Genomic DNA, 288,358 nt, shown 5'->3' with positions numbered 1-288,358 from the left:
AGTTGCTGTTGGCCTACCAGGGACACAGACAGTAGTGAAGGCCTGTGGGGGTGGCGGATCTGGGATGGAGAGGATTAATGGGGAAAAAGGGTACATCTGTAATACTTTCAACAATGAAAATAAATTAAAAGGAAAACAGAACTAAAACAGCTACTGGCACCCTGGAAACAAGAGCGTGCCAGATACTATTTGTAATATTTGTAAGACAGGAATGAAATGTTTGAATAGTTGTATGAAATTGAATTTGAACTGAACAGTTCATTCAGTTAATTTTTCTTTAAAATTAAAACATTACTTTAATGCTAGACAGTAAACTGTATACAAAAGACTTACAGAATTTCTGAATTGTATTAAATCCACTACATCTAAACTTTTGGGTGTCTAATTTCAATAAGCAGCTTCCTTCCTTTATAATTTTGTATATATATCAATTTGAAATAAAATTAATTAATATACAGTACTAAACATTTGACAAATATTACATGTAAATGATTAAGTCATTAGAAAAAGTTAGGCATACTATTTCCCAAGCAATTATATATAGAAATGGTTTTAATTGATTGTTAGTATTATTTCTTTCAAGACTATTGGTTATAGTAGTTATTCTTGCCAAAGGAATAAAAGCAATAGCAGAATTCTGACTATGTTTTTATATTTTTACTTTTTATCTTTAAATCAGCCCATTTATTTATTCAGGAAACATTTATTGAGCATATACTATGTACAAAGCCTGTGAGTTAATGACAGGGTACACAGCAAAGTTGTGGTGAAGAAGAGATGATCACTACAAAAATTATCACAAATTCATAAACATTTTAATACTATAAGCTGTAAAGTACAGTTATTATGAGATCACACCTCGAGGGACATTGTTTGATTTTGATGATTTGAAAGATGCCAGTTAGAGGAAGTGACATCTGGTTTGAGACTTGAAGGATGTAGTTGGCCATGGGAAGATAGTAGGAGATGAGATTCATAGGTAGGGAGTATAGAATGTGTGAAGAATCTGAGGAAGTAAAAGAAAGCCATGTGGCTAGAGTGAAAGGCCGGGGGGCATGGAGAACACTAAATGGGCCAGAAGGAGTAGAAGGGACTAAATCATGTAGGGTCTGTCGACCATCTTAAGGATTTTACATTTTCCTTGAGTGCAATGGAAAGCCACTGAATGTTTTTCAAAAGGTTGATGACATAATCCAATTTATACTTGTAGGGACTGCTTTGGTCACTAAATGAAATTGGACTCGAAGGGTAGCAAGAGTGAAAGGAAAGAGATTAATTAGGAGGTTCTTGTAGTGTTCCAGAGAGAAGCATTGATGGCTCAAACTATGCAGTAGCAGTAGAGATAGAAAATCAATGGATTTGAGACATATTTTGGGAAAACAATTCACAGGTCTGATGATTGATTCCATTTTGGGAAGATTAGGGAGAAAGATAAGTCATGAATGACTCCCAAGTTTTTGCACTGAGGAAATGAAGGTGCCATGTATTGAAATGGAAAGCCTAGAGGTAGAGTAGATTTGAGAAAAAAGATGGCATTTCCCATTTTACAGTGAGAACCCGGAGGCTCAAAGAGCTTGGATTCTTATTCATAGATATATCTACTAGGCCAGAATTATATTACTATACCATCTTTGCAAACCGCATTTCCTTGAATAATTTCTGTGTCTGGTTTGATGTTATGATACCTTTTGCCTCCACCCATGGTCATCCAGAGTAATGGCACTATTCCATTTGTCTGCAATAAAATTTATATTGTATTGTTCCATTGGATATGTAAGTCCTCTTAAAACTTACAAAGACACTGTAGCCAATATAGAACCCTTCAACTCAGATCCTGCATGAGAAGAGGAAGCTAACCTCTCCATTGACAGTGCAGGACCTGAGCTGTGGCCAGTGGATGGATAGCAGTACTGTAATCAATACTATGCTACTGAGTGCTGTTGGGATCTTTATAGACCCGTAGGGCTGATCCTACCCAGCCCTTAATCTTTCCTGAGCTCCAGATTAGAGGAAAAATTGGTCCACGTAGGACTTGAGGCATTTTGCTATGGTGGCAAGGAGCACAGGTTTGAAGACAAACACCCTTGGGACCTTTGGGAAAGTCACTTAAATTTTCCCTTCATGTGCAATAATAGCATCTATTTCATTAGGCTGATATGAAGATAAAGAGATACCCCAAGTCAAGAGCCTTACCTGGGATGTGGTAAACCTGCCGTAAGCAAGAGCTCTGTTTTCCAGCCACTTAGTTCCCAGTGGAGATAACTTTCCTGAAGCACATATACACTCTCTGATGCTTAGTAAACCTCCACAGTTGTTATTTCCCATCCCTCTCAGTAAAGCTAGAAACCTTTGATATAAAGAACTACAATATTAAAAGAAAAATGTAAAAAATAGTAAATGGCTTTCTCTTCCTCACTTATTTCACTTAGCATAATTTTCTCCAGGTCCATCCATACTGTCCCAAAGGGTACAAGAACCTTCTTCTTTACTGCATAGTATTCCATGATGTGTATGTCCCACAGCTTTTTTATCCACTCATCTACTGATGGGCACTTGAGCTGTTTCCAGATCTTAACTATTGTAAACTGTGCTGTTATAAACATAAGGGTGCATATATTCTTTCTGATTAGTGTTTCAGGATTCTTAGGACATATTCCTAGAAGTAGGATCACTGGGTCAAAAGGCAGCTTCATTTTTATTTTTTGAGGAACCTCCATACTTTTTTCCATAGTGGTTGCACCACGCTACATTCCCACCAGCAGTGTACTAGAGTTCCCCTTTCTCCACATGATCTCACTTATATGTGGAATCTAAAGAACTTCATAAACTGATGAACAGAATAGATTCGATGACATGGAAGCATAGATGAGACTGATGAATGTCAGAGGGATGGAGGAGGACGGGTGGGTGGAGGGGAAGAGAGTAACCAAAGAATCTATGTGCATATATGCACAACCCAAGGACATGGACAATGGTGGGAAGAGGGACTGGGGAAGGGGGTGGGATGGGGTAGAATAGGTCATTGGGGAGATAAAGGGACATTTGTAATATTTTAAATAAAAATAAATAAATAAATAAATAAATAAATAAATAAATAAATAAATAAATAATAGTAAATGGCAAAATTCCACTGGCAAGTCTTTGAACTTTAGATACCAAATAAGCCCAATTTTTTAAAATAATGAATTGACTCAAGTTCTCAGAGCCACATCCTCTTCAATTCTCCTCACTTTATCAGAATTCTCTGATAATTCCCTTTGCTCTGTTTAGCTTATTTAGACATTGCTTTCATTTACTTGGAAGCTTGGAGGAGAATGCACAGATATACTTACCATACATCTTGTCATCTGATGAGTCATCTAGTCAACTCACATCCACTTCTGTAAAGCAATATACATATCCCTCAGGAAGTTAAGTAATAGCAGACAAGGCTTCTTGTTGGGGCTCTAGAGGATTCCTGAGATATCTGGCAACACCTTTATTCTTTAGGCCATAGATTTTGCCCTGGGTATTGAGATCTCTGGTGTATTTCCCCTTGTCTGTGGCCGCCATCATGAAGATACTCGTGTTCTGCCTGAGAGGCACAGATACCATTAATCTGTAGGCATCTTGCCTTGTGCAGTTCCTTACAGATCCGATTGACACTGAGGATTCTCTGTCTAAAGCAATTTGTGAAAACTAAGCCTTTAAGAAATTCAGTTCTTACTTCTTTCTGGATGTTACTAACCAAAGGCAAAACCAAAAGGACAAAGAAAAAAATTATTCTGAACGTTAATATCAAAAATATTTTTCAGTTCGCTCACAGGCACAAAGAGAGAACTGAATATTATTGTTGTATCATCATTTCCCAATGAGATAGCAAATTTCTTTTAAAACACCTTTTAATCGTATAGGTCTACCTAAGTTGACAGTAACGTGGCAAGTAGAGTATCACAGGGTGATAGCTGAGCAGTACTCCTTGCAGGGAGTTAGGTTGTCATTGTGTTACTTCAGCAAGATCAATCTCAACCTGCCTCCGCCTTCCCTCTGTAGCATGCATTCAGTTAAACAAATATTTGATTTCTGCTCTTTCACTGATTCCTAAGTGAATTCTCCTGTGCCTGTCTGGTTTTGGAAGTAGAGGTGTGCCTTGGTTTACAGACCAGATAAACATGTGTTTAAATAAGTGTCTGTAATTTAATTTTAAAATCCCTTAGGAAACTAGGTTTGTAATAGAAATTCAAGGAAAATACATTAATAAAAACTAAAAATTTGTTCAAACCTTTGCAACTCATAATCTTATAATTTTTAACTATTAATTTAATATTATACTTGCTTGTAATAAGAAATATTACTAGGAATAAAAAATTTAATTTCCCACTATTTACAGTGATCTTAATTTCTTTATCCTAAGGACATTGGGATAAGAAACATGTTCATAAGCGGCTTCAACTGTAGATATATTTTATTTCTTAAAAAAGATACAAAGCAAATATAAAATTTTTTAAATTTAAGAAAATTAGATGGTAAGTACATGGGTGGGTGTTATATTATTTTACAATACTTTTTCTGCTTGAACTATTTCACAATAAAATTTGGGGAAAAAAATATATTTATGTTATTCATACTTTCCTCTTTTTTTCCTTATTGCTGTAGAAAGTATTTATCTTCTCTGGAACATTTAGAAAAAACTTGGATCCCTACGAACAGTGGAATGATCAAGAAATATGGAAAGTTGTAGATGAGGTAAGGGTGCTAACTAACATATTATAAAGAGGTAGTTCATACACACACAAGAGTGGTTGTCATAGCTGAGATAACTTTACACCCTGTGTATGTGTGTGTGTATACAACTTGTTATCGAAGAACTCTAACATTCCTGGAGCACCCAGTATGGATTAGACCTCCTTCTTTCCTCAGTGTTTAGTCTCCATCTATCAGGCCCCAGAGGGAGCATTTCTTTGGCCTTCCCCACCAATGTGCATCAATGAGACATGAACTGGGAGAGACCCAGGCACCTACGGCACACCAGGATTATTCCTGATACAAAGAATCTCTCTACACCTTCTCATCTACTCCCTGACTGGGTTTTGAAGTGTACCCAGCAGAAGGAGGAAGCTTTGCTTTGACATGATGTATTTCTCCAGGAAGCATGGTTTTAACACATAAAGATGATGATCATTCTAGAGCGCTTGCAGATGACTACAGTCTTCTCTGGAAGCCACCAGGAGTCAACTGCCTTTAGGGAATGTGTTGGCTATGAGTGCTTCTAGGCACAATGCCACATGACCTACATAAGGTATACATCCCTTGAGGTCATTAAGGCACCATATAGGACATGTATGGGTTAAAACAGAATCAAAATTCTTAAATAACACACTGTATTTATCCAATAGGTAGTTTATTATATTTGAAAGTATTATACACAGGAATTTGGGGTGAGGAAGAGAGCTGGAGTGAAATGCTTGGTTCCTTTAACAAAATGCCCTAACTAAACTTACAATTTTTTTAAAATATATCTTTATTGATTTCAGAGAGAGGAAAGGAGAGGGAGAGAGAGGTAGAAACATCAATGATGAGAGAGTCATTGATCAAGCCCGCAACTGGGGCATGTGCCCTGACAGGGAATCGAACCCCGATCACCTGGATCCCAGGTCGACGCTCAACTGCTGAGCCACTCCTGGCCGGGCTAAACTTACAATTTTTGAAATATAGGCATTATATTAAGATAAGGGGGAACATAAATTGCTCTATTTCATTAAACTTGAGTTTAAGTTCAAGGCTCTGGATGATGACAGTCTACAAATATGGGACCTAAGAACTTTGAGATTCAAAGGTCTTTTTAGGGAACAATATTATTCCACTATTTCCTGTATTGTTGGTCCTTGTAGCACAATTCTGTTTATCCCAAGTGTTCTTTCCTTGTCTACCTTCATTCAGAGTGGATCTTTCCAAGAGCTTTGAAATATCTGTGAGTGTGAAACACTTCTCCATTGAGTGCCCAACCTTAACATGCCCCTAATAAAATGCACTTAGATTAACCGTTTTCAGTATCAAAGTTCCTTATTACCCAACAAAGGGGAGGGGGGTTAAGAAAACATTAACTAAATTGCAGGTGACACATTTTGAGATCTTTGATGTGGCTTCCAAAATGAACTTTAGGTACACAATGTCGTGGGAGAGAAACTTGCAAAGGAAGGCATTAGACTATAAAATCTGCAAATATTACCAAGTCAAAATAAAATTTACAGGAAATCGGGATCATAAAAATATCTCAAATGTTAGAAGACATGGTTAAGATTTTAAATACCAATGGAATACAAAAATTTTACCTGTTTTGATTTTTATTTGAGCAAATTGTATTGAGGTATACCTTTTTACTGATCATCTTTTTAATAATTTGATAATGGAGATGTTAATCCTGTCCCTACAGTAATGTCATGTGCTTTGAGCAGTGGTGATAAGTTTTTGCTGCAGAGGCCTGAAAATTGCATACAAACAAATAAGCAATAGCCCAGAGAAGCAGAAAAGGCATTGGTTTAAAAGTTATAGGCCCTGGGCTTTAGTCCTAAATGTTTGATCATATAACATTTCCAAACAGAAATATTTGGGGAGGGAGGGCAGGTGTCATTTTGTAAACTGGGCAGGATACTGGGGAAAATGGTGTAAGGCAGGATGACCTGGGACAAACCAGGATGTATGCCATATTATCAAGTACTCTCTGTGACCTTGGCATGACTCATGTCTTTAGAAGGAAATAAACTGAATAAAGGCAACAGCCAAACTCATGAATCTTATCCCAACAGCGCCTCCTTCATAATTCCCCTTTTCCCAAATGAAAATCACATGCACATGCAATGACAACACTGGACCAGGAAACACTTTATTCCTATCTTGGATCTGGATCATAACTCCAGTGTGAAACCTTATCCTTGCTGACATAGACTAGATTGTGTGAAAACATGAGGATCATGCCTAGTTAGTAACTCTAAGGTTTGGGAGCAAGCTGGCTGAAACAGCTCCCTGTCCCTTTGTGCTGTAGGCCCATACCTTCATCTTGGCACTTTGTGAACTGAGATGGTCTAATTTCCACATCCCAAAACAAATCAGAGAACGATAGCTTCTCCCCAGAATGACTGATTTTACCAGCTATATGGACAAAGAGAATCTCAAAACAAACCCCTAGGTTTGTGGCCCAATAACTTGATAGCATTGTTATAACATTTTAAAATATATTTTTTTATTTTTCAATTACAGTTGACATACAATATTATATTAGTTTCAGATGTATAACAGTGATTAGACATGTAGTTATAAAGTAATCATCCCAATAAATCTAGTACCCAGCCATCTGATGCCATATATAGTTATTAAAATATTATTGACTATATTCCCTGTGTTGTATTTTACATCCCCATTCTGTAACTACCAATCTGTACTTCTCAACCCCTTTCCCTTTTTCTTCCATCCCTCCAACCCCCTTCCCATCTTGCAACCATCAAAATGTTCTTTGTACCTCAGAGTTTGTTTCTGTTTTGTTTGTTTATTTTGTCTTTTAGATTCTACACATAAGTGAAATCATATGGCATTTGTCTTTCTCTGTCTAACTTACTTCACTCAGCATGATACCTTCTAGGTCCATCCACATTGTTTCAGATGGCAAGATTTCATTTTCTTTTATGGCTGGTCATATTTCATTGTATATATGTACCATTTCTTTATCCATGCAAGCTTTGTTTGGTTTCCATTCCATGAAATACTTTTCCATCTCTTTACTTTGAGTCTGTGTGTCTTTCAATCTGCAATGAGTCCCTTGTAGACAGTATATGTAAAGGTCTTATTTTTTATCTATTCAGCCACCCTTTGTCTTTTGATTGGAGCAGGAGCATTTAATCCGTTTACATTTAAAGTAATTGTTGATAGATATGTAATTATAGCCATTTTTAATCATTATTATTATTATTATTCAAAAAGTCCATTTAGCATTTCTTATAATATTGGTTTGGTGGTGATTAACTCCTTTAGCTTTTTCTTATCTGAGAAGTTTTTGATCTCTCCTTTAAATTTAAATGATAGCCTTGTTAAATACAATGATCTTGGTTGTAGGTCCATGTTTTTCATCACTACGGATAATTCATGCCAATCCTTTCTGGTTTGCAAAGTTTCTGTTGAGAAATAAGCTGATGGTCTTATGGGAACTCCCTTGTAGATAACTAACTGTTTTTCTCTTGCTGCTTTTAAGATTCTCTCTTTGTCTTTAACCTTTGGCATTTTGATTATGTCGTGTCTTTGGGTTCATTTTGTTTGGGATTCTCTGCACTTTCTGGGCTTGTATGTCTATCTCCTTCACCATGTTAGGAAAGTTTTCCATCATTATTTCTTCAAAAGGTTTTCAATTCCTTGCTCTCCCTCTTCTCCTTCTGTTACCCTTATGATATAAATGTTGGTATGCTTGAAGTTGTCCCATAGGCCCTTTCAACTATTCTCACTTTTTTGGATTCTTTTTGCTGTTCTGATTGGGTGTTTTCTTCTACCTTTTCTACAAATCTCTGATTCAGTCCTCTGCTCCATCTCATCTACTGTTGATTTCATTTAATGTATTCTTTATTTCAGTAATTTTATTCTTCATTCTGACTGGTTCTTTTTTATGTTTCCTATCTCTTTGTTGAAATTCACACTAAATTTATCTACTCTTCCCCTAAGTTCACTGAGGATCCTTATAACCAGTGTTTTGATTCCCACATCTGGTAGATTACTTGTCTCCATTTTGTTTAGTTCTTTTTCTGGAGTTTTGTTTTGTTGTTTCATCTGGGACATGTTTCTTTGTTTCCTCATTCTGGCTGCCTCCCTGTGTTTGTTTCTTTTTTAAAATATGTTTTTATTAATTTTTAGAGAAAGAGAAAGGGAGATGGAGAGAGAAAGAGAGAGAAACATCAATGTGTGAGAAACATTGCTGCCTCTTTCACACACCCTGACTGGGGATTGAGCCTGCAACTTGGGCATGTGCCCTGACGAGGAATTGAACCAGTGACCTTTCAGTGCACGGGACGACACTCAGCCAACTGAGACCAGCCAGGACATGTTTCTATGTATTAGGTAGAGCTGCTATGTCTCCTGGTCTTGGTAGAGAGGCCTTATGTAGTAGGTGTCCTATGCAACACAGTGGCACAGCCTCTATGGTCACCTGAGCTGGGCACTCTATGTGTGTCTCTTGTGTGTGTTGTGTATACTTTCCTGTTGTAGTTGAGCCTTGATTATTGTTGGCATGTCAATGAGGAGGATTGACTCTTAAGCTGATTTGTTATGGGTCTGCTTGTGATTACAATGGAGGAGCTTTTGTCCAAGGACTCAACCTATGGAACAGGATTCACTTTAGTGGGGCTCTGATACCTGCTGAGTCTCCCTTTTGGGAATATCATTTGTGGAGGTGGCTGGGTGGTGCTCTGGTGTGGTCTGATGCTGGCCACTGAGTGTGTTGGTCTTAGGGCCCCTTGGGAGGTTCAAGTCATGGCCAGCTACTACTGTGCCCTTCCCTGGGCCACCTGGTATGAGGTACAAAGTGATCCACAGATAGGTGCCACTTGAGCTGTGCTTGGAAGTGCCTCGGAGAGGTTAAGCTGTGAACTGAGGTCTGCTGCTTCTGTTCCTAGGTTTGGGGATGCTTAGCAAGTGGTACAGGGCTTGCTGAGGCTGTGTCTTGTTTGTTTGGGGTCTGTGAACTTTTGAGAGATTTTAGAAAAGTCTAAAGCATGAGCCAAGATAGGCCATTTGAATGGAAAAGCCACTGGAAGCTGCTAAGCTAAGCCTACAATTTGGGTGGGGTGGGGTCTCAGGGAATCACCAGGGCAGGGAAAACAGTGTTAACCAGGTCAATGGAGACTCCAGTATGGTGCCTACTTTGACATGCAGGGGGAAGACTCAGCAATGGAACAGTGCCTCTGGGAGAAAGCTTCCCCTCCAGTCCTCACCCTGAATCCAGACAATTCAGTTCCTTCCTGTATGTTTCTGGTGCCTTTCAAGCTGCCACCCCAGTGCTGGATCTTAGAGTGAGCGAGTCCATGTTTGGGCCCTTTAAGAGGAACAACTGAGACTCCAGCAGCCCACTGTCTCACTCAGCCACAGCCTCCACTGATTTTCACAGCCAGAAGTTATGGGGACTTCTCTTCCTAGCACAAGAACCCTGGGCTGAGGAGCCTAGTGTGGGGTTGAGATCATGTGCTCCTCAGCCAGGACTTCCACAGCCGAGATATCCTTCCCAATTTTTAACTGCCATACATGGATGTGGGACCAACCTGCTTCATGTCTCCACCCCTTCTACTAGTCTCAATGTGGCTCCTTCGTATATCCTTAGCTATAGGACTTCTGTTCAGCTAGACTTCCAGCAGTTCTCAATGATGGTTGTTCTGTAGTTTAGTTGTAATTTTGATGTGGTCATGGAAGGAGGTGAATACAGTGTCTCACATCTAAGCATAGACAATTACCTTATGTCCATAGAAATGAGTTTCTTATGTTCACCACCCACATAATTGTCCTGTGTTTCTAATCTTAGGGAATGGCTTCACCATCCTTCATTTGCCCAGAGGCTTGACCTGGGGCTCAGTCTTGACTTCTTGACTCTTGATTTCTCCACATCAAATCTTGTCAAGGCTGTCTCCTGCAAATATCTGGAATCTATTCACCTTTATTCATCCCCACCTGACACCACTGTAACACTCATTGGGTTTTTTTAAAGAGACTCCTGCCTGGTTTACCTTTCTTGCCATTCATTTCACTCTTTGTAGCTTTGGTGATCTTTCTAAACCCTGCATCTGATCTCTTGTTTCTCATCTTTCTATGTCTCTTTATTGCCCTTTGGACAAAGTTTGTACTACTTAAGGTGGCTTAAAAGGTCCTTTGTGACTTGGTCTCTGCCTGCCTCTCTAAATCACTCTCCAACTTCCCCACTTACTGTGATCTAGCTATACTGAATTTCTTTCATTTCTCTAAAGTACCATGTGCTTTCTGTTCTCCTGAAGCTTCTTCATATGCTGTTTTGTGTACCTGGAAAACCCTTCACTGCCTGCTCCTACCCATCATTCAGGCATCTCCTTACACTCTGCTTCTTTCCAGAAACCTGCCCTGATGCTCCAGGTCTGAGGGAGGAGCCCCTTCTAGGTGTATGCTATTTCTCTACCCCTAATCACATTCTTCATGTGGGCTAGAGATTTACCTTTTAACTTGTCCATGTGGGTTCCTTAAGAGCAGGGATGCTGTCTATTCACTGCAGTATTCCCAGTGCATGGAGTAATGCTGACCACATGGATGGTATTAAGTAACTACTTATTGAATGAATGAATGAGTGAATGAATGATTTAATTAATTTATTTAAATGAATAAATAAATGATTCATGAGTAATATATTATGAAAATGGCCTTATGATGAATACACCCAAGTGTTACCTTTGGCAATGAAGACACTAATTCTTCAGAAGTCTGAGGCACTGAGTTGAGATTACTGGTGGATGCAGGAACAGTAGTATCCTTTGCTTGTTCACAGGCTTTCACCACAGCAAGCTGTCCCAGTGTTATTCATAGTCTAAACAGTAGGTCTGTTGGTTTTAGAATGAAGGCTTTTTTGGTTATTGTTTGCTTGTTAGATTATTTATAAAATAGTTTCCTTTTTTACACATTGATAGTGAGGTAAATTACTTTAGAGAGCAAGCTAAGTAGCAGAAGTAGTGGCCTTTTAAGTTAAAAATTTGCCCTGGAAAACCTACAGAGTAGCAAAAGGAGTGTCTCAAGGAGTTGAGAGTGTCTATTTTTATAACTGCCTCCTAGGGGACTATTTAGTTCAAGTACAATTCACTTTTTCTGATTTTTGTTTTATGCTTCCTTCTCACAAGATAAACTCTTGCTCCACAATAACATTCCAGAGTTCAACAATAGCAAAAGTCAACATTTTAAAGAATATACCTAGTTTTTTACAGACTGCTAAATATTTTTTAATTTGGTATGTCACAAAACAAAATGTCTCCTTTCTAAATAGGTGTTTGGAGAGTGTATGTGGTTTATTACTCAACAGTGTAAAGCTGGCAGATTCTTTTGTCCTAAAGTTCTTTTATCCACAATTTGTTGGTGCTTTTATTTACTTTTAATGCTAAGTTAGAATGAAAATGATTATATTGTTCAGATTGCAGTAATTTTTAATTCACCTTAGTTTGGACAGTTTGTATTTGTTTATTTATTTTTATTTTTATTGTTTTTTAGAAACTATTTTCCATCAGCCTTATTTCCATTTTGTTTAAGAGTTTATGAAAGAACAGCCTAAGAGCACTCAGTGGTTGTCCCTACCCATTCAGTAGCCTGAGCAATGGGGGTTGCATACCAGTCTTCAATGCCAGGCTATATTTCTTTTTAATCTATTGAAAAAATGGATTATGACAATATTATAAATGATTTTATATTGGGAATATGTATATATTTTTATTTAAAGGATTGTGCTGCTACAGATAATTAAATAATCTCAAGCAATTCCAATTTCAGTCTTTTCCTCCCCCCATAGCACTTATTTCTTTAAACAATAATTTCTCACTATTTTTCTTTCTGTCTGGACTATGAGTTCCTTCAAGGCAGGGCCTAATGTGATTCATCTTTGAATCCCTAGGTCTGCTGTAGTACCTAGAACTTAATAAATTCTCACTGAGACTAGTAAGCAATACATGATTAAGCAATCATTACATCCAAACAATCAGCAGTCTATTAAGCCATACTTATCACCACATACAGTTGGTAACAACTTTGTATCTTTTTTTAAAAATTTTATTTTTGTTTAAAATATTACAGATGTCCCTTTTTCTTCCCAATGACCAGTTCCTCCCCAACCCTTTCCCCTCCCCAGTTCCTCTACCCCCCATTGCCCATGTCCTTGGGTTGTGCATATATGCATATAAGTTCTTTGGTTACCCTCTCCCCCTCAACCCACCCGCCCTCCTCCATCCCTCTGATATTCATCAGTCTCATCTATGCTTCCATATCATTGAATCTATTCTGTTCATCAGTTTATTAAGTTCTTTAGATTCCACATATAAGCGAGATCATGTGATATTTGTCTTTCGCTGCCTGGCTTATTTCACTTAGCATAATATTCTCCAGGTCCATCCCTACTGTCCCAAAGGGTACTAGATTCTTCTTCTTTACAGCTGCATAGTATTCCATGGTGTAAATGTCCCAGAGCTTTCTTATCCACTCATCTACTGATGGGCACTTGGGCTGTTTCCAGATCTTAGCTATTGTAAACTGTGCTGCTATGAACATCAGGGTACATATATCCTTTCTGATGAATGTTTCAGGATTCTTAGGATATATTCCTAGGAGTAGAAGCACTGGATCAAACGGCAGCTCCATTTCTACTTTTTTGAGGAACCTCCATACTGTTTTCCATAGTGGTTGCACCAGTCTGCATTCCCCCCAGCAGTGTACTATGGTTCCCCTTGCTCCACACCCTCTCCAGCACATGTCGTTTGTTGATTTGTTGATGGCAGCCATTCTGACAGGCGTGAAGTGGTACCTCATTGTGGTTTTAATTTGCATCTCTCTGATGATCAGCGACATTGAGCATTTTCTCATGTGTCTCTTGGCCATCGGTATGTCCTCTTTGGAGAAGTGTCTGTTTAAGTCCTTTTCCCGTTTCTTAATTGGGTTGTTTGTCTTCCTCTTGCTGAGTACTATGAGTTCTTTGTACATTTTGGAAATTAGCCCCTTATCAGATACATCCTTGGCAAATATGTTTTCCCAGACCATGGGGTTCCTTTGTATTTTGAGGCTGTATTCTTTTGCTGTGCAGAAGCTTTTTAGTTTGATGTAGTCCCATATGTTTATTTTTTCTTTTGTTTCTCTTGCCCTAAGAGATGTATCAGTGAAAATTCCACTACGTGGAATGCCTGTGACTTTACTGCCTATGTTTTCTTCCAGGATTTTTATGGTTTTGTGACTTACATTTAAGTCTTTTATCCATTTTGAGTTTATTTTTGTGTATGGCGCAAGTTGGTTGTCTAGTTTCATTCCTTTGCATGTATCTGTCCAATTTTCCCAGCACCACTTATTGAAGAGACTGTCTTTACTCCATTGGATACTCTTGCCTCCTTTGTCAAGTATTAACTGACCATAATGGTGTGGGTCTATTTCTGGGGTCTCTGTTCTGTTCCATTGAACTATATGCCTGTTGTTATATAAATACCAGGCCGTTTTGATTACAGTGGATTTGTAATACAGTTTGAAGTCTGGTAAAGTGACCCCTCCCACTCTGTTCTTTTTTCTAAAGATGGCTGCAGCTATTCGGGGTCTTTTTTCATTCCATATAAATTTTAGAAATGTTTGTTCTAGGTCTGTGAAATATGCTATTGGTATTTTAATAGGAAATGCATTAAATTTATAAATTGCTTTGGGTAGTATGGACATTTTAATGATATTAATTCTTCCAATTCATGAGCATGGTATATTCTTCCACTTGTTTAAATCTTCCTCTATTTCTTTTTTCAGTGTCACATAGTTTTCCTAGTACAGGTCTTTTATACCCTTGGTTAAGTTTATTCCTAGGTATCTTATTTTTTAAGTTGCAGTGGTAAATGGTATTGCTTTTTTAGTTTCTCTCTCTGAAAATTCATTGTTGGTGTATAAGAATGCCATTGATTTCCAGATGTTGATTTTTGTACCCAGCTACCTTGCCAAATTCGTTTATCAAATCTAGTAGTACTTTGATGGAGTCTTTAGGCTTTTCTATGTACAATATCATGTCATCTGCAAATAATGACAGTTTTACTTCCTCCTTTCCAATTTGGATACCTTTTATGTTTTCTTCCTGTCTGATGGCTATGGCGAGGACTTCCAGTACTATGTTGAATAAGAGTGGTGAAAGTGGACATCCCTTTCTTGTTCCGGTTTTTAATGGAAATGGTTTTAGTTTTTGCCCATTGAGTATGATGGTGTCTGTAGGTCTGTCATATATGCCCTTTATTATGTTGAGGTATGATCCCTCTATTCTTACCTTGCTAAGAGTTTTTATCAGAAATGGGTGCTGGATTTTCTCAAATGCCTTTTCTGCATCTATTGATATGATCATATTATTTTTGTCCTTCATTTTGTTTATGTGATGTATCACATTTATTGATTTGCGGATGTTGTAACAGCCTTGCACCCCCAGAATAAATCCAGCTTGGTCATGATGTATGATCTTTTCAGTGTATTGCTGGATCCGGTTTGCTAGTATTTTAGTGAGGATTTTAGCATCTATGTTCATCAGGGATATTGGCCTGTAATTTTCTTTCTTGGTAGTGTCTTTATCTGGTTTTGGGATTAGGGTGATCCTGGCCTCACAAAAAGAGTTTGGGAGTTTTTCCTCCTCGTGAAATTTCTGAAATAGTTTGAATAGAATAGGTGTTAATTCTTCTTTGAATGTTTGGTAAAACTCACCTGTAAATCCGTCTGGTCCAGGACTTTTGTTTCCTGGGAGTTTTTTGATTACTGCTTCAATTTCTTTAGTTGTTATCGGCATATTCAGATTTTCTGCCCCTTCTTGATTCAGCTTTGGAAGGTTGTATGCTTCTAGGAATTTGTCCATTTCCCCCATGTTGTCCAATTTGTTCGCATATAGTTGCTCATAATATTTTCTTACAATCCTTTGTATTTCTGTTGGGTCAGTTGTTATATTGCCTCTTTCAATTCTGATTTTATTTATTTGGGTCCTCTCTCTTTGTTTCTTAGTGAGTCTGGCTAAAGGTGCATCAATCTTATTTACCTTTTCAAAGAACCAGCTCTTGGTTTCATTGATTTTTTGTATTGTTTTTTAAGTCTCTATGTCATTAATCTCTGCTCTGATTTTTATTATTTCCTTTCTTCTACTTCCTTGGGGCTTTTCTTTCTGTCCTCATTCTAGTTCTTTTAGTTGTTGTGTTAGATGGTTCATTAGATCTTTTTCTTGTTTCTTGAGATAGCCCTGTAATGATAAGAATTTTCCTCTCAGGACTGCTTTTGCCATGTCCCATAGGTTTTGGGTTGTTGTCTGTTCATTTTCGTTACTTTCCATGCAATTTTTGATTTCTTCCTTGATCTCCTTGGTAACCCATTCATTGTTTAATAACATGCTATTTAGCCTCCATGTATTTTAATATTTTTGAGTTTTTTATAGTGGTTGATTTCTAGTTTCAAGGCATTGTGATCTGAGAAAATGCTTGATATGATTTCAATCTTCTTATATTTGTAGAGACTTGCCTTGTGCCCTAACATGTGGTCTATTTTTGAGAATGTTCCATGTGCACTTGAGAAGAATGTGTATTCTGCTGCTTTGGGGTGAAATGTTCTATAAATTTGAATTAAATTCATTATGTCTAGTGATTCATTTAAGGTCTGCGTTTCCCTGTTGATTTTTTGTCTTGATGATCTGTCCAATGCTGTAAGTGGGGTGTTAAAATCCCCCACTACGATTGTGTTGCTGTTAATCTCCCCTTTAAAGTCCCCCAAGAAATTTTTTATATATTTAAGTGCTCCTGTATTGGATGCATAAATGTTTATAAGGGGTTTTTTCCTCCTGTTGGATTGGTCCCTTTAGTAATATGTAGTGACCATCTTTGTCTCTCATTATGGTCTTTATTTTGAAGTCTGTTTTGTCAGAAATAGGAATTGCTACTCCAGCTTTCTTTTCCTTTCCATTTTCATGGAATATTTTATTCCATCCCTTCACTTTTAGCCTGTGTGAGTCTTTTGCTCTCAGGTGGGGCTCTTGTAGACAGAATATATTTGGGTCCTGTTTTCTTATCCATTCAGCTACCCTTTTTCTTTTGATTGGACCATTTATTCTGTTTACATTTAAGGTTACTATTGATATCAACATATTTAGTGCCATTTTTCCCCTTTATGCTGATGTACCTTTCTCTCACTATTCCTTCTTTTTCTTAAAGCAGTCCTTTTAGCATTTCTTGCAATGCTGGTTTAGTGGTACTGAACTCCTTTAGCCTTTTTTTGTCTGGGAAGCTTTTTATTTCACCTTCAAATTTAAATGATAGCCTTGCTGGATAAAGCAATCTTGGTGAATGTTCTTACTTTTCATTACTTGCAGAACTTCATGCCACTCCCTTCTGGCCTGAAGAGTCTCTGTTGAGAAATCAGCTGTCAGCCTTATGGGGGTTCTCTTGTAGGTCACTGCTTGCCTCTCTCTTGCAGCCCTTAATATTTTCTCTTTGTCCTTGCCATTTGCCATTTTAATTGTGATGTGTCTTGGAGTGGGTCTCTTTGGCTCCCTCTTGTTTGGAACCCTCTGTGCTTCCTGAACTTGTGTGGCTTTCTCCGTTGCCAGCCTAGGGAAGTTTTCTATCGTTTTTTCCTCCACCAAGTTCTCTATCCCTTGCTCTCTTTCCTCCCCCTCTGGCACTCCTATAATGTGAATATTGTTTCACTTCATGTTGTCCCAAAGCTCCCTTAGACTGTCCTTGTGCTTTTTAAGTGTTTTTTCTTTTTGCTGCTCTGATTGTGTGATATTTTCTACCTTGTCTTCTAAGTCACTTATTCTATCCTCTGCTTCATTGAACCTGCTTTTAATTCCTTCCAGTGCATTCTTGATATCAGATACAGCATTCTTTATCTCTGTCTGAGTTTTGTTTATGGTATGTATCTCTTTTTTTCATGTTTTCACTAAGGTTCTTGATCTTATCATCTAGAGTCTTCTTAAGTTCCTTGAACATCTTCATCATCCATACTCTGAACTCCATTTCTGATAACTTGCTTAACTCCATCTCATCAAAGTCTTTTTCTGGCGATGTTTCCTTTAATTTGGGTGTTGTTTCTTTGTCTCCCCATTTTGGTAGGTTAGTGTTTGTATCTATATATTAGATATATTTGCTGTCTCCCAGTCTTGTGGGGTGAGATTTTATCTTGTGGTTCCAGTGGAGCCCAAAGGTGTGTTTTCCTTACACCTCTTAGCTCTTTGTTCTAGGTGTGTCCCTCTTGTGGGTGTCCCTTTTGTGGTTTCTTTATGTTCTCCTCTTGTGGTTGGGTCTAGATTGATGTTGATCAGTCCTTGGGACTACCCTCCTCTCAGACTGGCTAACTGTGTCTCAGCCCCATCCTCGACATGTAAGCTGTTGTACTGGTGCTGGCAAGGCAGGACAATACACAACTAAAATTCCAGGAAACAAGAGGTATCTTACAAAATATCTTGACAGTCACAATGAAAACAACCCACGTGAAAATAGAACTAGGAGAGTGAAGGGAGAACACACACACGCACACACACACAAAAGAATGCTTAAAACAAAAGAAAGAGAGAAAGAAAAGTAACACTTAGAGAGAGAGAGAGAGATTGTTGTTAATACTGGTGAAAATTTAGAAAATAATAATAAACTAAAATGTAAAAAATAAAGAAGCTACTGGGAGATAACAGAAGCAGAGAAAAGATTCTGAAAGAAGGGCCAGCAAAAAATTAAGGGAGAGAATAGGAATAGGACAGTAGTGGAAAATGAGAAAAATAAAATAAAAGAAAGAGAAACTAACAATCAGACAGGAAGACAGAAGGGAGCATAGTGAAACAATGAAAGAAAAGTAGAAAAAGAAAAAAGAAAAAGAAGAAAAAAGTTATGCCAATGGGTCGAGAAGAGAGAGAGAGATAAAGCCCAGGCAGGTAGGGAGTCCTGTAAGAGATTTGGGGGAAACTATAGAGGAAAGCAGTAAACTTGGTTATAATGATAAAGTCCCAGTGGTTAAGCAGGGATATCAAGAAAGTCTTGATATAAGAAGCAAGGATAAAACAAAACAAAGCAAATAACCAAAACAAAACTAAAAACAAGCTAAGCAAGACAAAATTATTTTATAAAAAAGAGGGGGGAAAAAAGTAGTTAAGAACATGTTTTTTTTTTTTTAAATTAAAAAAAAATTATTATAAAATTTAAAAAAGAAGAAAAAACAAATTTTCTCCCCTTTCTCTCCTTCCTAAGGAAAAAAGAGAAAAAAAATAAACAAATCCACAAACAAAAAAACAAACAAAAAACCCAAAAACAAAAAAAAAACAAAACAAAACAAAGCAAAAAAACAGCAGAAAAAAAGGTAGTCAATCAGGTGAGTTTCTTCTGCACAATTTATGTTGTCTGAGGGTCACTGTTTTGTGTGCTGGTTTCAGTTCTCCTGGGAAGTACTTGTGTATCACCCACTGTGAGGAGCTGTCTAGGTTTGGCTCTGGTGTCCTCAGGCAGATGGTTGATCTGAGGCTCTCCATGGGCCACCACCTCTTGTCAACTATTTTGCAACCTTGTAGTTGCCTGGTCTTACTCCAGAGTCTTCTGTAGAGTCTTTAGGGTACAGGGTGGGTAGTGTAGCTCAGGGTATCACTCCCCTTAGAGGTGTTGCTGTCAGGCACTCCCTCTGTGGGAGTTAGTCTCTGTTCTACCGCCAGCTCCTTAGTCCCTACCCTGTCCTCTGATTCTAGTTCCCCAGGCTCTGTCCTGCTGCAGCTTCAGATTGATTTCAGCCTGTTGCCTTTTCTGTATGGACTGTTTCAGCAGCCTGGGCTCAGTGGGTTCGATTAAAAACATGTTCTTGTGAGTCCTTTGCCTGCCCAGCCCACAGCAGGGGTTTTCAGCATTTCCTCCAGTTCCCAAACAATAGTCCATGAGAGTCTTATTCTTGCAAAGTCCTCCTGTGAGCTGCTCTCCCTTTCCCCTCAGGACTATGCCCTGCGAGTGTGTCTGGGGGTTCAGTGCACGGACCCGCCCCTTTCCTGTTGGGGGCGGTGCTCCTGGCTGCAGGAGAGGCCAGCAGGCACCGCCCCTCCCTGCCCAGCTCTGGTTGGCTGATTGCTCCAGGCCCGCCCCTCAGACCATCTACTGCTCAGACCCCAATGCCAGCCTCCCCTGGTCTTTTGGCCCAGTGCATGCCAGGAAGGTGGGAACCAGTTCTGCAATCAAACTTGCAAAAGCACAAAGTAACACACAGGTATAGAGTCCGCCCTGCAAGGCTCCCCTGCCCTCACTCCAAGGCACCCAGTAGGAGGGGACCCAAAGTCAGCTCCATGCAGCTCTCCTCACCGCTGGTCTCAGCAAAGCTGGGAAGCCACCATGTGGCCCCTCAGGGCTGGTCACAGATCCCAGCCTCCCAGCACTGGGAGCTCAAGGCGGGGAGGGCTCCTCCCCTCCCCCACGCCAGTGGTTTCTGGGGCTCAACACAATGCCCTACAGGGAGGCAGAGGTTCCCCGTGTGTGGCTGCTCAGTGCAGTCCTCTGCTCCCTTACCACTTGGGTGCCACAGACCTTGGGACAGCCTTCCCTATGGTCGGCACCCCAGCACTAGATGCCAGTCACAGCCACCACCAGAAGCTTTGTTTTGCCAGGAAGGCTCTGTCCACCATTAGAGGTTTTGTTTCCTAGGAAGGAACCATCTCCTCCAGGACTCACCGCTCCCCTGGGTCCCTCTGCCCTGTGTGCGGGGCACTCCTTCCCCTCTCGTCACTCCGGGTGTGGGATCCCCGCTTTTGGATGCCGTCCACACTCCCGAGGGGAGGGAGCTTTGTGGCCTCCAAGCCTCCAGGCTCGGAGCCCAGCACAGGCTTCAGGGGATCTCTCCCTTCCTACATCCCCCTCTCTTATCGGACTCCGTGATGTTTCTTCAGTGCTCCCCACTTGTACTCTGTCCACTGAGGTATGTTTCTCTGTTTTTTTCAAGCTGGTTACATAGGATTTTAGGAGTAAATCAAGTCTGTGGCTGGGAGTGGGGGCACTCTGCTGCTTCTCACAGGGCCACCATCTTCCCTCTCCCTGAGCTGCTAACTTTGTATCTTTTTAAAAACAATTACTATTCTATCTTGTTTCTTATTTCCTCTCCAAAGCCTATCACAATATCTGGCATAAAATAAGTAATTAATAAATTTGTTAAATGTTCATTGACTTCAAAAGTTAAAGTTTTACTGACTTATGTTGACCTTTCTCTAGTGAATGTGATTTTAAAACATTTTTACCATACTTCATAGTGAATAAAACAGTGAGATAGAAATATTGCAGAATACACCCTCTATTGGTCTGTCTCACTGTCATTCATTTTTAAAAATTTTGTTCTTTAAACATTGACAGTGATATATATTTAGGTACATAATTATTTATTTATAGTAAAGAAATAGTTTCATTTGGTAAAAACATATCATTTGCTCAGCTCTTTATCACAGAGAAGTGCAAAAGTATCACACAGTGAAGTGGCTTTCCTACTATGGCCCTGGGAGTCATTGTGAATCTAAAGGGAAAATACATGCTACTGCATTCATACAAAAATCTCAATTTTGTTACTAGGGGTATGATGTAAATTAATGGTATTGTAGTATTTTCTGCTAATTTACTTCTCTAGGCAATTTGTGAAGGGTACTGTTTCAGTGACCAAGCCCATGTCCTTGCGATTTCCTAGGCTCCAACAACACTAATAGTCACCATGGATTAACTGTTTACCATGTGCCATACTCTGTGGCAACTTCTTTCCACAAATTATCTCATTTAATCCTCATTACAAACTTTTGATGTCTATACAAGCTTTTCCTCATTTTATTCAAGTGAAGTAAGTGAGACTTAAGGTAACACACTTGACATCATCAGCAAATCAGTGGTAGAGTGCAGGTTCAAAACCACTTCTGTATGACTTCAGAGGTCAAGTCTTTTTTTAAAAAATATATCTTTATTGATTTCAGAGAGAGGAACAGAGAGGAAGAGAGAGAGATAGAAACATCTATAAGTTGATGCTCAACTGCTGAGCCATGAAGGCAGGGCAGACTTCTTTTTTAATTAAATTTATTGGGGTGACATTGGTTAATATGATCATATAGGTTTCAGGTGTGGATTTCTACATTACAAGATCTGTATATTGTACTGTGTGCCCACTAGCTAAAGTCAAATCACCCTCTGTCACCCTATATTAGGCCTCCTTCACCCCTGACCTCCTTCCCTCTGGCAACCACCACACTGCTGTTTGTGTTCATGCGGTAATGCATGCCCTAAGAATGAATGAGACCTCAGGAAAGTTTGGAGAGTTGAGCGTTAGGAAGATTAATATTCAAGGGACAGGAAGAGGCAGAGTTGCCTACACATGATAATAGATAGAAATGGTCATAGATTGTGTGGTTTCTCATAAGCCAAGTAATAGTTGTTTGAAGAAGGTAAGCATGTCCTGTGGTGTGAGGCAGTGGAGACAATAGATGCATACTAATTTTTTGAGATTTCTAGGTGACTAAGGCAGTAGATATTGAATAACAGCTAAAGGAAAACATAGAGGCAAGTGAGGGCTTTTGTTTCTGTTTTAAGATGGGAGAGACTGTATCAGGTTCATAAACTGAAGACAGAAAGAACACAGGTCCTCTAATTCCCCACCCAATGTCCTTTATTCAAACTCTCAGCTGCTTGGATCCAAATGTAGTTTTCTGTTTGAGTCTTCCGGGATACATCAGGGTAGTCCCCCTTTCTAATGTTTACATTCCCTGTCATCTCAGAAACTCTTTTCAGAATTAATAAATTCTTATAGTGAGATTGCTTTAATGAGAACTAAGTCAAAGATAGGAGTATCGTCTACAATACATATTACAGGCACACGGTTAATACTTGCTGAACAAACATGGTGATGCAGGCCATCTCTGAATTCATCACTGAACTCATGAGTCTTTCTTAAAGTCACTGTCTCATTCTGCCCATATTATAGTTAGTATTACATGTTACCTCCCCATACATTCAGCAATATTTGGCAAAAAGCATTAATGCCCATTTATCTGAATAAGTGGGAAGGGTCAAGACTTAAGTCATTTTTGTCTTATTTTGAAAGAATGGGTTTCTATATCTTGTTGACATTTTCAACCTATTTTTTTATCTACCATATGAAAACAAGCCATCAAACCTAACACAACTCTTATATTCCACCTCAATATCTAAGCACCTTAAAATCTCCTAGTAATATGCCACCATTTTGACTGGGTTTTTTTCCCACTTCATAGTTTCATCAGTTTATTTTATTATTTTATTTTATTTTATTTTATTTTTTATTTTATTTTATATTTTATTTTATTTGGTTTAATCTTTGTTGTTGAAAGTATTACAGATATGTCCCCTTTTCCCCCACCACACCCCCCTGCTCTCAATCCACATTATTGTTTGTCCATGGGCTATACATATATGCATATAATTTCTTTGATTAATCTCTTCCCGCCCTCCCCCTCTTCCCTCTGAGATACATCTATCTGTTGCATATTTCAATGCCTCTGGATCTGTTTTGTTCACCAGTTTATTTGCCCATTAGATTCCACATATAAGTGAGATCATGTGATACTTGTCTTTCCCTGACTGGCTTATTTCTCTTAGCATAATACTCACCAGGTCCATCCATGCTGTCCCAAAGTGCAAGACATCCCTCTCTCTAACAGCTGCATAGTATTATTCTATAGTATAAATGTACCACAGCCCAGCAGGCATGGCTCAGCTATTGATCATCAACCTATGATCTAGTAGATCAAGGTTCAATTCCCAGTCAGGGCACATACCCAGGTTGCGGCCTCGATCCCCAGTGGTTGGTATGCAGGAGGAAGCAGATCAATGACTCTTTCATCATGGATGATTCTCTCTCTCTATTGCCCTCTCCCTTCCTCTCTCGGATCAATAAAGATATATTTTAAATAAATAAATAAATAAATAAATAAATAAATAAATAAATAAATAAATAAATAAATGAATGAATGAATGAATGAATGAATGAATGAATAAATAATAAATAAATAAAGTACCACAGTTTTTTATCTGCTCATCTACTGATGGGCACTTGGGCTGTTTCCAGATCTTAGCTATTGTAAATTGTGCTGCTGTGAACATGAGGGTGCATATGTTCTTTCTGACTGGCATTTCTGGTTTCTTAGGGATGTATTCCAAGGAATGGGATCACTGGGTCAAATGGCAGTTCTATATTTAATTTTTTAAAGAAACTCCATACTGTTTTCCATAGTGGCTGCACCAGTCTGCATTCTCACTAGCAGTGTACTAGTGTTCCCCTTTCTCCACATCCTTGCCAGCACTTGTCATTTGTTGGTTTATTGATGGTAGCCACTCTGACAGGTGTGAGGTGATACTTCTTTGTGGTTTTAATTTGCATCTCTCTGATGATTAGTGACTTTGAGCATTTTTTCATATTTCTTTTGGCCATCCGTATGTCCTCTTTAGAGAAGTGTCTATGTAGACCCTTTACCCATTTTTTAATTGGATTGTTTGTCTTCCTGTTATTAAGTGAGTATGATGTTGGCTGTAGCTTTGTCATATATGGCCTTAATTATGTTGAGGTCTGATATCCCCCTAGTCCCACTTTGCTGGGAGTTTTTATCAAAAATTGTTGGATTTTGTCGAATGTTTTTCATCTATTGATATGATCATGTGGTTTTGTTTTTCAAATTATTTACATGATGTATCATGTTTATTGTCCCATCCTTGCATTCCTGGAATAAGTCCCACTTGGTCATGGTGTATGATCTTTTTAATATATTGCTAGATCCAATTTGCTAATATTTGGCAAAAATGTTAGCATCTATGTTCATCAAGGACATTGGCCTGTAATTCCCTTTCTTTGTAGTGTCTTTATCTGGTTTTGGAATTAGGATTATACTGGCCTCATAAAAAGAGCTTGGAAGTGTTCCTTCCTTGGATTTTTTGGAACAATTTGAGGAAGATAAGTGTTAGTGCTTCTTTGAATGTTTGGTAAAACTCCCCTGTGAAGCCATCCGGGCCAGGGCTTTTGTTTTCTGGGAGTTTTTTGATTACTGCTTCAATTCATCAGTTTTTATCAGCCTATCAGGTATTTTACTTCTTACTGATTCAGTCCTTTAGATTGTATTTTTTCTAGGAATTTGTCCATTTCATCCAGGTTGTCCAGCTTGTTGGCATGTAGTTGTTCATAGTATTTGCTTATTATTCTTTGTATTTCTGTGATGTCAATTGTTACTTCACCTCTTTTGTTTCTGATTCTATTTATTTGGATCCTCTCTCTATGTTTCTTGATGAGCCTGGCTAAATATTCGTCAATTCTGTTTATCTTTTCAAAGAACCAGCTCATGATTTCATTGATCTTTTATATTGTTTTTTTAGTCTCTATTTCATTTATTTCCATTCTGATCTTTATTATTTCCTTCCTTCTACTTACTCTGGGATTTTCTTGTTGTTCTCCTTCTAATTCTTTTAGTTGTAGTGTTAGGTAGTTTATTAGAACTTTTTCTTGTTTCTTCCCATAGGCTGGTAATGCTATGAACTTTCCTCTCATGACTGCTTTTGCTGTCTCATAGATTTTGAGCTGTTGAAGAGATGAGTATCAAGTTGCCATATGTAGCTTTAAAAAGCTCTCATTTGAATATTTTATGCTACTTTTCATGCTCTATTATGACAAAGTAAAGAATGTAAGGTAGTATAAAAGAATCTATCCTGATAGAGTAAATAATTCCATTCTCTACATGTTATTTTTTTCTAGCATGTATTCCATTGTATTGTACTTATTTGTATATGTCTTTTTAAACCCTGGATCCTTACAGGAGCCATGTGCCCTTTATCATTTTCAATTCCTATTGGAATACCTGGCATATAATAGGCACTCATTGAAAATTTCCTCAATGATGAGTATAGAAATGAAACAAGTCATAGGCTGATCCTTTAGAGCTATCAGGATAATACAGATTAGACTTTTGTTTAATCCAACCCGAATAGCAATAGTGGCAGAGGCTGAAGTGAAATTTAAACTTTTAGAATGCCTATGAGTGATTGTAAACTTGTGGTATCTGAACTGCCCTTTCTAAGAATAGTGTTTTCCCCCTTTTTTTCTGCAGGTTGGACTCAAATCTGTGATAGAGCAATTTCCTGGGAAGCTTGATTTTATCCTTTTGGATGGGGGTTTTGTCCTAAGCCATGGCCACAAGCAGTTGATGTGCTTGGCCAGATCTGTTCTCAGTAAGGCAAAGATCTTGCTGCTTGATGAACCCAGTGCTCATTTGGATCCAGTGTGAGTTTCAGACTACTTGCTATTTAGTAACTCAGTAGGAGCAAAATCATGGAGGCCTACTTCATATTGACACAGATTCCCATTAGGTTGTCATGTCTGCAAGTAGAGGAACTGCCTTTAGATGTGAAATAATTGCCCGGTGGAAAAGTCACCATTTGATATGAACACAAGTGCTTATTTCCTAGTATAAGAGCCTTGTGTTCTCTTCTCAGTGTAATTTTGGAATTTTATACGAACTCTCCCCTTTGTCAATACATGATGAAATATTTAGTTACACAGGCAGATTCTGATTGTTATGATTTTTCTTTCTAATCCATTTATACAATAGGAAATATCACACAAAAGAACTGCTAGTGATTCTACATAATGGAAAAAAATGTACCTTTGTTAAATTTTCCTCAAAATATTTGTCCTATTTATTGATGGGAACTTAGAATCTACCCTATGATTAGAAAGCTGATTGTGGCTGACTCTATATCACAATTATATTAAAAGTATTTAAAGAAAGATAAGTAATTTAAAGGACTCAATTAATAGGACAATAGGTATGTTATCAAGGATAAAGGCAGATTATTGATGCTCTGTAATCTCATGTGTGGTATTTTCTTTTTCTTCTAGAACATATCAAATCATTCGAAGAACCCTAAAACAAGCATTTGCTGATTGCACAGTGATCCTTTCTGAACACAGGATAGAGGCAATGTTGGAATGTCAACGATTTTTGGTGAGTGTTTTTAATTTACTTAAGGTCTCATTTATCCATTAATTCTTGATAGCAACCTGTTATGTGATAGTTTCTGCAAATCATAGTAATGTACAAGTTCATCATTAAAATGTGTTATACAGCCAGTTAGCTTGACTCAAAATAGCTGCACAAGTGTCTCAATTTGATCTGAGCTACAAGATAAGGTTGGAATTCAGTAATTCTAAAGGAGCAGCATATTACTAAGTTACATTAATACACTGGAACATCTATACTTTTGAGTCCTTTAGGGAACAAGTCAGAAGAAAGACTTAAGTCTTGGTGCATTTTAATAACTAAATCTCCCTTGGATGGGGCTCCGGGCAGGCAAAGATTGTCTTGCATCTCATGTATAGTTTTAACACGATAGTTGAAAGGCTCATTTCATTTTTTAAGTCATTATTTAGAATTCAGGTGAGTGCTTCTCCCATCCACCTTCTCATTGTGCTTTCAAAACTGTCACAGGTTCTTTCAAGTGATGTTTACAAATTCTCCTGGGCTTAGTCACAAGGAAGTTCTGGGGATGATGTATCACATCATTTCTGTTAAGACTTTTGAGGCTCCTGGAGGTAAATGCTTTACTTACTGAAGTATTGTTGTTACCATTATTATTACTAAGTTTCCGGTAACAAATTAGGGGGCTGACTCACAGCCTCTTTCCCTGCCCTGGTCAGGTACAGGAGTTTGGGGAAAGCCTTTTTATTCTCTGACCTTGGGTTTGCTCAACTTGAACATGTGAAGGAGGCATATTAAACTCAGGCACATCCTGACCAATTTGGAATTAACCTTCAAATCCCCTGTTGAAGAGGTTCAACTGTCATGCTGTGGACTTTCACTCATTGTTAGGGTAATATAAAAGGGATCTAACAAAAATCATTCTCATTTTAAAAGCACCCTTAGTTCCTCTAAAGTTTCCTGAAGAAGTACATTGCTCAGTACAATCCTAATTTAAAAAAAAAAAAAAAATCTTTCAGCTGCTAAGTAGAAAGTTACAGGTAATTTCACAGACTGTAGAAGCTCCATAAAGCAAGAGGATGAAGGACTAGGCAATGAAATGAGATCTCCCTGACTGTTCAGACTGTGAGCCTCTGGACACTGTGCTTTCCATTTGGCTTTTATCTTCCTCTGAACCTATGGCAGTTTCTGTCCTTGCTCTGGTCCACCCTTCCTTCTGTCCAAGATCTCACTAACAGCCACTTCTCTAGGTCATAGAGGAGAACAAAGTGCGGCAGTATGATTCCATCCAGAAACTGCTGAGCGAGAAGAGCCTCTTCCAGCAGGCCATGAGCCCCTCGGACCGACTGAAGCTCTCACCCCACCGGAACTCAAGCAAGCACAAGTCTCGATCCAAAATCACTGCTCTGAAAGAGGAGACAGAAGAAGAGGTGCAAGAAACCAGGCTTTAGAAAGCAGTAAGAATATTTGCATGGAATGCTCACATGTGGAGTTGTAGGAGAAAACAGTATGTGCCTCAGAAAACAAGGATGAATAATGTTATTTTTAAGAAGGAAACATTTTGGTAAGAGGAATTAAGGACCTTCACTTAGGTCTAGATAAATGGCTTCCCGGCAATGGTCAAATTGTGTGAAAGGTACTTCAAATCCTTGAAGATTTACCACTTGTGTTTGTGAGCCAGGTTTTCCTGAAAACCTCTTCTTTTTGGTAGTCATTGGAAAGGTGGCTGTAAAAGTGAGCCAGCTTAATTGTAAAACTTACTGTTTAGTGAAATTTGTTGATTTGTATTACTGGAGAACTGTAATCATACTATTTAGAGATATGATTAACTTAAAACTTTAGTGGCTTATATTCCTTTTACTCTGATTTCTCCAAGATATTTAAAAACACAGCTATATTGTCTGATAAGTATTCAGACTGTCCCATTTCTGTGCAAGTATTAGGATACTGTGAGAGTCACAAGACAGCCCATGCAACATCTAGGTATCAGTCAGGAGAGAGAATGTCCTGAATCCTGGAAGTCAGGGTTAGTACCATTCTGTTCTACCAAAAATTCAAATAATTCAGATAATAAGAATGCATCCCTTACCTGGAAAAAAGGTTGTTACAGTCTCATGTAGGGAACAGGATAGCTTTGTTCATGTGGAAGCTGACATGCCTTTCCCCAGCTTCCAGAAACTAACAATAAGCTCCTAAGACCTCTGAACTGAAAGATGGCTGGAAAAATGTTTTAATGCAAATTGGTGCAGAAAAACCCTTCTTATCACAGAAGCTCCAGGTAGTGAACACCCAGGCAGCTAAGCCATGGGGGCTGCAGGTATAAGTACCTGAAATCAGAATATCTAGGTATATGTGGAGTGATGTTGCATGTTTTCAGACTCATTATATGCACATCATACCCTGTGTACTGAGTGGGAGAGGTAATGGGAGACACACTAAGGAAGAATCAATCATGGGTTAATTCTATATGCTTCTGTTTTATAATTTTGTGATGCAAATGAAATTTTCTCTAGGAAATAATATTTATTTTAATAATGTTTCAAACTCCTATATAAATGGCTATATTTTAAGAATGATTATATTATGAATTATATTTGTATAAAAAAATTTTATATTTGAAATTTTGACTTTTAATGGTACTAGCTGTTTTTATGATATATTATGTTAAAACTGGGGGGGAAACTTAGGATGATGTCGACCAGGGACTATGAATTACCTTGAAGGTGTGGAGAGAAGCATTAGGGCTCACACAGATGTTGCACACACCTGGATAATTCCCAGGCAGCACACAGGTTCCCTCTTAGGTGCAGCTCTAAAGAAAATAGTACCACAAAATCTGACTACTTCTATCAAGGACACACTACCTTCCAACTCCAAACTAACCCTAAAGATTGCATTCTATTTTTTACTGCAAGAAAATATCATTTGTCAATAAAATCCACATATTTGTGTGAAACTTAGCTGTTTTCAGATGTGTTCATTGCTCATGTCTCATTGATCTCTTACTTCAGCCTCTAAGGATCATGGAACACAAACCATGAAACTTCCTTTAGATATAGCTTCTTGAGAAACCCACATGAATTAAGACGCCCTTAAAAATTATTTCTTTTAAAAACTGTGATAAAATATGCATAACCTAAAATTTACCATGTTAATCATTTTTAGGTGTACAGATCAGTGGCTTTAATTAAGTACATTCACATTGTTGTATAATCATCATCACCATCCATTCACAGATCTTTTTTTTTTATCTTGCAAAACTGAAACTCTTTAGCTATTACACAAAAACTCCCTATTTCTCCCTTACCCCAGGGTTTATCAATAACCATTCTAACCATCTCAATGATTTTGACTATTCTAAGTACCTCATATGAGTGGAATAATATAGTGTGTATCCTTTTGTAAATAGTTTATTTCACTTAGCATAATATCTTTAAGATTCATCCATGTTGTAGCATATGTCAGAATTTTCTTCCTTTTTAAGACTGGAATAATATTCCATTGTATGTATATGCCACATTTTGTTTATCCATTCACTCATCAATGCATACTTAGGTTGTTTCCACCTTTCAACTATGTTGAATAATGAATTTATAAATATGGGTATGTAAATATCATTTTGTGTCCGTGCTTTCATGGGTTAGGACACTTTTCAAATTATTATTATTATTCTTTTAATAGATCTTTATTGATTTCAGAGAGAGGAAAGGTGAGGGAGAGAGAGATAGAAACATCAATGATGAGAGAGTCATTGATTGAGCCCGCAACCTGGGCATGTGCCCTGACCGGGAATCGAACCCCGATCGCCTGGATCCCAGGTCGACGCTCAACTGCTGACCCACGCCTGGCCAGGCAAATTATTTTTGTTTTAAACAATAAAAATATTCCACAAGGGTCCATTTATTTATTTGAAAGCTTACTCAAATAGTGGTAGCTATCTGTTAGTTCTTGATAAGGGAACATAGTTCATCAAGGGAAATAGTATTTCTATACTAAACCTGGGTGGCTTTTCTTTGTCCAAATCCCTGTTTTTAATTGGTGATGTTTCTTTGGTCCTCTGTATTCCTTGCAGAGTTTATTTTTCTTTTTCAGAGGAAAGTCCACTGATCCCTTTATTGCTTTGGAGGAGGGGATGCTCAGGAACTCTTGGTGGGGCAAGTGCACTTCCTCTTCACATGACTAGATTCTGGCTGTGCAGGATGGCTCTGGCTCTGTGGATGGAGGTCCTGGCGGTACTTGTTCTTGCAGGTCTTGTGCCAGATGCTGCTCAGGGTGGCCTACAAGTAGGAGGTGACTGCCTTTCGCTGGCTGAATCTCTGCTTCATGATGACCACCACACCTTTGCCAGTGGGCTATAGGCTCCCTGCCCACAGACTTGCGGTAGAAGGTGCTGTGGGCCTTCAGAAGATTGGGTTCAGTGCTCTATGTCTACCTGTTCCTCTTGATCAGGAAGCTGGAGCAGTTCCACTACCATCCATTGCAGGTGGGCAGACATCAGAGCAACTCCTCCCACTGTGGTGGCCGAAGATGGAAAGAACCTTGTAGAGATTCTTCATGAAAGATGCAGGTGCCAGAGTATGATAGATGGACAGTAGACCCCTATGTATTCCAAGCCCTCCAACCCTGTCTTTACTCATTTGGAAACATTTGTTTTCAAACGACCCTGAGAAGGCAGCCTTAGAGCATGCTCAAGTCTAATTATTCTACTTCATTTTTAAAAAATTAATAAACTTTCCTTTTTAGGGCATTTTTAAGTTCACAGCAAAATTGAGCAGAAAGTAGAGTCCCCTGTACCTCCTACCCCCATACAAGCACAGCCTCTGCCACTGTCAAATTCTCATTGCAAAGAGGTACATTCGTTATATTCAATGAATCATTATCATCCAAAGTCCATGGTTTACATTAAATTCTGTCCATTTTTGCCTCACGTATTTTGTGAGTACATGCACCTCTGTTGTTAGGCACATACACATTAAGGATTGATGTGTTTTCTTGGAGTATACGCACCACTTAATGATTATGTAACGTCCCTCTATGGCTAATAACTTTTCGTACTCTGAAATCATCTCTGTCTGAAATTAATATAGGTATTCCCTTTTTCTTTAGGTTAATGTTAACATGGGTAACTTTCTCCATACTTTAACTTTTAATCTTTATGTATCTTTATATCTAAAGTGGGTTTCTTATAGACAACATATAGTCAGGTCTTGGTTTTTTATCCTCTCTGACAATCTGCCTTTTAATTGTCTTTAGATCATTGAAATTTAAAATGATTATTGATATAGTTTGATTAATATAATATTTATCATATTTGTTACTGTTTTCTATTTGTTGCCCTTTGTTTCTGTTTTGACTGCAACATTTTTGTGTGGCTTTAATTGAACATTTCTTTATGATTCTATTTTCTCTTCTTTTTAGCATATCAATTATATACTATATATTTTTTTTACTTTTTAATGTTTTTTAGTGGTTGCTCTAGAGTTTGCAATATACATTTATAACTAATCCAACTCCCTTTAAATAATACTATAATACTGCATGGTTGTACCTTATAACAACAACCTAGTAAGCACCTTATAATAAAAAAATATTCCTAATTCCTCCCTCCTGTCCCTTGTATCATTGATGTCATTCATTTCATTTATATGTAAGCATATATAAGGATATTTGTATATATAATATACCTAATCAAATACATTGTTGCTATTATTTATTGAATAAGCAGTAATCTATTCAATTAATTAAGAATAAGAAAAATAAAAGTTTTCATTTTACTTTCATGTATTCATTCTCTCATGCTCTTCCTTTATTTATATAGGTCTGTGTTTCCAGTCTATATCCTTTTTCTTCTCTCAGAAGACCTTTTAACATTTCTTGCTAGGTAGGTCTTCTGGAAATAAATTCCCTCAATTTCTATTTGCCTGAAACTGTCTAGATTGGTGGGGTTTTGCCCTCCTAGAACTTTAAATATTTCATTCCACTCTTCTTGCCTACATGGTTTCTGAAGATTAGATTGGTATAATTCTTACTTTTCCCTTTTGGCTCATTTCTTTGTTATTTTTTTGTGTGGTTTTTCTTTTTTCATTTTATTTGATTTTCTGCGGTTCAAATGTGATATGCCTAAGCATAGTTTGTTGTTGTTGTTGTTGTTTTTGCTTGGTATTCTCTGTGCTTCCTGGTTTGGTGTTGGACATTAATTTGGGAAAATTCTCAGTCACTATTACTTCAAATATTTCTTTTTCTTTCTCTCTCTCTTTCTTCTCCTGGTATTTCCATTATAGGTCAATTACACCTTTTCTGGCTATCCCATAGTGTTTGGATATTCAGGGGTATTTTTTGTCTTTGTCTTTTTTCCCTTTGCTTTTTAGTTTTAGAGGTTTAGTTCAGGTTTTCCTACCCTAGCATTGGTTCCTAAGGAAGTTCTGCTTGGTGGTTTCTACTCAGGTAAATTGTGATTCTCTATATCTGCCTCTCTGTCTCTCTAGTTTGTGGGGTACCAGTTTTGCCCTGTGACCTTCTCTGAAAGATGAAAGAAAAGCTGTTGATTTTTCCAGTTTGTTCATTTATCAGTTGGAATGTAGACTTCTAAGCTCCTTATATGCCACATCAGAAACGGGCAGTCTTTCAAGTTCATTTTGAGTTAAAAAAGAAGGTGGAAGGAGTCAAATGCAAACTAAATGTGACAAAAGAAGCCCTACTTCTGAAAGCCCACTTTAAGAAGAAAAACACTGAAATAAAAAAGAAAAGTCAGTGTTGGTTAACCGAGCTCTACTGCTCATGCTAATGCTTGGTTTTTATTCATATCAATTTTTCCCCTCTTCTTTTCAAATTTAAAAAATCAACTATTTTCTGCACAGATTTCCTATTATTGTCTACTTGTTTTTTATATGCAAGTCTTGAGTTTTGGGGGTTACTTGCCTCAGTCTCTGCCCACTCCCACCCAACACAGTTTCTTCATGGATTTCTCAGACCTTGTTCTTCCTCATTATGAGAAAAAAAGCTAAAGCTTGAAACAAGTACATTTTCTTCCAGTTCAGGGACCTTCCAGGATTGAGAAATTGCGTTAGAGTGAAAAGCTAATAAAATCCCCAGTGTAAATATTTTAGTAGTTTGCTAAAGAAAGAACCTCAAATACTAGCTGGAAGACAATTTAAAATGAGGTTTAAAGTGCTCAATATAAAAACCAGTTTGACCTGTTAAAACAGGTGTGGAGAATCACAATTCCCTATTAAAAGATACAATGAGAAAAGCCTATAAATTCAAGACAAATACATTGGAGCATGAGAACTGCAAATCAGTAGGCTGAGAATTATAAACTGCTCCCAGTGTGGAGGAGAATTCTTGGCAGAAGTTTAGGCTTATTGCTTAATTTGTTAAAGTAGGAACACTCACTTGCTTTTTGATAACTTATTTTCTCTAGTTGTAAAATGATATCATGCATTTGTTTAAGTGAATATGCTATTGCTGGCTTTTAATATGTAGCAAAATGAATTAATGGAAAATAATGGTAAATTGTTATTTGGATAAAAATGTAAGACAATTTACAACGTATCTTCCATTCATTGAAGTACAAAATATATACAGAAAATACAAATTGACCTTCCAGAAATCCCTTGTGGAGGTTTTGTTTTATTGTTAAGATAACCAGTTTCCCAAAAAAACACATATGCGAACCACAGAAATGAAGACAGAGACTCATACGCCAACTTAAATGAATTTTCGATACATGTTCTCCTTTGGCCATTGTGAATATTGGAAAGTAAGTGTGAATAGTTTTAGGGTATAAACAACTCGATTAACTATGTTCTTTCCCATTCACCTTTGAAACGGACAGAATAGTAGAAGGAATGATCTTTAATTCTCATCAATGACAGGTATACTGACAAATAGAACTAAAATTGAATTGCATTTTTTTTTCCAGTTTTTGTACTGTTTTGTTCATGCATAAATGTTTTAAGATTACCAAAATAAATGCACATAAAGATACAATTATATTTTAAAGATATCCACAAAATAATGCTATCTAGATATCAAAATTGAATTGCATTTGATTTGAACCTATAGTTACTATCGTATCTATCCTATTTCTGATCCTTTCAATACTTAAAGTAGTGCAAGTCAATTCATAATGAAGTTAATGTCTATAAAATTAGAGAGAGATTGGCAAACTCACAGGGCATACCAAAAGTAAAGCACTAATATTTAACTTCCAAAAAAATCAAAACTTTTACAAAATGTTCATAAAGCTCTAAAATAGATGATTTTAACCCAAGAGCATGAAGCTTGTGCTCTCTCTAACTTCCAAGCAGCCAAGAAATCCATACTGAGGCACTATTCATTTTATTAAGAATTTGGCTCAAAGAACTGTTATCTACTTCTTGAGGGATTTCTGTCATACTCTCAATTCCTAGACATACTATCATACCAAACAATGTGCAAATAATTATTTCAGGAAACTACAATGCCCTCTCTTAGATAGCTATTTACTTTAGGAATAACCCCAAAATATCTTAAATTTTTCTACAGGCTATAAAGAAGAGAGGAAAGGGTGATGATTTTTATAGGCCATGGAGCTGAAAGAAGGAGTTGATTCAGGGGACCACAGTACTACAAGTTTGAACGTATTATGCCTTTTGTAAGGCTTTTCGTAAATCACCATAGAAGTTGATTAAAGTGCTTACCATGGCTGTATCCACTGAAGACTGAGGAATCATCCCACGCAGAATATAGTGTGTCTGAATATAGCCTGTCAAAAGATTCTGATTGGCATTGTCTTTAAGTGGAACACAAAACCAATTGCAGGGATAGTTATATCCATGAACAAAGTCTGCTTTCTTTTCACTCCATTCAAGACTTACCCCAGAGGATAAAAGCCCTTCTTTATAGTCCACAGTGTAGGAGAAATTGACAAACTCTCTTGGAGAAATGATATTCCAAAGCTCACCAGCAGCAGTGTAATGCATCACATAGCAATTCTCTTCAAATTGCTCCAAAATGTCCAATGAAGTCATTAAGCCATCCCAATCCAAGTGACAGAGACCTGGGCATATATGGTCCATTATACCACTGACACCATCATCTATATAACTTTGGGCTTTGAAAAGATAACCATTAAATTCTTCTGAAGGTTTTCTCCAAATTGTGACATCTCTCATTTTCTTTGCAACATGCCAGTTATCATCTTCAATGCTTTGGTACTGGATGAGAGTGTTTTTAAGTTTAGTTGCAAAAGCAGCAGCATCAGGCAGGCCTTCCATTTTTTTTTATTTTTTCCCTGAGAAGGAGTGAGGAGTGGTCTGGAGCTCAGAAGCATTAGGCCAGTACAAGACTCTTGAATTGTATTTTGATTGACCAACATTGGCACAAAGGCTTAAAAAATACTGAAATCTACATTACAATGAACACCTATGAAATTAATATTGTAATTTATCAAAAATTGTAATTAAAGAAATAAGCTTTCTCTGTTTTATTAAACAGTAAAGGATCACCTGGCTGGCATGGCCCAAGGGTTGAGTGTTGACCTAGGATCCAGGGGATTGTGGTTTGATTCCTGGTCAGGGCACATGCCCTGGTTGTGGGCTCGATCCCCAGTAAGGGGCGTGCAGGAGGCAGCCGATCAATGACTCTCATCATTGATGTTTCTTTCTCTCTCTCCCTCTCCCTTCCTCTCTCTGAAATCAATAAAGACATTAAAAAAAGAGAAAAGGATCAATACAGAGAGTGGAATGGTGGCTACCAGGGACTTGGGATTGGGGGAAATGAGAGAGGTCAGTCAAAGGGCACAAACTTCCAGTTATAAGGTGAATAAGTTTTGGGTGATCATAGTTAGTGCTGTGTTATTATATACTTGAAAGTCACTAAGAGAGTGCATATTATGTTCTCACCACACAAAAAAGCAATTGTAATTATGTGATGCAATGGAGGTGAGGTTTTAGTTAATGCTACAACATGAATCATTTTGCAATAAATAAGTGTATTTAATCAACATGTTATACAGCTTAAACTTACACAGTGTTGTATGTCAATCATATCTCAATAAAGCTGAAAAGTAAATTAAACAGAGGGCAAAAAAATCAATATATTTGACCACAGTTGATTGCTTGGCCATTATTGGTCAGAGTTCTTTAATAAAAATCAGACTATTTGCCAGTCAACCATCTTACTTACCCTCTGTCCCTTCTCTGGTAGTGGTACCAGGGGCTTATTAATATTCTAAAGAAAAAGTTGTGAAACAAATTTGTGATCATAGGCAATTTTATAGTTAGGAAGAAATTTTTAGTTTTATTTCCTCTTATATCCCATTTAAGTTGGATACTCTAGTGTCCTCAAGGAACAAAGCAGGAACCAGAGAGTCCTTGCACAGACATAGCTTCCTTCCTATTTGGGAACCCACACCAGGCATTTGCCCTTGAACCTAGCAATGTTCCCTTGCCATTCTGGGGTCAGGGAGCCACAGATGCAAAATTAAACATTGCAATAAAACATTGGATGACTTACATTGTTTTGCATTTTCTGGTCAATTAAGTATTAACTTTTTTTATTTTTTATTTTTGGTAAATTTCAAATTTATACAAAAGTAAACATAGTATAATAAACTTCACATCCCTGTAACTGAGCTTCAAAAGAGCTTAGCAACTCTATGGCCAATCTTATTCCAACCATACTTCTTCCTTGCATTTCCCTAGTACATTATTTTGAGCAAATCCCAGACATACAAGTTTAGCCGTATCTACCTCTAAAAGACAAAGACTTTCTCATCTTTTTTTAAAAAAATATATCTACATTGCCATAAGTAAAAAATTAAAAAGGTCCTCATTATCCTCAGATATCTATTCAATGTAAAAATGTCATTGTGTATCTCTTTTTTTGTTGCTGTTTTTTGAAATTTAAGTAGTCCTTACTTTGCACAGTAGTTTAGAACTGTAAAAATGACCATGCAAAAATAATTTAAATAATTAATGGGGAAAATTATGATTATTCCATGGCCTTTAAAAATATTAAACATTAAAAACACTGACTTGGTTATAAATATATAAGAAAATGGCAAAGCTAGTAAAACTATTTAGTACATTAACTTAAAACATTAGAAACATGAGAAATCAAGTGTCTTATTTCATTGTAAAATACTTATCTAGAATAGTTTGAACAATGCTTGTCATTTGGTTGTGTAACAATCTGAAGAAAACATCTCTTCTGTCTTGGTAAATTGCCCTACTCGTAAATTTGGATCAGCTTCCAACATTTTATCCTTTGTCTCCCCAATGTTGTGAATCTTGGAGAAGAGTTTTAATGTAAAGGTTTTTGCTGATGACACTTCCTCTGTGACATCTTTGTCTTTTTGTCACAACCATTTTCCTCATTTATGTCACTAAATTTGCCTTCACTTAGGTTCCTCTGGCCAAATATCTAGTCTCTTGAATGGCTGCAGTGTCAACTTTCCCACTGTCAGCTCTTTCTTCTATAACTCCTTTTACATTCAACTTGAATTTCACTTCCAGCATTACCACTTGTTTCTTTTTGGGCATTTCCTTCTTTGTCGGTCAGTTCCCTCTTTTGATTCTCTATTTTTGTAAATGTCATTTGTGTTTATCACTGAGAGACAAGGAGGCAACACAACTACATACTCCACATACTTTGCTGCTTGTGAGTGTACTGGGCAACAGTTGCACGGTGACAGGACACCAACAGACTTTGAAAGAAGTGACATGATTGGTCACTGAGCATGATGCAAATCCATTATCTCTAGAGTGATTTGTGAACAGAAGCAATGTGTGTACTTCATGCCATTATTCACAGCTAATATACTGTGGTAACTGAAATTTGAACTATGTTTCTGAGGGACTAGTTGTTTGAGTCAAAATTCAGTTAAGGTTCACATATTGCAATTGGTTTATATATATCTCTTAAGCCCCTTTATAGATTCTCCCTCCATTTTCTTTTTTTTTTTTTTTTTGTTCCATGCAATTTAATGATTGAAGAAACTGGGTTGCTTAAGCTTTGCAGTTTCCCACAGTCTGCATTTTGTATTTTCATCTCCATGGTGTTTTTTAATAGTTTCTGCCCTCCATATTACGTATAACCTGGCAGTTAAATCCAAAGGCTTCCTCTAGTTGGCTTCTGAGCCCCTTTAAAACACCCTAATAGGTTTAGATGATTTCCTTGCATTTGAGTCTGACAAGATATTCTGAGCTTACTTATGTGGAAGAAAAGGGACCACATGCTAACCCTGACAAACTCAGGGAAGGCCTGCATGGTGGCCTTGCAAACTCAGAGACCTAAAGTAACCACAAGGACGGTCTGAAATTAAAACTTTTTTAACTAAAACCAGCCTATGGTAAGTAGTCACATCCTAAGGCAGCATTTTTCCCTAACAAAGGTTAATTTTCACCTTAATTAATCCAGTTGATTGTCTTTTTGCATCTATGATAACATATCGTTGGAATGTCAAAGTACTTTTCCTTTTTCTGGACCCCTCAAAGCACAGGCACCACTCTGCAGAGACCACAAATCCCTTCATTGTTACTGAATTAATTGTTGACTGTTAATTATACTGTACCCACCTAAGTAAAAGAAGTGTGTCCATCATTTTACTTTTTAATCCAATCCGAGAGGTTTCCCCACTTTGCTTTCTCCCGCCTCCTTAACCTACCACCAGTGGATTTCATGTAACCTACTTGTGTCTCCTCTTTTGATTGTAATCTATAAAACAAAGTGCAAAACTACTGTTCTCAGGAGCATTATCTCAATCCATTGAGGTTTTGGCTTCTCAGTGATTGTTGACAGTTTGGCTCAAATAAACTCACAAAAATTCTTCACAGGTTTGGTTGAATTCCATGTCTTAAGTTTACTTAAAGACATGGAATTAACCACCTTTTCAAGGAACACTGGTTACTTTCAGTGGGAAATGGTAGTACACTGCTGGTGGGAATGCAGACTGGTGCAACCACTATGGAAAAAAGTATGGAGGTTCCTGAAAAAATTAGAAATGGAGCTGCCTTTTGACCCAGTGATTCTACTCCTAGGAATGTATCCTAAGAATCCTTAAACATTAATCAGAAATAATATATTTACTCCGATGTTCATAGCAGCACAGTTTACAATAGCTAAGATCTGGAAACAGCCCAAGTGCCAACTTTACAAGTTTTAGTAAAGTTGGTAAAGTTGCTCATTGCTGTTGAATTGGTCATTGGATTGGTCTATCCAGTGGGCTGAGCTAAGATATAGATAAAGTACATAATGGATTTGGACTGAGCAGAGAAATACATCTCTATATAAGTCTATTTCTATGGCTTTGTTTGTATCTCTACCTATTCTTATATATACTATAATGGAAATATGTCAGAAGTTCATACTATTATTTACAATTCAAATTCAGGACTACAAGACTTTTATTTACCCTCTTCTATATTATATTTGTACTTCCTTTCTCCCATGCCAGAAATCCCAGTTCTCAACAACACTAACAATGATAAAAATTAGAACGCCTCATAATTATTCATTTGTTCTATCCCATTCCAGTTTCAAAATAACAGCACAACACTATACCAACACAATGGTTACTAAAAATATTTCCTTTTCTTTATTTTTTCTCACAGTTCTTTTCATATTTAGGGTCTATTCCATCAGAGAGATTCAGGCAAACTACTGTGCTTCAAAGTCATTTGGAATAATTACTCTCTGAGTGATTACATTACCAATTGGACACATATTAGATTTATTTGTTTGTTTTATTTTTAGCTGTCTTTTCCCCTGGTTCTCTCTGGTAAACTAGTTATTCTAATGATTTAGCTTGTGTTTCTTAAGGAGGTACCTATTAGCCTACTCTCAATTGCTTACCACCTAAATCTCATTGTTTTTGAGAGCGCCTTCAGGCTTGACCTTCTCCACACTTTGTTCCAAAAAAGTCAGTTCCTTTGGGGAGAGCTCTGTCCCTATGGTATGCCTCTCTACCTGGGCAAAATATCTGAGCCACTGCCCTGGAGCTGGAGGCAAGTACAGTTTCCCAGTTTTCTTAGAACGACACCCCAGCTTTATAGCAAGGTGTTGGGGTAGGGGTGGTAGACTCTGGTCTTCCAAGCTCACCTTTCCTGGCAAAGAACTTTTACTCTATAAATGAGCTGGAGTAAGACAATTGGGGCCTCAATATTCTTGTTCTGCAGTGGGGACTGTGTGGAGGAAGGGAGCCCCTTACCTCTCCATTGCATTCAACTGGAATTTAGCCTCTGCAACACAGGGTGGGGAAATGAGAAGTGCTGTTGGCATGCTCCCCCAGGGAAATACTGTAGTTTTAGACTGTGAACTGGGAGAAGAGGGAACCCCACCTTCTTGCCCCCCACCACCACTTTAGAACTGCTGTCACACTGAGCAAGGGGAGGGAAAAAGGAGTAGATTGTGGCTAAAGTGCTTTATAGCCCCTTTAAAAGCTAAAGTACTTTTGCTATTTTTACTGAGATTTACTATATTTTCTTGAATGAATATTTCTTCAGTGCTGTATGACATTAAGACAATTTCCAGAGAGTGTAAATGACTTTTTTATCATTTTTACCAGTAATGGTTGTTTCACTGGAAGGCAGGTAGACAGAGTGCCTCACTTTGCTGTTCTGGAAGTTGTCCTCCAGTTTAACACTAATTCCTATGGTTTTCTGTTTTTCTGTTCTTTCACCTCCAGGGTGACTCACCTCCTGGGTGACTCTTTGAATCAGTTTTTTTTCCCTCAGTATTAACCAGGTGCTTTTCATTTTGTTCCTCATACCATTCCTGTGAAGGAAGTTCTAAGAACCACGAGGCTCAGAGAGGTTACAGGTCTTTCCAGAAATCACGTCTTATTCCTGGAGTTTGAGCCATTGGAAAGTTTAGACTCATTTCTTATCAGAGGGAGGTCATCTGACAGTTTGCCTCAGAGAATGAGAAAACCACTTCCTAGTTATGCTTTCCTATTTAGAGAGCCAACCAGCCCTGCTCTACCCTCCCACAGTGTCTCAAACTGCAGAAAATCTCCTGAGAAAAACAGAATGCTCACCATGGGATAAAGCTGATGCACTACCCAGATTCAGGCTTGTGGCTCTGTCATTGATTTCTAATAGCCTTTGCTAATGTCCAAGTGATTCTGTCTAACACAGCCCAAAGTTTGTAAAGGTGTAACAACAGAAGGCTCGGATTGACCTGTATCAGAAGTTTCTCAGTTTGTTTAGTAGGATGTCATAGACTACTACAGGATTTCTGAGAGTCTTTACTATGCAAAGGTGCATTTTTGACCCTCAAAGAGTAGAATATTACACACAATGTTTCTCAGTTTATTTGGCCATGCAGCCCTACATTTCCTTGGTCTACTTACATTCTATGTCTTGGGGAAGGTTGGCCTAAAACATTTATTCCACAAGAAAAGGGCATGCGAAATCCTTACCATTGGCTGGAAAACACTTGGATATCTACATTATTTCCACTTGCCATTCTTCAGGATGTGCTTATGGAAAACAGTACCTACGCTTTGTCTCTTACAAGGAGAGCTCATGGACAAACTGTTCAGTAGCTGCAAGGGCCTATGAGGGCATATTCAGCTTCCCCCTGAAGCCTAATCTACATTCATATCTAGAGAACTCTGGGATAATCCCACAAGCTGGTTGTTAATCCTTGGAAAAAATTCAGAAAACCTGGCCTCCGTGGCTCAGTGGTTGAGTGTCAACCTATGAACCAGGGAGATCACGTGGCTGGGTTGCAGGCTCAATCCCCAGTAGGGGATGTGCAGGAGGCAGCCGATCAATGACTCCCTCTTATCATTGATCTTTCTCTCTTTCTCTCCCTCTCCCTTCCTCTCTCCGAAATCAATAAACACATATTTTTTAAAAATTTAGGAAAACGCTTTGGGATAGGTGGTTAACTTTGCTTTGACAAGAACACACTGTTGGATTCTCCAGTGCCAGCATGGTACTTTGTGCATAATAGGAATCTAATAAATACTTGCATAAATACTTTAAATAAACACTAAATCAGTGCATAATTCAGAGTCAAGCCCCCCAAAAAAGGAAAATTAGCTCTGTCCTCACTATTGGGGAGGGATCTTATTCTGAAAAGAGAGAACGAAACAACCTCTGGTGCTATAGGTGCCTGGAGGGTATAGCCAGGTACTCAAGAGGTGTTATCCCAGTTGGAAAAATATTGAAAGATTCCTCCACAGGGAGGAGAAATCAACCTGAAAGAAATGGAGTTCTGGGACCTGCAGCATTATACATTGCCTATGAGCTTGTTAGAAGTAGAAACTCATGTCCCCCTACCCCAAACCTACTGAATTAGAATCACTGGGGATTTGCCCCAGAAACCATTTTAACAAAGCCTCTAGGTGATTCTTATTCACATTAAAGTTTTAAAAAACTCACTGGCCTACACTATCCTTCTGAGGTAAAAGTGATTGCTATAGACTGAACATTTGTGTCTCCCCAAAATTTATATGTTAAAATCCTGATCCTAACGTGATGGTGTTAGGAGGTGGAACCTTTGGGAGGTGATTGGCTCCCACAAATGGAATTAGTTCCCTTACAAAAGAGATCCCAGAATGCTCTCTGGCCCATTTTGTGAGGTTGCACTGAAAAGACTGCTCTGTATAAACCAGGAAGCAAGCTCTTTCCAGACACCAGATCTGCCTGCACCTTGATCTTAGGCTTCCAAGACTCCAGAAATGTGAGAAATAAATTTCTGTTGTTTAAGTCACCTTGTTGGTGGCATTTTGTTGTAGCAGCAGAGCCATGATAATCATCAGAGCAGTGGTTGTGAAACCTGGGTGAACATTAGGAAAATCTAGAGAACTTGAGAAAATAAGGACAAAAGGCCCCCTCCCAAAACAATTTTGGGAGAACAAGGTTAGATTATTGATAACTTAAAAGGCTCCTTAGGTGATTCTAATGTGCAGCCAGCTGAGAACCATTGTCCTTATAGATTGGGCTTTCAAGGTGAGCTGAAGGAGCTGTGGTGCTCATGAAACCAGTGAAACATGGCAATAGTTTGACCACAGAAACTGAAGCTTATTAACTGAGGGCAAGAACAGTAGAGTGGTGTCTAGCTTTAGAGGCACTTATTTGAAAAATTGTGGTTCTGCTCCCAGCACAAATGAGACCCCAAGACAATATCCCCCAGCAGAATTCAGAGCCAGCAATGGCTAAACTCCTGTATTAATGTCCAAGCTGTCTGTGAACACACCTGAATTTTACACTTCAGGTTACTCTAATTATACAGAATCCTGTGAGGATAGTTACAGAGCAACCTGGCAATTCTGAAACTGAAATCAAACAGTTTGCAGAGAGCCTGAATGGCTGTGTTACAACAGATGATTCTATGCAAGAACTTGTGGAACTAATCTATCAATAGGCTAAGTCTATTCCAAATTTCTCCTGTATAAGAGCTCACCTGTGCCATCACCTGACAATTAACTCACAGAATGTCATCTTCTACCAAGTGCTTCTTCAATGGTGTAGAACTGAATTTGAAGTTAGAGATCAAGCTGCAAAGGGAGATGAAGCAACTGGTAAGCAATTCCATGCATTTGCTGTCTTTTTGGGAGAACTGTATCTTAACCTGGAGATCAAAGGAGCAAGTGGACAGGGAACAAGAGCAGATATTCTTCAGGTTCATCTTCAGGATTTGCTGAATGCCCTCTTTTCTAATCCAATGGATGATAACTTAATTTGTGTGGTAAAATTACTAAAGTTGGCAGGGAGATGCCTGGAAGCAAAAATGATAGACTGATATGGAAAAAATTATTCAGAGGATTGAAAATTCTGTCCTGGATGCACATCGCAGCAGAGACATAAAACAGATGCTCTTGAAGCTTGTAGAACTCTGGTTAAGTAACTATGGTAGAGTCCATTTAACCTCAACATACAGAGAAGCAATATCTGAAAATGATCCTAACTTTTATTAATGAATTGACATTTTATACATCTGATAGTGTTCCTTTCACTGCAGCTGTTCCAGATACCAAGAGTTACTTGAAAGAAAAGACTTTTTTCCAGATTATGAAGAAAATGGAATAGATTTATCAGGGGCTAGTGATCCATACTTGGATGATATTGATGATGAAATGGACCCAGAGATAGAAGAAACTTATGAAAAGTTTTGTTTGAATTCAAAGTGTAAGTGAAAACAGTAAAGTTAAATTTCAACATATCAGTTTCGTAAACAGTCTAGGTTATGGTGAATTAGCAGAACACAGGAAAGTGTCACACTTATACCCAATTAAGGATGTTGAGTTATGTTACTAATGTACACAACTTTAATTTTGTTTAACACTATCTACCAAAATAAGATTTATTCCCTATAAGTTAAAATGTGTATATAGCTCAGCCAGACATGGCTCAGCGATTGAGCATCAACCTAGGATCCAGGAGATCGCGGTTTGATTCCAGGTAAGGGCACATGCCTGGATTGAGGGCTCGATCCCCAGTCGGGGGCCTGCAGGAGGCAGTCGATCAATGACGACTCTCTTGTTATTGATGTTTCTATCTCTCTCTCCCTCCCCCTTCCTCTCTGAAATCAATAAAGATATATATATTTTAAAATGTGTATATAGCCTGGCTGCTGTGGCTCAATGGTTGAGTGTGGACCCATGAACCAAGAGGTCACTAGTTGGATTCTCAGTCAGGGCACATGCTTGGGTTGCAGGCTCTATCCCTGGTAGGGGGCATACAGGAGGCAGCTGACTGATGATGTTTCTCTCTCATCAATGTTTCTATCTCTATCCCTCTCCCTTCCTCTTTTCTAAAAATCAATAAAAACATTTTTTAATGTGTATATATAGATGTTTATTATGTACAGTTAACTCCACTGTTTTGGCAATAAAATTGATTTTGAAATAAGTGAAATGTTGAAAGGGAAAAAATGGTGGTAACATCAAGTGAGAATCCTTAACCAAATGTTCAATGCATTGTTGAGTGCTTCTATGCATTCTAGGTGCCAGGGATACAGTAGCAAATAAAAAAGGAAAAGTCCTCAATCTCATGGGGCTTACCATTTAGTGGTGGGGACAGAAAATAAATAAATGGTTAAACTATGTAATATGACAGATGGTAATTAAGGAAAAAATAAAGCAGAGATTTGGAAGGATTATTTTATATAGCATAGACAGAAAAGTCCTCATTAGTAAGGTGTCAATTGAGCAGAAGTGAGGAAGTAAGTCATGTTGGTATCCTGAAGAGTATTTGAAGCAAACACAAGAACAAAAGCAAAGACAGAATTGTGTTTGGTGTGGTAGAGGAACAAGGAGGAGACGCTGCATCCAGATTAGAGAGAAAAATAGAATCATGGGAATAAAGAGGGCTGGGGGAAGATGAGATGATGATAAGGGCTTCAGTAAGAACACTGACTTTTCTCTAAATCAGGAAACGATTGGAGAGTTGTAAGTAAGAAGTGAAGTAATTGGAGTTATATTCTATTGGTAATTCTGCTGCTGAAAAGTGTATAAAAGCAGGAAGTCCACTTAAGAGTCTATTCCAATAGTCCCAGTGAGAGACCATGACAGATTGGACCAAGATGGCAAAAATAGTGTAGCTCAGATGTGGACTCTGCATGTATCTTGAAGATAGAAGCAACAAAATTTGATGTTGAATTGGATATAGGGTGGTAAAGGAGAAGACTCAAGGATGATGTTAAAGATTTTGGTCTGAGAAGTCTTAAGAATAAGGTTGTTATTTACTGAGATTGGGAAGGCTGAAGGAGAAGCTGGTTGGGGTGGAGAGGCAAGATACAGGACAAGTTCAGGATTCAGGACACTTAGACCTGTTAAATTTGAGACATCCAAGTGGATGTCAAGTGAACTGTTTGAATATATGGGACAACATTTCAGGAGAGAGCTTCAGAGTGGAGACAGAAATACAGTATAAAAGTGATCAACATGTAGAGTGTGTTTGTGCCATGGAAGTGAACTAGACCCTGCTACTTGCAGCACTTGATATCATCTGAGAACTTGTTAGAAATGCAGAATCTCAGGCCCTACCCCGGAACTATTGAATCAGTATTGGCATTTTATCATTATCCCCAGTTGATCAGTAGGCACTTTAAAGCTTAAGGATGCTTTCAGATTAGGTAATCTAGGATCTGAATGAATATGGAAAAGAAGGCCTGAAAGCCTGAGACTATCTAACATTGGAGGCCATGAAAAAGTGATGGAGACTGAGGTGGTATGGGGGGAGGAATTCAGAGAGAATGGTGTTCAAATCAAGTTCAGAATGGGTTTCAAGAAGAAACACATAGTAACTTAGTCAAATGTTGTAGGTCAATTAAAATGAGGAAGGAGAATTGGCCACTGGACTTAGCATTACAAATGCCATTGGTGACCTCTATAAGAGCATTTTAGTGGGATTTAAGAAATTAGGAAGAAAGAAATCACAGACAGTGAGTACAGACATTTATGAATTTTACTTGAAGGAGATAAATGGGTAGTAACTGGATGGGAAAGTGAAATAGTTTTTAGTTTATTTTTGAGATGAGAGAAATAATATCCTATTGGTGTATTGAATGTGGGGATAATTAAGAAACGGGCTGAGTTAGTGAAGCTGAGGGAGAGTAGAGAGATGTCTCAAATACCTTGAGCAGATGAGAGGGAAGGGATCTACCTAAGGCACAGGAGAAGGGATCACTTTTAGTCAGAAGGATGAACAGTATTCATAGAACAGGAGAGAAAAAGTAGGTTGATAAATGTGGGGGTGGAAAATTATTAAAGTTTTTTTTATTGACTCAACTTTTATTAATTAAATAGGAAGAACATCATAAATTGAGCATGAGAATGGCAAAGGAAATATTGGGTATTTAAAGAGAAGGAATTATAAATTGTCTTCTGAGACATTTTCCCCCAATTTTTTGAAGTCATGGCATACATTAACAAAGAATATTTGAGTGGCACACTTGGGTAATTAGGAAGGTGTTTGGAGCCCTGGACAAATTTGTTGGGGCAGGAGGCTACTGGCCCAAGGGTTCTGGTTGTCATGATTGCTGCCTAGATGCCTAGATAGATAAAGAAAGTTATATCTTCTAGCCTTCTGGTTCTGTTTGGCACATATGATAATGAATGGGCAAAGAAAATTTAAAAATACAACCAGGCGTCAGAAAAGGATCTATGTGCATTGGAGTTCATGAATTTGAGGAGAGACTAGTCAGGATGGTTGTGTATATTTTAGCCCTCTTCAGCTACACAGGTATAGTCATATAGGTAAGTATAGTAGGTGGAGAACTGGTTTTAGCGAGTACAAGGGAAGATAGAAGGGATAAGGGGGTTGAAGAGAGATACAAAGGAGTGACTTATAATTATGCACCAGATGATATAAACTAGGTGATGAGAGAAATTAAGACACAGGATGGGTGAGGAATATTGAAAAGGTAGGTGATTTAATGGGCTGTGAATATTGTGGGGTCTCGATGTTTTTGGAGTTGGAAGGACATAATCAGACAATAGAATGCTTGAAATTGAGTCATGATGGGATGCAGGTATTGGTAATGACAAAGCCAGGGTACTGCATAGGACTGGTTAGCTGAGGTAAGGTGGAGGAAAAGAGGCTGGTGAATTCAGAGGTCAGGGTATCAGAGGAATTATTTACATTGATATTAAAATCACCAAGAATTATAGGGTAACAGTGAATCTGAAGATAAAATCTTCAATAAATGAGGGATAGTAATCCAGAAGAATATGCATGGCTAGGATAAGGGTTAGTGTAGTCAGATGGCAGAGTATAATGTCAGAACTACAAAGAAGAGTATTTGTGAAGGAGAGAGGTGCAACATGTGGATAGGACAATAAGAGTCAAGGAGAACATCATCCACCTCCAAGTCTCGTGGTACAAGATATGAGGGAAAGAAAGCATACTATCTGAGTTGGCCCCAGGAAGAACAGTTACCTCAGAGGAAGCCATGTTTTCATTAGAATAATGTGGTGAAGAAAACAGTTAGCCAAGTGTTTAAAGATGCAAGAGATTCTGCCGTGAGGACCATGATTCCAGACGACATCATAGGAGGATATTAGGGCATTTGTGCTATCCGAGCAATGGGATCAGATTGGAGTAATATGTGGAGTCATAGGGAATAAGAGTTTAGGTGATGGCCTGGCTTAAAGCTCTGGACTTCTTGTTACTATTACTGCTGTTTTAATGGTTACTGGTGAGCCAACAACTCCAGGTAGTTCAGAGCTTTGTGCTTAAGCAACTACATGTTATCTAACATCACTTTTCAGAGAACTTTTTTTTTAAAGACAAAATATTTTCTCTATAATCTAGTTGAGAAAACTGTTTGGCCTTCCCTTAATCCTTACTTTAAAAATTTCCTCAAAACTATCAAATTCCAGAAATTAGAAATTAGAGAATCTTGTATAATTACTTGCCTTGAGAAATTCATCCCAGAAAAATGTTTATCCATTGTCTTTAAGACTCTCTCCTTAAAGCCTTTTTTTGGATCTTATTTGATCATTGATCCAAATCAAAAGTAGCCCTCATTTCATCTTATTCTTACATATCAGAGTATAAGCCTTTGCTATAGATGTGAGGTGGGTGTATGTCAGTATATGTGAATATCAGTGTGTGAGAGTGGTGGTGTCCTTAATGTTCTTTAGACCTGATCTTTATGTATCTCATGGTATTTCTATTTCCTGTGACCTGTGTGAGTTTGGTTATGACTCATCTTCACTAATATTCTTTCAAAAAACTGCACTGAAGGACAGGTAGAAAATTCTTGGAGTCTGTCCAAGTTTGAATTGAGATACAATTCCCCACCCTCACAGTCTTTTATTGAGCAACCTTTGTTAGCATTTGTTTTCCAAGTTTCCAGATTACTCATTTCAGAGTTCAACTACCCAGAAGCTACTTACTTCCATACCAACAATAAGAGGCAAATAAGAAGTGTCTGCAATAAAGATAATCAGTATCTAGGATGAGAGCTGGTATGTGGGTGGTACCACCTTTGTTGTGAAACTACAGGGAAGAGAAAGGCCAGCCTTCCAGCAGGCAGTTGAGTAACACCAGTGGGACATCCTACCTCACATTTTGGCAGTTGTATTGGTCGGGCTTTACAAAATCACAAGAAGGAGTTCTATACACATCATATTCAGTGGTGAAATTTTATTGATTGTCAGAATATGTGAGAACTTGGGGTAGGATGGGAAATTTCCCCAACAGCTGCATAATTCTTCCTGGTCTCAGGGCTTCAGAGCTGAGACGATCAATATCAATCTTCTTACCTAACAATCAAAGCACAGACAGGTAATGTGTCTTCCCTTTGTTCCCTAACCCAATTTAAGTCAGTGAGTCAGTTTTTGGCTTCTCACTATGGGCCTCCCTGACTAGAAATAGTTCCCAGCAATTCACCTCTGTGATGGTCAGCTTCTCTAGCATCAGGAATTTTTCACCTGAGCCTTTGGGAATCCATGAACCCCCTAGGAATTATTTGCCCAAATTAGGGTCTGTGCACATGTGCATTTTCTGACCTATGTCTCTGTAGAGGAAAATGTTTAACTATCCCCAAAAGGATTTTTAATATTTCTAGCATTGACTCAGACGCAATCAACAGCAGTATGAAAGCAAACAAACAACAAATCTAAGAGCATCCAAACGCTGTTACTTAGTTACAAAGATGAGATGGGTGACATAAACTTATGTTGCTTTTTTTAGTCAGTTATCCTAAGTCAAATCCTCTTACTTCTTAATGTAATCATTCACTTTCATAGCCAGGGGTCTGCCTGGTCAGTGAGTTAGAGAAAATGGAAGGGAGATTTGGGTGCTGTTGGCTTTAGAGGAATGTAATATGTGCTCCACATATTCAACCTGATGTCATTAATTCTGCATATGGATTAATCAGCAGCACCTGTCAAAGGTAACTGAAGTCAGGAAACAAAATTTATTTCACCAGTCTTTCAGTTCAGTGACATTGAAGGGTTTAGAGAGTTGATAACATGAATATATCTAAGAGCCTCACAATTTTTTAGGACAAATCTGCTGGGAACAGGAATGATCACTGTTCTATTCAACTCCATTGGTATCAAGGATTATTTCTAATTTTTGTCAACCTTTCTAATGAAATTTAATGTAATTTGTAAGAAATACGCTTAATTTTCATCTTTTGAGAAAGCTGAACTCTTTTTTTTAAAGGGAATGAAAATTAATTTTACTCAAAAGTGCATTTAGGGCTTTCATTTGTATTTTCTGCACTAGTTTGGGGGGATTTTTTAAATGTTTATCAATATCAGGTCTTTTATTATAATAGTCTGTCCATCAAGGTTAAAAAAACAGTATTTCAAATCATGCTCTATATAAATCTTAAAGTTCCCATATAAGTAAGTAATAGATTCTAGCCCTGGCCAGTGTTGTTCAGTGGTTAGAGCATCATCCTGTGCACTGAAGGGCCGTGGGTTCCATTCTCGGCCAAAGGCACATACCTGGGCTGCAGGTTTGATCCCCAGCCCTGTCAGTCAGGGTGTGTGCAAGAGTCAACCAATTGATGTGTCTCTCTCACATTGATATTTCTCTCTTTCTCTCTCTCTCCATCCCCTTCCCTCCCTTCCACTCCCTCTAAAAATCAATGGAAAACATATCCTTGGGTGAGGGTTAACAACAACAACAAAAAGTAATGGATACTGGGATAGGCATATAAAGGATGATGATTACATATTACTTTGCTCTTTGGAGTTGGAAGGGGCTGATACAATGCTTAAATTGAAACAAGAAGACCCTGTGAAGAAAGATAAGTCAACACAACCAGCTGGCATTATGTTTCTTTTCAGTATTAAAAAAATTGTTTTGGGTTCTGCTTTTGACCTTGCCTTTTATATTGTTTTTCATTTGGTCTTTGGTGGGCTTGGTTCATATCATTTTAAAAAATATATATATCTTTATTGATTTCAGAGAGAGAAAAGGAGAGAGAGAGAGACACATCAATGATGAGAGGGTCACTGATCGGCTGCCTCCTGCTTGCCCCCGACTGGCGATCGAGCCCGCAACCCGGGCATGTGCCCTGACAGGGAATGGAACCCTGACTGCCTGAATCCTAGGTTGATGCTCAACTGCTGAGCCACGCCCCGCCAGGCGGTTCATATCATTTTATTTGCATACACATCCTCTTTGTTTGAAGAACTTTCATTAAATTACTTTGTCAGGTCGACCAAACTTTCTTTTCACAGCTCTTGCAGTCTAGGTTGTAAGACCCATGGCAAACTGAGAGGTCCCAAAGAAATGTGTGCTGAATCTTCTAGAAACATGCTTGCCCTGGATCTTGTGAGAACTTTGCTTCTGGAAAGCATCAGAGAGAAGGTAGATTGGCCTGCATAGAGTCACTTATAATGGACAGATTTTTATTTGGAGCAGTCATGTAGGGTAGTGTTGCCTCAGGGACTGATCCCAAGCTGAGGGGCCAGCAGAATGTTATTAATAAATGTGAAATATGCAACTCTTTTGCAGGTACTTCTTGGATGATACACATCCCTATGATTTCCATCTGGTGCTGTTGAGTACATCCTTTCAGAGCCTAGGAAGTTGCTTCCTTTCAAACGTTTTGCTATGAAGACAAAAACAATAAAAATAGCAATGCCAAGTACACCTTATTTCAGTGACCAGTTTTATTTCCTCCAATAGACATTTATGGCCAGTGTGACTGTGAATCACTGCATTAGTTAGCATGACTAACAGAGTGTATGAGACAATCGGCTCTCCCTAGGCAAGCTGTCTGTCTTTGGAGTGCAGTCCCAGGTCGACAGATAGTCACACCTCTTCAGGTTTGCTTTAGCTCAAGAAGAGCTTGGAGAGAATAGAAAATCTACTTTCTTGTGTTTTTAAAACTGTGAAAGGGTCATCTTAGTTAAAATAATACAGTAAACTGATAATTGATATTTTAAACAAAGTGATGTACAAGTTAGAGAAAAATGTAAGAAAATACCAACTTCTAGGTTTGACTTCAAGATTCTCATTCCCCAAATTAGGGATTATTGAGTTCTGCTGCTGTGGCATGGAAACGTAAGAGTTAAACAACCAGGCTCTGCATCAGGGGACTTGTTTAACAGTGTTATGCACGTTGGGAAAATGCTTAATTTTGACCCAGTTTGAAAGTTACACCTTCCTTCCACTAAAAGGAGCAGAGAAGGAAGCTACCTTCCCTAAAATATATAGGCAAAATGCACTAGGTTGAACCATATGAAATTGCTGATATTGACCATTTTTGCCTGACAAAAAGAATAATTTCAAAATATGTAGTAGAATCAACAGTCCATAAAAGGGACTGTGGCCTTTTCCACTTTTTCCTTTCTCCCAAGCTTGAGCAGAAATTTCAAGTAGGGAGTAAAACTTGCTCTGTCCCTAGAACAGACAAGGAAATGTTTTCTCTTCTCCCATCCCTCTGTAGTATCACAGAATATTTTGGAGTGTCCAATGAGACCTCAACAGTATACCTGCTGTCTTCTGGGATCCAGCCTTCTTTACTAGTTGTTCTCAACTTTCTCTCCTATGCTTACTGGTGCAGAGGGAGGGTGGAGCAGATGAGAGTGTTTTTCTCTAAATGTATAAAATGTTTTTTCTATAAGGTAGGTTTAGTTATTCTCAATTCTTGTTTTCTGATGTCTCACATTTAAAAAAAACAAACAAAAAAACTCCCTCAGGTGTTCTTAGTATAACTGCAACTGACTAGGATTATGTTACCCCATGAGTGCAGGCTGAATAAGCATCATTCTTAACATAATGCTGCAGTTTAAACTTGTCTAGGTATGTTTTGTGTTATATTTACATTCATTATGTCTTTCCTAGAGGCTGTCTCATATATTTATATGAGTCGCTGCTTCTATGTTCTTAGCTTTATGTAAGTAAAGGTGATAGCAATGTGTGATTGCTCACTGTACCTGCTATTAAACTGAGCACTTATTCCCTGGCATGGGGAAGTAACTTCTAATTTCTTCACGCAAATGTCCAACAGGACTGGGCCAGTTCATGGTTAGTTCCACACCCTGAATGATCTTGTCTTTTATAAAATCTCCAACATTCAAAATGAAGGATTCCAGATTACTATGGAACTCATTTCAACATCATTTTTTTCCCTTCTTTTTAAAAATATATACGTCACCTGTATACAGTATTGTGTGTGTTCACAACCACAAGTCATTTTCTTCCATCACCATTTATCCCTCCTTTACCTTCTTGTACCTCTCTCCACCCTCCTTTCCCTTTGGTAATCATGATACTATTGTCTGTGTGTATGATTTGTGGTTTTTGTGCTTTATCCCTTCACTTTTTTCACTTAGCCTCTCAACTCCCCTCCCTTCTGACAGATGTCAGTCTATTCTTGTAGCTATGAGTCTGTTTCTATTTTGTTTGTTAGTTTATTTTGTCCATTAGTTTATTTTGTTCATTAGATTCCACATATAAGTGAAATTATATAGTATTTGTCTTTCTCTGACTGGCTTATTTCATTTAGCATAATACTCTCCAGGTCCATCCATGCTGTAGCAAAGGGTAAGATTTCCTTCTTTTTTTACGGCTGAATATTATTCCATTGTGTAAATGTACCACTGCTTTTTTATCCACTCATCTATGGATGGGCACTTGGGCTGTTTCCAAATCTTAGCTATTGTAAATAGCACTGCTATGAACATAGGGGTGCATATATTCTTTTGAATTAGTGTTTTGGGTTTCTTTAGATATATTCTCAGAAGTAGAATCACTGGGTCATAAGGCAGTTCCATTTTTTAAATTTTTTGAGGAAACTCCATACTGTTTTCCACAGTAGCTGCACCCATCTGCATTCTCACCTACAGTGCACAAGGGTTCTTTTTGGTCCACATCCTCACCAACACTTGTTGTTTGTTGACTTATTGATGATAGTCATTCTGACAGGTGTGAGGTGATATCTCATTGTGCTTTTAATTTTCATTTCTCTGATGACTAGAGACTTTGAGCATTTTTTTCTTTGTCTATTGGTCATCTGTATGTCCTCTTTGGAGAAGTGTCTATTCAAGTCCTTTCCCATTTTTTTAATTGGATTGTTTGTTTTTTTGGTGTTGAGTTTTATAAATTCTTTGTAAATCTTGGATATTAACCCTTTATCAGATATGTCATTAGCAAATATATCATTCTCCCATTTAGTGGATTGTCTTTTTATTTTGTTTTCATGATCTTTTTGATATTGACACCATTGTATCTCTTGATTAATAGTATTATTTTTTAAGAAAAGTGGTGTATTATAAATTTTCTAATGATTCTGTAACAAAGTATTACAAACTGGATGGATTCAAACAACAGAAAGTTATTCTTTCACAATTCTGGAAGTTCTGGAAATTCTAGATGTCCAAAATCAAGGTGTTGGCAAGGCCATGTTCTCTCTGAAGCTTCTAGAGAAGGATCCTCCTACCTTCTTCCTAGGTTCTGATAGTTGCCAGCAATCTTTGGCTTGTAAATATGTCACTCCAGTTTCTCCCTCTGTGTTTCTGTGTGTTGGAATTTCTCTCTTCTTATAAGCATACCAGTCCCTGTATTAAGGCTCACGTTCATCCTTAACTTAATGTGATTACATCTGCAAAGGCCCTACTTCCAAATAAGGTTATATTCACAAGTTCAAGTGGACATGAATTTGGGGGAGACATTATTCAATGCAGTATAGATAGTCTTAAAGATATTCTAAATATTCTAAATCCCTTTAAACAAAAGTAAATATAATTTAAACAAATACCTATATATAAATAAATAATCACGACCATGTCCCAAAAAACTCCATCATTGCCATGTTTATATTTACTTAACAAATATTTATTAAGAGCCTTTCATGTGGCCAAGAACAGTACTGGGCACTAGGGACATGATAATGAATCAGAGAGACAAGGTCCTTGTTTTCAAGGAGCTTACGTTCTAGTTGGGAAAAAGATATACAAATATAATTTTATTTGTGCTCTCAAACAATATTTATTGAGAATTGACCATGAGGTCACTGAGGATAAAGAAAGGGGAAAAAGAGCAAAGTCTAGGCTCTCACAGAACTTACAGTCAGTTGGTAAAGAGGTAATGCATGAGTATGTGAAAAAGTAAACAAATAAAATAACTTTAGCTAGTGATAAGCTCTATGAAGAAATAAAAGGCAGGGCAAAGTGGCACTGTTTAATGAGGTTATGTATCTTTTGATCTGGGCCCTAAAGGAAGCCCTGGCATGAGTCTTGAGAATGTCTAGGTTTGGTGTTCTAGTGGGAAGAAATGCAGGCACAAAGACCTCGAGGGGACCCTGGAGTATATTTAGGAATAGAAGGAGGCCAGTGTGGCCTCTGGTAGTGAACCAGGAAAGAATGGAAAGAAAAGAATTGAGCAGTAGGTTGGAACTGGAACAGAGCCTAGTAAACCACATAAGAGCTAATACTGTAAGTGCTCTGGAAATCAGTCTGAGGGTTTTGAGCAGGAGAATACTTGAACTTACTTAGATTTATAGGGACCATCCCCCACTATTGTGTAAGTGATGGACAGGAGAGAGCAATGGGTAGAAAAGAAGTTAGGGTTGGGGGAGATTTTGCATACAGAGCCAGAGGGATTAAGATAGTGAAAAGTGCTGTGGGTAAACATGGCATAATGGAGAGGATAAGTATGAAGGAAAGTTGAGTAGCTAATAACCCAGCCAGGTGTCCCTGAGGTGACATTTTAGCTAATACACAAATGATCAGAAATGGCCAGTCTTGTAAAACTCCTGGGGAAGATATTTTCAAGTAGATAAAATAGAAATAGGAAGGCCCTAAGTCTGGTATGTTGGAAGTAAGAAAGAAGGACAACTGGTGTAACCACACAGAAACTCCATTTCTTCAACATGACCCTTTCTTATTTTCTTTCTTCCTTAATTATTAAGCCCTTAGCACATCAGATATTGGTCATCATCAAACTGTCTTACAAATCCTCAGGCCTGTTGACCACAGACACAGAGTTTTATTCAAGCTAAAGATAACATCTTTACTTCAGTTGTGTTTCAGCACAAGGCCATGAAAACCAACAACCCTATGGATCAAATCCTCATGAAAACAGGCAGAACAATGCTATGGCTGAATCAGGACCTGCTATAGTGATCAACTTCTCCCTACCCATGACCCCAACTTTTTTAGCCACCATGATTTTTTTTTCTGAATTGATTTATTGATTTACAGCTTGGCAATAGCATTTTACTATGTTTTTCTCATTAAAGAATCTTATCATCCCCTTCAAAATACCTCTATTTTGCCTGTTGTGACTTTATTTTATGAGGCCATTCTGATTAGTTTAAACAACTGAATTGCTTTCTTTTTTTAATTTTTATTTTCCAATTACAGTTTACTTTCAATATTATTTTGTATTGGTTTCAGGCGTACAGCATAGTGGCTCATGTACTTCACAAAGTGTTTTCCCTGATATTTCCAGTACCAAATAGGCACCATATAGCTATTGCAATATTATTGACTATATCCCGTATGTTGTATTTTACATGCCCATAACCATTTTGTAACTACCAATTTGTACTTAATCCATTCACCTCTTTCACCCAGTCCCTCAACTCCCATCCCCTCTGGCAATCACCAGCCTGCTCTCTGTGTCTATGAGTCTGTTTAAATTTTGTTTATTTTGTTCTTTAGATTCCACATATAAGTAAAATCATGTGGTATTTGTTTTTCTCTGACTCACTCACTTCACCGAACATACATAATACCTTTTATGTTGATCCATGTTGTCAACACGGTAAGATTGCATTTGTTATTGCTGAGTAATATTCCATTGTATATATGTACCACAGCTTTTTATCTACTCATCTAAAAATGGGCACTTGGGTTGCTTTCATATTTTGGCTATTGTAAATAATGCTGCAATGAACATAGAGGTACATATATTCTTTCAAATTAGTGTTTTGGGTTTCTTTGGACAAATCCCCAGAAGTGAAATTGCTGGGTCATAAGAGCCACCATGATTAATGATTTTCCCCCTACATAACCCATCTCCTGGAAGCCACTGGGGAGCCAGGTCTTTGAGTACTTGCTTACCTGTGACTCCGAGATTGGCGTGATTTCCTCAATTTATAAGCCTTTATCTTCCTGGCTGCTGCAAATTCTTGTTCACCTTTGATTGGACTTTGATGCATGCAGGCAAATAGATACTTTTAGTCCAGTAACACTGGAACCTAGAAGATTTCAGCTTAGGAAGCCAAAGATGCACTATAGAAAATAAAGGAAAAGAGGCATGCAGGGCTGTACCAGGTGGACCCCTGTTGGCCCTGTTATAGTTTCCTATACTTCCTCAGAGTACTAGGAGGAGCGAAGTCTCTGTGGCTGCCTACAAGGAGCACAAAGCTCTACCTGTGTCCCTGGAGTGCCTGTTTGTGGCATGTGGGATCCCTTTGAATTGTAAGGTACAACATTCAGTAATGTAAGATGAGAAAGTGACCACTTCCTGAGATACATTCATTTTGTTCAAAAACAAAATTCAAAGATCTGTGTAAAACAAAAATATTTCATGACCAAAACTCTTCTGACTGAAAGGATTTATTGAGCCTAATGTTAGCCAGAAAAGGGCCAGGTGCTGGGGCATGCATGCAGTCTGAACCACCAACAAAAATGCCAGATAGAGAAGACAAACATAAACATGCTCATCTTCCTGGAGTTGATGGGATTTTTTTATACCTCAAGGAGCGGGAAGAAAGATATAAATTGTTTTGAAAGAATATGCATTGGCTACAGATAACAGGGGTGGGAGTGAGTTAACTGGGAATAGTTCTGGGATAGGTATAGAGTCCAAAAAGAAAGTGTTTGTTCCTTTGGATTGGTTGTGGCTAACAGTTTGAAGAGTTTATGCATAAGCAAGAAGCAGAGGTGCCTCATAGTTGGTGGCACCCGGCTATTCTTTCTAGAAAATCATGGAAATAGCCACCTGGAAGTTAATTCAAAGTTTAACATAGATTCAGGAATATAAACAACCTTTTGTTGGTTTGCCCTGCAGTTGTTAATTGATTAACCTCTTGCTTCTTTTTCCACACTTTGGCCTGGTGTAATTTAATTTATTTCATCTCAGAATTTTCTCCTTATCATCTCATTGGCTTTAGTAACTCCCGAATTGGGCAGCAAATAGAGACTCTTAGAGGTTGCACAAAATGGAAAATTTTTACGGACAGGACAGTGGGGCAAGGAAGCTATTTACAAAAGAAAAAAAGGATTATTTTAGGCCAGGTCTTGGAGCAGGGGTCTTTATCACGCAGATTGCCTCCTCTTCCTCTGGATGGGAGGGAGAGGAATGGAGAGGGCTCACCTGACAGATTACCTCATCCATGCTTACCAGAAAATTCCATACTGGTCAATTAATTTCTGGGAGGGGTTAAAATGCAGTTAGTTAGATATTACATCTAAGTTTGGTATCTTGGGCTCTAGCACAAGTAATGCCTTTTAGGGCCTGTGATTTTCTCTTGCATAAATTAGAGAATGTCCCATTATAAAGTGCTACACCTCAAAATTTTAAAAATGCCTATGCCTTTTCACACAGCAGAACTATTTCTAGAAATCTATCCTGCAGAAACAAAATTACCAATACTAAAATATAGAATATAAAGATTTTTGTTTGGCATTGTTTTTATTACCAAAAACCACATTAAAAAACAAAAACAATCTGAATAAAGCTCATCAATAGGAAAATGGATAAATAAAATATGGTACATATATAAAATGGATTTTAAAAGAATATATTGTATTTGCATTTGTTGTCAGTTTAAAGCAGCCAGAACTTCCTCCACCATGATTTTCTTGTCGCCAATGAGTTTGCTCTGGTGAAATGATATTCACAGATGTTATGGATTGTAGGAGAATGACTCCCCCAAATGGCCTGTCAGACTTGGTGGTAACGGAGTAGGCTATGATCCAGGAAGACAACACTGGTTTCTTCCAGGTAATAGCAGAGGAGATTAAGTTGCCCCCTAACCCATTTATACAGATTCTGCGCTGTCTGCCTGGTGGTGTTTGAGATTCTCTGAACCCTATACTCAGAGATGAGTGGAGTAAGGAGAGGGAGCTTTCTCTGAAAGATGTCTCTGTGTCCCATTATTGTGGTCTTGCTGGTGGAAATCGTGTTCTTTCGTGGGATAGCAAGGAAAGCATTCCAGGGACCCACCTGAAAGGTTAAAGTCCATGGTGTGTGGGCAGACTAAATAGCAATTGCAGACAGTGAATAAAGAAAAATTGTATTTATTTAAAGGAAAGGAGTGGGAAATGGGGATATCCATAGGGAAGGGCTGCGCAGCACCGAGCCAAGGGGTATTGGATCAATGATGGCAGTACCTAGGAGCTGGAGTCTTGTTCTTATATGCAGCCACTGGTGGGAAGCTTTTGTAATCAGTGGGTTTGGGGAGCTTGGTTGGTGGGGTTGGGTCAACAGGAATAGAGATGTGCTATTAGGTGCTTCTTGGCAGTTTTAGTTCCTGATATGGTTTTTCTGGTGTCTGGCATTTCCTGTCCAACAAGCCTTTCCGGTCTTTGTTCTCCTATGGGGGGAAGCTTACAAAATGGCCATTAAGAATCAAATTGCCTTGTAAGTCTTAACACCACCTACAGGAGATTGTGCATGGTAAGATTTATTTGTGGCACCAGATGCAAAACAAAAGCAGTGAAAATAGAAGACTGTCCCCCAGGAGTGCCCCCGGCTACCCAATGTCTTATCTCCATCCATTCCGCCATGGAAAAAGTTCAGCCGTGTCTTCAGTAAGCCCAAAACAATGGGCAAGATCCAAAGATTCTGTGCCATTGGTTCTAAAGCTCAGTCCAGTCCAACCTTTATCACCATCTGGCTAGCTTGTTTTTCTGGCTGTGCCTTGGCTGAGTCCCATTTTTGGAGTCTGCATGGCCACTGGGCCACATGTGACTGCTAGTCCCACATGGATGTTATGGAGCGAATACACAAATGAACAAGGTGAGTGTGTGTTACCTGGCAGGTGAGAGAGTTCTTTGTCAGCCAGAATTATATTATCTTGGGCTTGGGAAAGACCAGGTGCTTTTTCAAAATAACCAATCAATTTCTCAAGCTTTCACAGGCTACTAATGGGTCCACCCCCTAACCAATCCATAGGCTAAACTGACAAATCTCTATAGTCACCATTTGGGGTCCTACTACACTTGTGCTCACCTTCCTTATCATTGTTCTATTCTTTCCCCCAGGGATCTGTGGGGAACTGACCGGTGGTTTCCTGGGGAGTGTGTGAAGCTGTAACTTCCTAATAAAGCAAGCAGGCTTCTCTTCCCTAGTTTATTATGCTTAATAATGTCTGCTTCCCTTTTCTCACTTCCTTTATTAATATCTAGCTACCTACACTAACAGTGGAGCAGCCTTTGCTGAAAGACATGACCTTACTTACATTTGCTCTCTGCCACCCTTCAGCCACCATGTTTTAGCCCGAGGTGCATTGCACTAATAAACCAGAATCCTGGGTCTTAGTTTCCCTTTGACAACAGACTTGTTAAGAAGCTCTGAGTTAATTATTCTGGGTCTAAGCTATTCATCTGTAAGTTGAGGATAAGGATACTATTTTCATATCTCTCTAAAGGCAGACAAGTGAACAGGTAATCCTTACAATTTTAAGTTGTATTATGCCCAATTTTATTTTTCTGCTTTTCTCTTGTCAACTTCTTTCTGGTTTTCCTATATTTTATATACAAGGCATTCTAGATATCCCATTATTACCTGAAACTGAGATGTACAGAACTGAGCTCAGTATTGCATGCTAGAAACTATTATTCATTCAGTTTCTAACTGGAAAGAAGAAATAAGAGTGACTTGCATGTTTTACGTCTCTATGTTCCTGACAAGTAAGATAAGGAACCAGGATAAGATCTCATAAAGGTAAAAGAAAAGGAATAGGTTCAGGTGTGGACATGTCAACTTTAAGGCAATTGTCTGACATCTATTTCACAGTCTATTTGATCTAAGTATTTACAACCTACCATATAGATATGTATTTTGGATAAACATCATTATAGAGGTTGTTAAAACCATGGGAGTAGATGAGATTCTTCAGGAAGAGTACAGTGAGTAAAAGAACAAGTGCAAAGGTAGATTGTACTTGAACTTTAGAGGTGAACAGATATAGAGGGTCCAGTGAAGGAGCCTGAGAAACTTCTATCAGGAAGAAGAAAGAAGACTGAAAAAGCTTGGTGTCCTGGAGGCCAAGAAAGGAGAAAGGCTATGTGGTGGTGCTGGTGGGAAGGGAGGCATGATCAGTGGTGCCACATACAGCATGGAAATACAGCAATTTAAAGCTTAGCAGCCACCCATTAGTTCTGGCAATTAGAAGGTTACTGGTGATTTTAGGAGTAGTAGTTTCACTATAGAGTGAGTACAGAGCACATTTTAGTTGGTTAAAAAATAAAGGAGGGGAGAAAACGACTACATGAGAAGACATAAAAAGAGATGTCAGTTGCTACAAAGGGGTCCTTTTTATTTTTTAATGGGAGCTTTTTGAACTTACCTACAGGCTTAAGGGAAAGAACAACAATGAAGGAAGATAAAGTGGATGAAGTAACTTTTTGAATGAGAAAGGTACTGGGGGTCATTGTACAGGTGAAAGAAAACCTTATCTCTTGTGATAAAAGGTATCTTAGTTTGGGTTAAGAAGCAGACACCAAGATGTGATTGACAGATAAGAGATTTATTGGGAACATACTTTTGAAGGATAGCGAGGAAGGGGCAGGAGAAAGTGAGGGGACCCTTCACAACTCAATGGAGCTCGGATACCTGTGAAGAAAGGGGAACAAAAGGAGATTAGGCAGGAAGTATTTAGGCTGTAGCACAGTTCCAAAGAAGTTTTCGCCAGGCCTATGGAGTGCCAAAGTCTCTAGAGTCCCATGTCTCACAGGAATGAGCCTGCTAATATCCCCTCAATGCTCAGTCACTGGCTGGGGGTGGCATGTGGGAAGCCTAGCCTCAAAACAAATGCAGGCATGGACTTCTAGGGGCAGCAGCTGTGGTCATTAGAGATTATGCTTGTTGCATCAAGAAATCTGGACAGCGCATTTTCATTGTAAAACACTGATACACTGTGGTTGTATTTGGATGTCAAGAAATGAGAACCAGAAAATAAGGGATTTCCTTGCTGGTGGCCTCCTTTATCGTGTAAGTAAGAAGCATTATGGTTTAGTGGCTAGAATGAAAGAAGAGAGAACAGAATTGAGAAAGGGAATTTTGTGATGAACATTTGGAAGAGCAGAAACTGAAAGAAGAGAAATTATTTTGTGCCACACCATGGAGAATGGAACTGTAATGGACTGCGTGTGCAGTGGTGCTAAGAAGGCATATATGTGTTTTTCCCCATAAGAATGTAGCAAGAATAGAGAAGTTAGATTTTATGACTTACCCCTCGACTTTTTCAGGTTTAGACTTCTTAAGTTATTAGTAAGTTATCCTTCACTTAATTAAATACAAAAAAATATAGATTTATTGAGTATTTGCTATGTTTAAAGTACAAAGATAGATATAAAGATGGGTTTCTGCCCTCCAGGAAAATGTAACAGTGGACCCCTACCTCCCTCTTTGTTTTCTCCCAGCTCTCTAATCTATCACCAATGGATTTCAGATAACCCCTTACACCTCCTCCTTTGATTGTAATGTATAAAATAAGGTGCAAAACTGCCATTCTCTGGAGCATTTTCTCAGTTTGTTGAGATTTTGCTTCCTGGTAATTGTCAGTTTGGCTAAAATAAACTCATAAAAATTCTCTACAGGTTTAAATGTTTCTTACATTGACATAACTTAATAACAGCAATATTTATGGTGCAAGAGAGACTATGATAATGGGTATAAAAGAGGCACAAATAAAGTCTGTGGAACTTCAGAAGAGGTATAGAGCCCCCTGTGTGAGAGATGGGAGGTGGAGGTGTATACATCAAGAAAGCCTTTGTGGAGGTGGCTTTGGGTTGGGATTTCTGAGGAGAATAATTGTGACAGGTTTATCTTCAATGTCTAATATGTGCCAGGTACCAACCCTTCTCCCCCTTTTATTTATTTATAAATATATCTTTATTGATTTCATAGAGAGGAAAGGAGAGGGAGAGAGAGAGTTGAAACATCGATGAGAGAGTCATCATTGATTGGCTGTCTCCTGCAGGACCCTGGCTGGGGATCAAACCCACAACTCAGGCATGTGCCCTAATTGGGAATCGAACAGTGAGCTCCTGGATCCTAGGTCAATGCTCAACAACTGAGCCACACCTGGCTGGGCTCCTCACCCTTTTAAATCTTCCTATTCAGGGCCTTGATCTGGACTGAATGGTGACCATCTCATGCCTAGACTGATGATAAACTGCTCATTTACTCTTTAAATCTACTGTCTCATATGCTCAATTCAAACACAGTTGGGTAAATTATGTTGTTCATATACTCCAAAAGATTTGGATGACCTCTTCCTTATATCCAAACCATAACTGGTGTTACTGCATTTTGCATTTTTTTGCACATTTGCATAAGGCCTTATTGCTCTAAAGCATTTTTCTCCGCTACATGGTGATAGTTTTGTAAGCAGGAAACTACACATACTTGGTACATAGTAGTGTTGGTGCAGGGTCTTAGTTACTTGCTTCATTTTCTTACTGGCTAATAAGTCTGTAAATCAGTCAAGGTCTGGGTTTGGAGTGGGAGGGAAGTAGTCCTGCTGGGTTATTTAATCTACCTTAACCAGTAATCCTGAATGTTGATTCTTGTCTTAGTCTGTTTGGGATGCCATAGCAAAAATACCATATACTGGGTGGTTTCTAAACAATAGAAATTTATTTCTTACACTTCTGAAGGCTAGGAAGTCCAAGATCAAGGCATGAGCAGAATCAGTGCTAGGCGAGGGCCTGTTTCCTGGCTCATACATGGCTGTATTTCACATGTCCTCATGTGGCAGAAGGGGCATGGGATCTCTGGAGTCTCATTTATAAAGGCACTAATCTCATTCAGGAGGGTACTATCCTCTGTCCTAATACCTCCCAAAAGCACCACCTCTGTTAAGCAGGAAAGATAGATACTAAGGCAGGAGAGGGCGGTTAGCACACCCAAGTAGTCCTGAGACCTGTCGAGACAAGATTATCAACAGTTAAACCACAATGACAAGAGGGAGCTTGAAACCCTGTATGCTAATCCTGATACTATGGGAGAAGGGAACTTTGAAGCTTGCAAACAAGAAGATATATAACCCTTAAAACCCCAGTAGGCAGGACACTCAGACTCACTGAGCTGCTCCCTTGAGCTTTATGTCAAGTGTGTTCTCAATAAATTTGCTTACTTTGCTTCCACACTGCTGTCTGTCACTCATCTGAAATCTTTCTCCAAGCTGACAAGAGCAAGAAGGGGATAGCTGAGCCCTCTTCTACTTGGCCGGCTCTCTGGTAACACCTCCTAATGACATCAAGTTGGGGATTAGGTTTCAGCACAGGAATTTTGAGGGGACACAAATATTCAGTCTATAGAATTTCTTCACTTGGATCCTAATGCTGGTTTCCAAAGGGTTGAGACTACAACTGTTCATAACATGTGGAATTATTTGAATGTAGTTTTCACTCCTTAATAATAAACCTATAGTGAGTTCCTCTTCTGCCTTTCAAGTAACATGGGATAACAACTATTGGAAGATACAAAAAGTGTAACATCATATAGTCAAGGCCTCCATCTTATAAAGAAAAATTGACTTTCCACTTTTTCAGGGAAATGTACTAATTGTACAGTATGGAGGTCGTTCAAGGCTATTGCTAAATTCTTCAAATGGAGCAAAACACAATCCATCAACTAGCTATAATAAACCTCATTATGTTCATTGTTAATGCTGCACAATAAATTCCAGTCAAGAAAACACATTTAAGATCCTTCACACTTGACTGATTCACTCCAGGTTTCATAATGTCATATAGAGGTATAAGTAAATAGCTGTGAACTAAATTAATGTCCCTGAACCCTTGTCTACCATTATAAGCCCCTCCAAGAGATTCCTCTGATGACATTTACTCATGTAACCAGCCCTGAGATATTTCAAAATTAGTGATTTTGCATCCTTTCTGGAGTAAACTTAGAGGTAAACTCTGAGGATAGAGATTTTATCTCTAGTCTCTGCCTGTTTTGCAGATACCATTGGCCAGTTAAGGTTCAATGTCTTCAGAAGACAAAACAGCTACTTTTAGAAAACTTTGTTAAGGTCAACAGAACCCAGAGTGGATTTATTTTAATAATCCTTTTGTCTTACTTTGATTTTATTCAGGTTTCTCTGATGATTAGTAATGTTGAGCATCTTTCATATGTCTATTGGCCATCTGTATGTCCTCTTTAGAGAAGTGTCTATTCAAGTCTTTTGCCCATTTTTAAATTGGATTGTTTGGTTTTTTGGTGTTGAGTTTTATAAGTTCTTTATAAATTTTGGATATTAACCCCTTATCAGATGTATCATTGGCGAATACGTTCTTTCATTCAATGGGTTGTCTTTTTATTTTGTTGATAATTTCCTTTGCTGTGCAAAAACGTTTTAGTTTGATGTAGTCCTGTTTGTTTGTTTTTTTGCTTCCCTTGCCTGAGGAGATATATCAGAAAAAATATTGCTACATGAAATGTCCAAGATTTCACTGCTTATGGTTTCTTCTACAAGTTTTATGATTTTGAATTTAACATTTAAATCTTTAATCCATTTTGAGTTTATTCTTGTGTATGGTGTAAGATGGTGGTCTAGTTTTATTTTTTTGCATATATCTGTCCAATTTCCCAAACACTATTTATTGAATAGACTATCTTTACCCCATTGTATGTTCTTGCCTTCTTTGTCAAATATTAATTGACCATAAAGTCATGGGTTTATTTCTGGGTTCTCTATTCTGTTCAATTGATCTATATCTCTGTTTTGATGCTACTACCATGCTATTTTTGTTACTATGGGCTTGTAGTTTAGTTTGATATCAGGTAACATGATCCCTCCAACTTTGTTCTTTTTCCTCAAGATTTCTGAGGCTATTCAAGGTCTTTGTGGTTCTATATGAATTTTTGGAATACTTCTTCTAGTTCTGTGAAATATTCCATTAGTATCTTGGTAAGAATTGCATTGAGTCTATGGATAGCTTTGAGTAGTATAGACATTTAATGATGTTAATTCTTCCTACCCACAAACATGGCATATGCCTCCATTTATTTGTATCTCCTTCAATTTCTTTCTTCAGTGTCTTATAATTTTCTGAGCACAGGTCTTTTACCTCCTTGGTTAAATTTATTCCTAGCTATTTTTTATGATGCAATTCTAAATAGGATTGTTTTATCAGTTTCCCTTTCTGATAGTTCATTTTTGGTGTATAAAAATGTAACTTATTTCTGCATATTTGTTTTGTATCCTGCTACTTTACTGAATTCATCTATCAATTTTAGTAGTTTTTTTGGTGGAATCTTTAGGGCTCTCTATATACAGTATCATATCATTTGCCAATAATGACAGTGTTACTTCTTCCTTTCCAATTTGGACACCTTTAATTTCTTCTTGTCTGATTGCTATGGCTAGGACTTCCAGTACTCTGTTGAAGAATGGTGAAAACAGGCATCCTTGTCTTGTTCCTGATCTTAAGAGAAGTATTTTTAGTGTTTCCCCACTGAGTATGATGTTGGCTGTGGGCTTGCCATATATGGCCTTTATTATGATGAGGTATGTTCTCTCTATTCCCACTTTGTTGAGTGTTTTTATCATAGGTTGGTGCAGCCACTGTGGAAAACAGTATGGAGTTTCCTCAAAAAATTAAAAATGGAGCTGCCTATGACCCAGCGATTCCACTTCTGGGAATATAACCAAAGAAATCTGAAACACTAATTAGAATGCATATATGTAGCCTTATGTTCACTGTAGATTTATTTACAATAGCCAAGATTTGGAAGCAGCCCAAGTGCCCATTACTATATGAGTGGATAAAAAAGCAGTGATACATTTACACAATGGAATACTACTTGCCCATAAAAAGAATGAAATCTTACATTTTGTGACAGCATGGATGGACCTGAAGAGTATTATGCTAAGTGAAATAAGCCAGTCAGAGAAAGACAAATACCATATCATTTCACTTATATGTGGAATCTAATGAACAAAATAAACAAACAAATTAGAAACAGACTCATATACACAGAAAACAGACTGATAGCTGTCGGAGGGGAGGGCAATGGAGGAGCTAGGTGAAAAAGATGAAGGAATTAAGCAAAAAAAACAAACGAACCTCATAGACACAGACAATAGTATGGTGATTACTTGAGGGAAAGGGGGTTGGGGGACATAGAGGATAAAGGGGGTAAATGATTATAGAGACTTGACTTTGGGTGGTGCGTGCCCAGAACAATACACAGGTGATATATTATAGAACTGTACACTTGATACCTATATCATTGATTAACCAATGTCACCCCAGTACATTCAGTAAAAAATAGTAAAAGCATACACAAAGGAAATGAGTAGGGAAAACAAACCAATAATTTTCCTTTTGTATTAACAGTATTTACTTTTATGATTTTAAAAATATATATCTTTATTGATTTCAGAGAGAGGAAGGAAGAGGGAGAGAGAGATAGAAACATCAGTGATGAGAGTCGTCACTGATCAGCTGCCTCCTGCATGCCCCCAACTGGGGATTGAGCCCACAACCCAGGAATGAGCCCTGACCAGGCGTCGATCTGCGATCTCCTGGATCCTAGGTCAATGCTCAACCACTGAGCCATGCCCAGCCAGGCAGCTTTTAAGATTATTAAGGTGTATTTTTCCTCCCAAGCAGTAAACTGAGTTTTTGCCACTTAAAAAAAAAAAAAAAGTGGAATGTGTTAGTGCTGGAGGAGAGGCTGGAAACTTAATGTCATAAAGAAAAGAATATAAATGCATAATACCTTATAGAAGCTAATGAAAGGTCTCTGAGAGGTTTGCTCTTCTCAGATGTGGTAGAAACTGTCATGTCTTCTCTAACCCATATGAATACTCTTTGTTCATTCTACATAGGTCTAATTCTAAGCTTTTTCTTTGCACTTTATTTTATTCTTTGAAAGCTGGGAAGGTGAACTGCCCCTCTTTTGATTTAAAATTCTTGCTTTTTTTGCTTGTTAATTGCAAAGTGTCTGGCTGGCTGTTTCTGCACACAGAAGCCATTCAGAGATCCATTACAAAAAGCAATCACACCATTGATCCAATAATCCTCTAGAACCAAGATTTGCAATCCTTATCAAAATCTTTTCCAAACAGTGTTTACAACCATCCTTTTCATTAGGTAAGTTCCAGGTAGATAAAGATGACTAAAAGCTTTCCATGCTGCCTTGGTAAGAAAGCATTTAAGACATGGGTAATTGATTGATCTATGGTTGTAGGAAGTTCACATTATATTCAACCACCTCTCAAGGTTGCTTATGACTGTTATGTTGCTTGTGAGATTGGCTTGACATCCTACCTTTAGGCTTCCTACTTCTCACCTATAAAGTGTGATAAAAGGATGACTTGATCGTTGTATCAAATGACCAGTTTATAGATCTCTGGAGCACATTGGCTGATCATGTCCAAGTTCAGCCCTGAACATCCTCATAGCACAAGCCATAATAGCTGGATCCTCTTTCTCTCTCCTTCCCTCTGACTGACTCTTAGAGACTTTTGTAATTAATTTACATAAATTACCAATTCTCAGGCCTAGGATTAGGAATCTGTGAAAGGAATTTACTATAACACTAAAAACGTTTAATTTCATGGACATTCACTTGTACTGACCTATTCCAAACTTCCAAACATTCTCCTCAGCAGTTGTAGGAGAACATAGTAGCTGTTTCATGTGTTAGGGACATAGGGCACTTCCCCAGAAGCCTTAATCATCCCAGGTCACCCTTATCTTGCAGGCCTTTGAAACTTGATCCTGGCAGAACTCATCCAGGATCAAATTTTATCTTCTGCCCCAGAGAAAAGAATCTGAGTGAGTGAATGATTTGTTCTCTGATCCAGACCACCTAACCCACTCTGCCCACAGCCAGAAGCAACACATTAGCAATAAATATGGCATTACAAATGAAGCTAAATTTTTTTTTCTATATTATTGATCATCAAAATAAATTCTGAACAATTCTGCTAGAGTCGGGACTGAATTATCTTTCTATTTTTTTCTATAGAAAGTTTTACAATACTTTTACCATATGAAAAAGAAAACAATTTGTGTATGGTCCATGAAAGAGTACAATTCTTAGATCATAACTTTTTGTTGTTATTATTATTGTTTTGGTAACAACTTTACTGAAATATAATTCACGTTGACAGAATGTCATATGATTCTTCCATTTAAAACAATTACAATTTAATGGTTTTTAGTTTAGTCACAGAGTTTTACAACCATTACCATAATCAATTTGAGATATTTTTATCACCTCAAAATGAAAACTCCATACCCTTTAGCTATCAACTCCCTCAAACCCTCCATATCCCTCAGCCCTAACCAACCACTAATCTACTTTTTATCTCTACATAGTTACTTGTTTTTAAAAAGAAATTTAGAGTGTTCTATGGAAAGATTTAAAAAAATGATTTCTTAATACATTCTCTGGCTGGGATTTTCCTGTTTCAATTGCTTGGTGTGGATGAACAGACACTGAGGTCTGTTTTCTGCACTCCAATTGGCCTAAGCACCCAGAACTAAACACACTGTTTACTTCAAAATTAAAGCAGAACAAAGTAGGATTTTCTAAGATTTTATATCATTATATTAAAGCATACCATTGAGAAGGAAAAGATATCAGCATTATGATTAGAGAATGTCTTAGGTTTTCAATAGGCTTTCCTTCCTTTTACAAAACTTGATCATTCATGGGTGTTATCGTAGAAAGTTATACTATTCAGGACTACCAATCACAAGAGACAGAAGTCTGATTCATACTGGCTCAAAAGCAAAAAGGGAAATTTATTGGCTCATGTGAGCCCAGGGTTCCTAAGGCAATGCCAAACACTGTTACCAAGTTTCAGTCTTGTTCTCTCTGCTTTTCTTTGTGTTGACATCATTCTAAGGCAAGCTTGCTCTTTGAGGTGGCAAGGTAGCTGCCAGCAGTTCCAGGCTTAATACCTATTGACCCAGTAACCTTGGTATTAGGGAGAATGCCTCTATTGAACCTGGAACACAGTTGTAGAATTGAGTGACTTTGACTCTGTTTGGTCTTGATTGTGTCACATGCTAACTCTTGAAGCTGGGGAGGGAGTCAACTCTGCCTGGTTCACTTGACAGAGAAGGGAAGAAATCATTTCCCAAGGAAATTCAGTTGTGGTTAAGGGGATGGATTGGGAGCAGGTAAAAACAAAGGATCATGATTAAAGAGTATAGCAGCATGAGTCATAAAATCTGGGCTTTAGTCTAATTTGTACTAAGTAGTTTTGTTATGTGAAGCAAATCACTTAATCTCCATAGGCTTAAATTCTCAGTTCTTTAAAATTATAAACTTGCATTAAAAGTCATCAAAGTTCTCTGTTAGGTTAAAATTCTAATTCACTGATGAACTGGCTAGATATTTTGGTATCAAAAAGGCATGACTAAATCTGATTTTCTTTGATAAAATCAATACACTAATTTTCTTGGAATAGCAATACATCCTACAGCAAATGTACCTCTGTCTGGAGCCATGGAGTTGTGCGCTGATAGTGGGTGTTGACTAGAAGAAAGATTTCTAACTCATTTTTAAACTCTCCGGTCTGTTTAGAGAAGTTTAAACCCTTATTTTTTAGAAGCATGATGGATGTATAGTTGCTTTCAGTACTTTCTACATGTTTATATCTATGCTTGGGTGTTACTTAGAGAATCAATGAATTCTTGGAAGTAGCAGGGATCAATTAGGAAAAATGGGAGAGTATCAGGTTGCTAGCATAATTGAACCTTCCGATATGCTGCTAAAAAGAAGGAGGAAGAGCAGGAGGAGGGGAAGGAGGAGAAGAGAAGCGTTATCATCACCAGATAGGAACTACACAATTGAACTGGAGAAAATAGTGAGCACCCCAAAAAAATTCTTAAAATATTTGATTAGTTCCATGACTAGTAGTCAACATAGGCAGCTGGGCTAGCTCGTGGCATGATTGCAAAGAGCTAGGAAAGACATTGGTGGGGAGGGAAAAATATTTGGGTATGGCACATGAATTTTCTCAACTAGAGATTCTTTGGGTGTTAAAATACTTTTATTTTCACAGGTTTTCAATCAAAGTGCAAATACCTAAGTATCCCACAGATTACTGAGACTTAAATATCAATTAAAAATCAAGAATTTTAAGTGTTTTAGAAGTTTCATTAAAACTTGTGTGCTTCGTCTGTTTATGACATTGGCGATGTATATCATGGCTTTTGACTTTGGTATAGATGAGGTCCTTCTCTGTGGTTTCAAACTGCAAGGACTCTGGGCAGGGGGCAATTTTCACTGTACAATGGAGGCACCATTTACATGGAATTCAAAATAAATGCTGTCCCCTGAAGCATAAATCTGTTGATGTCTCTTTAAAGACACTACACTGGCTAGGCTCTATAATATTCAGGTTGGCTATTTCCAAGAGCAAATGGGGCTTGATTTGAAATTAAAAAGTAGCCATTCAATCTCAGGTCTACTCACATAGTCCTGTATGCTGCCATGAACCTGGGCCTCATCTTCTAAATGTTTAAAGTGCTTATGAAGTACAATCAGTCAAAGAGGCATGAGAAAGAACAAAATAATGATCCATCTTGGCAAAGCAAATGTTTCAGTGAATAAGGAAGATGTGAGCTTAACAGGGTGTACGCTTACCCTGAAATAAACAAACATATAAATACCACAAGATTTCCATGACTGACTTGACTGCCCAATTGTGAACATTGTACAAAGGATTAGTTGATACAGTAATGCTCTTCAAGTACATTGGGTAAATATTAGGTGTAAAGGTAAAGGTACTTAATGTATAAATATTTATAGGATTAAGTAATGTATAAATTAATATTTAGCACCTGAAAGGAAGAAAAAGGAGATGGTGTTGCAGTCACCCTACGGTGACCCACACTTTCTAATGCTAGTTCTTTTTGTTATTTTGCCCTTCTATGATCAATCTACTCCATGCAATGACTCCAGATGTTCTAAAATTTTAAATAAAAGACATGTAGATACTTATTTTGGTGGTGGTGGTGGTGAGGGTTGGAAGCTCTTACAGCTTTTCTTGAAAGCAACTTGGACTGAACTAGAGTTCTTGATTAGGTTAGGACACCACCATCATATCATCATCATATTTTTATCTTTCTTTTTTTCAAACATTTATATATCTATTACAGTACTACTGTGTAGTGGTCCTAGATATTGAAGGTAAAAATAAATTAGTAAGCATGAATGACCTTTGGCTTTAAGTAGCTAATAGAATTCCTTCTGTTTGGTTGATACTAAATATTTGGCACAATATGTTTTCTTTTTCCTTCAAAGTTCCTGGACTTAGCTAAGATTAGCTGGATGAAATGTCTCTTCACCAAAACTCCAATCTTCAGCCTGTGTTTCTTTTTTGTCTTATCTACTTTCTAGCTTTTGGCCTGTTCTCCCCTTGGCTTTGTTGCTCCTCACTCACTTCCTCTTCCAGGACGTTGTCTTTCTCTGCTCTCTACCCAAAAACACCGTGCACTTTAGAGTAGCTGATGACTTCCTTCTAACTGAATGTAGGGATTCTGATTCCATCGTTCAGTGGTCAGCTTAAAGGGGGGAAAAAACTAGTCTGAAACTATTTGAAGTAGTTGATAAACTGTAGAAGGAAAGATTTTTGGAGTTAGAAGGTACTTTTGTTCCAAATCAAAAACCTAGGTCCAAGAAAGGGAAGTGCCATAAGGTTAATGATGCAGATCATTTGAATGATCTGTCAAGGGCGGAACAGGAAATTTTATTACTTCAGTTCCTGTGCTCGATTTACCACAGAACAAAATACCACAATATATCACATTTTAACAAGACAGTTCAGAAACAAGGAAAGAGCGGCAGGAACATCTCGTTTCGCCTCTCAATTCTGCCACACAGGTGCTACATATTATCCTGGTTTCTATTTCATTACAAGGACAACCTTGAAAATTCTAGGGTAAAGGTCTAAACAACAGACAGGTTTGACAAAACTGACTTATGCCTCTTTAACTTTTTAAAATTATTTTACTGAAAATATTATATTTGGATTTCAACACTACTTGAAAAATTTGTCAGGAAGAAAATAGAACATTGATTGTTTAAGCCCCTCGTCTCAGAGGCCCAAAAACCAAATTAATTTAATCAGTCTTTTTTTATTTCCATAAGAGAGGTAAATCAATGGGTGGTCATAATAGAAAGAATTCAGCCTTAAGCCAGTGACTTGAATATCTGTGTGTTGTTTATAGTTTTGAGGGTCAAGCAGATACACCAGTAATTCTGGATTGAAAGGGAAGTTGTGAATTTAAAAGAGTTTGTTCATTTCTAAGAAACAAAAAAATATCTGTTAGGATTTTTGTTAGGACTGCTTTAAAATGTAGATTTAGGAAACATTGACTCAATATTAATTCTTCCTAGCCACTAACATACTGTATCTTGACATTTATATAGTTTTTGTTTAATTTGTCAGAAATATTTTGTATTATTCAGTGTATAGGATATATAGTTCTTGTTTAATTTGTCAGAAATATTTTGTATTATTCAGTGTATAGGATTTATATTTGTTTTATTTATTCCTAAATATTTAAAGCTATTGTAACTGTCATAGTTTTTCATTTGTTCACTTGTGGAATATAAAAATACAATTTATTTTTGTATACTGACCATATACCCTGGACCTTATTAAATTTACTTATTAGTTCTAGTAAATATGATGTTGGCTATAGGTTTTTCCTAGATATTGTTTATTGGGTTGAGGTAGGTCCCTTCTATTCATAATTTGCTGAGAGTTTTCATCATGAAGTTGTGTTGAATTTTATCAATAGCTTTTCTAAATCTATTGAGATAATCCTGTGATTTTTCTTCTATATTAAATAAATGCATTGAATTGTAGTCTTGATTTTCCCCCAATTTTATTTAGATATAATTGATTTACAACATTACGTAAGTTTAAAGTACACAGAACAATGATTTGGCATATCTATATATTGAAAAACAATTACCACAATAAGTTAACAGATTCATCACCTCACATAGTTATAATTTGTATGTGTGAGTGATAAGAACTTTTAAGATATACTCTCTTAGCAACTTTCAAATATATGATACAGCATTGTTAACTGTAGTTACCATGCTATACATTGCATCCCCAGAAATTATCTCAACTGGAAGTGTGTGCCTTTTAAACACCTTCACCCATTTCCGGCAACCACAAATCTGGCCTGTTTCTGAGTTTTGCTTTTTTCCCCCAGATTTTACAAATAAGTGAGATCACTCAGTATTTGTCTTTCCCTGTTTGACTTATTGCATTTAGCATAATACCCTCAAGGTTCATCCATGTTGTTGAAAAATGCAGAATTTCTTTCTTTTTATGACCAAGTAATATTTCATTGTGTTTATATAGATAGATGATATAGATATAAATATATATATAGATATATAGATATAGATAGATATAAATAGATATATCTATCTCTATATATATAGTCACAGATATATAGAGATATAATTATAACATTTTTTAATCCATTCATCCATTGATGAGCACTTAGGTTGTTTCCATGTCTTGGTTATTGTGAATAATACAGCAAATGAACATTGGGGTGTAGATATCTCTTTGAGATAGTGATTTTATTTCCTTCAGATATATATCCAGAAGTGGGATTGTTGTATTTTGAATTTTTAATGAACTTTCACACTGTTTTCCGTAGTGGCTGAACCAGTTTATATTCTCACCAACAGTGCACAAGCAATCCCTTTTCTCCCCATCCTCACTAAAATTTTGTATCTCTTAACTTTTGATGATAGCCTTTCTAACAGGTATAAGGTGATAGCTCTTTGTGGTTTTGATTTGAGTTTCCCTGACAATTAGAGGTATTGAGCATCATTTCATGTGTATGTTGGCCATTTGTATGTATTCTTGGAAAAGTGTCTATTTTTAATTTACCAGTGAGTTATATGATTTCCTTGTACAGTTTAGATATTAACCCCTTACAGATATGTGTTTTACAAATATTTTCTCCCATTCAGTAGTTGCCTTTTGATTTTGTTTCATTTTTTCTTTTGCTGTGCAGAAGCTTTTAATTTGATTTAGTACCACTTGTTTATCTTTTACCTTGTTGCTTGTGCTTTAGGTGTCATGTCCAGAAAATCACTGCCAAAGCCCATGCCAAAGAGCCTTTTTCCTATGCTTTCTTCCAGGAGTTTTATGGTTTGGGGTCTTAAAATTTAAGTCTTTAATTCATTTTGAATTAACTTTTGTGAGTGGTCTAATATATGGGTCTAGTTCAATTCTCTTACCCTTTACATCTGAATATGCAGTTTTTCCACACTATTTATTGATGAGACTGTCTTTTCTCCTTTGCATATTTTTGTCTTTCTTGTCATCAAATATTGGTTGACCATATATTCATAGGTTTTTGTCTGGGCTCTCAACTGTGTTCCATTGCTCTATGTGTCTGCTTTTATGCCAGTACCATGCTTTTTTAACAATGAGGTGTAACCGACATATGTTATATTAGTTTGATTATAGACATAATGTTTTGAAATTTGTATATGTTGTGAAATGTTCACCAAAATAAGTCTAGTTATCATGTCACCATCCATAGTTACAGAATTATTTTTCTTGTCATGATAGCTCTTAAAATTTACTTTCTTAGCAACTTTCAAATATAGTATTATTAACTATAGTTGCCATGGTGTATATTACATCCACACGACATTTATTTTATAACTGGAAGTTTGTACTTTTTGATTGCCTTCACCCAATTTGCCCACCTACATTTGCCCTCACCTTTGGCAACCACCAATCCACTCTCTGTATCTGTGGAGCTTGTTTTTTGTGTGTTTTTTCTTTTTGTTTTTTTCATTTTCCTCTTTAAAAACATTTTGTTTTTCAATTACAGTTTATATTCAATATTTTGTATTAGTTTCAGATGTACAGCATAGTGGTTAGGCAATCATATACTTTACAAAGTGTTCCCCACAATATTTAAAGTACCCTTCTGGCACTGTAAATAGTTATTACAATATTGACCATATTCTCTATGCTATAATTTATATCCTCAAGACTATCAATTGAACTTCTTAATCTCTTTACTTTTTGCAACCAGTCTCACAATCCCCCTCCCTTTTGGTAACCATCAGTCTGTTCTCTGTATCTCAGAGTCTGTTTCTATTTTGTTTGTTCATTTATTCTACTCTTTAGTTTCCACATATAAATGAAATCAAATGGTATTTGCCTTTCTCTGACTGACTTATTTCTCATAGCATAGTACCCTCTAGATCCATCCGTGCTGTCAAAAATGGTAAGAGTTCATTCTTTTTATGGTGGAGTAATATTCCGTTGTATATATGTACCACTTCTTTATCCATTCATCTATTGATGGGCACTTGGGTTGCTTCCACATCTTGGCTATTGTAAATAAAATGCAATGAACACAGAGGTGCAAATATTCTTTTGAATTAGTGTTTTGAGTTTCTTCAGATATATATTCAAAAATGGAATCGCTGGGTAATAACACAGTTCTATTTTTAGTTTTTTAAAGAAACTCCATACTGCTTTCCACAGTGACTACACCAATCTGCATTCCCACCAACAGTGCATGAGGCTTCCATTTTCTACACATCCTCGCCAGCACATGTTGTTTGTTGATTTATTGATAATAGACATTCTGACAGGTTTGAGGTGATATCTCATTGTGGTTTTAATTTAAATATTTCTGATGATTAGTGGCATTGAGCATCTTTTCATATGTCTATTGCCCATCTGTATGTCCTTTATGGAAAATTATCTACTTAGGTCCTCTGCCCATTCTTTAATTGGATACTTTGTTTATTTGGTGTTGAATTATGTGAGGTCTCTATAAATTTTGAATATTAACCTTTTATGGGATGTATCATTGGCAAATATCTTCTTCCATTCAGTAGGTTGTCTTTTAGTTTGTTGGTTTCCTTTACTGTGAAAAAATATTTTATTTTGATGTAGTCCAATTTGTTTATTTTTTCTTTTGTTTCTCTTGCTTAAGGAGATATATCAGAAAAATATTGCTAAGACATATGTCAGATAATTTATTACCTGTTTTCTCCTAGGAGCTTCATGGTTTCAACTAATACATTTAAGCCTTTAGTTTATTTTGAGTTTATTCTTGTATATGGTGTAAGAAGGTGGTTTAGTTTCATATTTTTGCATATACCTGCCCAATTTTTCCAACAGTCTTTAGCCCATTGTATGTTCTTGCCTCTTTCGTTATATATTAAATAAACAGATAAGCATGGGTTTATTTCTGGGCTCTCTATTTTGTTCCATTGATCAATGTGTCTGTTTTTATGTCAATACCATTGCTGTTTTGAGTACTATATTTTCACAGTATAGTTTGACATCAGGTAACATGATACCTCTGACTGTTCTTTTTCCGGGTCGCTGTGGCTATCCAGAGTCTTTTGTGGTTCCATTTTAATTTTTACATTATTTCTTCTAGTTCTGTGAAATATGCCATTGTTATTTGGATAGGAACTGCATCAAATCTTTAGATTGCTTTGGATAGTATAAACATTTTAATGATGTTAATTCTTCCTATCTATGAACACTTTATATGCTTCCATTTATTTGTATCTTCATTTTTCTTTTTAATCAGTGTGTTATAATTTTCTGAGTACTGGTCTTTTACCCCTTGGTTAGATTTATTCCTAGGCATTTTTTTGATGTAACTGTTAAATGGGATTGTTTTCTTAGTTTTGCTTTCTCATAGTTCATTATTGGTATATAAAAGTAAAACTTATATTGGAATATTTATATTGTATCTTGCTACTTTAATGAATTCATTTATCAGTTCTAGTAGTTTTTTGGTAGAATCTTTAGAGTTCTCTACATACAATAAATATAATGTCATCTGCAAATAATAATAGTTTTACTTCTTCCTTTTCAGTTTGGATGCCTTTTATTTCTTCTTCTTGTCTTATCGCTTTGGCTAGGACTTCCAGTTCTATGTTAAATAAGAGTGGTGAAAGTGGGCATCCTGTCTTGTTCCTGATCTTAAGGGAAACACTTTTAGCTTTTCACAGTTAACTATGATGTTAGTTGTGGGTTTGTCATATATCGCCTTTATTATGTTGAAATATGTTTTCTCTATTCTCACTTTGCTGAGAGTTTTTACCATAAATAGGTGCTGGATTCTGTGAAATGATTTTTCTGCATTTATTGATATGATCATGTGATTTCTATCCTTCATTTTGCTTATGTGGTGTATTGGATACTGTACCAACCTTGCATTCCAGGAACAAATAAATTCTACTTGATTATGGTGTATGATTTTTGTTTTTAATCCTCACCCAAGGAGTGAGGATATTTTTTCCATTGATTTTTAGAGAGTGGAAGAGAAAGGGGAGGGAGAGAGAGATAGGGAGAGATAGAGGAGAAAGGCACAGCAACATCTATGTGAGAGAGACACATTGATTGGCTGCCTCCCACATGCACCTCTACTGGGGCTGGGGATCAAACCTGCAACCCAGGAAGTGCCCTTGACTGGGAATTAAACCCATAACCCTCCAGTGGACAGGCCAATCCTCTAACTACTGAGCAACACTGGCCAGGGCTATGATATTTTTAATGTATTGCTGGATTCAGTTTGCTAATATTTTGTAGAGGATTTTTGCATCTATGTTCATCAGGGATCATGGCCTATATATTTTTTTTGTAGTTTTTTTTTTTTATCAGGTTTTGGAATTAGCCCAATGCTGGCATTGTAAAATGAACTTGGGAATGTTTTCTCTTGAAGGTTTTGGGATAATTTAAGAAAAATAGGCATTAGTTCTTTTATGAATGTTTGGTAAAATTCACCTGTACAGCCATTTGGTCCAGGACTTTCGTTTGTTGGGAATTTTTTTTTATTACTGCTTCAATGTTGTTGGTTATAAATGGTCTGTTCAGATTTTCTGTTACTTCTCAATTCAGTCCTGAATGGTTGTATGTTTCTAGGAATTTATTAGTTTCTTCCCGATTGTCCCATTTTTTGGCATATTTCCTTATAATCCTTAATATTTCTGTGGTGTCAGGTGTTACTTATCCTTTCATTTCTGATTTTATTTATTTTGGTTCTCACTCTTTTTTCTCTTTATGAGTCTGGTTAAAGGTTTAGCAATCTTATTTATCTTTTCAGAAAACCAGATTTTGGTTTCATTGGTCTTTTGTACAGTTGTTTTTTAGATTCTACTTTGTTTATTTCTGCTCTGATCTTTATTTCCTTCTTTCTACTTACTGTGGCTTTTGTTTGTTGTTCTTTTTCTAGTTCTATTAGGTGTAAAGTAAGGTTGTTTATTTGATATTTTTCTTGTTTCTTGAGTCTGGCCTGTATTGCTATACATTTCTCTTTTAGGCCTGTTTTTGCTGCATCCCATAGATTTTGAGTGGTTGTGTTCTCATTTTCATTTGTCTCAAGGTATCTTTTGATCTTCTTTATTTCATCGTTATCCCATTCATTGTTTAGCAACATATTATTTAGTCTCCATGTGTTTGTATGAGGATTTTTTTGTAATTGATTTCTAGCTTTATACCATCATGGTGGGAAAAGATGCTTGATATCATTTCAGTCTCCTTAAATTTTTTGAAACTTGTTTTGTGGTCTAACATGTGGTCTATCCTGGAAAACATTTTATGTGCACAAGAAAAAAATGTATGTTCTGCTGCTTTGGGGTGAAATGCTCTAAAAATACCAATGAAATCTGTCCGGTATAGTGTGTCACTTAAGGCCATAGTTTCTTTGTTGATTTTCTGTCTGGAAGGTCTGCTTATTGATGTCAGTGGGGTGTTACTGTTTCCTACTATGACTATATTACTGTCTTTTATGTCCTTCAATATTTGCTTTATATATTTAGGTGATCCTATGTTGAGTGTATAAATGTTTACAAGGGTTATATTCTCATGGATTGATTCCTTTATCATTATATAATATCCTTCTTTGTCTCCTATTAAAATCTTTGTTTTAAAGCCTATTTTATCTGATATAAGTATTGCTACCCCCAGCTTTTTTTCATTTGTATTTGCAAGAAATATCTTTTTCCATCAATTTACCTTCAGTCTGTGTGTTCTTTTGTTCTGAAGTGGGTCACTTATAGATAGCATATATATGGGTCTTGTTTTCTTATCCATTAAGCTACTTTATGTCTCTTGATTGGAGCACTTAATGCATTTACATTTAAAGTAATTATTGATAGGTACATATTTCTTGCCATTTTATTATACATATTTATGTTCCTCTTTTTTTTTTTCTTTCTTCTTCTTATTATAAGTTTTTTTTTTTTAACTTTTCTGGTAATACTAGTTTGGTGGTGATAAACTCCTTCAGCTTTTTCTTGTTTGGGAAGCCCTTTATTTCTCCTTCAATTTTTTTATCAAAAATATTTAATGTTGGCATTATTGCAGGTGTTCCTCCCTACCACCCCTTTTCCCACCTCCACGCACCTGCACCTCCATCTCCATTCAATTTTGATAGCCTTGCTGGGTAGAGTAGTCTTGGTTGTAGGTCCTTGCTTTTCATCACTTTGTATATTTTGTGCCAATCCCTTCTGGCCTACAAGGTTTCTGTTGAGAAACCAACTGACAGTCTTATGGTAACTTCTTTCTAGGTAACTAACTGCTTTACCCTTGCTGCTTTTAAGATTCTCTCTTTGTCTTTAACCTTTGGCATTTTAATTATGATGTGTCTTGGTGTGGGCCAATTTGGGTTGCTTTTGTATTTTCTCTGTATTTTCTGGACCTGCGTGTCTCTTTCCTTCACCAGGTTAATAAAATTTTCAGTCATTATTTTTTCAAATAAGTTCTCAATTCCTTGTTCTCTCTCTTCTTTTTCTGGCACACGTATGAATGCAGTTGTTGTTATGCTTGATGTTGTCCCAAAGGTTCCTTATATTATAAGAATTTTTAAAAATTCTTTGTGTGTGTGTGTGCGCTGTGATTGGGTATTTATTGCTACCTTGCCTTCCGATTTGCTGATTTGATCTGCTTTATCTAATTTGCTGTTGATTCCTTCCAATGCATTCTTCATTTCAGATATTGTTTTTTATTTTTGACTGCTCCTTTTTTATGGTTTCTATGTTCTTTTTTATTCTTACTATATCATTGTTTAAGTTCTCACTGAGTTTATCCATTCTTTCTTTAAGTTCATTGCACATCCTTATAACCATTGTTTTGAACTCTGTAACTGATAGATTGTTTGCCTCTATTCAATTTATTTCTCTTTGTGGAGATTTTTCCTGCACTTTTATTTAGAACATGTTTCTTTGTGTCCGCATTTTGACTGCCTCTCTCTATTTGTTTTTGTTTATTAGGTAGATCTGCTATGTTTCCCAGTCTTTAAAGGGTGGCCTTATACAATAGGCATCCTATGGGGCTCAGTGGTGCAGTCTCTGATCACTTGAACTGGGAGCTCTAAGAATGTCTTTTGTGTGGGTTATGTGAACCCTCCTGTTTTAGCTGAGTTTTCATTGCAGTTGGCCTATCCATGGGTAGGGTTGACCCTCAGGCTGGCTGACTATGAGGATTGACCCTGACCACACTCCACAAACTGCTGCAGTATGGGGGCTGATCCCATGAAATGCAATTCTTCCCAGCAAGGTCTGGTGCCTGCCTAAATCTTCCTTTGGGTGTGCCACTTGAAGAGCTAATCAGGTCATGCTCTGGCATAGTCTGAAGCCATCCATTAGCTGTGGTGGTTCTGGTGCCTCTTGGCAGGCACTCTGGTGCGGGTCAACATCAAATGCCTCTGACTAGCCCTGGCAGCCTGTTAAAAGCCACAAAGTGATTCACAGTTGGTGGCTGTCTGTGCTGGGTTTAGGTGCTCATGGGAGGAGTCCAGACTACACCAGTGTGGAGCCTGGGGAAGGTCAACAAAAGCCCCAAGACTCCCCAATATCCACCTCTAGTTGCAGCTGCCTGTTAGGCTCCACCACTGAAAGAGCCTCTGGTGGTATGCAAGCTGTGTGAGGTAGGTTCTCAATGAGTCTCCAGGTAAGGGCAAGTGGTGTTCACCAAATTGATACAGATTTAATCTTGGCACCATTGCTTATTCTGAGGCTACTTAGCAAATATCTCAGGGTATACGAAAGCCAGCCACCACCCACTGGGGCCTGTGGACCTCTGCTGTGGGGCTGTGTCTCAGAGAGTCCTCAGGGTGAGGCCCATAGAGTTTATTAAGCTTAAACAGATGAAGATTTGACTGTGTGAGGGAGGGCTTTGCAGGGGAATGATGGCACTGGTTGGGCATGCAGGGGAAAATGGCCCTTGTCCTAAAGCCATTCTTCTCAGTCTTTCTCTGTGTGTCTTTTACAACCCCTGAGTCTGCCTGGACCTTCTCAAGAGCCTTCCAAGAAAGACTGTAGCAGGCCCAGACTGGCGGCAGCTCTCTGATTTCTGTACAGAACATGAACTTTACAGGGTAGGACCACAGTAGTTAAGAGGTTGGGGCTAGTGCATCTCCCAAGGCTAATGCTATATAGAGGGTTATGCTCAACCCAGGAAAGATGGCATCTGTGGACAGAGTGGGAGAAAGACTCAGCACAGTGGCAGCTGTCCCTCAAGCCCTCTCTCCGAAGGCACACAACCCAATCTCTTTCTATATGACTCATTTTTTTTTGCAGGTAACTGTAGAATTTTCCCAACACCATTTATTGAAGAAACTGTCTTTACTCCTTTGTATGCTCTTGCCATCTTTGTCAAATGTTAATTGAGCATAATGGCTTGATTTCTGGGTTCTTTGTTCTGTTCTATTGATCTATATGCCTTTTTTTGGGCCAGTGCCAGCCTGTTTTGATAACAATAGCTTTGTAATATAATCTGATATCCAATATTGTGATCCCTCCAACTTTTTTCCTCTTTTTTAAAATTGTTGCTGCCATTCGCAATTGTTTTTGGTTCCACATAAATTTTTGGATTATTTTTTCTAGATCTGTGAAATATACCATTGGTATTTTAATAGGGATTGCATTAAATCTATAGATTGCTTTGGGTAGTATGGACATTTTAATTATGTTAATTGTTGCAATCCATGAGCATGGCATATGCTTCCAGTTGTTTGTGTCTTCTTCTATTTCTTTTTTCAATGCCCTATAGTTTTCCAAGTATAGGTCTTTTGCTTTCTTGGTTAAGTTTATTCTTAGGTATCTTATTTTTTTGTTGTTGCAATGGAAAATGGGATTGTTTTTTAGTTTCTCTTTCAGAGAGAGCATTATTGGTGTATAAAAATGCCATATATTTCTGGAGGTTAATATTTGACAAATTCACTTATTAACTCTAGTAGTTTTTTGGTGTATTTTGTAGGGTTTTCTATGTACAATATTATGTCATCTGCAAATAATAATGCTTGTTATTTTTTCTTTTTGTGTGATCGCTGTGGCTAGGACTTCCAATCCTCTGTTGAATAAGAGTGGTGAAAGCGGACATCCTGTCTTTTTTCTGTTCTTCAGGGAAATATTTTTAGTTTTGCCTATCGAGTATGGTGTTGGCTTAGGTTTGTGATATGTTCTTTTATTATTTTAGGTACGATCCCTGTATTATCACTTTGCTGAGTGTTTTTTATCAAAAATTGGTGCTAGGTAAAATAAGTTTTGAAGTGTTCTCTCCTTTTCTTGTTTTTGGAATTGTTTGAGAAAGATTGGTATTAATTCTTCTTTGAATGTTTGGTAGAATTCACTAGTGAAGCCATTTGGTCCTAGAATTCTGTTTGTAGGGAGCATTTAAATTACTTTTTCAATCTCTTTACTAGTAATCAGTCTGTTCAGATTTTCTATTTCTTTATGATTCATTCTTCTAAGATTGTATGTTTCTAGGAATTCATTCATTTTTATGGGTTGTTCAATTTGTTGGTGTATAATTGTTTGAAGTGTTCTCTTATGAGTCATTTATTTCTGTGATATCAGTTGTAACATCTCCTCTTCCATGTTTGATTTTATTTATTTTAGTAAATTTAGCTAAAATTCAATTTTGTTTATTTTTTTCAGAGAACCAGATCTTGATTTTATTGATCTTTTCTATTGCAGGCTATTTGTAGTCTCTATTTCATTTATTTCTGCTCTGATTTTCTTTTTAAAAAAGATTTTTTAATGGCTTTGAGAGATAGAGGAAGGGAGGAAAAGAGAGAGCAAGACATTGATCTGCTGCCTACTGCAAGCCCCCTACTTGGGAACAAGCCTACAACCTGGGCATGTGCTCTGACTGGGAATCAACTAGTAACCATTCAGCCTATGGGATGACACCCAACCTACTGAGCCACATTGTCCTGCTAACTTTGGGCTTCATTTGTTTTCCTTTGTCTAATTCCTTGAGGTATAAAGTTATGTTGTTTATTTAAGATTTTTCTTGTTTCTTGAGTTTGGCATTATTTACCATGAACTTCCCTCTTAGTAATGCTTTTGTTGCATTCCATAAGTTTTTGTATGCTATATTTCCATCTTTGTTTAGCTCAAGGTATTTTTTTAAATTTTGTTTTTGAGTTTTATTGTCCAATTGTTTTTTTTTAAATCTCCATATGATTTGTGAATTTGCCAGTTTTTTCCCTGTGTGATTTCTAGTTTTATATTATTGTCATTGGAAAAGATGCTTAATATAATTTTATTCTTCTTAAATTTGTTAAGACTTGTTTTGTGGCCTAACATCTGATCTCTGTGGAAAATAATTTATGTGCACTTGAGAAGAATGTATATTCTGTTGCTTTTGGATGGAATGTTCTATATATTTGTTATGTGCACTGGGCCTAGCATGTCACTTAAAGTTAATGTTTTCTTATGATTCCCTGCCTGGATGATCTATCCATTGATATAAGTAGGGTATAAAGTCCCCTGCTATTATTATATTGATGTCTGTTTCTGCCTTTAGACCTGTTAATATTTGCTTTATATATTCAGGTGCTTCTATGTTTGGTGTGTAAATAGTTATAAATATTCTATTCTCTTGTTAGATTGACCCTTTTATCAATATGTAATGCCCTTCTTTGCCTTTTATTACAATCTTTGTTTTAAAGTACACTTTGTCTGATATAAGTAACTGTACCACAGCTTTCTCTAGGTTTTATTCTTTCACTTTCAGTATGTGTATGTCCTTAAATCTGAAGTAAGTCTGTTGTAGGCAGCATATAGATAGGTCTTATATTTTTTATCCATTCAGTCACTATGTCTTTTGATTGGAGAATTTATCCCATTTACATTAAAAATAATTATATATACATAATTATACATATATATGTGTATATGTATATACACACACACACACACACATACACACACACTCACATACATACATATCAAATCTTTATCCATTCATCTATTGATAGACAACTAGGTTGTTTTTATATCTTGGCTCTTGTCAATAATACTGCAATTAACACAAGAGTACATGTGTCTTTTTAAATTAGTGCTTCTGTTTTCTTCAACTAAATACCCAGAAGTGGAATTGCTGGGTCATATTGTGTGAGTAGATCTATTTTGTGTGAGTGTGTGTGGAACCTCCATACTGTTTTCTATAGTGGCTGCCCCAATTTGCAATCCTAAGAGTGCACAAGGGTTCTCTTTTCTCCATATTCTCGCCAACACGTTATTTGTTGACTTTTTAATAATAGCCATTCTGACTAGTGTGAGATGGTATCTCACTGACGTTTTGATTTGCATTTCCCTGATGATTAGAGATATTTAATATGCCTATTGGCCATCCGTATGAATTCTTTGGAGAAATGTCTTTTTATGTCATCTTCCCAGTTTTTAATCAATTTTATTTATTTTTTTGCTATTGAGTTGTATGAGTTCCTTCTATATTTTGGATGTCAACCCCTTATCAGATATATTATTTGTGAATATATTCTTCCATTTGGTAGGTTGTTTTTTTTGTTTTGTTGATAGTTTCTGAATGGATAAAGAAGATGTGTATAAGCAATGGAATATTACATAGCAATAGGAAAGAATGAAATCTTGTAATTTGCAACAGAATTGATGGACCTAGAGGGTATTATGTTAAATAAAACAAGAAAGACAGAGAAAGATAAATACCATATGATTTCACTTATATGTGCAATCTAAATAAAACAAAAGAAACAAACAAAACAACAAAAGTAGACTCATAGAAACAGAGACCAGAAGAGAAAGGGTATGTGGATGGGTAAATATGGTGAAGGGGAATATAGTAAATAATATTGTGATGTTTGAATGGTGACAGGTGATTACTAGAATTAGTGAGGTGATCATATTCTAAGATATAAAATGTTGAATCACTATATAGTTTAACTGAAACTAAGATAAGTAATATAATATTGTATACCAACTATAAATATAAAAAATAATTTAAAAAAGTAATTATTGATAAGTCTGTGCTTATTGCCATTTAGATTTTTCTGGTTGTTTTGTAATTCATTTGTTCCGGTCTTCTCCTGCTCTTTCTTTGTGGCTTAATGATTTTCTTTAGGGTATGGACAGATTATTTTCTCTTTATCTTTTGTGTGTCTACTATAAGTTTCGGTGATTACCATGAGACACCATAACAATTTATTTTTTTAATAGTCTATTTTAAGTTGATAACAATTTATGTTTGAATGCATTCTGAAGGTCTTTATTTTTACTCTTCCCCTACCCATATTTTATGTTGTTCATGTCACATTAAAAAATTTTTATCTTGTTTATACTCAAATAATTATTTATTTATTTTTACCATTTTCCTTTTAACCTTTATATTAGCTTTATAAATGATTAATCCACTACTCTTACTCTATATTTTATTTTACCAGTGAGATTTGTATTTTCATAGGTTTTCTTGTTACTAATTACTTCCTTTTTTAAAGCTAAAGAAAGTCCTTTTTAACATTTCTTATAAGGCTGGTTTAGTGGTAATAAACCCTTTTATATTTTGTTGATCTGGAAAACTCTCTCTTCTTCACTTCTGAATTATAAATTTGCTGGGTAGAATACACTGAGTTGGAATTTTTTCCAGGACCTTGACTATATTGCAGCACTCCCTTCTTTTTTTTATTTTTAAATTTTTGTCAGTATTAGAGGTATCCTTCATTTCCCCCCTTTTAGCATCCCTTCACCCAATCCCCAACCCACCCTACCCCACCCCAGGCCTTCCCCACACTATTGTCTGTGTCCATGGATTATGCATGTATGCATATATGATCTTTGGCTAATCTCTTCTCGTCCCCTCTGCTTACCACTGAGATCTGTTATTCTGTTCCATGCATCTGTGCCTCTGGACCTATTTTGTTCCTCAGTGTATTTTGTTCACTGGATTTCACATATAAGTGAGATAATGTGATACTTGTCTTTCTCTGATTGGCTTATTTAACGGAGCACAATAATTTCCAGGTCCATCCATGCTGTTACAAAGGGTAAGAGTTCCTTCTTTTTTACAGCTGCATAGTATTCCACTGTGTAAATGTATGACAGCTTTTTTACCTACTCATCTACTGATTGGTACTTGGGCTGTTCCCATATCTTAGCTATTGTAAATAACACTGTTATGAGCATATGGGTACATATATTATTTCTGATTGGTGTTTTAGTATTCTTAGGCTATACTCCCAGAAGTGGGATCACTGGGTCAAACAGCAGTTCCATTTTTAATTGTTTGAGGAACCTCCATACTTTTTTCCATAGTGGCTACATCAGTCTGCCTTCCCATCAGCAGTGTACTTGGATTCTCTTTCTTCACTTCCTTGCCAGCACCTGTTGTTTGTTGATTTATTGATAGTAGGCATTCTGACAGGTGTGCGGTGATACCTCCTTGTAGTTTTAATTGCACCCCTCTGATGATTGTGAAGTTTGAGCATTTTTTCATATGTCTATTTGCCATCTATATGTTCTCTTTGGAGAAATGTCTATTTAGGTCCTTGTGGCATTCCCTTCTTGTCTGCAAAGAGTCTGGTGAAAAATCTGTTGATATTCTTATGGGGGTAGCAGCCACAAAAACCAGGGCACCAGAAAATGGTATAAGCTACTTTTCATAAGATACCAGTGAGCTGGAGCAAGGCAGAGGGACAGCATAGAGGATTATCACCAACCTGTTGCCTGAAAGCCCCTTTGTATGTCCCTCCAAGTATGCCAAACCAGGGTTCTCCTCCGTAGGTCAAAGCTCCTCGACAAGTAAATAGGCTTTTTTCTCAAAAAGATGGGATGTTTCAATCTGCTGTCTGTGTCGTCACCTGGAAATTTTCCTTTGCCAAGAAATGTTTCTCCAATTATTACAGTCCCATAGGACCCAGGAAGGCAAGCCCCCTGGCCTCCATAGCTAGGCTTTCAGGGGTGTCCCCTGGATGGCATTCACAAAAACCAGACCACTAGACATAAAAACTAGGGCACCAGATGTGTGGGTGTAGAAGCTCCGCTCTGGGAGGTACTGGTGCCTGGAGGGTGGCAGAGGAAGAGCGCAAAGACGTCACTCGCTGGAGGGAACGAGACCTATGGTGAGTACAAAGATGGCACTCATTATAAAAACAAACAAACAAACAAACAAAAAACAGAGGTAGAAAAAATGAAAATACAAGGAGCCTACCTGCTGGCTTTACCAAGGCACAGGGAGATTATGGAAGGTGGTAGCCCCTAGCTGGAGCATCCTGATGGCACTTCTGTGAAAGTGGAAAAATGGTGCCTGCTGGCGTTAGCAGCAGAGGGAGAGCAGGAACACGGCACTACCAGCCTTCCTTTCCAGAAAGTCTTAGAGCAGGCCCCTGCCCCTCAAACCAACGCTTTAAAATTAGGAAATAAGTGCCTTTTACATAAAGTTTGGGTACTTTTAAAGGGGCTGCTTCTGTGCTGGGTCCTGGAGTGGGTGGTTCTGTGTTAAGAGCTATTTCTCATTTTGTCACAGCTTGTGGGGCTCGTGCTTGGAGCGCCCTTCCTCTCAAAGTCAGGTGTTTTGGCAGCTCATCTCTCAGGTTTCAATCTTAAAAGTTGGAATGCCAGATGTGGGGTACAACCCTTTGCTCTTCAGAGAGCAGCTCTGGATTTTGTGTTCCCTCCTGATTGTGGGTCACTATGCCAGCAGTGGGGTCCTAGTGACCGTGTCTCAGCTTTTCTCACTAGCTAATATGTGACTTTCCTCTTTTTTGCCAGATATGAAGGGGTCACTCTGCCATTTTTCAAGATTTTTAAAAATTTAAGTGTACATGGCATTTATATCGGTTATGTTAGTTTCAGGTGGACAATATAGTGATTTGACATTTTTGATACATTACAATGTGATCAACCGACTAATTCGAGTAATCATCTGTCACCATTAAACTTATTATATTATTGACTATAGTCCAAATATTGATCAGGAATCAAGCATTTTATATGAAGAACTTCCTTTGATATTGCTTAAAGATCTGCTGATGAGAGCAGACTTTTGTTTGTCTAAAAATAATGTTTTCATTTTGTTGTAAAATTTAGTCTGATTTTAAAGACAATATGAAACAATTATTTAATATATCTCAATACTTTTTTATATTAATTTGTTTTTGAAATGATATTTTGAATATAGTGGGTTAAATAGCATATACTATTATTAAAATTAACTTTATCTTTTAAATATATGGTTATTAGAAAATTTAAAATATATATATATGACTCACATTTTTAAAAAAACATGTTTTTACTGATTTCAGAGAGAGGAAGGGAGAGGGCGATAGAAACATCAATGATGAGTCATTGATGAGCTGCCTTCTCCATGCCTCCTACTGGGGATCAAGCCCTCAACCCAAGCCTGTGCCCCGACTGGGAATCGAACCACAACCTCTTGGCTCACAGGTTGATGCTCAACCACTGAGCCACACCAACTGTGCAAGGCATGGCTCACATTTTTGGCTAGTATTATATTTATTTTGGACAGCACTGATCTGTAAACAGTCTTTGAAAAATATAAATGGCCCAACCGGGCGTGGCTCAGCGGTTGAGCATCGACCTAGGATCCAGGAGATGGGGGTTTGATTCCCGGTCAGGGCACATGCCCGGGTTGGGGGCTAGGCAGCCAATCAATGACTCTCTCATCATTGATGTTTCTCTCTCTCTTTCTCCCCCTCCTTTCCTCTCTCTGAATCAATAAAGATATGTTTAAATATCTTTATGTTTAAATAAAAATGTTTTCCTCATTTTCTTAAAATATAATCCAAATAACTTTAATGATATGGTTAGCAGATACCCTTTATAAGGTATAAGAATGTATAGAAACAAAATCAGGATTTCTGATTTTTTAAAAAATATATCTTTATTGATTTCAGAGAGAGGAAAGGAGAGGGTGAGAGAGAGATAGAAACACCAATGATGAGTCATTGATCGGCTAGCCCGCAACCCGGGCATGTGCCCTGACATGGAATTGAACCACGATCGCCTGGATCCTAGGTCGATGCTCAACCGCTGAGCCACGCCCGGCTGGGCAAGGATTTCTGATTTTCTGTTGCACTTTTTTCCCCTGGGCACAAGAAAAATTCTCTAATATTTCCACTGAGGATATTGAAGCCCAGAGATATTAAGTAACATCTTAATACAACTTTACAGTGACTTCTCATTGAGGTATACATTCTTAGCAGAGGTTACCAGAGCCTTAGCTCTGTGGTCAGAATTTGAGCTCATGAATCCTGATATTCAAGTGTCTTGACTATTGAAGACAGAATAGACGTGGTAATTCTGCATATCCCTTCTCAGTGTGTTTCCATAGTCCTTTATCTCAAACTAACACTCAACAGACAACAGCTTGGTCAACAATTAAACATACTTATTCATAGTATAAAACAAAACAAAACAAAAAACAAAACTAACCTATAAGAGTATCTTTTCACTAACTTACTCCTTTGGCACCTGTGGGATTATTTTTTTGATAAAAATGATTTTGCAAAAGGGGTGTGATAGAATTCAGAAAGCATCATGTAACTTCTGTAATGGGTCATAGTTGTTAACAACTGGTGCCTAAATCATGTGATCGCTGGGGCTAGGCAACTGAATTTAATTACCATTAAGTATTAACTGCCCAGAGAAAAATTATGTTTGCGAAAATCTGAACTTTTTAATAAAAATTGGCACTAATTTTCCTCATTAATAATCAAATTTTATGAAGTCTTTGCTTAATAGGCAACTGCAAAATGTATTAGTCTATTTTGGATAAACTCAGCTTCAAGCTAACATAAAAGAAAAATGGAAATTGCTAATGTGCTTTTAGTTACTAATTTTCAATTAGCTATCTATCAATTCGGTGTTTCATACAGCTATAGTTTAAAATCTGATGCTTATAATATAGCTGCCAGTACTTATTTGTGAATTGCTTATACCCTGAAAAGATGTTGGAATGCCACAAAGAATTCTGAGATAAATTTGTTACTTATCTTATCAATGAGGGAGGTAACTAGGAACATTTTATTGCTCATAGACAACTTGTAAGGATGTCATGATGTTATTCTACTGCTGAGAAAACTGAATCAAAGAGATTAAATAATTTCATAGACCACAGAGCTAATAAATGGCAGTGCTTGATTCAGCCTCAAGGCTGTTTTTCACCAAAGACCTTTTCACCCCCAAAATCACCCCTATCCCCACCACTAGGTTCCTTTTTATGGTATTGACTTTCAAAGACTTTTGGCCATCACATCACAAGCCAGTACATGTATGCATACATCTACATGATGGGAACAAAAGCTTCACACAGTTCTTACTTTTATTGACTGTGAAACTGTTGTATGCTGGCACCTTGCATTTTCAAAAACCTTCTAGTTGTGACTAAATTCATGACCCATTAGGTCTCACTAATCGTTTGAAAGCCCCTGATCTAAATGCCTTCTCTAGACATCTTACCATCCCATTATAAAAAGTGCATAGTGAATTTTACTGACAAATCAAAGCCGCATGGATCGGCTAATATAGGCGTTCTGAATAATGTATTCAATTTGGTTTTGTTTTCTCTTCTCTGGTGCTTTGTACACTAATACGATCTTTATATTCAGAAAATATGCTAATATAAAACAATGCCTAATTACTAAGAAATCAAAATGGGTATAATCTAAGCAGATGTATGTAAGAAGGAGGAAACACACATTGGTCTATGACTTTGAGAGCAGTTTTGTTCCCAAGATTAGTGTTTTTTATGTGAAAATACTGGAGAGTATCAAATACCACCAAGGCACCAAGAATTTGAGTCCAGCTCAAAGGAATTATTGTGTTCAAGCCTAAGACTATCTCCTCCAGCCTCTTCTACCCACCGACCCTGTCCCTTGCTTTAGCCACCCCTAACCCCACCCATTCCTTATACTTGTGGTCTGAGCTGTACACCCCCAGGATTCTCCTGGCAGAGGTAAAGCCCAGGCAAAATGCTGACACGTGTTAGAATCGAGTTCTTCCCTGATAGATCTTCCTCAGCTTTACTCCCTATGGCATAATCCTGACTACACATTTTGACTTTTTAAGATACTTGCAGACATTCCTATAGAGTCTAAATGGTATCAATGCATATATGTGTACTTCAATGTAAATCATTCTGAACAAGAAAGGGCTTTCAATGCTCTTAGACAGTAAGTGATTCTTGGCATGCAACCATACCTTTTTTGGGGGTATCTAAGGAAAAAAAAGAAGGTGGTTTGCTCAATGACCACCTAATTTCTAGAGCTCCATTTAAATGTTTATTTTTATTTTAACCAACTATCTAACACAGGTGGGTCTTTCTGTGGACAGCTAGTGAAATAGCAAAATGAAGGACACATTTCATGAATGTCCCTAAATTGAACACAAATATCTGTTGCAGGGATAAACTACTACGAGCTATAGATAGAAGCTACAGCAAAATTATTTTACTAATTCAATATTTTATTTGATGTCAAAGCATCTTAACTTTGATTTGTATAAGTAAGAATAATTTCATTAATTTTAGAAGAAACAGTTCTAGAAAGTATCATTTTTGCTACTAGAATTAAATTGAAGAGGGAGTTAGCTCTTGAATTAATTTATTGAAGTACTTCTGAAACTCTTTTTTATATCTACTTAGGTACAAAACTTTTGTAAGAAAGAATAACATTTTATTGCATTATATAATTTTATATTTTACAGTCATAATGCAAACACATAAGCATAAATATACATGATGCAACCAATCAGTAATGTAACTATTAAAAGATTTAAAACATAAAACTAGAATTTAACAGGCAAAATACTTAATATGGCTTTTAATGTAAAGTAACTGTTTAGAAATAATTACTTATTGCCTCATTTTAGTCATCCCTTATCAAGTGAACATAAAGTTATGATCTCCATTTAAAAGGGTACACTTTATCCAAGTCAACATTGTACACATTTTGTAATATGTAGTATGCAATATCATTCATGGACTTTCTTTAATATATACACATGTACATATATAGATATACAGTACAAGGACAGTTTTGTCTTAATACTCCCTGAACATGTTGATTAAAACTATTACAATAATTCTATTATAAAACTACTTGAAAAGTTGACATAACTTATTGATATTGAAGTTCAATCCTACAGAATTGAAAAAAAGCAACAAAATGTTGATTATAAATACATTCTTTACAAAAAAATGAATAGTGGTCCTGCGCTCATATTTCATATTATAGTGAAAATATTTTATTCATTTAAAGGTATTTACATCTTGTTGTCCTTGGTTTCTGTTTGAAATATAGAAGTTAAGAGTGAGAATACTGTAGGCAGGCCTATTTATTAGGTTTTTCTACTTGTTCATTTTTTGTGTAAGTTCCAAATCTCTTCTTTTGAGTTGTTGTTTATTTCTATTTGCCTTGTATTACTGCTGCTGCTGCTGCTTCTGGTGTTCCCAGAACACTGGGAACACTATGTAACTTTACTTCTAGGAACAGGAAGAAAAGATTTAACTCTTAAAACACCCCACTCAGTCTTTGATTTACTGTTGCTGCATTCTGTAGTTTGATGGCTGCTGAGAGGACTGACCTCCTGTAAGAAAAAAGAAACCAAAAAAATTTGTCACATTTGACAATGTTACCAATTTTTATTACCAGTCTGAACACTTCCTCCTCTTTCTGAGCACCCATGTAGGAGTTTCTCCCTAAACAAAGTTCTCATGAAAAAAGGCAAAAGCCAATGGAGAGGAGAAGCTGAATGATTAACTTCCTATAGACCTAGTGATTTTCATTATGCCCTTTGTGGTGTCACAAAAGTACAAGATACAGGAGTCAGTGAATCAGGTGCCAAAGACTCTGGGATCTCCTCACCAAGAGGAGCTTCATAGAAATTATCAAAGTGGACCAATTATTTGTAGGCAATCAACACTATTGCCTACCTTTTCTGAGTGAGTCACCTAACTTTTCTGCTTTCTACTTTCAGAGCTTTAAACTAAAAATTGGGCTATTACTCAATAATTAACAAACATTTTTTGAACATTTAACTGTAAGGTGAGCACTGTACTAGGTGCTTGGCATACAGCAGAGAACACAAAAGAGAAACATCCTTGCTCTATTGGAGCTGACATAGTGACTTAAACTTCTACACAGCCATTCTATGATTAGGTGGCTCCAGATCTTCCAGGCTTGCTCTCATTTTTTCAGTGTTTGTTTCAGAACTCTTATGATCATCTGGCCCATGTCTCATTTTGCCCAAGCAGAAACTGAGAGCTGATAGGTAAGGTTATCTGCCCACAGTAACAGACTGATGAAGCTGGGACAAGGCATCAGGCTCCCAATTTTCTTTCAAGGTGTATCCCCGTATACTGTGTTAAATTCTGCCATCCAGCAAACGTGAAGTGAGTTACTAAGTGAGCTGCTCCAAATACCTCTGAAGCAGTTGACATTGATTACTTTTCCTCTTTTTAAATTTAAAAGTAATAACACAATCAAACAGCAATGTAATCTTTAGAAGATTTAACATGAATTTAACAGGCAAATACTTAACAATTGGGACTCAGCTGAGAGTTGGATTCTCCTGGGTGTCTTTTTAAATCTGTAAAATGTGACCTAGTAGTGGGCCTAGTAAGGCCAATCCCAATTTGTAATTTGGTCTAAATCAGCAGCAAATTAAACACACATAGTATTCAGAAGACATGGCATGTTATAATAAGGATAGCAGTTAGTTGTATACCGAACCCTTGAGGAAGAGAGGTGGGTGTTAATTATGAATAATTTTGCCACATTCTTTGGCCTCCCTCTGGAAATCCGCAGAGGTAGTGCTAGGGCTTAGGCAGAGGGAAGGCAATACAGCGTGTAGTCTCTGCTTGACTGCCTCTTCATCTGCCTCACGAAGGTGGGGGTGGGGGTGGGGGTGGGGGTGGGGTAGGGTAGAGTGTGTGTGGGTGGGGGGTAAGGACTGGGGGGAGGGTGAATCTTTATGGTCTGAGGCAGGAAATGCCCACGTGAAATGAAGTACCAAGAAGCACTCACAACAACTAAAAATGTGGCTTGGGCATTGAAGCTGGGCATGGATATGTGGGTCTGAGTCAGTCCTTGGAGGTGTGAGGACAGAAAAGGCGGAGGTGTGAGGAGAGTATGGAGAACCAGTGGCTTAGTGAGGCTAATGAATCAATTCAAGGCTGAGAGTGTAAGAACAGGACCAGTGACTGACACAGAGCAACGGTCCTACCGCTCTGGCAGCCGAGCACAGTTTTTGAGGTGTTTTCCCCAAAGCTAAGAAGTACCAGAGCTCAGGACTAGGAAAGTTAAGGCTGTTTAATGCTTCCTGGGCTAAAACCCAAGAGTTCTTTGTATTAAACATATAAAGTTACTATCAATATTGTTGTGCACACTAAGCTCAAAGAAAACCTCCGGTTTGTATAGAAAGGCACTGCTGTAAATAGCCTTAAAGGAATATTGTTAAATCAGAACCATTCATTCATTCTTTCATTCACTCAATAGTGAGCATCTGCTGGAAGCCAAAAGGATGCTATAATCTCTGATTTCTAGATGGGAAAGTAGGGGGCAGGAAATAAAGGAAAAGGCTGTAGGGAAGATGGCACTGGGGATGGCACTTCAAGGACTGGACACATGGGCTGTGGCAGGTGAAGAGGAGAAAAAGGGTTCCGTGGGCAGGAGGAAGAGTAAAGACAGATGTGGGGAGGTGTAAGGTATGGGAATAGGAAACTACATGTAAAAGTAAGTTACACGAAGGTATATCAACCCTTCTAAAGATACATTTGGGAAGAAAGGAATGGGGTGGAAAATAAGCAGGGCACAGACCAGAGCTATGCTTCAGAGCCATGGGTCTAACTAAGCCCCAGCTGCACATTTAAGAATCACCAGGGAGCTTTTAAAAACCCCGATGTCCAGGTTGCACCTCAGATCAATTACATCAGAACACTTAGGGAACGTGGGCTGGGCACTGGCTGGGGGATTAAAAAAATATGCTCAAGTGGATTTCATTATGTATCCAAAGAACTTTTGCTTTAGGGGGATTAATTTGCATTTTCATAAGAAGAAAACATTTGTTAGCATCTGCTTTTTCTATTGATGATTTAAATGTTGTTGTTTTTTTAAAAAATTGAGAAGGGTGGCTAATGTGCCACGCAGTTACTAAACCTCACTATGTTCTCTATTTGTTGGAGAAGTAAGGAGTCAGTGTGGCAGAGGAGCAGGAGGGTGATTTACTAATTCTTGTCTTCCAGTGTATAATGGTGGCCACACAGCAGAAATGATTTCAAGTAAGCCAGAGAGTTCTTACTTCTAAAGGGAGTTGCTTCCTGATAACAGAAGAAACTAGGCATCTAACAGAAACCTCAGCTGAGGATACAAAGGGAGTGAGCCTGCCAAGCTGTCAGAAGGCTGCCGAGTGCAACTCTGCCCTCTGCTGGCAGGTTCTGAGAACACATCTAGCCATTGGTGAAGTCCCTCCAAATGGGGTCAGTGGGCAGCTGCCCTAATGCCCACATCAAATCACATTTAAACAACCACATGGTTCTTTTTTTATGAGTCCAGAGAATATAAAAGGATCCTTTTAAAAAAATATCCCTTTTAAAACAGAGCTGTCCTGAGCTGCCCAGAACTTATCTCACTTTCAATACTATTTCTTACAGATAGTACCTTATAGTAGCAACCAAATATGGTCATGTGACAGAGAAGTAGGGGTACAAAGCTGTGTCTCCATTCGACAATCAAAGAAAGACAGCTGGTGACTACCAGTCCACATTTTTATATAGAGAGTGATATGGCCCTGTGGAGAAACCGTGGCTCCTGGTTCCTCTTCCTAGACCTTCGTGGCTCCTTCCACTGACTGTTCCACAAGGAATCCTAAAGAGTGGGCCTGGAGGCCCAAGAAATGTGCTCTGAGCCACAGCTCAGGCACAGCTCCTGAACAAAATATTTTCTAGCCAGAATTCTCAGTGGCGACCCTAGGTCACCTCCTTGGATCGTCCTCCCTCTCGTGCTCTCCAAATAATGCTTTTGCTATGCTTCCAAACTATTCCCAATTGAAGAAAAAAAAAAAGCAGACATATGATGAAGTGAGCCAGAAAGGTCATGTTTGTCTTTACAGATAATCATGTTATGTAATTTTATGTGGGACTCAGCCTTGCCAATACCCCCCGTTTCTTCCCCCAACATACACAGCTCACAGTTTCACATATAACTCAGCAGGACTGAAACTTAATGAAGCACTGCGAGAACAGGGGCCCAGCAGCTGAGGGCTGCCAGGTGATCAGATAAGGATTAATCATTTAATAGTCTCACCACACTCACTTTACAATCCTGCTCTCTGCACTCCCCCCTCCCCCCCACAGGTCTTTGTAAGCCACCATGGGAGTGGATGAGCACAGGATGTGAACCACAACTGACATGGTTTGGTGAGCAAACCACATAGTACTAAATGCCTCTACAAAATCTGCATCCTTACAAAATAACTACTGGGTAAGTAGTAGTTTTGTTTCTTTTCACCCAGGAGTACCATGCTCTTGGCATTTACTAACCAATTGTATAAGTTATTTAGAGAGGTTAATGATGAAATCTTTTGGAATCCTGGCTCTTCTATTTGACATCCTGACTTGTTTTTAAAGGAAAGTCTCTCAATGAAACATAATGCATGTTAGAGCAAGTTAAGAAACTAAAAATAAGATTTTTTTTAACATATAAAAGATCTTTTTTAAGAAAATGTTTTTATTGATTTTATGATTTTAGAGAGAGAGGAAGGGAGAGGAAGCGAGAGATGGAAACATCGATGCAAAAGAAACATCAACAGCGATTGGCTGCCTCCTGCACACCTCCAGCTGGGGATCAAGCCTGCAACCCAGGTTTTTGCCCTGACCAGGAATCAAACCTGTGACCTCCTGGTGCATGAGTCAATGCTCAACCACTGAGCCACACCAGTGAGGCTAAAAGATCTTTATGTTAATCACTCATCCCTTTGCTGTAATTAACTCCAAAATTCTAAAATGCAGGAAATCATAAAAGTTCTCAAATGAAAAACAATACATTTTAAAATGGAACAGCCCATATAAAATGAAAACAAATGAAGACCTTCTCAAAAGATACCAATAAAATTTTAGGTATCAAACAGAAGGTAACAAAAGGTAATGCTGCCCTGGCAGCGTGGCTCATTTGGCTGAAGCATCTTCACATATACCGAAAGATTTCAGGTTTGATTCCCGGTCAGGGCACACGCACAGATGGTTCGATCCCCAGACTGGGCAAGTGCAAGAGGCAACCGATTGATATTTTACTCTCACATCGATGCTTTTCTCTCTCTCCCTTCCTCTCTCTCTAAAGTCAATAATAAAAAAGCACATCCTCAGATGAGGGTTAAAAAAAACCCAGTAATGCTTTTCTGGTCATTCTTTCAAGCTGTTTTCCAAACAGTAAGTTTTCTAACTTTGTTTAACTAATGAACATACTTACCTCTACCCTATTTCTCACTTCACAGCTGTGGTTTAAAAATAACTGTGGTTTACACTGAAACAGATATGTGAAATCAATTCCAAAGCAATCCCTGTTTTTCTGACTTTAGGGACAAATGAACCCTTACCTTTTGTGACACTGGCATTCTCAGATTATTAACAGTTGGTGAAAATATAGGGTTATTTCCTGGAGTATCAAGCCTTCTTAAATCATTCCTGGAATCTGCAATCTGGAAAATATACTATTAAGTCATGTTTTCAGTTACACTGTAACACACTCAAGGCACAATTTAAAGTCACTGTGGAAAACTGGCAGCAGAAGTTTTATCTTTCTCTTTTTCCCGTCTAGGTGCCGGGGCTCTACAGAACGTACCAAGTCCTGTGCTGTAGACTCAAGTCACGTGGCAGACTTGAAGCGTTCATGTAAATTACCAGCAAGGTTAACTAAGAGTCAATTCTACTTTGGCCTAGAGATTATGACTCATCAAATGTAATAATTGAGTCTTTCAGTGGAAGCTGCACAAGTTATGCTCCCTCTCAAATAAAAGGTATTTATCAAGGAAGTTTGGTCCAATTTGCTGCAGATATCGGCATGCCGAAACAAGCTGAACTTTATGCCATTAATGTTCTCTTTGAGATTTTGGGTCATCGATACCCATACCTGGATCTCAGTTTTTACAGCATAAAGACTGACTATAGACATTACACAGGCCAGTTACTTTTCTTATTTGTAAGGAAAGTTGTTGCTGTTGCTCTGTCTATACCATGAGTCTGCTATGATGCCAAAGTGAGGGATATGAAAAGAAAAGAGCCTGAGGGCACACAGAGGCTAATATAATTAACATGTAGTTTTAACTTCAGGTTTTTCAGAGGAGTTTAGAAAAGCAAACTGTGCTTAAATAGAGATTCCTATTGTATAAATAGTATTTTGGAAGAAAGGGCTTTTCTAATCAAGGTGAGGCTGTTCTGGTCTGGAGCATTAACCATGCCATTCCATAAGGAACTTCTTTCAGGGAATGAGCATTCTGCCGTGGCTCTAAGAAGGCTCTCCACTGTTGGATGGAGTCATTTTATGTCCTCCGTATTTGTACTGCTTACCTTGCTTATATCAGACTCAGATGTGCTGGAGCACATACTCTGAAGTTCCTTGACAAGGTCTGCTTCATCATCCCAATCCAGACAGTCTCTTTGGTCCAAGTAAGACCTAACACAAAGTTCAGAAAAGAGTTTTTAAAGTGAGAACCACAATCCAATTCCTGATATGGAAATCTAGACACTGTACCTATTTTAAGGTTTGGTGTGTGGTAGAAAAATTGCTTTAAAAATCCTTTAAATGTCATGCAACAGCCCACTTACACAGGATTTTGATAACTCCTACTCAAGATTCTCCTCAACAGGATCAAATTTTATTCAGAAAGAAGTCTTACAACATTCCAGTCTCCTTACTCTTCCCTTTCCTTCTCTGTCTCCAATGTAGATGAAGCTAAGACACTAAACACTGGTGCAGGAGGCAGTGTGATATAAAGGAACAAATGTGAATTTCAAACTCGGCTTCACCACTTACTAGCAATACGGCCATGGGTCAGATTTCTTTTTTTTTTTGCCTCCTTAACACCTCAGTTTCTGTAATGGATCCCTTACACCTGCATTATGGTTACTGGGAAAATTATGCACATAACAGACCTAGCAGGGGCCTGGCAGAAAGCAGCACATGATGCAGTTCTGTTTATCTCCCTTCACCCTTCACTCTCCTTGCTTCTGTGATTCTGTGAACCAGGGGCAGGGTCCTAAGTGTTACCTGCCAAGTGATAGTGATACCATTGTAATTAACTGGTTATTAATTAACAGAAAGGAACAAAGAGAAGGCCAAATTTTATAGGCATGTCATTTGTGCAGCTGTGCCAGGAAGCTGCAGTTTAACACATGCGCAGTCAAGTCTGGGTGACATAGGGAAGGTACTTTCCTGTCAGTCACACCTGGGAACAGGTCATTGGCAGGAGTAGGCAAGGTCCCTGCAAGCCCCAGAAAACTTAAGATATTTAATCTCCTCAACAAAGGAGTTTGCCCTCTTGCTCTTGATTTGTGTGCTCTTACCTGCTCGCAGGACTCTCGCACTCCTGCTTTCACCCATATAACTTACGGCTATGTGGATCCCACAAAATGGACTAATGGACTGCAACTAGCCTAATGCTAAACTGGACCCAGCTCCACCATGGAACAGGAACTTTGGATGCTGGCTTTGCTTTTAGCCCTGCTGAATCCCCAGCTGGATGTTTTCCAGGACTGGATTAAGGGAAATGGGGCTCTGGAAACCTAAGGATGTAATTCCATGCAAATAAAGATCACTCATCCTTCCCTGCGAGTCTCAGAAAATTCTTTTTCTCCAGATGATGTAAGGAACCCACTCCCACTAGCAATGGAGAAAGCCCATCCACGCATTTCTCTGATAACAATAGGGCACACCATTTACTGGGCAACAATGGGGAGCTATTTGCAAACTGCGCATTTCTAGTCTATGGTTAACCAAATCATTTTTTATCTTAAAATTTGTAAGCTGAAATAATCAACAATTCCCTAAAAGCAACATAAAAAAATAAATAATATTATCACTTGAAACATTTAATACCTGAAAACAAATGGCATACTCTGTTTCTGTAAATCTAGCATTAAAAAAAAAAATCAGTCACCTAAAGTCTGTTTAAAATGCAAAAATACAGGATTTTACCATATCTTTATGTCAAATACATTAATAATGATCAATATTGATAAAAAGTGAAGGTAATAACATTTCTAACCTTTTCAACAAATTGCTTTTTAAAAAATTATATTAATAGTATTACTAGTTGCATAACTAATAATGAGAGTGTGTACTGTTTGCTCGGAGTTCATTTGAAAGGGGAACTTACTTTTGTTTCGACAGAGAAGCATTTTTGTTAAAATTCAGCTGTGATACAGTCGTATTTTTGATACCTAAAAGGAAAAATGTAATCATTTCAATAAAATGAATCACTGTCCCTATGCATCTTGAACTCTGTATTTAAAAGAAACAGACTATGGGATCTGCTGAACTTTTATATTGTTTTTGAACTGAATCCATCTCTTGAGGGGTTTTCCTCAGGGCAGTGGCTCCAGATGTAGCTTCCTGCAGTCACTGGGGAAAGATCCCACGAATTAAGTCCAACTACCACCACCTGAGGCTCAATTCAGGATCCTGAATTTTCCTTTTATCAATGGTCCCTCTTCTCACTAGTCAAGCCTCTCTGTCTCTACCTTTGCCTTCCAGCACTGACCAAGTGCAGTTTCTGATGTGTGGGCCTCCATAATATATCAAAGTGTGTGTGGCATTAGTAGTGTACTTGTAGAAATTTAACCTTTAATTGCTGTGCATTATACAGAAGAGAAATATGAACAGTGTACAAAAAGATACAAAATAGAAAATATCAGAGTGCATTACTTACAGTAAATATATTGATGGTATCAGTTATATATACACACAATGCACAGGTTTGGGTGTACTGGTCATGATGTAAAACATATTTCTTACTGTGGGTTGTGGTAAAAAAGTTTGAGAAAATACTGTTATAAACCATTTCAGATTCCAAAAAAAGTCTGTTTTTATAATATACTAAATTTTATAAGCTCGATAGTTGCTTCTGATTGAATTCTGAAACTGTATGAATACTGCTAGTACATGTTATTTCTAAAGAATAATTTTGAAAAGTAAATTGAATTTAATATATCCTCATTAAAAGCTGGTAATCAGAGATTATCTCTGTATTAGTTTCTTTACCCATACTTTTGTCCTTGTCAGAAAGCACTGATTAGTGCCTTTCTTTAATTACCAAAAGTGCCCAGGTGTGGGCCCTGCAATAGAGAAGCCTATGACCTGACATCATGCTTTTCTGTTTAAGGTCAGGAAAAAAAGGCTGTGTCTCTACTAAACTTTATGACCTTCCATGGTGATCTGCATGGAATGCAGAGTGGTTCCTATTTTGATATTTTTTTAACAATGGTGTAAAAAAAGAACACTCCAAATTAATTCCAACATTGTTATAATCTTATATCAAATGCAATTATTGGGAAAAAATTTTGTTATAAAAACTACAACATCCAGAAAAATATCCCAATATTTGGTTCATTTGTCTATGATGTGTGGTTAAAATTCATGGCCCATGAATTTTACTTTGTAAAATTAGTTGGTTTTTAAAAAAAAACCTTTATCATTGAGAATGTTATAGATGTCCATCCTCTCCCCTCCACTGTCCCCCTCCACCCAGATCCCGCCCTGCCCCAGGCCTTCTCCACCCTATTGTTTGTGTACATGGGTAATGCATATATGCATATAAATTCTTTGGTTAATCTCGTCCTGTCCCCTCTCCTCCTTTCCTTCTGAGATTCATCAGTCTGTTCCATGCCTCTGGTTCTATTTATTCATCAGTTTATTTTGTTCACTAGATTCCTTGTTCATTTATTTTGATTTTTAGATTCAATTCTTGATAGGTATGTATTTATTGCCATTTTATTGTTCATGTATTTGATTTTTTTTTCTTCTTCTTAAAGGAGACCCTTTAACATTTCATGTAATACTGGTTTGGTGGGTGATGAACTCCTTTAGCTTTATCTTGTCTGTGAAGCTCTTCATCTGACCTTCAGTTCTAAAGGATAGCTTTCCTGAGGAGAGTAATCTTAGTTGTATGTTCTTGCTTTTCATCACTTTGAATATTTCTTACCGCTCCCTTCTGGCCTGCAGAGTTTGTGTTGAGAAATCAGCTGACAGTCGTATGGGTGCTCCCTTGTAGTAACTAATTGCTTTTCTCTTGCTGCTTTTAAGATTCTCTCTTTGTTTTTAACCTTTGGCATTTTAATTATGATGTGTCTTGCTGTGGGCCTCTTTGGGTTCCTCTTGTTTGGGACTTTCTGTGCTTCCTGGACTTGAAAGTCTATTTCTTTCACCAGGTAGGAGAAGTTTTCTGTCATTACTTTTTCAAGGAGGTTTTCAATTTCTTGCTCCCTCTTCTCCTTCTGGAAGCCCCATGATGAGAATAATTTGAAGTTGTCCCAGAAGCTCTTTACATTATTTTCATATTTTTGGATTCTTTTTACTTTATGCTGTTATGATTGGGTGCTTTTTGCTTCCTCATATTCCAAATCAGTAATTTGATTCTCAACATCCTCTACTCTACAGGTGATTGCATGTAAATTATTCTTCATTTCATTTAGTGTATCCTTCATTTCTGGTGGGTCCTTTTTTATGTTACTGATGTTCTAAGTTTCTTGAAATTCATACTAAGTTCCTTAAAGTTCTCAGTAAGTTTCTTGAGAATCCTTATAATCACTGTTTTGAACTCTGCATCTGGTAGTTTGCTTGCTTCCATTTCATCTAGTTCTTTTTCTGGAGACTTCTTCTGTTTTTTCATGGGAGACATGTTTCGTCATCTCCTCATTTTGGCTGCTTCCCTATGTTTGTTTCTCTGTATTAGGTAGAGCTCCCTAGACCTCCTGGAATTGGTAGAGTGGCTTTGTGTAGCAAGTGTCCTGTAGAGCTTAGTGCTCAGCCTCCCCTATCACCTGAGCTGGGCACTCTAGGTGCTCCCCTGTGTGAGCTATGTGCACTGTCCTGTTGTGGTTGAGTCTTGACTGCTGTTGGCATCATTGGGAGGAACTGACCCTCAGCCCAACTGGCTGTGAGGAACAGCTGTGACTACAGTGGAAGAGCTACTGTGTAGGAGATGCACCTATGGAGCAGGACTTACTTTAGTAAGGCTTTGGTGATGAGTCTGCCCCTTGAGTGTGTTACTTGTGATGTGGTAGGGTTGTAATCTGGTGTGGTCTGAAGCTGACCACTGGGTGCACTGGCTCTGGGGCCTCCGAGGAGGTGCTAAGTCAGCTACTGCCTCTGCCTTGCATGGGCCACCCAGTATGAGCTACAGAGCAATCTGTAGATGGCTGCTATTTGTGCTGGGCTTGGAGGTGCCCAGGAGAGGCCAAGCTGTGAACCAAGGCAGACTGCTGCTAGTGCTGGGCCTAGGACACTCTTATTGAGAGGTATGGGGCATGCTGAGGCCAGCTGCTGCTTGTCTGAGAGATTTTAGAAAAGTCTGAAGCCTGATCCAGAACAGGCCATTCATATGGAAAAGTCACTACAAACAGCCTGGCTGCAAATTGGGTGGGGTGGAATCTCAGGGAATCACCAGGGCAGGGCAAATAGTGTGGGCCAGGTTGATGAAAACTCAGTTATGGCACCTGCCTGTAGGCTTTGTGGTGGGGAAGGTCTCAGCAAAGGAATAACCACCTCTGTCAGCACTTTTGTCTAGGAGGAAGTTGTCTCCCAGTTCTTGCCCTGTTGCCAGTCAATTTAGTTCCCCCCTGTATGTCCCTGGATCCTTTCAAGCTGCTGCTCTAGTGCTGGAGCTCAGAGGAGCGAGTCCAAGTAAGTCCATGCACAGGCCCTTTAAGAGGAACTGCCTGGGACTCCAGCAGCTTCTGTGTCACTCAGCCACAATCCCCACTGGTTTTTACAGTCTGAAGTTATGGGGACTTCTCTTCCTGGCACTGGAACCCTGGGCTGGTGTGGGGCTGGGACTCTTTGCTCCTCACAGGGGACCTTTGTAGCCAAGATATCCCTCCTGATTAAAAAAAAAAAGCCACACATGGGTGTTGGACTAGCCTGTTCTGTGCCTCTGACCCTCCTACCACTCTTAGCGTGGCTGCTTCTCTAATTCTCCAGTTGTAGGACTTCATTCAGCCAGATTTCAGGTGGTTCTGAATGATGGTTTTTCTGTAGTTTAGTTGTAATTTTGATGTGACTGTGGGAGGAGGTACCACATTTACCTATGCTGCCATCTTGACCTTCAGTAAAGTCAGTTTTTAGATTTTATAAATCTTTATGTTGAAATCCATGTAAACAATACATACAATTTTATAAATCTTACAAATAAGGTTTCATGTTTCAAAGAATATCATAATATATCAAATAGTTTAAAACTATAATCATTGAAAATATAAATAAATTAAAAATCATTTATAATTCAATTTTGAGTTAGACTTATTTCCATAATATTAAATTTATATTCATTTTATTGATCTTGTTTGTCAACAAGTATATATAGTGACAATGATTATTGTTCAGGTAAAATTATTAGCTCAAGAAAGAAGCTGGTCCTAAACCCTATAGAAATTGTAATAAACTTGGAAATGATAATAAAGAACCTGGATGGGTGTTCACTTATCTGGGTGTTTATGGATTATTACATGTGTCACAGGAATAGAGTGGCTGGGACTGAAGAAAACAATACTGGACTACCAAGAAATAAAAATATGGGTAACAGAACTCTGTCTCCAGGAGAGGGGATTTTGAGCAGATAGCTAAGGGTTTTTGAACTTGTGTTGTTATCTGTAAATGAAGATAATAATCCTCATCTTAGAACTCTTTTGCATACTATAATGGGATAAACAAGTAAAAGGTATAATCCTTGCTATAGGAAGTCATCTGGGGAAACTCTGTGCTATATTGGGGGACTGGAATGTAATGACGTTATTCCCTGACTCAAACATTCTTTGGGAAGTAACAGTAAGATCTTGGGATCAGAATATATCCTATTATAAATACATTTAAAAAAATGTAAGTAAAGCTCTCATTTTATTCAGTGACTTTCTATTCAATCATTAAAAAAAAGTAGTCACAATTTACTAACACACACTTGGGGTAATTACAAAACTCCAGTATGTATTAATATGGTTAAAAATCATATTAATTTTTTATTAAAAATCAACAAAATATAAGCTAAACTATAAAAATATATTAATGAACAAAACATTTTATGTTTTAAATTTTAGGAATAATAGTCTTCTATTAGCAATGCCACTGTTGTACAGTTCGCATATAGTGACACAAAACAGAATAGTTGGAGGTGGCTCCTCAAGACCTAATATTGATTACATATATCAAAAATCCACCATGCATATGAGGTTGGAACATCTTTTCATTTTTATTCAAATATAGATTTCCTTTAGGGAAGACATTTATAATTTGTATAATTATTGATTATCTTATCATCGAAACCAAAAGAAAGAGGTCTAACACCAGAGATCAATGTGCTATGTCTTGTTAGAATGAAAACTTAAGTATTTTCCTATAAATGACATCCCATTATATATATTCTGTTTAATGATTCATTAGAATGTAAACTCAATGAGGGCAAGGATTATTGCTGTTTTTAGTGGTCTATTCCCATTGCCTAGAATAGAACCTGGCAAATGGTACATATTATATATGAAAAAGAAATACGTAAAACAATTCACTAATAAAGGTCTCGACTGGCATCAAATATCTCTGTACACATACTTTTAAAAATTTAAGGTTGGCTTAAGGATGGCACATGAGAGGAGAGAAATATGCCAAAGTGCAATTTTTGTATTACAAAAATTTAATTGTGGACACCACAAATATCAAATTACTTTTAACACAATAAAGACAAATTTAATATCAGAATTCTAGTATGAAAAATTATTTTCAGGTAGGGGTCCCCCAAATATTTTTGGAAATGTACCTACTACATACTTTTATTCCATGAAAATGTGCTTTGAGATACTCAAATTTTGTTGAATGCATAGTGGAACAAAAGAGTAAAAACACATTTACATTCAGAAATTAGATCCCAAGCATCCTGGTACCACTAGACAGTGTGCCTGCCCCTCCTACCTTTCTCACTCAGGACCAGCTTGTTCCAGGTGGGTGATGAGAAATGGCCAGACTTGTTGTGAGGACTGGTGCTCACCTTTCTCCAGGTACCACTCTCTCCTTTCTTCTTGCTACAACTATTGTAACTTGAAACTATGAATAAAGGGAAACTCCCTCCTTTGAAATCAGCTATATGCTGGTCTAGCTCTGAAACAAAACAAATCACATTTTGCCAAAAGGAAGGCAGTGTTAATGCAGTTCCATAGAGTCAAGCAAAATACACATTTCTAATTCTCAAAGAAAGAGACTCTTCAAAATCATGGGCCTGCTTAATACCCAAGCAGGAATTCTGTGAACCAGCAAACTTTACTTAGAGGTCTAAAATTTAAACATGAGCCAGTAATTACAAGACAGAAAGACAGTTCTGGAGCAATAATGTGAAATGTTTATTAATGCTGAGATAATTTCTCTCTTCACAAATAGAAAAAACAGAGCTCCCTAATAACAAATTTAAACAAGTTCAAACAAGTAAGAGTGTGAATTTCCTCTCCTCCCAGCACGAACCCACGTACCTGCTCTCTGGAGGGGACAACCATGCAGAACAGCTTTATTGAGCAAGATGCTGAGAGCAGCTTTAACCACAGCCTGCTGTCCTTGGCTAGGGTGCTTTTTGGCAGTTGTTTGCACAAGGCCAGGTTGTCTTTTTACAGTGGCTCTTGACAATATTGCTTCTTGAACTCTGGGTGCAATAACAGCATTCCACAGCTTACACATCCACCTTGCAACAAAGGGACGGACCCGTAGTTAGGATTAGGCATATCAGGAATTATACACAAAGGAGAGTTTGAAGGTCATAGAAAAAAACATGTGTTACTAAAGATATGCTACATTGCCCAGGTAGTTCTGGAACAAGTGTAATTATCTAACCCAAAGTAGTTTGACTTTGCCTCATAAATACAATGCATTTCAAATGAAAATGACTGTTTACATGTCCCTCTCCTTTTACTTTATAAGATCCTGGAAAGTGGGAATCAATGCTAAGGGAATGTTGGATGAATGCATGAATAAAATACATGGAAAGAGATCTGACTTTGGGTGGTAAACACACAAAGCAATATACATATGATGTATTATAGAATTGTACACTTTAAAACTATACAATTTTATTAATCTCACCCCAATAAATTTAATAAGAAATTTTTTTACAAAAGAAAAAATACATGGAAGGAAAGGTAAATTTACAGACAGAAGTCTGAGAAAAACACTGCCTGAAAGTCTGTGTTTAAATGCTAAAACTTATTTGCCTTATTTCCTTAATAAGACACACATATATTTTAATATTTCTGGAATTGGGATCCATCTAATAATCACTGGCAAATTATATCTGCCTGCCCCAAGGCAAGGGCTCAGTGTCTGCACTCAGGTGGGCTTAGTCCTGCAGAGCAGGGATGGGTCAACCAGCCTCAGGTAGACCTTTGCATTAACGACTATAGCAGTGGAACTTTAGCTCAAGTTTGGAGTGCCTAATACCAATTAAAATTCCTTCAAAAAAGATTACATTTTGTTGTAGTCTTAGAAAAACATTAATTGATTAAGGTTATAGAGACAAAGCCACATGTCCCAGAATAGAAAAGTTTTCAAAGCCTTTTAAGACCATCAAAACTTACCAAGTATCAAGCATATATCTACTGTAACCTTCTCTGTTACTGTCTAGTGATATGTAATTCAAGAAAAAAACAAACACCCAACAATAGAGAATATAGAAAAAAAATCTGGTATTCTACCACATGAGTCAAACTTACACAGTTACTTCTAAAAGCGCTAAAGGGATAAAGACAATAAGCTTTGTTAAAAAAAAAAAAAAAAAAGCAGTTCCTTAATATGGCTATTGGGAGACATTTCTCCATGACATATCTGCATATTGCATGCCAGCTTTTGTTCTGGACTATCTTTTCAAGGATGTTAGTAGAGTACACAGCCTTGGAAGACAGAGCCAGTGTCTCCTTCTAGAGCAGAGGGCATATTTGTGTCCTGACCAGGATAATAAAAGTAATGTCTCTTTTCCAGGGCAAAGGGTGGGCAGATCTGACAGCACCCTCTTTAGAAGCCTGGGGATTCCCAAGCTTGGAGTTCTGCAGCTGTGATTGATGCAAAGCCAGTATCCACTTGGGTCATTGTGCATTACACAGGGGTACTTGGGGAGCTAGGGGAACCAATGAAATGTGAAGCCCAGGCTGGGACTGTGTTACTAGTGATGGAGTCCTTGGCCTCTGACCCAGAACCCTGAACCTGTGGCAGACTAACTTGTTAGCTTGAAAATAGGGTACAAATCTCAGAGCTTTTACAGTTCTTGATAGTGACTGTGCTCCTGATAGGAAAGGCCAAAAGTGGCTCCTAAGAATCTTGAGACTCTGGATGTGAAAGGCTTAAATTTAATTGTAATATTGATGAAAAGGAGCATAATTATATGAATAAATGTATTTCTGCCTTTTTTTAAAATATTTTTTTAAATTGATTTCGGAGAGAGGAAGGGAGAGGGAGATAGAGATAGAAACATTAGTGATGAAAGAGAATCAATGATCAGCCTGCACACCCCCCTACTGGGGATTGAGCCCACAACTCAGACATGTGCCCTGACCAGGAACTGAACCGTGACCTAGTTCATAGGTTGACACTCAACCAATGAGCCACACTGGCCAGGCTAAAGAGTGTTTTATAAAAGAGGGAAATTGCTACCTAGCTCTCAGTAAAAATAGTTTCCTTAGGAGTTAGCCAAAAGACAAGTCATGGTTGTACCTGAGACTCCATGTTGACAACAGGAAGTGGCACAAGGTAGAACCATCAGCATTCTTACTCTCAAACAAATTGGCCACGGCTCTGTGTTAAAAAGGCAAATAAGGTAAAATGACACTTACTTCACTGTCACTTGGGCATGTCCTGGGATGACAGGACAAGACAGGAAATACTTTGGTCCAAGAAATGCTTCAGGTGTGCCCAAGAGGGCCAGGCAGGAGTTGAGCTGGCGCCAGACGGCCAGGGCCCAGTAGACTATTTTGCACACAGGATCACAGGGAGAGGGCACCTGACCTCTGAACTAGAGAGACAGGGAGGGGGCACATAAGGGCTTGATTTAGAACAGTGCTTCTTTTCCTTTTGTTTTTAATAGTCCAAACTTAAAAATATAAATATTTAAAACTACAAAACAAAAATATAGCTGAGTATGATTTTATCTTTACTTGGGGTGGTTGAAGGAAGGATAGTTAATAACACACTATTATGTGTTTTAGCATGAGAAACAGACCTATAGTTTATTATATGAAACAAAAAGGTTCAGACACAATGGAGCAATAAGTAGGCTAAGGAGAAACCTTGGATGAATTCTTAAACATCAATTCTGGAACAAATCATTACTCAGATGTATCTAAAGGACTTCACAGGGCCTTGCAAATAGTACGTATTCATAAAAAGATTTTGAATTAATGCAATAAAAAATTACATTAAATATTTGAATATTTGGGGCGATAAGATCCACGTGGTACATATGAATCTGTGGCATGTTCATCTTGTATTAATTTAATTTCCCCAGCTAAAATGCTAACTTTCTCAAAATGTACAGAGCTTGGCTGATATAAAGAAATTTGTTCTCAAATTTTAAAATGTGTAAATTTTAAATACTGTGTAACACACATAGTCTGGTAAGAGAAATTCTACCTACTCAGGTCCTTTACCCATTTTTAAGTGGGTTATTTGACTTGGTGTTGAGGTGTGTGAGTTCTTCATATATTTTGGAAATTAAACTCTTATCAGATGAATCACTGGTGAATATGTTTTTCCATACAGTAGGTTCCCTTTTCATTTTGTTGATAGATTATTTTGCTGTGCAAAAGCTTTTTAGTTTGATATAATCCCATTTGTTAATTTTTTCCTTTGTTTCCCTTGCCCTAGGTGACGTATCAGTAAAAATACTATTACATGAGATGTCTGAAATTTTACTGCCTATGTTTTCTTGCAGGATTTTTATGGTTTTGTGACTTACATTTGTCTTTTATCCATTTTGAGTTTATTTTTGTGTATGGTATAAGTTGGTCTGGTTTCATTTTTTTGCATGTATCTGTCCAATTTTCCCAACACCATTTACTGAAGAGACTATCTTTACTCCATTGTATGCTCTTACCATCTTTGTCAAATATTAATTGGCCACATATGATTTCTGGGGGTCTCTGTTCTGTTCCATAGGTCTATATGCCTGTTTCTGTGACAGGACCAGGCTGTTTTCATTACAATGGCTTTAGAGTATAGGTTGATATCTGGTATTGTGATCCCTCCAACTTTGTTCTTTTTTCTCAGTATTGCTGCAGATATTTGGGATCTTTTTTGGTTCCATATAAATTTTTGGAATATCTGATGCAGATCTGTGAAATATGCCATTAGTATTTGAATAGGAATTGCACTGAATCTCCAGGTTGTTCTGGGTATTATGGACATTTTAATGATGTTTATTCTTCTGATCCATAAACACAGTATATGCTTCCAGTTTTTTATATCTTTCTTTTTTCAATGTCCTATAGTTTTCTGCGTACAGGTCTTTTACCTTCTTAGTTAAGTTTATTCCCAGGTATCTTGCAGTGGTAAATGGGATTATTTTTTAGTTTCTCTTTTTGAGGGCTCATTATTGGTATATAAAAATGCCATCGATTTCCAGGTTTTTTTATCCTGAGGTATCACCTCATACCTGCTAGAATGCCTACTATCAATAGATCAACACACAAGTGCTGGGGAGGATGTGGGGAAAGGGGAACCCTAGTGTACTGTTGGTGGGAATGTAGACTGATACAGCCACTGTGGAGAACAGTCTGGAGTTTCCTTAAAAAATTAAAAATGGATTTGCCATTTGGCCCAGTGATCCCACTTCTGGGAATATATCCTAAGAATCCCAAAGCACCAATCAGAGAGAATATATGAAACCCTATGTATATAGCAGTGTTATTTATAATAGCTAAGACCTGGAAATAGGCCAAGTGCCCATCAGTAGATGAGTTGGATAAAAAAGCAGTGGTATATTTACACAATAGAATATTATGCAGCTGTAAAAAAGGAAGATCTCTTACCCTTTGAGACAGCATGGATGGACCTGGAAAGTATTATGCTAAGTGAATTAAGCAAGTTAGAGAAAGACAAATATCCCATGATCTCACTTATAAGTGGAAGACCAAAATAAAGTGGTGAGCAAAATAGGGCCTGAGGTATGGAAGCAGGGAACAGAATAACAGACGTCAGTGGCAGGGGGGGAAGTGTTGGAGGGGAGGGGACAGGAAGAGATTAGTCAAGGAACATATATGCATACATGTATAACTCATGGACACAGACAACAGCATGATGAATACCTGGGGTAGGGCAGGGGTTGGATGGGAGAATCTGTAATAATGTTAACAATAAAAAATAAATGCAAAATAAATAAAGACTTTAAGGGAAAAAACCTGGGCCCTGGCTGGTGTGGCTCAGTTGTTTGTGCATTGCCCCTTGCACTCAAAGGTTGCCTGTTCAATTCCTGTTCAGGGCACATGCCTGGGTTGTGGGCTAGATCCCCGGTAGGAGGTATGCAGGAGGCAGCTGATAGATGTTTTGCTCTCACATTGATGTTTCTCTCTCTCTCCTTTCCTCTCTCTAAAAATCAATAAAAATATCTTTTTTTTAAAGCAAAAAGTCTGTTATCTTGTGATTATTTATGTGATTTTTTTGGGGGGAAAGAAATTTAAATATTAATAATGATGAGTTAATAGAAGTATCAGTAATTTGAAAAGCTAAAGGCTTTTCATGGTCTTTACCTGACCTTCTTTCCTACTGGTTGAAGTCATATAAGGGCTGTGCTTTGGTCAAAAGCATATATTTATGACCAGCCAACTGACTTTAACATAGCTTGGGGTAGAATATTTCTCTGGTTAAATTAGGAATTTCAGATACCAATTCAAATCACTAGTAGCAAGCACTGTTCACTGAATTACCACAGCCATTCCCACCACACACTTTTCCCTCCACCCACCTCCCCTGACCCTCCCTCCACCACAATGCATGCTTATTCATATCCTCTATCTAAAACAATAGACACAATTTTGTTCAGAAAAAGATGCTTTCCTCCCTGAGAAGACTAACAAAGCTTTTTATCCTCCACATACTATGCTTTCTGTCTTTGAACATGTTTATGTATGTGCCTGAAGTCCTGCAGGCAGACATCCTGCACTCTTGAAGGGAGGTCAAGAGCACCCTCCAGACCTGGCACCTGACATTGTGAGGTGCTGAACTGACTCCAGCAAAACCTACCTTATGACATTTGGTTACGGTGAGAGGGAAAAGCCTATTTTTTAAAGCAGGAAGCAGTGAAGTGTTGTGTTATTTACAGCTTAAAATACTGTGCTGATCCAAGTAGTCCCATTGTGCAGGATTAAATGAAAAGATAATGCTAAATCAAACTTTTATTTAAAATCCACCTTGACACTCAGCTACTGACCAAAATGAAGAATATTAAACTGAATGGTAAAATATTAGATTTGGTTAGCCTTAAGTTAATTTTGTTTTTTGGGAGAATATAGAATATTTATTTTAATATTCTGAAAAAAAATCACTAAACATTATTACTTTTGAAAATGTGTCAAAAGAGGCCTCTGGTCAAGATGGCAGAGAAGGTAAATGCTGTGCTCACCTCCTCCTATGACCATATCAAAATTACAACTAAATCACAGAACAACCATGCTTCAGAATACTTGAAGACTAGCTAAACAGAAGTTCTATAACTAAGGATATACAGAAGAAGCCACACTGACACTAGTAGAAGGGATGGAGACAGAGAATGAGTTGGTCCCACACCTACATTTGGTGGCAGCAAAAAGTCAGGAGGGATATGTCAACTGCAGGATCCCCCGCAAGGAATAAGGAATTCTAGCCTCACACCAGGCTCCTCAGTCCTGGGTTCTAGTGCGAGGAAGAAAAGTCCTCATAACTTCTGGCTGTGAAAACTAGCAGGGATTGTGGCTGAGACAAAGGGCTCATGGAGTCATAGGTGTTTCCCTTAAAGATCCCGCACTCGAACTTACTTGCTGACGGATTCACTCATTTTGAGATCCGTGCTGGGGTAGAATCTCAAAAGGAGCCAGGGACATATGAGGGGGAACTGAAGTGTCTGGCTTTAGCACAAGGGCTGGAGAGGAAGCTCTTTCCCAGTCAGAAGTGCCGGCAGAGGCCATTGTTCCTTTGTGAAGCCCTCCACCTGAATGTGAAGGTGGATGCCATACCTGAGTCTCCATCAGCATGGCTAACACTCTTTGCCTTCCTTGGTGATTCCTTGAGACCACACCCCATCCCACCCAACTTCTGGGCCCACCCAAGCTGTTTCTGGTGACTTTTCCATATAAACAGCCTGTCTTGGCTCATGCTTCGGTCTTTCCTAAAATCACTCAAAGCTTCACAAGCTCCAAACGAGTAGCATCTGGCCTCACATGCCCATACTGCTTACTAAGCAACCCCAAGCCCAGCACTAGTGGTAACTGGCCTTAGTTCATAGTTTAGCCTCTTCCAGGCACCTCCAAACCCAGAACAAGTGGCAACCGTCTTCAGAGCACCTCGTAGCTCATACCAAGTGGCCCTGGGGAAGGGCACAGGCAGCAGCTAGACATGTACTGTACCAGGGCCACTCTCAAGAAGTTCCAGAACTAATATACCCAGTGGCCAGCTTTGGACCATATCAAAGCACCACCCAACCACCTCCACAAATGATACACCCCAAGGGCAGGCTTGGTAGGCACCAGAGCCCTGCTAAAGCAAATCCTGCTCTGTAGGGTCAACCCCTGCACAACAGGTTCCTCCACTGTAGTCATAGCCAGTCCTCACTACCAATCAGCCTGAGGGTCAATCCCTCTCAATTATGGGAATACAGCAATAAAGGCTCAACTACAATAGGAGGACACACACAACCCACACTAGGGACACACCTGGAACACCCAGCTCAAGTGACTAGGGTGACAGCATCACTGGGCCCCATACGACACCTTATATATAAGGCCACTCTATCAAGACCAAGAGACAGAGCAGCTCTATCTAACTTATAGAAACAAACACAGGGAGGCAGCCAAAATGAGGAGACAAAGAAACATGTCCCAAATGAAAGAACAGAACAAAACTCCAGAAAAAGAACTGAACAAAATGGAGACAAGCAATCTACCAAATAGAGTTCAAAACACTGATTATAAGAATGCTCAGTGATTCAGTGAGAACTTCAGTAAAGAGACAGGAAACAAAAAATGTACACAGAAAACATGAAGAACATAATAATTCAACTGAGAATACATTAGAGGGAATCAACAGCAGATTAGATGAAGCAGAGGATCAAATCAGCAATTTGGAAGATAAAGTAGCAGAAAACACCCAATTAGAACAGCAAAAAGAAAAAAAGAATCTAAAAAGAAGAGGATAGTTTAAGAGGCTCTGGGAAAACATCAAGCTTTCCAACATTCACATCACAGGGTTACTAGAAGGAGAAGAGAGAGAGCAAGGGACTGAAAACCTATCTGAAGAAATACTGAGGGAAAAGTTCCCTAACCTGGTGAAGGAAATACAAGCCCAGAAAGCCCACAGTCCCAAAGATCATGAACCCAAAGAGGCCCACACCAAGAGATATTGTAATTAAAATGTCAAAGGTTGAAGACAGAGAGAATCTTAAAAGCAGCAAGAGAAAAGCAATTGGTTACCCACAAGGGAGCTCTCATGAAAGTGTCAGCTGATTTCTCAACAGATACATTTCAGGCCAAAAGGGAATGGTATGAAATATTCAGAGTGATGAAAAGCAAGCACAGATTACTCTACCCAGCAAAGCTATCATTTAGAATTAAGAACAGATAAAGGGCTTCCCAGACAAGAAAAAGCTAAACAAGCTCATTACCACCAAATCAGTATTATAAGAAATATTAAAGGGACTCTTTAAGAAAAAAAAGATAAAAAATATGAATAATAAAATGGCAACTTATCTATCAAAAGTTACTTTAAATGTAAATGGACTAAATGCTCCAATCAAAAGACATGGCAGCTGAATGGATAACAAAACAATACCCTTATGGGATTAAGCAAAGAAAAAAAAAAAGGAAGACTCATGGACACAGACAACAGTATGGTGACTGCCAGGGGGCAGGGGGTGGGGTGAAGGCAGGGTAAATGGTGATGGAAGATTCGACTTGGGATGGTAAACACACAATACAGTGTACAGATGATAAGTTGTCTAACTGTATACCTAAAACATATAATTTCTGTAACCAATGTCACCCCCAATAAATTCAATTTAAAAAAGAAAACAATACCCTTACATATGTTGCCTACAAGAGACTCACTTCAGATTGAAAAGACACACAGACTGGAAGTAAAGGGATAGAAAAAGATATTTCATGAAAATTGTAACCACCAACCAAAAAAGCTGCAATAGCAATACTTATACCAGACAAAACAGACTTTAAAACAAGGGCTATAATAAGAGGTAAAGAAGGACCCAGCAATTCCACTATTTAACCAAAGAAACCAAAAATGATAATTTGAAAAGACTTATGCATCCGTATGTTCACTGCAGCATTATTTACAATAGCCAAGAGATGGAAGCAACCTAGGTGTCCATCAGTGAATTTATTGGTGTCTTTACTTTGTAAGTTTTATAATGTCTAATTACTATGCTGTACACCTGAAACTAATATATTGTATGTCAACTGTAATTGAGATATAAAAAAATTATTTTAAACAAGAAAATGTGTCAAAAGATAGAAAATTCTAATTTTTCATGTGACTTTTTAATATAACTGTGGCCAGTTTAACAGTCATAAATTAAAAGTACCTTGAACCCTAGCAGGTTTGGCTCAGTGGTTAGAGCACTGGCCCACAGACTGAAGGGTCTTGGCTTTGATTCCAGTCAAGGGCACGTATCTTGGTTGCAGGCTCGATCCCCAGCCCTGGTCAGGACGCTGCGGGAGGCAACCAATCAACATCTCTCTCTCACAAGGATGTTTCTCTCTCTCGCTCTACCCCTCCCTCCCTCTTTCCCTCCCTTCCACTCTCTCTGGAAAGCAATGGAAAAAATAAAAGAGTAGCTTGAGTGGATGGATAATGTTCTGAAGGGCCCCATTACTCTTCTTAAGGATTTTCCTTAAGAAGAGTAATTTTCCAATCTAGTCTTCTACAGCATTTAGAACTTTGTGAGACTCCTTGAGAGGAGTTAATAATGGTAAAACCTATTTGCTTTTTTAAAAAACTTAATATAGTCCAGAAACTTTATGGGGTTTATATGCATTATCTTATTTAACCCTTGAATATCCAAATATTGCACTTGCCTGAGGCAAGTAAATGGTAGAACTCAGCCCAGGTCCCTGACACCAAAGCCCCTCTCCCAAAAATAGGCTATAGCTATGGGTTGTTACCTTATGCACGACTTTCTTTCTTAAAAACCTCTGCAGCAGGCCCTGCATGGGCTCACCATCCCACCGCAGCTGCACCCAGCGGAAATGCTGCTGCACCAGCAAATCTGAGCCCTGGAGGCAGGCCTTGGCAATGGTGCCCATCAGAAAGCAGTTCTCATGAAAGTAGTAATATTCCGACATTCTGTTTCCTAAAACAAGCCATATTATGGGACACATGCAAATTACAATAAGTCAAAGAAAGAACATGAAGTATAGCGTGTATACTTGAGTAGAATGATCTCACAGGAGCTTGCTTCTCAGCATGATCTCATCATGTCACAATCGTTACCTTTTTGAAAAGTACAGGGGCTTTCAGTGCTGCGATTTTCCAGAGGTGCCAAGAAGTCTCCCAATAACTCAGACAATGAAGATTTTTCCAAATTCTCTAAGATGATGATGATTTTCTTGTTACCAGGAGATTGTTTCACTGGGATCAAATAAGCTGTGGTCAGAAATGAAATTCAGTGATTCAAACTTTTAAAAAAATCTATGTGGATTGACAAAAATGACCAAGTCTGAAGATATAAAATGTTAGCAAAGGTGTGACATAATGAGAATGCTCTTAAATTGCTGACAGAGTATAAGGACTCTGGCAGACAGCTTGGCACTATTTAATACAGTTGAAGATACACACACACACAACCATCCAATACTAGTTCCACAACAGATCCCACATAGAATTAAATTGACCATCCACCACCAACAGAATGGATACATAAATAAGAATATGTCATGCAATAGATGTTAAAGTGAGCAAATAACCACAGCAACAACACAAAGGATTATCAACAATAAATTAAGACACAAATTACAAGAGGATACATACAATATGATTTCATCATGTAAAGTTCAAACATGGGCAACACTACATATATAATTTAAAGATTAATACATACATAGCAAAACTATAAAGAAAAGCAAAGAAATGATGATCAAAAAAGACAGATTAATGGTTACCTATACAAGGAAGGGCTTGTGAACATGGACAGGGGTCTGTGGGCACATTCTGGAAGCTATGAATATTCTATTTCTTGGCCTGCTCAGTGGTTACATGATTATTTTATATTCAATTACTCATCAATCTGTAAATATGTAAGTAGTGTGTATTTTATAAATGTATATTTCATAATACAAAAGGTCCAAAGTCCTTATGTGACCTTTAAATTGCACATATATAATATTCATAAAATTATGGAGACAGGACCTCAGAGAGATAAGCAAATACCTCCTTTCACTTTACAGGTTTCAGAGAGGTTACTGTGATGTGACTAAGGTTTCAGAACAGTGGTAACAAAGGACTAAAATCTAGGACTTCGAGTTTTATTTTAGTGGTCCTCTCACTAAAGATGGGGAGACTGAATTGCTTATCTATCCTAAATAAAAGAGGGAAAGTAAATGGAATATTATTATATATAGGAAACAAACAAGTCAGTGGACAAAACATACTAGAAACAGTGCCTCACACCTACTAAGCATTCAAATTTTAATAATATTGTAGTTAAAATGCATATAGGACTTTACTTCCTATACACCAATGAATAAAAAAAAATCATTTTTTAATTGTTTAGAAGATTCTAAGAGCCCCAGTCTTAGCCAATTTAACCTTGAGAAAAAGATTTAAAATATTTGAGTAATTTTCTCAAATTACTCAAATTTTCAAATACTCCTGATAGTATATTATACTCCATTCCTCTTTGTTACTATAAACACAATGCATTTTCACTTTCAAAAGAACTCCTTGAACATTGTAAATGAATCTCTTCTGAGACTGAAGCAGCTTTTCTGTATGCTATGAAGCTTTAAAAATTAGACTAGAAACAGTAATAGCCACCTCTCAATTTATTGTATTTGTGGGGGCCATTACGCTAGTGTCTGGTTGTGCTGGATCCCCTTCAATAAAGTTACTCAGTAAAAAGTGTTAAAATACTATGCATCTCAGTGTTCAAATGTTCTCTCAAGAATACATTTGATTATGGAAGTATGATAAATCTATTTATTTAAAAAATGATGATAAACTAACAAATGAGTAATAAAAATAGTCCAGGTTGAATGGTTTATGTATCTGCTTTCCTGTAACTAAGGACTAAAGGGTTTTCCTTGATCGGTGTTAAGTGTCTGGCTAGTTCCAGTGGCCCTAAAGCTTGTGCACCCAGCCAGAATCTATTTGCAGGAACATGTAACTGCATTTCAACAAATGTTTATCCAAGGCTCCCCTCGCTGTATGTTGTGTTAAGTGCTATGTCTTATCAGAGGTGAATAATTCTAACTGGGAATGGGGCATTTTAAACTAAACTATTATGAGGAATGACATCTTAATAGGTAGATGGGTTAGGAGAAGGCTTTCTAGGTGTAAGAAATGTCACAGGCAGAGAATGGAGGCTGGGTGTTTTTCAGTCCTGGAAGTCAGGACAGCTGCAAGAGTGGCATGACAGTAATCTCAAAGCCGACACCTCCCTCCAGGCAGGACTGGCTGGGCGTGTGGTGTGGCACCACATTGGCAGAATGGGATCAAGCAGCAGCACAGTAGGCTGTGTCCTACCCAGGGCTAGAGCTGCGCGGTACAGTCACCTGGGACCCATTCCCCAGATGCTCTGATTTAATTGGCTTGTGTTAGGCCTGGGTGCAGCCAGGGGTGAGACCTGCTGCTATGATCACAACCCAACCACAAATAAACAGTGGAAGACTCAGAATGCCATGTTGGAAGGGAGAAACTACTGGCCCTGGGAATCACAGGAACTCTTTTTTTTTTTATATATATCTTTATTGATTTCAGAGAGAGGAAAAGAGAGAGACAGAAACATCAATGATGAGAGAGTCATTGATTAAGCCCACAACCCAGGCATGTGCCCTGACCGGGAATCGAACCCTGATCGCCTGGATCACTAGGTCGATGTTCAACCTCTGAGCCACGCCCGGCCAGGCCACAGGAACTCTTTAAGGAGGGAGATAACAGGATTTGACTCCTGCTTTAAGATCTCGTTTTGATGTGAAGAACCGACTGGAGAAGAAAGAAACAGGAGAATACACCTACAGGCTTTTATTGTGGCAATGGGCACCTCATCCAGAGCCAAGGCAGAGCATGAAAAGGAGTCTTGAGAGAGGTCAGTAAGGCTCAGTGGTAGCAGTCTTGAGAGAGGGGCAGTGACAACTGGAGTTCTCACCAGAGAAGTGGTTGTGCAGTGAATGGAGGCAGAGAGCACATGAGCAAGTGTGCTCATGTTGGGGTTGGGGGTGCTAGTTTATGTTTCGGGCTTGATGTGCTTGATGAGTACAGAGCTCCTCTGAGATGTCCAGCAGGTGGTGGGACGTGAGAATGGGAGCTGCGAGTGAGGATTCAGGCTGCAAATGAAATACATGAGTTTATAGGAAAGGGACAGCAAACTCATTTTCCAGGGTCCACAAGCAAGAACTAAGTTGCACATGACTTAATCCCATGTTTAATAGACAACTTGTGCCCTAGAGAGGGCTGCTGTTCACAACAGTTGGGTTGGATTTTGCCCTCATCTTTGTTTACCTTGATCTCCCATGGGGTACCAACAAGGGTCAAATAGACTGGGTCTCGCCAGTGAAAAGCTTTGTCTTCAACATTGCCAGCCTCATTTCTTCTGTTTTTCAGTAACACCTATTTCTCCATTTGACCATTTTAGTTCAACATCCTCAAGTTAGTCCAAAGGCAAATTTTATTTTAGTTGAGAAATAGCATGTGTCTAATTCAAGTTATCTAGCATAGTTTCAGGTATACTATTTTAACCAACCACAGAAGCAGGAAGTCATTACATTTTCCAGTTTGAAGGGTTAAGCAGCCTCTGATCAGGGTTTATGGAGACAAAAGGAGGTCACCCACCCTGTGCTGGAGATGGAGAGGCCTTCTAGCCTGGGATTTGGAATCCCTTAGCCTTATGCTACTTCAAAGCCCTATTTCTGAAACTTATCTACTCTTTTTTGACCTTTTTTTCTCCCAACTTTATAGGCCATGTCAGCCCTGCTCCTCTCCTACAGGTTGATAATCTTAAAAAGACACACGCTTGGCTAGCTCAGGGCTATACTGCAGAATTGCATTAAAAGTTCTAAAGAGTCAGTATTAGAGCAACACTCATTGATTTAAAAATATTTAACATATCATTTACAGTTAAATTCAAACTCCTTTGTCTCTAAAGTGATCCCAAGTCTACAATCTTCTCCTTGGGAAGAGAAAGCTGCTGTCTTTTACACTGTCTACTTAAAGAAAGACTCTGCAGGGATGAGACTCTGCAAGTCCAGGTGAGGAGCAAGGGGCAATCCTTGGAAGACCCTCCAGCATGTAATGCAGGATTCAAGGAGGTAAACTAAGTCACATAGATGCCAATGAGCATACTCACCTCCTGCTCTTACAGTCATTTCATCTTCATTACTTTTATTTTTATTTATTTATTTATTTATTTTAAATATATCTTTATTGATTTTAGAGAAAGGAAGGGAGAAGGAGAGAGAGAGATAGAAACATCAATGATGAGAGAGTCATTGATCGGTTGCAGCCCACAATCCGGGCATGTGCTCTGACTGGGAAAAGAACCCTGATCGCCTGGATCCTAGGTAGACGCTCAACCACTGAGCCATGCCCGGCCAGGCCCATCTTCATTACTTTTAAAAAGGAGAGTTCGCTCAGGAATTCAAAATATTATTTTAAAATACTAATCTAGAGTTTACTTTTTTTTCTTACTAATTACTGTCATATGTAACTTGAAAAAATATCTCTCTTGCTAACCTAACTCTGCATCTTACACTGAGGCAAATTTTGACCCAATTCTAGTACCTGTTCACAGACTCCTTACCATACAACAGAGGTATGTGGCATGACCGTCTCTCACGAAAGGCAATATGAGAAGGAAGATGTTATTTTAAAATAGACACAGAATAACTCTTGCTAGTATAAGTGCTATGTCATTCTTTCTGAAGTATTCTTTTGTTCTACCTTCTTTTCTTCACTGGTACCATTTTTAATCTCTATATAAACTTTAAATTCTTAAAACTTAATTATTTAAATTACATTTGCTTTTTTTTTTTTTTTTTAATATATCTTTATTGATTTCAGAGAGAGGAAGGGAGAGGGAGAGAGAGAGATAGAAGCACCAAAGATGAGAGAGTCATTGATTGAGCCCACAACCTGGGCATGTGCCCTGACCGGGAATCGAACCCTGATCGCCTGGATCCTAGGTCAATGCTCAACTGCTGAGCCACTCCTGGCCGGGCACTATTCTTCCTTCTTATATATTTTTTTGCTTACCCACTTTATTTATTCATTCTGTCCACTGGCTTTCTTTTACAGATTCACAGAGAGGAACAAAGAAGGTAATATATGTGCCGTGCACAGTGGAAGATAAAATTCAGCATTCTAACCTTAGCCCAATCCAAGAAGTTTAAATCTCTTTCATTAGAGAAAATAAGGTAAAAATCCAGGAGTAAGCATAGAATACCTTATGGATCAGTATATGCCTCACTTGTGGTAATGTAATTTGATCAATTTAATTTCTTGTTTAAAAAAACAAGAGAGTAATCGATAGATAATTCCTGTCCCCTCACTATTCTAAAAGCTTGAGCTGAAGAGCCTAGGAATACCTTTTTTTCTCTCTACTCTTTGTTCTTTTCCATCCCTTCTTGACCAAAAGAACATCCCTGACCAGGAATCGAACCCTGATCGATTATTTAAATTACATTTGCTACTTTTTTGCTTTGTGCTTTCTACACTATAAAAGAAATGACACCACATCTGGTTCACAAGGTGCCCTGGCATTCTGCAGAAGCATTTGGTGTCCCCATCTACAGTACTTCAAGTGCATGGTTCCCATGATCCCTTGGTCAACAGAAAATGATGGTGACGGTGGAGGGAGTTTTAGGAGATGAGAACGCACAGCAGCAAGACAAGGTCATACAAAAGGACAGACCATAATGTTCTTGACATCACATTCAGTGAACTTCAGTTTTTATTCTGGAACCACTGGCGTACAATAGAAGGAAACTGTTATGAGCGGTTCTGTAGTCCAGACTGAGCCCCGAGAAGCCCATGGAAAAAGTGATCCAGAGCAAACAAGAAAGGTTAGTGATGAAGCCTCCTCAGTTTATTGAGCAAGAAATGGGAGTTGGTAGAGGGAATGTAGAGCAGGAGGTAGAAATGAGATAGGAAGCAGATTCAACAGAACTCAGGACTGACTAAATGTGGAAAATAAGGCAAACTGATGAATCGATGATAATGTGTAGGTTGCCAACTTGGGCAACTGCATTCAAGGTCTTAGCAGATGAACTTTGTGCCTTAGTATTATTATTAAAAAGAGAAGGAAGATATTTGATGCTTATAAATTACTGATCTTTTACTTATTTATAATAATTACTTATTATCTCCAAATACAGAACAAAAACACTTTCATATTTGGAGATGACACACCATTTCCTACATAAGAAAGAAGTTAGAGTGGAGAATTTTTGGGCATCAGTCCACTGTTCAAAAACTTCATTTTTCATGTACTGTACAGCATGGTGACTACATTTAATGTGGTACTGAATATCTGAAAGTTGCTAAGAAAGTAGATCTTAAAAGTTCTCATCACAAGAAAAAAGTTTTTTTAACTATGTATGGTGATGCATGTTAACTAGACTTATTGTTGCCATCATTTTGCAATATATACAAATATTGAATCATTCTGTTGTATACCTGAAATTATGTTATATATCAATTATATCTCAATTAAAAAATAAAATAAATTTTAAAAAATATTTCATTTTTCAAACACTATCTTTATGCCCTATCATCAACTACTCCCTGATCAGCTCCTGTACTCTCTAATCTTACTTCTTTTTGCCTCCACTCTAAGCAAGTTCTAACTGCTGACACCTGAGTAAGACTAGAATTTCCTTTTTCTTTGCCCATGCTATTTCCTGTATTAGGAGATTCACCCATTTATTCAACATACAATCATTGGCAATCTGACTAGCCTTCAAGGAGCTCACAATACAACATGTGTTTAGGCCAAGGCAAAAGCCCAAATAACACCTACACTGCCTTGACCTATAGTTAGGTGGAGCATAGAGGTATAAACAAAGTCTACTGCTTTTCATAAAAGGGACTTGTCATATCCGGATGGATCCGAGAAGTTTTCATTTGAGATGTCCTTAGAGCATTTTAACAGGGACTTTTCCTGTCATTTCCAGAAGGGCAGAGACCATATCTACTTTAATCAGTACCACATGTATACTACTTTGCATAGTACCTGCCATGTGGTAGCCATAGTGTGCACTGCGGGGTGGTTGTATGTTCACTCTAAAATTCTAGAGGAAAACTGCAGCTTGAACAAAGACATGAGAGTGGAAAAACAAAGAACATGTAAAGAATAAACACCATATTTTGCTGGAGCATAGACATCTATTAAAAAGAGTCAGATATTCCAGACTTACGAATGGGAAACAGGTACATGAAAACTCAACATTACTAATCTTCAGAAGCAGGCAAATCAAATCACAATGAGATATTGCCTCACGCCTGTCAGCATAGCAGGCTATTATCAAAAAGACAAGAGATAAGTGTTTGCAAGGATGTGGACCAAAGGGAACCCTTGTGCACTGTTGGCAGGAATTCATGTAGCTACTATGGGAAACAGTGTGGAGTGTCTTCAAAAAATTCAAAATAGAACTACCGTATGATCCAGCAATTCTACTTCTGGGTATATAATCAAAAGAAATGAAATCAGGAACTTGAAGAGATATCTGCATCCCCATGTTCACTGCAGCATCATTTACAATAACTAAGACATGAAAACAACCTAATTATTCAACAGAAAATGTCTCACATACACACATGCACGCACACACACAGAGGAATATTATTTAGCCATAAGAAAGAAGAAAATCCAGTCATTTGCGATGACATGGATGGACCTGGAGGGCATTATGCAAAGTGAGCTAAGTCAGACAGAGAAAGACAAATACTACATGATATCACACATGTGGAATCTAAAAAAGTCAAACTCATAGAAACGGAGAGTAGAATGGCGGTTGGCAGCACCTGGGGGGATGGGGGAAATGAAGAGATGTTGGTCAAAGGGTACAAACTTTCTTATTTATTTATTTTAAATTTTATTTATTTATTTTTTCCCTTTTTTATCCCCATTGATCCCCTCCACTCCACAAACTTTCAATTATAAAATGAATAAGTTTGGAAGATATAATGTATAGCATGGTGACTATGGTTAACAATATATTATTATATACTTGAAAGTTGCTCAAAGAGTAAAACTTATATGTTCTCACCACAAAAAGAAATGGTAATTGTGTGATGTGATAGCAGTATTAGCAAATGCTATGGTAGTAGTCATTTTGCAATGTATAAGTGTATCAAATCAATACATTGTACATCATAACCATATACAATGTTATATTCAGATAAAAAATAAATAAGGGTCAAATAAGCAAATCGGGTGGATCAGTGTTCTAGGATGCAAGGTCTTGAATGGCATCAACCTAATTCAGTGGGCAATGGAGAGATATGGGGGCCAGGAACCACAGAGAGCTTTTAATCTCATGGCCTCTGAGGGGTGTTCAGGGAGGAGAAGCAGCAGGCGGAGTAGCCATTTCCAGAAAAGCAGATGAGATATAGGAAAAGGGGGCAGAAAGTAAGGTGATGCCAATGGGGATGTGCAAAAATGCACACTGAGGCCAACCTGGAAGGACATAACCATGGCCCGGTTATGGGACAGGGACGAGGGGTCCACGAATAAAAGGACTTTGGGATTCTCTGTGGTCCTCATGCTGCTTTAAAAATTGAAATAGTTGAAAACACTGAAAGAAAGAAAACCCTAAATTTTTACACGAATACCTAGATTTCTGGCTTCTTTCTAAAAATTACAAGACCTCGGGACATTAAATCTACACTTCTGCCAGCAACAAGCTGCTAGAGCCTTCAGGTAGATGGAGATGTGCCTCCTCTTCTCCCCAGCCCCACCAGCCTGGTTCACTCCTTAATGTGGCTTGTTGGCACTTGTGTTAGGTTTTTTGTTTTTTTAAAAAATATATCTTTATGGATTTCAGAGAGAGGAAAGGAGAGGGGGAGAGAGAGATAGAAACATCAATGATGAGAAAGTCATTGATTGGCTGCCTCCCGCACGCCCCCAACTAGGGATCGAGCCCGGAACCCGGGCATGTGCCCTGACCAGGAATTGAACCCTGATCGCCTGGATCCTAGGTCAATGCTCAACCACTGAGCCACGCCCGGCTGGGCTGTTAGGTTTTTGAGCCTGGAAATAAGACCTGAGTTTCAACTGTGAGACCAAAAGATTTGTGCCACTAACCAAATTTGGAAATCAGGAAGAGGAGCTCTTTTTAAGAAGATGCTCCCCAGAGATTTAGAAATGCTGAGCTGCCCATCTACCTCAGGTCACCTCACGACCTAATTCACTGTGTCCTCAGCTCTCGAAGCTTAAGCAGAATTCAGTCTGTAGATGCTATCTTTCTAATAGGGAGAGAACAAAATATTTCAGCTTCTTACTTTTAGATGAGACAAGATGAAAATGTAGGGGGCTTTTGTTATATAAAGAAGGGGGAAACAGAAATTTTGGCACAAGTGAGTTTTTAAGGAACAGTGGCTAGCAGTGATTAAGGTAAGATTCAGGAGTCAGATGCTTGGGTTTGAGTCCTGCTCCTCCTCTGTGTTCTAGCTATGAGATCTTTGGTCAAAGTATCTCAAGTGCCTCATGGTTATAAATCAGGATGTTTAGAATAGGGCTTACCAGAGCAAGGGCTTAATAAATGTCAGCTTTTATTAGTAACATCTTCAGAGAAAACAGCTTTCTGTAGCTTTCACTAGTTTCTGACCAAAGGCTAGGCTAGGTATTACAGCAACATTCAAATTCTAGTGGGATTTTCCTGTACCCAAAATGTGCTTCTAGGTTTGGGAATCCTCAGTCAGTTCCCAAACCTGCATCTTAATGTTATTTCTTGGCTTAGGAACTGTTGGCTATTTCCTTCTTCCTAAACCTGGTCAACAGTTGTCCTAGCCACAAGATATCGCCCTTGATCATGGCTCCAAAGATGAGAAGCACCCCTCCTCCAAACGGAAGATCTGAATTTGATTTTCAAACCACCCTTCATAGACCTTGCAACTGCTTCCCTCCTTCACCTGCTCTCCAGGGCTCTCTGTAGCTCTAATCCCATGGAGACTGAAGTCTGGTTCATTTCAACTTTGTGTCATAGTTACTAGTCATGATATGCTATGCTGGGCTATGCTAATTCCACCTGTAGTGAAGTTTAGAGCCTTAAGCCCTGAAACCTAAGATACAAATTCATGAAAATGTTACATCAATAAACACATTTAATCCTGGTTCTGCTACTGTGAGGTTGTGGCAAGTTATTGAACTTCTTGGTGCCTGTTTCCCCACCATTGAAATGAAGATAATTATACCCACTTGCACAGTGCTGTCACAGAGACTAAATGTATGCAATGTGTTTAGCAAAGTGCTGGTCAATAGCATACTAAGGTTACATGGAGAAAGTAGTTCACCCCTGGGGCAGGTTCACTCCTGGTGCAGCAGTAAAGGATGCTTTGGTTGTAAATAATTTGTGAATAATAAAAATTACCATAACTGATATGGTTTTCATTATCTCTGTGCAATTCTAAACAGCATCAGTGATGCTATACTCAGTCCCAGTAGGGGGGAATGCTCCCACACCTCCTCCCTTGGTATACCTGTGTGCCAGTAGTACAGTATGCTCACAAAAGATGAGTTATAAACAAAAGATTTAAAAAAAAAGAAAATACAGGATGTACAATAAATGCAATGATATATATATGCACAAAAATAATTTTTGCAAGTGTTCATCTGTGTTCCCAATTTTCATCCCATAGCTGTTGAATAATGGAAAAGTTGACTTAAATTTATCCCCAAGCAACAAAGTTTATTTCCTTTTAATGGCATCATTGAAGAGCATGCCTTTTGGTTATCAGAATTCAGTTTGCTGAAATGGTCTTACCACTATTGATGAACAGGTCTACTAGATGTTCCTTAGAGAAACCAGCATCTACTTCGGCTGTCACTATTTCACAAGAGAATCCTGCAGCCATTTGTCTGTGCTGCGATAAGGGAACAGACCGGTTAGTTCCTCACACATTCGAGTTTTCAAAGAAAAGGACAGGGTAGGCAAGTAATTGATACCTTCATGCAGAGTGCAAGCTGATGTGCTATGTAGTCTTGCAAGCTTCCTTCTGGGCCATGAAAAATGACAGTATGATATTGCTCGACCTATTAATAAACCAAGAATAGAACTTAGATAAAAATTCTAAGTTCAGAAAAGAAAAAAAGTGGTACACAAGTGTGAAATTCCCTTTCTGATTGTCCTCAGCCTTTCAAACGATTAAAAATAATTTTCTATTAATTAGCTTTATTTGTTCAGCATGTCATCTTTTTCACTTTAATGTGAAACACTGGCAAATATTATGCTTATACACTTACACAGTATTTTATATAGTGTTTATATATTTAAAGCAAGAGATGGCATCTTATGAAAAAGCATATTCCTTGTTCTATTTTCTACAGCTGCAGTTCAGTATGTTAGCTGGGTACAGGGTTCCTAGCATAGTTTGTCCCTCACAGGTATTCTATAATTTTTAGATAATCTTTTGAGTTTTCCTAACGCTTATTTTACTTTTCAGTGATTAAAATAGCAATGAATTGCATTATGAGAATTTTGGAAAATACAAAGAAACATGAAGAAGCACAATAGAAATCACTAAAGCAACCACTGCCAATACTCATTTGCTTCTAGCTTTCTTCTTTGCACAGTTGACGTGTATATTTATATGCTTTTAAATAATCCATTAATCTTTTCAAAACCACTGTATATCAGAGTATCTTTGACTTTTTAATGTAAAAGATACCTTGATAAATATAAATTCTTTGATCAACTATCTATATTATTCCATTCTGGAATATGGTGTTTCAAAATTTAGGAGAGACTGATCACTTTTACTTTGTAAAAAAGACAATCTACATGGATGCCTACAGGATTAAAAAAATCTTTATCCTTATGTATAAGGATATGTCATCTGCAAACATGTAGAGATATAGCAAATACTGGGATGGAAAGCCAGTGATCTTCTAGGCAAAGGCAGTGATGTTTGGAGCAAGATGTGGAGGGGAGGTCATTCTCCCACCACCATCATCCCAGGGATGAGCTCCCAACTGCCAGCCCAGATGCTTGGGAGAAACTTTATTCTTGGAAAGGTCTTGCAGAAAAGGACCTGGGCAGGTGAAGTGCCAACCACACTGGTACAGTTGGAGGTAGCTCATGTAGGAAGACTGAGCCACTCACACTTACAGAAATGTTAAACATGAAAGGTTCTGTTTTCTTTTTATAATTTGGAATGGAACAATGTAAGGATACACATGTACATGTATCTTTGTGCTGTTGTTGTTCTGTCGTGCTCTGATAAAGTTGTCCCTTTGAGATCATAGAAGGCCACATCTTTGAGGGTGTCTGGGGTGGATTTTGGTGAAGACAGTGAATGTGCCCCTAGCTCATCAGAAATGCAGATTCTAGAATATGAAGGGAAGGTTTGAGGAAAAGCCCTTAGTATGGAAGGAAGAGGGAACTCCTTCCTACCTAGGACCTTTAAGCCTTGAGCTTTGGCCTCCAAGGAGATGAAGACATGCTTAAAGGAACTCCTGGCAAGTGGAGAAAAACGAGGCTTGACTACCGGGTGTCAGACCATGAGCTAAATAGGGAAGTGGTCCTTTAAGGGGCTCCTTATGTTGGACTTCGGACTGGGTTTTGGGTTTGAATACTACCCCACTATTACTAAGCCTTCAATAGAAAAGGGAATGGTTGAATTCGCATTGGGACTAGGGCAACAACAGGGAGAGTAGTGTGTCTAAAAGAAACAAGACAGGGGCTGGAGCTGCCCAAGAAATGTCAGCATCCTAAAGCCTCAGGATGAAGTCAATGAAGTGGCTGGTCTGGGCTGTTTTCTGTGGTAGGAGGTCTGTGAGCCAGGTAATGGTAGACTTGTTGGCAAGGACCAAGACCTGAACAAGGACTCCTGCATAGACATGGAAGAGAGAATATCCCACAAGTTCAGCTGAGGTTCTGCTTCTAGGGAGTGAGGCTATGAAGCCATCAGACTGCAGAAGTAAAATATTATTAATTATTAAAGAATAACTTGTTCTCATTTGTACCTTGAGGATGCCTAGGGGATATATAAATTGTACCTGTAATGAAAAAATGTAACCCAGATTTGTTTAGTTGTGGCGTCTTTCTCCCAATCTTAAATGGAATGGGGTAAATCCTTTAGATATGCATAGTCAGACTTTTTTTGGCTTAGGAAATTTTTCTTCCATTATGTTTTTGGCAATTTCTCCTCTTTTCGTTCTCTTATTTCTAAAAAACACCTATCATCCTATTGTTAGAGTAGGCAGCAAGTTAGATATTAAGAAGGAAAGAGGGAGCGAATGGAACAAAACATCTGGCTAAGCAGATAAATAGCCTTGCAGTCATCTGGGGAGTAACTGACGTAGTTCCACCAGCTCAACAGGCCTGGGAAAAACCGCAGACATCCTGAAATGGGGGAGAAAGGGGCAGAGGGAAATTCCTATTATTAGCGCATGTGCAGACCTGTACACAAGTCACCTTGAGGTGAACGCTCCTCAATTATACCCTGATTATAATAAATTAGCTGTTTTGACCCCCCACTTAGTGGGCAAACCTAGAGAATTGTGGGTAGGAGCCAAAGTGGTAGAACACTGCCCAAAGGAAATCAGAGGATAGGATTGGATAGTTTAAAAAAAGCCCTCTGCTTTCAGGGATTAGATAGTTCAAAATAAACCCACTCTTTTCACAGCCCAAGAGAATAAAGGGAGCACGACCCTGAGGGCTCAGGGCAGTTGCTCTTGGAGCCTGCCCGCTCTCTCTCCCCCTCTGAGAGTGTACTTTCACTTTAATAAATCTTGCCACTGCTGCTTGAACTCCTCCTGTGTGTGTTCCTGAACTGTTTCTTGCGACACCTCAAAAAACCTTCTTTGTCCCTGGCACTATCGTGAATACTCACCTTCCCTTTCTGTGCTGTGAGGATATCTGTCCCTTTACCATCGTCGCCGGCTGTCCTCTTCCACATTCTGGGAGAGCACCGGTTAGTTTTTCATAACATTTACTATTCACTATCTCGCTTCTGCTCTTTATTGTCTAAAGTACAGTTTTAATAGCACTATTGTATTTTTAATTGTTCTTACAGTTCCTTACCTCGTGCACATCCTTTCCAATACTTTTCCTTTTAATCTTGGCCTGGACTCTACCATGGCTTTACTACCCTGCTTTCAGAGTCTATCTCCTTGCATTCTCTAAGAGAATGAACATAATTTTCCACACTTTTTTTTCCTATTTTTTCTAGTAATTTTTAAGGTGTGTTTTTCTTCTGAGTTTTCAAGACAGTATCTATTCTGTTCTGCAGTATTCTTCCTAAGTATAATGTTAATTTGTTATTAGTATTTATGTACTTGTGAAACCACAGGGATAATTTTGCATTAAAACAGGATGTATGGACTAACACTGGCTTTATTCACTGACCACTAATTTTTTTGGCTGAATTCCTACCTTAGGTCATTGAGTGGGTTGTGGGCCGGTGTCTCTAGTTTCTAGTTAAACTCCAAGATCCAGCAATGGCTGCAGTGAGCTGAACTCCCGCTGTCCACCAAGGCAGAAAAACATGCAAGAGATAAACTGCAGCCCCAGGGAGCAGAATGCTCCTGCATCCATCCCACTAAAAATGCTTATATAATATGCTGCCCAGATGTAGCACAGTCTGCCCAAGGCACCAGCTCCTTGCCCAGGTATTTCCAGGGGCTTTCATCTTTGAATGAATGTGGAAGTCCTGTATTGGCAGGGGGTGGAGGAGAATATCACAGTGCTGCAAAAATCAAAGAGTACGCAATAAAGGATATATGCTCAATTTTCTAACCAGCGTAAATCTTGCTTTATTTTTTTAATATTAGTAAGATGATAGTAGTGTAGTAGGCAGTTAGACAGGCATGAGCAGAGCAAGGACAACAGGCCAGGTATCCAAGGGTGCCCAGCAATGGACAAATGTAGGGTGGGCCCTCACCCCCAGGGTGACTTTTCCTCCACTAGCATAAAGCTGCCATGCGGTTCAGATCCCTGACCTTTCATATCACTGATCTTACAGTTTGGACCCTCCCCTGACCTTTCCTCCCCTGGCCTCTTGCTAGTCATGTGGTAAACCTGGCACCTACCAACCAGTAGAGACCATGACCCTGAAAGGACACACTTAGGAAGCTGATGAATATTCTATTGTCCTCCCCTGAGACCTCCAAGTAAAAGCCCTTGAGACAAAGGACTCAGCGCTTACTCTTTGTCTCTCTTGAGCACCCCGAGAACCTTTCCCCAGGATGCTCTCTGCCTCTCCCTCTTCCTCCCCCTCCCCCTCCATCTTTCTTGCATTTGTCTTGGCTCTGAATTCTTTCTTAGCCAGAACTTGAGTACCGAGGTTGCTGAAGGGAGACCTGATGCTGGTAACATTCTGGTGCCGCTTCACCACTAACATTAGAAGGGTATTAAAAAGTGTTTTCCAACCTAATTTCCAGTTGGCCTCAAATAAGTAGGCCTAGTACTCTCTTGCCCCTATAAATGCAGTAAAAAGTTTTTCTAGATTCTTTCCAAAGGGAGACCTCACTTCTATTTTTCTGAAGTTTTGTCACTTTTCAAAAGTACTTTAGCGGGAAACAGCATGTTAGGTACTGCTAGCCAGGTCCAATTTTAAACCATAAGTACTGAGCTTTCCAAATTAATCTCATACTGCCATGACATACTGGTTAGAAATTCTCTCACGAGGAATGAATTATTTCCCATCAGTGAAACCAAATACAAAATTTCAAGATTTATTGAATATGCAACCCCCAAGATTTGTAAGTAGTATTGCTATTTAAATCTTATGTTATTTCTGAAAACAAGGGTGCTCTCTATTCATTACAGCTATCCTGTCAAACCACCTGCACTTTCTTAAGATTGATTTTGGAATCATATAACAGCAAAGGACCCAGCTTCACAGATAAGCAGTCTTCAATTTCAACACCTCATCTGTTTTCAGACTGTAGGAGTCTTACAAATATAGGCAGAAAACATTCAATTTAAAATTTTGGCCATCTACTAGCAGTAAGCACTTTGTGTTCACACAGACTAATATCCTTTCTGGAAAAAGGTAAATTAAAAATAAGTGAACTAAATAATTAAATAAAGGGAAAAACAAATGTATATACTTCCAGGTCATTAGTACATTCTAATGAATGCATCCATTAGTAGGTTTGTCCTCATTTCAGATATTATCAGTTTTTTATTTATGTTATTTTATTCTATCTTGTCAGGTGATGTAATTGTGTTGTTTACCATTTAAATTCTAAACCAAAAAAATTAATTGCTGGGAGCTTGTGGCTCTACTGAGACTGGTGAAAACATTCAAAGCTATGCCAAGAAAACATATTTATCTATTCCAGCATTACCATTCACATTTCTCTAAATAGAAAGATCTAAGGTATAATAAATGTAAATGCTACATGCTTCCAGCAGAGGGCTCTAAATAGGTAGATGGACAGACAGGCAAGCAGACAGATTTTTTTGCGGGGGGAGCTAAATATTTAAATTGTGTTGAAAGAAGATCTGTTCTTTGAAAAATAAAATCAAAGTTAACTTCTAAAGGGTTATGGACAAAAAGGAGCCACATACTAAACCTGAAAAGCTCAGGGCAGGCCTGCAGGCCTTGCAAACTCAAGAGACTAAAAGTAACCACAAAGGATGGTCTGAAATTAAAATTTTCTAAACATAAGCAATTTATGGTTGGTAGTCATGCACTAAGACAGTATTTTTCCCTAACAAAGGTGAATTTTCACTTTAACTAAGCCTCCTGTCGGTTGTCTTTTGCATCTGAGGTAACATTCCTGATTAACACATGCTTTTTGCAAAACAAAGTAATTTCCCTTTCCTCTCATTGCTATTGATATCTTATTAACTGTTCAATTGAGGCAGGAACCGCCACCATTTTAGGAAGATTCCCCATTTCAGGTATCAGATTACCCGCCTGAATGTATAAGTAACCTTATCTGACCTCTGTAACCCCACCCACTATTTTCATGCCAAAAGCAGGCCCGACCTACGACCCTATAAAGCTGACCCAAGCCCTTTGTTCAGGGCCCAGAATTTGGAGACTGCCTCCTCTGGCACCGCATGCGTTAAATAAAGGTCTCCTTTCTCCTCCTCCGGTGTACGGCCTGAGTCTTTTTCGTTACACAATGTTAACTATCCTGTACCCACCTATGTAAAAGAAGTATGTGTTTATCATTTTACCTTTTATCCTATCCCACAGGTCCACCTCCCTGCTCACCTCCCCATGTTTTGCTTTCTCCCACCTCCCTAATCTATCACCAATGGATTTCATGTAACCCACTTTCCTCTTCTCCTTTGATCGTAATCCATAAAGCAGGGTGCAAAACTGCCATTCTCTGGAGCATTATCTCAATCCTTTAAGATTCTGGTTCCCGGCAATTGTTGTCAGTTTGGCTCAGATAAATTCACCAAAATTCTTCACAGGTTTGAATGTTTCTTCCGTTATCAAGGTGAATTGTAGTTGTCAGAATTATCACCTAAGTGCATGCTTACAGTGTGACATTTTGGCTCATTAGTAAAGGGGACACCAGCTTTATCAGCACAATTGGTACCAATCCCTTTTATTCTGGTGTCTTCACAGCCTATTCAGGAAGCTCTTATCACATGTCAATTAGTGCTTTGTGAGGCAAATGAATTCTGGATTAAATGGGAACAACGACCTCAACAAAGGCCCATTCATACTTTTATTTTTTCCCTCCAGTGTTTTTCTGCAGAAAGGAGTTTACAAGAGGAGCTGTAGTCTCCACTATGGTCAATGTGGCACCTGTAATGTGGTTTCAGACTTGTAGCATTACTTTAAAGCAATAAAGTTAATCTTTTATTTCAAGTTTTGTCAGAGTTTGAGGAAAAGCTTCTACTGTCTTGAGAACAATTTTAGGTCAGGTTGTAGTGAGCCGTTGAACTCAGAAAAGGATGAAAAACAAAAGATCATTCCCAAGCCAGTAAAATTGGGATGGCTATAGCTTAAAGTGTCATGCTTTACAGCTATTGTTATTGATACCATTGTAATAATCTGGTTATTATTTAAGAGAAAAGGAGTAAGGAGAAGACTAGATAATATAGGCATGCCATTTATACAGCTTTGCTGACTTAACACTCTCCAAGTCTTTCCAGGTCAATAGGGGAAGGGACTGTACAACAGACACATGCCCAGTAAGGTCTGAGTGACATGGGAAGGTGCCTACCTGTCTGTCAGTCACACCTGGGAGCCAGAATAGACATGGCCACTGCAAGGGTGCAAAACTTGAATATTTAAACTCCTAGACAAAGAAGCATGCGCTCTTGGATCTTGGTTTTTACTCTCTAGCTCTCTTGGGACTTCTGATGTAGGGGACACACTCCCTTGCATTTACCCAAGTGGCTCACAGCCATGTGGGGCCCACACAAGGAACTGATGGACTTTAGCCTGAATGCTGAACTATACCTGGCTGCAACATGGAACGGAAGCTCTGGACACTGGCCCTCGTTTTGGCTCTGCTGGACCCCCAGGTGCCCCTCTCTCAGGACTGGGTTAAGGAACATTGGACATTAGAACCTGAAGAATGTAATTCCATGCAAATAAAGCCTTTTACCACATCTGTCTCTTCCATGGGGGCTTCTGAAAATGCTTATTTCTGTAGTACCCCAAGAAACTCACTCCTACTCATGTCTGGGAAATCTGGCCCACTAATTCCTCCAGCAACATTACCATTGTAATTAGCTAGTTATTAATAATAGGAAAGGAGCAAAAGGGAAGCCCGACATTAGAAGCATAGCCACCTGGGCAGGAATCTGCAATTTCACATTCCCCAGGGAACCACCAGTCCATTCCCTGCAAATCACTGGGGAAAGGGGAAGATGGGCACATGCACAGTGGGTTGGGGTGATGTAGGGAAGGCACCTGTCAGTCTAGCCTGGAACAAAACTTATTGGCCAGGGAGGGTGAAGCCATGGCAAGTGTACAAAATCTTAGAAAGTTAAAATCCTGAGACAAAGGAATTTTCTTGCTCTTGGCTTTCTTGTTCTCTGATTTTGCTCCTGCCTGTGGTTCCTAGAAACTGCATGGTGGACCCCATAAACAATGGACTGATGAACTGCAGCTGGAAACACAAATTAATCTAGCCTGATGCCAGACTAGACTATGCAAACATGAACAAAAACTCTGGGCAACAGTTTTAATCCAGGCTCTGCTAAAAGCAAAAGGGGACTTTTTCCTTGGAGGGATGGAAGGAAATAAGACCTTGAAAACTCAGGGGTCTAATCCCATGCAAATGAGTATCATTTATTCTCCTGTGTCAATTCAAAATATTCCTTTTTCCTCCAGCAATATTACCATTGTAATTAGCTAGTTATTAATAATAGGAAAGGAGCCTACATCCTCGGCAACAGATGGGGACACAGAGAGCTCCCCACTGATAATACTAGGACTTTCATTCTGACCTCTTCTGACACTCAATTTTAAAGAAATAATTCATATATGATTTTAGAGCCACAGATAACAGTTATATCAATTTATTCATATAAAATCCCCCAAACAATACTGGCACATTCAGCATCGGGAATACACAAAACTGAAGTCCTTCTTGTTAGAGTGGGTTTCAATCATTTCCTGAGGTCCCTCTTTATAGGCATATGAGAATAAAATTCAAGAGAAATTACAGTTCACACACGAGACACACATATTTTCTATTTTTAAAAATTATCTCATTGAAACTGTAAAAGCCAAGCTCAGACTTGATTACTAAATTCAAATAAAGCTAGGCCTACATTTATTAATACAGGAGTAATAATTTGGGTATTTATTATAGCTATTTAAAAGATAAAACTATAGATATCTTGAACATAACCCTCCCTTATCTTCCAGGCTCTAGCACTTATGAACTCTTCCTGCTCCAGACCTCCTCTGGGGTGACACTAGCGCAAGTGGCCAGAATCTTCTTCCACTACAACTAAGGGAACATAAGGATCCATCAGTGTTGGAGCCACCTCTTCCTCATATGAGGGAACCAGCCTCATCCGTCCATCAGAACCTCGCCCAGCCTTGCTCCTCCATGCCCTGAAAGAGATCAGGCTGGACCTGGTCATTTGCTAAACAGATTGATGCAGCTATGGTGAGCTGTCTGATACATAACCATCTTTTATGACATTTTTATGGAAATGCAGCAAATTTATCTTGGGATATGTGAAGAATAAGTATAATCTCCTAGAGTAAGGAAGGATTGGAGAGGACAGCCAATAGGTCAAAGAATCTCATGAATTATGTCCTGAGGGATTCAGAGTCCTACATTTTAAAATAGGCTTAGATTAGGGTGATCTAGTCAAGTATTTTTCTAATATAAAAATCACTTATAGTCACTGAATTATTAAAATAGAAAAATTAAGAATAAACACCAAAAAAACAAACAATCCAGTTTAAAAAATGGGCAAAGGTATGAATAGACACTTCTCCAAAGAGGACATACAGATGGCCAATAGACATATGAAAAGATGCTCAATGTCACTAATCATCATTGAAATGCAGATTAAAACCACAATGAGATATCACCTCACACCTCTCAAGAATGTCTATCATCAATAAATCAACAAACAACAAATGTTGGCAAGAATGTGGAGAAAAGGGAACCCTCCTGCACTGTTGGTAGGAATGCAGATTGGTGCAGCCACTGTGGAAAGTAATATGGAATTACCACAAAAAATTAAAAATGGAACTGCCTTAGGATCCAGCGATTTCACTGCTGGGAATTTATCCAAAGAAATCCGAAACACTAATTCGAAAGAATATATGCACCCCTATGTTCACCGCAGCATTATTTATAACAGCCAAGATTCGGAAACAGCTGAAGTGCCCATCAGTACATGAGTGGATAAAAAAGCTTTGGTACATTTACACAATGGCATACTACTGGGCCATAAAAAGGAAGATAACTTTACTCTTTGCAAGAGCATGGACGGACCTGGAGAACATTATGCTAAGTGAAATAAGCCAGTCAGAGAAGGACAAGTACCATATGATTTCACTCATATGTGGAATTTATTAACAAACTGAACTACCAATCAAAACAGAGACAGACTCACAGGTAGAGAGCAGGCAGACAGCTGGGGGTGGGGGGATTGAGGGGAAAAAAACAAGAACTCATGGACATGGATAACAGTGTGTTGATTGCGGGGGGAAGGAGGAGAGTAGTGGGGGCTGGTGGAAGAGGGAATAAAGGGGATAAATGGTGATGGAAAAAACAAAATAAAATAAAATTAAGAATATGCTAATAAAAATTGCAAATTTGCTAAGAGAAAAGTTTGAGTTAATGCAAAAAGTTCAACTATTATAAATTTTTAGTGACTGAAAACTCAAATAAGTTAAATATTTCCTTATTAACTCAATGATAGAGATTTAAAATGTATTTGTATTTATTTAACTATTTAATTAAAGTATTTAAAAACAGCATCATCATTTATTTCAAAAGCCTGATTTAAAGTCTTCGCTCCATTTGGTTTTCTGCATAAGAGCTTTAATTGATGCATTTTATATAACACATTTACACATATAGTGAAAACTGGTTACTGCAATTCTTTCTTAGACAATTCTTTCTTAGCCTAGATTCAACTCCTTAGGTTCCACCACTTAACTGCTAAGGATCTTAGGCAAGTTATTTTGAGTCTTAATTTATTCACAGGTAAATGGGAGTAACTGGTATAAGTACCTACCTAATAGAATAATCAAATGAGATCATCTATATACTTAGAACAGAACTTGGCATATAATAAGTACTCATTAAAAGTCAGATATTAGTAGGTTTGCATTTTTACTGCACAGATTTTCAACAGTTCAAAGAAACATCAGTGTGTCTACAATTACTGTGGCACTAAATGGATATGTCACTCTGTGGCTCAAATTCTATCAGTGGCTTCCTATTACACCTGGACTAAAATTCAAAGTCCTTGCCATGGTCCTACATGATCTAGCTTCTGGTCCTCTCTCAGACCTCATTGCCAGTCTAGGTATTTTTGTACCTGCTATTCCCTCTGCTTTAAACACCCTCCATAAGGCCTTCACTTCATTTGATCTTCTGTTTACATGTCACCACAGAAAGGTTTTTCCTGTTAACTCCATTAAAAGCGCTTTCTGCCATCTTTCTCACTGGCTCTTTATCTCCTTACCTGCTTTATTTTCCTTTATAGTTGTAATTATGGCTGGTCTCACATTATATGTATTTATTCATTTGTTTTTTATACGTCTTACCCACTAGAATGTAAGCCCCAAGCATTTAGGGAATGCATCTTATTTATACACAGCTATATCCTAAATTCCTAAAACTGCCTGCATTTCGGAAGCTCTCAATAAATAGTTGACAAACAACTGAATTAAATAACTAAACAAGATACAAAAATGTATAACTCATGGTCTATCTCCTTAAGGGGTTCATAATATTATTTGGAAGAAGAAACATTGACAACCATTATATTATTGCCTCACTCACTTTAAATTTTGAAGTGATTGCTAAAATGAGTGATAGTTTTTATCTTCATCCAAGAGTTAATTGTTAGATTAAAAAAGCCCTCATTAAATTGAGAATAGAGCTAAGAACAGTGTTCGTTTAGCCTCTGGTTTGTTGGTTATTGGTAGTCAAACTATGTCTTACGCATCAGGAGGTACGTGCATAATTGCAACTGGGATGTGACTAGCAGATATTTAATTTGACAGGTCTACTCAGGCAAGGCTAATATGCAGTTGTAATTCAGTTGCATTGCCTTTATATTCATTTTATCATCTAAACAGGTGAATAAGAAGCTCTGAGCCATAACCTTGTCTGGTAGAGATGCTGAGGGGAGGGGAGAGAAGGAAATGGTTGTAGGAACTGACTCCAGTGAGAGCCTGAGGCTCACATTCCTGAAAAACAGTTGGTGACCCAACTTCAACCTTCACTTAAACAAAGGAATGAGATAAATCTCCTTCCCATTTCTATAAAATCCACAGGCTTACTTTGATGCATTAAAGAAAGGACAACAACTAGCAAAGAAAAAAAAGTGAAAGTGTCAGATTGAGAAGACACCATCTCTCCTAAATTGTAAGGGCTTTAAATGTTTCTGTGCTACTGTAGCTGCTTTTACAAAGGTCAATCCCAACTTTGAGCCTAACTAGATCAATGGAATGGTTTTCAATACTTCTTTTCATTGAGACTTCTGGCTAGTCTTGATGGTCAAACAACAGGACCTATACCTGCTAATTATGTCAAAATTCTTGGTAAAAAAAGAGGTAGAAAAACACTGGAATCCATTAAAATTTCCAAGCAGCAACAATCTTTGACCAACACAACACTAATTAAAGGAGCCACAGCTGCTGATTCTTTGGATGAACAGGAAGCTGCCTTTGAATCAATTTTTGCTGAAACTAGTAAGGTTCCAGTTGCATCTGATTCCATTGGGAAAAGTGGAGATAAGTAAGATCTTTGATATCTTTCATGTTTTTTGCAGTTGAACTATAGAGTATTTTTAAAAAAATACTTTTTACAAAGATATTATTCTACAATCCAATGAATACATTTATTAATTGCTATTCCAGGTGTTTTGCTGCCAGAAACTGTTAAATTTGTACACGCGTATGTTGGTCCAGTGACTTGGTTAGATTTTATAAGTTATTGGACCACAAAGATGTTTGTTTCACCTAGATTTTAAGATTATGAAAACTGGTATCATTTTCATCTTACTTAAAACCCTATATTTATTGAAGGAGTAAGAGTGATAAACTACAAAATATACTATTTGCTACAGTAGGGATTATTAATGCTTTTTAAAGTTCTACATTAATTATCTAGGAATCCTCAGAAATTGAGTGTTAACATGAAAATAGAAAAAAAGGCTAATTTTTTTACAACTTTAATTATATTGAATAATAAAAAATTTCTGATCTGTATTACAAAAAAAAACCCTTCAACTTCTTTTCATCAGGAGAAAAGATACCAATTCATAGTTAACGAAAACAATTTTTATAAAGAGTCATAGTCAAACCCATTCACTTTTTTAAAAAGCTTTCCAAATTAAGGCAGTAAACAAAATGAATGATTGTTTAATGTTTTACACCATCAATATATATTAGTTTTAGATAGATCTCACACAGACAGACACACACCTCTATCAGGGAATGCATAATCCTGGCTTCACCACTCAATAGTTATATGACCTTGTAGCTATTTTACCTCTTTCTGCTTCAGTTTCTTACCCTATACAATGGGTGATGTTGTTATATAGATAGGTAGGCAGGCAAGAGCAGAGCAAGATGGGATGGGTACAGAAACTCACCAGGGCAGAAAGCCCCAGATGCCTAGCAAGTGGCAAAACTGGGAAAACATGAACTTCACCCCCAGGGTAACCTATTCGCCCCCAGCATATTGCTGATCATGCAGTTTGGTCCTCCCGACTTTTTATATAGGTAGTGATGCGGTTTACACACCCTGACCTTATCCTTCCTAAAAACAACTTCTAGGCCTCAGTTGTATTTCAGCTCCAGGCACATCAAAACAACAAAACCAGGTAAGTGACACCTTGGCTGCCTCAGGATCAGCTACACTGACTAATGGACCCCTTGCCCTGGCACCAACCAATCAGTGGAGACCACAACCGTGAAAGAGCACCACTGGAAAGCTGACGAATATTCTATTGAGACATTCCCCTGAGACTCCCCCTAAAGATTCCCACCTGCAAGAAAGAGATAAATATTCTACACTCAGGACAAAGGACCCAGTGCTCTCCCAGGGGAGCACACCAGCACCATCTCCATCCCCCTTTTTCCCTCCCAGGGAACCCCCCATAAGACTTGTAATCAGGGTTTAGGCTTTTACCCTGAACCTGTCTCCAAGGCCCTTTCTCTCTCTGACCTCTCAGTGAGCCAAAGCAGCCCAGCCTGGGCTCTCCTGTTGCTTCTTCTATGCACCTTCCTTGTTTCACTGTCCTAAGTATATTTTTGCTGCGGCCAATAAATTCCTACTTACTTTGCTACACTTTGTCTCTTGATTGAAATCTTTCCTTCAAGAAGACAAAAATGGAGGTCGTGATGTCTCCCCAGTAACAATATTATTTACCTGGGAGGGGTGTTTTCAGGAATAAATAAATAATACATATTGCCTGGCATGTAATAAGTACTATTGGACAAATGCAAAGCATTACATTTATCCATTTTGTATTGAGAATTTGCTACTTTCTCCTGATAATTATACTCCCTACTTCTGCCTTTTAGTACTAGAACTGCCTAATAGCAGCACTGTCCAGCAAAAAACCATACTTGTCAGTCCCACCTGGAAATGTGTCTAAGTTCTGGTTAGTGGGATGTGGGCAGGAGTGATATGTGCAAACTGCCTGAAAGGAAGAGGCTTGCCCTCCAGGCTCTGCTCCCTCATGCTAGAGCCTGGGGATGCAGTGGTGACTCTCTCTGATGAGCAAACAGGAGCAACACCCCAGGGAACAGGGCAGCACTGAGAGAGAAGGTGTTGCAGAGGTCACCCAGCACTTTCATCCTCTCTGGGTCTCTCACCTGCTAGGACTTCTATATTTGAGAAAAATAAACTTCTGCACTGTGAAAGCTATAATTTTTTGGTTTCTGTTGAAGTGGCCAAATCAATGCACTACCTGATGCTGAGATATGTACTCATTTTTCAATTATAAAAGTTTATAGAACGGCATCCTGATATTTACAGCCATTCTCTTCCATATTGATTAGATATCTGATATCAAGAACTTGTTAGGGACAGATCATCTCCTCTTGCTCAAATTATAATATGCACAACTCACAGGTGGTCTCTGGGTCCAGGCAATGAATACCTAGATGGCAATGACAGAAATCCAGAAAGAAGTTACCAGCAGCCTCCTAGGGAGGGGGACTGTTGGGAAAGGTAATGGGGTTAGAGCACAGGGAATAGGGTGGGCCGGGGGTCATACTCTTCTAAACATAAAAATGGGCCACCCAATACTCCAGTGTCAAGGATGGGAGCATGAGACTCCACTCAGCAGCATCCACCTACCAGCCTTAGGTAGTTCTGCAGCACCTGAAGAGGGATCATAGATGTGTAAGTCACACTACTGAGGCAGCCTTCCTGAGGACCTGTAAGAAAGAAACATAGAAGGAACACTGGCTCTGATCGCTTGATTCAATATTTTACTGTTTATAAGCAAATGTTATCAGAGCTTAGTTCCAATCCTCAGAAAGTTCTAGGCTTGCCCAGCATTAATGCACAGTTCTGGGGTCTCCCTTTAGGTCTATTCCCTAATTCCTTATCGCCCCCCAACCCCCTTGGGAGTTCTGCTTTTCTCTCAATACACTGCTTGAGCCTAAAGAAATTTTCTTGCAGGGTCTCACACTTTTTTTTTAACTTCAATAAGTATACTTAAAACAATAAAATTAAACTTTATTCGTTGAAATTGCATTTTTAAAGACTCCATTCCCAAGTCTGGGAAATACATGATGATATGTGTAGCCTTCAATCTCTCTGAGCTCCAATTTTCTTGTATATAAAAATGAGGATAAACAAGAACATGTATCCCATTGGGTTGTTATAAGACTTAAATGAATTCATACTTTTACTGTGCTGTAAAGAACAGGGCTTAGCACATAACAGGTACTCACTAAACATTAGCTTGTACCATTAAAATAATCATATTAATCATGCACTGCACTTGAAAGTAACAAGTTTCTTTTAACTTTCTGTCACTCTCTTATCAGCACACCAGTTTGGTGCCTGGTTTATTCCTAATGAGATGCAATAGAAATCATAGGAATCAACAATCAAGACATCACCACAGGTGTCAACACATGGTTTTTGATTTTTCCTCTCCTTGTTCCAACAAACACTAATTAGTTAGTAGTGGGAGTCATATGTGCATGGCTAGAGAATGAAGGACAAAAACATGTGGGTTTACAAACTGGTCCTTTGAACAATCATAAAGCAAATGCTCTGTCAACATTATCTCAGTTTAGGATATCTTTACCTGACAAAAGCACAGTGACTTCCTCTGCTTTATTCTTCCTCATAAAGTCCCACGGGGGCTGGGTAAAGCTCTGACCTACTGACCATGGCACATTTCCTAGTTCAAAAAAGTGAAAATGTCAGTAGAAGATTAAAAGTAATTTTTCTTATAAGGGTCGATGGATGATCTCCTCTGTGAGAACCCTAACAAATCCAAAGCTTAAACTATCAAAGGCACGTGGAGAATTTGTGAAGGATCACAGGGAGTTAATTTTTGTTGAAAGTCAACAGGAAGACCTTCAAATTACAGCCTTCTCCAAAGCTGTCCTGAGGAGGGACCGAGAGAAACCTGCAGGGTGGAAATACAACTAAAGATTTCTAGGGTTAAGTTTTCAAGAGCAAAGCTGGTCATAACCTTTTGTGGTTCTTCCAGTGCCTGCTTCATAATGGCCAAATATTCTGAACCAGATCTCTGCCTCCCTTTCCAGCAAATTTTTAGATTCCAGGAAACAACATATAACCTCAGGTGCTCAGGTTAAGACAAGCCTTCTCAGAGTCTGGGCCCTCTGCTCCCACTTCATAGGTGCCTTCTCTAGAAAGGGATTAGTAATAAGAACTTGTTTTCATCTCTTCCCTTCCACAGACCAATTCCTAAATACCTATTCTCAGCATGTCCCAACATACATGCTTATACCACCTGTAACTTTCTGTTATCTGTTGGCCTTGGTCCTTCTTACCTAGCTGAGGTTGTCAACACAGTAAAGTCACTTATATACATATATTAATAACAATTATGCAGTTACCAATTATAAGTGGCTACAGCCAAGCACTAAACTAAGCCCAGTACCCACAAAACTCAATGATTTTAGATCTGGAATTCTACTGGAGTACCCCACCCTCAGTGATGAGCATGAGCACTGAAACCCCATTGCTCATAGACAAATCTACCTGATGGTAGTGAATATCGATTTGCCTTTTCTAATTTCCAGATTAACTGGATGAGGGCTGAAGTAGAGGTCCAGAGGTCCATTTCCTTCAAAGCATGGCTGTGCTGACTGTTTATCAGACCCCTAAGGCTGAATAACACTCTATTGTATGGGCAAAATGTGATGCTGAGAATCATTTCTGACTTATTTTCTTAATGTGATTAAATAATGATGGTAATTTTAATGATCACACCAAGGAGCCATAAAATTAAGTTGTGAATAATTTGCTTTAAAATCTAGCAGTAATATATATTTTGAAAGTGAATTAGCATTTATGAGTGAACAGATTAAAAGTCTTTTTACTATAATAAGTCTACACATCATAATAGCATGGTGAAAAGTATCCTTCCCTCAACCTGGACCATGCTTTTGCAACATGGTGCTGTTGAAAGTATACAGGCTTTCCTATCAGACTGGGGTTTGAGTCCTGCTGCTTTGCTCATTAGCTGTGACTTCAGGCAGGTCATCCTGTAACTTGTCTAGCTATCTGTAAAATGAGCCTGTTGTAGGGACCTGCTGAGGTGCTGATATAAAGCACTCAGCACAATTCTGGCATAGTGGCAGCAGGTTCCCACAGATGTTAGTTCTCCTGGTTTAAGAGGAAAGAAACTAACCAGGGATAACTAACATTTACAGAGCACTTACTATACTCGAGAAAGCAAATCTTATCTTTATAAGGCTAAGAGAGGCTGTTTCATGGAGGCTATCAAAGAGAAATAACCAGTTATCACCCCAATTCATCCCAAGTGAGAGCTTTGAATATATCTTCATTAAAATGCTTCTATCAACTCTAAACTTCATTGAGACTCCTGTCCTTGGAGGTAAAGTGTTAATGGATTACAGTATCCCTGGAATACCCCAAGTACAAATTTGGAGCTGTGCTCATAACTTGTGCATTAGCAAACAGGTGCAATGTGGTTAGTTTCTTACATTTATCTAGAATAGCAAGTACAATCACAAAACCTCATCAAGGGCTTTTGTGTTCTTTATTCTCTGAGTATTATCTGAAGCATACAAGCATTTTTATACTGACAGGCAACATTATGTACTTGCTGCATTGTGAATTCTCAAGTTTCAGCACCAGCAGCTGCCACAAGTGAGCTTTGAATGTGTTTAATCAGTAACTAATGCTTGTGTTATGAAGCCCATAAACATAAATAAACCTGGAAATTTAACTTTCTCTTCATTGTAGAACTGTTGATACCTAGCACGATGGACTGCACGCTGCTTGCACTGAGGCCAATGCTTGAGTTAGTGGTGTTATTAAACGTCACATCTTCCAGACTCCGCCATTCATCAGAAGAGATGGCCTTGAAATGATTTGTCAGAGCTTGATTCACTGCTTTTGAAAAATCATCCCATGATGTCTGTTTGCGGATATTTAAAGCACATATTGTGGTTTCACTTTCAAAGTCATCGGAACCATAGTTGCCTGGTTGAATTTCACCCACTGAAATCTTTAAGGGTATTTTAAAAGCATCTGTTGGAAGAACAAGAAAATTAGAAGTTAAAAAAATCCTGATAGAAAAACAACAAAACTATTGTATAAAATAAGCAAATATGAACATTTTATAAACAGATCAAAGGGCAGCTTCAGTACTTCTTTAAATAACATTAATTCAATACCAGAGTAAACTCTGGTCTTTCATCTATATCTTCACGCTTTCTTTGGAACCAGGTTGCTTGAATGGTTTATCTTTCCTTGTATCTTTGGCCTTTTCTATTTCATTGATTTTTTTCCCTTCAGCAAGATTCTCAAATTCTTTAAGAATTCTGAGAAAATGAGGGCCCTCTTTGGACTCTGAATTCTCTGCATTGCCCCTTTTCCTCACCTTCATTAATAGTGGCATGAATGAGGCAGGTTTATAGAAACTTAATGTATATAAAAGAAACTATAGCATGAATCTAGAGGGGCTTAGCAGAGCTGTTGAGGACAGGACACTATAGATATCACTCATTCATAGGGTTGCCAAGAATCAGAGCAAACTCAATGGCTTGTAACATACACACAGTTCTATAGGTCAGTGTGCTTAGGGTAGTGGCTTTAGTCATACAACCTTGGTCTTAGCCTCAAGGTCGGCCTTCTATTAGCTGTGAGTACTTGGTAAATTGCCTTGATCTCTCTATATCCCAATTTCTTCTAAAAAATGGAAGGAATGTATAAGCAAGGTATTATGAAGAGTAAATGAACTCATTTGGAATGAATTTCACACACAGTTACATGGTAAGTACTAGTAAGAATTTGATAAATGGCAAACAGTGCTTCTAAAATGATCTTTCTAATCTCTCTGTGATACCAAATGACTGAGACCCCACCTAGGTGGGCAGCACCCCCATGCACTTCTATTCTTACAAATTGAATTACATGCTTACCAAGAGTCACATGTGATTATTCTCAAATCCTCTATGTCTGTTAACAAATGTGTTTAAGTCCTCAAACACTTGAAATCATAGATGAAGCATTAAAGGTGTGGTTTATTCAAATAAGAATGGTATGTGGAACTTTAATCTGTAGAAACATACTAAAATGAAGACTTCCACCTAAAAATCAGTGAACAAAATTACTTTATGTGCTTTAAGTTAAAATAAAATGTTTTAAAATGTGTATTTTTATGATCCCCTTTTTAAGCTGGTTTCTTCCATTAACTGGCCAACTGCTGGATTATTTTGTTTCCAGGTTGTCAATTCTCAGTCTTCATCTTACTTATCACCAGCATCTGACACAAATGATGTCTCTGTGCTCTCTAATGTATACTCTTACTGGATTTCCTCATGTCATACCTCACTGGTCACTCTTTTTTTTTTTTAATGTATATTTATTGATTTCAGAGAGAGGAAGAGAGAGGAAGAGAGAGAGCTAGAAACATCAATGATGAGAGAGTCATTGATCGGCTGCCTCTTGCATGCCCCCCACCAGTGACCAAGCCAGCAACCTGCCCTGACGGGGAATCAAACTGAGATCTCCTGGATCATAGGTCGATGCTTAACCACTGAGCCATGATGGCTGGGCCTCGCTGGTCACTCTTTCATGTTGTTCTTTTGTTGCTCCCTTCACTTTTTCCAGGTTTCTTAATTATAGACTATTGCAAGGCTCATTTCTCTTATTTTTTCTATCTGTGTTGACTTCCTTAGTGATCTCATCCAGTCCTATGACTTTAAATACCTTCTAAAGAATGCTGACTCTCAGATTCATATATCCAGCTCACACTCATCTTTGGAATTCTTGCTGACTTGACATCTCCACATAGTTCTAACAGACATCTCAGATTCCTACACCCCAAACTGAACTTCTGATCTTCACTAGCAAAATCTGCTTCACCGGCAGCCTTCCTTCCCCTTGACAAGTAACAACAACTTCATCCTGCCAGTTAGTTGCTCAGGCTGAAAACCTGAAGTTATCCACAAATCCCTTCTCTCACACTTTAAAAAAAATTATTTTTCAATTGCAGTTTACATTTAATATCATTTTGTATTAGTTTCAGGTGTACAGCATTCCTCTCTCTCACACTTCAATTTCAACCCAGGAGAAAGTTCTCTTGGCTCTATCTTCAGCTATATTCAAAACCAAACCACTTTTCACTTCCTCATCAGCTACAATCCTAGATTAAGTCATCATTATTGACTATTACCTAGAATACTACATCAATGACATAAGAGGTCCCCTGATTCTACCTGTGACTTCTTATAGTCTGTTCTCAACAAAGCAGTCAATGAGACTATTAAAATGTACTCAGATCTGTCACTCCTACACTCAAACACTGACATTGCTCCCCCTTAAGTCCCTACAATGCTACAAATTTCAACAAGATCAGGACCCTAGCTCACCACATCCGCAAAAATTCCCTGGCCTGTTTCCTTCTTCTCTCTCCTTGCTCATTCTAAACCAGTCACCCTGGCAGTTCCTCAGACATGCAGGTATGACCCTGCCTTAGGGCTTCTGTCCTCCTGATGTTCTGCCTGAGAAGTTCTCACCTGAGATATCTACATAACTGCCTTCCTCACCTCCTTCGAGTGTTTGCTTAGATGTCTTATCAATGAGGCTACCCTGTCTGTCATTTTAAAAACTGAAACTTCGATTAGCATAACATTCTCCAGGTCCATCCATACTGTCCCAAAGGGTACCAGATCCTTCTTCTTTACAGCTGCATAGTATTCTGTGGTGTAAATGTCCCATAACTTTTTTATCCACTCATCTACTGATGAGCACTTGGGCTGTTTCCAGATCTTAGATGTTGTAAATTGTGCTGTTATGAACATAGGGGTGCATGTATTCTTTCTGATTAGTGTTTCGGGATTCTTAGGATATATTCCTAGAAGTGGGATCTCTGGGTCAAAAGGCAGCTCCATTTTTAATTTTTTGAGGAACCTCCATACTGTCTTCCATAGTGGTTGCACCAGTCTGCATTCCCACAAGCAGTGTACTAGGGTTCCCCTTTCTCCACACCCTTGCCAGCACATGTCATTTGTTGATTTGTTGATGGCAGCCATTCTGACAGGTGTGAAGTGTTGCCTCACTAGGGTTTTAATTATTTATGCTAAGCAAAATAAGCCAGGCAGAGAAAGACAAACATCACATGATCTCACTTATATGTGGAATCTGAAGAACTTAATAAACTGATGGACAAAAATGACTCAATGACATGGAAGCAGGGATCAGACTGACAAATCTCAGAGGGATGGGGGGGCAGGTAGGTGGAGAGGGAGAGATTAACCAAATTTATATGCATATATGCATAACCCAAGGACACAGACAATGGTGTGGTGAGGGACTGGGGAGGGGGGTGGAGCGGGGTAGAATGGGTCAAAGGGGAGAAAAAGAGACATCTGTAATATTTTGAACAATAAAAAATAAAAATAAATAAATAAAAACTGAAACTTCAAAACCCATTTTAAAAACTCCCACTCCCAACCTCCCAACCCCTTTAGTCTTTTCCATAGTGCATGTTACCATCTTACATACCCTAGAATGAATTATTTCTTATGTTTATTCTTCATTTTTTGTTGCTTAACATTAAAATATAAACTAAAGTGGAATTACTAATACAGCTGGCTGACTGAATGGATTGGGTGTTAATCTAAACATAAGAGGTCATACATGCTATTTTGTATGTATGAACCCAGAAGTGAACCTTTCATAAAATGTGCTAGAGCATATATTCTTTGAGCTGGAAGGAACCAAAAAGATCACCAATTAGCTTCATAGGCAGGTAGGCAAACAGATGTGGAGGGACAACCGACTTGCTTAGGCTCATCAACCAGCTAATATCAAAGTACCCTGCCATGATTTCTCATACCCTGTTAGACACATGTCTATAAAGACAACCTAAGTCAGAAGAAAAGAGTAATACCCTAAGTCAGAAAAATGATAAATACAAGGAAGATCCTGCATTATTTGAATAGCAACTAATTCTGTAAAAAGCCATTCTACACGGAAAAATAATTACCACAGTTGTAATCAATAAAGTGTTTTTGTAACAGCTAGGATTCAAAGAAAGCAAGCTAAGCAGAGAATGAGAGAAATGAATTGTATTAATATTTTTTTCCATTTTCCCAGAAGCCTCATGTGGATGAGGGATGAAAAGTGAGGCTGTGAAGGCACTCACTCAGATTCTCCAGCAGATGCTTGCAGTCATCCGTGGCGACATCGTGTGCAGTCCGATCGCACTTATCTCTCCTTTCTGGCTCAAGCCCGCCATGCCTACACAGAATTTCTAGGCAGTTCTGTAAAAACAAAAGCTCTATTACCTTAAGTTCAAATTAAGAAACTTGAGCTAAAACCCCAAGGGAAAAATCAGTTGCCCACAGCAAACAAATCAGGAATTCTACTTTGGTTTGAAATCTTATTCCAATTCCAGCAACCCAAACTAAACAATATCTCAAAATGAAAAGCAAATAATGCTTCATTTAAGTGTATATCAGGAAAGAAATTAACTTTGGCAGACAGTGTCCCTCTATGTTAATTTGGCAACATAAAGCAAAATGACTTTTGCTACAACTGGGCTGTCTTCTGGACTATGAAATGCTTTCCTGGTCATGTAAGTGCAGGACTCCAATTTTAACAATTCTACCCCAGAGTCCTCATAAGCACGTTTATATTTGAGATCTTAGAGTGTCTGGGTTTTTTGTTTTTTTTTTAATTTAAATATATAAAGAACATGTTGATTGAATTTTTTAGATAAACAGTCCCAATAGATACTGAAGTTATGTTCCCTCTCTTTTTCAGCTTTTCTTCTTCTGTGCTGCTGAAGGAAATCTTCACTCAAAAAAAATCAGTATCCTACAAACTGACAAGTCTTATTTTCCAAAAATTTTCAAACCAAAGTAGAAATAAATGAAAACATCTTCTAATCAATAATTGGCTGGCAGGATGTTACATTAGGATATTTACCAAGGAACTCTACTAGCTTAACTTTTACCACTTTATTTTTTCTTTTCTTATTTCCCATAAGAATAAGCACAAAATTGAACAGACCAGTATCTATGGAAAGGAACTAACAACCAAAACAAGCATCATCCTTCTCATCACTTCCTTAAACACACACACACACACACACGCACACATGCATGCACACACACATGGCTTTGCTATAAAACTACCCCTTTTCTGTTTGGCAAAACACACTTTTTTCTTTCCATGTGAATATTTTACTGAAGCATAATATTCACATAGAAAGTACACACGTAAGTATGCAGCTTGAAGAATGATCACTAAGTGCAATACTGTGTAAGGAGCACTTTGTAAGCTTCCATCTCAATCTCTGGCCCCTCTCTCCTCCCCCCACCGCCCTGCACCCCCCAGGTATCTACTATTCTGATTTCTAGTATTAGAGATTGGCTAGCCTGTTAATGAACTTTATATAAATGGAATCATACTGCAGGCACACTTTTATATTGGCTTCTTTCAGTCAAGATAATGTCTATAAAATTGATCCATGTGTTGGGAGTAGTAATAGTTTATCTTTTTGTTTTAAAAGATAAACTATTTTACTTTTTAAAATTACTGTGAGGTATTCTATGATATCAATATGTCACAATTTAATTACCTAATATGTTACTGATGGACATTTAGGTCCTACTATGAACATTCTAGTATAAGGCCTTCGGCAGACATGTGCACACATTTCTGTTGAGCACATGAATTAGAGCTGGACTGCTTGGTCACAGGCTGTGCATATGTCCTATGTTAGTATATACTGCAAAGCACTTTCAGAAGTGGCTACACCAATTTCCACTCCCACCAGGAGAACATACGAGTTCCAACTGTTTCATATTGCCCCCAAAATATACTCTAAATGCAACCAGAGTTCACAAGGAAGTACAGGAAATCCCTAAAACCAAGGTGTAAGTTGAAACCACCAATTAAGTGAAATGTGAACAGGAAACTAGTGCTTGTTTAAAATCAAAGCTGATACAGAGACTCCTTTTGGATGCTGTGGGGATGGGAGACTAGGCCTTGGGACACACAAAATGGAGAAGCTGAACCAGAGGACCCCTAGGTAAAGAAAATCTGCCTGCCTGCAAAGGGAATCAGTTAGGACATCTGATTCTCACTGCCCCTGCTCAGGCTGGAGACATTTCCTCTATAGTTGTAATCAAAGTCTGGCTTAGTTGTAATCAAAGTCTGGCTTTTGTGGGTCTGGGGGTTCAAATTTAAGAAATTGTTAAGTCAAGAAATTAAATGAAAACGAAGTCAAATATATAAATAAAAATTCTTATAAAACTCTTTTATTAATTTGCACAAAACCAGTGAGTGCGTAAGATAGTTAATGAGGAATTCAGAAATGTTGATTTAGAGATTGACTCTAAAACAAGTATTAAATAGAGTGCAGTCTGATCACTAAACTTTGTGAATTCCCAGGTGATAAAAGAGATAAATAATACATTTATTATGCAAGTTAGTACCTGCAGAAAAAGCAGGTAAGAGCCAAAATAGACCTGGATTATAATCCTGCCAATATAAGTTATTTTATCTACATCTTTGATAAATCACCTAACATTTTTTGCTTCAGTTTCCTTAGCTGTGTTTCAAATATCTATCTTTCATAGACTTGTTATGTGACTTACACGAAAAGATGCATAAAAAGTTCTTATATTCTCAACACTTACTAAACTCTCAATATTTATTAGCTGCTGTTATTATAATCAACATAATCATTACCAATTAGAAAAGAGCCTGAACATCTAGCACATGAACAAATGTCACTGATCTCAATCTAACTCTAGGTGATATTACTTTAGATTACAAACAGAAATGATAAACAATGCAACCCAAATCTACAAGATTCTTTTATTTCTGATCCACAAGGACTGTTATATATAATTTGTATTACACTCAGGTAGATCAGTGGACAATATATATAAGCAGCGACTTTCTCTTTAATGAAGCACAAAATGTCAGAAAGATAGCAGGAGATCGAATATCCAAACACTGCTGCAGGTGTGAATTCTACAGCACCATGCTGGGCTCAGTGGGGAAGACAACGATGAACACTTTACCCAATTGAAACGTAACAACAACAGCTACAGCAACTACCTTCCAAGTATTTGGTGCTCATCCTCCACACAACTGGATGAAAGAGGTACTAAGCACCTCTGTGCCAGGTGCTGTTAGAGGCAAGGGTTGAGATGATGAATAAGGTAACAGTTCTGTTCCTCGGGGGGAACGCAGAGTGCAGCGAAGAGTCAGACAAGGGGAAAATGTGCACAGGAAAGGGGGCTGCTGAAATGATGAGCAAAGTTTTACTGTGTGGACTGGGGAGAGGAGGGAGAGGTGAAGGAAAGAATCTAAGCTCTCTCTCTGACAAGGTGGCATTGTGTGAAGGATAAATGCTGGGATGCCAGTCACTGCTTCCCGAAATGGATTCCCAGGGGCCTAAATGGAGAAGGATATTCTATAGAAGAGAGCCAGAGATCTACACGAGTTCAAGCCAAAGTCCAATTAGTTACCATACAGATACATCTGCAATAACAGAGGCTTAAAAAAGCAGTGACTTAGGCTTCAGCTTTCACTTCCACTTACATCCCCTTCACCAGGACTTAGGAAGGTGCCCACAGTTACCTGCAGTGGAGGCTGGAGAATGTAGGTTCTTATTTTGGGTGATCAGGGTCCCCTCTGAAAACTGAAGGATCCATTATTATAGAGGAAAGGTAGAAGAGATGTTCAGGGTCAATGAACCACCTCTACCATGGTCCTTTAAGGAGAGATGAGAAACAAGGTACCGGTGCCAGGGGGACTAAGTAGAAACCCCTAGTCCAAAGAGCTAGAGATAAAATCAGAGTCAAAGCAGAGAGCTGAGAGTGTGAGATTGAACAGAGGGAGCAAAGTGAAAGCAGTTTGCAGATGGAAGTGAGGTCCAGTGCAGGTGCTGGGAACAACCTTGGATGTGGGTGTACCCAGTTTTGCAGGGCAGGGGAGATGAAGGCTGTTAAAATGGGAAATAAAGGCATAAGCAAAATGGCAGCTTTAGGGGTGAGTGGTCAAAAATGAAGATGGCTGGAGTCAGCTGTGAAGGACTGAGTGCTGAGGAGTTTGGATGTTTCTCTACAGGCATGAGGATATGTTCAGGTAACCAAGTGCCACGATTGGCTCAGCTCTGAAAACCAGCTGGCGCATTTGGAAGATATATCGGGACTGAAGACAGTGATAGGAAGGAGAGCTAAAAAGAGTTAAAAAGAATCCACTAATTAAATAAACACTTAGTACTTTTAAAAAATATATGTTTTTATTGATTTTAGAGAGAGAGGAAGGGAGATGGAGAGATAAAAACATCCATCCACTGCCTACTGGATGCCACCTACTGGGGATCAAGCCTGCAATCCAGGCATGTGGCCTGACCACAAGCTTGGGAATCAAACCAGCAACCTCTTGATGCATGGCACGACGCTCAATCCACTGAGCCACACTGGCTGCGCAAATATTTAGTACTTTAGGGTCAGAGACTCTGCTGGGCACAGCATATACAAAGATGGAAAAGTGATTTTGGGGAAGAGGTAGAAAAGGAGAGAGGCATGCAAACAATTACAGGTTTGAAGTTCAAGCTCTCTAAGGGAAATGTCAAGAGGTGCCCTGAGAATATCTAACTCCTGGAAGCCAAGACTTAAGCTGAGATGTTTTCCAGGCAGGGAAGGGTCAGGACAGGAGAGGAGGCCATTTGAGGTAATGGAAACAGCAGATGCAAAGGCAGGGAGAGAAGAGAAAGCACAGGATGCCTGCACTGAAGCCAGTAGTGCATGGTTAGATCACAGAATGCATTAGGAAAGGGGACAGGAAGTGTGCCTGAGGAGGAAGACTGAGGCCAGATTAGGAAGGGGCCTGTCTGTCATGATAAAGGTCTGGCATTTATCCTGGAAGCGACAGAGCCTTGTGAAGACATTAAGCAGGTAAGTGACATGACCATGTCACTTGGATCAAGCCTGCAATCCGGGTCCCTCTCTTGGCAGTGTAAAAGAGCAGGAGTGACTGGATGAAGAGGCCCCGACCCCCTTAGGCGCTGCACAAGTCCACAGAGCAGATAATGAGGGAGCTCCAAGGACAGTGCTCACAGGACAAGGGAGAGGCAACACATTCAAAATTCATCTATAAAGAATAAACAATAGAAATCATTCAGTTAGAAAGATAGGGGAAGTAAACATAAATGGCAGGTGATTTTTTTTTAATTTTATTCAGAGGAAGAACAAGAGATGCAGCAGACTTGCTAAGGATTATGAATATGAGAGCCCAAGGATTCACCCACTTGGAGCTGTTTGGTAGAAGCAAAAACAAATTTGGTCACTAACAAGGTTACCATATAATTTTCTAAACTGGGACACTTAAGAGTAAAAAGGAGGCACTGTTAATACTAACGTTGGGATGACAGGCATAAACAAGGACTGTACTGGCCAGACTGGGACATTCCCGTAACTGTGGCCATCTTGGATAGAACCTTCCTGGATGGGTTCAGGAAACAGTAAGTTGGGCCAGAGGTAAGATTTTGGAATCTCTAATAGATTATATTCTGGGGGTCAATAAGTTCATTTAAGGGAGAAAATACAGAGTGAGGAGAAAAGGGTCAAAATCCAGATCAATGAAAGGTGTTCGTGGAAAACACTGGAAAGTCCATGTCCTGGGTTTATCCTCGGTGATTAGTTCAGCTCTGGAGTAGTCACAGGCTAGCTTTAGTGTGAGGTATTTCTATTACCAAACACAAAACAGTGATTTGCATAAATTGCTTAAACACTAGGAAAAAAACCAAGGACAAAAATGGCAAAAGTACTGATTTGGGAATCTTATCTTCCATGAATTGACCTTGGGTAATTAATTAGTCATGCTATTTTCCAAGACTTAATTTTTCACCTGTAAGACAAGGTGGTTAGACTGGATGAGCTATGTCTCTTTGAACTTTGAAATCCCACAATTCTTTATTGAAAAACAGAGAAAATTAAGGTCATCATCTTGGGTTACAGTACCTTATGTAGCCTGGACACATATATACCACTGCAAAGAGAAAAAATATTTGTGTTTTTTTTAGCTCTACGTATGGTCAGTGCAGAACCTTTTTATTCACATGATTACTTCAGAATAGTTTTTTTAATTTTTTCAGAAAGGGTCTTTACAACTTAGTTGTAAATGGATCACCCCTCTGGAGCAATATCTCAGCCAGAATATAAACTTTGTATTAAGCAAGTAATACAAAAATATTTTCCAATGCCTTTCTTTGACTAGGAAGGAAGGCAGGATGATATAGTGTAAAGAGTAATTAAATCAGGCAATCTGAGCTTCATTCCCAACTTCTATCTATTAATTCCTACAGGGTTTAAATATCCTTATAATCATAAAAATCATAAAATGAAGAAGTTAGACTGGAAGAGTAAGTATCCACTCCAGGGTTAAAATAAATCTATTATTTCAATCTATTATTTTACTTAGAGGTGTGTGAATATTGTTAGTCATATTCACTTTTAAAAATCTTTCTTTTCTTATTCACAATTCATCTTATGTTTCTTAAAGTAAGTGAATATAGGGTGAGACATATTCTAAGTGAGAAAGAGGTCACAGTTCCCTTTACTCAACAATGACAGAGCACCCACATTTGCCAGGGGCCTGGGTACATGGATGGTATCATCCTTGATTATCAATATCCTAAGAATCCCAAAACACCAACCAGAAAGAATATATGTACCCCTATGTTCATAGCAGCATAATTTACAATAGCTAAGATCTGGAAACAGCCCAAGTGCCCATCAGTAGATGAATGGATAAAAAAAGCTGTGGGACATTTACTCCATGGAATATTATGCAGCTATAAAAAAAAAAGAAGGACCTCTTACCCTCTGGGACAGCATGGATGGACCTGGAGAATATTATTTTAACTGAAATAAGCCAGTTAGAAAAAGACAAATACCACATGATTCTCACTTATATGTGGAATCTAAGGAACAAAACAAATTGATGAGCAAGATAGGACCACAGACATGGAAGCATGAAAAACACTGACAGATCTCAGAGCGAAGGCGGGAAGAAGTGTGGGAAGAGGTTAACCAAAGAACTTATAGGCATATATGCACAGCCATGGACACAGACAATACACAGGGGAAGAACTGGGGAAAGGTGGGAGATGGGTGGAGAGGGGCAAAGGGGGAAAATGGGGGACATCTGTAATACTCTCAACAATAAATTTTTTAAAAAGCATCAGGACTAATAAGGAGTCATAATTAAGGAGCTGAGCTGCAACACAAGCACCTTACACTGCAGTGTGACTCACATCGGGGAGTAGATTCCTCTCTCTGCCTAGCAAAGGTTCATTAGCTGAATATCCTAGATCAGTCATGCTCAGGTTTTATTTCGCGCTTTTTGCCTTCAGGTTGAGCACATGTACACCCACTCCTATCAGTAACATATTGCATTATACACAAAGATTTTCTTTAAGGAGTGAAGACAGGTTGCAAACTATCCTTTCCATGCTCCTTTCTGGCATCAAATGAGATTCATAAGAGGAAGTTACCCAACCAGGAGTTCCAAAGCACACATTTTTAGCTATTCTCAGATGTCTCCATCTGGGTGGGCATACCATAGCACTTAAATTCAGCATGTCGAAACCCACATTCTATCTTCTTGATCACAATGACACCTCTTTTCTCTTTCTGGGAACATCACTGTTATCCTTCTATTCAGCTTCCTCATTTCCTATATCTAATCTGTCTTCCATTCTTGATATTTTTAGCCTGTAATATCTCTTATTATTTCTACCACTCTCCTCATCTTTAATCTAGTCTCTCTCCCTGACACCCACTTTTTCATAATCCCCGATCTTCTAAATGTTATTGCTAAATTAATCAATTTAAACTAGAAAGCTGATTACTTTGCTCCTTTGTGCAAAACCTTTCAATTGCTTTACCCTGACTAGGAAATAAAGCCTAAACTACTTAATATGTCACTGAAGGTCCATGATATCCTATGAGACTCCCAGTCCAGTCTTATTTCTTCTCACTACTCTTCATTAGCTCAGCTGGAGCTGTTACCACCTGACCTTTCCATTTTCTGTTCCTATTGCTCCCTCCATCTAAAATACTCTTTTCCCCAATAATGATGGCAAATCTAACCCACTCTGCAAGGCTCCAAATAATTTCTATCTCCTCTAGAATGAGTCATTTCTGAATCCAACATCCCTGCAACTCTGCTCTCTGAAATATGTGCATTCTCTCCCTTTTTTCCACAAAAATAAAAATGTGCATTATATTGTTCTAACCATGTCTATTATACTGCTTTTTAAGAACATTTATTTTCAATTATAGTTGACATTCTATTACCTTCCTTTAATTTTTGTACTTCTCTTATCCTACAGTTGTCCTGTACCCCATTGGACCAGGAGTTACCTAATGGTATAAATGATCCCTGGAAATGAGAGCATACACAGTACCCTGCACTCAGGAGCTTTCTAATAGCTTATTGTTGCTAGAGCATATTATTTCCAAAGTGGCTTAAATAGAAAAAAGAAGCATAAATAGATGGCCCACGATATTGTTATTTCTTGAATAATCAGAATCTTTTTCAACTCTAACTGATGAGTGAAATTCAGAGCTTCCTCTATTAGTAGGCAAGCACAGATAGAGTGTAAGGAGGCTGTTCACATTACAGGGTATGTATTTGAGACCTGGCTCTCCCTCTAACTAGTATCATGGCCTTGGTACTGAATCAAACAACCCAGCAGACTAAATCAATACCAACCATTTTTTCCTAATTTTATATGAGATAAAACATTACTCCCACATTTCTTGTTAACAAATCCCAAACATGTTTTCTATGAAAAGTCTCATATACTCTTGACCAGAAATATCTGCTGGACAGAAAAAATCAGTTCATCTAGGTAGCTAATCATCTCCCGCAATAGTATCATCCAGTCTTCTATTATTCAACTGTCATACACTCAGTCAACAGACAACTTTGCCACTCATCAAATTCAAATGAGTAACGAGGTCAGCTGCTACCTGACACACCTTAAAACCCTTTGAAGCAGCAATATGGGCAGCAGTCCAGCCTTCTCCGCTGGCGTGGTTAATGAGGTCTACAGAAACAACAGGTTTGCCTGTGCCTTCAGGACTCTCTCCTTGATCCAAGTCAAAGATTTCCAACTTGGTCTCCTCCTCATGCAAGGAATTTCCACAAGTTGGTGCTCTATGGTACATAAGAAGCTTGAGATTTTCCACGTTACCAGTGTCTACAGCTGCATGAATTGGTGTCCAGCCATCCTGAAAATAAAGTGACCAGAGGAAACAGTTGATTACAACATTAATATTAAGAACAGAGTTACTTAAAGTTCACTTCTAAATGTTCCTGGGCATGGAGCACTGAGTTGGGAAAAGCAGGAGTTCCAATCCTGAATATCACTGATGAGTTGAGTCAAGTTCTCTGACTTGTCAGTGTATTTCCCATCACTATGACTCATGTTTGCTATTTTGAAAGAATTTACAATGGGGGGGGGGGGGAGGGACATCTGTAATAGTTTCAACAATAAAGAAAAATTAAAGAAAAAAAAGAATTTCCACTTAATAGTTAATCATTTGGAGTGAGTAGGTACTGCCCAGGCCAGTAATTATTATGTATGGAAAACCGAAATCTCAGTTTAATACTACAAAAGAGAATGAACTTTAGCATAAAAAGATTTTTTGAAATGTATATCTAACTACAATGTTATTAGTAATGTTCTAAATGAATACTATTATAAGCCAATTTACCTATAGGGCAGATCCCTAATTCTAGTGATCGTAAAATTTTATGTCAATGATTCTAGAAGACTCTAGATAACAGGGAAAAGGTAGACACATAGAAAAAACTAGAAAACCCAAATTACTTCATGGGTGCCCATGGGCGTTTTTTGGGTGTTCTGTGATTGTAGTGGGTCACTGATGCATTCGAACTTAGAAAATGTTCCAATTTAAATAATTGGGTCTATTCTCTAGAATGTTACTTTGAAGTCTCAATCATCCATTTAGTTGGTTGCTAGAGTAGGCTCAACTCTTTTCTAGGGCAACAGTTCTCAGGTGTGGTCCCAAGACCAGCAGCATAGCATCATCCGGAAACCTGTTAGAAATGCAAATTTTTTTTGTATTGGAAAAATCTTTACTGAGTAAGTCTTAAAGGCTAGGAAATGTACTGCAGTTTCTCATAAATATCTTTTCTCCTAATCCTTCTTTTTTTAAAAAAATTATCTTTATTGTTGAAAGTATTACAAATATCCCCTGCTCCCCCCACTGACACCCTCTACCCTACATCTCCCCACGGGCCTTCACCACATTACTGTTTGTATCCATGGGTTATGCATATATGCATATAAATTCTTAGTTTATTCTATTCTTATCCCACCTCACCCCTTTCTTCCCTCTGGGATTCGTCAGTCTGTTCCATGCTTCTATGTCTCTGGATCTATTTTATTCACTGGTTTATTTTGTTCATTAGATCCCACATATCTAAGATCATGTGATACTTGTGATACTTGTCTTTCTCTGACTGGCTTACTTCACTTAGCATAATACTCTCTAGGTCCCACCATGCTGTCTCAAAGGGTAAGGAATTCTTCTTTTGTACAGGCACACAGTATTCCATGGTGTAAAAGATGCTTGATATGATTTCAATGTTCTTGAACTTGTAGAGACTCTAAATGACACACTGGGTCAGATGGATTTAATTGACATTTGCAGAACATTTCACCCCAAAGCTGCAGAATATACATTCTCCTCAAGTGCACACGGGACATTCTCAAAGATAGACCACATGTTAGAACACAAAACAAGAAACGCAAAATTTTGAGCAACACTCAAAACCTACAAAATTAGAAACTCTTGGGGGGGGGGCAGCAATCTTCAACAAGCCCTCCAAGTGATCCCAATGCACTACAGTTTGACAAGCACTATTCTAGGGAAAATCTTGGTCCCCTTGTAGAGTCTTACATTTTTTACATAGAGATAGGTCTGCCTTCTACTCAGGTATTTGTCTTCATTAGATTTTTAAGACTTTCATTAAAAAAAAAATTGAACTTTATTTTGGTGATCTGTGTTTTAGCTTTATTTTATTTTCCTACCTTTATTTTCTCTTTGGCATTTTTTAATGTGGTATTTCATATTGCTAAACTAAATATTTTTCAGTGAGCTTCAGCACTTTAAAAAAAATAGGGTAGCTCATGTCAGTCCACAGATTAAAGGGTTCCGGGTTGGGAGGCGTGCAGGAGGGAGACAATCGATGTGTCTCTCTTGCATCAATGTTTCTCTCTCTCTCTCTCTTCTCTCTCTCTCTCTGAAAAGCAATGGCAAAAATATCCTTGGTGAGGATCAAAAACAAAAAAAAAAGGGTGAAAGACAGGGAGAAAACTACACAATAAATGGTAACAATCCACATTTTGACTGAGTAGTCTGATCATTTGTTAATGCTGTCCCTTGCTAATGTAGCTTTTTCTCTGGTTCTGTACCATGTACCAATGAAGTCAACTTGGCTGAGACAAGACCATGGCTGGGCAGTAACTGAAATACCGTAATAGTCCTCTTGTGGTAGGCAGTTAGAGAGACATGAGCAGAGCAAGGATGATGGGCTAGTTCCAGGAGGTCACCATGGCAGAATGTCTTGCACACCTAGCAATGGGAAAAACTGGTAGAGCAGGTATTGGAGATAAGTATTGTTAATCAGGACCTTGCCCCTAAGGCATCCTCTCCTCTAGAATGTCTCCAGTCATGCTGGTCAGATTCTCCCTCTGACCTTCTACCCCCTGCCATGTGGCTAGTTATGTGGTAGACTCCCACACTTAAAGGAGAACAAGGGGGCTGGAGGAAACTTCCATACAAGGACAGAAGACAACCAGACAGGCCCTGATAGGTTAGCTCAAAGAAGAAAGCATTAATCTCACCCCAGTCAGAGGGGTTAAAAAAAGCCCTAGCCTACACCCTAGGGCAGCTATTTGAGACTCCTGCTTAAAATTTCTCCGGGGTACTTTTTCTTTGTGTACTTAATAAATCTTAACTTGGAGTTTGAGTCTTGGCTCTGATTTCTTTTCCTAGCCAGAACTCAAGTACTGAGGTCTACTTTCACCCTTTACACTTAAATGGGCTCTAGTGGACTCCAGCCAGGTAAAGCATTTCTTTTTTTTTTTTAACGCTTTATTAAATTGATTAGGGTAACAATCGTGAATTTGTTACAAGATCTGTACATTGCTCTGTGTGCCCATGACCCAAAGTCATATCTTCTCCTGTCACCATATATTAAAGTGCTCTTTACTTCCCACCTCCCACCCATTTCTCCGTGGCAACCACCACACTGCTGTTTGTGTCCACAAGTTTGTTTTATATCCCACATATGAGTGAAATCATATGGTTCTTAGCTTTTTCTGACTTATTTCACTTAGCATAATATTCTCAAGGTTGTATCAAAACGCAGTATTTCATCCTTTCTTATGGCTGAGTAACATTCCGTGGTATCTATGTACCACAGCTTCTTCATCCAGTCCTCTATAGCAGGACACTTTGGTTGTTTCCATGTCTTGGCCACCATCAATAGTGCTGCAGTGAACATAGGGGTGCATATATCTTTGTGAATACATGTTTTTGAGTTTTTCAGGAATATACCCAAAAGAGAGATTGCTGAGTCCTATGGTAGCTCTATTCTTAATTTTTTGAGGAATTGCCAGACTGTTTTCCATAGTGGTTATACCAGTCTACATTCCCACCAGCAGTGAAGGAGAGTTCCCTTTTCTCCACAACCTCTCCAACACTTGTTATTGCTTATCTTGTTGGTAACAGCCACTCTAACAGGTGTGAAGTGGTATCTCATTGTAGTTTTGATTTGTATTTCCCTATTAGCTAGTGAGGTTGAACATCTTTTCATATATCTATTGGCTGTGCCTGTGCCTTCTTGGGAGAGGTGTCTGTTCAAGTCCTCTGCCCACTTTTTGATTGGGTTGTTTGGTGTTGAGGTTTTATGAGTTCTTTATATGTTTTGGAAATTAAATCTTTGTCAAAGCTACTGTTTGCAAATATCCTCTCCCATGTGGTTGGCTGATTGTTTTGTTGTCAGTTTCTTTTGCTGTGCAGAAGATTTTTAGTTTGACATAGTCCCATTCATTTATTTTTACCTTTACTTCCCTTGCCTTTGGGGTCAAGTTCATAAAATGTTCTCTATGACCAAGGTCCATAAGTTTGGTACCTATGTTTTCTTCTATGTAACATTGTTTTGGGTCTCATATTTAGGTATTTGATCCATTTTGAGTTAATTTTTTGTAGATGGGAACAAACTATAATCCAGTCTCATTCTTCTGCATGTGACTTTCCAGTTTTCCAAGCACCATTTATTAAAGAGGCTATCTTTACTCCATTGTGTGTTTCTGGCTCCTCTGTTGAAAATTATCTGCCCATATACACGTGGTTTTATTTCTGGGCTCTCTATTCTATTCCATTGATCTGTGTGTCTGTTTCTGTGTCAATATGATGTTGTTTTGATTATCATAGCTCTGTAGTATAATTTGAAGTCAGGTAGTGTGATACCTCCAGCTTCATTCTTTTTTCCCAGGATTGCTTTGGCTATTTGGGTTTTTTTGTGGTTCCATACAAATCTGAAGATTTCTCATTCTATTTCTTTAAAAAATAACATTGGGATTTTGATGAGGATTGCATTAAATCTGTATATTGCTTTGGGTAATATGGCCATTTTAACCGTTGATTTTTCCAATCCATGAACACAGGATATTTTTCCATTTTGTTGTGTCTTTTTCCATCTCTTTAAATAACAATTTGTAATTTTCAGTATATAGATCTTACATGTTCTCTGTTAAGTTTATTCCTAGGTATTTTCTTCTTTTGGTTGCAATTGCAGAAGGAATTGTTTTTTACTTTTTTTTCCTGAAGTTTTGTTGTCAGTTTACAGGAAGGCAATGGATTTTTGTATCCTGAAACTTTACTGTATTTGTTTATTGTTTCTAATAGTTTTTTGGTGGAGTCTGTAGGGCTTTTTATATACAGAATCATCTCATTCACAAAAACTGACAGTTTTACTTCTTACTTTCCTATTTGGATGCCTTTTACTTCTTTCTCTTGCCATACTGCTCTGGCCAGGACTTCCAGAACTATGTTGAATAGGAGTGGTAAGAGTGGACATCCTTGTCTTGTTCCTGATCTTAGAGGAAAAGCTTTCGTTTTTTCACCATTGAGTATGATATTGGCTGAGGGTTTATCATATATGGCCTTTATTGTGTTAAGGTACATTCCTTCTATTCCTATTTTATTGAGTGTTTTAATCATAAATGGATGTTGTGTCTTATCAAATGCTTTCTCTGCATCTATTTATAAGAGCATATGATTTTTATCCTTTCTTTGTTAATGTGGTGATTATGTATGTTGAACAATCCTTGTGGCCCTGGAACGAACCCCACTTGATCGTGATGTATTACTTTTTTGATGTACTGCTGTATTAGATTTGCTAATATTTTGTTTAGGATTTTTGCATCTGTATTACTCAGAGATATTGGTCAGTAGTTTTCTTTTTTGTGTTCTCTTTGCCAGGTTTTGGTATCAGGGTTATGTTGGCCTCATAAAATGTGTTAGGAAGTATTACCTCTTCTTCAAATATATGGAAGAGTTTGAGAAGCATAGGTTTTAAATCTTCTTTGACCATTTAGTAGAATTCACTGGTAAAGCCATCTGCTCCTGGACTTTTATTTTTTTTGGAAGTTTTTGATACTTATTTCAATTTCCTCACTGCTGATCAGTCTACTTAGATTTTTTAATTCTTCATGATTTAGTCTAGGAAGGTTTATATATTTCTAGGAACTTATCCATTTCTTCTAGGTTACTGAATTTGGTGGCATACAGTCTTTCATAGTATTCTAGTATGATCCTCTGTATATCGGTGATGTCTACGGTGACTTCTCCTCTCTCATTTCTGATTTTGTTTGCATGGGTCTTTTCCCTTTTGTTCTTAGTGAGTGTAGCCAGGGTTTTGCCAATTTTACTAATCATTTCAAAGAACCAGCTCTTTGTTTTATTAATTTTTGTATAGTCTTTTTTTGTTCTCTATTCCATTCAATTCTGCTATAATTTTTCTGATTTCCTTCTTCTGATTTTGGGTTGCTTTTGTTCTTCTTTTTCTAGTTCTTTAAGATGTGATGTTAGGTTGTTTACTTGGGATTTCTCATACTTCTTGAGATAGGTCTGTAATGATATAAACTTTCCTCTTATTACTGCTTTTGCTGCATCCCAGAAGTTTTTATATATTGCATTGTCATTCTCATTTGCCTCTATATATCTTTTGATCGCATCTTTTATTTCTTCTTTGACCCAGTCATTTCTTAGTAGTATATTGTTTAATCTCCAGCTATTTGTGGGTTCCTTTACTTCCTTTTTGCAGTTGATTTCAAATTTCAAGGCATTGTGGTCAGAGAATATGCCTGGTACAATTTCATTATTCTTGCATTTGTTGATACTACTTCTGTGATCCAACATATGATCTATCCTTGAGAATGTTCCATGTGCACTGAGAAGACTGTATAATATGATGTTATGGGATGAAAGGCTCTATAAATGTCAATTATGTCCATTGGGCCCAACATTTCATTTAAGGCCAGTATTTCTTTACTGATTTTGTTTGGTTGATCTGTCTAGAGCTGTCAATGGAGTATTAAGGTCCCCAACTATGACTGTGTTTTGATCTGTTTCTCCCTTTAGTTCTGTGAGTAGATGTTTTATATATTTCGGTGATCCCTGGTTGGGTGCATATATATTAAAAAGTGTTATGTTTTCTTGATGTAGTGTCCCCGTTATTATTACAAAGTGTCCATCTTTGTCTCTTGTTATGTTTGTTGTTTTGAAAGCTATTTTGTTAGATATAAGTATGGCTACACCTGCCTTTTTACTGACAGGACTCCTTGCATTTGTTCTGCCCCCTCCCCCTTATAATTTATTCTTATTCCTGCAGCCAGAGTGATTCTTATAAAAATGAGTTAGTTCATGCCCTGACTGGGTGGCTCAGTTGGTTGGAAGGTCATCCCATACACGAAAAGGTTGTGGGTTTGATTCCCAATGGGGTGCATACAGAAAGCAACCAATCCATGTTTCTCTTTCATAACAATGTTTTTCTCTCTCTCTTTCTCTCAAAAAAATCAATAAAAATATATCCTCAGATGAGGATTTTTTTTAAAAAAATGAGTTAGGTCATATCCATGTTCTGTTCAAAACCATCCAATCTCACCCAAAGTCCTCATCACAGCCAACACCTCACTGAGGTGCACTGAGGGTGCCACCACTCTCCCATCTGAGGGCTCTACACTTACTGTTCCTCAGACCTGGCACATGACTCTCTTTGTTTCTTCTCTTTGTTTACTTCCTTTAGGTTTTGGCTCAATTGTCACATTTTCACTGAATACTTTTCTGATCAATTCTTATGAAGTAACCCCTGTCCCAGGTACTGCCATCTCCTAAACATCCAACTACTATCTATTCACTTACTTGTTTATTGTTGCACCCCATCCCCCAATAATGGAATATAAGATTGATGAGGGCAGGGACTATTTGGTTGCTGATGTCTCTCTAGTCTCTAGGACAGCTGGTACTCAGGAAATACTTGTTGAAGGAATAAAGACATACACTTTCATTATCTCCCTTAATTCTGAAAAAAATCAGGACACAGGTATTCATTTTCCTGTTTTAAAGATGAATAAACTGAGGTTCAGAGGTAAAGGTCTGGTTAGGTTAACAGACAAGGTTTTGAGAGACTCGGAGAATATACACTGTCCTTATCCAATATCCTAAAAGTAAAACAAAACAAAGCAACCTCTATTTTAACAATTTTTCTATCTATAGAATTTGTAGACACACAGCAAATTATAGAACCACCCCCCTCCTGCAAAAAAAACTGGTACTCACTCTGGTTTTTACACTTCGGTCAGTTCCAGATTCCAACAAGAGTTTAATACATTCTTTATTTCCATTTTTACAGGCCAGGTATAGAGGCGTCTGTCCTCCATCAGCAGCATGATTAATGTTAGCATCATATGCAATTAATAATTCTACACACCTAAACACAAGATTATGATTAATTATACAGAAACTGGGTTTGATTTCTGAAGTGTCACTTGACAAAGATATTAAATACAGATAATAATGGTAAAGTAATTCTGCATCTTTATATACATAATATATAAATATATACCATAAATTATTGTGGGTCTTATTGTATGGGTACTGTTTTTTTAGCAAGGCTGGAAGATGTATTTTAATAACAAACTTAATTACTCCCTTGAAAATCTGAAACAGCAATCCTGGTCAAGTGCTGACACTTGGTTTATGATGCTTCTTTATAACCAACTTGTAAAAGTGAAGTCCTTAGAATAGTTTAACTTATTGGAATTAATGATTTAACTGTGCTTGACATATATATTATTTGCGGTTCAAAATAGTTTGAACCTTTAAAAAGTCAGGCTGCTGAGTCATTCTGAGATTTTTCACTTGAGAAAATAATTATAAATAGCATAGACAGCAGGGCACCATGTGCCTCCACTATAAAAAGCAGGGAGACTGTGAGAAAAGGGTTGCCTGGGGGAAAAACCAGCAGAGGCTGTCCTGTTTCCTGAAGGGATGCTAATTTGCAATGAAAAAGACACAGCTAAGCAGAAACTCATTGCCCTGAAAAATCAAGATGGAAAGAAATGAGGTAAATTCAAGACATAGTGGCACTTACTAACAAGCTCAACACTGAAAGCTTGAGTTAATAAAATTAGATGAAAATAAACTTAGAAAAAGAGCAATAAATCATAGTCAAATTAAGAAGTAATTCACATTATCTTTATTTGTTTTACTTCAGTTGCATGTTTTTTCTTTTAAAAATTTTTATTTTTTAAATTGAGTTTATTGGGGGTGACATTGAATCTGTAATACTTTCAACAATAAAGATAAAATTTTAAAAAAACATACAGGTTTCCGTGTACAACTCAATAAAACATCATCTTTATAAGGCATCGTTCGCTCATCACCCAAAGTGAAGTCTCTTCCCATCCCCATTTGTCCCATTTTGCCCACTTCCACCCCCCCACCTTTCCTCTGGTTATCACTATGCTATTGTCTGTGTCTCTGTGTTATATATGTACATTTTTTCTGCTTAATCCCTTCACCTTCTTTCATCCAGAACCCAATCTCCTTCCCTTCTGACCACTATCAGTCTCTTCCATATATCTTGGCTTTCTTTGACAACATTTGATTTACATATATTTGAAAAATAAGTTACGTATTGCTATGTGTGTGTATCTTGTACACATTGAATTTAACCTCCAGCATTCTTCCTTTATGTAAAGCTATCCATGCCTCCATTCCCATGGCTGTTATACTATCCAAGCAACTGGCCTTACATATTACCTGGTGACAGAAAAGGTAAAAGTACAGCCCAGAAGTCCTTTTGGAGGACTCAAGACTTGAAAAAAGTAACAGCAAAATCTATGGTCTTCAATAATAACTCAGTGTGATGACATGCAGAAAAAAATGAATAATGTATACTTTAAGGATGCATTTTGAATTTTGAAAAGTTTCCATTTATAATTAATAACATTAGTGTGAACATTAAAACCCTTATTTCAAGAATTCTGAAATTTGTTCAAGAACATTTCTATCAGGATAGTTATGTAAAAAGTTGAAAATAGCTTGCAACCTCTGCAACCTGCCATTTCAGCACAGAGAAAACAACGTAGCTACATTCTATTTCAGTAAAATGAGTCGATTTTTAAAAATCATTACTATGGTCAACTTAGTAGCCTTAGTAGGCTATTGATGGAATCATTGCTAAAGTTGTGTATATTTTAATTGATAGGCTCTTTTGATTTTTGTGCTCTAATTACTTTCAGTATATAGTTTCTGATTCATTTTTTTTAAAATGATAAAACAAGGTAAATAACTAAGATTTAATAATGAATAAATTGCTACTAGAAAGTTAAGATTATTACCAATAATATAGTTCTATGTTTTACTTTTAATGCCATCGTAAGTAAAAAAGCTTCTTTGTGTTGGGGTTGTGGAAAGCAGGAAAGAACAAGGTCTAACAGTTCATTATATTGTTGATATACTATCAAGAGATTATCTTCTTCAGAATCTAGTTCATTCCTGTGAGGTCTGGACACCACATATTTCTCCTTCACTCCCCTCATGTACAACTCTTTACCAGTTATTAAGAAGAGCAAAGTTAGGATCCTACTTTGTGTTTAAATCCTCAAAAATACTTAGTAAATTTATTTGCCAATATATTTTAAGCACTAGTTTACACTTTCAGCCAGAACTAAGATATGTGTGCAAATTATAAAGAGCCTCATGTGATAATAAGAAAAATTAAGAGCATCTCTTACTTGAAATGTCCCTGAGCAGCTGCAGCACACAAGGGTGTGAAGCCATTTTTATCAGCAGCATTGACTTGGGCTTCTGCATTCAGCAGCAATCTCACACAATCTATGGATTTTAATAGAAAGCCACTTTAATTCCCCATTTAGAGTTTTGGTGAGCCAAATTCTATACAAGCTGTAGACAGATACTGAATCCAAAGGACCTTTCCCATGCACAGTTCATCTGACAATTCTGTTATGGCAAATGTGAGACTCCATAGACTATTTATAGGAAAAGCTGCCTCTCTTCCTAAAAATTGTAATACCCCAGAATCACCAACTAAAGTGTGATTTTTATTTTCTTTTGGTGCTTTGAGAAGAGTTGCTGATATGTGAGAGAATTGTCTGTCATGTGCCAGAAAACACTTTGCCAGGTTTTTCTACCAGACTATCCCAGAAAATGTTATTGGATGGAGAACCAAATCCATCTACCAACTTGAAACACCATTCTTTACATTTAGTTAAATTCTCATTTTATGTTTTATTTAATCTTTAAAATGCTTTTGCGAAGTGGTCATACTACACTTAACTCCATGAATGAGGGTAAACGTGAACCCATAGAAAGTCACCTGACTCAGGCATAAACAGCACATAGACGTCATGTTCCTCTTGTAATTTACTAGATTTCTTTATATTAAAAAATTTCCCATAGTGCTTTGAAGTAAAAAAGAATTCCAAAGTACTTTTAAAATAATGAGCTACCTTCTTAGCTCACTAGAATCTTTCATTTAATCCACCTGAACACAGTAAAGTTCTGAAGACTTCCAAGGAAGCCACATTATCTGAGTTATTTTACAATCATATTGCTTCCATAGGCAATGCTATTTGACTTTGCATTTGCAGTCAAATCATCTTTTTCTTCACTACTTTATGTTTTAGTATACTTGACTATAGGATTTATATGTTAAGGAACAAAAATAATTCCTAGGTTTCATCAACATGTAGTTTACAGTCATACAACTTCTTAGTTTTTAAAAAAATCCAAATAACTATAAATTGTTTCAACTTCAAAACAATTACAGACCCATGACCTTTCCTAACTACTAAAACTTTCCCTCTCTGTAGCATGTGCAAAAGTTCAGAAACTCTGATTTTCACACACATCAGATATTCCTAACAGACAAATTAGGGTTATTTTGTTCTGACCAAAGTGATCACAGATGGAGGACTTTATTCTAAAATGTGCTAAACATTTACTAGACCTAAAATATATCTACATACACAACACATTTCATTGTATATAAAACAAAGATTACATTTGCTACCTGTCACCAAATTTTATATTATAGAACTGTACAATTTGGATTTTTTTAAATGTTTACAAAATCTTTAAATCATGTTTAAAAAATTATCCACTACTACTTATAAGGGAAAATTGAAACCAAAGTGAACCTTTTGCTCATGACAGTGGTTACAAGGGCTTTTGACTCTCTATCCTTTTGTAAGTGGGTAGTAACATTATCACCATCTTTACCTGTATGTCCATTCTTAGCAGCAGAATACAAGGCAGAATGGCCATCTTCACAGGAGTAATTAATGTCCAGTCCTTCTTCATTAAGCAGCAATGATAATAAAGTGACATTTCCCTGGGCAGCAGCTTGCTGAAGAAGGGTGGGCCTGCCAGCCAGGAGGGCAGGACCACCACTCATTAGCAAAGGGGTTAGGGAGGGTGAGCAGCCTGTGGGTTAAAGTGATTCTAGTTAGAGAGCAGAAGCAAGGACAAGTGACAGACATTACCTACTCCTTTCTGAATTATACACACACAGACATATGAACATGTATTACTGGAGGATTATGTGGTTTCTAACATCAATCTGTTCATATTTACTTAGCACAAATCTGTACTGTTATTTCAATTTTGTATCTGCTAACTAAATGAACATACGTGGTGACAAGTTACTTTTAGGCATCAGTCTCGCACAGATAAGGGTTAAGTTGGGGATTGGTTTTAGGAAAGTAAGATGGCTGTCTCATGTTAAAAGTTCAAATTCATCTTCAAGGTTTCAAAACAACTTGAAATTTAAAATTATGTACAGATTTTATCAATTTCAATATTAATCTAAAAACGTTAACTGATATCTTTAAGTATAAGATAGACATAATTGTAAGAAATAGAGGTTTTCCTTTTTTGGCACTGTTTCCAAGGTACTTAATTTTACATAAACCATTGAGATGGACCAGATACTGTCAAGGAATCTAATTATACTCCTTGAATTCCCTTATTTGAGAATAAAAATAATGAGGGACCAACTACTACTCAGTATATCAATAGCTGACAGAAGCACTACATATATAATTGGATCTAAAAAATACCAGCACAAATAATCAACACAATTTTGAAGACTATATCATCTGGCCATCTTTATAACATGTTCCAGAAATTTTTAATCAGCCAACAAAACGTGACACTGTACATATAGATTTAATAAGAAGTTATCATAGTTAGATATTTTTCATCAGTATTTAGCAGCTTTAGAAGAAAATCTGTTAAGTGTGTGAAGTCGGCTGCATATAGCATGGAAAATTTTCTGAATTCTTCCTTGATCAAAGAGCTGTAAAAACAGTAAAGTAAAAATTTATTTAATGTAATATATAGGTATTTCATGTATTTTAGGCTTAAATACAATTAACTTTCAAAACATATATTTTGTTTTCTTCCTTATGGAGCCTCAAAACCTCTAAGCAGTGTTGGTGTGAATATAAAGGCAGAGGTACATGTCGTACTCCTCAGGGTACAGTTTCTACATACATCTGGTAACACCCCATGTAGTAATATATAATAGATAAATCTTTTCTATTCTCTGTAATTTAGTATCAGGATAACATTTTAGGTATATGGGTATTACATTACTATGTATATAATATTCAATTCTTATAATTGAATCTTAAGTTATTTTAATGAATATTAAGAGTACATCTCAAAGGATTTCTCACTATTTTGAAAATTCTTTGTAATAAACAAGCAGTTTATACAAATAAAACTAGAGCTGCTTATTAAAAGCTGGGTATTACACCTTCATAATTATTTGGATCCATAAATAAACTATTAGACTACAGTGACATACAGAATTCATATGGTCATAAAATTAAATATTTATCTAAACTCTGTGATATTTTCCCATTGATATTCATTAGCTCTTCTTACAAAAGTAGTATTTTTACTTCATACTTACAAGAAGGCTCCTCTCTGGTACATTTTACCTTTTGTATTTTCTTAAAAACAAACAAAAAACAAGCCCACAAAAATTAAATCAGTACTTATCAGAAATGAATGACAAACAGAAAAACTATAAACACCAAGGTATGAAACCTTGACTGCAAAGCAAACACAAATGCAATGTGAAGGCATTGTACTGCGGTCGTCTGTGGAATAGGAGGGAATGTGGCTCACTCTTTCTCCCTCCCTCTGCCCTCCTTTTTTTCCCTCCCTTTCTCTCTCTCCCTCCCTCCGTCCCTCCCTGCTTCTTTCTATTTCCCTCTATCTCATCCAAGGATTCTTGGTTATTGATATCCCTTTAACAATATCAACAGATATATATTAAATGGTTTGCTATTCTTTTGGGATTTGTTTTCATTTTTTCCATACAATTCTAGGCTTTGGGGAACAATTTAAATATAACTATATTTAAACTGCTTTATATGGAAATATTCAACTATGGATATAATTTCCTGGGAAACCCTATTTTTAATGAAAAGCTATCTAAAAAATAAAATATTTTTATTCAAAAATTATCTCAACCTTTAAACTATTGAAGAGTCTTATAGTTCTCTGTTATACAGAACTGCAGAAAAATATATATTAATTTTCTTATTTTCTTAGAGGTTTACAGTACATTTAAAAAATGATTTACAAAGAAAAATGCTCTATAAATACCAGGTATTATTAAAGTTTAAATAAATCTTTTATCCTCACTATCATTTCCAATCTTCTCTAGCACAAACTTAAGTTATTGTAATAAATCCTCCTATAAATATGGGAAAAATAAAACTTTACTATGAGAATTTATGACTCATTTGAAATTCCCAACAATGATAAAAATGATACTTACTTGGCTTTTTAAAGTAATGGTTAAGTAATGATAGAACCAATCTCAGGTCATACAGTTACTTTAATGATGTTAGAAAAAGGTCATTCAGCTTTGCAGTGTCATGTGCAAACAGTAATAAAAGTGAGCATCTGAAAGAACATGCAGTGATGAAGAGAACAGACAGAACATGCCATGGCAGAAGGAAGAGTTGAGACCAGCTTCTGGCATCAGCTTCAGTGTGGAGAAGGTTAATGTCATAGCTCTCAGATCAATCTCATTTTCTGATTTAGCCTTTAAGCCAATAATGCATGGAGAATAATTTTTAAAATGTATGCTTAAATAAGGGAAAAAAGTCTGAACCAAATTAAATAAAATGTATCAAATTAAAAAAAAAAATTCAGAAAAAATTTCCAAGGGTAGGGAAACTCAGCTGCCTGGGGTGATTTCTGGTTTAGGCTTGTATTCATCTAACAATTAAAATGTGTTCATTTTATAAGTTAGGAGGAGCAAGAAAATCTAATTTATTTAGAATTTAAAATGTTATTTAAAAATGTAACATTTGGCCACAAAAACTGTTAATAGAGTTAGAGTAATTTACAACACAATTCACTGAAATGGTATCCTTTGTCATTGTAATTTTTTCAGTGCTTTATTAGTCATAATTCTTTATCACAGATATAAGCTGACATAGTAACACAGGATTTTAGAGTTTGAAAGATCATGGGATCTAGTGGTTCTCTACGGAGAAAGTAGTAGTGAACTGTTGTTTGAAAATTCAACAGGCAAGTTTAATAAATCTCTGGTTTGTTACTATTATCACTTTTTGGTTCAATGCTTTCATTTTTAGGTGGGAAAACTAATGGCCGAGAGAAAATTTGTTCTTTAGGGTAATACCTAGAAAGGGGCAGAAATGGACTAACCCTGCCTTCTTACACTCAGCATAGTGCTCTTTTCATCACTGAAACTGGAAGAGACATATACCATTTTTTGGCAGATGTGCTCTGTCCCCATGCTCTGCTCTTACCAACCACAACAGCATTAGTGGCTGCAGAGAAAATGTATACCCTCCAATGAACTTAAGATCTGGAGAGGAACAAACTCACCCAGCAGAGATGGGTTAAGAGCAGGATGGAGGGAGCTCTGGTGCTTCCTAGTTGCAATGAGAAGGGTGGCAAAAATAGGGGCAATCTAAGTGGAAAACAGAGTCAAAATTCTATAACACATTTAGAAAGTTTAGGATGACCTACACCCATGGTGGAGTCATACGCCCCCATTACATAATAATATTTCCATTCCCTGAATACACTACCTGATCAGTAAACATTTGCTGAAGGACTAACAGCCTTCACTACCTCCATTTCGACTAATAAACCGTATCTTCTAATCAAATTAAATAGAAAGCTGTTATCCCACCAAAGTTAATCCTGTAGTTCTGAAAATATTTTGGGCAAATTACAAAATCAGAGAACAGAAAATAAGGAACCCAGTTTCATGTATTTTCAGTGGCTGCTATTTCTTTGGTTCTATTTTTTCTCTATCTCTCTAGACACAAGCCAAAGGCATTTTTCAGGTGGTTCCTTTATCCAAAATTCCACTGTATGCTAAGAAGGTCATTCTGGTGAATATAGAGGGGTGGGCAAAACCAGGTTTACAGTTGTTTGTATGGAAATACAATAATTAATAAATGATAATACAAAAATAAACTCTGTTTTATGTACTCACAACTATAAACCTACTTTTGCCCACCCCTGTATACTGGACTAGGAATTCTCTGTCTTTAAATGTCAACTTAAAATCCTCCATCATGGATCCTGGTTTTAAAGCTTTTCTACTGAAACTAAGGCCATTTGCAGCTGAACCCTGCAGCACGGAAATGACCAAAGCAACTACCAGCAAAGCATCAAGGTACAAAGTAAAGATATCTTTGTATTTTTTAAAAAACTGACAAAATTTATATATCCCAGGAACTGTTTTCTGTTTTACAGTTTGTGCATTTATGTCAATAACACTCCACTGTCTGAACATTTTTGGAACTTCTGTTTTGTAACTGCCTTACAACCATACAGCACATTCTCTGATTCTCCTGAATGGTAGCAAAAATTCCTCCTTTGAGGGTGGGTTTAACTTTTGAGAAACAGCCAACGTCATTTTAGGCTAGGAGAAGGCTATCCAGCTCAGTAATACCATTTTGAATAAAAAAAATATGTATGGAATGTTGAATGCCTGTAAAGACATCCCAAAGTAATACTGAAGTCAATTCTATAGCAAATTTTTAAAAAATGCTTTTAGCAATGGTATCACTGAAGCAGTAATAGTGTCTCTATTTTTCCATCACTCATGCTACTCTAAGCTCACTACTATGCTCCTCGCACATGTTATATTAAATCTTCCTAATAGCCACCCTCCCCACATTAGTAGCTTAAGTTCCAATGAGAAAAGTTGCTCAGTTCAAGAAGACTCACCCAAAACACACAACTGTAAATGGCAAAGCTCAGATTCCAACACAAATCAGACTTACATCAAAGTCCCTGCTGTTTCCAGTTTTACTCCTGAAAATATGAAGACAGCCTCTGAAGGAACTTAATTTCAAGGAGAGAGATTATACTTGGATAGATAAGTCCTGGTGTACTGTTCTCATTACCTGTTTTACTTATTCCCTAAATTTAAAATTTTTTTAAAACACTGCTCAAATCTTCCTTTAACTCTTGAAGTTCCCTCTCATTAGAACAAATAGTCTCTGCTAACCACTAAGATCTTGAGGTAGGCGAGACCTCTCCAAAGTTGCAACCCAACTATCACAACATAACTGTATCTTAGATACTCATTTACTTGTAAGAAGCTAATCCAGTTATGTCAATGAAAAACAATGCTTCCTCTAGTACTGTAAAACAAAAGGGGAAAATCCAGATCTTTATTTACTTCTTTGTTCAAGAGTCCCAGATTCTGTGACTTCATAAAGCACATCTGCAATGGACACCTATTCTAATAAAGGTGACATGCTAACCATCTGTGCTCAAGTGTTGACAGAAGACAGATCTAAATAAGAGTAAATGACTTTTGAAATAAACTACTCTTAAAACAGAGATTGATAAATATACACACTCAATTTTTGAGGTTAAAAAAGTTAACACCAAATTGATATTAAAACTTAGAACATATCAATTGCTAAACAAATATCATCAATTTGATAATCCACGTTGGACTGTAGTGTTAATAACTACTAGAAAAGATTGCTTTTATGTCATCTCAGAAGTGGTAGAACTGAACACATACTGCCTGGTGATAACCCTAATATTAAAGTCTGTGAGATAAATACTTAATAAGAAAGAATAGTCTTTCTTCCCATGAATATACTTTCATCTCTCTAAATTAGTGGTCTCCTTGTACTCCAAACCACTACTTTCAGGTTACTAAAAAAGAAAGCAAGAAAGCACTTAGCATAACAAAACTGCAATTCATACAGCAAGATAAATCACCATACCCTGGAGCCTTTAAAAAAAAAAAGAGGAAAGAAATATATATTAATAAGTATCAAATTTAAAAAAAAAGTTTCAAGGCAACGTGAAAGAAATTAAGGCAAGTGAGAGGACAGGCCACATTCTTAAAAAGCGTATAATATTACAATCCCTTTACCTGATGCTGTTACCAGGAGGCTGTCTGAGGCACCTGTTCTACAGGATGAGGCACTAACAGGGTTTATGGAAGAGCAAAAGGCAATGGTGGTGGGAATGACAAGGAAACGCTCTGAACATGCAGGCTGGTTCAGTCCAGGGGTTTCAGCAGGCCAGGCACCCACCTGAGACGTGGCCAGGGCTGAAACAGCACAGCCTGTCGGTGCCACAGTTAAATCTATGGATGGTTTTGGTGGCAGCTGAGGAGAGGATGATTTAGGGAGATTCTCCTCATTTGTGACCCTGTTCCCTTGGGGTAAACTGGAAGGAGGTGAAGCCACAGTTTTGTTATCCACTTTGGCCCCAGCACTGGAGGCCCTGCTGCTATCCATAATAACCTTGAGTTGGGGGTGGGGTGGAGAAGGAGCTTGGGAGAGCCCTGGCTTTTTTGGAGGGATAGGAGGAGGGTTTCCTCTGTCAACTCGTGCTACACTGGGAGTCTTTAAGCTGGTCCGACCAACAGGAGGGTAGGTGCCAACATCCCCCACTGGGGGCGCTCCAGGCCTTGGGGGTGCTCCTGCTTGAGGGCCTGTGAATCTTGACAGTGCTTGGGTAACAGTATTACGAGCCAGTTGTTTGGCCACTAGGTTTTCACGACTTGTAGGAGAGACATCTCTTGATGGAGGACTTTGGGTAGTATTCCCATTTTGGTCGGGGTCATTAGCATTGCCCTGGAATCTAAATCTAGCTGCTTGGATTCGTGGGTTTGGACTTGGATGCAGAGATGCATTGGCACATGGTGAGTGTAAACTGTGCACAGGTGGAGCTTGCGAGTAGATCTGGGGGGCTGTACCTGGTGTTTGCACAGTGGGAGGGGCAGCGTTATTGGGAAGTGGGGTTGTGCTACTTGTTAAATCTGGTGTTAAGCCAGTGCTGGGTCCATTTTCCTCAATTCTGCTTGCACTTGGAGGTGAGACAGTGGGCAGAGAGGAGCCAATCAAGTCACCATGGGAAGCCTGCCTATCAATACCTGGTCTCACCAAGGTATCATTAGTGCATACATTCCCTTTTGCATTTGCAGACACTAGGGGGCTCCCTGTGGAAGGCTTTACAGGCACAGTCAAAGGCAACTTCTTCATGTAGTCAGCGCCTTCTATCACTAGGTCTGTCTGGCAAGCAACGGATCTTGTCATAGGTCCTTCTGTTCCCACAGATAGAGAGACCAAATGCCTATCTTTTGCTTTCCGGGGAAGAGAGAGGCTTGGTTTGCTGTCATTTCCCCTTTTCAGTTGCTCAATCATTTTCTTCATCTTGTCTATCTCCTCTTTGAGGTCAGCGGTGTGTGCTTCTTCTCGATGCAGCTTGGCACGAAGCTGTTCCCGTTCGGTGTCAAACTCAGAGAGCTGCTTTTCCATCTGAGCTTCCATTTCTGTGCTTCTTTGTTTCTCAGCGGAGAGCTCCTCTTCTAATGTACTGGTCTTTTTCTTTTCCTCATCCAATTTGGCCATTACCTCTTCTAGCTTTTGGGCCTCTTCTATGACTTTACCCGAGAGCTGTTTGCACTCCTTGACCAGCATCAGGACCACATGCTTGTTCTTGCCACGCTCTTCCTCCAGGCGGGAGGCCAGCTTCTTGTGCTCTTGCTCAAGGGCTTGTAGCTGAAGCTTTTCCATCTCCAGCTGAAAGAAATTCACAGGACAGCTCTATTAATACGCAGAGAATTTTTCTACCCAAAGAAAAGTTTCTTATGAGATTTTTATTAATTCCGTTACAATTACATGGTGCCGGTTAGTTACAATATCACATTTCCAAAGTGCAATAATATGAAAGTAATTATTTTAGACTCATTAAAATGAGGAATTAGATTAAATAATTTTATGAAAAACATCTAAGTTACACCAATAAGAAAATTATCTTAAATCTACTAAAGTTAACTATAGAAAAGGAGAATAGCAATCTCATGCTTCAAATCACAGCACATAGTTCAGTAAATTCTAGTTTTGTAAAAACAGAGCTCTCTAAGGGAACCGATTTTTTTAAGGTTTAATGCTTTAAAATTACTAATGAATGTTTGAGGTACGGTATAATGAAAAGTGTCTGTAAACATCATACTTCAGTTAAATACTAAGCTCCTATATTTGCTAATTGTATTACTTAGCATTTTTTTAACTTCAAAGTTCTTGTGATGGGTTGCTGTAGAAATCATATAAAATTACAGATGAAAGTTCTTTGAAAATTATAAAGAATTATAGAAATCTATTATTACAATTATAATTAGTGTCAGTGAGCCCAAAAGACTGACTTCATCTCTTACTTTAGTCTCACTTACTCACTTAGCTCCCACTATATTGGCTTCCCTTGAGTTTCTTGAACACTCTTGAATGTGGTTTTGCCTCAGGTTCTTTGACCTTGCTGTTCTCTCTGCCTAGAATGCCACCTTCACGTAAGGCTCCTGCTAGTGCAGTGACCAAAAGGAGAGAATGACTCACTGCCCAGTGAGGAGTCTGGCATATTATTTACTTCGGATGTTCCCTGCTTTGAAGAAGTTGTTGAATAGCACTGCAATGGGTCCTATAAATAGGTGATCAGAAATATAGAAAATTCTCCAAGAATAATTAGAGACCATTGTTTATTCACATACACTCTATTCTACTATATAAAATTTGGGGGGGTACTTTATAACTACATTAGGTAAGATTTGGAGAACAATAGTTCAGTCATATGCTATATTTATAGGCATATTTTATTCATCACAGAAAACTTAACTTATTTATAGTTAAACCTCATTTAACTTTTCTAAATGCATCAAATAAGTTGCTATCGAAGGCATACACAAAATTAGACCAAGAAAACTTAAAATATATTTTATATTAGCACCCCCCCATTCTTATAGCAATGTAGGAAAAAAAAGAAACTAAGATGTTTCTTGAAAAGCAGTTTTCGGCTTATTTTTAAAAATACCTTTATTGTTGAAAGTATTACAATGAGCCCACCCCCCTCCAAGCTGATGCCCTCCGCCAAACTCCCACCCCCTCCCTAGACCACCTCCGCACTATTGTTTGTCCATGAGCTATGCACATATGCATATAAATTCTTTGGTTAAGCTCTTCCCCTCCTCCCCTCTGAAATACATAAGTCTGTTGCATGTTTCAATGTCTCTGGATCTGTTTTGTTCACTAGATTCCACATATAACTGAGATCATATGATATGTCTATCTTCAGCTTGTTTTTAAAATATGAATTTCATAATTTGCCTCTGAAGGTAGAAAAATGATGTCTTGCAGAACTCTAAGGGCTACCTTCATTTTACAAAACAACTAACAACAGGCCAAATTAGTGATTTCTCTGATGTCATCCAGTTAATCAGTGTAAGAATCAGGACACTCACTCAGGGTTCCACTTGTCTCAAGCTTTTCTCACATCAAACATCTTGCCCATGGCATTTCTTCACTATGGGTCATCACACTTTATTTCTGAAATGATAACTTTCATCTTACATTTCACAATCAAATTGAAGACATATTTCCAACAGGAGATGAACAGCTTATCTCAGATATTTATATAGAAAACTATACTACTATAAATCTCCCATAATTCATTTGTATCTTTGTCCTTCCATCACTCATGCCTTATAAATCCTATCTCAGACTAACATGAAACTTTTTATTTATTTTAGATAAGAGGTATTTTATTTTTAATTTTTTAAAATTTATCTTTATTGTTGAAAGTATTACAGATGTCTCCTTGCCCCCCATTGTTCCCCTCCACCCTGCATCCGCCCCACCGGCAGGCCTTCCCCAGACTATTGTCTGTGTCCACAGGTTGTGCATTTATGCATATAAGTTCTTTGATAATCTCTCTCCACCCACCCCCCACCCCCACCTTCCCTCTAAGATTTCTCAGTCTGTTCCATGCTTCTATGTTTCTGTATCTACTTTGTTCATCAATTTATTTTGTTCATTATATTACACATATGAGTGACATCATGTGATATGTCTTTCTCTGACGGCTTATTTCACTTAGCATAATGCTCTCCAGTTGCATCCATGCTGTCCCAAAGTATAAGTGAGCCTTCTTTCTACAGCTGCATAGTATTCCATGGTGTAAATGTACCACAGCTTTTTTACCCACTCATCTACTAATGGGCACTTGGGTTGTTTCCAGATCTTAGCTATTGTAAATTGTGCTGCTATGAACATAGGGGTGCATAAGCTTTTTCTGATCGGTGTTTTGGGTTCCTTAGGATATATTCCTAGAAGTGGGATCACTGGGTCAAATGGCAATTCCATATTTAAATTTTTGAGGAAACTTCATACTGTTTTCCATAGTGGCTGCAGCAGTCTGCATTCCTACCAACAGTGCACTAGGGTTCCCCTTTCTCCACATCCTTGCCAGCCCTTGTCATTTGTTGTTTGTTGATGGGAGCCAGTCTGACAGGTGTGAGGTGATATCTCAGCGTGGTTTTAATTTGCATCTCTCTGATGATTAGTGACTTTGAGCATTTTTTCATGTCTCTTGGCCATCTGTATGTCCTCTTTGGAGAAGTGTCTATTTAGGTCCTTTGCCCATTTTTTAATTGGATTGTTTGTCTCCTTTTTGTTAAGCTGTATGAGTTGCTTATATATTTTCAATATTAACCCTTTATCTGATGTGTCAATGGCAAATATGTTCTCCCATGCAGTGGGCTTCCCTTTAGTTTTGTTGATGGTTTCTTTTGCTGTGCAGAAGCTTTTTATTTGATGTAGTGCCATTTGTTTATACTCTCCTTAGTTTCTCTTGCCCTAGGAGATGTATCGGCAAGCATATTTTTACGAAAGATGTCTGAGATTTTGCTGCCTGTAATGGAAGTCTTTTTGAATCTCATCATAGATAGCAGAACACAGAGGAAACTGCATAACTGAGGTACCTACAAAGACATGTTTCCAAATTATGTGAGCTCTGAGCCCCAATCATCAATCACTTTGTTTTTGTTTAGCTTCCTCTACAGTTTACTTCATGGGATATTTAAACTTCTGCTATTCTCCCTAAAATTTTACACAATGACCATTCAACTGACTCTCAGTCTATCCTAATAGATTCTTATAACAAGAAAATTCAGATTAACTCAATTCTTCTACATCCTATTTCCTGCATTAAGCTTTTTTATAGCCATATAAATCCATATGTTCTTCCCTTCACTTTAAGGGAGAAAGGTTCCCATCTGTTGAAGGTCAGACATTCTTCAGCAATTAACTTTATTCTCTCCTGTGACCTCTGAGATTTGCTGCATTACTTATCACACTGCTCTTTATGAGTATTAAACAACCCTCCTCTCTACTAGCTCCTACCAATCAGTATATAAACATACTCCCATACTTCAAAATAATTTTTTACATTAAAAAAATTTCTTCATCACCCTAGCCAGTTTGGCTCAGTGGTTAGAGAGTGGGACCGTGGACTGAAGGGTGGCGGGTTCAATTCCGGTCAAGGGCACGTACCTCAGTTGCAGACTCAATCCACATGCAGGAGGCAACTAATCGATGTATCTCTCGCACACTGATATTTCTCTCTCTCTGTGTCTCTCCCCGTCCCTTTCACTCCCTCTAAAAAAATCAATAGAAAAACAAACAAAAAATTTCTTGATCATTCTGGCCTGGACACAAAGTTTCTGTGCTTCAAAATGTAAGAGATATAGTATTAAATTCTGATCCCAAACTTCTTAGTTGTGTGACTTTGGTAAGTTTCTCCCGCTAAACATCAGTTTTGTTTGTTTCCTTTCTCTGCACAACAAAGGAATGATGATGATTACTCTGTAACAGGGGTGGGGAACCTATTTTCTGCTAAGGGACATTTGGATATTTATAACATCATTCGAGGGCCATACAAAATTATCAACTTAAAAATTAGCTATGAAAAAAGCTCCTAGATTTATTGAATGTTGAGTCCTGCCTGTGGTTGCCTTCGCAGGGTCAGGCCAAATGATTTCATAGGCAGTATATGGCCCGCAGGCCAAACTGTTCCCACCCCTGCTCTATAAAAAATAAATGAAGCAGCACATGTAAAGCATGCACCATTGTGCCTAGAACTAAAAAATTTTCAATTTATAACATAATAACAATTTGTGCTATTTAAAAATGTGTCACTTGGCACAATGTTTTTCCTTTGAAGACATATTTACAGGCAAACTAGGATCTAGAGAATTGCCCATATTAAACATATAGATGTATGTCTTAAAGTTAGATAGCAGTTGTAATTCAACAATTACAAAGTACATCAGAGAAAGTTCCGCTACCAGAAATAGAGAAATAACTTTATTACACTATCTCTCCTATAAATAATAATTATGAATCTTTGAAAAAAATATAAAAACTAACTATTTGAAGACTCTGGAGAGCAATAAAAGTAGTAGAAATAAGAGAGGAGTATATTCTCCCATTATAAAGGAGCCGACAGCATTGCATGAGACTTGCCTGCCCTTGAGTAGTATTTCAATTGAGGGCAGTTCTCTGTCCTGACAGTACTGGCAGCAGGAGCTCAAGCACAGAGTACCCCTTATATTGGCCTAAGAACACAAAGGATGAAACTGAGGGTGCCACAATTAACCCACCAGCATCTTTGAACCTTGAATTACACATTCATCAGGGAGACTCCACAGTAAATAACAGAGGTGGCTACTAAATGGCTTAGAGTACTCAGCAAATATTTTAGCTATTGACAATTGCAAGGAGACAGAGTATGGAATATGAATCTAACCAGGTTAACCGCTTGCTAGAAAAAATACATTCCTCAGAAGATAACAGAATCTAGGGTCTCTGTACCATGTCACCCATAATGTCTACCATACAATAAAAAATTACTAGATAGGCAAATGCATGTTGAAATGTAACAATGAATCACACCCAAAAGACTCAGGAATGAGCTAAAAACAATCACTCATTTACAAAATGTCCTAAATATGTTTTCTAAAAATGTATTTTAAATGGTTCTCTACCATGCTGTCCTTGAATGAAAGTCTGGGAAGCAATTTAAAATTAAATTATATACCATTTTGTAATGAAGTAGAGAGCACTGAATACAAGTGGCAGAACAGTACAATTAGCTATAATAGGAAGAAAAGGCATATGAAAGAAATTTAACAAAACAATATTATTCTTTTCTGGCTCAACTATCATTTTTTTGGTTGTTAGCACTTGAAACACCTTCCTGTTAGGAGAATTCTCCACCTTATGATTCTCCCCTACAGAAGTGAAATATGTCCAATATGTAAGAGCTTTCCTGGTCTTCCTTGTAGCTGAGGAGAGGGTGTGGGGCCTAAGCTTGACCAGTAAAATGTACCTGTTCTTAGCCTTCAAATGGGAAGTGAGGGATACAAAGAAGCAAGGCCAGGGGAGGCATCACTCAAGACCCAGAGCAGTGATGGCAGTGGTGCTGTCTGGAGTCAGCAAGTTGCAGTATCCAGCTCTCATAAGCAAAAGCATCACCCACTTCAGACTAGATCTATAGTAAGCATTTGTTGGTGATGCTGACTGGTAAGAGCTGGTCCCCTAGCTGTCCCAGCCATGCTCTATCATGCTGTGAAACAACCAAAGTAAATACCTTTCTCTTAACTCAATAAGTACTGGCTTCATTTGCTCACAACTAAAAATCCTGCTTGATACAGCTATTGCTATGCAACTGACCTCATTATGCTGAGTTGCCACCTAGAAGAAGCTATACCCAATACACAGAGCTACTTTTAGTTTTTTCACTGGTGAAAAAAAAAATTGCTCCCTTCTGAATTTCTAGTTATTATCTTGGCTTCTTACTTTTAAAGGCTCTGCTCAAATTAAAAGTTCTCTCTTATTTCAGAGTTAGAAATTATATTTTCTAAGTATGAATAAAATGATTAAAAATAAATTAGGATAGAACTCTATTAACAGATAATGTACAAGATAAGTAATAAGAAAAACAAGTATCGTTCTACCCTACCTAGTTTACTGGCTCTAAATGCAGAGTAGACTACCAGAGGCAAAGTTCCCCATAATGACTACTCATTAGCTTATTCAAAGTGGATTTAAGGGCTCAGTCCATAATCCAAATTTAGTCTTGCCCAACTTTTCCTGGCACACAAATTACCAGTTAACCCTCCTATCAGCAGTCTCAGCAGGAACCAAGGTACGAATGAGCAAGGCCTCTTCTCTTGCCTGGGGAGGACAACCACAGCAGTGTTTAGGCCAAATGTCTTAGAATTACCCAAGAACTGTGCCTGATGTCTTGTAATAAATGCTTGAATTGTAGATAATGGGGCCTTTGCTTTCCCTGACTTTTGCTCTGACAGTAATTCAAAGAACTGGACTTATTGAAAATAATGGATTTTTTTGTCTTACTGATTTTAGAGCTCTAAAGCTGCAATTTATTTTACATGAAAGGGTACTGAAGATGTCTGGTTAAAATACTTTCAGGCGCTGGCTAGGAAGCTCAGTTGGTTAGAGTATCATCCCAATAAGATGACTTTGGCGTTTTCTGGTCTTATCACTTGATATAATATTTTCTTTGTAAAATTCAGGATGAGTACACACCGTAACTCTTTTTATATGCTACAATCTACCAGAACAGAGTATCCTTTAGGGACACAGGATAGCACTGCCTATCAGAGTGACCCTTCATTGAGATTACACAGCCAATAAATTTGGCCATAAAGGACTACTGTACCCCATTATATGTGAGAGAAGGATCACTGGCTCATTTCATATTAGCCTATCAGGACCCACAGGACAGAAACAATTTCTTTTCACTCCTAGCCAGGTTGGAAATGACTCAGTCATTCAGAAACAAGCAGGATGTAAGCTGATTTAAAAAAAAAAAAAAAAAATCAGCTAGATAATAAAATCTTTGATTCCACTCAAAATGAGTTTCTTCTTTTTTTTCTACAAGAGAAATGATAGATAAAATATAAAAATGAAGTAAAATTTAGAAAAGCATGTACTTTTGTATATTAAGTGAAAACTACAATGAAAACAAAATTGTCTTAATTTCTGATAACACAGCATAAAACCCAGCAGAAATATTTTATTATGAAATAGCTCATTTGACATATTAAGAACATAACTGAGCCCAGTCGGGTGTGGCTCAGCGGTTGAGCATCGACCTAGGATCCAGGCAATAGGGGTTCGGTTCCCGGTCAGGGCACATGCCCGGGTTGCAGGCTAGGCAGCCAATCAATGACTCTCTCATCATTGATGTTTCTATCTCTCTCTCTCCTTCTCCTTTCCTCTCTCTAAAATCAATAAAGATATATTTAAAAAAAAAAAGAAAAAGAACATAAATGAAATGTGTCTAATCCAAGAAATACAGATGAGCTTCAGTGACGTCAGCTGAAATGCACTGGCTTTTGCGTATGTGGTTTGTGGGGAATTCTGACAATCTCTAGAGGCATCAGTGGTTGTCTTCCGGGCTTTGTAGAGAGTTTTCAACATCCAAAGTAAAACTGTTTGATTCCACCTCAGATCCATGGAAAGCCTTCAATTCTTTCTTCTTTACTATTTTATCCAATTCTTTAGTTTTCTACCATGTGATATCCTAATGGAAATGTCTGCTTTCAGTCAACACCCATAACAGAATACTGACATACATATGTTAATGCGAAGGTATAACTACAGGGAAAGGACTTATATATCAAATGACATTACCATAAATATTTACAGTATAGTGCATTCAGGTTAATTATCAAGCAGGTGTTACATGGAAGCTAAAACAAGCTCTTTGAAAAGGACAAATATAAACATTTTAATTCATGTTTTAATGATGCTTGGAAGAACATATTGCTCTTAATTCTAATTATACTATCATTACCTTCTACGATTTCCTCTCTTTTCTAAAGATAATTAGTAGTATTGGCTGCATATTGGTAGGACAAAAATATTTTTTTAATGTGATGCAAATATAAGGTTTTCTCGTTGTTGTTTTATGTTTTTACTGATTTCAGAGAGAGGAAGGGAGAGGGAGATCAAGAGACAGAAACATCAATGATGAGAGAGAATCACTGATCAGCTGCCTCCTGCAAGCCCCCCACGGGGGATCTACCCTGCATCCCCGTCCTGAACAGGAATAAAACCGCAACCCCCTGGTTAATAGTTCGATGCTCAACCACTGAGCCAGGCCACTGGGCAGAAGGACAAAATTTAAACTTCTATTTCCTCATGGCTGATGATAGTAAGTTTTTATCACTCAGGACTCTGAAGCATCTACTCATGCCCAATAAATAAGTGTCTGGGGGAGAGGAAACAAGATGGCAGTGTAGCTAACAGCTGTACCCGCCGCCTCCCACAACCACACCAAAATTACAAATAAAATACAAAACAACCATCACTCAGAGCTACCTGAAATCTCACTGAACAGAAGCCCTATGAGAAGAGGATTGAAGGAGCAAAGAGACAGGGAGTAGGGGTGGAGACACGGGTGGATTTGGGGTGAATCTCAGAGATGCAGGTGCGGGCCCACACCCAGTATGGTGGTTTAAACCCAGGAAGGATATCTCCGTGGTAGAGGTTTCCCGGAGGAGTGAGGGGTCCGAGCACCACATCAGGCCCCCAGCCCAGGGCTCCAGGGCCGGGAAGAGAAGTCCCCACAACTTCAGGCTGTGAAAACCAGAGGGGACTGTCTCTGAGTGAGCAAAGGCTGTGGGAGCCCCAGCAGCTCCTCTTAAAGGGCCCATGCACAGACTCACTCAGACGGGCTCCCTCTGAGCTCCAGCGCCTGGCAGCAGCTTGAAAGGAACCTGGGACACTTGGGGAGGAACTAACCTGCCTAAAATTGGGGCAAGAGGTGGAGGGGCAACTTTCTCCCAGACAGGAGAGCTGGAAGAGGCCATTGCTCCTTTTGGCGAGTCCTCCCCCAGCCAGAGCAGGAAAGCAGGCACCATATTTGAATCACCAGCAACTGACACATACTTTTCACCCTGCCTTGGTGATTCCTGGAGGCCCCGCCCCTCCCTACATGCCCCTCATCCAAGCCATTTCAGTGGCTTTTCTTTGCAAGTGGCTTCTCAAGACTTATGCTTAGGACTTTCCTAAAAATCTCTCAAACAAGCTGCAGTGTACCCCATACAGCTTGATAAGGGGGCCAGGCCTGGCACTAGTGGCAACCTGCATTGGTTCATAGCTTGGCCTCTCCTGGACAACGCCAAGCCCAGCACAAGTAGCAGCCACCTATGGTTTGCTGTGTAGCTCATGCTGGGTGGCCCTGGGCAAGGCACTGGCTGAAGCTGACTTCGCACCTCCCGGGAGGCCCCAAAGACAGTGAACCTGGTGGTCAGACTCAACCACGCTGAATTACAACCCTACCACATCCACAAGTTACACACTCAAGGGGTGCACTTGGTGAACACCAAAACTCCACTGAAGTAAATCCTGCTCCATAGGAGTGTCACCAGCACAGTAGCTCTTTGGCTATAGTTGCAGCTGGTCCTCACAGCCTGGGGGTCAATTACTCCCAGTGATGCCAACAGCAACCAGGGCTCAACTACAACAGGTCAGAGCACTCAGCCCACACAGGGGAGCACCTAGAAGGCTCAGCTCAGGTGACTGGAGAGGCTGAGCCACTGGACCCTACAGCACACCTACTACACAAAGCCACTCTACAAATCCAGAAGACACAGCAGCTCTACCTAATACATATAAAGAAACACCTGGAAGCAGCCAAAATGTGGAGGCAAAGAAACATGTCACAAAGGAAAGAACAGAAGAAATCTCTAGAAAAGGAACTAAATGAAATAGAACCAAGCAAACTAACAGATACAGAGTTCAGAATTTTGGTTATAAGGATGCTCAAGCATATTAGGAAGAGTATTATGAAAACCACTGATACCATTAATGACATAATAAAGTATCAATTTGAAATGAAGGCTACACAAACTGAAATGAAGAATAACTTACAGGGAATCAACAATAGAGTAGAGGATGCTGAGAATCAAATTAGCAATTTGGAACATGAGGAAACAAAAAACACCCAACCAGAAGAGCAAAAAGAAAAAAGAATCCAGAAATATGAAGATAGTATAAGTATCATTTGGGACAACTTCAAGTGGCCCAACATTTGTATTACTGGGATGCCAGAAGGAGAAGAAAGAGAGCAAGAAAGTGAAAGCCTAGTTGAAAAAATAATTACAGAAAACTTCCCCTTCCTGGGAAAAGAAAAAGATTTCCCTCCAGGAAGCACAGAGGGGCCCAAACAAGAGGAACCCAAAGACACATCATAATTAAAATGCCAAAGGTTAAAGACAAAGAGAGAATCTTAAAAGCAGCAAGAGAAAAGCAATTAGTTACCTACAAGGGAGCACCCATATGACTGTCAGCTGATTTCTCACCATAAACTTTGCAGGCCAGAATAAAGTGGCAAGAAATATTCAAAGTGATGAAAAACAAGGAACTACAACCAAGATTACTCTACCCAGCAAAGCTATCATCTAAAACTGAAGGTCAGATAAAGAGCTTCACAGATAAGAGAAAGCTAAAGGAGTTCATCACCACCAAACCAGCACTACAGGAAATGTTGAAGGGTCTTTAAGAAGAAGCTAATGAACAAAAGAATCTGATGAACTAAATAGGTCCAGAGACATTGACACATGTAAGAGACAATCATATTTCAGAGGAAAGAGGGAAGGGGGGGTGGAGGGTGGGAAGAGATTAACCAAAAAAGTTATATGCATATATGTATAACCCATGTACACAGTCAATAATGGGGTGAAGTCCTGGGTAGGGGGTAGGAATGAGGTGGAGGGGATCGACTGTGGGGGGAAATGGAACACCTGTAATACTTTCAACAATAAAGATAAATTAAAAAATAAAAAGTATGTGTTGTTCGGGGAGGCGAGGAGTGGGGAGGAAGTTGGTTTAAATGAAACACACGTGAGTGAGCAGGAGCCTGGAGGTCCGCAGCGTACAAAGCTATCAGACACCAGACGCGAGTTAATTTTGAGTGACAGTTGAAAAAACCACCAGAATCTGTCAGAATTTTGCATTTCTAAGTATTTATCCCAACTCTTCTTGAAAACAGAATATTTAAGAACAAAGGATATCCTCAGAGATATTCTCTGCTTCCTACACTGTATTACAGGAAAAATGAATGTTTGGAAGTCTCAATACCTTCTTTTGTCTGCTCTCCGCAGCAGCCAGCTGTGCAGACATCCTTTCTTGCATTTTTCTGCAGTGGGCCATGACTGCTTCAAGGATGGAGAGGGGGTTGGTACAAACTGGCTTCTTTTCTTTATCGCTAGCACCCGCTTCATAGTCTCTCTGCAGTGCCAAGAATGGGTCATTTAAATTAAATCTTCCATACCGTTCCTGGATAAATACCTCCTTCCTTCGAGCCTAGAACAAATCAGAGGAATTTATTGAAGAAAGAAAGAGATAGGACATTTATAAGAATGTTTTGTGATTACTTTTCCACATGATATTCACAACTGTTTTGAGTAATGGTTTACAGATGATGTCAGGAGTGAGCAAGACACGAGGGGAATTTGTCCCCAATCCTGATAGCCTAGCATGCCACTGCATCTATAGTACTTTTAAATTTTCTTGCCTTAAGAATATTGTCTTTTAAATTACAAATGATACACATATATTTTTCCCATGATGACCACTCCTCCAAGGAAATGAATTTTTGATGTAGTCTTTTCTAATTTAAAGTAAAATCAGAAAGATCAACAATTAAAATAAGTTTTAGCAGAAGTTCAAAACTAAAATTATCTCTGTATATATATATTATATTTCACATAATACTTATCAAGTCACATAATATAAATCTCCTACAAGTTTTGTATAGCCAGAAAGAATGTATAAGGATATTTGCTAAAGAAGAAACTACTTCATAACACAACATTCACATTTTCAACATTCACAAAATTTACAACATTCACATTTTGTGAAGTTTGAACAATTACAAAAGGCCTCCAGAAAATTTAAGAAGATGTAAATATCTTTCCCTACCAAGTACCTCAGCTGGTTAGAGCAGCGTCCCAATAAGCCAAGGTTGCAGGTTTGATCTCCAGTCAGGGCACATACAAGAAGCAACCAATGAATGCATAAATAGTGGAACAGCAAATCACTTTTTCTGTCTGTCTGTCTTGCCCTCTCTTTCTTTCTCTCCCTTCCTCTCTTTCTTTAAAAACAATTTTTAAAAGTATGTATATTTTTTAAAAGATGTAAATATCTCATCATTGAAGGGCATTAAAATATAGTTCATAGAATCCCAGGAAAGAATGCAACCTCATTTTACTCTAAATGTCAGTCCATCAGTGTCAGAGTTAATTGCACATCCACATGGCACTAAATGCAATTTTAGATAATTAGCTTACAACAGTCTTTGCATAAAATGGAAAATAGCAGTAGAAATATATTGAAGACTATCAACATTTTCCTAACTCAGGTCATTTAGGAGAGCCCCTAGAAAAAATTATTCTGTCACTGCTAGTGGAAAAATAAAAATTACTTTATTATAAATCAAGCTTAATTGTCTAAAATGTGAAGCATGTTTTCTAAAGATACATTACATACACTTCCTCACTTTAAAAGCAACCACACTAAAACTAAACTTTTCCATTTTCAGACTACTGTCAGCAAGCCAACAACTAGACAAACACAAGTGCAAATGACATTTTTTTTCCTATTACCAAATTAGATCAATTTGGAGATGTAATTTATAAGAAGTCCAATTTCACTACTAAATTTAAGCTAGCTTTCAAAGCATCATTTGAAACTTAAAAGTTAACACTGTTTATGAATCAAAAAGCATTTGATATTTCTAGATTCACTTTGTCTCTTGATTTTTATTCAATGTAGTAATTCATCCCCCACCCCTGGATAAAAACTTGAGAAAGCCCCATGGTTTTTCTAATTACCTTCTCTAATACAAGCCTATAGTCACTTTAAGACATAAAACAGTCTCCATTTGGCTATTAGAATATCCAGCTTCAGTGGTATAATAGCTTCCCTTCCCTAGCCAGCTAAGATCTGCTGCAAGTTTAACATGCACCACTTAGGAAGGGGGTGTTTATGAAAACATCTTTCTTTTTATCCAAATCTTCTCCCCTTTTCTAAGCTGTTTTAGTCCTCTCTGGGTTGGAAGGGACTGGAGGTAGATGGTAAAGATGGAGTTAAGAGGTGCAGGAACATTCTACCTGACTGGTTCACTAGCCTTACCAACTGCTGTGGTGAATATTTAAAACCACTAGTTTCCCAGAGTGCTTGGTGACTTTAGAGGACCAACGTTTCTTCTCTCACTGCTGAGGCCCCTTCATCCATAGTTTCCTCAATGTATGTCATAAATTTAGGACAGAATACATAATCTGTGGGGTCCAGTAAAAATAAAACATAAAGCTGTTTGTTTAAAAAATTAAGAATTTCAAGATGGTGCCAGCACACCATTTAACCAAGCATGGGTCTCTTCTAAGTGCATGGCCCTTTGCCATGATATAGGTTGCGCACCATGAAGCTAGCCTTCCATATACTCCTTATGTAGTATATCTAGAAAGCAGTTTTTATGGGCTGAGGTTCCATGTTCTCACAACTTCTCTATTAAATAGGGCCTGAATCAATCTCATTCTGACACTTTGATGTCTATGGCCCAATGTAGTCTATAGGAAACCCTCATGAATCTTCATCTAAACAAAATCTGGCCGTTCAAGATGACCACTGAAACGACCATTCTGTCATTTCCACAGGATTCCTGCTTTTCATATCCGCCTCCATTCAGCCCACCAAGGCCTTCAGGAGAAACTTGTTAAGTCATTAATTTTTGTCCTTGAAGCCCCTTTCTCTCAACTTGAAATGAAGTGAGAAGCAACTGGGTGGGGCAGAATACAGCACAATTCTCTCCAGAGAAAAGCTCTTTGATAAAAACCTTTCTCTTTAATCTCCAACAACTAGGTTCTTTTATACCCTCAATATGGGCAAGGAATTTAAAAATCAAAACTGGATTTAAAAATTTCTTCTGAAAATTTTGTACCTTCATCCTCACTTTAGTATCAAATATTTATCATTATGGGTCCCCTGCTAAAACTTACATTTTAACAGCCAGTTATAATTACCTGATGTCTACTCACACATATGCTTCGATTTTTCTTGTTCATTTTAAGCTCTTATAATAACTCTATTAAGTAGGTAGGCTCATATTATAGATAAGAAAACTTAAGCTCTGAGAGGGCAAGGGGCTTGTCCAAGGTTGCAATGCTAGAAGTGGTAGATCTAAGACTCACTCCAGCACTCTGCCTCCAAGCTCTATGCTCCATTCTCTGCTTTCTTTTCCTCAGCTTTGCAGTCTACTCTCCACAGTACTGCTTACCCAGTACTCAGTCACTTCAAAGTCTATGTTTCCTTAAATTCTAAGACACAAAGCAGATGTATCTAAAAATTACTTTTTAAAATTTACTTTTCTCATAATTTTGTCAGATGTAAGTTGTTCCCTGTAAGTGTTATGTTATCTTTGTCTATGCTGCAAAGGCCTATTTTAGGCCTTTTTTAAAAAAAAAAAATTCTGTTTACTCCATCTTTGGACCAGTAGGGGTCAACCCATATCTGGTATTCATCCACTCTATCCATAAAGTAGATAGAGTCTCCTCGAATATCTTTACTTTTCAGCTGGTTATCATTAATTTTCTTCTCTAATATGGAGATTCAGTGGGCAGACTGATACAAATTTATATCACTGTGTTCCTTTCAGCTGAGAGTAAGAGGAAGCTAGAGGCACAGCCCCTGCAAAGGATTTGAATATAGACTCTGCCACTTCCAAGTTATGTAAATTTAGGCTGATTGCTTTATTTCTCGGGTCTTTACCAGTTTCATGAGGATAATAGCTTCCTAACCCAAGGTTTTGTTGTTCTTGTTGTTGTTTTGAAGGATTAATGAAATAATGCAGGTAAGGCATTTAGCTGTACCTGGGCAATAATGAGCATGTAATAAATGATAGTTATCATTTCAATAATGATGACACTCTTTCTAGCTTGTTTTTGCCTATTTTTATATCCTTTAGATTATTATCTCACAGAAATGAGAAGTTGGGGATCAGACACCAGTGCCAAAGTCCCCATGTTATTTAGAGCTCTCAGGAGAAGTTTATAAAGTGTGTAGTGTGCTGGATGATTGTTTTCATGTATGCACCCACACCTGTACTACTATTCTGTCTCTTCCATTGCACTGCATACCTTAAGGGAAAAGCCTGTGCTTCTAAGATCCATTATTCTAGAGCCCTCTCAGTGTATGTGGAAGGACAAGCACTGAGGGTGCACTCATGAAAAGTTACACGTTAAAAGAGTCAGCATGCCCACTGTTAGACAGGTATGAGCAGAGCAAGGACTGTAGGCTGGGTACAGAGACTCAAAGGGCAGAAAGCACCAGATGCCTAGCAAGGGGCAAAACTGGGAAAACAAGAACCATGTCCCTAGGTTAACCTATCCTCCCCCAGCATACTGCTGGTCACGCAATTTAGACCCCTTGAGCATTTCCTCCCTAAAGATAACATCTAGGTCTCAGTTGTATTTCAGCTCCAAGCACAGAAAAGCAGCGAAACCAGACAAGTGGCACTGTGGCTGCCTCAGAAACAGCTACATTGACAAATGACCCCCTGCCCTGGAGCCAACCAATCAGTGGACTCTGAAAGAACACAACTGGAAAGCTGATGAATATTCTATTAAGACCCTCCCGAGACCTCCCCTTTTTCCACCTGAAAGAAAGAAATATGCTCAGGCCAAAGGACCCAGTTCTTGCTCCCCACCAGAGGAGCACACCAGTGCCATCTCCCTCCCCTTTCTTCCCTCCAAGGGGAACCCCACAAGATTGCAGCTCCTCCCCCGGGCTTACCCCTGAGCCTGTCTCCAGGGCCCCCTTCTCTCTCTGACTTCTCAATGAGGCTCTCCTGTTGCTTCTTCTATGCACCTTCTTTGTTTCATTGTCCTAAGTATACTTTTGCTGCCATCATGGACCCAATACCCTTTGACTTGGTGTTGAGCAGCCCTTCCCTTTGGATATCCCTACCCCCATCCCTTTTCCTTAAATAAATTCAATTTTTCCTTATTCACTGCCTGAGATGGCTATTTAGCCTGCCCACGCACCACCAACCTTAACCTTTCACCCAAGGATGGAATGAAGTCATCATCATCCAAAAGCTACAGTAACACATGCAAATACGACACTCCATGAACAGGGAAAATATAAATAATTCCTTTGAGATATTTTTTTAAAGGATTACAGAGCAAAAAGCAACGACTCAGAACAAAATACTAGAGAATCCTATTTCAATACCACCCTTTAATACATAAAATGAGTTCTAATGTAAATCAAATGATGTGTTCTGGTGTACCACATTTAGGGAAAGGAGGTACTGTTATGCCATTAACTTTAGAAGCTTTGCCATTACTAATGGATATGATTTGGAGCTTTCAGGGTGAATTTAGATATCACATGTAAATATTCTATTTGTGGCACTTAAATAACAAATGTACTTCATTTGCTGAAGTTCTAAGTCATATTCGTCATGCTAAGTTTTTTAAGCTTCTAGATACCGAGTAAATTGATAGAATTTGCCAACAAAATAATCCCATCAAAAACATATCAAATTTTGTGACATTATAGTGAACCAGCAAAATAACAGTTCCTGGTAAAGAGATGACTTAGAACATGTGTAAGAAAATATGTTTCCAATGATTAAAAAGAAAATAGGATTTGACTTGATCACTGATTTTTAAAATAAGTGTTTGAAATATAGGCTTTTGTTGAGTGGTCACATATTGTCTAGAGAAGCAATTACCACTTTTGGGGACTGAATAGTCCTATACCAAGCACATTGGCAGGGATTCTGCAGGTACCCGCTTCACATGTGCTGGACCAAATTTGTGTTCTAATAATCCCCAGATAGGTTTTCCCCTCCACCTGCATGTTATTCACAACATCACGGCTGCAAAGAAGTATTCTTATTTGGCTTTAATCATCTAGGACTTTTAACTCACAACAAGAAAAAACAGCATTAAACATCTTTCCTAAAAATGAACATATAAGCAGTTACCCAAACAACCAAACAAACCTCAAAGAATGCAAGGTAGCTTCCTTGAAATGTTTTAATATTTCAAGAATAATATAGTTAGACGATGTGATAATGTCATAAATATCTGCTTATTTGCGACTCGAGAAAAGAAATGTGTTAACAGTGTCAACATAATTATTCCCACGCAATTTTTAAAAAGTGAAAAACAAAGAATTAAAGGCAGTGTCTTGTCTAATGGGGATAATATAACAGATAGTTTCTGTGGGCAGAGGTTGTGATTAAAATTTTTAAATATGCTCCCTTTTATAGCTGCAGGAAACAAAAGTTCTCTTGATTAAAAATAAAAGTTCCCAGGACACAAAGAGAATGATGGAGACAGTTTTGCTCTGGTACTATGCCCTCCCCCAACTCCCTAAGAAACCCCCTTTGGTCACTGAGGAGTTAACACTAATCACAAAAATGCTGAGCATCTAGAAAACATAAACAGAAGGATCTTAACAATCTCACCTTTCACCAACTGAAATGACTTACAATCAAGAAAAAAGCAATGTCAATGGTTTGAAAGCAGTCTTTATTCAAACCCTGCCAGTAATTTTTACCACCATTAAATGTTCCCCAGTTCTTGAATGTATACCTGCTGTTACTCCCCACAGCAAACCAGAAAATGGCTGCAGCCGCTAGGAAAGATTTACTACACAGATCACAGGGCATCCCTGGGACAAAGCAGAATCCCTGGAGGCTAACTTCATCATATGACTGCAATAAAGATGTGTGCCCCTGGGACAGGTTGCAGATGTGCAAACTGTTGGTTGGACACTCCTCTTAAGTCAGAGGCACAGGGACCTAATAGGCAAAAGGTGAGCGGAAGAGCTGATCTTTTTCAAGGGACAGACAGATCTGCAAGACAAGTGGCATATGAAGGAACAGGGTAAGAATCAATTTCAGATCATGCAATTTTACCTTCCTTTAAGGGCAGCTGTGAAAATGCTCTATAAACCACCAACTGTGGTACATAGGTTAGTTGGTATTATTAATATAAAACTGTTCATTTATCACAGGCCAGTTTGTGTTGGTTCATATCAGTAAAATGCTCAACAATTTGTGTTTCTGCCAGACTCTTTTTACATCTCATCATTTATTCAAGCAAGGTCTACGCATGGGCCATTTTTCTTCAGCAATCAGCTGCCTTGTCTTCTTTATTCTGCTGGGCATTTGTGAGAATGGGAAGGGAGTACTTAACTAATCTGTAATAGAGAATTATAGAATACTGTAAACATGTGTTATACATTATGAAATGGTGAAATGTGCTGTATCCTCCAAAGGAGTTTAGGCCAAGATGAATGGGAATCATATCCTGAGTCTCCATCATGAGTCATGACTTATGATTGGCTGTGATCAATTTCTGAAGACTAAACCTGAACTATAAAGTCTATTCTTGTAAGAATCCAATTTCTATTATCCAAGCTATGCCACCCACTTTCTCACTGAAAGACTCCACGGCCTCAGACCAGATAACACCACTCTTCTGTGTAGGTGGCACATGACAGTGCTCACTGGAATTTGCTGCAGGAAGGAGACTGGAACCCTGCCATTCCCACCCCCTCAGTTCTGGAGCAGCCACTGCTCTCATCTGTTTTTGCCCTCTAACATCCTTAGTCTCCTGCTAACATTCCTGGAGAACACAAGGACAGTGAAATAACAATATTAGGATGGGACTAAGGTCATCACCCTTTGCCAAAACCATGTGAGCTCTCAAAACTCTGATCAGTTATAGGGAAGTGTTACATAAAACTAAAGCCTGTGGTCACAGTCCCTCAGCCAGGGTAGACAATGCTACCATTCATATTTCCTTTTCATCCGAATGCCTTTGCTTTGCATACAAGATCAGATGATGCTATGAAATGTCCGAGAGGACATACATCCCTAGGAGCAACAGGCCTAGGAATAGGGTATCCAGAAGCACTTGTCACACATTCCTGAGTGACTGTCCCCCTATGAGGCTAGCCAACAGGAAAGGACTCAAGTATAATTTTACAGCCTCTGTGCTATAGTAAATGCCCAAATGGGAATCACATCCAAAGCCCAGGTCACAGCCCCACATTCATACCAATTGACCTAACTGCACATCAGAATTTCTAAAAGGGGATCTGTCAAAGTACATATGAAGCATAATGAGAGTTGTTTGAGCTGACTCGGTACAGCCATGCATTTAGAAGATCCCTCTAAAATATCGTGCTTGGAAGTGAATTCACAGACTGTTTTGCCTGTATAGTCTATTTTTAAATATTGGGGCCAGGTACATGGATGTTTGCAGCTGTGTTTGAGAAGTAAAGGATAACATAACATGTACTTTCTTGAAATTAAGTCTGGCATCCACAGAAACAATTCCTACTCCATTACATAAGTAACAGTATCAACAGAAGAGTCCAAAAAAGTAGCAAAAAAATCAATTTATTTGAAAAATCATAATAGCCCATTTCCAAAATAATTCTTTCTTTTTCAATTTAAAAAATATATATAGTTTATTTTTTTCCATCACCATTTATCACTCTATGCCCTCTTCCACCTCCACCTACCCAACTCCCCACTGTAATCACCACACCGTTGTCCATTACTTTTCTCTTTTTTTTTTTCTCTTTTGCTCAATTCCTCCAATACTATCCCCAACACCCCACCACTACCACCAACCACCATAGCTGTCTGCCTGCTTTCTATTTATGAGTCTGTCTCTATTTTGCTTGGTGGTTCAGTTTGTTCATTAAATTCCACAAATGAATGAAATCATATGGTACTTATCTTTCTCTGAATGGCTTACTTCACTTAGCATAATGTTCTCCAGGTCCATCTAAGCTGTTGCTAAGGGTAAAATTTTCTTCCTTTTTACAGCTAAGTAGGATTCCATTGTATAAATGACCACAACTTTTTTATCCACTCATCTACTGATGGACACTTGGGCTGCTCCCAAACCTTGGCTATTATAAATAATGCTGCAATGAACATAGGGGTACATATATTTTTTTGAATTATTAGAATTATTAGTGTTTCAGGTTTCTTTGTATAAATTTCCAGAAGTGGAATTGCTTGGTAATGAGTTTTTGAACATCAAAAGAAACCATCAACAAAATGAAAAGGCAATCCACTGAATGGGAGAACATGTTCACCAATGACACGTCTGATAAGAATTTAATATCCAAATTTATAAAGAACTTAAAAAATTCAACACCAAAGCACAAACAATCCAATTTAAAAATTGGCAAAAGACCTGAAGAGACACTTCTCCAAACAGGACATACCGATGACCAATAGACATGAAGAGATGTTCAACATCACTAATCATCAGAGATGCAAATTAAAACCACAGTGAGATATCATCTCCCACCTGTGAGAATGGCTGTCACCGATAAATTAACAAACAAGTGTTGGCAAAGATGTGGAGAAAAGGGAACCCTTGCGCACTGTTGGTGGAAAAGCAGATTGATGCAGTCACTGTGGAAAGCAGTATGGAGTTACCTCTAAAGATTAAAAATGGAACTGCCAAAATAATTCTTTCTGAAGCTAATTTAGTATTAGTAACAGTCTTAATTTTATTATTTCCCAATGTTAAAATGCCCCTAAAAAAAGATTTTTTTAAACACACACGACACATATGAGGTATACAAAGAGGCAATCAAATTCTCTTTAAGTCATAAAGGATAACAATAAAATAAGTCACTCCTAAAAGACCTGTGTTAGTGTTTTTGCTATGATACCATTAAGCCACAAAGTCACACTAGGAGGCCCCCATCAAGGGTTCCAATGGGTATCTTCTAAGGTCAAGAAATTCATCAGCACCTTGATATACTAAGAATCTACGCTAGGATTACTAAGTCCATTAGCCCATGTTTGAGTGAAAGGATCAGAGAGACATCAGAACACACTACGCATGGTATCCCTATTTCTTTTCTCTCACTCTTCAAGTGTGAAGAACTAGGAAATAAGAATTGAAAGTGAGACTAAAAAATTAGAAATCCAAACCTACAGCCACTGGGAGGAACATTGTCCCCAATGCTGAAACATTATTTGGAGGGAAAAGAGCTCCAGGAAGGCATGAAAACCACTAAACATCTATGGTTTTGCAACAGCATTGGATTATTTTTCCTTCATTACAAAGAACTCATTGGTAGAATGAATACCACTCTTCCGTGAATACATGGCCCTGGAGACTGCCTGCTTCCCAGGAAATGAACACATTTCAGTCTGAATTAATTGAAAAAGTAATGATTGTTTTTGTTTCATAAGGTCATAACTGGAATTTATATTTGAACTTTCCTTTGGGGATGAATAGTCTAGATTACCGAATGGTCAAAGAAAAAGGCTAATGGTGTTTCCACATGTAAGCTTTTTCTCCCCCCAAAGTAATGAAAGTTTAAGTTAAGGTAAGGTATGATTCTAACTATGGTTAAAACATTTACTATATTATTGTATTTTCACTTTAAATTCTAACACTTGGGGAAAAGGAAAACAAAAAGAGCTTATCAAAGAGTCAAAGAGTTTAGTTATCTGGGGGGGGGGGGGCCTGAATCACGTGGATAGGGAAAAGGATCAGAGCTCACAATTTATTTATTTTTTTTAATTTTACTTTTGTTTAAAATATTACAGATGTCCCTTTTTCTCCCCAATGACCCATTCCACCCCGTCCCATCCCTCTCCCCAGTCCCTCTCCCCACCATTGTCTGTGTCCTTAGGTTGTTCATATATGCATATAAATTCTTTAGTTACTCTCTCCACCTCCACCCACCCACCCTCCTCCAGCCCTCTGACATTCGTCAGTCTCATCTATGCTTCCATGTCATTGAATCTATTCTGTTCATCAGTTTATTAAGTTCTTTAGATTCCATGTATAAGCGAGATCATGTGATGTTTGTCTTTCGCTGCCTGGCTTATTTCACTTAGCATAATTTTCTCTAGGTCCATCCATACTGTCCCAAAGGGTACGAGATTCTTCTTTACAGCTGCGTAGTATTCCATGGTGTAAATGTCCCACAGCTTTTTTTATTCACTCATCTACTGATGGGCACTTGGGCTGTTTCCAGATCTTAGCTATTGTAAACTATGCTGCTATGAACACAATTTCTTAATGTCCTTGGCTCCAACAGCCTTCACGAGAACTCTCCTCAACATCCTCATGTCCTCAGACTCCATCGTGTCTACGCAAAGATCTCAGAAAAGGTGCCTTCCTTTTCCCCCAGGGCATCTCCCCTTCAAACACTTGTTCTCTCCATCCAGTGTAGAGCTCACGTTCCTCCAGATGCTGTTTCTTCAAACCATTACTTCTCAATACCGTATGTTTGGGTCCATCAAGAATCTTCCATCTGTGCTTTCTTAGGAGGCTGAGCAGTGTTAAAGTACACAAGAGTATATTTTAAAGCCAATACACATTTGAAGTCTACAAACTCATCTGTGCTCAAGGAACCAAGACTTCTATAGATCTAGTGAATCATATTGGCTAGAAGGAGTCCTATCCTCCCACAGGTACCTGGTTACATAGTAGACATTCCAAAACTTCTCTATGCTCCCCCTAACCCATCCTTGTCCTCCTTATGACATTCAACCTTGCTTTCCTCCTCCTGCTGGTAATCATTTGTTTTTTCAGTACTCTCAAAATTCTGTTCCTCCCCTTTTTATCTTTCTCAAAGGAAACTGTTTCTTTGCTCCTAAGGTTAATTAATTCTATCTATGCTTTCTCTTCCATCCCTACCTCCTTTTATCTTTAAACTGCTACAAATAGTACTCTGAGACCAAAACTACTTCTTCCAGACCCTTAAATTCAACTGCCTGCTAAATAATTTACCTTGGGTGTTTCAACAAGCCCAGCAAACTCAAAAAGTACCAAACAGAACTCTTCATGTTCTCCACCACACACCTTTCACCTCACATATCCCCTTGGCTGTGGCAACACCACTTTACAGTTCACCTGAAACCTGAGTGTCAATAGAGATACCACTTTCTCCCTTCTCATACCCACATCTAATCAGTCTAGGTTTCACATTTCTACAACCTAAATATTGCTCATATATATCCCCTCCTCTGTATTCCAGCCATCAGCGTCTCACTCTAGCCTTTTGTCATCTTTCCCACTAACACTTGCAAGAATCTCCTTTGTGGTCTCCACATCTCCAGACCTGACACCAGTCCAATCAATCTTCCTCTTTGTTGATAAGAAGGATTACCCTGAAATTCAGGTCTAAGGTATTACCACATTGCTCAGTCTGTCAAGAGCTCTTTATTACTTCCAATGCTATTGCAAATTCATCAGTTGTTCAGTGGCTCTAATGCCTTTCTGGGGCCCTTCTCCTTCTAAATAATGTATAAGCTATGAAGACAACGTTCCTCCCAGTGGCTGTAGGTTTGGATTTCTAATTTTTTACTCTCACTTCCAATTCTTATTTCCTAGTTCTTCATACTTGAAGAGTGAGAGAAAAGAAATAGGGATACCATGAGTAGTGTGTTCTGATGTCTCTCTGATCCTTTCGCTCAGACACGGGCTTATTAGTCCTAGGGTAGACTCTTAGTATATCAAGGTGCTGATGAATTTCCTGACCTCAGAAAATACCCATGGAGCTCATGATGTTGACCACATAGTGTGATTTTGTGTCTCAATAGTATAATAGCAAAAACATCCTCCCAGGGCTAGCTGATGATTAGAGATGGCAAATGACTCTCTGGGGAATGTGACTTTTATATGCAAACCAACTAATCTAGATCCCATGCCCCCATTTATCAAGCTCTCACACATTAAGCCACTATCCCCGGCCTTAATCACCCCAGGGCAAGACCAAGGGCAGTCCCTATATCCGGGAGCCTTCTAAAATTATTCAACCTAGCCAAACTAAGCCTACTTACCTTGACTACCAATTCCCTCACAAGGAAACCACAATAAAGGCTTTGCCTATTTTTTCTCTCACTCCTTCTAGCTCCTGACTGACCCTGGTGCTTCCCCATGTGGCCCTGTGTGGCAATGCTGTGCTTCTAGGGATCTGAGTATAAAAACCTCTTCCTTCATAACAGTCATTTTCATGTTTTTGTGTCTTACCATAACTGATTAAAAGAAATCCTGCGTACATTTTAAAACATGCTTAAACTACAAAACTATTCACAAGGCCCTGAATGCACCATGCCATTGCATACCTCTATGCATAGCTGGTAAATTGTATTCTTCCTATGAGACTCAATCTCTAGTTTGTTTTTCTCTGTAAAGCTTCTTCTGACCACCCCAGTGCTGATCCTCTCCTCTTTCTGCCACCACTGTATTTTGCATACACCTTTGGCTGAACATTTGCTTTTCCACCACAACACAGTTATATGCTTGAAAGTCTATCTCTCCTCTCTTCCAAAACAAGCTAGGCTGTGAACTACAAGAAAGATACTAGGGCACACTTATGTTTATTATGAGCACTGAGCCTAGTACACAATAAAAACTCAATGAATTCTTCATAAATTAAATGTACATAAATAGTGTTAGTATTAAATAGTGCTAATGACTAGCTTTGTTGCTTTGAAATAGTTTTCCAATTAAGAATTTCTGCTAGTGCCCGGCCAGTTGAGCACTGACCTAGGGTCAAGGAGATCGCTGTTCAATTTCCCATCAGGGCACAAGCCGGAGTTGTGGGTTTGATTCCCAGTTGGGGTCATGCAGGAGGCAGCCAATCAATGACGACTCTCTCATCACTGATGTTTCTCTCTCTCTCCCTCTCCCTTCCTCTCTCTTAAATCAATAAAGATATATTTTTTTTTTTTTTAAAAAAGCTCAACTCAGTAGACTATTTAAAAAAAATTTTTCAACTGGAAGGAAAAGTTGATCAGGAATAACCTTACTCAGCTTACTTTCAATCATTTAAACTATTGAAAAAATATATATAGGTAAATAGATAGATAGGGTAACATTCTTCATGGTAGCTCAACCAGTCAAATGTAGTGACTTCTGAATCTGGTTTTATACATATACTTGGCTAAGGGTATGAGATATAACCTTAAAATCCACAATACAATACCTTCAAAAATCAGAGAAGATAATCTGATTCTTACCTAACTGGGGACTTAAGTTAATTTCCTTTTGATTTCCCTGTTTAAGATTTTCTTTTGTAATTCACTCCATTTAGGAAATGATATAAAGCACACATCTAAACAAACTGATCTCTCTTTTCTCCCTCATAAAAGGCAATTTAAAATTTCATTTAACTGTTAAGTTGTTAGACTTCAAGGTAAGTACATAGTTTGGGGAAAATAATATATACCTATGTCAATTTATTACAGAACTATAATAAAATTAACACTAAAAAATGAACAAACATTACTTTTTAAAGTGTTGACCATAATTTATCCATCTTAACATTTGGAAAAATCTTATTTAGCCTATTGCTTTAAAAAAGTAATGAGCTTTTATAATTTGTTCTATTTTGTTTTGAACACAGGAAAAGGAGTACACAGACTAATTCTTTGGTCCACATGGAAGGTGGTAGGTTGGGTTTACTTATATTCTCAAACCAAAAGAATTCTGGTCCTTCAAAAGCTACACAGGCCAAAAGGTGCAGGTTTTACTTGTTTATTTAGGTGACTCAAAGTTATGCAACAGCGTTCCAATTTTCCTCCTCTCTTTAGATAATTGCTAGCATCAATAAAAGGAAAACAGCTTACGATGCTCAAGTCCTTTGGTAGAGCTCTGAACCCAACTAGGCCAGCTGCCATGTGTGAATGGATGTTCTGACTGCCAATCTTCCCACAGGAGACTGTTAAAGTTGCCTTTGAAAAGTGTTTGCAGGAGCAATTCTCTCTCTGAGCCCCAAAGAGAGCATAATGAGTTATCAGTGTGTCTTGTCCACATGAAAAACAAGTACACTAACACACATGGCTCATCTCACTTAAAGCTAGAGGGTCTGGTTGAGCATCTGGAAAGAGACTGGAGATTCTAGAGATGCAAAACCACATAATTCATTCCAGAATGAAGATCCTGGTTCTAAACTACCAGGATTTGAATTTTCGCTCTAAAATTTCCTAGCTCTGTGACCTTTGCCAAGTTGCTAACCACTCTAAGCCTCAGTTTCTCATGTGTAAAATGGAGATAATAATACCTAAGTCATAGGATAGTTGTAAGGCTGAAAGAGATAATTAATGTACACTGCACAGCATGTTGCTGTTGCCTGACACAGGGACACGTCTTCAGTTCTGTCCCTCTCAGTAAGAGAAGATAACTTATATACTTATAAACTACTCAGGCTAAGTTTGGGCTGGAGAGCAGGCTATAGGAGGCATTATCAAGACTGATGTTCCTGCTTCCTCCTGTTACTTCAAGTTTTAAATATAAGCAATGTTCTTGGATTAGCAAACTAAGACCTGCTGCTAAATTTTTTCAAAGCCTATTTTTAGAGAGCAGTTTTAGAGTCACACTAAAATTGAGAGGAAGGTACAGAGATTTCCCATACACTTCCTGCTTCTACACCTGCACAGCTTCCCCCATTATCAACCACCACCACCAGAGTGGTACATTTGTTACAAGTGATGAACCTACATTGGCACATCATAATCACCCAAAGTCCACAGTTTACCTTAGGGTTCGCTCTTGGTCTTGTACACTATATGGGTTTAGACAAATGTATGATATATATCCGTTTTATAGCATCATACAGAATAGAACTGCTGCCTAAAAATACTCTTTACAGCATTTGTTTATCCCCCTCCCCCTCTCCACTCCTGTCATGGTCCACTGATCTTTTTGACTGTGTCTGTTTTGCCTATATGAGAATGTCGTAGTTGGAATCATGCAGTAGGAAGCCTTTTCAGTTCGGCTTCTTTTACTTACCAACATGCATTTAAGGGTCTTCCATGTCTTTTCATGGCTTGACACCTCATTTCTTTTTAGAACTGATTAATATTCCATTGTCCGGATGTACCACTGTATGTTTATCCAGTCACCTACTGAATGACATGTTGATATTGTCCAAGTTTGGGGAATTATGAGAAAAAAAAAAAAAGGTGCTATAAACATCTGTATACAGATTTTTGTGTGGACATAAGTTTTCAACTCCTCTGGGTAAATACCAAGGAGCATGATGGCTGGATTATAGGGTAAGAGTATGGTTAGTTTTGTAAGGGACCTCCAAACTGTCTTCCAAAGTGGCTGTACCATTTTGCATTCTATCAGTAATGAACAAGATTTCCTGTTTTCTACATCCTAACCAGCATTTGGTATTGCCAGTGTTTGGATTTTGGCATTCTCATAGGTGTGTAGTGCTGCAAAATATTTTATCATTTTGATATTGTCATAAGTAGCTAGTTATTATTAATAACAGGAAGAGAGCAAAGAGGAGGCCAGACATTATAAGCATGATTATTTGGGCAGCTTCACCAGGAAGCAGCAGCTTCACCAGGAAGCTACAGCTTCACACTCCCCAGGGAACTACTGGTCCATTCCCTGCAGACCACGGTGAGAAGGGGTCAAACAAAGGGGGAGATGGTACATGCACAGTAAAGTCAGGGTGATGTAGTGAAAATGCTTGCCTGTCAGTTTAGCCTGGGAACAATGGATTGGCTAGGGGGTGGACCTTATCAGAAATGCATGAAATCTTGAAAGGTTAAAATCCCCAAAGAGTTCTCTTGCTCTTTCGCTCTTATTCATGCTTGCTCTCTCTTGCTCCGTGACCCACACTAGCATGTGCATTCACCTGTTCTATCTCCATAGTCATGTGGCCTTAAGCAGCTGCATGGCCCATGGTCCTGTGGACCCACACATAATGGACTGCAGCTGGGAATACAAGCTAAGCTAGCCAGATGCTAGATTGCACTATACTTTTATACAGAACAGAAATTCAAGGCAGTGGCCTTAATTCTGGCCCTGCTGAAGACACAGTTGGACTTCTTCTATGGCAATACAAAGATGGGACCTTGGAGGGGAACTCCCTTAATTTTACATCATCGATAAAGCTTTCCATGAAACCCCATCCTCCCATGGGGGCCTCAGGAAATTAGTTTCCTCATGGCACCCCAAGAACTCCACTTGCATCAATAACAGTTCTATGTTTTCTTTCCCCCTTATATGTTTCTCTTTAAGAGTGGTATTTTATGAATACTGACTGAGAGGATTAATAAATGTAATAAACGTAAGTATAGAAGATACTGTTAGAAAAGAGAAGGGTCTCAAGGTCTGGGCCATTTTTACTAAATGCTATTCATGCTAAACATTAAAATGTGGCACAGTACTTTGCAAACCAGCTGTAAACAGGATGAGCTTGACAGGAACCCAACCCAGTAAGTGTAGCCAACTGAAATCAACATGCAATTGACTAATAGAGTATATTAAATGTATATAAGCAATGGCTAAGCCCCCTTTCAGGGAAACAGAGCTTTGGATATGAATCCAGTCTCCTTTACTTGCTGCAATAAAATAAAACTATGTTGCAACAACCACTTCTCATTTTTTAAAAGAGCACTCCAGGTGGTGAACCCCTTGAGTTCAGTAACAATACCCTAATGCTCCAATTCTACAAATGTTGTACATTTCAGAGAAACCAAGGCCTGTCTTGGTGAGACTGAGTTCTGACTGACATTGCTTGAGTCCTTGGGTTTAGCCACATACCTAAAAGCTCGACTTATTCCTGTGATTTTTCAGTTAAATGAGCCAATACATTCCTTGAGAGGTATTTGGTCTCTGTCATTTGCAACCAAAAATTTCTCAATAATAGTGGCACTTAATTCCACATATTTATAACAACAATACCACCAATAACAACAAATGTTCACTTGTTAACATCCACCAGCCTAAGAAACTTTAACTGCTTTCTCACCTCCATTTACCCTCAATGACAGCATCCTTTTCAGATTCTTTCTGATTTCCACTTCTCTCTTGGTACACCATGGCTACTTTCTTTGCACAATCTCTCCCAGTTAAGGAAATACAAACTATTTATATTAAAGAATGGACAAGTGACCCCAGAAAGTTGGCACCCACATGAAGCTGTAGCTCACAAGATCACAAGATCCTTCAGCATCTGACCTTTGTCAGCCTTCTCAGCCTTACTTCCTACTACCCTATTCCTCCCGCTAGTCCATTTGTTCTCAGCCAACCCACAAACACATAACAGGAACAAATCATTGTTTAAAATGAAAAATGTGGGGTACTGCTTATGTGGCAAGATAACTAAAATATCAGCCTAAGGGATATAATCTCCTGAGGGGAGAGATATAGACTTCACATAGAGGTAAGTACCATGTAACAAGATGCTCAGTAGCACTCACTAGTTAATTATTTCTACAAACCTTCCCAAGCATCAAAGCCCATCCTTGGTGTTAGCAACCACCAGGGTAAAACAGAAAAAAACCTAGACTCTGAGCCCAAAGATCAGAGTTCTGCAACTACGACCAATGCAGTGTTGACCTGCTGAGTGGCAGTTTCCCACTATAAAAATGGGGCACATACAAAATGCAGGGCACAAAACATCAGCATATTCTCTAATGCACATATTATTAAACAGTTCCACACAGTATATGATACCTTGTTAGGGGGCATAACTTAGAAAAACTTTCTTCTCTTGAGACACTAATCATTATACAGGAAGAAAAAGAAAAAAAATTTAAATTCATTAACAAATACTAACTCTGCAATATTACAGCCCCAATCTTTGCAAACGACCCTAGCTATTAAACAAATTTATAGATCTGAAATTCAGTCTTTTTTTGACAAATGATCAGCTATTTAACAAGTGACGCAACTTGGGAGACTTGGTGCAGAAATTCTCCAAAATCTACTCTTTCATTTATAGGGTCCAATTCTTTTTTTTTTTTTAATCCTCACTGGAGGATGTTTTTTCCATTGCTTTTCAAAGAGAGTGTGTGTGGGGGGGAGAGAGAGAGAAACATCAATGTGAGAGAGACACATCAATTGGTTGCCTCCTGCATGTGCCCTAATAGGGCGGAGCCTGCAAATGAGGTATACCCCCTTGGTAGGAATCAAACTCAGGACCCTTCAGCCCATGGGTGGATGCTCTAACCACTGAGCAAAACTGGCCTGGGCTACAGTCTTACATATCACCTTTGACTGTGCCTTTACAAAAACGGTAATGAAAACAGTGACATATAAAAAACTGAAAGAAACCTGCATGAAAATAAAGATTTTAGGACTTACTATAGTTTCTCTAGGCTTGTTCCTATAATAAGTCTTATTTTAAAATTCTCACCCACGGGCATGTCCAGAGAGAGAGAGAGAGAGAGAGGGAGGGAGGGAGGAGGGGGGGAGGGAGAGAGAGAGGGAGGGAGGGAGTGGGGGAGAGAGAGAGAGAGACATTGATGTCACAGAGAAACATCCATCAGTTGTCTTCCTCACATGCCTGGACTGGGGATCAAACCCACAACTCAGGCATGTGCCCAGACTAGCAACCGAACCAGCCACCTTTAGGTGCATAGGACAATGCTCAACCAACTGAGCCACTCCAGCCAGGTGATAAATCTTTTTAATAATAAACATTATATAGCATCTGGAAACCACTGCACCATTTTATTATTTAGAATTTTTTCATTTCTTTAAAGTGTTTTCCACATTTTCTTTAATAATGTATATGGATTTTCCAAATGGGACTTAAAAAAATATCCTCCAAAATGCAATTTCCAAAAGTTCATAGTCATTTCCCAGAGAAATATATTAAAATTCACTTTAAGGCCTCTCTACTCTATTTAAAGTAAGAACTGACCTATTTTTTTCTTAGCACAAAATCTTATCACAATTATTAACATTTTTCCACATTTTGTTCCCATCACCCTATCTGACACATCACAAAGGCCAGAAAACTATTAGCTATTACTATTAGAGTTTGCATATGCAGCCTCATTAAATCCTAACAACCAAATTAAGATAGCTATACCCCATTTGTCCAAGTGGTAAACTGAGATTTAAGAAACGGGAATAATTTTTCTAAAAGTCACAGAGCTAATACAGGCAGTCTGGACTTATTTACAAAGCCCTGATTAGTATCATAGAACTACCTTAAAAATGCTTCTAGTAGTTGATGAAATACTTCAGTATGACTAAAGGGATCATAATAAATGAAAAACTCCAACAGACTTATAATGGGACAAATCATTGTATTTATTATACTAAATTATTAATTTTAATAGTATCCAAGCACTGGACTCTTACAAATGTGTTCTTTTGTTCATTGAATTTAAGGGTTGACATTAACAATGCCATACAGGTTTCAAGTATATCACTGAGAACATCATTTGCACACTGCATCATGTACCCATCACCCAAAGCAAAGTCTCTTTCCATCCCTATCTAGCCCCTCTTTGCTAAACTCCACCTACCCCTTCCCCTCTTTCCCTCTGGCTCTCATCACACTGTGGCCTGTGTGTCTATGTGCTATAAATATATGGTTTGGGTTTTTTTGCTTAATCCTTTCAACTTCTTTCATCTAGCCCCACACCACTTCCCTCTGATAGCTGTCACTCTGTTCCATGTATCCATGCCTCTGTTTCTATTTTGTTCAACAGTTTAATTTGTTCATTAGATTCAACATATAAGTGAGATCATATGGTATTTGTCTTTCTTTGACTGGCTTATTTCGCTTAGCATAATAATCTCCAGGTCCATCCATGCTGCCACAAAAGGTAAGATTTCCTTCCTTTTTGTGGCCAAGTAGTATTCCATTGTGTAAATGTACCACTGCTTTTTTATCCATTCATCTACTGATGGGTACTTGGGCTGGTTCCAGATCTTGGCTATTGTAAGTAACACTGGCAATGAACATAGGGGTGCATATATTCATTCTGATTAGTGTTTTAGGTTTCTTTGGATATATTCCCAGAATTGAGATTGTTGGGTCAAAAGGCTGTCCCATTTTTAATTTTTTGAGAACTTCATACTGCTTTCCACAGTGGCTGCATCAATCTGCATTTCTATCAACAGTGCACAAGAATTCCCTTTTCTCCACATCTTGGCCAACACTTGTTATTTGTTGATTTATTAATGGTAGTCATTCTGACAGGTGTGAGGTGATACCTCATGGTGGTTTTAATTTGCATCTCTAATTATTAGTGACACTGAGCATCTTTTCATGTCTATTGGCCATCTGTATGTCCACTTTGGAAAAGAGTCTATTCAGTTCCTTTGCCTAGCTTTTGATTGGATTGTTTCTGTTTTTGGTGTTGAGTTTTATAAGGTTTATATAAATTTTGGATATTAACCCCCTATCAGATGCATCAGTGAATATGTTCTCCCATTCACTGGGTTGTCTTTTCATTCTGTTGTTTCCTTTGCTATCCAGTAACTTCTTAGTTTGATGCAGTCCCATTTTTTGTTTCTTTTGTTTCCCTTGCCTGAGGAGATACATCAGCAAACAAATATTACTACAATAAATGTCCAAGATATTACTGCCTAAGTTTTCTCTAGGATTTTTCTGGTTTCAGGTCTAACATTTAAGTCTTTAATCCACTTTGAGGTATTCTTGTGTATTGTATATGAAGGTGGCCTAGTTTCATTTTTTTGCACATATCTGTCCAACATTTCCAACACCATTTACTGAATAGACTATCTGTACCCCATTGTATGTTTTTGGTCAAGTATTAATTGACCAAAAAGGTGAGGGTTTATTTCTATTTTCTCTATTCTCTTCCACTGATCTATATGTCTGTTTTTATGCCAGTACAATGCTCTTTTGATTACAATGGGTTAGTTGATAGATTGATATCAGGTAGCTTGATTCCTTCAACTTAGTTCTTCTCAAGATTCCTGTGCCTATTCAGGGTCTTTTGTGGTTCCATACAAATTTTTGCAATATTTGTTTTAGTACTGTGAAATATGCCATTGGTATCTTGATAGGAATTGCATTGAATTTATAGATTGCTTTGGGTAGTATGGATATTTCAATGATGTTAATTCTCCCTATCCATGAAAAAGGTATATGCTTCTACTTATTTATATCTTCTTCAATTTCTTTTTTCCTTCTTCAGTGTCTTATAATTTTCCAAGTGCAGGACTTTTATATCCTTGGTTAAATTTATTCGAGGCATTTTATTCTTTTTGAGGCAGTTGTGAGTTGGATTATTTTCTTAGTTTCCATTTCTGATAGTTCATTATTGGAGTATAAAAATGCAATTGATTTCTGGATATTTATTTTGTATCCTTCTACTTTACTGAGTTCATTTATGAGTTCTAGCAGTTTTTAGTGGAATCTTTAAGGTTTTCTATATAAAGTATCATGTCATCTGCAAATAATGACAGTTTTACTTTATCCTTTCCCAATATAGATGCCTTTTATTTCTTCTTCTTTGTGTCTGATAGCTGTGGCTAGGACTTCCAGTACTATGTTGAATAAGAACGGTGAAAGTGAACATCTCTGTCTTGTTCCTGATCATGAAATATTCAAAGTAATGAAGAACAATAATATAAAACCAGCAAGGCTATAATTTTAAATTGAAGGAAAAACAGAGAGTTTTCCAGACAAGAAAAATCTAAAGGCGTTTGTTACCACCAACCCAGTATTAGAAGAAATGTTAAGGGCTGAAGAAGAAGGAAGAAGAAAAAACAAAGAAACATAGTCAAAAAAATAAAATGGCAATAAATACATACCTACCAACAATTACTTTAAATGTAAATGGCTTATATGCTAACACATGTTGTCTACAAGAGGCCTGCTCAAAAGAAAAGGTACACACAGACTAAAAGTAAAGGGATGGAAAAAGATATTCATGCAAATGAAAATAAAAAGAAAAGCTGCTGTAGCAATACTTATATATGACAAAATAAACTCCCTTTGTTGACTGTTTCTTCAGCTGTGCAAAAGCTTTTCAGGTTGATGTAGTTCCCATGTGTTATTTCCTTTGTATCCCTTGACCAAGGTGATAATACCAGAAAAATATTGCTACGAGAAATGTCTGCAATTTTACTGCCTATGTTTTCTTCTAGGAGTTTTACAGTTTAGTTTATTCCTGTGTATGGTGTAAGTTGGTGGTCTAGTTTCATTTTTTTATATGTATCTGTCCAATTTCCCCCACACCATTTACTGAAGAAATGGTCTTTACGCAATTGTATGTTCTTGTCTCCCTTGTCAAATATTAATTGACCACAAAGGCATAGGTTTATTTCTGTGCTCTCGATTCTGTTCTTATGCCAACACTTTGCTGTTTTGATCAGTATGGCCTTGTAGTATAGTTTGATATCAGGTAGTATAATACCTCCAACTTTTCTTTCTCAAGATTGCTGAGGCTACTTGGCATCTTTTGTGGTTCCATATAAATTTCTGGAATCTCTGAAATCTAGATCTGTGAGATATGCCATTGGTATTTTAACAGGAATTGAGTTGAATCTTGAGTAAGGCCTTTTACCTCCTTGGTGTAATATATTCCTAGGTACCTTATTTTTCTTTTTGTTGCAATAGCAAATGGGATTGATTGCTTAACTTCTCTTTCTGATAGTTCATCATTGATGTATAAACATGCCATCGATTTCTGAATATTAATTTTGTATCCTGCTACTTTGCTGAATTCATTTATTAGATCTGACAGTTCTTCAGTGGTCTTAAGCATTTTCTACAGAGAATAACATGTCATCTGCAAATAATGAGTTTTACTTCCACCTATCCAATTCAGATGCCTGTTATTTCCTTTTCTTGTCTGGTTGCTGTGGCCAGAATGTCCAGTACTATATTGAATAAGATTGGTCAAATGTGAACAGCCTGTCTTGTTCCTGATCTTAAGGGTAACACTTTTAGTTTCTGCCTATTGAGTATGATGTTGGCAGTAAGTTTGCCATATATGGTCCTTATTTTGTTGAGGTATGATTCGCATATTCCCACTTTGCTGTGAGCTTTTATCATAAATGGGTGCTGGATTTTGTCAAGTGCTTTTTCTGCATCTATGGATATGATCATGTGATTTTTATCCCTCATTTCATTTATGTCCTGTATCACATTTATTAATTTGCAAATATTACACCAACCTTGCATCCCTGGAATAAAGCCCACTTGATGATGGTGAACAATCTTTTTAATGTATTGCTGCATCTGGTTTGCTAATCTTTTGTTGAGGATTTTAGCATCTATGTTCATCAGGGATATTGACCTATAATTTTCTTTCTTTGTAGTGTCTTTATCTGGTTTTGGAATTAGGATAATGCTGTCCTCGTAAAATAAGCTTGGAGTCTTCCTGCCTCTTGAATTTTATGGAATAGTTTGAGAAGGATAGGTGTTAGGTCTTTGAATGTTTGGTAAAATTTGTCTGTTAAGCCCTCTGATCCAGGACTTTTGTTTGCTGGGAGCTTTTAGATTACTGCTTCCATTTCATTAGTTGTGATTGGTCTATTAAGACTTTCTGATTCTTCCTGATTCAGTTTTGGAAGATTGCATGTTTCTAGGAATTTAACCATTTCTTCGAGACTGTCCAATTTTTTGGCATCTAGCTGTTCATAATATTTTCTTATAATCCTTTGTATTTCTGTGGTGTCAGTTATTTCTTCTTTGTCATTTTTGATTTTATTTATTTGGGTCCTCTCTCTTCCTATGTCATTTATTTCTACCCTAATCTTTATTATTTCCTTCCATTTAGCTCTGAATTTTGTTGTTCTTTATCTAATTCTTTTAGGTGTAGGGTTAGATTGTTTGAGATTTTTCTTGCTTCTTGAGGTAGGCCTCTAATGCTACAAACTTACCTCTCAGGACTGCTTTCACTGTGTCCCATAGGTTTTGGGTTGTTGTGTATTCCTTTCTATTTGTCTCCAGGTAACTTTTGATTTCTTCCTCAATCTTGTTGTTAAGCCATTCATTTTTATTTTTATTTTTTAATATATCTTTATTGATTTCAAAGAGAAAAAAGGAGAGGGAGAGATAGAAACATCAGAGATGAGAGAGTCATTGATTGGCTGCCTCCTGCATGCCCCCATCTGGGGATCTAGCCCGCAACCCGGGCATGTGCCCTGACCAGGCATCGAACCCTGATCACCTGGATCCTAGGTCAATGCTCAACCGCTAAGCCACACCTGGCCGGGCAAGCCATTCATTTTTAAATGTCATGTTATTTAGCCTCCATGTGTTTGAATATTTTTCAGGGTTGTTTTTTTTTTTTATTGTCACTGATTTTCTAGTTTCATACCATTGTGGTCAGGGAGGATCCTTGATATAATTTCAATCATCTTGAATTTATTAAGACTTATTTTGTGTTCTAACATGTGGTCTATCCTTAAGAATGCTCCATGTGCCCTTGAGAAGAATGTATATTCTGCTGCTCTGGGATGAAATGTTCTGTAAATATCAATTAAACCTTTCCAATTCAGTGTGTCATTTAAAATTGCTGTTGCCTTGTTCATTTTTTCTCTGGGAGATCTATCCATTGATATCAGTGGTGTGTTAAAATACCCTACTATGACTGTACTGCTGATGATCTCTCCTTTAATGTCCACCAAAATTTTCTTTATGTATTTGGGTGTTCCTATATTGGGTGGATATATGTTTACCAGGGTTATACCTCTTGTTACATCGACCCCTTATAGTATTATGCAGTGACCTTTATTGTCTCTTGTTATGGCTTTCATTTTGAAGTCTATTTTATGTCAGATATGAGTACTGTTACCCCAGCCTTTTAAAATTTCCATTTGCATGGAAATTTTTTTCCATCCCTTCACTCTCATCCTTGTGAGTCTTTTGTTCTGAGGTGTGTCTCTTATACACAGCATATATTTTGATCATGCTTTCTTATCCACTCAGCAACCCCTATGCCTTTTGATTGAAGCATTTAATCCGTTTACATATAAGGTTATTATTGCCATTTTATTCTTCATACCTATGTTCCCCTATTTCTTTTTTTTTTTCTTCTTCTTAAAGCAGGTCCTTTAACATTTCTTGCAATACTGACTTAGTGGTAATGACCTCCTTTAGCTTCTTTTTTTGCCAGGAAAGCTCTTTATTTCGCCTTATAGTCTTGTTGGATAGAGTAGTCTTGGTAGCAGTTCTTGCCTTTCATCCTTTGAATATTTCATGTCAATATCTTCTGGCCAGCCTGAGGTGATGCTGTTGAGAAATCAGCTGACAGCCTTATGAGAGCTCCCTTGTAGGTAACTGTCTCTCTCTTGCTGATTTTAATATTCTGTCTTTGTCTTTAACCTTTGCCATTTTAATCATGATGTGTTTTGGTGTGGCTCCCTTTGGGTTCATCTTGATTGGGACTCTCTGCTTCCTGAAATTGTATGGCATCTTCCTTCTCCAGGTTAGAGAAGTTTCTGCCATTATTTCTTCAAACAGGTTCTCGATCCCTTCCTCACTCTATTCTCCTTCTGGTATGCCTATAATGCAGATGTTGTTAATGCAGACCTCTATTTTGCCCCAGAGGTCCCTTAGACTGTTCTCATTTTTTTTTAATTTTCTTTTCTTTCTGATGCTCTGCTTAGATACTTACTATTATCTTGTCCTCTAAGTTGCTGATTCGATCCTCTGCTTCATTTAACCTGCTTTCGATTCCTTCTAGTGCATTTTTCAGATATTGTAAATATTTCTAATTCATTCATTTTTATGCTTTCTATGTCCATTTATTTATCTATTCATTTACTTTTATTGTTGAGAGTGCTTACTACCTCTTTACGTTCTCACTGAGACTATCTATTCCCTCAATGTTTGGGGGTTTCTTTTAATATATCTTTATTAATTTCAGAGAGAGGAAGGGAGGAGAGAGATAGAAACATCAATGATGAGAAAATCATTGATTGGGTGCCTCTTGCATGCCCCCAACTGGGGATCAAGCCTGCAACCCGAACATGTGCCCTAACTGGGAATCAACCAGTCTCCTGCATCATAGGTTGATGCTCAACCGCTGAGCCACACCCGGCTGGAGTCTTCTTGAGAGTTCTTATAACCACTGTTTTAAACTCTGCTTCCATTTCAATTCTTTTCCTAAGGATTTCTCATTCTTTCATTTGGGGCATATTTGTCTCCCCGTTGTTTTTCTGCCTTTCTGTGCTTGTCTCTGTGTATCAGGTAGATTTGTTATGACTCCCAAACTTGTAATGATAGCTTTATGATGTAGGTGAATTGTTGGGCTCAGTAGTGTAATCTTCCAGATCACCTGAGCTTGGTACTTCAGGAATGTTTCTTGTGGATTATGTGTGTCATCCTGTTGGAGTTGAGTTCTGAATGCTGTTGATCCTTTCATGAGTGGAGTTAACCCCTCAGGCTGGCTGACTAAAAGGATAAATCTTGACCACCCTGGATGAGTCACTGTGCAGGGATACCCCCAAAGGTGCAATTGTTCCCAGCAGGGTCTGTTTCGTGCCAAGATCCCTCTTTGGGTTGTGCCACTTGTGTGACTAGTTGGGTAAATTCTGGTGTGGTCTGCAGCCCACCACTGTGTTGGTTCTGAGTCCACTTACGCAAGGTTCTGGTACAGTTCAATACCAGATGTTGTGTATAACCAGCCTTGGGCTACTGGTAAGGAGTTACTAGGCTATTCACTGTTTGTGGCTATATCTACTGGGCCTGGATGTGTGTGGGAGGGCAGAGCTGTGTACAAGGGCAGAGCTGTGTACAAGTGTCAGCTTCCAAAGTTTACAGCTGGGGGCAGATCTATAAAAGGTGTGAGGCTCCCTGAGGTCCACCTCTACCTGTCAGCTCCTCTGCCTGGGGTTGCCTGGTCTTCCTCCAGAGTCTTTCAAAGGAAGACTGTGGCTACCACCCATAGACCCTTTCACAGAGCATGAGTTCAGTAGCGTCAGGTGACTGAGGTCAGGAGGACTGGACTAGTGGGTCTACTACTTAAGGGCTTTGAGATCATGCACTAAATGAGGGTAAAGTGGCCCCTACTCCAGAGCCTTAACACTCAGTTTCTGTCAGAGTCCCCAACTCTAGTTCCCTTAGGAGGAACACACAGTGGGTTCAGGTTGGATGCAGCCAGCTGTCCCTTCTGCAGGTGTAAGCTCAGGGGATCAGGAGGACAGATCAAAAGAGTCTCTGTTGGGGGTGCAGGCAGGAGAGTCCACAGGAGTGGGGCAAGCACTTTGCATCCACCCTGCTCCACAGCCAGCCACACAACTCAGCTTGCCTGTTGGATACAAGTGCCTCCAAAGGAGACAATCTCTGGAAGTTCCAGTTCCCAGTAATACTCCCTTTCCCCCATGAAGCTGATCTCAGCAGGGTGGGATTTGCAGAGGGGTCTGCTGGAGCGCAGATCCAGGCAGTCTCCCATTAGGAGAGGGGTACTCGCAACTCTTCCTGGGCAAGAGTCTCCAAGGGAGATGAGCTCCAAAGGTCCCTGTCCCAAGCAGCTCTCCACTCCTCCCATGGGACTGAGCTCAGAAGGGCAGCTCCCCAGCTGTCAAAAAGGTAGGTCAAATGAGTCTTCCATTAGGAGAATAGACTGAGCTGAGCTTGCAGGGGAGATAACATGGTCCCCCTGTGATGTAACCACACAACCTAGCACTTGCCCATCTGATTCTCTGACAAAAGCCTCCGAGGGAAGTACACTCGTTAGGTCACTGCTCTGCACAGAGCTTGGATAGTGGGATGACTGAACTCAGCAGGGTGGGGCCACAGAGAATGGAAGGGCAGGCTTAGTGTTACAACAGGTGGGAAGGGGGCAGCCCCAGCTGTGCACTCAAGGTGGGGAAAAATGGTCCCTTTTCCAAAGTACAGAGTTCACTGACTTTCTGAGCCTCCACTAAAAGCCTCTCCCGAAAAAGAGCACCCCAAAGGTCCCTTCTGGGTACAGTAAGCAGACCTATTTGCAAGATTTGAGCATGGCAGGGTGGTGTTGCCAGAAGTTGGAGGAATGGGCAGTACACTGCCTAGGCTTGTGCTGTAATAAGAGAGGTGCTTGACCCTGACCCTGGAAAGATGGCAACTAGGTCTCTAGCAGACTTCCTTCTCTCCCAGGCGGACTGAATCCCCACTGATTTTCACCACCAGATGCTGTCTGGGCTTTTCTTCCCCATCTTTGTTGCTCAGGGTTGGGGATCCCTGCATGGGCTTGAGCCCCCATGCTCCAGCCTCTCAGTCATTGCATGTGGGTGCAGCAGTCAGCCCTTTCCATGTTTTCACCCTTCCTACCAGTTTCTATGTGGCTTCTTCTCTAAATCCTTGTTTACTAATACTTCAGTTCAGCTGGCCTTCAGTTGGTTATTCAGTTGATTGCTCTATAATTTAGCTGTAAATCCAGTCTGGCACCTGGAAGAGGTGAGTGTAGTTTCCACCTACTCTGCAGCCATCTTCACTAAGGTATGTGTTCTTATGAACATTTTGGCAACATGGTTAATTTAAGACAAATGCTACTTCTATTTAAAGAAGAAACAAGGTCAAACCTCTGACTTCAGGAGCGGCATGGTAGAGTGGCAAAACCTGGAGTCGTGTCCCAGTTCTGCTCCTTGCTCCAGTTCTGGCTGACTGAAAGACTCTGACCTGCAGTCCTGGATCCCTACCCACAGCTTTATCATCTACAGCACAATTACCTCAGGGTCCCATGGAATAACACATTTTACATCTATCAAATTCTCCAAAAGTGGTTTTTAAAACAGGCTTTATCTATTAAATTTTTTTTATAACCATCAACTACTCTGTATAATAATAAAGAAATTACCAAATATTCAAATCTGATTAACCTAAACGTCTAAAGTTATGACTCAAACTATTTTCCTGACTGATTCACTAATTTATGTGGGGTGTAGAAAGTAATAAAAAAACACAATTGCATATTTATATTTGTAAACATGTATACACACAATACACACACACACACACACACATAAACAGCTGCTCAAACATTCCATAAATATTTAGGGTATACTTTATTTTATTTTTATTTTTTAAACTTAATTTAATTAATCTCTCCCCACCCACACACCCCTCTCTGCCTTCCCTCTGAGATACCTCAGTTTGTTCGAAGTTTCTATGTCTCTGGATCCACTTTGCTCATCAGTTTATTTTGTTTATTATATTCCACATGTAAGTGAGATCATTTGGTACTTGTCCTTCTCTGAATGGCTCATTTCACTTAGCATAATACTCTTTAGTTCCCTCCATGCTGTGCCAAAGGCCAAAAGGTCCTTCCTCTTCACAGCCACATAGTACTCCATGATGTAAATGTGCCACAGCTTTTTTATCCACTCATCTACTGATGGGCACTTGGGCTGGGTATACTTTAAATAACTAAATATCACAGCTTTATCGAACCCATTGGCTTTTAAAATGTTTCTAGTCCCAGAAATAAACTAGAAGGGGGAAAAACAATCTTTTGAGCAAAGCAGGACACTCAACAACAACTAGCCCCTCTGTCAGACTCAGCGGGGCATATTTCCAATTGTTGTCAGCATCCCCAGCATCAAATTGAAGTCAGGCACATCACAGGATCAAAAAACTCCACACACAAATGAATGCATTTTCCCTGTCCCTCTCAACATCCTCCTCACACATGTAAAATATTATCGCACAGGTGTATCATTTATAAGCACATGCCAGGGATGCTGTGCAGTCATTTTATAGAGTTAGTTTTTGGCAGCTGCAAGGAGTACAGTTCCATCTCTTTGGAAAGGAGTCTGGGCTTCTCCTACAGGTAATTATTTCTAGTATCACTGGGAAAAGCTATGTTTTCTAGCAGAAATTTAAATTGTGAGGGCAAACCCCACATAGTCAAGAGACTATTTAGCATGGGCTCCAGAGGAGGATAGAGTTGAACATGAGTAAAGTATATTTCAAAAGCCAAATTACCTGATTAGTGGTTCTCCAGCTTTTTGGTCTCATTATCCTTTATAATCTAAAAAATTATTAAAGACCCAAAGAGCTCTTATCTATGTAGTAAGTTATAGCTATTGCTATTTATCTTACTAGAATTGAAATAGAAATTTAAATCTACTCATTATTTTAAAACTATAATAAATCTATTGCATGTTAACATAAACATGTTTTTATCACTATATTTTCCAAACCAAACAAAATTAAGTGACAAGAATGGCACTGTTTTATATTTCTGCAAACTTCTTTAACGTCTGGCTTAACAGAAAACAGATGCTTACATCTGCTTCTTCATTTGATGTGCTGTAAAGTCATACATCATGTAGACTCTGGAAAACTCAAATGAATACTCATGACAGAAAGGGAGTGAAAAAAGAAAATAATGTCTACTATTAAGAATACTGTTTTGATCTCCTGACTACTTAGAAGGCTCTTGGTGATTGTGAGGATGCCGGACACCTCAAGAGCTACTGGTCTAGACTCTACCACTGTCTTTATTTTCCTTTTAACCTTACCCTTTCTTAAGTCTTCTGGAACTGTTCAGGCATGTATCAGTTCTGCTACAAAGGATGAAGAGTCCTCTGTACACACTTGTGCTAGAAAGTTAGTGAGAGAACAGCACCCCCCCAAACATCAAATGTCAATGTGGTGGTAGCCTCAGGACCCTAAAAGAACCTGCCCCATACCTCTCCCAGAATAAAGTCTCAAATACAAAGCTATGGCCTTTTGGTGGAAACCCTCCTTCCTACCAGAAGTCACATGCATAATAATGCATAAAAAAGGGGTAGGCCTTGATGAATACATAATTATATGCCACATGCAGAAAGCTAGAGACACTAATTAGTGTGGTCAGATAAAAGATCACTTTCCCCCCCTCTGATGGTTGAAAAATAATGGGGGTACTAAGAGAGTATAGAAAGTCAAAGCATAAAAAAACAGAACAGGAACCACTACAAGTGTTGCTGTTGGAAAACGGGCTCTTCCACAGGATCTAGAGAACAGCACTTCACAGGCACAGGCACAGGAGATTGTGGCATGGGAAGGTTTATTTGTGATGCAAAAGCAAAGGAGTGTTCCTCCTGGCTTCCTAATGTCCCATCTCTGTCTGCCCTGCCATGGAGAATCAGGATAAATAGAGTCGATGTCCAGAGATCTTGTGCCATATTAAAGCTTAGTCCAGCCCAGCCTTTGGAGAGCTTAGCTTGTGTTCCTGGCTGCAATCTGTTGCTTTGCTGCTACACCCAAGCTCCTGCCCAGAGCCTGCATGTGAAGTCCGTGTAGCCATCAGCCACACAGCTGCCAGGACCACATGTCTACTAATAAAATAATATGTGGAAGGGGCAAGCCCAAGTCACCAACGAGAGAGAGAGAGAGAGAGAGAGAGAGAGAGAGAGAGAGAGAGAGAGAGAGAGAGAATGAATGAGAATCTTTGTTTCCCTTGGGTTTTAACCAGGAGCTTTTTCAAAATAACCAATCAACTTCTCAAGCTTTCATGGGCTTGCATTGGGTCCACCCCCTAGCCAATGATCTTTTCCCCAGGTTAGACTGACAGGCCTCTATGGTCAAGCACCTCTCTCTGTGCCATTAGACTTCTATTGTGCATGTCCTATCTTCTCCTGCTTCCCCAGGCAATCCAGCCCCTGAGGGGAGAAGGAAGGAGTGTTAATCCTTGAGGGGGACAAGGCTGGGATCCCCTGGAAGCTGTAGCTTCCTGGTGAACAGGTTCATGCTCCCCAGTTGACCATGCTTAACAATGTCTGACTTCCCTTGCTCTCTTCCTATTAATAACTAGCTAACTATGGTAAAAGAAGTAGTTGCCATTAGAATCTACAACCAGGAGAGCAAATGTCAGGAATGCTACTAGTGGAGAAACAACAAAATAAACAACAGTTGCCCTGTACTGGGAGAGAGCACAGGGAAAAGGGGACACTTGGCTGGACCTCAGTTTCTCAAGAGCTCAAGGCTTCATGGCACCACAGCAACCACTAAATAATCTCCGTAAACCGTAGAGTGAAGAAAAATAAGTCACAATAAAGTACAGAAAAGTACTTCAGGTTCCCTAGAATGCAGACCTAAGTAAAACAACAGAACAAAGCAGTACGTAAAAACTGTCTGCTCCAATGACTCTATTATCATCTATGGAAAAAATCATTAGAGATAGAAAAAAATGCAACCACCTCAAATCAAAAAATGGACATTTTTGCATAATATGAAAAAGGTGAAAGCAGGATATAATATAGTATGTCAATGTTTATGCAATATTCATTAATCTAAACTCCTTTATATAAAGATACATCTGTATTTAACAGAAGAAATCTAAATCCATTCAACCTAAGACAATATACTCAAAAAATATTTATCAAACCAAGTGCAATAAAGCAGTGAACAAAACAAAACCTCTGCCCTCATGGAGCTTATATTCTAGTGGGAAAGTGAAAACAAGCATGTAAATATTGTGGAGGAAAAAGGGGCCACATACTAAACCTGATAAGCTCAGGAGAGGACAGCATGGAAGCCCTACAAACTCAAGAAATCTAAAGTAGCCACATAGGATGGTCTGAAATGAAAACTCTAACTAAAAGAAAATCATGGCAGGTATGTCCTAAGTCAGTATCTTCCTTGACAATGGCCAATCTTTACCTTAACTAAGTCTGTCTATTGCCTTTTTGCATCTACAATAACAAAGCTTTGGAATGTCAGGGTAATTTCATTTTTCCAGAACCCTCAGGGCATAATCTCCCACCAGAGCAGGAGACCACAGGGCCTCTCATTCTTATTATTATCATGTCAACTGTTAATGGTTACTTATCTAATACGCACCTATGTAAAAGTATATGCCTGTTCCTTTTAAATTTTATCCAATACCAGAGATTTCCCCACTTTGCTGTCTCCCACCTCCCTAATATATCACCAATGGATTCATGTACCCCGTTTCGCCTCCTTTGATTCTAATGTATAAAATAAGGTGAAAAACTGTCATTCTCTGGAGCATTTTCTTAGTCCATTGAGATCTTGCCTCCCAGCAACTGTCGTCAATTTGGCTCAAATAAAGTAATGAAAATTCCTTCAGGTTTGGACGTTACTTACACAGACAATATGTTAAACATGAAAATATACACAGCACAGCAAATAAGTGTAATGGAGCTAAATAAAGCAAGAAAGGAGGATGAGGGCTGCATATGGTGTGAACAGGGGCAGCGATTTAAAACGGGATGGTCAGGGAAAGCCTCACTAGGATGACATTTTAGCAAAGACCTACAAAGGTGAGGGAAGAAGCCAAAGGTCCATTCAGAAGGGCTTTCCAGGCAGAGAAAACAAATGCAAAATCCCCTACGCTGGAAAAGGCAAGGGGCCAGCAGGACTGGAGAGGAGCAAGAAGGGACTTCAGGGGATACCAGGGACAGAATGAATGGAGGCAAGAGGAGCGGTCATACAGCCTGGGGGCCACTGAAAGGCCTTTGCCTTTTACTCAGAGAAAGGGCCACGAAAAGGTTGTAAAATGAAGGATGAGATGATCTAACTCTTGCATAAATAGGAGCACTCTGGCTGCTCTGAAGAATATAGACTATAGTGGGGTAACTGCAAAAATGGGACTAGTTAGGAGGCAAGAGGGTTTCCATAGGAAGAATAATTGCCCCCAAAGAAATCCATGTCTTAATCTCTGCAACCTGTGAATACATTATTTTACTTGGCAAAAGAGACTTTGTAGATGTGATTAAGTTAAGGACCTTGAGATGCAAAGATTATCTCAGATTATGTAGGTAAACTGAATATAACTGCATGGGTCCTTTTAAAAGAAAAACAGGTGTCAGAAGAGATGTGACTAACAGAAGGAGAGAAAAGAGAGGTAGGGGGAAGGGAAGAAGGGTAATAATTCACAAATGGCTTTGAAGATGAAGAAACAACAAGCAAAGAAATGAAGGCAGCCTCTAAAAGCTAGAAAAGCCCCTTCAGAAGCAACAGAGTCCTGACAATCCATTTTAGGCTTCTGGCCTCCAGAACCGAAGAGGAATAAATTTGTATTGTTTTTAAGACTCTAAATTTGTGATAACTTGTTATAGCAGTGCTACAGACTGAATGTTTGTGTTCCTCTAAAATTCATATGTTGAAATCTAATTCCAAATGTGATGATGGCATTAGGAGGCGGGGCCTTTGGGAGGTAATTAGGTCATGAAGGTGGAGCCTTCATAAATGTGATTAGTGCTCTTTAAAAGAGACCCCAGAGGTTTCCTTGCCCCTTCCACCATGTGAGGACATGAACCAGAAAGTGGGCTCTCACCAGATAGTGAGTCTTGATCTAATCTTGGACTTCCCAGCCTCTAGAACAATAATAAATAAATGTCTGTTGTTAAAGTCACTCAGGCTATGGCATTTTTGTATAGCAGCCGAAGTGTACTAAGACAGAGAGCAACAAGAATCTAATACAGAGAAATGACAGTGGAGGTGGTGTGGACTCAGACTGTGCATTTTTCTTACAGTCAGAGCCACCAAGATTTAGAGGGATTGTGTGCGGAGCGCAGGAGAAAAAGAAAAACCGAGGTTTACTCCAAAGTGTTTTGTTTTGTTTTTTCCCCTTCACAACTATCAAAAATGGATGGACTTTTGGTTGGGATAGTGTTAGAAAAAGCCTGATTAGAGTTGGTCCAAGGGAGAATGGAAGTAAAGGAATGGCACTAGCTAGTGGTCAACTACTTCAAAGAGTTTTGCTATAACAGGGCAAAAGGAAATTTGTAGCAACAGAGAGAGCCAAGAGCCAATTTGAAGAAAAATTTAATGACACAAAAGGTGTGGATAATTGCTAAAGAGGTGTCCCCACAATGTGAGAGGGCACAGAAACAGGTGCACAATGGCCACATAATTAGGTCATGAAGCTGAACGTGAGCCAGGAACGAGAAGAGTGTGCCACAGTGAGAGGAGGAGAGGTCCGTATGTGAGTACAGATGCCAGTCAGTCAGTTGGCTGATGTGATGTTGAGGGTGTAGTGAAGTCCCTTCTGATTGCTTCTGTGACCTCAGTGAAACTGAAAACAGCTAAGAGTGAAGCAAATGAAGGAAGATCTCAAAAGAGAAAAAGAAAATGGTGAAAAATCTAGAGGGAACAGGTGAACTAAGCACTAGAAATGTGACACAACTGTCAACCAGCACAAAGGACCAACAAGAGGATATGGTCATGAATTTAAAGTGAGACCAGTCGGCAAGGTTGGATGGTTTTTCTTTAGACTGTACAGTCTTATGGGCGTGGGCATGATGTAGGCAGAGAGTCGAATATAATGAGCATGGGGTACTGTCAAGTGAACAAAGACAAACTGAGAGCACCAAGGAAATCAGGGGTACCTGCAAAGGAGAACTGCAGCAATAGCTACATGATCTAAGGTGGGTAAGGAGATTTCCAGTAAAACAATTGAGGTTTCATTAAATAAATGATATGCAGTGATAAAAAATCATAATGTTGAAGAATATCAAATGACATATTCACAATATATTGGAAAAAAAACGGGCTGCACAAATTACCATACAGAGCATGATCCCACTTTCAGAGAGATATATTATGTATATTCATTAAGGCAGAGAAAAATGGTTACTTCTGAATGGTAGGAAATCTCATTTTTTTGTGCCCTTTTAAGATATTCTACAAAGAACATTTACTACTTTAATAATTAGGAAAATATTATGCATGCTACTTTAAATAGCATAGCTGTTAATATTCCTTATAAATTATGTCGTTTAAATCTGTACCCATGTAGCCCTGGGTGGTGTAGCTCAGTTGGTTGGACACTGTCCTGTGCACTGAAAGGTTGCTGCTTCAATTCCCGGTCAGGGAACTTGCCAGGATTGTGGACTCGATCCCCAGTAGAGGGAGTGCAGGAAGCATCTGATCAATGTTTCGCTCTTACACTGATGTCTCTCTCTCTCTCTCTCTCTCTCTCTCTCTCTCTCTCTCTCTCTCTCTCCCTTTCCCTGCCTCTCTCTCCAAAAATCAATTTAAAAAATCTTAAAAACAAAACAAACCTGTACCCACTCAAATTACAGGTTCAATCTATATGAATAGCTTATCCTAAAATCATTAACAGGTGCTACCAATGGGCATTAAGATGACAGAGAATTTGCGCTGCCCAGTGTTGTTTAGTAGAATGTTGGCCGCAAACCAAATGGCCGGGAGTTTGATTCCCAGTCAAGGGCACATACCTGGGTTGGAGTTCATTCCCTGCTTTGGTAGGGCTGGGCATAGGAGGCAACCAATCAATGTGTCTCACATCAATGTTTCTCTCTCTCTGTCTCTCCCTTCACCTCCCTCCTTCCTTTCCACTCTCTCTAAAAATCAATGGAAATAATATTCTTGGGTGAAGATTAACAACAATAAAAAGATGACAGAATTTTACAAGCAAATGCATTTGACTGGACTATGCATCTCCGTGGAAGGCTTTCCAAGCTGAAACATTTCTAATAGATACAGTTCAGCCAGTATGCATCATGATGGTGTAATGGATGTCATCTGTCCTAGTTAGTCAGGCATCCTTTTTGATTCACTGGTATCTGTGTAGTTTCTGCTGTGAAATATTTTGAACATGATTCCTGCCCATAGCTAGCAGAAAAACAGCAGGTGAGAGAATATAGAGGAATAATTAGGTTTTAGTTCTTCAACCATATGAAATATATCATAGTCAAGAAATCTATAATTTATGAACACTAGAAAGAAAGAGGAACAGAAAATATTTAAAATTCTTGATAAAAAATGGAGAACTGTGTTGATTAACCTGGTTACAGCTATATTATGGTGGTAAGATTATGAGTAAATTTTTAAGTCAGTAATTTAACAATCAAACAATGTGTTTCCATTACAAAAAGTATTATAACTTTCTGGTACATGAAGGATTAAAACTTGGTTATTAGTAAGAAAAACAGAGCCATGGATAAAGAAACATGGCTCCTGCAGATAAAGTACAAAATTTAAAAAAAAAAGTGAGCTGTGACTTTAAAATATGACACAATGCTATCTATACAGTTAACACAAAAATTAATGAAAAGAAATTTAAAGAGCCTGGAGAGCAAATTGTTCCATTTTACAAAGCTGATATAAACTTTTAATTCTCACACATAATTATCTTTACTAATAAAAATGTTAAAACGCTGCTCCATTATTATTATTATAATATTCACTCCTTTGTTAAATGTATCAAGATTTAAATGTTAGCCTCTTGAACAGTGACTTTTTTAAAACAGATACATATATAATTCAATAATGTCTCATAACTAAAAATGCTCTCATTTTAAAGAAGCTTAAATGGCATGAGATAAAGCAAAAATAGCAGTGAATGTTTACCAAAAAGTTATACTTGGTTAGTTATGATTTAAAAACAAACTCTTTACTTAGAGACACACAGAAAGTAGCAACAAAGCCCTATCAAAATCAATATACACTTCACTGGCAGGAAGTGAATAACATTTTGGATTATACAGTTACCCAGGTGCCTGTAACATTTTAAACCATTTAGTGTGTGCCAGTAAAAAAAAAAAAAGAGTGGCACTATCTTGTTTTCAAAACATGAAAAGTAGAATAAAGGAAGTTGAAAAGTCCAAAACCAAGCATGGAAAACTGGTAAGCTTTCAAACTGATGAACTTCCAAATTGAACTAAGTTGATTAGAGAACATATTTAACAAAATTATTACAGTGCTGTAGAAAAACACTGGTTAATGTCAACTAACAGTACTTCAATTATAAAGTATATTCATAAACTCGTAACATAAAAATACTTGTGCTATAGGCAGTCATCATACATTTTCAGAAAAAGTGTTATAAACCAAATTATTTGACATCAACTCTCATTTTCTTTTGAAAACACTGATAAAACTTTCCATGCTTTTGTTCAATGTTCAAATTTTTATAGCGACTGCTTTGTCTAACCACTTTTGAATATAAGTGAAATACTGTTCAGTCTGAAAAACATATACATAAAGTGATTAAACAAGGAACATTAGCAAATGATATGAGATTATACTGGCAAATGGTCTGAAGGTGACACGGCCCATTTATTTATTTAGAGGATCTACCTGAATGCCTAGTTCTCAGCAGGGTATCAGAAAGCTGTGCATTTAAATCCCCTACTGAGTTGCCCACCCCTCACCACCCCTCCCCTTCGCTTCTACCTCAGCTACTTCAGCTAAGCATCTGCCTTTCACTTATACCCACAGATGGTGTGCAAACACACCCATTTACACCCAGATAGCCCATTTTATGTGGACACTGTTGAAAACAAGGCTGGGCTACATTACTTCCCACGTCTGATATGAAGAGGCACGAGAGAAATTTTAGATCTCTACCAGGAGTCTGCCTCCCCTGAGGAAGTAACTGCCATGCCTCTTTCCCCTGGATTACACAGGAGAGTGGTTAAGAAGATGCATTTGGAGTCAAAAAAGGCTGGGTCCCAGTTTTGGGTCCACCCTTGTCAGCTGTGACACAGAACACATTACTTAACCATGAGCCCTAAAGTGAGAAATGAGAGAGAGATAGTATCACCTTCAAGGGAGACCAGTGAGGATTAAACGAGAGGATCCACTGGGTGCTCAGCAGCACTCCTCGCAGGCGGGGCGCAGCAAACAGCAGCGGCAGTTTTCTAGAGTTTTAAACACGTTATCCCCAAATTCTCTGACATTCCTTGCAGGGGATCAGGCCCTGTACTGCTTTATAGATGGAATATAATGGAAAGACTTTGTGACCCAGACTTTTAAGGAACTGGCAGATTCTATTTCCTCAGTCTTAGGATGCTCACTGATGGATCCCAGTAATTTTTTGACAAGGAAGTCCAAGCAGTCCATGGAGAAGACCCCAAGACCCCGGCCCACAGTCCCCGCTGACCACCTAGGGAACAGCCAGCGAGGGAGCCAGTCATTAGGAAGTCGATCCTCCCACACCCTCACCACTCCCACGGTCACACTCGGTGCAGATCATGAGCTGGCCCCACCATGCCCAGCCTAAATTGCAGATTTGTGGGCAAAATGAATGACTTTAAAATCATTATGTCTTCGGGTGGCCTGTGACACAGCTATTAATAGGTGACAAGCAGGAATGTGCCATTATCTCTGCATCCTTTCTTCTCTCTAGCAGAGAGGATCAGAGGTTAGGATCTTAAAGACTGTTCATAATAAGATTCAAACACTTCCAGAGGGAAAATCCTCCCAGGGGATTTCTTTCTGTGAGTAAACACAGAATTCCCTAGGAAATAATTCATTTTAACCCAAGAAAAACACAATTTTACTCCTCCTCTTACCTAATCCCCACCAGAGTTGTGGTGGAACCCTAAGTAATTGAGGCTTCAAGCTTTTACAAAATCTCTATAAAGTCAGTGGTATAAATAGCAGTTCTGCTTTGTAATAATCTCAGAGAACCCAATGAATGCTACATAGAGGAGACTAACATCCACTTTGAAAAGTGAGGAATCAGGAGGCTGCCATCTGCATCGCAAAGCAGCTGATACACACACACAAGTAACTACAGGGTTGTTGCACAAAATCTAGGGACGCATGGGAAATAGAGACCAAAACAGAGGAACATGGTCATTTTCCTTTTATTAAATGTATTTAAAATGTTAATATTTTGCTAAGTTACTAGCATTCTTCCTGACATATTTTTACACAGCCCTCCACAGTGGGTCTTAGAAACCTATCAGTTATGGTACTTAATGAGCACCATTGATCTTTTAATTACGGTACATGTCCTAATGCCCGGTACTTCTCTGCTGCCCTTATCACAAATGGGACTTGCTAATCACGGTTAGTCTCCTTCCGCAGACAGTAAATCCCATGACTATGATGGGGGAAGGGCACAAAACAAGAACAGGACCACAGTTGTTTAATGATTATTCACCTAACTAGAGATAAGAGGTTTTCTTACAGACCCTGGGGAAATGGAGGATATGCTGCAAGGAGAAAAACAGGGCTGTAAAAAGATAAGAGATGCCTCCACGCCTGGATGGGTCCAATTACTCAGAAAAGAAAATACATTTTGAGGACAAACCAAGTACAGGACTCACTTTGATTTCGTTGCTGTGCCTGGACGCTGACACCATCTGGGAGTTTGCCCAAGAATGCTGACCATTCACTGGTCCCAGAAATGGGCAGAGCTGTTTTTAACACCATAGAAAACTACTTTGTTATCGGACTTCAAGATCCTGGAAGGCGACACACAGACCAGGAATCCTGCAGCCCTTATCCTGCCTCCCTTTCCCCTTGCATCTAGCCTTTCTTCTGCATCCATATATAATCAGCAAGCTAGTAGGGGAGGTTAGAGCAGAATTTTCAGGATGGCCAGCTGCTCTCCCCATACTGCCAGCATTATTGGAATAAATGCTCATATATGATTCAACCTTGTCTCTGCTTAATTTGGCTCAAGTAGTGACAGGTGGCCCAGAGACCCGTTTTGTATCCAGTTTCAACTACAGGAAATGTCTAGTTTAAGGGCCCAGCACCTGGCATGACAGAATACACTCAATAAATATTTTTGTTGGGTAAATCACTAGCACTAAAAAGGCTATTGAAAGAACTGAAGTTTATGAAACCTGGATTAAGTATGAATTCACATGGAGCAGAAACACAGCATCCTTAAAAAAAAATGTTTATACCCCAACACTGAAATTGCTTTAGGAATAACTGGTTGCTGTCACAAGTTAGAAAATAATGCACTCTTGTGCTGGAGGAGCTATTTTTATTCACAATCTCCTCTCCATCTATTCAAGTCCGTTTAATACTCCCCAACAGGATGCCACCTACATTTAGAATTATCACCCACAATTCAGAGTTTTATAGAACCCATACATTAATAAATGTCAATTGTAATTGCTTCCCCAGATCCATTCTCTTCTTTTTTCTGTCAATCTACTTCCAAAAGTGGTTAACATAATATTCCTTAAACACTGTTTTTATCATATACTTTCCCACCTGAGAGCCTACAGTGAATCTCAACTGTCAACTGTTTGAAATTTAAATTCTTAAGAGTTTGATATATTAAAAATTCCCATTAAGTGTTTCTAAAGCTCTTCGATTAATTCTCCTACCATCCCTCCAAGCCAAACTCATATCTTCTTCCCACCCCCCAAATGGGCACAAAAATGCATAGAAGCTCTGATATAGCCAAGCAGAGTGATGGAAGTATCTTCTCAATTATACCAGTGAAGGCTCACTAATTTGTCAAGACATTCCAGAAGGCAGCCCCATGTACTTCTCAGAGTGTCTATGAAAGGTTTACCTCCAATCATTTATGGAAAGATACTCAAAAGAAAATCATTATCAACTCTAAGTTAACTTCTAGGGATTACTTAGGGGTTTATCTAAGACTATTAGATTCTGTCGATTAGTCTTTGTAAAGGAAACCTGAACTTTCTAACAAGACAAATGACATATCTGCATCTTACTACACTAATTATTAGGAATATTAAATTATTATTGGTAGTGAATCTACCATTAGCCTAACTATATAACCTGCCCTCCTAAATTTTCTGCAACTTCTAGTGATTGGAAGAATCAAAGGGTTATATTATAACTCAAGAAAATCATTACAGCAGCCTTTCATGGACACCAAACTAAATTCCTATTTGATGACTCAATTTACCACCTGCCATTTTTTAGATGCAAGTGAAAACAGAAAAACAAGTTGATCAAATGCCAAAAAAAACCCCACAAAAATCAAAATAGGAAATATCACTATCAGAGATAGATCTAATAATGACTGAAATGTGGGAAGAGTATCAGGATAGAGAAAAGCAGCTCCTTAACTACTGCATCCCTGTCCATTTCAAAAACCTCCTTCATTTCCGTAAACTTGGGTCCTGCAGCTTTCACACATGCTCCAACATGTTTGCACCCGGAAGACAGAATATCCTAATTACAAAAAAGTAAAAACTTTTCAGTACTTTGTGTGATAATTAGTGAGAAGAAAACATTAAAAGATCAATGACAATCTTCTTTTCCACATTATCACAATAATTTTTCAATAAGATTTTAGAAGCCTTTCAGGATTTACTTCTGTTTATAATTACCTGCAGTCAATGGGAGGGAACAGCAAATGAATTATTAAACACAGAAGACTAAGAAACAATTGCTGTGTTGCTTCAATTTCTGTGCATCTTTTGATATTTACAACTGATTACAGGTGTGTGGGAAATGTTCTGGGAATAAACAGCATTTAAAGTAAAATAGAGAATCTATGAATGACAACCTCCAGCTCAGGGAAAGTGCTTAATTTCATTACTATTACCTTTGAAGCAGAGGCATGGTAAAAGCTCAGGTTAGGAGTCAGAGGGAAAATGGCTTATTATTCTGAGCCTGTTTCTCCATTCCTAAAGTGAGGTACTATCACCGATCTCAAGGGATTTCACTAAGATTCCAAGAGAGAATGCGTATAAAGTGCTTGGCACATAATAAAAACCCAGCCATGTTAAGTCCCATGCCATCTCCATGTCCTGCTCCAACATCAGACTACTGGAAAGAACAGAAAAACGACTTCTGAGCACATGAGCAAAATGGAATCACAGCTTTTCTTGATTTTGGTTTGTCTACTGCCTAACCCATAATCACGGGGCCGAGGAAGGAAGCTGAAGGAAAAAAAATGTTTTAATTTGAAAGGATTGAATCACCTTCCTCTTCCTCACTTTTATATGGCTATGAACAGAGATTGTTGTTAACAGAATTATTCATGCAAAATTTAAAATGATGCCACTGAAAATCAAAGATTGAACAGAATAAACAATATGTTGCCTAAGTATGGAGATGCAGGGAATGGACTGGCATGCTGAGGATAAATGTTTATAGTAATTCGTGAGTATAATTTTTTTTTTTAATCTTTACCCAAGGACATTTTTTCCATTGATTTTTAGAAAGAGTGGAAGGGAGGGAGGAAGTGGGAGAGAGAGAGACAGAGAGTGAAATATCAGTGTGAGAGAGACACATCGATTGTTTGCCTCCTACATGCACCCCGGCCAGGGCTGGGGATCGAACCTGCAACCAAGGTATGTGCCCTTGACCAGGAATGGAACCCTTGACCTTTTGGTCTGTGGGTCAATGCTCTAACCACTGAAACAAACTGGCCAGAGCCGTAGGTCTAACTTTTTTTTATTATTTAAATATATCTTTATTGATTTCGGAGAGAGATAGAAACATCAATGATGAGAGAGTCATTTATCAAGCCCACAACCTGGGCATGTGCCCTGACCGGGAATCAAACCGCGATCTCCTGGATCCTAGGCTGATGCTCAACCACTTAGCCCTGCCCCACCGGGCAAGGTCTAATTTTATCATGCCATTCCTACACACATAAAGTCACTTTTAAAAATAACTAATACCACCTGGCCAGGTATGGCTCAGCGGTTGAGCGTCAACCTAGGATCCAGGCGATCAGGGTTCGATTCCTGGTCAGGGCACATGCCCAGGTTGTGGGCTTGATCAATGACTCTCTCATCATTGATGTTTCTATCTCTCTCTCTCCCTCTCCTTTCCTCTCTCTGAAATCAATAAAGATATATTTAAAAAACAAACAAACAAACAAAAAAATAATACCTATTATATTCCCAATACACTTCAGAAATTTCCAAAATTCCTAAGCCCTCCTTGGGAGGGACAGGTAGTTTTGCTTTGGAGAATGTTATCTGGATACCTGACAAGTCACTTTTCTCTCTCCAAGGCACTCACACAACTAACCATTCAGAACCCAAAGTGGCGACTTGAGCCCACAAAAATAATGCTGACCCTGGCTCTTTCCAGCCTACAGTCTCATCATTCAAAATGTCCATTTGATTTCAAGTTATTGCTTATTTTCCCACTTGCCGTAGGCTTGCTGTGAGGATAAATTAATAAAGGAACTTAGTCTTAGCTTCCATCTGGCACCCTCTGACTTGAGGAGTATGATTTCTACCCTGGGGAAAAAGAGGTAATGCTCAATTCATGAGACAGGAAGCAGGCAATCAAGATCTGTCTCTATAATTTTCAAAGTGTGAGAAAGTGAAAGTTCAAGGGGAAATCTTTCTAACTAAGACAGACTGGGATTCAACTACAAATATTTTTTCAAGCACCTAGTTGTACCAGATCCTGGGCTAGGTACTGTGTAGCACATTATCTCATTTGATCCTCACAATTCTAACAAAACTATGGCTGTGTATTAAGCCCAGAGAGAAGAAATAATAAAGCATCTACAGAATCTCATTTATCTAGGGATTTAAAGGTCACCTGAAAGGCAGAATGGCTGTAATGCCAGACATCAACAAATGGATGGGTAATTTCCCCCTAACTTGTGGAGTCTCAGCTTCTATTGAACATAATAATTATTACCTGAATATACAAAACCATGTTTGAAGTACTTTATGGATAAGTTCAGAGCTTAACATCTGCAGTGTCTTAACCATTAAAACCTAATGCCCATAGGAGCTGCAATTCCACTTTGATACAAGGTTCCTAGCATAGCACCTGACACCAACAGAGGACTGTCCACTGTCTGTTTTCCACAGAAGAATTTCATGAGAAGAGTTCAGGACTGTTGAAGAGATTGTCAGCTCTAGCATTTTTTAATTTTGTAAGGGGTAATTATATGAATATACCCCTGCAATTGTCCACTTAAAATAGGCCAACATGCCTGTATTTGAGTATACCAAAGTCAGACACTATTGAAATATATTTTACATTCTTGTCAGGTCATTTTTAGCATGATGTGAAGCAATGTTCTGCTACTTTACCCAACCATATGTGAAAAAACTTTTAAAAAATTGATTTTATAGCAGATAAGCCTTCAGTAATCTTAAGATCTGAAAGAAGAGGGCTTTTAACAATAAAATTTATTTAACTTAAAAATCTAAACTAAAATGAGGTGAACTGGACTGGAAAAATAAAACTAAGATAGAATTTTGCCTTTTTAATAAAGTTCAAGGGGAGAACTTAACCTTATCTATCTTATTTTAGGTGCACAACACCTTAACTAAAAACCATAGTCAGCTCATCTTAACAGTCTGAAGAAAAACACTGTTCATAGCTACATGACAAAAGTGATGAAGAAGCACATTTTCCATGCCCTCTGAATAATAATCATAAGCATTTGAGATCTCACATTTCTTAAACCACTATGATATTCTGCCTTCACTCTGGCTCTCCCGCAAATTTTGTCTACCTAGTAGTTAGGGCTATCTTTGTAATTTTTCCCTTGAAAATGGTGGTAACTTTTAAATATTTACACTTAATAAATTGAAACTCTTTTTTTAATATGTCTTTATTGATTTCAGAGAGAGGAAGGGAGAGAGAGAGAAACATCAATGATGAGAGAGTCATAGATTGGCTGCCTCCTGTACGCCCCCTACTTGGGATTGAGCCCACAATCTGGGCATGTGCCCTGACCAGGAATTGAACTGCAATCTCCTGGATTATAGGTCGATGCTCAACCACTGAGTAACACCGTACAGGCAATAAATTAAAACTTTTAATGCAAAAAATACAATACAATATAACTGTGCTATGAGAGTGACCTTTTAGAAAGCGCATGTCAAATCACTGGCATTCTCGAGCTGAAACACTTCAGTGGCTACCCACCTGATACAGGATAAAATCCAACCTTACTAAGGCTTTTACTCTCCAGCACAGTCTGGTCTCAGCCTAGCTGTGCACCTGATCTTGTGCTGTTCTCTCTCTAACTCTGACTTCTCACAGTTCCTATACGTTGCCAAACTCCTTCCTCTCTCAGGGTCTTTGCATGTGTACTCCCTTTGCCTGAACACTCTTTCCAACTGGGTTCACAATATCCCTCCTTCAAGTCTCAGGGGTGTCAATTTCTCAGAGAAGCATTTCTTGACCCAGTCTAGAGTACCACCACCCTTAATCCCTCTCATAGCATTCTTTCCTTCTCTTCCATAAACGTAATTTGTACTTAGATGGTTTATTCGTTTAATGTCAGTCTCTCCCACTAAGATTCTAAGATACATGAGAAAGAAAGAAATGCCCTATGTTCACCATCCTTGAAGTCCAGGACATGCCTAAAGACAATACACATCAGAGGAATAAATGAATGCATGGATCCTCACCCTGTTCAAATACCATTTGAAATATGGGATATAGCTTTTCCTTTATTTCATTTGTGCAACAATTATTTACATTTTGACTCAGAAAATTAGAAAGGAAGAATATGAATGCTCTTAATTTTTCTTTCCAAAACAACAACCAAAGACAAAAAAGGTAGACTTTTGAGAGTACTGATTCAGATCCTTCTTTCCTCTTATAATCAAGACACACAATCAGCAATGTGGCAAAGGAAATTCTGACAAGGTGGTTAAAATGTTATCAGAATGCCTCAAAGGAACACCCTGTTTTTGAGATCAGAAAGAGCTAATTCTAAAAAGGAACAGTTAATTAAACTGACAGCCCCTCCAATTATGGTAATCTTCAAAGGTTACAAAAATACATTCCTGGTTTCATCCCATTTGTAACCCTGAATCTATCGTGCACCCAGGTGGATCAAATGGACATCACTGAGCTGGGAAAGCCTCATCTTTAGTTTGTTCTCACAGGTATCATCATGATTAATAAAAATCAGCACGAAAATGTTGCTCGAGTGACTTCAGTTGCTTATTAAATGGTAGTGATAAACATTTTGCTCTCATGGCATCATCAATTTCATTTCTTAATATATGAAAAAGAATTATTTTGTCTGATGTTCTATTTTTTTTCCTTCACTAATAGTAAATGTTCATCAGAAAAAAGAAAATTTCTTAGAAGAATCAAAATTGATACTTCCTGTGTTTTCCCTACTGGACAACACTATTTAAAAATCATCAGCTATTTATATTTTATGAAAACAAATTTGCTTGCAGGAACAAGACCATGTCTGGTTAACTCTCCTCTTCCTCTCTCTAGTCATGGAACAAAAGGGTATCAGGCAGGGATAGAAACAATTTATGTTTTCATGAATTCAGCTCTGCTCAAAAAATTCACTCATTAATTAAACTGAACAACACAAAAGAGTCTGTTTTGGCACTGGCCGGTGTCCTCAGTGGTTGGAGCGTCAGCCCCAGCACAGGTTGCAGGTCTGATCCCACGGCCCTGGTTGGGGCATGTGCAGGAGGCAACCAACTGTGTCTCTCTCACATCGATGTTTCTCTCTTTTTCTCTCTATGTTTCTTTTTCCTTCTCTCCCTCCCTCTCTCCCCCCCTCCCCATCCCTCCCTTGCCCCCCTCTAAAAAGCATCCGGTGAGGATAAAAAAATAATAAATAATAAAGGGTATGTTTTGGTCAATCAATTGCCTGCAATCATAGGAGAATTTTGAAATGTGTTTTACTTAGCTGATACCAGAATATTATTTTTTATCATTATTTAGCAGGCACGTCATATGAGGAATACTCTCACAGTACTCTATAGTATACCAGACGCTGCTTTCAAAACTAGAGTGGAAACATTATTGTATTTAATGCTTTTATTTTAGTTAAAGAAATTTCCTTTGTTTTATGTAAAAAGCCCAGCAATACACCATAAAGGTTTTTTAATTTGAAAAATAAAGTGTTTAAGTTCTGCTTAAAAAACTAATGCAATTTAAATATGCGGAATGTTTTGAAAAAGTTCAAGAAATTTGTTAAAATGGACATTTTCAGATTAATTTAACTTTGAGGAAAAGTATTTCACAAAAAATTATTGTGTCATAATAATATGTATTTGAATAAAATTCTTACACTTATGTTAGCAAATATAGCTTTAAAAGTGGTATTTTCTTGACCACTATTAGCTTACATCAGTGTTTCCCAAGTGGGGGCTATTGTGTTCCCCATGGAGACACCTTTTTGGCTGTCACAAATTGGGAGGTGCTATTGGCATGTAGTGAGTAGGTAGTGGCCAGGGCTGCTGCTAAGTATCCTACAATGAAGCTCCTCTCCCCACAACAACAACAAAAAATATCCGGTCCCAAATGTCAATAGTCCAAACTTGCTTTAAAACGGCACTGTTAAAAATATTTTTTAAAAAAATATGAGCTTTGAACCCAATGAACAGATAAGAGTTTCAAAAAGGAAAATAAATTTAGGCAAAATCTGAACATACTGAGTTATATAGTCTGGGAAAAGTAAATATAAAGTCGAGAAATACAATCTTCTATATGGACACACTTATGGCACAATAATAAACTCCACATAGACTCACTTCACACTTTTTTGCATGCCTGATACATAGTAGGTACTCATCAAACATTTGAGGGAAGGAGGCAGGGAAGGATCTATCTTCTTATACCGTATCTGGAACATTTTACCAGAGAACCTGAAACCAAGGTAATGGACTGCACTAGATTGTTAGAGGTCTTCCAAAGTCCTCCCTTCCTCCACAGTACTAGCATGTACCCAGCCAGCCAGAGCCAACTGAGAATACTGTTAATTCTAATTATCCCGTCTAAAAGAAAAAAACAATACAAGAAATCTAGAGCAAACTGTGCAAACAATTCATTGTTTTGATTATATAATATTTCCATAAACTCATGATAATAATAGCAGGCTGGACTGTGTAAAATGTAGGGTAAACCACAATTCTGACTCAAAATTTTATGATTATAGCATTTTCATATCCTTGCTCTTTTCTCTCTCGACTAAGATGCTAATAAAATAAAAAAATACTAGTAGAAGAGAGAAAAAGAAGTGAAGGCCAGAACGTTCCACAAACTAAACAATTAGCATTGAATAAATGATTTCTGGATAAACTGTATATTCAAATTTTGAATATTCTATTAAATTTAATTCAGAATGCTTTGTCTATCTTGGATTACAGAAAATGGAGCTGCTTCTCCAAAGTACTTTCCTCTAGACCCCATATATATTATTCAAAGACTTATTCCTACTTTTTGTCAATGAGGGGAATCATAGAGAAACATAGTATTTCTTATGCAATCAAATTAAAATACATTTAAGTTAAGCAGCTTTATGCAATTCACATGTCCATCAATATTGTCCTTTTTAAAATATAATTCCCCCCATAAAAATTAATGTCTTGAATATTACATCTGTTATAAAGCCATAGACTTGTTTTATTGGAAATTTTTTTTATTGATTTTATAGAGAGGAAGTGGGGCAGAGAAAGAAACATTGATCAGTTGTTTACCACACCCACCCCAACCAGGAGTAAGCCCAAAACCTGGGTGTGTGCCTTGAGAGGGAATCGAACCTGCCACTTTTTGGTATATGTGACAATGCTCCAACCAACTAAGCCACATGGGCCAGAGCTTATTGGGAAATATTTTTATAAAAATTATAAAAGTACCAAGATATATATTGCAATTTTATAACACCCTCCTCCAAAAATCACATTTATGGATTATATTAAAAAGTATATGGCAATTAATTCAATGATCTATACAATTTTTTATGATAATTTGAAAATCAAAAGCATCAAGATAACATGATTTAAAAAGTAAAATAGCTTGGTATGAAATATCTTTTAAAAGTTTCTAAAATTCTAGCCCTGGGAAGGTGGCTCAGTTAGTTGGAGTGTCGTCCCATACACCAAAACATTGCATGTTTGATTCCTAGTCAGGGCACATATCTAGGTTTCCGGTTCAATCCCCGGTTGGGGTGGGAATGTGAGGAAACTGCTCAATATTTCCCTCACATCAATATTTCTGTTTCTCTCTCTCTCCCCCCCTTTCCCTTTCTCCCTCTCCCCTCCTCCCTTCCCTCCCTTCTCCCCTCCCCCTCTCTCTAAAAATGAATGGAAAAAACATCCTCAGGTGAGGATTAACAAAAAAAAAGTACAGGGTACAAATTAGGTATCTTTATATTAAAAAACAACAACCCACAACTTATATATTAAGTTCAAAAACATTTATTATATTTAGAAAAATATTACTTTTGCCTTCTTTTAAGAAAATAGAACATACTGAATAGCAGCACACTTATTACTGTTAGAGCAGATTTTGACTTAATTTAGGAATAAGTTTAGCTCAGAATATGAAATAAAAATAAGTTTCCCATTCTCTCTCCTGCCCAATTTCTTTCTGGAGCATTGATGAGACACTAACTAATATTGTACTATTAGGCAACTTAATCATACATCTGGACCCAAATATTTCATTAGTTTCATCAGCTCCAGTGAATGCCCAACAGGAATAATAGTCAATCAGTAAATCACCACAGTGAGACTATGATAGCTATGACTGGTATATAAAAATGACATTATTACCTACTCCTAACAATACAATCATCTAAATAAATAAATCACAATTCTCAATTTCAAAAATGACAATAAGCCTTCAGAATCTCCAACCACACCCAGTTTGTGCATGCCACATTTTGACCTGAGTTAAGTCATAATCTTTGGAGGCTTTTTTGTTTGATTTTAATCTATAAACAAAGGAGACTGGTATTACCCACTGGTACTTCACAGGGGCAATACGTAGGCGGTATTTTTGAAACAGGTGAGAGCATTTAGTTTTCACAGTGATTGGCACTAGGGGGCAGAGCTAGGGGTCTGCCACACATCCAGGAACAGTCCTTTGTCCCCAACAACTTTCAAATGTCCTGTTCATTCCTTTCATTTGAACTTTCAGTATGAGTGTCTGAGCCTAGGGAATAAATCCTTTCACATACTTCAGTTTTAACAAACACTGAATTTTCCAGGGATTCAACTCTTGTGATAATAATACGCACTTCTGTTGGAACTTTACCAAGAATCATCACCATTTCAGAAAAATCACCTTACCTACCACAAATCCACTCACTTTATCTGAGTCAACAGTATGGCATGCCTGAATCAGGATTGTTTAACAAAAACTGAATTCATGGAAATGCTATTAATAGGTGCAAATAGCCATCTACTCTATCATGTCTTCCAGTAGACAGTAGAGTCATGCCTGAGTACTTATATACTGAAATGCACAATGTTTTGTTATAAATTTCTTTCCTGTTACTTCTTATCACAATTAGGGCAATATGTTGGTTATTTTTAACATAACATACTTACACATGCAATTATCCATAAATTTCATTGCAGGATAGCAAGAGTAATATAAAGTATTTTATGAAAAGGAAACACTAGATCTAATAGGGATGCAAAACATTGACCTAGAATGCCATGTAAGGCTCCTTGCATCTCATTCCTTGATTCCGTGAAAAACTTTCAGTTTGGCATGCTCTGATCATTAGTAACCCTTTACCTCTACTTTTACATTTGAAAGTATTGCAATTAAGTTAAAAAGAGAAATACATGTGGTTGCTAAGGTGATACATAAAAACACAGACTCCACTAAACTCTTAAACATTTGTGTGAGCAGTGGGAAATGCCATAGCAATGATGCCTTTTACAGGTTAATAGAAAAGAACAGAAAAATTCCTAAGGTAGCCCTGGCCGGTGTGGCTTAGTTGGTTGAGCTCTGTCTTGTGCACCAAAAGGTTGCCAGTTCGATCAATGTGATCAGTGTTTCTTTCTCACATCAATGTTTCTCTCTCTCTCCCTCCCTCTCCCTTCCGCTCTCTAAAAGCAATTTTTAAAAAACCACATATTTAAAAAGAAAAGAAAAAAATACCTAAGGCTGAGGAAACAAGATGGCGGCGTAGGTAGCAGCTGCACCCGCCGCCTCCCGCAACCACATCAAAATTACAACTAAAATACAGAACAATCATCACTCAGAACCTCCTGAAATCTAGCTGAACAGAAGTCCTACAACCAGGGACCTGAAGAAGCATCGAGACCAGTAGGAGACGCAGAGACACGGATGGATCGGGGCTGAATCACAGAGACGTGGACGCGGGCCCACACCCAGTGCCACGGGATTAAACCCGGGAGGGACACCTTGGCAGTGGAGGTTTCCCAGGGGAGTGAGGGGTCCCAGCCCAATATTAGGCCCCCAGCCCAAGGCTCCAGGGCCGGGAAGAGAAGTCTCCACAACTTCAGGCTGTGAAAACCAGCGGGGACTGTCTCTGAGGGTCACGAAGGGTGCGGGAGCCCCAGCAGCTCCTCTTAAAGGGCCCATGCACAGACTCACTCAGACGCGCTCCCTCTGAGCTCCAGCACCAGGCTGCAGCTTAAAAGCAACCTGGGACATGTGAGGAGGAACTAACCTGCCTGAGGTTGGAGCGAGAGGTGGAAGGGCAGCTTTCTTCCACACAGAAGAGCTGGCAGAGACCTTTGTTCCTTTAGTGAGCCCCCCCACCCCCCCAAGCCGGCAGGCAGCTGCTATTTTTGAATCTTCAGCACCTGACTCACACTTTTCACCCTGCCTCGGTAATTCCCAGAGGCCCCACCCCTCCCTACCTGCAAGCTCATCCAAGCCATTTCAGTGGCTTTTCTGTGGCCTCTCGAGTCTTATGCTTAGGACTTTCCTAAAATCTCTCAAACAAGGAGCAGCGTGCTCCATACATCTTGATAAGTGGCCCTAGGCCTAGCACTAGTGGCAACCTGCATTGGCTCATAGCTTGGCCTCTCCTGGACAATTCCAAGCCCAGCACAAGTAGCAGCCAACTACGGTTTGCTGTGTAGCTCATGCTGGGTGGCCCTGGGCAAGGTACTGGCAGAGGCTGACTTAGCACCTCCCGGGAGGCCCCAGAGACAGTGCATCTGGTGGTCAGACTCAACCACGCTCAATTACAACCCAACCACATCCACGACTGACACACTCAAGGGGCGCACTTGGTGAACACCAAAGGTCCACTGAAGTAAATCCTGCTCCATAGGGGTGTCTCCAGCACAGTAGCTCTTTGGCTATAGTTGCAACTGGTCCTCACAGCCAATTGGCCTGGTGGTCAATTACTCCCAGTGACACCAACAGCAACCAAGGCTCAACTACAACAGGTCAGAGCACACAGCCCGCACAGGGGAGCACCTAGAAGGTCCAGCTCAGGTGACTGGAGAGGCTGAGCCACTGGACCCTACAGCACACCTACTACACAAAGCCACTCTACCAATTCCAGAAGACATAGCAGCTCTACCTAGTACACAGAAACAAACACCTGAAAGCAGCCAAAATGTGGAGGCAAAGAAACATGTCACAAAGGAAAGAACAGAAGAAATCTCTGGAAAAGGAACTAAGTGAAATAGAACCAAGCAAACTAACAGATACAGAGTTCAGAATTTTGGTTATAAGGATGCTCAAGCATATTAGGAAGAGTATTATGAAAACAACCGATACCATCAATGACATAATAAAGAACCAATTTGAAATGAAGGCTACACAAACTGAAATGAAGAATAACTTACAGGGAATCAACAGTAGAGTAGAGGATGCTGAGAATCAAATCAGCAATTTGGAACATGAGGAAACAAAAAACACCCAACCAGAAGAGCAAAAAGAATCCAGAAATATGAAGATAGTATAAGGAGCCTCTGGGACAACTTCAAGAGGCCCAACATTCATACTATTGGGATACTGGAAGGAGAAGAAAGAGACCAAGAAAGTGAAAACCTATTTGAAAAAATAATTACAGAAAAATTCCCCTTTCTGGGGAAAGAAATAGACTTACAAGTTCAGGAAGCACAGTGGGTCCAAAACAAGAGAAACCAAAAGAGGCCCAAAGCAAGACACATCATAATTAAAATGCCAAAGGTTAAAGACAAAGAGAGAATCTTAAAAGCAGCAAGAGAAAAGCAGTTAGTTACCTATAAGGGAGCTCCCATATGACTGTCAGCTGATTTCTCAACAGAAACTTTGCAGGCCAGAAGAGAGTGGCAAGAAATATTCAAAGTGATGAAAAACAAGGAACTACAACCAAGATTGCTCTACCCAGCAAAGCTATTATTTAGAACTGAAAGTCAGATAAAGAGCTTCACAGATAAGAAAAAGCTAAAGGAGTTCATCACCACCAGACGAGGAAATGTTGAAGGGTCTTTTAGAAGAAGCTAATGAACAAAAGAATCTGATGAACTAAACGGGTCCAGAGACATTGATGCATGTAACAGACAATCATGTTTCAGAGGAAAGAGGGAAGGGAGGTGGAGAGTGAGAAGAGATTAACCAAAGAAGTTATATGCATATATGCATAACCCAAGGACACAGTCAATAATGGGATGAAGACCTGAGGAGGGGGTGGGAGCAAGGTGGAGGGGGTCAATTGGAGGGAGAAAATGGGACACCTGTAATAGTTTCAACAATAAAGGTAAATAAATAAATAAAATACCTAAGGTTGAACTGGAGCCTTCACATTGGTTTGGTCTCAAGAGATTATACAATTGGCCCCACAGGTGATGGTGCCCTGTTCTCTCCTTGGACTGAGGGGGTCACACATTTTAGTGATACACTGTCTTAGCATTTCTCCCACAAAGTTCAATCAAGAAAGTACAAATTGGCAAGCAATGCAAATGCTCCATATGTGGAGTAGGATGAAAACTTCTCATAACCAATTACAGAAGTCTGCTTAGCAAAGCTTGTCATTCAAAAATCAACACCTTCAACTGAAGTACCAGCTTGCAGATGATATAACTATTCTCCCATTTTTCTGAGCAATCATTCTCTGTCATCAGACTGAGGAATAATCAATATCCTTACTGTATTAATTTTCAGTTTGTGAAAATGTACTGAAGTCATAATTTCAGGAACTATATCACCCCATCCCCACACAACTGGATTCTCAGCACATCCACCCTCTCCATTATGTGTGACTACCCACCATTATTACCTCTTCCTCCCACCATATTAATACCCATTGGAGGCAACAATTTTTTTATATTCCACAGATTTTTACATGTTAAAATTAATTCCTTAACACAAAGTTTGAGGAAATACTCCCTGGTGAAAAAAGATATCCATACTTCATGTATAATAAATGTATCTGTCATGGCAAAATGTCCCAGAGCCAAGAAATAGCTGATTACATACAAAGTACTAAGTACAACATTACTTAATAAAAGACAACAAACTGTATTGAGGTATTTAAGTAATATATTAGAAGATAATGCTTCACAAGTTATTTAAAAATTTCAAAATTACTATAAGATCAGATGAAAAATAAAACTATTTGAAGATATATAAACTTTTAGTTTTTAACTCTTCTGAGTTTCTGAAAATAAGAAATAATTTATAGAGGAAGGAAAAAACTCTATTATCAGCAATATCTTTTATAAATGATTCTCTTAATTTTTCTTTACTGACCTCATAATACATGTAGGATACCAAATTACCAATTTTCTGAAAACGTATGTCTCTAACCAAATAAACACATGAAACATAAAAGGACTGGGGAACCAAAAGCACTTAATTCTCAAGTTTCCCATAACTTTAGTTTGTGGGTTTACAAAGATTATGGGTTAATGTCTGGGGTGAGGGGCATATTTTAACACAATGAAACATTTCAAATCTACATGACTGAAAAATTAAGAAAAAGAAGCTTCACCAATGGCCCTCTGAAAAAGAAAATTACATGGCAATGAGACTCAGCTCTGGAAATTTCTTACCCGTAGGGCCTCAATGACGAGGTCTCTGGCCTCAAGCTCCCCTTCCATCACGCTGAGGAGCATACGAAGTTCTGATTTACTGAGGGTGTCCACATCAAACTCTTTTTTCTGTAACACAAATTTTTAAAAAGCAATTAAAAAAATTACTTCTAGGAACAACACATGTCCGTGTATGCAACCCCTTTAGAAGGAACATGCTCTTTACTTTGCTACCCCTGCACCCCCCACACACAGACATACAGACATACACATGGGGCAGGTATGCAATAGATCATCTTTATCCCAGTGGCTCAGTAAATTCAAGAAGCACTGGGGCCCTGTTTGGCAGCAGACAATCTATGTCCTGACCTTCCAAAAGGAGAGGTAAAAACCATAACACCAACATCATAAATCTCTCCATTAGGGAGACCTATTTTCCCAGCCTGCCTGCACATCTAGATTCAGAATGTCTTCAAATTGCAGCACAAATTGAAAATCCCTGGAGTTTGTATCAAAACAGGCCCAGAGTATGTTGGGGAGACATTGCAAGGGTAGCCAAGAAAGTACAAAATATATTCCTAGAAGGGCCCTAATGTAAAGGCTCCTGGAAAGTTACCATAAATTCCAGAACATTCAATAATAACAGGTCATGTTTATAGAACACTGCAGTGGAGGCCACCAGCTGGCAGCCTACAGCCAAATCTGGCCCACAGATGTGTGTTAGTTGGGCCACAAAGTGTTTTATTTTTTTATTCAGCCAACGTTAAAAAATCCTGAAGGCTTTGGCTGGTGTGACTCAGTGGTTAGAGCACCAAAGGGTCAGGGGTTCAATTTCTGGTCAAGGGCATGCACCTGGGTTGCAGGTTTGATCTCTGGCCCCAGTTGGGGGGCATGCCAGAGGCAACCAATCAATATGTGTCTCCACATCGATGTTTCTCTCTCTGTCTCTCTCCACCCCCCTTCCACTTTCTCTAAAAATCAATGGAGGAAATATCCTTGGGTGAGGATTAACAAACAAAAAAAATCCTGAAGATGTTACCAAAAAATCTAGATCTTTGGCTTCTCTTCAAATTTTAGATGACTGGGTCACCCCAGATTCACATTCCCACAGGGTAATAATCTGCGGAGCCAAGTAGCAGCAGCTCCTTTAGAAGGAACATGCCCTTTACTTTGAGACACACACACACACACACACACACACGCGCGCGCGCGCGCGTGCGCAGCAGGCAATATGCACTTTTGTGAGACTTGACCCACCACCCACATTTCGTTACCTAGGCCTACAGTCAGGTGAGTCTGGAATCCCTGCTATATGGTTATCAAATGCTTTCTGATACAATACCTCTGTATCTTCTTGCCATTCCAGGCCGAGGCTGGAATAAATGAGCCTTCCAGAGACCCAGCTACACCACGAGACACTAGCACCAGGACCCTGTGCATCATAATCCTCACCCATCACTCTTCCAGCTCTGCTGTCCTCTCTGCGTTCCTTCTCTGATGACTGCATCAAATGTCACTGCTTTAAATCCCATTGATCTATCACTGATTCCCAATTCTTTTGTCTCCAACTCTGCCCGTTATCCTCACAGCAAGTTTTATGAGCTGGTCTTCAGACAGTCATGTTCCAGATGAAACAGAGAGGAAAGTTCACAGCTCCGGCTGGGTGAGTTTTCCACAGCCTAAGCTCCCTCCATAACACATGTTCTGCTCAGCCCTTCTGTGGACAGACTCATTTGATAATCCCAGTCACCATCAGAGGGAAGGAACACATGTTCATCCCCAAATGTCTCAGGATACCCAATCTCAGAAGCCATACTTCAGGACATTCCAGAATATCTCCACATGTGCATGGTTTCCAAAGCATTCTCAAAGAACCAAATCTAATCGGTAAGATATCATCCTGTCTGTGTGTCAGTTAAGAAAACCACAATTCAGAGAAGTTGGATAATGTGCTGAGATCATGCAACCAGGAAATGGCAGAACTACAACTAAGTGCTTGACTTGTCTATACACTTTACCAGCACAGTGCAAACATTCTAGAGATGAAAAATACTGCCATTCTATCAATCAGCTAATAAGAATCACCTTAGCACCTATGTGCCTGACCCTACACTATCCCTTTGACACAGAAGTAAACATGAAAAGCCCATATATGATTCAAGGGGCTTTCAAACAAGCATGACCAGAAACTAGTCACTTCTCAATTTCAAAGGAATCTTCTGGAAGGTTATAATAGTTTAAGGGGAAAGAGACCAGAAGTAGCTGGTTCTTCAAAGGAAGATTTTAGGATTTTCCTCTTAAAATGGTTTCCTTTTGCATGCATTAGACAGAGCAGTTGTTTGGAAAGGCTGGGGCTAAGGATAAAAAAAAAAAAAAAAGAAAAGAAAAAGCTGTAGAAAGCCTAAAGCATGGGTAGTTCTGGGAGGCTTTGAAGATTAACTTAGAGATTTCCTTGTGAATAGTAACATTCAATACAGTAGGACTCAAATTTGGCTTCCGCTACATAGTGGTGTCGCATAGGTCTTACAAGCCAATAGTTCTCAAATTCAGAAACAGGGAAAAATCACCTGGAGACGTTGTTAACAGACTGCTTGTGCTCCACCCCTGGAGTTTCTGGCTGTTATGTCTGAGGTGGGAACCTGAATTTGCCTTTCTAACAAGCTCCTGTTGCTGCTGCTGCTGGTCCAAGGACTATGCTTGGAGAACCATTCAGCAACTAATCCTAGTCTCTGTTTTCTTATCTTTATAATAGAAAACCTAACATCTACCCTGTAAAGTTCCTGTGAGGATTAAACAAAAACATAAGTAAGTGCTAAATAAAGGTGGGGTGATTGTTATTAATAAAGGCAGGTGCTTTATGTAGGGAGGAGAAACTCCTATTCTGTCAAAACAGAGTAAAAGAAAGCATATGAATACATATTTCAGGTCGCAAGAATCTGAGTATTTTACAAATAAATTGAAAGCATTTGGGGCCTGGCTGGAGTCACTCAGCAGTTGAGCATCAACCTATGATCCAGGAGATCACAGTTCAATTCTCGGTTGGGGCACATGCCCAGCGGGGGGGATACAGGAGGCAGCCGATCAATGACTCTCTCATCATTGATGTTTCTTTCTCTCTTTCCCTCTCCCTTTCTCTCTCTGAAATCAATAAAGATATATCTTTAAAAATAATCAACATTTTGATATTTTTTGAAAAATAATGCCCAAAAGCAAAAATCCCAATATAAAACATTATTATTGTTTCATAAGAAGTGGAATTTATCTGATCTGACACACATACGGCACAAAACTACTTAGATATAGAAAAAGTAATTAAGTTTTCTTGGTTTATGAGCAAAATAATTGTTCTAAATCTTATAATATTTTTAAACCACCTTATTGAGGTATGAATGACATACAAAATACTTCACAGGTTTAATGTATACAACTTGATGAGTTTGGAGATAAGGATACAACCATGACACCATCACCATAATATATGCCATAAACAAATTCATCACCTCTGAAAGTTTCTTCCCATCCTCTTTTTTGATAAATTTTATATTAAAAAAACTAACTTGATAACCTAATTTGCAAAAGCAAGATACAAGACGAGATAGATCCAAATGCCAGATCCTAAAAAATTAGGATCTGCATCAGGGCACCCATGAAAACATGATACCTCTCCCTCTTTAAAAACGACAGGTATGTTCAAAGACTAAGCTTTATTATTACTGCACTTGCTTGTCCTGATTAACAAAGGATATTCCAGATTACACATTTCAGTGATGGCACAGCACTAAAAACCAAAACAAACAAACAAACAAAAAACCCTGCTAGATTTCAACTCTGCAGGCCACTCCTCTGCCTATCATGTTTGATGTTTGCCAAGAAAAGCACTTCTTAACACTGAATTCTAAAAATCTGGCATGGGAAGCTTAAATTAATTGACAGTCTAGTCATCATATAGAGAGAAAGCCTTCTTTGGGACATAAACAAATTATATATAAAAGTAGAGACACAATACTAAACCCTTACTGTTCGACACAGCAGTTTTCAACAGCTCTGAATTACTTCAGGTGGGTGTGGGAGGACATTCTTCTCTAGTTTCTCACATAGGGAGAGAGAAAGAAAAGACAAAATAGAACCTGGCTGAATTGTCATCATAAAGTGTCAAAACTGAACAGAGACCAATATCAAGTTTCCTCCATGACTACTCCCCACTCCGCTGCCAAATTTAAAAATGTTGGGTTTATGTATGCAATTCGATAGTCACAGCCAAATCGGGCCAGAAGACCTTTACCCATATTCCTTAAGAATTAATGGAGTCAGCGCATTGATGGTTGCCAAAAAGCCTTTAGAAAATATTATGAGCTGCAGCTGCAGAAGTGTTCCTCAGGTCTTTGCCCAAACATATCAGTTATGGTGAAAATCTAGTAACCAAACACAAAGCCAGACACGTCTTCTGGCTCTTTCCAGAAACACCAAGAGCACCTCCTCCAGTTTCAAATTTAGTGAGTTGTGCCTACTTCTCATCAATGAATGTACCACATGGCAGGGAGATGGACCCTGAGAGGCAGGTGGACCTGAAAAATGTTACTTTCTCTTTGGATCTCAGGTCTGTTAGCAATAAAATGAGAATGTACTAAGTGATCTCTAAATCTCTTCCAGCCCCTAAATGTCCTGACTTCACATACCAGCAGGGTAACTGGATTACTGGACTGAGGAAATTTAGGTCATTCCCTCAAACCTTTCAAAAATATCTGAAGAAAACTGATTTTGCCTCTTTGCTCAGGAGTTACAGAAATGTATTTCCTTCCCAGTTTAACAGTGCATATTAATAAGTAATAATGCATTTAGAACTTTCTGTGTACCCAAAATTTATGCTTTGGGGATGAATAAGAAAGGCTGTAAAGGAGGGAAAAGCAAGAAAACTCATCCTGAGATTTGAAAACTGCATCATAAACATTAAAAAATTAAATCCAACTTTCCAGGTATAGAGAACATTTACAATATTAATAAAACATGAATTTAGACAATTATAAAGATTTTCATGAAGTACATGTATTCACAGTCTAAAACTATTTCAAATCTCTGAAGCTACATCTTGCTTTGAGATTATTCCTCCTGATTTCTCTCTACACAGAGGAAAGTGTGCTCCTGACCGGGTTTGCATATTCCTGATTTCATTCTTCCTAACTCTTCTCCTTTCCCCTCTAATTCATCTTCAGGATGTAGGTCAAATCCCACTTTCATATGTCTTTCCAGACTCCAGGAATCTCTCATTCTCTCAATTCAGACTTAGAGTCTGTTCCATTACTTCATTTGGCAATTAATCATGTCCTGCCTTGTGTATTTTATTACATTAAACTTATCTGTATTAACTTTCTATTTTCTCACCTCTTCTAGACATGTCAGGACAACAAGAGTATTATATCCTTACATGATTTTACTTAACATGTATGCCCCTCTCTTTTGGTATAAAATGCCTACTATTTCACTCAGTGTAAAAATACAAAGCATGTAAATGATAGAAGCAACTAAATAACTGATAATTCAATAATTTCCATTCATTGCTTCAAAAACCATTCAGAATTATATAAACAGGGCAACTTGGTGTTGCCTTTAAAGCAACATACTGAAAACTTGGGGTCAGCTCTCTGTGATCATAAGCCTCAAATAAACCATACTACCTGAGGTCTTTGGTACAAGAGAAGTAACTTAGTATATTGGAAGGACGTAAAACTAACAAGTAAATAGAATTATCAGGAAGAAAACCTGGCAAGGGATTAACTAATTTTAAGTACTACAAGAAAACTGGAGTGAAAAGCAGAAAGGTGGCTTGGAAAGGGATGACAGCCTCTGATTATTAAGGACAACTACCACCCTTTTTCTTTCAGAACTCCATCTCCATTTTCTGTTTGGACTAAAAGGAACATAGCTCAGATAAAACAAATGTCTATTTCCATCCTAACTCAGTTTCTCAATGTTATATCAGTCCTATATGAGACATAGATCATCTCCACATGCAAGCTGGCATCCAGATCCAATAATAGTCCCTTAAGAAGCTTATAATGCACTGAAGAAGATAATCTAGATTATCTGCAGGTGGCAAATGTCAGCATGCTGACTTTCAAATGAAGAGGCTGAGACATGGATGGCTAAAGGATATTCTTACAGTTTATAAAGCCCTTCTTTGGAAGACCTCAGGCCTTTGGAATCATCTTATTGCCTTTTCAATGAAATATAAAAAGGTCAAAACCAAACGATTTACAAAAAAGTATCCACTCCACAGAGCAAAGTCACCTTGACTACACTGCACTTACAATAATAACCTTTTAATCATCCTCAACCTGTTTGGTTATTTTTATTCCCAGACAGCATTTTTCCCTTAAAATCAGGATTTCTACATGGATGGCATTAATACATCTCATTTTTTATAAGTTATTTATAACTAAACTAAACATTTAAAAATCCTTTGCTATCAATGTCATAATCACCATCTCTCTTGTAAGAGGTCTCCATTTCATTACATAATTGCCAAAGACGAAAGACAAGTTTCTTTTTCCATGTTATATAAGTCTTACAAAGGAACTCCAATAGAGAATACAATTAAGTACATTCAAATAAAGTCTTCTAAAGCAATACTCAGATGTGCTTAGTGCTTAGGTGGCAAAGTATGTGAGGGTGAAAGGGAGAGACACTGCTCCATCCTTCCCAGGTACATTCAAAGTGGAATTCTAGTCCCATATTTCTGGGCATTTGCAATTGCTCAATTTTTTCTTTTATTCCCTTTTCCTGTTTCCAAATTCCCTGTATTTCTGTCTTGACACCTTGTGGGCGATCGGGCCTTGATTCTATTACAAGAAGAATTCAGGATGGGAAGATTGCAGTTACCATCCCACCACCACATTCCCAGCCTCAATCAGTATTTGAAAAGAAAAAATATATAAATGGAAAACTAATAGTGCTGGATATTAAGTTAATTTTTTTCTAAAATCTCTAAAGTATATTAAATGTTATTGACAAAAGCAGCCCCGAAAGGGACCACATACAAATGAAAATCAAAAAAGAATCAGGGTCATCCTTCTGAAACAAGAAAAGATCTGTGATACCTATAATGTTAATTATTACAAATCACAGGCCAATAGTTTCATTACAATCTGGTAACACATAAAGTAAATTGTCCAATTAGCCAATCAACAATAACTGTTATGACACAGATTCTCTGTGCATGTTCATTTTCTTCATTCAATAAATACACCTACCATGTTCCTGACACTGTGCTAAGTAACCTTTGCTTTCTTTTAAAAACAAAACCCACACAGCTCTTCTTGAAGGAGGAAGCTGTTCCCTCCCAGCCAGACTTGCTCTCCATATGATAAACAGCAGATATTTGTAAATGGCTAAGTACAGAGTCTATGAAACATCTCACCTCACAAAGTTACCTGAAATACAAGAGAATAGAATCAACTGCAATCTAGGTTAGGCATGAATTCAAGCACAGAGAGGATAAATTAAATGCTTTTCTCTAAACAAAACTGCTCCTGTGAGAAATACAATAATAATGAAACAAAAACAATATTAAAGTCTAAACAACAGGTGCAAACAGAAATGTACAACCTATTATGTAAGAACAAAAAACATGCAGTGAAAAGCATCACACTGAAAGCAGTTCTAGTCTAATCTTGGGGGAGTATTTTAGTCTACTTCCTCAACTTCTAGGCTCTTTTTCTAAAACACATAATTGAATCTGAAATTAAAACTTACATGATCACCTTTCAAAGCCCCTCACATGTGGCCGGAGTTTACCTTTCAAGGAATCCTAAAAGAAATCCCAACCAAACTTGCACACAGCTTCCTGTGGTCTCCCTGTCCAAGTCCTCCTTACATCTCAAGGCCCAGCTCAAATGCCATCCTGCTGTGGAACGTTTCCAGATCCTTCAACAAGTAATTCTCTCCATAATTCTTCCTCCCCAAACTCCTAATGCAAATGATTTGTGCCTCTCATGACACCATCATCTCTGATTTGATTCCTTGGTTTATGTCAGTTTCTATCACTGGAATGTGCTGCTTTAGGACAGCAATGTTACTCATGATGCCTCCATCTCAGTAAATGTTCAGTAATATGTATTAAAACTAGATTTTCTACTAAAAATTATGCTGTGAAATTTTCAAAATTCTATAGCTACCATATTACTACAATTGAGTTTGCTTAAAGAAAGCTTAGCCAAATTGGCTAAGGTTCTTTTCATTGCATTTACATTCAGTACTGTGTCTGGAAACAAAAATTTGAAGGTGCTGCCTGTGTATTTGTTTAACACCACTGTTGTACATTTTTAACAAAATCATTGCTGAAATTTTTTTCTTGTCACTATCACCATGACAACATTTATATCTACTTTTTGCATAGTAGCTGCTCCAGAAAAGCCCAGAATGAATGACAGCTAAGAATGTTGTTCAGCTTCCTAAACATAGCCCTAAAGAGAACCCCCTTTTTCTTTCACTCTTAAATTCTCTGGTGACAATAAAATGCAAAAGATTTCTGTTTTCCATACTGCCTTACCCATTAGGAGTTATTTTCAGAGGACAGCCTATAAAAGTCATCACATTTGGCTAAGGCACTGAAAATAACCCAGGTCTCTCGGCATGGTTCACAGCAAAAAAAAAAAAAACAATTATCATGATCCTACTGAATAATGTAGCTGTTACACAGCTTTATACTTGGGATGCTTTCAGGATTTAAACAGCTAAGAACAAGAATCACAAACTAAATTTGAAGCACTCCACTGAAAATCATATTAAGCTGAAAACCTGTCTCTAAGCAACAATCTAAATAGTCAAAACTTAGTGAAAACACTTATTTTCAAAAATAGCCTACTGCTTTGGAGTCTCCATTGGCTTATTACTGTCAAATGCACATATAAAAACCCATTGTATGTAAATTGAAATAAACTTGAAGTGAAATAAATCTCTAAAATGCAAAAAAATGTTATTCATTAAAAACAAAACAAAAAAAGTAAGTCCTCAGTTGCCACAAACCCAAAATTCATAAAAAATGTCTTTGATCTTTAATCATTAGATAAGGAACAGTTATAATGACAAATACCATTCCTCAACCTAGATTTTTTTTTTTTAAGAATCAGTCTATGGGACAAGTGGCTGACATGGGAGGACCATACCTTGTTAAGTGAAAAATAAAATGCCCAGTTTATGGCATAGAAGGCATCATCAAAATTTTACTGTAAAGTCAAAAGTTATTAAAAATAAAAGACTATTAGATTAAGAATCCTACTGCATCTCTTCAGAAACCTAAAGAATTCTATGGGAAAAACAAAGGGCTTTGACTTTCACAGATTCCCCATGGCTATTCCCATTAACCAGAGTGAAATTACCAAATCCCCACCTATACACAGTCTGAAAATCAGACTCCTGGAAATTTTCAGCATCAGAAAGGGAACACTGACCTTGTTAACACAAAAATCTGCCTGCCTTCCAAGGTTCTGTTTACAATATAACCAAATAAAACCACAAGATCAGCTACAGACCATAAGTCAGATGTTTTTGTTTGGTTTAATTGTCAAGTGATTAATATACTGAGGGTAGTAAAAAGAAGCCTGTTCTAAGTCTATTAAACAAATTCAACCTTCCTGGAAAACAAGAAACACATACACACTTCTTTTTCCTCCTACTCCCTCCCCTTACCATCTCTTGGGCATGAAGGTACCCAGTCATTTCAGCTTCCCAGAGGGGCTTGTATTAATAGCAAGCTCCCTTATTGTACTTCACAGGAGGGCCTGACTCACTGCTTCATAAGTAGGCAGATTTCATTTGAAACCTTAAGAAAGTTCGCATTTTTCAAACAAAAAAATGAAATTTCAATTTTCCTTAAAGTTTCAAATCAAAACTTGCCAGGTTCACAAATGGAAACCAGCAGCCCTCCTCCTTTTTTCCTCCTCTCCCTCCCTCTGTTTCTATTTTCCTTCCCAGGATCAGCTCCTCTCACGTCCAAGTAGCTTCCTCCACACCTCTCCTCTCCCGCTCCAAAAAGCCTTACCTCCAAGCTAGGAGCAGGGAGGCAAAGCAGCCCTTTCAGTACACAACTGCCCCTGCCCTCTGCTGCCTGTGGGCCGACTATGCTCAGGTCACCAGAAGAACTGAGGACGTCCACGCTCCTCTCCATCCCACCCGGAATCTGGCGGGTGGGACCGCGCCATGGGTGGGAGGCGCTCCCAGAGCCGCCTTTCTCTGCAGATGCCTGCGGCGGCGCCTGCGAAGCTCCTTCCCAAATCCCGCGAACGTTGTTTTCCTGGGGAATGTGGGTCCAGCCCTCCCTCAAAGTAGGGCTGGAAACCCCCCCTGAGCCTGTGCACGCGGACATTCCGGGGGTGAAAGTGGGGACCAGCGATGAATGGAAGCTCATTCGGTTTCTAGATCCCAAAGGAAAACACTGCTGGTACCAGGTGCTGAACCTGCAGCTCTCCCCGCGCCTTCCCGGGCAGAACGAGGACCCTCCCCCAACCGCCGCCGCCAGCGACGGGGCGGCGTACGGCGAGGACCCCGGCGCTGGCGCGCGGCCGCAGCGCTGCCCAGACCTGGCCACCGGGCCTCTACCAAGGGGCCTCACCCGCGAGCACACACACAATGGGCATCCCCACACCTCCTTATGATGACCCGCCTCCCCTCGCTGCTTTCCGGGGTTCGCTGAGAGGTGCCAAACGCCCTCGAGACACGCGCCCCCGGCCACACGAGAGGTGAGCGGAGAACAATGGTGGGGTCAAGTTTGCCAGGAAACACGCCAACTCTCACCCCTGGCCAAAGCCGACCCAGCGGCCCGAGTGGGCGAAGGGGTCGCAAGACGCACGTAGCAAGTCCCGAGAGCCCGGCGGACCTGGCTGCTTCCCGCGAGGCTGGGAAGGCGCTGGAGGGATCCCCAGCGCGGGCAGCCGCCTCGCCCCGCCAGATCCGGCTGCCAGCCATGAGGACACCCCAAGGCAGGGGCACCCCGGGGAGCCCGGGCTTAAGGAGAGCCGCGGGTAGCAAGCCGGCTCCAACCGGGACCCTGACCCGCGTCTACACTCTCCCGGCGCCCACCCCGGGACCTTGGTTACCGTCGCCTCCGCCGTGGCCCCCGCCGCATCCTCCGGGGCGCGTAAGAAGTCGGACTCGCAGCTCGCGCCGTCTGTCGCCATCTTCCAGCTTTCGTGGATCCAAGTGCAAGCTCGGAGCCGCGGCCCCAGGTTCAGCCCGCTCGGCGCGGGCGGCGCTTAACCCGCTGCGGTCCCGGGGCGCCGGCTCTCGCAGCCCGGCCGCCGCGGGTGCCGCGCTCTCTCCGCCCCTCGCCGCCGCCCCCGCCGCCTTAACCCGCTGAGCACCAGAGCGCCGCCCGCGCCGCCGGCTCCCGCGCCGCCGTCGGGCTGCTGGCAGGCAGCCGGCTGGTCCTTGAAGGTCCAAGAAACGGGCTCGCGCCCGAGGCCCCGCTCTGGCCCTGCGTGCAGAGGCGGAATCACAGCCCCCGGGCGCGCAGAAGGAAAGAAAGCCAAGAGGTGATTCGCCCGGCGCCGTCCGCACCGAGACCCAGGTACCCGGACAGGCCGGAGGAAGCATCAGGCCCGGATCCGAATTCTCTGTAAGACAAGGAAACCTCTTCATTTCAGCCCCATAGCCCACCGCTAAGAACCACATAAGGCGCGCTCTTCTTTTCAAAGTTTTTTTGTTTATTTTTTTCAAGACTGCCCAGGGAGTTATTTACCTTCTTAGTATATCTATCTAGCTTTGTTTTATTGTACTGCTGCCTCTTATTCTCCAAAAACCGTCAATTCCCAAATCAAAATGTGCCCTGCTACCCTTTATTTCGTTGCACCTGGCCCCTCGGCCCGTGCCTTTCTATACAATCTCTTTTTCAAGAAACATGAAGCAGGGCCCCCTTTGGCTTCAAGTCTGAGGTGTTTTATGAAGGGCTAACCAAGAAATGCTGAATGCCATTGCTTATAAACGAAGGATCTCTACTTTTAAGACACACCCAAAATAAAAACAAAAACTTTTCTAAAAATTGGTTTTATGAGAATTATAGGTCTTGAAAGACATTTCATGAGATTAATGAGTTAGGCCCAAATTCTCAATTTTTCCTCCTCACATCTGATTCAGTTCCTACCCTTTCCTGCCAATTCCCAGGATATGAAAATCTATCATCTTATCGAGACCATATGGTACAGGCCTTCCCAATCACCAGATCGCAAAAATGTGTTGAAAGCACAAAATCAAATGGAGACATTCAAGCTGTGTCTCAAAGAAGTAAAATCAAACTACAACCAACTCCTGGACTTGAAATTCTGGATGATAAATGCCTGGAATGTTTGTTCCAAGGGTTACAGATCAAAGCTCAGTTTTAAAAATGGCAGACTCCTATTGAAAGGTTTGGTCACTTTTATTTCTTCACTTCCCAAATTGGATCTAAATATGACACAAACCAGGGCAGACAAGATATTTCCTGCAAAGGCTCTGAAAGGTTTGATCAATAAATTGTAAAATGTTCCCTCCCAGAAGAGGTCTACATCAGAAAGGAAGCTTCACCTGGAGCCCTGGAGTTAAGGGACACAGGTTTAGAAATCACCTCAGGGGTATCCTCTAAGCAGAGGTGCTCAGTGAGAAATTTTCTTTGACTTTATAACTACTTCCTCTCTTACACTGTTTTCATCCCTGTTCATTATACCATTTTGTTTTATCCAACACTTTCTCTGAAATTGCTCAATATTGGAATAACTAGATTCCTTATTAGATGAAAGAAAAGCACTTAGGTGTTGAACTGACAGTAAAAATTTAAAGTTGGAGCCAAAAGCATTCCTTGTTCTTTTCAAAAGGTATATTCACACATCACAAGGCAATGAATTTTTTTGATACTGATACTTGATACTGGTTTGATTGCTACCCAAGAAGTTAACTGACTGACTTCTGGGGGAAAAAAGAATAATAAATTTCACTTGGAGGTTAAGAACTAAGAATATAATATGACAATATTTTGGGGAAGCAAATCCCAATTATACATGCAGCTCAATTTTTAAAAAATCATTATCAGGAAGAAATAGCTTCTATTAGTCCAAATAAAACTAAAGCAGAATCACAACACAAAGGAATCAATCAGTCCCTGAGTGGTTGGTTTCTTCCCCCTCATCTCTTTTTAAAATTTTATTTATGTATTTATTTATTGTAAAATGGAAAATAAAACAGGTGGGGGGAAATGACAGGATGGCACATTTTTTAACTGCCAAAATCTAGGACCTTGGAAGGAAGATGAAGTGTTTTGTCTCTACCTTAAAGCTGCCACTGCCCATTGGCCAGAATTGAAGGAATGTCCCACCCTACTGCAAGAAGTAGCACACTAAGAGTTAACTCTAAAGGGAGGACACTTGCTGCTAGTTTAAATTCTCTCCTGAATATTAGCCTCTGTTGAGGCTGAGATTGCAAATTAACTCTTTCTGAAAGTCTTTCTTTGCACGAAGACAGGGCTCTATTAGAGTCAAACCAAATAGATCTGGAAGGGTAGTGACTTGATGGTTCTAGAAATTGAATCTTTTAAAGTTTCATTAAACAGCTTAAAAAAAATGAAAAGACATCCCAGGACTAGAGTGAAAATTTCTGAAAGGCAGGGGAAAAGAAGAGGAAATGAAAGTATAGCAGAAAGAAAAGAAATCCCTGTAACAAAAATGAAAAATGCCTTTTAATCAGTAAATTACTTTCAGCATTAAAATGGAAGGAGAGATGCCGAATATATTGCAAGCAGAGAAAACTAGTTACATGTTTTTCACCTTTAAGCATATTGAAGTAGATGACCTGACAAATTTATACAAGTTATTTTCTGACCTCTGGAATGGAAGTGTTTGTGCTCAGCCATACCACACTCTTCAAAATTCTCTTTTAAGGCCAATGAAATAGGTTGCTGCAGCTAGGAATGCAGACTGGGCAACAGCCTACCCTCAAACCCATTAAACTCCAAACCAGAGAGTTAGGCATAATGATTCAATGAGATGCTTCCTCCTATATGAAAAGATAAAGGAACATAAACATATCCTAAAACAGTTTACCTTATGGAATAAGAGAATTCTTTATTTCAGTCAAATAACATTTACATTAACTCCAAAGAACAAACCATATGTTATCATGTCTTAGTATTGCCAAATGACAAAATTATGGAGTAGCAAATCATTTCTGACTGTATCCACAAGGCTGTAGTTATTTAAATGTTCCAGACTGCACTTATCCCTGTCTATACCACTGTGACCAGTTTAAGAAGCCCCATATCTTAACATTGGGAACTCTAACAAAGATCACAGATGAGTTTGAGTGCTCTGTATCTATCACATGTTTTTGGAACCAAGACAGAAACGAGCTTTCATATGACCTAACTACATTCCCTCATGGTCAACTTGTCGTTATCTATATGTGCTTAGCTCTTTGTGAATTTTACTCAGTAAATTTAATCCTAATTTAGTTAGCCACTCTTGTCAACAACCTATAGTTTGGAAGGCCTCCTCCACCAATTGTAGTTGGTTTGTACCAAGAGAATGCAAGCTAATTTTACCTGAGCTGAAGCAAAACATAATTAGGAAATTAAATCTGCTAGGTAGGAAGCAAGCCAAAGCTTAACATATCTTTATAATAACCCCCAGCCCCTTTTAATACCACCTCTAGCTGGGAACTGCATTTGGTCACTCAATGCTAAAGTGATGTCCAAATATAAGATTTTATGGAAGAGTTAAAATACAGTAATAACATTATTATCCAATCTAGTCACTCTAAGAACAGAAATTGGGACTAATGCAGAACAATAAAGCAGTGCTGGTTCTGCTCTATTAAATGTTTTTAAAACCATTACTTGTTGGCTTGGACTCTTATCTGCAGAAGTCATTTACAAGAGTACGTTTTAGTGCAGAAGGATGTTTTAATGGAAAACCAATTTTAATAAAGGAATCTGGCCCACTGCTGCCCCTCATCCACCTGAATTGGAAAGGGATCTGAATATTTCTGTGTATTCAGCCTCTTTAGCAACCCCAGGAGCCTGCTGTATGTAGTTACTAGGCAACCACTAATGCAGGGGTGTTTATGCCATTAGGCATTAATTATAGAAAGCTTTATTTTTCTTAGAAAGTTTTAAAACTATATAAATAGGTTGTGAGATCAGAACCTTTTCTCCTCTGATTAAGAGTATAGAGGTAGCTATAAAACCAAAGCTGAGATTTTCTTTTCACCATGGGTATGTATTGTTCAGTTCCAAAGGAAATGTATTTGAAGCATTGATAAGGAAACTAAAGATTATGCCTTTCAATTTTAATAAATATGCAGATGACATTTATGATTGAGTCAGTGATTTACTTATGATACAAAAGCAGGAAAAAAACCATAAATGTACAGCTCTCCCATAAAAAATTATGAAATAAACCAAAACATCAACATTTCCCAGACAATCATAGTCATTAACCATATACCAAGTTAATGCAGTTTTAAATATCTTTGGAATTTTTGAGACATAAATTCCACCTTACATTGCCCAAAAACTCATTTGATGACCATAGTATTTTGTCCACCAAGACATATTTTGATTGATTCAAATCAGTTGGGTTCATTTAAAATTACCTGGATTATTAATCTCTTCCCGCCCTCCCCCCTTCCCTCTGAGATACATCTGTCTGTTGCATGTTTCAATGTCTCTGGATCTGTTTTGTTCATCAGTTTATTGTGTTCATTAGATTCCACATATAAGTGAGATCATGTGATACTTATGGGACATCTGTAATACTTTCAACAATGAAGATTAAACCTATTTTTTAAAAATCACCTGGAAATGTGATGTCTTTATTTGAAAAAAAATAATATAAATATACATAGCAGAAGTTATTCAGTTAATCAACAAATAAAAACAAAATTTAATTCACATTGATTAAAAAACAATGTCATGGCTGGACTTGAAGTCTTAATTATATTTGTGATTCAAGAATTGAAAGGGGAAAAATCATTTGTGGTGTTATTTTCATTCTAGGGAAGATGGAGTCATTTTTAAAGAATAATAAAGATAACTTTGACAAATCAACATTAAGGTTTAATGGAATGGAATGTTTTATTCTGGCAATTACAGAAACATTTAACCACTGGAGTAGTTTTATGCTAACAATACAATATATTTTCCTTATGGAAAAACAGAAATAGCCACATACTAGCCATTACTGTCAGTCAGCATCCCTTTATCATTACATTATCACTTAATGCTCATAATTTATCACTTTAGTATTAACAAATTCTTTGTTAAGAATCAATTCAGTTGAGATGTATTTTACCACTACTTTTTCTTCTCTTCAGTATCTGCAAAGGACATCACTTCGTCAGCTTTCAGTCTTCACGTCCTGGCCATTGTACATTCAAAAGGCATAATGCAATCTGGATCACAAGACACCTTTGCTTGAGATTTTCTGCTTGAATAGCCCTCCACCTCTACCCAATGTGGCCATATATACCCATTGGAATGGTAGTGGGAATCCCGTTTTCAGAATTTAAAATCTGAGGTGGTTTCAGGAAAAGAGATGAGCTGAATCTGCTCAAGACACCCTGAGCCTGAGCAATGGGTAAAGGGCACCCCGTTTACAAATACCACATTGTATAGTTCTGTTTCCTGTAAGAAGTCAGTTTTAGAGATATAGAAATAAAACAGAATCATAGATTCATGTGTAAATGATAAAGCAACAACTCTTCTAAAAAGAAAATGTTTTCACTAACCTGTAAATCAGGGCATAAGTTCTCACTTATAATGCAATCTAACATACCCACCTTTTTCTTGTATGGTTAGTGTTTTGTGTCTTGTTTGTGAAATCGTTTCTCAGCTCCTTACTTTCTTAGATGCTGTTTTCTGTTGGTTTTCTTGAAGTCACATCCTGCACATGTTTTGCTTAGAATTCAGCCTAAAATTTGAGAGGAAATTGTATACAGAGTTTTTGGACTCTTTCTTTTATTTTTTATTTTTAATTTTTTTTTATATCTTTATTGATTTTAGAGAGAGGAAAGGAGAGGGAGAGAGAGAGAGACAGAAACAATGATGAGAGAGTCACTGATCAAGCCCACAACCGGGCATGTGCCCTGACCCGGAATCGAACCCTGATCGCCTGGATCCCAGGTCAACGCTCAACCGTTGAGCTACGCCTGGCCGGGCTGGACTCTTTCTTTTAAATTTCTTCCTCTATGACACTTTGTCCTTCAAATCCCAGGCACTTTGGTAACCCTGACATCCTGACCTCTATCTCCTCAGCTCAGTAAATTCATCTGTATTCCCCAACTGTCCCCTACCCCCATCCTAGCTCTTCTCTCCAGAATCATAGCTACTCAAGTCCTGCCTTCATGGCTTGCCAATGCCTTCTAACAGTTGTTTTTTATATATTGTTTCACTTTTTTTTTTTCTTTCAGTAGGAGGATTGGCCTCATATGACTAGAACTACAGTTGAAAATCACATGTATTTACTTTTAGATAGAATGTGTATAACTAACAAAACTTCCTAATGTTCCCTTGTCTAATTTGATTGTATCCAGGGTACTTAATTTTTCAGAGTGGGGTGGGGGTAAACTCACCTAGACTCTCCAATTACCATTGGCAAACAAAATCCAGTCACTACTGATCTGCTAGCTCATCTATAGTCAGACATGAAAAACCATATTGGCAATAAAAGATGTCATTGCAGCAGTAGAATATAATGCCATGATGGACAAACTATTACCAGTCTTAAAAATGTAGTAATATTCCTCTTATTTCTAGGCAGCAGCATGCCTGTATAGTTTTCAGAAATTGAGAGAATAGTTAGAGATTGAAAAGCAGGGGAGAGGAAACAGTGTGAAGGTGGCCTTGGTTTTCCCTCAGTGAAGAAACTGATGATTAAATGGATGACTTTCAAAGAACAAAGGTATCTCAATTGTGAAGATTCTGGCACATTTTGGAAAACTTTGGCAGATTTTCTGGACTTAAAGGTCAATTGAAGTTTGGTAGGTCTATAAGAACATTATCTCCAACCAAATTGGCAGTCAATAAATATTTAATCAACTTAATTCAATGGAACCGATCAGTGTATAGTAGGAAAAATAGATGAGTAAATGAATGAAGTAAACATTATTACTTACTTTTTTATGTCATTGGCCCCTTTGGCGTTATAGCGAGACTTATGGATTCCTTCTAAGAAAAGAAATTTAAATGCATAAAACAAAACATAGGATCATAAAAACAATTATATTCAAATTCAATGATGAAAATTCTGCATATAAAAAATTTCTAATGTGGCAATTAGGTGTGCTTTTTTATTATCACAATAAGTAACATATAATGGTGGGCTGCCTAATTAATGTAATTTTGAACTTCACATGACTGTAAATGATATTTTGAGATCTCTACAACAATTACATTGAGATTTAAAAATACTGTGATTTATATTGTGACAAAGTCACATGTGCTGCCAGGTCTATTGTAATCTGTTGCCTAAATTCATTACTGAAGTAAAATCTAACTGTTGAAGGTTAATGAACCTGGAAATATAATTTATGCATTTTTTTTATTGTTGTGGAGTTCCTATGAAGTTCTATCCATGAATCCCATTGCTTAAAAACCTTATACTATAGATATTAGGGAGAGTTCATACTTGTTAAAATGAAGATTTTAGATATTTACTGATATATAAATTATGTATGTTATATATAATGTATATTTATATAAAAAGTATATATATATGTATATAAATATATTTTATTTTTAGTGGGAAGATTAAAATTTAGATGTGATAGGCAAAGTATTGTATGCAGAGGAGAGAAGTTCTTGAGTGCCATCCCTCCACCCCAAACAAAACAACTCACGTCCCTTAAGGTAGAGTAATAGCTAAGTACAGGGTTACAGGATTAAGATCCTATTTCTAGCTGTGTGACCTTGGGCAAGTGCTTTTCTCAGTTAACACTTAAGTGGTCATCATAATGGCTCTTGTCTCTACAGGATTGTTGAGAGGATTAAATCAATAAATTCATTTAAAGCACTTACAACAGTGTCCGTCCCCTTGTAAAGTTTCAAGTCATCACTGTTTTCATGTTCTGCACTCACCTATTAAAAATGAACAGTTGCCCTAATAGACATTGAATTTCAAAAATAATTTATTGAATTTAAAATAATTCTATAATTGCACAACAGTCCTAACAAGGCTATTTGTATTAATTTCTTATTTTAAACCAAATATTCCAAGATTTTAGAGTAAGTAGCAAAAACTCTCTATAAGTCCTTGCAAAAGTCATAATAGAGAAGTACGGGATAGGTCGTAGAAATCAGTTTCAGTCTAATTGATTGTTGCTACATTTAGGGGATGCGTCTTTTTATCAAGTGAGAAAATAAATAAATGTTAATTAAATAATACATAGTATTTGTTCTAAAATATAGAACAAAATATAGGTTTTATGTAGAGCTAGGATCAAAAATTCTGATCTAGTTTAGGCCATTAGATTCAAATATAGCTAGCATAATTCAAGCCAACAGGTAAATCATGTAAGCAGACATGTTTTGTTTGACTTATATGATGTTTTTCTTAAAAAAAAAAAAAATACTAAATTGTCAACACTTGAAAAATGAAGGATTTCACATAGAATTTTAACTTTCCAACCTCTCAAAAATTCAGAGGATGATATACCACTGGGCTCATACTGAATCCTTTTGAGACTGAGCCACGCCCTCTCCAGCTGGCTAGAATTTACATCTGACCTGTTTTATTTTACTTTACTTTAGTGTTTCCCATTATACATTACTTGTTTGTCTATCATAGGGTTTCCATTTATAATCTCTAATGCAAAACATTGTAGTTTATGTGATTACTAAGATTTAATACACCTTATTCATTTCAATATGAAAAGGTAGAAGAAACTTGGACTTAAAAACATGTTTAAGTGCTGTTAAACATGAGAGTATCTTGCCACTTAAAATCAAAATGCATGCCAACAATTTGTAAATTCTCTGAAAAAGGTCAATATATGCTTCTGTTATGGACTGAATTATGTCCCCCTCAAAAGTCATGTATTGAAATCCTAACCCCCAATACCTCAGAATGTGATTGTATTTGGAGACAGAAACATTACAGAGGTAATTATGGTACACTGAGGTCTTTAAGGTGGGCCTTAATCTGGTATGACTGGTGTCCTTATTAAAAGAGATTAGGACACAGATACAGAGAGAAAACCACCTGTGAGAGGAGAATATAACCATATACAGAGTAGAGAGGCCTCAGGAGAAATCAACCTGCCAACACCTTGATTTTGGACTTCTAGACTCCAAAACTATGAGAAAATATTATTTTCTGTTGTTTGAGCCACCCAGTCTGTGGTACTTTGTTATGGCAGGCTGAGCAAACTAATACAGCATCTGTTCTGAATGAACTCATTTCTCCCTGCTCTCCCATAAGAGACTTTTATATCAACCAACTAGGTTAAGAAGTTATGGATAGATATAAGGAAGTATGGGGTGCCTTGGTGCTTCTCAGTGCAAGTGTTCTGTCCTACAGGCTTGTAATGTGCAATCTCAAAGTTTGGCACAAGCAGTTTGTCCTTAATAATAGGCATACTGAAGTTTGCTCATTTCTATATCATCTCATTCACTTGATTTTGAATATGCTTTAATGAGTCTGAGAAAAACAGGATTTACAGCCAGCCCACCATGAATTGCATAAAGCTTGTCACATGTCTTATTTATACCTTCAGTGTACCCCACATACATTTTCTATCAATGTGCCAGGATTCAGAACCACCCACATTGCATAACTCCACTTGTCTGGTGGTCTGTGTAGATGGCAACCCATCCATAATCCGCAGAGGACTGTGAAGGCTGAATAACACTGGAAAACACGGGTTGTAGTTTAAAGTGTAGGGATTTGATGTTAGAAGACCTCTTTGACCTGAACCAAGTGACTGATCTTCAGTGGATATCTCTTCATCTCTCTCTATAAAATGGGAATGATGACTTCAATACTTACTTCACAGGGTTGTTGTGAGGATTAAATAAGATTTACATGCAGAAGTGACTCAAATACTGAAAACAGCTACACAAGGAGTATTAATTACCTTGAGTTACCTTCCAGCCCTCAGATTCAAGGGTTCCTTCAGCTCGACGTCTATAGCCTCATCATTAAGAAACAGCACCAGCCCTTGGTTAGGTCAGACCGTGCTGGAACTTTGGTCCTAAATAAAAACACATTCTGAGTTCTTCATTAAGAAAATACTCTGGCGTTAAAGCCAAATTTCCTCTTTCAGAATACATCAAGATACCATGGTGACAATTGCTATAGAAATGCTAGATTTAGAAAGAAAATGAGGTGATTTCAATTGTTTCCTCCTATCCACATTCAACAGCATAAACCAAAGCAATGTTAGCCAGATGACTGAAAGTGATGACCTGCCCCAAATATCTTGACCACTCTCTGCTCTGGAACCTAAAACTCCCACTTCTCAAGATCATTCAGAGGTTGTGCATATAATTTAGTCCCAGCTTAATGTTACCTGGAACACAGGTAAACCGGGATAACATTAACAGAGTTGATTCTTTAAAAATGTGTAATTATCCACTTGAATCTAAATCACAGGTTATTAAATCAAGTGATTACAAGGTAGTAGGATATCTGAATAATGGTGTCCAAGTATGTAGGACAATAGAGAATGATAGGGTCTTGAGCCGTCAGGAAAGCACAGCCCAAACAAAGTTGAATAATTCCTTGAATTGAGTCAAGAAATGAAATCCAGTGGTATGAGAGCTTCTAATTTTCAAGAGAAGGAAGAAATAAAATGTTTATGTGAAATTTCCCATTTTTAAAAGCAATCTGCAAGTAAAATCTGACCAAGGCTGCCAGTGTTCTGATCGATGGACACTTTGGATCCACTCATCTCCCACTGGCGTTAAAGCACAGGAGAAGGCAGCATGCTAAAAATGTGGGTTCCAAGGCGTCCCCAGATACCCCTAGTGAGGAAGCCCCTTTTGCAGCCTAAGCAGTGGGGTATTTTAATAAACAGCCCAGCAGATGCAGCTGGAGATCACCAAGGAGCCATCTTTTGGGACACACCTGCTGAAGATCGCAGGACACTGAAACGCTCATATTTATCTTTGTGTCCCCTGGGTTCAGCATTACCAAGCATAGGAAGTTTTAGGGGTGAATGAATTCTTCCATATCCTAGGGCTGTACCCTAACCCTAAAAGAGGTTTACTAAAAGTCATATTAACTCATTTTCATCTAATTGTCTTCAAGTAGCTATAACAAAGTCCCCAAAATACAAGATATTGAGCAAGTACAATGAAAATGAATTTGAATTGGGGCAGGAGAGAAGAGCAAAGAAAATTCTGGAACAGGCCATTATCTGGGGAGGACAGGCCTGGATGAGTGGCCTTTAGTGTGGCCCCACAGCATTTAAAGGCTTCAGGCACTGAGAAATGTTTAGCGGCATCAAAATAAACTTAACTGTTTTCCCACAGTAGCAGCTTGACACAGTGGAAAATAATTAGGCCCTGAAGCTGTAGTAATTACCATTTATCTTCAGATATTTTTATTGGTCAAACTTATGATAGTTAATAAAATAGATCTGTAAATTAAGGACAGACAGTATTAGAAATCTCACTCAAAACACAATAAATATTGATATTTTACCTCAAACTCCAGATTTTTTTATCTTAATTTCCCTTGACACTTATTTATATATTCCTCTAACTTTAGAGTGAATCACAAATTTTCAATTATTAAAAGTATCTAATCAGCAATATTTCTTGTTTCTCAGGCAAGGGGTGGTGAATTTTTAATTAGTGTTGATTTTGGAACAGCATTGTGAAGAATATTTTAAAGGATTAGATTTTTCCAAATTATTTTGAGTGCTAGCATAGTAAAATAAGAAAAGGATATCATAAAAACAATATGCAGTTATATCAGCATTTTCCTTTTAATATAAGAATCCCCTGTTTCCACCTTTTTTCTATAAAAACTACCTGGAGTCTCCCTGCTCTCCTCTCTGACTCAAGGATCTGGCTGCCTTGACTCTTTCAGAGGCTGGACCTCATATCTCTTTTCAAATAGCTCTGTCTTTTCTGTTAGCTACTTGGAATCAATCCTATTTTGCCTTGTGACATTATTTGATTATCCTACTATAAATATTTGCAAGTTTTTTCTATAAAGTACCAGGTAGTAAATATTGAGGCTTGTGGGCCATATAATCTTTGTCACGGTGACTTAACTCTGCCGTATGCAATGTGAGAACAGGTATAGGTATTGGGCCAGATTTGTCTCCAAGCCATATTTTGCTTGCCCCTGTTCTAATAGAAAACTATGCATGTTTTGCTTTATTTACAATTAGATCTGTGTTCCCAAATAGATTGTAAATTTCTTGTAGATAGGAAAAGTATATGTTCTGTTTTGCAATACCTATAAGACTCGGGCCTACAAAGTTTTGATCATTATATGGGTTTGATGAATGCTTGTTCGTTGACTATTGGCTAATTGTTTGATTTTGTGTGTGTTGGTGGGGGGAAGGTGGGGGGGTTTCCCAGAAAATGACAGAACCTTTGAATGGAAGAGACATTGGCTATCATTCATAATCTAACTTTATAGATGAAACTAAGACCCAGATAGGCTTGTGATTTTGGCCATACAAGAGGTCACCTTTTATGCTTCAAACATAAGTGCAGTTCTGGTGATCACAACTTTATCAGCCTTGTTTTAACATCCAAATGAAATAATGTGAGCTCTCATCCCACACCACCTGGGTATGTCTAGTGCCCTCCTTTTTATTTCTAAGGATTTCCTAGAGGTATTTTTAGTCCCCTGATGTTAGTCCCTTCCCTGCTGCTCAAAATCCTTACCTTTGACCTACTTGCCCCCAGATTTCCCAATCATGTCATGGTTTTCTTTTTTCCGCACAGCAGAGGATCTATTCTTATCTTAACTTTTTCCACCATAAAAGACTTCTCCACATTTTAAACCCAATGCACCTTTTAATAAATATAAAACTCCAATTCCCTACTGATTCAGAAACACATCTTCCCAAACCTGCTGAAAGTCGCCAACATTTGTGTATTTCCAGCAGCCAAGAAGATGGTTAAATTTTGCTACCAGGACTTTGAATCCTAAAAATAGTTGTTTTTCAAAGCACAAAATTGCCGTGTTATGCTAAATATGCTTTGTCTTACTACACACACCTCAAGAGATTCTAATTCCCACCTCAAAACCCAGATATTCATGCCTCCCTGGTGAGAATCATTGTGCCTAAAAGAACTGAATATAGCTCTAACTCTGGTAGAAAACCTAGGGTACAGAGTAACAAGGCTCAGATTTAGAGAACAGATAGGTATGGTAACATTCTGTCACTTCTGGAGTCATACACAAAGCAGAGAGCCAATTTCACATAGTTCACTAGAGGGAAGTAAGGCAGTGGCCCCCCCCTACTAAAAAAAGATTTTATGCTTAAAAGTGACCTCAGAGTATGTGCATAATCAAAGACTTAAGATATCCAGAAAATAGAAATACGGTGCTCTCATCTAAAGAAATAGTACTAGAATGCAGATTAGTGATAACAATAATGGTGTGAGACTCCCAATTGGATTGATGGAGTTGAGGGGTAAAACAAAAAGGTGGCCCAGAACAAAGGGTATTCTCTTAACTATGCCTGGCTAAGGATGATCATTAAATCCATATAGGAAATGAACTGGAATAAATATTAGTGCCCTACCACATATCATTTGTTGTCGTCAAGTAACATGACATCTGAATAGAAACCTCATTCTACAGTATAATTCTCAGCTGATCCTTCTGATGATTCAAGGCATTATATTTAAACTGGGAAACAAAAGTGGGTAATAACCTTTGACTTTTTACAGGGTTTAGAGTATGTCTTCATGTGCTATTCTATGTTATGTTGGATATTTAGCCTAAATTTTAAACCATAACCAAATCACTGTAAATTAGGGTTTTTTTATGGCCTTTTATACAATAGAATAAAAATGTGGCAGAGGCAATTCTACGTGTTTGCTAATGCAGTTCGATTTCACAGGAAGATGACATTTCTCAGCTTTCCAGTTCTTGGCTTGGAGTCAACTGACTAGTTCTGGCAATCTGGTTGTAAACAGAAGTGATACATATAACTTCCAGGCCAAAGCATAGAGAATGGCTGTGATCTCTTTTCCTTTGCTCTGGGATCTAAAAGTCAACAATTCCACATGGCACAGCTACAAGGTGTATCCTTGAGTCACCAGCTGGATGACACAGCCCTCAGAAGTCTCCTGGGTGTGAGAGACAATGCTAAAATTGTGTGACACCACTGAGATGTGGGCCATAATTATTACCACAGTGTCACCTACTCCATCCTGACAAATAAGGAAATTTAAAAAAAGAAAATAATTATTTTGATGTTTAAATTACTTGGGAAAATTATAAAAATGAAATTAAATTAAAAGTTTGAATTAGAAAATAATGGAAAAGAAATATAATTTTGTGGAATTCTATGCTATTCATTACCTGGAGATAATGAACTATGTTAATGAGAACAATCAGTACCTTAGATTGCATAAAAAATTATACAAACAATAAATTTTTAAAAGTTGGATACAGATTTGCCTAATCTAAGATGTAAGAACTTTTGGTCTAAAAAGTTACTGATCCTAGATAAAATTTATTTTATTCATCGGTAAGACCCTAAAATTTACAGAAAATACATAAAACTATTTACTGCATTGTAAAAAGTAGAGTTGATTTTCATGTACATTTATATTATGCAAATTAAACTATATAGCCTCCACCCTAATTTATTCATGGCCCTTCTCCACTTTAAAGGAGGCCAGTTCCCAATGTTCTAGGTCAGGTGTTGTCAAACTATGACTTGCAGCCTAAATAAACCTTTACTGCATCACAGCCCCAATTGCTGATTTATATACTATCTATGACTGCTTTTTCTCTTCGATAGCTCAATTGAGTAGTTGCAGTGGAGGCTGTACGGTCTGCAAAGCCTAAAATCTTTACTCTCTGGGCCCATTTTAGAAAAAGTTTGCTGAACACTACACTAGGGAAAGGAAGACCACAGAAACAAATGTAAAAACAAACACAAAAAGTGTTGTCCTTTGACTCTTAAGGGATTTTCCATGGTGTTTTTAGGTATATGCATTTTTCATTTTAACACACTGACTTTAGAACTTATACGACACTGTGATGGGCTGACTGTGTCCTCTCCCTTCCCCCAAATTCATAGTTGAGACCCTTATCCCAATGTGATGGTATTTGGAGATGAGGCCTTTGGAAGGTAATTAGGTCATGAGGGTGGAGCCCTCATGCATAGTATTAGTGCTCTTATGAGAAGAGGCCACAAAGCCTGCTAGCTCCTTTTCTGGTGTGTGAGAACACAGAGAGAAGACAGCCATCTATAAGTCAGAAAGAGGGCACTCACCGAGCACCTGACATGCCAGTTCCCTGATCTCAAGCTTCCAGCTTCTAGAACTGAGAGACATAAATTTCTGTTGTTTATAAGTCACCCAGTCTTCGGTACTTTGTTCTAGCCACCTAAACTGACTAAGCCACATGCATAGGATGTAAAAATCACAACTTGTCTGGTTATCACAAATTCTGAATGAGAGGAGTAAAACATAGTTTAAATTTACAATATATGGGGTTCGTTTTCAATATATGGCTGTGTTACTTTTAATTCTTTTTCCAAATTATCTTGTACATTATTGTCAGAATAATCTATTTATTGGTAAGATTTCCAAGAAGTGACTCTCCTATATTCTCTCTTCCCTTTAATAATATTCAATGGCTTCCTAGTGCCCATGGTATCAAATAGACTCTTCTGCATTCCATAGCCTACCCCACCCCTTCAAGACAATCCTGTTTTCTGTTACTCCATAACATTCTTTTTGTGTCATTCAGATAATTTTTTTTACTCCTCTCATATGCTATATCAGGGAGAATAGCATTTGCTTATAAGTGATATCGACTATATGACTTAAGCAAAGAAGGATTAATTGTTTCCTCCCTTACAGTAAGAAATTGGGAGGTGAGTGTCTATTGGTGTTGACAGCGATTCAACAATTCAGGGCTTGTATCTCTTGAATTCTGTAGGCTTTTCCCTCATGGTCACAAGATGGCTACTGCAGAAGCAGCCATCATATTCATATTTAAGGCAGAAAGAAAAGAAAAAAGGGAAAGGTTAATGTAAATCATAGCTGTTCCTCTTATCAAGAAAGCAAAATCTTTGCCAGGAACTCCAAGCAGAATTTTATTCATGACTTATCATCCAGAACTAAGTCTCATGGTTGCATGGCCACCCCTAGCTGTAAAGGCTGGGACAGTATTTAGCTTTTCTGGATCCTAAGTAGAAGCAGACAAAGCCAAAGGGGTTAGAAAAGGGTGTTGGGGAAGCAATCGAACAGCTGCCATATACACATTAAGCTCATTTCTGCCTCCCTGTTCTTTCGCTGTGTAAAATGTTCCCTCCATCTCAGCTTCTTCCAAACCTTACTCCGTTTTTACAGTCTCCAGCTTTACATTTCATCTCCTTCGTTAGGCATACTCTGAAACTTCCAACCACCAAGATCTTTCCTTTTACTGAACACGTTTATCACACACAAAACACATAAAAAATTTCAGTTTTTAAAAAAACAAATTATGCTTTACATATATCACATATGTTCCGTATTATCCTCCTAGTAGGATACTTAAGTTCTTGATAGCAAGACTGTCTTCAGTATCCTCTCTACACTGTCTTCTACAAGAGACAATCTCTTTTAGGTAAGAGTAGATAATCTACAAAAGATACATTCTTTTTATTTAACTATTAAGTGATTATGTTTCAAAGACCTCATAGAGTTTATTAGATTGTTTTTTAAAACTATTACATGAATTGTGACTTTACAATAATGAGACTGAGCCCTTAAGTCAAATAAAAGTATAACTTTAAAGTTATATCTTTTACATATTGATACCTTTAGCACTGTTAATAAGATAAAGATACTAACTTTAAAATGGAATGTATTTTTACATAATAAAAAATTATTTGGGGTTATTTGGAGGCAGATTCCTTTGCTTGTTGGGCTGTGAATAAGAACTCTAATTCACAGATATTGCCTGGGAGGTCACCTTACTGGTACTTTCTAAAAAGAGATTAGCCAGACATTTAAGCAGGAGTTCTTAAGTAACTCAAGAGGTTGGAACACTTTTTTAAAACTTTTTCACGTTCCTTAAGTGACTTTTTAAAAGCTCTGGTCTTTTTCTTAGCACCTAATTCCTCACAAGTTAAACCTCACTTTTTCTCCCACTCTTTTTAGGGCTTTGTGTTTTCCTTTCTGAACCATTTGTAGGTTTGCTACTTCATGTGAAATACATGCCTTTTCCTCACAGTGGAATAATTATTTCTCCAAACAAACTGCCAAATTATCTGGAAATTGTTTTAATTCTTGGCTGGAGATTTAAATGACTGCATATAATTTATAATAACTCATGTGATTGCAAATATGGGGACACTTTTGAAACGAAAGTAAAGTAAGTACCACTGGAAGGAATTCCCAGCTGATTTAAAGTGAATCTAAGTACAGGCATACCTCATTTTGTTGTGCTTCGCTTTATTGCACTTCACATATGTTGTGTTTTTTACAAATTGAAGGCAACACCCTCCACCAGCAACAAGATTGTGATTCTCTTTATTGTGGAGGTCTGGAACTGAACCTGCAGTTTAGTCCAGGAATGCCAGTAGTGGGTTCCAATTTCATCTTAGAACATGCTGGCCCAACAACACAAACATGCTCTAAAAGGGACACTGAGAATCTGAAGTAGGAGAAGCTATAGGGCAATAAAGGTACAGATGGTTTGACATTAAAAGAATGGGGCAGGCCCTAGAAGAGATGAGAGAATGTGATCTTCACAGAGCTCCGCACTGGGCCTGCTTCTCAAGGAGTAGGCTTTTACATTGAGAAATAAACCATGTACCTTTTGATGTTATGCCACATCAATCACATGTCTTTATATACTGATTAACTGCCTCTCTCAGCAAGAAGGATGAGCCAGCAAGCTTTCTCAGTACAAAAGAAACCAGTTTTGCAGCTCTTGGATTACCTTTCTATTTCCAGATAAACTATTTTTCAGGATAATGAAAACAAAGAAATAGCAAGTTTTAAATGACTGAATGGCACAAATAAACAGTGATTATCTTCTGGCTAAATTTACGCTGGAAACAGTAAGATCATTACCTAGTAACCTAGAATGGCTGCTAAAAACCCAAAGGTGACCAAGGATACAAGAATGAGCAAAGTGAGAGCATTCATAAGCATGCATTTGGCAGCAGCCTGAACTGGGGATTTTTTAGAGTAATGCTTCTATAACCATAGTGTATCTACAAATCACCAGGGGTGCTTATGAAAATATAGATATTGATTCAATACATCTGGATTGAAACTCTGCATTTAACAATCTCCCAGTTGCTGTGGCTGCCACTGGTCTATAGACCACACTAGAAAGTAACATGGTACTAGAGGACTCTTAGCATTAACTCATCAGTCTCAACCCATGCTCCAAAGCAATGATGTAAACTTCATTTTCCTTAAATATGTGGGGGTCTCTGTATGTTTACAGCCTCCCTGTTCTAAGCCCCTCTCTTGTCGGACTAGACAAGATTAGTAGTAGCCTTTTCAACTGTGGTCTGTCACTACATGTAGGTTGATAGCTGGTGGACTGCAGGTCTAACTGTATTATTTTCAAACATCATAGGGTTTGCTTTATTAAAACCTTATATAAATTCAAACATGAAATAAGACAAGTATAGAGAGGGGGAGAAGACTGTTCAATACATAAAATAATTCACCTAAGCACATGAGTTTTCTGACTTCTTTGGCATATATAAACATATTTTAGGCACAAATATAAGAATAAATTTACATTAAAGAATGTATTTGTGGTATTTAGCAAGTAACTTACTCACTTCTGCCATGGGATCAATGCCCAAATAGGGAGAAGTAATGATACCTTACTTCTGTATATTTAGTTACGGGGCACTTCCATTTGCATTATCTCTTTAATCCTTATAATAACATTTTGATGTAGGTGTTATTATTATTTTACAGGTAAAGAAACAGAAACTGAAAGGCTCTGAGCCTAATTTCCCAGCAAAAAGGTGACAAACCTCAGACTTAAAACCAGGTTCCTGGGTCTACTTCTCTTTCTAGCATTCTATATACTCTGCAATGCTTTTCAAACTTGGTTGCGTACTGAGATCCCTGGAAGAGCTGAAAAAATGCTGATGTTGGGGCCCACATTCAGACATTCAGAGGTAACTGGTCTAGGGAGTGGCCTGGGTATCTGAATTTTTAAAGCTTCCAAGTAGGCTTTCAGTGCTTCTCAACCACAACACTATTTAAATTTGGGGACAGACAATTCTTTGTTGAGCAGGGCTGTCCTGTGCATTATAGGATGTTCAGTGGCATCCCTGGCCTCTACCCTCCAGTTGTGACAGCCAAATGTCTCCAAACATTGCCAGATATTCCATGGTGGACAAGATGACCCAGTTACAAAGCACTGCTTAATGTACAAAGTATGCATGAATGACTGATAGATAAATAGCTACATTATCAGCAGCAACTATCAGTTTATTTGTTCATTTCCCTTATTATTTATTTATTTATTTATTTATTTATTTATTTTCTTATTTATATTATTACAGATGTCCCTTATTTCTCCTCCCTTTTGCCCCTTCCATCCAGCCCACACGCCACCCCACCCCAGGCATTCACCACACTATAGACTGTGTCCATGGCCTATGCATATATGCATAAAAATACTTACTTTAATCTCTTCCCGTTCCCCTCACCCCCTCCCTTCTGAAATCTGTCAGTCTGTTCTATGCATTCATGCCTCTGGACCTATTTTGCTTGTCAGTTTATTTTGTTCATTAGATTCCACATATAAGTGAGATCATGTGATATTTGTCTTTCTCTGAATAGCTTATTTTGCTTAGCATAATAATCTCCAGATTCATTCCTGCTGTTGCAAAGGCTAAGAGATCCTTCTTTTTTACAGCTGCATAGTATTCCATTGCATAAATGTAACAGTGCTTTTTTGTCTACTCATCCACTAATGGGTACTTGGGCTATTTCCAGATCTTAGCTATTGTAAACAATTGTGCTATAAATATAGGGGAGCATATATTCTTTCTGAGTGGTGTTTTGGGATTCTTGGGATATATTCCCAGAAGTGGGATCCCTCGGTCAAATGGCAGTTGAATTTTTAATTTTTTGGAGGAAAGTCCATATTGCTTTCCAAAGTGGCTGCACCAGTCTGTATTCCCACCAGGAGTGAACTAGGGTTTCCTTTTCTACACATGCTCACCAGCACTTGTGGTTTTTTGATTTATTAATGGTAGCCATTCTGGCAGGTGTGAGGTGACACCTCATTGTAGTTTTAATTTGCATCTCTATGACGATTAGTGACATTAAGCATTTTTTCATGTGTCTATTCACCGCCTGTATGTGCTCTTTGAAAAAGTATCTATTCAGGTCCTTTGCCCATTTTTTTAAAATTTTATTTTTGTTTAAAATATTACAGATGTCCCTTTTTCTCCCCAATGACCCATTCCACCCCGTCCCTTCCCCCTCCCCAGTCCCTCTCCCCACCATTGTGCCTGTCCTTGGGTTGTGCATATATGCATATAAATTCTTTGGTTACTCTCTCCCCCTCCACCCACCCGCCCTCCTCCATCCCTCTGACAATCATCAGACTCATCTATGTTTCCATATCATTGAGTCTATTCTGTTCATCATTTTATTAAGTTCTTTAGATTCCATGTATAAGCGAGATCATGTGATATTTGTCTTTCGCTGCCTGGCTTATTTCACTTAGCATAATATTCTCCAGGTCCATCCATACTGTCCCAAAGGGTACAAGATTATTATTCTTTACAGCTGCGTAGTATTCCATGGTGTAAATGTCCCACAGCTTTTTCATTCACTTATCTACTGATGGGCACTTGGTCTGTTTCCAGATCTTAGCTATTGTAAACTGTGCTGCTATGAACATCGGGGTACATATATCCTTTCTGATGAATGTTTCAGGATCCTTAGGATACATTCCTAGGAATGGAATCACTGGGTCAAACGGCAGCTCCATTTCAAATTTTTTGAGGAACCTCCATACTGTTTTCCATAGTGGTTGCACCAGTCTGCATTCCCACCAGCAGTGTACTAGGGCTCCCCTTTCTCCACACCCTCCCCAGCACATGTTGTTTATTGATTTGTTGATGGCAGCCATTCTGGCAGGTGTGAAGTGATACCTCATTGTGGTTTTAATTTGCATCTCTCTGATGATTAGCGACGTCGAGCATTTTCTCGTGTCTCTTGGCCATCCGTATGTCCTCTTTGGAGAAGTGTCTATTTAAGTCCTTTGCCCATTTCTTAATTGGGTTGCCTGTCTTCCTCTTGCTCAGTGCTATGAGTTCTTTGTACACTTTGGAAATTATCTCCTTATCATATTCATCCTTGGCAAATATGTTTTCCCAGACCGTGGGGTTCCTTTGTATTTTGAGGCTGTTTTCTATTGCTGTGCAGAAGCTTTTCAGTTTGATGTAGTCCCATATGTTTATTTTTTCCTTTGTTTCTCTTGCCCTTGGAGATGTATCAGTGAAAAGTCCACTATGTGGGATGTCTGTGACTTTACTGCCTATGTTTTCTTCCAGGATTTTTATGGTTTTGTGACTTACATTTAAGTCTTTTATCCATTTTGAGTTTATTTTTGTGTATGGTGAAAGTTGGTGGTCTAGTTTCATTCTTTTGCATGTATCTGTCCCAATTTTCCCAGCACCGCTTATTGAAGAGACTGTCCTTACTCCATTGGATACTCTTGCCTCCTTTGTCAAATATTAACTGACCATAATGGCCTGGGTCTATTTCTGGGGTCTCTGTTCTGTTCCATTGATCTATATGCCTGTTGTTGTACCAATACCAGGCCGTTTTGATTACAGTGGCTTTGTAATATAGTTTGAAGTCTGGTAATGTGATCCCTCCCACTCTGTTCCTTTTTCTCAAGATGGCTGCAGCTATTCGGGGTCTTTTTTGGTTCCATATAAATTTTCGAAATGTTTGTTCTAGGTCTGTGAAATATGCTGTTGGTATTTTAATAGGAATTGCATTAAATTTATAAATTGCTTTGGGTAGTATAGACATTTTAATGATATTAATTCTTCCAATCCATGAGCATTGTATCTTCTTCTACTTGTTTAAATCTGCCTCTATTTCTTTTTTCAGTGTCACATAGTTTTCCGAGTACAGGTCTTTTACATTCTTGGTTAAGTTTATTCCTCGGTATCTTATTTTTTTAGTTGCAATGGTAAATGGTATTGCTTTTTTAGTTTCTCTCTCTGAAAGTTCATTGTTGGTGTATAAGAATGCCATTGATTTCCAGATGTTGATTTTTGTACCCAGCTACCTTGCCAAATTCGTTTATCAAATCTAGTAGTACTTTGATGGAGTCTTTAGGCTTTTCTATGTACAATATCATGTCATCTGCAAATAATGACAGTTTTACTTCCTCCTTTCCAATTTGGATACCTTTTATGTTTTCTTTCTGTCTGATGGCTATGGCGAGGACTTCCAGTACTATGTTGAATAAGAGTGGTGAAAGTGGACATCCCTTTCTTGTTCTGGTTTTTAATGGGAATGGTTTTAGTTTTTGCCCACTGAGTATGATGGTGGCTGTAGGTCTGTCGTATTTGGCCTTTATTATATTGAGGTATGACCCCTCTATTCCCACTTTGCTGAGAGTTTTTATCAGAAATGGGTGCTGGATTTTGTCGAATGCTTTTTCTGCGTCTATTCACATGATCATATGATTTTTGTCCTTCATTTTGTTTATGTGATGTATCACATTTATTCATTTGCGGATGTTGTACCAGCCTTGCATCCTCAGAATAAATCCCACTTGTTCACGATGTATGATCTTTTTAATGTATTGCTGTATCTGGTTTGCTAGTGTTTTAGCGAGGATTTTAGTATCTATGTTCATCAGGGATATTGGCCTGTAATTTTCCTTCTTTGTGGTATCTTTATCTGGTTTTGGGATTAGGATGATGCTGGCCTCATAAAAAGAATTTGGGAGTTTTCCCTCCTCTTGAGTTTTCTGGAATAGTTTGAATAGAATTGGTGTTAATTCTTCTTTGAATGGTTGGTAAAACTCACCTGTAAATCCATCTGGTCCAGGACTTTTGTTTGCTGGGAGTTTTTTGATTACTGCTTCAATTTCATTAGTTGTTATCGGCCTATTCAGGTTTTCTGTCTCTTCTTGATTCAGCTTTGGAAGGTTGTATGCTTCTAGGAATTTGTCCATTTCCCCCATGTTGTCCAATTTGTTCGCATGTAGTTGCTCATAATATTTTCTTACAATCCTTTGTATTTCTGTTGGGTCAGTTGTTATATCGCCTCTTACATTTCTGATTTTATTTATTTGGATCCTCTCTCTTTCTTTTTTAGTGAGTCTGGCTAAAGATGCATCAATCTTATTTACCTTTTCAAAGAACCAGCTCTTGGTTTCATTGATTTTTGGTATTGTTTTTTTAGTCTCTATGTCATTAATCTCTGCTCTGATTTTTATTATTTCCTTCCTTCTACTTCCTCAGGGCTTTTCTTGCTGTTCCTGTTCTAGTTCTTTTAGTTGTTGTGTTAGATGGTTCATTAGATCTTTTTCTTGTTTCTTGAGATAGCTCTGTAATGCTATGAATTTTCCTCTCAGGACTGCTTTCGCTGGGTCCCATAGGTTTTGGGTCGTTGTCTGTCTATTTTCGTTGTTTTCCATGAAGTGTTTTATTTCTTCCTTGATCTGCTTGGTAATCCATTCATTGTTTAATAACATGCTATTTAGCCTCCATGTGTTTTAATATTTTTGAGTTTTTTTTTACAGTGGTTGATTTCTAGTTTCATGGCATTGTGATCTGAGAAGATGCTTGATATGATTTCAATCTTCTTATATTTGTAGAGACTTGCCTTGTGCCCTAACATGTGGTCTATTTTTGAGAATGTTCCATGTGCACTTGAGAAGAATGTGCATTCTGCTGCTTTGGGATGAAATGTTCTGTAAATGTCAATTAAATCCATTAGGTCTCGTGATTCATTTAAGGTCTGCTTTTCCCTGTTGATTTTTTGTCTTGATGATCTGTCCAATGCTGTAAGTGGGGTGTTAAAGTCCCCCAGTATGATTGTGTTGCTGTCAATCTCCCCTTTAAAGTCCCCCAAGAAATTTTTTATATATTTAAGTGCTCCTGTATTGGATGCATAAATGTTTATAAGGGTTATTTCCTCCTGTTGGATTGATCCCTTTAGTAATATTTAGTGACCATCTTTGTCTCTTGTTATGGTCTTTATGTTGAAGTCTGTTTTGTCAGAAATAAGAATTGGTACTCCAGCTTTTCTTTTCCTTTCCATTTGCATGGAATATTTTACTCCATCCCTTCACTTTTAGCCTGTGTGAGTCTTTTGCTCTCAGGTGGGTCTCTTATTGAAAGCATACATTTGGGTCCTGTTTTCTTATCCAGTCAGCTACACTTTGTCTTTTGATTGGACCAGTTATTCCGTTGACATTTAAGGTAACTATTGATATCAACATATTTAATGCCATTTTTCCCTTTATGCTGATGTACCTTTCTCTCATTATTCTTTCTTTTTCTTAAAGCAGTCCTTTTAGCATTTCTTGCAATACTGGTTTAGTGGTACTGAACTCCTTTAGCCTTTTTTTGTCTGGGAAGCTTTTTATTTCACCTTCAATTTTAAATGATAGCCTTGCTGGATAAAGCAATCTTGGTTGCATGTTCTTGCTTTTCATTACTTGGAGAACTTCATGCCACTCCCTTCTGGCCTGAAGAGTCTCTGTTGAGAAATCAGCTGTCAGCTTTATGGGGGTTCTCTTGTAGGTCACTGCTTGTCTCTCTCTTGCAGCCCTTAATATTTTCTCTTTGTCCTTGCCATTTGCCATTTTAATTACAATGTGTCTTAGAGTGGGTCTCTTTGGGTCCCTCTTGTTTGGAACCCTCTGTGCTTCCTGAACTTGTGTGGCTTTTTCCTTCGCCCGCCTAGGGAAGTTTTCTATCATTATTTCCTCCACCAAGTTCTCTATCCCTTGCTCTCTTTCCTCCCCTCTGGCACTTCTCTAATGCGAATGTTGTTTCGCTTCATGTTGTCCCAAAGCTCCCTTAGGCTGTCCTCATGCTTTTTAAGTGTTTTTTCTTTTTGCTGCTCTGATTGTGTGATTTTTTTCTACCTTGTCTTCTAAGTCACTTATTCTATCCTCTGCTTCATTGAGCCTGCTTTTAATTCCTTCCATTGCATTCTTGATATCAGATACAGCATTCTTTATCTTTGTCTGAGTTTTATTTATGGTATGTATCTCTTTTTTTATATTTTCCCTAAGGTCCTTGACCTTATCATCTAGAGTCTTCTTAATTTCCGTGAACATTTTCATCATCCATACTCTGAACTCCATTTCTGATAACTTGCTTAACTCCATCTCATCAAAGTCTTTTTCTGGAGATGTTTCATTTTCTTTAATTTGGGGGTCATTTCTTTGTCTCCCCATTTTGGTAGGTCTTAGTGTTGTATCTATATATTAAATATATTTGCTGATCCCCAGGCTTGTGGGATGGGATTTTGTCTTGTGGGTCCAGTGGAGCCCAGAGGTGTGTTATCCTTATACCTCTGAGCTCTTTGCTCTAGGCTTGTCCCTCTTGTGGGTGCCCCTTTTGAGGTTTCTTTATGTTCTCTTGTTGTGGTTGGGTATAGATTGTTGTTGATCAGTCCTTGGGAGGACCCTTCTCTCAGTGTGGCTAACTGTTTCTCAGCCCCAACCTTGTCGTGTAAGCTGTTGTACAGGTGCTGGCAAGGCAGGCCAATATACAACTAAAATTCCTGGAAACAAGAGGTATTTTACAAAATATCTTGACAGTAACAATCAAAACAACCCACATGAAAATAGAACTGGGAGAGTGAAGGGAGAACACACACACATGCACATGCACACACACACACACACACACACACACACACAAAGATGCTTAAAAAAAAGAAAGAAAAGTAACACTTAGAGAGAGAGAGATGTATATTGTTGTTAATACTGGTGAAAATTTAGAAACTAATAATAAACTAAAATGTATAAAATAGAGAAGCTACTGGGAGATAACATAAGCAAAGAAAAGATTCTGAAAGAAGGGCCAGCAAAAAATTAAGGGAGAGAATAGGAATAGGATAATAGTTGAAAATGAGATAACAAAAATACAATAAAGAGAATAAGAGAAACTAACAATCTGACAGGAAGACAGAAGGGAGCATAATGAAAGAATAAAAGAAAAGTAGAAAAAGAAAAAGAAGTAAAATGTTATGCCAATGGATTGAGCGGAGCAAGAGAGATATAACCCAGGCAGGGAGGGAGTCTGGTAAGAGATTTGGGGGAAACTATAAGGAAAGCAGTAAACTTGCTTATAATGATAAAGTCCCAGTTGTTGAGCAGGGATATCAAGAAAGTCTTGATATTAGAAGCAAGGATAAAACAAAATAAAGCAAATATCCAAAACAAAACTAAAAACAAGCAAAGCAAGACAAAATTCTTTTATAAAAAGAAGAAACAGAAAAAAAAATTTAGTTAAAAAAATGTTTAAAAAATTATTATATACTTTAAAAAAGAAGAAAAAACAAATTTTCTCCCCTTTCTCTTCTTCCTAAGGAAAAAAGAGAAAAAATAAACAAGCCCACAAACAAAAAACAAACAAAAAAACCCCAAAACCAAAAAAACCCAAAACCAAACAAAACAAAAACACAGCAGAAAAAAACGTAGTCAATCAGGTGAGTTTTTTCTGGGCAACTTATGTTGTCTGAGGGTCACTGTTTTGTGTGCTGATTTCAGTTCTCCTGGGAGGTGCTTGTGTATCAGCCAATGTGAGGAGCCATCTAGGTTTGGCTCTGGTGTCCTTAGGTAGATGGTTGATCTGAGGCTCTTTGTGGACCACCTCCTCTTGTCGGCTATTTTGCAACCTTGTAGTTGCCTGGTCTCACTCCAGAGTCTTCTGTAGAGTCTTTAGGGTGCAGGGTGGCTAGTCTAGCTCAGGGTATCACTCCCCTTAGCGGTGTTGCTATCAGGAGCTCACTCTGCGGGAGTTTGTCTCTGCTCCACAGCCAGCTCCTCATTCCCTACCCTGTCCTCTGATTCTAGTTTCCCAGGCTTTAGCCTGCTGCAGCTTCAGATTGATTTCAGCCTGTTGGCTTTTCTGCATGGCCGTTTCAGCTGCCTGGGCTCAGTGGGTTCGATTAAGAACACATTCTGGTGAGCCCTTTGCCTGCCCAGCCCCCTGCAGGGGTTTTCAGCAATTTCCTCTAGTTCTCAAATAAAAGTCCTTGTGAGCTGCTCCCCCTTCCCCCTCAGGACTGTGCCCTGTGAGTGGGACGGGCCCTTTCCTCTTGGGGGGGGATGCTCCCGGCTGCAGGAGAGGCTGCCAGGCTCCACCCCTCCCTGCTCAGCTCTGGTTGGCTGGTCGCACCAGGCCCGCCCCTCAGACCATCTACTGTGCAGACCCCAATCCCAGCCTCAACTGGTCTGTCCACGCTGTGCCCACCGGAAAGGTGAAAACCAGTTCCGCAATCAAACTGCAAACGCACAAAGCAACACACAGGCAGAGTCCGCCCTGCAAGGTCTCGTCGCCCTCGCTCCGAAGCACCGGACTTCGTGCTGTGTCTCAGTGCTCCCGACTTGCACTCCATCCACTCAGGTGTGTTTCTCTGGTATTTTCAAGCTGGTTATGGAGGAATTTAGGAGTAAATCAAGTCCATGGCTGGGAGCAGGGGCGCTCTACTGCTTCTCACAGTGCCATTTTCAGGCCCTGAATTGTACAGTGCCTGAAATCGGGGCGAGAGGTGGAGGGGCGGCTTCCTCCCAGGCAGAAGAGCTGGCGGAGGCCATTGTTCCTTTAGCGAGTCCTCCCCACACACAGCCAGCTTTGCCCATTTTTTAATTGGATTGTTTATCTACTTTTTTTTAAAGTTCTATGAGTTCTTTGTATATTTTGAAAATTAACCCTTTATCAGATATATCATTGGCAAATATGGTCTCCCATACAGTGGGCTCCCTTTTCATTTTGTGGATGGTTCCTTTAACTGTGCAGAAGGTTTTTAATTTGAAGCAGTCCCATTTGTTTATTTTTTTCTTTGTTTCTCTTGCCCTGGAAATGTATTGGTGAAAATTCTGCTATACAAGATGTCTGAGGTTTTACTGCCTATATTTTCTTCTAGCGGACTTATGGTTTTGCAACTTACATTTAACTATTATATCCATTTTGGATTTATTCTTGTGTACGGTGTAAGTTGATGGTCTAGTTTCATTTTTTTGCATGTACCTGTCCAATCTTCCCAACACCATTTATTGAAGAGACCAGGCTCTCTTTACTCCATTGTATGCTCCTGCCTCCCATGTCAAATATTAACTGAATGTAATGACTTGGATCAGTTTCTGTATTCGCTGTTCTGTTATATTGGTCTATATGCCCGTTCCTGGGCCAGTAACAGGCCGTTTTGATTACAATGGTTTTGTAGTATAGTTTGATAGCTGGTATTGCTATCCCTCCAACTTTGTTCTTCTTTCTCAAGATTGCTGTGGCTATTCTGGGTCTTTTTTGGTTCTGTATGAATTTTTGAAATATTTGTTCTAGATCTGTGAAATATGCCATTGATATTTTAATAGGGATTGTGTTGAATCTATAGGTGGCTTTGGGTACTATGGGCATCTTAATGATGTTAATTTTTTCAATCCATGTACATAGTATATTCTTCCACTTGTTTATAGCTTCCTCTAGTTCTCTTTTCAATATCCTATATTTTTTTGAGTAAAGGTATTTTACCTCCTTTGTTAGGTTTATTACTAGGTATCTTTTTTGTTGTTGCAATCATAAATGGGATTGTTTTTCTAGTTTCTCTTTCTTAGAGATCACTATTGATGTAAAAAAATGACATCTATTT

General features: G+C 38.3%; 2 protein-coding genes and 4 pseudogenes across 3 annotated transcripts in view; 2 read left to right on the top strand and 4 right to left on the bottom strand.

Annotated features, from left to right (window-relative positions):
- Positions 1 to 28,131, top strand: part of CFTR (CF transmembrane conductance regulator) — a 224,194-nt gene extending 196,063 nt beyond the window's left edge. Inside the window, 4 exon segments of the mRNA XM_016196929.2 lie at positions 4,636 to 4,725; positions 25,811 to 25,983; positions 26,602 to 26,707; positions 27,931 to 28,131. Of these exon segments, the coding sequence (XP_016052415.2) occupies positions 4,636 to 4,725; positions 25,811 to 25,983; positions 26,602 to 26,707; positions 27,931 to 28,131 (570 nt within the window).
- A 2,826-nt stretch (positions 28,132 to 30,957) lies between these two features.
- LOC107524874 (large ribosomal subunit protein eL28 pseudogene) lies at positions 30,958 to 31,175 on the bottom strand (annotated as a pseudogene).
- Positions 31,176 to 35,304: 4,129 nt separating this feature from the next.
- Positions 35,305 to 35,937, bottom strand: LOC107524873 (stAR-related lipid transfer protein 4 pseudogene; annotated as a pseudogene).
- A 7,837-nt stretch (positions 35,938 to 43,774) lies between these two features.
- On the top strand, positions 43,775 to 44,819 carry LOC107524872 (polyadenylate-binding protein-interacting protein 1 pseudogene; annotated as a pseudogene).
- A 48,826-nt stretch (positions 44,820 to 93,645) lies between these two features.
- LOC148092219 (cortactin-binding protein 2 pseudogene) lies at positions 93,646 to 100,753 on the bottom strand (annotated as a pseudogene). Its single transcript, XR_015715203.1, has 3 exons — positions 100,622 to 100,753; positions 99,652 to 99,753; positions 93,646 to 94,647 (listed from the first exon to the last, which is right to left on the bottom strand). The product of XR_015715203.1 is annotated as a cortactin-binding protein 2 pseudogene (transcript).
- Positions 100,754 to 106,588: 5,835 nt separating this feature from the next.
- Positions 106,589 to 259,538, bottom strand: CTTNBP2 (cortactin binding protein 2). The gene is made up of 19 exons (XM_087821053.1): positions 259,443 to 259,538; positions 248,374 to 248,481; positions 192,389 to 192,613; positions 179,311 to 180,967; positions 173,124 to 173,327; positions 171,617 to 171,716; positions 169,155 to 169,305; positions 161,256 to 161,507; positions 152,387 to 152,504; positions 147,988 to 148,263; positions 145,820 to 145,915; positions 144,856 to 144,935; positions 129,859 to 129,945; positions 129,677 to 129,776; positions 118,974 to 119,126; positions 118,646 to 118,833; positions 111,119 to 111,297; positions 108,776 to 108,981; positions 106,589 to 108,410 (listed from the first exon to the last, which is right to left on the bottom strand). Exons 1-19 carry the CDS (start codon positions 259,521 to 259,523, stop codon positions 108,199 to 108,201), a joined length of 4,473 nt encoding a protein of 1,490 aa, XP_087677179.1. The 5' UTR covers positions 259,524 to 259,538; the 3' UTR covers positions 106,589 to 108,198.
- Positions 259,539 to 288,358: the final 28,820 nt, after the last annotated feature.

Source organism: Miniopterus natalensis, chromosome 10, assembly GCF_054644295.1.
Source record: "Miniopterus natalensis isolate mMinNat1 chromosome 10, mMinNat1.hap1, whole genome shotgun sequence".
In the NCBI taxonomy this organism is placed as follows: domain Eukaryota; kingdom Metazoa; phylum Chordata; class Mammalia; order Chiroptera; family Miniopteridae; genus Miniopterus; species Miniopterus natalensis.
The sequence above is the reverse complement of the archived record's forward strand: the minus strand, read 5'-3'. Positions and strand labels throughout refer to the sequence as shown.

Coding starts and splice junctions, on each gene's coding strand:
- CTTNBP2 (XM_087821053.1), bottom strand. CDS start 259,523: ATGGCGACAGACGGCGCGAGCTGCGAGTCCGACTTCTTACGCGCCCCG. Junction 180,968..192,388: donor CGGAGAGCAGACAAAAGAAG/GTATTGAGACTT, acceptor AATTTCTTTCAG/CTGGAGATGGAAAAGCTTCA. Junction 169,306..171,616: donor GCTGCTCAGGGACATTTCAA/GTAAGAGATGCT, acceptor TCTTGTGTTTAG/GTGTGTAGAATTATTAATTG.